Genomic DNA, 288358 nt, shown 5'->3' with positions numbered 1-288358 from the left:
TGGGTGGGCAGAGAGAGAAAGAGATTCAGACAGACATAAGAGAGAGAGAAAATACCTAACCAGTTTCAGTAAAGTGTTTGGTAAGGTGTTGAGGAAATACGCACTCACATATTAGAAGTGGGCATATAAATTGGTAACGTTTTCTGGAAGGCAATTAAAAACAATACCCTTTTAACTATGATTTCCACCTTTAGAGATTTGCTCTAAGATTAATCTACAAGTAAGCCATAAACAGCAGTAATCATATTGGTGGAAAATTCTAGAAAACTATTATAATACCAAAATAGATCCAGTTAGGATAAAGTATATACAAATAAATTGTGAAAATATATATAGATTTTTTAAATCACCCAGAACTCTACTACTTGTTGAATATTACCATCTATAGAAAATGTGTGTTTTTCTTTTTCCTTCTGGATCTTATTATACCACGAATTTAAGATTTTATAAAACTTGATGAAATTAATATAATTTTGCAAACTTCTTTACAAATGTGAATATATTTTATGTCAATAGATACATTTATTCAGCTGTTTTTGTTGATTATATCATACTTAATTATGTGGATTTTCCAAAGATTATTCAACAAATTGCATAGTATGTAGGTTCTGCATAGTTTTTCACCATAAGAAAAAATACTGCAAAAATCATCCTTAAAGCTAAAACTTTTTCCTACATTTCAGCTTTTTAAAGAAACAAAGAACTGTTAAATACATCAGTTCTAAATATTTCAACATTCTAATTTACTAATAAATGAGAATGCTGAATTCTGATTTAGTAATAAATGTAAAGGTTAACGAAACTATATGAGGAGTTTGGCAAGTTACCTAGTTCATACTGGCAGTACTGTATGCATAAATTGAAATCTTCATGAATATCTGATATGAAAACTTATTTTTCAACAAAGCTGAACCTATTGAAGCAGACCCTAATTGTATTTAACAATCTTAATAGTTGCTATACAATTGGCCTATTTCAGTTGACTCATGTTATGCTTAAGATGAAGAAAACATTTCATCAGTTGAATCTTTATTAGTAAAAAGTCATGAACATACCAATCAAAAATAAACATATTTAGGAACTAAAGTAAGGAGAATTAAATGAGATAATTTGTTTAAAGCATTGTGCACAATGCCTGCCAAATGATAAAATGCTCAATAACACTCGCTATTCTGATTATTCCCATTAAGCAATGTGAGGGAAATATTGGACAAAGGCCCTGCCATCAAGGAACTTAAAATAATTGTAATTATAAATTTCAACCATTTCCATACTCTCACTTCAAAGCTACTACAGAAGAGCTACTCTGTTGAAAATAATAATGTAGGCTGTGTTTATCCTTTTTGTACTCCATTCTTTAATTTTTCAAATAAACATTTGTTTATCAGACATTGAAGGGCATTTTAAAAACATATGACTTTTCTTATTAATGTTCATGAATTACTTAGTTAACTTAAGTCCCTAGGTTTCCTTTTGCAGCCTCTCTAGCTTTATGCCTATTTATAAAAATCCAAGCCAAAAGTATGACATCGGTCTTATGTAACCATGATCTTAGCATAGCATTTCATTATAACTGATTAATGACCACTATAATGGGAAGCCTAATCATCAATTCTTTTGGCACATAAAGAGTTCTTGAAATATATATCTATAAATGTATATATATCTGCAATATGTACTAATCTCTCCAAGCCAAAATGATGGTTGTCATAGAAACAGCAAACAGCAGAAAGTCGGATCTGACATAGCAAGAAGATAATGGACAGCATCTTTGGAGGAAATCATAAAATAGGACAGGCTATGTTGGAAAAATTATATATAATATTAATTGCCATGATTTCTTCCAAACCAAGGTTCTCAAAGATGGAATTAAATACCCTAGCCTCTGATAAATTTAAAGTATATACATTTTTAAAAATGTGGGAGTTGTAGACATTAGAACAAATTTCAAGATCAAATATAAATAACGGCCAGGCACGGTGGCTCACACCTGTAATCCTAGCACTTTGGGAGGCCTAGGTGGGAGGATTGCCTGAGGTCAGGAGTTCAAGACCAGCCTGGCTAACATGGTGAAACCCCGTCTACACTAAAAATACAAAAATTAGCCGGGTGTGGTGGCACTCGCCTATAATTCTAGCTACTCAGAAGGCTGAGGCAGGAGAATCGCTTGAGCCCAGGAGGTGGAGGTTGCAAGCGAGCCAAGATTGCAAGATTGCATCACTGCACTCCAGCCTGAATGACAGAGTGAGTCTCCATCTCAAAATACATATACGTGTGTGTGTGTGTATTTATATTATATATACAATATATATACACACACACATATATACACATATGTATATATTCTTCATGTGATTTGTAAGTAAAATATGTGCATTTTCCATCTCACATGATATTTCCACCAACATTACAATCCAATGGCATAAAAATATGTAACAGTTTATGTATTTTGCATATCTACATGACACAATTAATGGGACCCAGCACAGAATGGGTCTCACTATGGAAATATCTAGCGCTTTTAGCACTCTATTTAGCAGTCTTCACCAGTTTTCATGTTTCTTTTGAAAATTGTTTTAACTGAGTTTGAGTTTTTGATGTTTTCTTTCTTTTTCTTTTTTTTTTTTTTTTTTTTTGGTGATGCTAAGACTGTTGCAGTTGTACATTAAGGATTGTAAAGAGACTTAAGAGTTCACTATATAAATCAAGTTTCATAAAATTTTATTCAAATGTCTAGAACTGTAAATTATATAACTCAGTCTTTACTACTACTCCCTTATTATAATATTTGTGAGATAAAGGCAAATGCAACAAACTGAGATTCCATTGTAATTTTCACTCACTGCAAATACTTTTCTACCTGAAAATTAAATATCATTAAAAAGATGTTTTTCCAAGTTTTTAATGTGCTGATTTTTGGTTGAAAAGTAAGTTACATTTTTTGTTTTGTTATATTTATTCTGATTGCTCTTTCTTCCTCACATTTAAAAACTATGCTTTTGACCTTAGTCCAATTCTCAATGGAGTTCAGTATTTTTGAGACTTTAACTATTCCAGTTCCTGCAAGATCACTGTAGCCGAACATGTAAAACATATGGTACAATAATTCTGTGGCCCTAAAACATTCCCAGCTTATTTACAAATTCCTCAAACAAAAAAGAAGGATTTCTTTTTATATACAAACATGTACTTCCCAGAGTGAAAGGATTAAATATTATTGCAGCCCATTTAGAAATCGCACCAACTGTCTCTCTCTCTTTTTTTTTTTTTTTTTTTTTTTTTAAGCAGGACCATATTTAATTCCTTCCTGCATTCACTTGCACACAAATACTCTTCCCTCAAGCTGTCAGAAAGCATCAGACTGCCTGATCTGCACAGTGAATTTCAAAACCTTTTGAGAAACACAAGGACATTTGCTTCAGGCACTGATTTCATCATCACCATCATAAACACCAAGTATAAAGCAAGTCAATCTCTGGTATTCAAACCAAAGCTAGAAGATGAAGGTACTTTGAAGATGGTTAGTAGAATTTTAATCACCTAAATTTGTTTGGATGCGTTTTTCAAGCCATGAGATTTCGCAGTTGGGCAATCATTTATTTATTGCCTGTGACCACTCCTAGATGGCCCCAAAGTAAGGATGTGATTCTCTAACAAGAGGTTTATAAAATACAAACACTCTAAGATTTATTTGTAAATAAATTACACTGTCAGATGAAAATGTTTTGATCACTAATGTGAAGATGGTATCTTTAATATTTAATAGCAACTTTAATTCTTGTGCTCTTCATGAAATGTAGCTACAATATCAGTTCCACCTACGAACATCCTGAGTAAATAATAGATGTGGGAAATTTGGAGGTTTTCTATGATGTATTTTGCATCTCATGCTAATAAAGCCATATCCTTCAAATGATGTCAGCGATAGTACCATTAACATCACCAGGACTACCTTTATATTTAGCTTTTCATGGGAGTTAAAACCACAGTGGCTGTTGTTTTTCTAGATTCATTGTTACAGATAAATAAAATTTTATTTGAAATTTGGTCCAATTGTACTTTTGAGCTTAAAGCCAAATTTAAATGAAGTTTGTTGGGAATTAAAACAAACAAGCAAATATAAAATCCAACTCTGTCCCTAGCCAGTAAAGTTGAATATAATTACTCCATTCAGTCAGAAGCTGTGACTGAGTGAGTCCAGTTGAAATGCAGGGTAAGTGGGTTTCTGCATTCTTGAATTATTGAACAAGTAATGCAAGGTCCTGGAGTTCAAAAGATAGAAAGATATTATCTTTTTTTCAGGGAGTCCAGGATATCCATTGATCCATCTGGCAAAAGTGGAATACACAAAGGTTTTACCTTTAAAGTAAATGAATTAACCCTTGATTTGTTGCTGCTGTTAAAGATTCACACTGCATACTTCATCTAACCTACTTTTCATTGTAACATTTTCACGTTATCACAAGTAGCATTATGTCACCAAGACAAACCAATTTCCTTCATGTAAATGTAAAACAACATGTTTGCTGTAAGATATTTCCATCAATGTCAATGACATACAAGGAAAGTCTCAACAATCTGCCCTGTCACTTACTTACAGAAAGGGGAAGCAAAATGTTCTTTCATGCTCAAATTGAATTCTCTGCCCACTATTTCATTTAGCTCATTGAATTTGTTCATAAACTCATCACTAGCACTGTCCTAAAGTCACAAAAAGGCAAGAAGAAATGAGAAGCCAATTACATTTACCAAAAGATAGATTCATTCTATATAAGAGATGCTGGCATAAAAGATACAGCTACGTCTTTCGCTTGATGATTCGTGTCCCTCTACTTAGTAGCCAGGCTTGTAACTGAACCATCAGAGAGCTGTGTGGTCTGGTAGAGAGGCAGACTCTAGGGATCTACATTAAAGTCTTCTGCCACCAGCTCACATTTTGATTCTTGTCAAATTACTCTCCCTGGACCTTAGTCTCCACATCTGCAAAATAAGGGAGTCAGCCTAGACACTCTCAAAGGTCCTACTAGTTCTCATAGTCTTTGAATTCAAAATGAGGTTTGACTCTTCATTGTTAGTTTTTTTCTCAGTTATATACAGAGCACTAGATTCTCTTAAAAACACTAACATGGGTTTTCTTCTTCAATTTGCCCAACTTTATAAAATAATTATTAAAGTTTTATATTTACGATCAGGCTAAGAGTAACCCATAGTGATAGATAGTTCTCTGTAGGTCATATTGCCATTTATTCTTTACCCTTCCTCCTCACTGTTTATCTGAAGTCATGGTTCTGATTACACATTCAATTACAAGTTGTTCAATGATGCATATCACCATTCGCTTCCAGAGGAGTATTGACAAATGCTTCCCTTAAAACCCCTGAAAATTCACAAAGAAAAGTACATGAACAGCACAACAGGGAGAAAAAAAAAACTTATCAAACGTTGCAGTTGCCTTCTTTAATAGCCTAAGTATTCTCCTCTGACCACAGTGGATATGTATGTGTCTTCTCCTTTCTAGACTAGAGTAATGGTGGTGAAGTGGAGCAGTTATAACCACACATCAAAATAGTTATTAAAAAATAAAACCACTCTCCACTATACTGTTAACCTTCCAGGGAACTGTTCAGGTGCTCAGAACAACTGCCTGACCTATAATTTTTCAAACCTCCCTAAACCACCAGAACATCACTTTCATCTGGAAAGCATCTTGAGCCATAATTGTAAGGCCTGATGATGTTTAAATGTACATTATAGGTACTTTGTGAACTCACAAGCTATAGAAATCAATAAGTGTCTGCATAGAGAAGTCCTGCAATTGATTTTTCCAGGAGAGAGCCAATTTGTAACTTTAGGAAAGTCATAGACACCTAGGATGTTGTAAGTATGCTGGCAATTAAAAAAAAAAAAATCACAGGGGTGTGGAAAACACTGCACTGCACTGCTAGATGAGGAAGCATCTCAAAGATATAGGGTTTTAAACTGATGATGATTTTTAGGAGTGACTAAAGGAAAAGAAAAAGATTGAGAAATAGTAGGTAGCTCCTGCAGTGCTCTAGGACTGGAAAAAGAAGAGTTCTCCCAAGTACACAGAAAGGATATGAATAGAGTGCTCCTAAGGGTCTTGAATGTAAATATGTACTATTGCTCATCTAAGGGTAAGAATATCCAGTGGACTCATTTTCTCCAGCTTTTAAGATGTGTCAGAAAATAATTCATTCACTCAATAAAAAAACTGCAAGCATCATCTAGTGCTCAGTACTCTTCTAAGCATCATAGGTAATGGCTCAGTGGGAAAGGCAATGTCAATGCCATCCACAAGGTTACAGTCACTTGGAGGGAGGTGTGAAAAGGCTTTAGATAAATCCCAAGCAAAACTTATCCTCTGAAATTCTACTCTCTGGCCATAACTTTTCCACGTAACTGGGGAATCATATCCTCAGAACAGCAGCTGTATTCTCCCTTCTCCCAAGTGTTTTTATCTCCTCTTTAGATTTTTACACTTTCTAAAAGTTCCAAATAAAATAGGTTCTACTGCAGTCAAGAGACAAACGTTTTTATTCAAAATGATGCTAACAATGATGGAGAATTATGAATACCAAATAAAATTTTGAATCCTGGGGGAGAGAGAAGAGGATTAAAATAGGATCTCAGGTCACAGAACTACATTGGATGAACTTCAGTGTAATTTTTTTTTAAATTATGCTTTAACTTCTAAGGTACATGTGCACAACGTGCAGGTTTGTTACATAGGTATACATGTGCCATTTGTGCCATGTTGGCTTGCTACACCCATTAAGGCTGTTTTGGTGAGTTTAAACTCCCCAAATACAAATACCCCAGAAAAATAATGCTAGAAAAAAACTATTGTGAAAACAGCCTCTCTTGAATGATACTCTTTTATGCTGAATAATTTTTACCTTTACTCATGGACTATAATGTTAAAAGGAAGTTTACACCTATCATCTCATGAGGGCTTCTAAAATATAATTTTGAGATTCTTTTCCCTTAATAATTGAAGTTGAATGAGCACAGAGCTGTTGGAAAAGGATCACCTATTTCACAACCTTCATATGTGCATCTGTTACCAAGACTGTAATTTGAAAATGGGTAGAATTTTAAGTTAGAACACATCATACTAAGTTAGATGGTATTACTCACATGAACTGCTTGGGAGAAGTATATACATGAAGAAAGCTGCCCTTACTCAAGAGCATGAACCTAGCCTTGAGTCTGAGTTTTACCTATGTCCAAATAACTATAGGTTCTCAAGGTTTTCAAGGCCTTGATTTCACATAAGCAATCTTTATAAAAACAAACATCATTTTCTCATCTAGGAAGTAATTACATGTATTAATTACTTTAATTAATACATTAATTAATATATTACATTAATACAATATATTACATTGTATTATATTACTTGTAATTAATGTGTTAAACTCAGCACTGTAAATATTCTGCAACTCATTGACCAATCTATAGAAGTTCAAAATGGCTTAACTGATTAGATTTCAAAAGATAGATTTATTTCGGCAAGCTGAAGACATTCATTAAATTATTTTCAGTTGCCGTCTGCTTACCTCCGATTGGACTCATTTCTGCCTCCTAGATACTCACTCCATAGAAATGAGTAGAAGTACACTGCTGAAGTTTAATTAACCAAAATTATATCATGTTTTACAAATACTTTGGTGTGATGAAGAACTTAAGAGCAGATACAGGCCAGTGAATTAAGCTAAAGCCCCCAAGAATGGCCCATGCAACACAATTTAGAGCACAACTGAAATAGAGCTTTAGATACTCACTGGTAAAATCATTAAAAGTGAACGATTGACACTATCAACACTCTCAGCACTGTCACAGCTGAAAACTTCATCATCTGATTCCTGCACTGAAGAGCAGGGTGAGGAGCCGTCGACTTCTTCAAACTTCCCCTTTAAAATTCCACTCATAGCTGCAGCGCTGTCACATGTACCTGTAACGGGAACAGGAGCAATGGAGCTGCTGATTGGATAGTCAAAGTCTCAAAGTCATTTGGGGGGCTGTACATTTTTGAACCACACATACCACATTATCATATCCATGCAGAAATTATTCTTCTCATAATGTTAGAAAGCATTGAAAACAATTCTACCCTAAGTCATCATTTTTATTCTCGTCCTGACAACAGTGTCTTATAAGAAAAAGTAAAAATTAAAAATATGAATATATTTGCTGCATAAGGAGATATGGCTTACTGTTTTGAAATGTCAAAATGGGAGTCAAATACACTTATTTGATTTGTTCTAGTAAATCGTGTATTGTCATTGACAGAGCCAGAGTTCAGAACAAAATAGATCACTCACTTCCATGCTGTCATATCCAGAGCATACTGATTAGGGTACGTCTATCTTGCTTGGGATTTCTTTTTTCTCAGGTATAAAGGCATCTACTTTCCTGGGGCTCTTTGTCCATGAAAAATCAAATTGGTTGCTAGCAATGGCGATACCTGCAGAATTTAGATGACTTATCATGTCTCCAGTCAATTTAGCAGAGCTACAGGGAATACTTGAGTCCTATGTCAAGGAGTTTGGCTGAATAGATTTTATACATGGCAAACCAGAGTCCTTAAATATTTTTTTGAATAAAATATTAATTTAAATCTTTTCACTCTCCAGATTAACATGATCAGTGAAAGCCAGTCATATGCAGCCTGATACATTTCTTAAAATTTATTTACGTCAATTTAGATGAATCACTAAACCTGAGAGTAGTAATTTCTTCATAGCTATATAGAGAAGCAGTGAAGGTGATCATGGGTTGCAAACAAAGATTCCTACACTGGTAGGTAACCTCAATAAGTAAGTTGGGTCATATGTAATAGAATCATACTCATCTTAGTCTTCTCTTTTGTCCAGTTATTTGCAACAAAGATACCAAGAAATACTTCACCTGAATGAAAATGATAGCATAAGTATAATAGTAAACGACCTCTTATTCAAGGAGACAATAGGTAGCAAGAAGTGTGACCTGTGGAGAGCCAGAGAAAGCATGCTCAGGCCAAAGGTTGAAGCTGTTACTTGGGTCCAGGTCATTTTGCTCTATGCTTTTCTTATTTAATCTCCTCTAACTCTGGCCAATGCCCCATTCATATTTAGATTCTACATTTTTCTTTCTCTTACTAATTTTGTTTACAAAGTCAAAGGAGCAATATTTAGACTGCTTGTAAATTAAATCCCAACTTGAACTGGCTCTACAAGATAGCCCAAGATTGGTTTGGATAGATAACTTGGAAGGGTTAACAGACTAGGGAATCAAAACATCTCTTCCCCATCAGCTTAACACACTATCTGAAATGCTCTTGACTGGAGATGCATCAGTTTGGGGAACAAACTTGTTTACAAAAGACACCTGCACAATATATGATATCAAGGAGAGGTGACATCTTAAGCCATCAAATATCAGCATGGTGGTCCTATCTATACCTTTCTGGTAGTAAGAATCAAGTCTAACTGAAGGGACTTTTTTATTTTTTTAAGAAAGTAGCAAACTAGAGACTGACCACCCTCCTTGTGTGACTCGTGGACATCATGCTCACCCTTGATTTTGGTAGGTAAAATTCCCTGGGGCATATTTATTCCATATCTTTCTGTTGACCGACTTCTTCCATTTCTTTATTTTCTGCTTCCTCATATCCCCAGCTTATAGATGGCTTTGGCTTCTGACAGACTTACCTCTACCTTATCATATCCTCATATTCTGTCGGCCTCTATGCTGAACACTAATGACTCCTTTTTTTTTTTTTTTTTTAGGGAATTTGAGTATCATCCTTTGATCCTTTGGTTGAGTATCATCCTTTGGTCATTTATGCTATTCTATAGAAAAGAGATCTATTTGTCTGTCATTTGTTTACGGGCCATTCATTATTCAGTAAACATCTACTGAGCTTTTATTATGTTCCAATGACTATTTTAGATGCTGGGGAGTGACAAAGAAGCAACATCAACAACATTAAGTTTTGTTTTCTTTTTTTTTTTTTTTTTTTACTCTAATGGTGCTTATTACTGGGTGTTATTAGGGAAAGGAGTAGATAAATAATAAGAAGAAAAAATAAATTAAATATATAAACATCATATGGAGATAAATACCATTGAGAAAAGTAAGTCATTAAGTGATATGGTGACTATAGGGTTGACTGAGCAAGAACATTTCATTTTTAGTTGATCAGTTAACTAATGTCACTTCACGAAGAGTTAATAACATGGAGGAGGTGAGGGAACCAACAATTTGGACTTCTTAGGGAAAAGCAGTCTAGGACAAAGGAGTAGTGTGTGCCAAAGCCCAAGAGAGACACAGTGGGTGATAAGATCAGACAGGTCTTCAGGGCTTGACTGTGTAGAGCCTTCAAGGACTTTGGCTATTTCTCTAAGTGAGATGAAAGCCACTACAGGTACTTAAAACTATAGGGTTTAAGTAGTATAGTGCCAAGATCTGGCTTTCATTTTAAAGGGACAACTCATCAGCTTGTTATTTCATCAGAAAACAGAGGGTCTATAATAAAGAAGGTAGCTTTGGGCTGGGCGCGGTGGCTCAAGCCTGTAATCCCAGCACTTTGGGAGGCCGAGGCAGGTGGATCACGAGGTCAGGAGATCGAGATCATCCTGGCTAACATGGTGAAACCCCGTCTCTACTAAAAATACAAAAAACTAGCCGGGCGTGGTGGCGGGCGCCTGTAGTCCCAGCTACTCGGAGGCTGAGGCGGGAGAATGGCGTGAACCCGGGAGGTGGAGCTTGCAGTGAGCCGAGATCGCGCCACTGCACTCCAGCCTGGGCGACAGAGCGAGACTCCGTCTCAAAAAATAAAAATAAAAAAAATAAAAAAATTAAAAAAAAGAAGGTAGCTTTGATGGGAAAAAGGAAAAGCCTAGTAGGGAGGATTTAGTGGCTCCAATAAGCAGTTACAATCAGAAAACCTGACAAGTCACCGGGCTGAAGAGGTCAATAGTTCCTTTGGGGTGGGAGTTGGGGAATAAGAATTTAGAAAGAAGTTAAAGTGGGGGGAAGGTCAAAGTGTTTCCTAGAAGAATTTAGTTACTTAATTTCACCTAGGACCATCTCTGGTTTCTAGCTTTGTTAATTATTTGACGATGGTGCAGGCACCTTACCTACTAGATTTAAAATAAGAATCATCCATATACTATGTACCACTTGTGGTGCTACTGTGGCAAAATAACAACACAAATGTAAGCTTTCTTTTATCACTCTAAAGAAATATTTCTTTTAATTCAATAGAGTAAGGCAATATGTGGATGGTGATCATTCTCAAGGATGTATTTATTGATGGGAAGATGGAGGCACGGAATTAATAACGATTTTATCTACCATTCACCCTAAAGTTATTTATTCAATATTTTTGAAAATCAAATCACCACTACCTGCTACAATAGGGACTACAGGACTCTGGATCTGGGTTGACCCTGCTTGAAAGCCAAGCAGCCTGCACCTTAAAAACTCACTTGTAGACCTAACAGAACCTTTATTTGGTTAGACAGACGCTCATCTTGCAGTGATGTTTGACAGTTTTAGAAATATTGCAGGAAAGTTCTGAAGAACTGAAAGCTATTGTTGATTTTTTAAAATGTTGTTGTACTTTATGTTTATCAGTTATAGGAAACTATTTGGAAATTGTTGCACTATATAGGTGTTTAATTGATTTCTTTATCTAATATAAAATCAATGTAAATAATTTCTGTCAATGTGATATATTTGGTCACATTTATACTTCTATGCCCTGGAAGCTCTGAAGATACTTGCACAAAGTCATTAGAGAAAGATTGAATTGCACAATTATATATCTAAGTAAACACAAAAATAAGGTGGAAAAAAAATATTTTCCACCTTAGTTTCTGATAGACACAGTATCTATAAGCACCTTGATCTTGGACTTCCATCCTCCAGAACTGTGAGAAATAAATTTCTGTTGTTTACAACTCTCCCAGTCTGTGATATTTTGTCGTGGTAACCAGAACTGATTAAGACATAGAATAATCACAGTTTGAATTAAAACACTCAAAATGACAATATAGTAATTTTAAACAAAGCTTAGGAGACTCAGAAAGAGAGAGAGAAAGAGTGAGAGCAAACGAGAGAGAGAGAGAGATTGAGTGAGAGAGAAAGGAATTGTTTTATTCTAGTTTGTTTTCACCAATCTAATTCTGTAGTACAGTCTGGTTGTACTACCAAAATTGCGATGTTGTAATGATTCCATGGCAATAGAAGCAAGATCACACAGGGAAAGCTAAATTGTGAGAGAGAATAGGATGCTACTCCCATTCAGATGTCTGCAGTAATAGGTGGGAAGGGAGGAAAACTACGGGAAAAGACAGTTATTATGAACATTCTTTATTGAGTTTGTCCTATCCACATAGTCAAGCAAAAGTGACCATAAACAATATTTTAAAAACACCCTATAATACAGAATGCTCTTTCTGACAGTAAATGGCTGGAAAAAACTGTTAGCAAACAGAAGGAAGTACAGATAACTTGATTTATATTTTCTAGCACTGAAAAATGGTATTTGTTGTGTATGTTAGAGGTCAGAAGTTCCTCAATTCTACTCCAAGGTCCCCTCATAAGCCCTGAGTTGGTCCAAAAAGATGATACCTTATTAGGTTTTTAAAATAGATCCCCTGTAATCCCAGGACTTTGGGAGGCTGAGGCAGATGCATCACTTGAGGCCAGGAGTTTGAGACCAGCCTGGTCAACCCCATCTCTATGAAAAATACAAAAATTAGCCGAATGTGGTGGTGCATGCTTGCAATACCAGCTACTTGGGAGGCTGAGGCATAAGAAAATTTGCTTGAACCTGGAAGGCAGAGGCTGCAGTGAGCCAAGATAGCCTGGGTGACAGTGGGACTCTGTCTCAAAAATAAAATAAAATAGTTCTAATGGGAATTGTTGCATTATTACTGATTCTATATACAATAATTCATTTTAAGATGTATATAAAACACAATTTTCTTACTAGTATTCCTAAGATAAGGATTGTCACAATAGCTATATTTATTCAATAGAATGCTATGGTCTGAATCGTTGAGTCCCACAAAATTCATATGTTGAAATTTTAACCCCCAAGGTGGTGGTATAAAGGGGTGGAGCTTTGGGGACATAAGTAAGGGAGCATGGTGGCTCACATCTGTAATCCTAGTATTTTGGGAGCCAAGGCAGGCAGATCATCTGAGGTCACGAATTTGAGACCAGCCTGGCCAACATGGTGAAACCTGGTCTCTACAAAAAATAAAAAAATTGGCCCAGTGTAGTGGGGCATGCCTGTAGTCCCAGTTACTCAGGAGGCTGAAGCACAAGAATCGTATGGACCCAGGAAGTGGAGGTTGCAGTGAGTCAAGATCATTCCACTGCACTCCAGCCTGGGCAACAGAGCAAGGCTCCATCTTAAAAAAAAAAAAAAAGAAAAAAGAAAAAAAAAATGAAAAAAAAAAGCACATCTCGTAAATTTGAGATCTGAGAGGCTAGAGCTGGAAAAAAGTCTTTGCAGAAAAAAAGAAAGGAATCTGTACTGTTACCACTAATTTGCCTTCATGTATATAGGGAAGCAGTACTGTGTAGTACAACAATAATACTTACACTGGGCAAATCATTAAATTTCCTGGGGAGATTTTTAAAAATATATGCAGAGTCTCAGAAACCACCAGAAATCCCTGGCATGGTGAAACACCAGTTGCTTCAAAACCCAGTTTCAACATTTCCTGAATAGGATATCTTGAGCAAGTTATTTAATTTCTCTTAGTCTAAGTTTTCTTACCTGTCAAATGGGGCTAATAGTAGCTATTTTATTTTATTTTATTTTATTCTTCTATTTTTATTTTAGGTTCAGGGAGTACATGTGCAGGTTTGTTACATGTGTAAATTGTGTGTCACGGGTGCTTGGTGTACGCATGGTCCCATCACCAAGGTAATGAGCATAGTACCCATTAGGTAGCCTTCCAGTCCACTTTCCCTCACTCTGTCACCTCGAGCCCTCCCCAGTGTCTACTGTTCCCGTCTCTGTGTCCATATGTATTCAGTATTTAGCTCCCACTTATGAGAACACGCGGTATTTGGTTTTCTGTTCTTGTGTTAGTTTGCTTAGGATAATGGCCTCCACGTAGCTATTTCATAGTGCCAGAATGTGCATTGTAGGTGTTCTAATTTCCATACTCCCCACCCCACTGGTACATATTTTGTATTCCAGGATGCCTTGTATTAGAGCTAAAAACAAAAATCATACTCTAAAATCTTGTCTGGGTGTGTGATCTAGCCAGTTTAGCGTAAAGGAGAACTATAAATCAGGACTGAGGGCTCACACCACACCATTTCCACTTTGAGGTAGGAATGAATAGAGGCAGCACAGAGCACTAGGAAAGATGGTGCAAAGTCTTCCTGTTGAGGATGCCCTGGCTGATTTGGTGGGTAGGCATGATCAGCTGGTGTCAGAGCACGTTGCCTCCCTTGTTAAGTGATCCTGTCTTGTCAAAGCCCACCTCACACTCCAGGAAAGATGCTGGTGCTCCCTAAGCAGTCACCAGCAGTCTGGTTTGAACTACAGTAATCTCAGGGGGTTTGTCAGGGTATATTTCCTTTCTTGTCAAGTGACTGTATCGTGCCAAGAGTCTACTCACACTACAGGAAGAAGTGTGCATTGATTAAGTCCGTACGTGCAATTTTACACCTGTAGTTTCTCCACTAATAACATGAGCATATAACCTTCTTATTCCATATTTTCCAAATCCATGTGCTTTTGTTTTATTTGATTTTTGGTTTTGGGTCTAATGCATCGTATTTCATTGAATAATTAGGCCATGATATTTAACCAAACCCCTAAAGGGACATGTTTGGTTTATTTTTCAGTATTTGTTATTATAAATCACAGTATAATTAGCATTTCCTTTTTTATTTAAATTTTTTTCTTATTTTTATAGACAGGATCTCGCTATGTTGTCCAGGCTGGTTTTGAATTCTTGGGCTCAAGCGATCTTCCTGCCTCAGCCTCTCAAAGTGTGGGGATTACAGGTGCAAGCCACTGCACCTAGCCAACATTTTATATACATGTATATATCTATCTCATTATACCTTTAAGGATGAATTCCTAGAAGTGGAAACATTGAGTCTTTCATACACATTGCCAATTTGGTTCTTCCAGTAAGGTTCTGCCAATTTACATTTCTTTAAGGGTGCATTGGGATATTACTTCACTCTTGCCAATACTGTGGCATTGCTATTTTTTAAAACTGTTTATGAACTTGTCAGCTACTCAAGATAATAATTATAGTTAACACACATATAGTGCTCACTATGTGCCAAGTACTGTTCTAGCACTTCATATATGTACTAGGTAGGATTCTAAAGTGGCCCTTAAGATTCCCTACCATGTAATATATACACCCTGTGCCCGTATAACCCTAGACATGTGAATACTGTGAGATACCACTCCTGCGATTGTGTTATGTTTATGTTGCTATGTTTATGTTACATAGCAAAAAGGATTTTGCATATAAATTAAAGACCCAAACCAGATAGAGAGATGATGCAGGTGGGCTTGACTTAATCACATGAGCCCTTGGAATCAAGGTCTAGAGGTCAGATACTATGGATGAGAGGGATTCAGTGAGAGAGGGATTCTCTGTGGCTGACATGAAATAGGAAAGAGTCACATGACAGCACATGTGTGCAGCTTCCAGGAGCTGAGAGCAGCCTTCAGCCAGCTGACAGCAAGCAGGAAAGAGAAACCTCATTTCTATCAGCCCAAGGAGCAGAATTCTGCCAAAAACCAGAATAAGCTTGGAAGCAGATTTTCCCCCAGAGTGACCAGATACGAGTTCAGCCAAGTGACACCTTTATTGTAGCCTTGTGAGGCCCTGAACAAATAACCTACTCATATCATACAGGACTCTTTTTTTTTTTTTTTTTTTTTTTTTTTTTGAGACCGGTCTCACTCTCTCACCCAGGCTGGAGTGCAGTGGCAGTGGCCCGACCACGACTCAGTGCAGCTTCAACCTCATGGGTTCAAGTAGTGATCCTCCTGACTCAGCCTCCAAGTAGCTAGGCCTACAGGCATGTAACACCACGCCTCACTAATTGTTTTGATTTTTAGTAGAGATGGGATCTCACTATGTTGAACTCCTGAGCTCAAGCAAACCTCCCGCCTTGGCCTGCCAAAGTGCCTGTGCAGGGCTTCTAACCTACAGTAATATAAGCTGATAAATAAGTGGTTTTAAGTTGTTAAGTTTGTGGGAATTTGTTACATGTTAATAGAAAATTAGTATAATATATATCAACTCATTTAATCTTCATAGCCATATAAGATAGGCATTATTATTAATAACACCATTTAGAGATTAAAAACTGAAGCATATGGGGGTTAGGTGATGAGGCCAAGGTCACACAGGTAGTTTTAGAGCCAGAGTTCAAATCCAGGCATTTGGGGACTTGAAATCATAATTTTATCATCACAGACTTTCATGACTTTCCATATCTTACTGCTTGATATTGTTTTGTTTTGTTCTTGAATACTTAGAATTACATTTTTTCTCCCACATACTTTCTTTTTATTCTTAATGTGTTTCTGTGTGTGTATGTGTGTGCCTACGTTATTTAATTTTCCTTTTCCTGGCAAAATATACATAAATATTGTTTATAAACATTCATAATAGCTATAAAAAGGACATACTTCGTTTGTGATTTTTGGTATTTTTCAATTGCCTTTGCAGAAAAAGTAGGTTATGAATACTCTTTATAGCTAGGTGCCTTCCGAGGGTTTAATGAGAATTCTTTGGGATATTTTTCATATTGTCCATAATGTTCTATTTATTTTTAGTTAATAAATAGCTTCACTTTTGGATAAACAGATGATAATAATGTTCCTGAGTTTTTACTTGGTGCTAGAAACTAAATTCTGTGAACATGTTATCTTGTTTGCCCTTACAATGATTCTGAATTAAGCACTATGCTTCCCTTTTTAGCATGAAGCAACATGAAGCTTAGGATAGAAGTAACTTATGTACATTGACAAAGGCAATTAAGTAACTGAGCTGGAATTAAAACTTACCTTGCCTGACTCCATAGACTGTGCTCTTTATAGTCATGCTACACCCCTTCTATATAAAACTTGGCATAGGTTTCCTACTCAATTTCCTAATAAATTTCTTGTGAGCAACTGAAGAATGGGATCTTATTTAAAGATTCAAGAAATGTTCAACAAATAACCACGTGCTTTTGAAGAAGAAAAGTAAGGTAAACAGAAGACAAGACGTGAGAGAAAAGGAGTAGTTTCCAGATTTTCCTCGTAGAGAAGAAGTTTAAACAAAATGGAATCACGCTTTTGGAAGTAAAACTTCTTGGGACAGCAAATATTTTGAAACATATGTACACGTGCTGCTTTTTTGAAGTTTAAGAGCACAACATGGGGGAGAGAAAAAAAAAGCAAAAATTTTAAAAAACTGAATATATTACTCTGATAAAGAATGAACACATATGTAATTGAATAATTTTGGAAGTGTTTTTGTATTAGGAACATTGGAGCTATTTTTATAGTTTGGAAGTTATAAAATGTAGACCACGTTTCAGCCTTTGAGTTAGACACTCTTTAATAACGCAGTAGATACACATCTGTCTTAAAAATGCTTAGTGAAGCCAGCATATACAAAATAAAATCTGCAAGACTTTAGCAGGAGACTTTTGTGTTGGGAAGGGGTCTATGATGAAGTAGGTCTAACAGTGTCCTTTTTTTTTTAACTTTTCTTTCTTTCTTCCTTCTTCTTTTTCTTTCTTTTCTTTTCTTTTTTTTTTTTTTTAACAGGATCTCACTCTGTCACCCAGGCTGGAGTGCCGAGAGGTGACCTCGGCTCACTGCAACCTCCAACTCGCAAGTTCAAGCAATTCTCCTGCCTTGACCTCCCAGGTTGCTACGACTAAAAGCACTCACCACCATGCCTGACTAAATTTTGTATCTTTTGCAGCAACCGGGTTTCACCACATTGGCCAGACTGGTGTCAAATTCTTGGCCTCAGTGATCCACCTGCCTTTGCCTCCCAAAGTGCTGAGATTACAGGTGTGAGCCACCATGCTTGGCCTACAGGTCTAATTTTTTTTTTTTTTTTTTTTTTTTTTTTTTGGAGATGGAGTCTGGCTTTGTTGCCCAGGCTGGAGTACAGCGGCATGATCTTGGTTGATTGTAACCTCCGCCTCCCGGGTTCAAGCGATTCTCCTTTCTCAGCCTCCTGAGTAACTGGGATTACAGGTGCCTGCCACCACACCTGGCTAATGTATACAAATATTTGTATTTTTAGTAGAGACGAGATTTCACCATGTTGGTCAGGCTGGTCTCGAACTTCTAACCCTCATGTGATCTGCCTGCCTCAGCCTCCCAAAGTGCTGGGATTACAGGCATGAACCACTGTGCCTGGCCTACAAGTTCTTAATATTACATACCCTTCATTAAAAGTCTTAGTGTACGTTAGCATAGAAAAGACTTAACAGGAATGGATATTATTTAAATATCATCCAGATTTCCCTAAATTTATTTAACCATAGAACATTTTTATGAAATCTTCAATTACATTTCTGAGAACTATGCCCCAATTTTGAAAATGCTTGATATTAATATTTTGAAGGTCTTACCTTTGCTCTTCTTTAATAATTCTAGGATTTGTTTTCACAATTGCACTTTCTTATACAATACTAACTTTACCAGATGATGTCCAGCAATTTAATTGTAGTTAATATGGAAAAAATAGAAAATCCAGCCAATCAAGAGGGATTTTTTTTCACACAGTAGCAAGCAATAATACTTAGGAAGTCATTACAAATACTGAGGATAATTTTGCTCCTTCCATTCTTGACTTATAAACAGAAAAGCATGACTAGCAACAACAACAAAAAATTGCACACAATGGCTTACTATACTACAAATTCTGCGCTGAAAAGTCCTCTATGTACACCTGCCAATCTTCATAATACTACACAGGTAGATAACCAAATTTTACAGATAAGAAAACTAAGGCTCAGATAGTTTAAGCAACTGGTCCAAATTTACACAGGCAATAAGAGGGTATGTCTGTTTGATTGCAAAATCAGTCAATTAGGAAGCCCATCAATGATTATCCTGCACTACCTAAAGAACCAGAGAGATAAGCCAAAGTCACTGTACCCCATTAGCTCAAAGGATGCATTTCTAGAAATAGGCATGCTGCCTGCATGGCTGAATCACATATTTAAGGGTTATATGTATACCACAGTATAGCTCCATGTAAATGAACACATTTATGGTACATTGGTAAGTACTCCTTTTCCTTCTGATTAAATTCATCAGGATATTTCATTCGTTATTCTTTTGGTCATTTTTACCTAGTTGTGGTGATATTTACATCAAAGGACTTCTAGCAGTCCCATATTATCTGCTTACTTTTACCTTTAGGCATAGTAAACCCCAGTGACACACAGCATGCAAGCATGCACACTTGTTTTCTTTGTAGTTTATTCAGCATTGTCACTTACCAGGCAGTATGGCTTAGAATTGTTCACCAGTACAGAACACAAATAGCAGAAAGTGAGCCCAGAGCAGCATAAAAATATTGCTAAACAATTTTAACTTTAATCAAATGTTGTTGAACAAATTTAACTCAAGAGAATGGGGATTCATTGACTAAGAGTGGATGTATGAGAGCACTCAGAGATTGGTTAAATATATACTACTATATTTTCTTACACAAACATTAATTAACACTTGTATTATATATTAATATAACAATTACAGTTAATTACATTAATTTACAATTAACCCATTGATTTAGTATATGATAATCCGTGTGTGTATCAGAAACCGAGCAGTATTACAATGAAACAGAGCAGGGAAGCATGAAATGGGAACTACATGCAGATAAAATCCCCTGTTAATGTAGGAGAGCACAGATAGCGTTTGGACAATAAAAAGTCTGCAAGACAAAACCTTGCTTGGCTTAATGACATTTAGGTGACATGGACATTATCACACTGACTAACGTTAACAGAGAAGAACATGGAAGGAAGAGACTATCTGAGAATGTAAGGAGTGTCTGCCATTGAGAGGTTGTAAGAGGAGGCTAGATGACTATCTGATAAGACAATTTGCTTAACTATTCAGTCAGCAAAACAATTTGGGGGCACATACTGTGTATCAGGCATTGTATTAGGCGTTGATGCAGAGATGAAGGAAACTCCTTGCCATCAAGAACGATAATTTCGATAGTGAGTAAAAGGGTACTGAGAGATCACAAAGTGGCTGTAATGACCACACACCAAGAAGCTCTGGCAGGGAGCACAGGACAGGCCTGCAGCTTCTCTCCTTGGCCCTACCTGTGTGTTGAGGGAAGATCTCTGAAAATAGAAGATTGTAATGGCATCCCCAAGCTCAGTTTTCCATTTAACACTCAGCTCTAGGTAACTTCAGTGGGCAGCATGAGAGCAGCCCCTTGGGGCCCTTATTGATTTGGATGTACAGGGAGTAAATCATTTAAAATTTTAAGTATGAGTTTCATGAGCAACGAGAAGGGAATTTTGATTAGACAGAACAAAGATGTCTTTTTTTTAATCACTTTTGAAACCCTTTCCAGAATCTTTCTGCTTTAAAATGCTGACACCATCACAACCAGTATTACCTGGGTAATGATTGATGACAAATATTGATTTTTTATGGCTAGCCTAACCTGAGGAGAGAAAAGCAAATGAAAATCTTTGTAAATACATTCAGGGCTCCTGTTTAGGAAACTATTTGTTTCATTATTAAATATATTGTGATATATCCACAACATGACAGCAACTAACTGTATCCACACGTGCTAGAAAACAAAGCTGAAATGCATTTTGACCATGACAGCAAACTAAAAAAGTCAAGGAGACTGTGATAGTAGGTCAAAGTCATTAGGCTCACTGGATACCAGGGGCAGGTCTGAAGTGGAGAATTCTGTGCAACTCTAAAATCCCTGTGTTGTTATGCATCAGAGTTCATCTGGCCACACCATGCTTTTTCACCTCCATGCAAAGCCCTTCTAAGTTCTGCTTTTCTTTCATCCAGTGTTTAATGCACTACATCCAATATTTAATACAAACACATAGTGTCTGACTGTTGTAATTTTGCATAAGCAAATGCTTAGTTTCCCACTAAAAATGATCATTGTCCTCTCTGTGCCTTAATTTTGTCATAGTTAAAATGAAGAATCCAGGAAGAAGTTCTCTCTACAGGGCAGTCCCACATTTCTAGGGCAATGGAAGACTAAACTATGAAAAGGTAATACATGAATTAAAGGAGTATTCGCCAAGGAATTTATAGTAAATATTGTTTAAAGACATAAACATTTGCATAAAAATTACTTTTGCCAGGCACTGTGGCATAAGCCTGCAATCCCCCAGCCACTTGGGAGGCAGCAGCAAAATAATCATTGGAACCCAGGAGTTTGAGGCTGCAATACACTATAATCTTGCCTGTGAATAGCCTGCTGCACTCAAGCCTGGCAACATAGCAAAGCTCTATCTCTAAAATATAAAATAAAATAAAATAAGACAAAATAAAATAAAATAATATCTACACATATAAAAATTTGAAAACTACATTTGATGGTGTTGGTGATTTTTGTTTAAAATAATGTCATTTTTATGAATATGCACAAGTCAGGAGATATGGAGAAATGTGTTGTGTGCACCATCCTTTGTGGTACTGGAAAATAATATATTAAGCTCTTGATCTAAGTAAAATATAAGAGCTTATTGGAAATAAGTCACATGCATGCTTATCTACTTTTTAGGCCATGATATGAGATCATGAAGTTGATCATGGAAATTGATCTCATATCAAAGTGATTTCCTTACTATATGTGATTCTTAGAAATAGCACTGATATTTATCTAGATCATTATAATCTTGAATACCTTAAAAGTTACATTGAGTGTTTTCTCAGAGCATGCACATTCAACAGTTTTCAGCTCAAACAATTTAGACCATTATAATAACTGAAATCTAAGCAATTGACAGAGAAATCAAATGATCCGCCCAACGGATTCATTGAGATATGTGAAATATCCAAATGTGACAATTAGCTGGATAAATCCATTCCTTGCTTCTTCATACAAAATCGTAATTAAAAAGCAATAATGCTGTTTTGAACCAACCCCCTTTTAATATCTGTATAAGTCCTGTATTAAACTATCAAGCATTAAATATATTAGTCAAAAATAACATTTGATTAATAATACCTTTAAGTTGCGATGTAGTATAGTACAAATGTTAATGTAATTTTTTTATTTGACTGGATTACCTTATGTATATAGCACAATTTGAACATCATGAAATCTGACCCAAGATTTCTTACTCTCATGTTATTTCCATTTCTTGTAAATCCCACCCCTCCATTTCCAGCAATAAGAGGTTATTTGCCAAACTAGCAGATTTCCATTACAGATGTAAAGTTGTCTACTTATATTATAGGGGAAGTAATTAAGTATTTTGTTTTCTTTAGTATATTTTGTGAGACTTTAAGAGGCCATGAAAACCCACCCACAATTCTGGCAAGCTACTTTTAGCAAAGAAAGAAGCATGAAGCAGTAAGTAGAAATGACTAACAAGCTGTATTTTTAAATTATCTGTAGCTGAGAGTAAGCCTACGAAATGCATTCTCTTCAGGATCTTGACATGCATTGATAATTTTGGTCATGCCTTAAATAGGGGTTATCTGCACAGGTCACATAATCCATTTACTAGTCTATCTGATTTGTTGTTAGCGTGCTCTTTAATGTCATCAGTGTTTATGCTGAAAGTGCTGTCACTGAAGTGCTTTGTTCATGTTAATTGATAAAAACGAAATACTTCCCACCATCCTAGCTTTTTTTGAAAAACAACATACTGACATGACAAATTAATTTAACTTTAAATAATATGTTGGCTACATATTAAATATTTTAACACATAGTTTAAGCATGTGGTGCTTCATCTGCTACACTGCCAACACTAAATCTAATATGGGACTAAGGTGAATATTATGAAAATAAAGTACGATATGTCACAAATATTTAAATGAGTTGTAAAGAGAAAATAGAGTTAGGAATCTCATCTGAATTATAATAAAAATAATAGGAAAGCTGTAACAGCTTTATGATGATTTTTCCTCTTAACAAATAGCTGAGAGATTTGAAAAAATGGTGTATGGGACGACAGCGCTGCCTTTGAAGCATATAATTTTATAATAAAAATGTTCTAAATTAAGGAAATGCCTAGGATAGAATATGATGATAATTGTGATTATTTTATAGAGAAAAACTACATAAAAGTAATGTTTATTTTCAAAGGAAGCAAAAATGTTTCAAATAAAGCAAAAAGGTTATATGTGCATTTACAGTAATTTATATTAAATTTTAAATTAATTACCTTAACATTAACACAAATAGCTTTTAGATTGTTGGAATGTGTAATTTATATATATATATATTAAATAGATTACAAAGGTAAGGAAATAACTGCATTTAAAAAACATGGTTTGGGCATTAAGTTTAAAAAATTCTTATTCTAATGTCAAAATGTGTTTCGAAAGCTCCTCACTATCCACAGCCTGGACATATATCAAGCTTTTCTTTTTATGATTAAAGTGATTGATACATTAAAAAATACTTCTTATTTATTGTATTATTCAGTATATTGCAAACCACTGCAAACATAAAGAGAAAAAGGAAAGAGTGTTGTGAAAAGGACAGAAGGTTGTATATAGTGAGCTCCATTAAAAACCTACATTTAAATCTTAAAAATGTTTGTACCAAAGGAAAAAAAAATGGTGATGCCTTCCCATTTCTCACTGAAAGCCTTACATGGTTTTCATTTGCCTTGTTTCATCCTTCACTTGGACAGTAACCTCTTAACTGTTTTCTTTCATGCTTTTTTTTTCTCTCTTGTCTCCACTCCAGCACACATTCTCTCTCTCTCTCTATCTCTTCCTGTGGATTCTGCAGTAAAAGCTACCCCAGTTGTCTCATTTTTATAAGACTTGCAGACGTCTGCCAGTGGCTGATAGGAAATGCTGATTGAGAAAGGGTTTATCTACTTTTCATCCAAAATATGTGAACCATTAAGGACATTATAAAAAGCAGCAACAATATACTCTAGTTTTATTCAGTCCTCTCCCTTAGTGATTATTAAAAGGGTGATATTTTTAGCCAAAGAAAGCAAAATGCATCTGCAGCAGCTGGTTTCCAAGGAAACAGAATAATTTAAAACCATGTGGAACTCTGCTCTCTAATTTTCATCAATTCCCCTTCATTCCTGGAGGTAGCTTTACTCAGAATTTATAATTTCTAAAAAATATAGCTGCATTGATTTATTTCCTCTAAAACATTTTAGGAGATGAATATCTGGTTTTAGATATCACCTTGCATTTCAATCTTGGGGTGAGGGGTGGATTAATTTCAACCATTGTTTTGCTTAAAAAAAATCAGAAAGATCCATCAATAATTAGAAACATGCCGAAATTTCAGTATTATGTAATAATTTTTGAAATCCAGAAATAGTTCAAAATAAACCATACCAGAATACTTACTTGGTTCATTATGACACTTATCCATATAAACATGTTATTAACTATATTTAGTACATTTAGGAAATTTAAGGTAATTCTCCACTCATTTAGATAATTCATACCTAATATTCAGCAATTTTCTCACTCATATTTTAATTTTACAAGAACTGTTATATTTGTGTCTGTTTATTCAAAGACAAAATCTGTCTCAAACAAAAAAAGTGCAATAAATAAAAAAAATTGAAAAACAATAGCAAAAAATACTTAGAAATTATATAGTCATTCCTATTAGTTTTGATTCATTGAAAAAGGTATTAAAATATGTATGAACAAATTATTTACCTCATTGAAAGACTTTTATTATTATAATCAACAGGTATTAATTGATTGCCAGTGTACTCAAGTTAGTAATAATTCTTGAAAGCTCAATTTTAATGAGAGTCTACCACCGTTAAATGATCTATATTTATGAATTAAAGTAACTATAGAATTAAGTGACTGGGTGTTCAATTTTTTTGTATGTTTTTACTACAAGTGTGTTATTTATTGTACATACTTAGAACTTGTCCTTATTTTCCCTAAGGGAATATAAAGGACCATATTAGGAGATATAAGCAACTAGTAAAGTTGTTAAAAAAAATATTGCCTAGAGATATTATCAACAATATAAATGCTCTGATGGAATTCTCGTCTAGATGTGTTTGATAAATTAAACTACCAATGAAACATGCCCGTTAAGATGCTATTTTTTACAGCAATGTTTAATCCTTCAAAATTAGGTTTCTGTGCTTTAAAATAAAAATGGCTCCATGTAAGTTAACAAAGAGACAAATCATTAATTATCACGTAAGCTTAAAGTTTACTGAAATATTGTAAATTTTAAATTTAAATTTTTAAATTTTAAATAAAAATTTAAAATTACTGAAAAATTACTAAAATAATGCAACTATTGAACAACATGAGATTTATCAAGAGGAGTAAGTTAAATAAAAGGGCTTAAATGCACACAAATCATTCATTCTAAATTAGTGCTGAAAGAGTCTATAACCTGCAAAAATAGTTTTCCTAAGCCTTTTACTGTATTGTCAACATTAAAAGTCACCACATGAAATTTTATATTGTATATTCACAGAAGGCTCCATTTTCTCAGGACCTGTGGAATTTACCGAGGTTTTCTCATCCTTCCTGCGATTCCTAGTAACATAAGCTTGAATTAAACATTTTTAAAGAGACACATGATGATTCATTTTATCTATTAATTTTGCTTCAATGACACTTGCATAGAAAGTTATTTAGGATAAGACATGCCTCTGGTGATTGTTTTGTTTTGTTTTTAATCAGCTAAGGGTTTTGCAGAGAGAAAGAACAGCAAGCTTATTGCAAAGCTTCCTCAAGTAATAAAAGGGCACGCTTTCGGAAAATGTCCTCAGAATAATTTTCCTATCATAAAATTGTTTCAGTAAAAATTGAGAAGCATTCTCCTTTAAAGAAAAAAAGAATTTTCTTTTCTTTTTTTTTTATTTTTTGCTCTTACCTGTAAATATGGTTTCTGTACTTCGGCTCCGTCAGAACACACTGAAGAGAGTACACTCCTCCCTCGTCTATCCATCAGGCGGCAGCCAACCAATAACAAAAGCCAGATCCTGGCATTCTCTAGCTCATGCTCCCTGCTTTGCTTCCATTCCTTGTTCCCTCCCACCTCCACTCTTTTAGAGGACGAATCCCTGCAGCTGGGAGAGAGGAAGGGAGTGGAGAAAAGAAATATGGAGAGAAAAGCAGAGATGCAAGATGTTTCAAAAAATAGCTCCAAACTATGGGAAATGTCTGCAGATGACCTCAGCTGAAGTAAAAAATCTTGCTTTGGATTTAGAAAAATAGACTTAATCAATGCTTCACCTACCCGAAATCAAAGCAAATTTGCTCATAGTAAAACCTAGGGAAATTGCCTGTTTTTCAGTTCCCACTGATTTTTCTCAATGAAAAAAATGTACCTCCTCCATTATACATTTTGATATGCAAATAAAGGAGGGAGACTGAACATCAAGATGACATTATGCATATTCAGTTTGCAAAGAGATAAAATTAAAATGAATCAACACCCTTTACTTTTATGTTTTGTATTATTTGCACTATGACCTCTGTTTGACAATGTTTTCTTTCAAACCCAGTTTCGAGGCCTAATCAGTATGAAAAATATTTCATTCTGAGCATTAGAATATTCAAATATTTCAAAGTTATGTGGTTTATATTACTTCAGATTCCTTAAATGCCATCAATTTGTGAATAATAGAACTTGTTAAAGATTAAAAAGAGATCGGTCACTTGGTTGCCGTGCCTCAAAGTGACCAGTTGAACTCCAATTTTATTCTAATAAACTTGAACAAAAATAATTTCACTTCTGAACCTAGAGGCATAGCATGCATTAAAGGACAATTGAAGAAAACACCAAATTAGGATTTTTTAAAGGCAATAAAGCAAATTCATCTGCAGTTTCAAACAGGTTAATTTTTAAAATACTGCAATACAAGCCATAAATTTTTATCTTTATGATAAAAATTCTCTCAACTGAGCTTCCTCTAGTGGAGGTGGTCTGAAAAATTTCCTTAGGAAGACATAAACAGTCGATATCACCACTATAGAGGTATGTACTGTCTACCTGAGATATTTATAAGCCTTGCTCTTCAATTTCTTAAATCAGTAATGTGTCCTCATGGGAATAAGGCCAAAGGGAGTCAAATAAGAGGGGAGGGCAAGCAAGTATTCTTTAAGAGTTACTGGCATGATGGTAAATCATTAGTCCAGGAATAACTGTACAGGAAGGGCTTAGGGGTGTCAATATTGTTAGGAGGGGAATGCTGGTGACTTAACCTGACACTAACTTTAGATAGAAATGCACTGATTTTACTTAGTTTGCACTGTTATTTGGAGTAGCTTTGGGAGGCTCTGCTAAAGATTATGCGGAAGATTAAACTATCTCTTATTCCCACCCCCAAGTCCTCTATTGTGAAAAATGCTTTCAAAGCCTTTGTGTTCCTATTGCTAGGCATAACTGGAGGAATCCCTAGGACAGACAGCGTTTTTAGAAGTGGTTGTTCGGGGCCTTCTACATCAGAATCACTGGGGGAAGACTTATAAAAAATGCAAGTTCATGGGCCTCCTCCGGATTTAATGAATAAGCATTTGAGGAGTTTCTGACTCAGCATTTTTAGCAAGCTCTCCCAGGTGATTTCTATGTCAAATATGATTGTAGACAGAGACTTGTAGGCAAGTGTTTGCTGGGCACAAATTCTAACCAGAATTCTTCTGTTTAGATGATGGTGCCATTATCTCAGATAGCAAAAAAAAAAAAAAAAGAGAGAGAGAGATTTGGGAGCAAAATAACAAAATTAGTTTGGACATTTTGAACTTTTTGGATATCCAGATTAAAATATTAAATAGTCAGTTAAACTCATAAATAAGGCTGGGGTGCAGGTTCAGTTTGGAACCCCTAGCATCTAGAGTTTGGTTAAAGTAATGAAAATAAATGAGCACCCTAAGGGTTTAATATAAAAATTTTATAAAGAACTCACACAATTTAACAGTGGAAAAACAAACCCAATACAAAATGAACAAAAGACCCGAATAGATATTTCTCCAAAGAAGACCTAAAAATGGATAACAGGTTTATGAAAATGTACTTGGCATCACCAATCCTCAGGGCAATGTAAATCAAAATTACTAAGAAATACCACCTCATATTTATTAGGATGACTATTATCAAAATGTCTGCAGATAAATGTTGGAGAGAGTGTATAGAAAAGAGTACTCTTGTACACTGTTGGTGGGAATGTCAACTGCTACAGCATTATGAAAAACAGTATGGATGATTGTAAAAAAATTAAAAATAGAACTACCATATGATCTAGCAATCTCTCTTCTGGGCATATACTCAGAAGGAAGTGGAATCACAACTTTGTAAAGATGTCTGTATTACTGTGTTCATTGCAGCATTATTCACAATAGCCAACATATCGAAACAACTTCAGCATTCATTGATGGACAAGGGGATAAAAATGTGGTATAAATATACAATGAAATATTATTCAGTCCTAAAAAATAGATCTTGCTTTTTGCCACTATGTGGATGTGCCTGGAGGACATTATGCTATGTGATATAATCCAGACACAAAAATATTGCCTGGTCTCACTTATATGCAGAATCCTTATTTTAAAAAATCAAATATATAGAGATAGAGAACAAAACAGTGATTACCAGAGGCAGGGACTGGGGGTATGGGGAGATGTGGGTCAGGGGATACAAAGAAGTGTATATATATATACACACACAATACATATATATGTACACATGATGAACAAGTCTAGAGATCTAATGTAGAATATGAGAACTACAGGTAATAAAATTGTATTGTGTGTTTCATGCAAAATAAGTAGATGTCAGCTACTCTTTCCACAAAAACAACAAGAAAGTATAGCTATATGAGATGATGAATATGTTAGTTTGCTTCACTATAGCAAACTTTTTACTAATTAAATGTATATAAATACTGTGTTTAAGACAATATGAGGTTATGGCATACATTGTGTTTAATTAAGACAATATGAGGTTATGTATGCCATATTTATATATATTTATTTTTTAAAAAAGGAAAACATCTTTAGCAGGATTAAAAATGCAGACTAAGAGACTCCGCCCCATACCTACAGAACCAGAATCTTTGGAATGAAGCTTAGGGAGTTCCATTTTGATAGCATTTTTCAGCTGACTTCCTTTGTACACTAAAGCTTGAGAATCATCCCTCTAGGAAGAGGAGAAGTAAGTTGAGAATGAAACTCAGGGAATTTACTTACCTTTCAAGAACAAGCAGAAAGTAGAATGAAGAAAAGATGCTTAGGAGGAACAGTTAGCGAGGAGGGGAGCCAGGAGAGAATGGTGTAGCAAAACCCAAAGGAGTAGAGAATTTCAGGAAGGTGAACTATCAAAGGCTATGGTGAGGGCTAATGCCTTGCTATTCAAAGTGCAGTCCACTGATTCCAGCTTAGACATCCCATGGGAGCTGGTTCTAATGCAGAATCTCAGGCCCCACCCCGGTAAACTGAATCACAATCTGCATTGTAACAAGATCCGCAAGCACACTCAAATTTTAGAAGCATTGTTGTCACCCATGAAATTTGCACTTTGGTTCTTGATGAATTGACAGTGAACAGTTTCAGTGAAGTGTTTGGGGTAAGGCAGGATGACTGTGGTGGTTGGAAAAATGGATGGAAGATAAAGAAATGGAGACAGGTACACTACTTTATATATACCCAGAACAAGGGTCTTCTAGCAAACACACTCATTACCAGACCATCTTTTCAATTCAGATAAACAGAATAGGAGCAGAGGCAGAAAGTGAGCCTTGCTTACTGCTGCAGGTCTCTACCTTACACCGTTCATCTGACAGGCGTGATATGATGCGAATATCACAGGCTGATATTGACAGAGGGAGATGCTTTCCTAAGGAGCAGTGACAGTCGGGCCCTCGATGGCCATGGGAGCTCAGCTGCATGTTGCCTTGCTTGCCTGAAGCAAAAGTGATAGACCATCTGAGAGTGTGTCTGAGTGACTTTAAAAATCTTTCATAATAAGAGAAATATTACAAAATTTCTAAAGGTTAAAATACCCTAAATTAAATAATAAAATATTCTTAAAAAGCTGAAAATAGAAATAAGCCTAAAGAGTAAAATAATGGCCAACTTTTAAGAAAGTCCAAAATTAGAGCAGGTTGTAATAGGAAGGGGTTTCAATATCTTATGTATTAATAAAGTGAAGTTTCTTCCACTGAACTGTAGAGGTAAGGTTTTGGGATAATATAATGACCACTAAGAAAATAGATGAGGCTTGGCACAGACCAAATGATTAAATAAAAATTTTTCATACCTAACTGTCCAAAGAGACTATCTTAATAAACTGTATTTTTGAAAGTCAGAAATTTGCCAAGTGAGTGGAATTGAAAAGATCTTAAGGAGTAATAGTACAGATGCATCAAAAATTATGTAACTCAGAATCAAGAAGACTCTTGCAAGAGACCAAAGTAATAAAAGTTAAGACCTTCAAATATGTTAAAAAATAAGCTGAAGGATCAGTGGAACTATTTAATATCTCCAGTCTCATAACATATCAAGGGATATAAACAAAATAGAGAAAAATCATTTTTTATTCCAGTCTTCTTTGAGGAAGTCATTAACTGATTCCTAAATTGGTTTTTGAAATTGAGATTCAAAAGTATCAAATCCAAACATGATAAAGAGCACTAAGACTACTCTTGACCTAATCAATACAGAGGAGTAAGTAGGTCAACAAATCTTGTTGGCAACCATCCAAATGTTTGTAGGAACTCAAGGATAAAATTTGGCACAAATGGCCAAAATATTTTGCATGCTGCTATAAATTCCCAGAGGTGTTGAGAGACTAATAAACCACCAGTATGGTCTATGTCCATGTGCAAAGACCATGATAATCAGACAGTAAGAGATGCTCAAAGATATTTCATAAAATAACTTAAGTACTGATGCAAATTAGTAAGAATTTATTCACTAGTTGCCTATAAAAATAACAATGCACTTCCAAAGTATGAATTCAAATATGTTTATTGAGCATTTTTATGTGAAGGCACTGTTCTCGGTACTAAGGTACTGCAGTATACAAGACCAAGTCTCTGACTTTATGGAGCCACCATTCTAATGAATGAAAATTATATTTTAAATAATAACACATGTAAAACATATATTATATATAAAGTATAATATATACATACATGCTATGGAAGTAACGTGCTGAATTGGTCAATGTGTAGAGAACCTAATTAAGCAGCAGTCATACTTCCTGCCCTGGAGACGCATGCCAATAAAATGCTTAACAAGCAGGAGGATCGTGGACTATAGCAACAACTGGAATCTAAAAACTACTCCAAATAAGGCTGTTAATTTTACAAAAATTAAACAATGTTAACAAACTGTTCTTCTCTTTTACAATTTTTTTAAGAGACAAGGTCTCATCCTGTTGCCTAGGCTGGACTTGAACCCCGGGGAATCATCAATCCTTCCACCTCCGCCTCTAAAGTAGCTGGCATTGCAGGCACTGATGTCCTCCCACAGAACAGTAGAATATCTAAGTTTTCTGATCTTACTACATTTGTAAGTAAACAAGAATAAACTATGGATAGCTTTACAAGTTAGCATGACTGAACAGTAAAATAGTAGGTGATTTTCATTAGGTATAAAGTTATAAGCTAAGAACAAATAATTTAAACTTTAAATTGTGATGATGTTTGAATACCAATTGTAACTCAGAAAAAGGCTGACTTTAGACTGGTTCCTAAACACACTATTTCCAATTGTCCAAAAAAATCCCCTCAACCAACTTGTCTTCTGGAAAGGTATTAATGCAAATTTTACAAGGATAGGCTGATTTTATATAAAAATGTAGATTTTCTATACCTGAAATGCCATAGTAATTATTGGTTATCACATGTCAAGAAAGATACATAATGACCAGAAAACCTCTAAAGAAAGAGAAATCAAGTGATCATTGGAATTAAGGGGTTTTGAATGAGTTTGACCATGAGATTTAGATCTGAAACTGGTAAGACAAAAATGGAAAAAGGACACAACCCAAGTTTTAAAAATTTAAATGCAAATTTACATTTTACTGTTGTAAACAGAAGTTTCTTCACCAAATTGCAGGCAGCTTGAGTACTTGAAACGTAGGCAATCTCATAAGCAATAAAAATACATAATTGTTTCTACTTCCTCATCTCCCTAACATTCCACATTTTAATTGCCCAACATTTAAATGCAGTGATTAGACTAGACTGGGTTCAAAATAATTGAAGGTTTATCTTCAAGATTTGGAAATCATACATGAATTACACTTTATTTAATACTTCAATATACAGAGCATAAGGTACAGACTGGCAAATAATAGATGTTTAATAACACCTATTGGAAATATACAAATCCACAACAAGACTAAGAATGGAGTTGGGAGAAAATGGAGAAGAAAGAAGAAAGCAAGGAGGATTGAGACAGAAAGAGAAAGAGAGAGCACGTGAGTAAATCAGAACTGTACAGATAAATTGATATTGTCTTTACTTTGGCTGCCCCTTAGAATTATACTGAATAAGAATTTCAAACTCTCTGAGTAATACCAGCTCCTGGGGCAAGGAGATGAGCTATAGATCTTAGAAATAAACAAGCAGTAACAGCCTCATATACCAGACCTGAGACTGATACTTTCCTTTGATATTCATCTATGTAATGATGCTCTGTCCAGAATATTCTGAGATAAATAAAAGTAGATGGAAACAAAATAATGCCAAGCTCCTTAATAGGAAACAATTTGGCAGGTGATAGTGAGAGAGAGCCCAACTAACATGGAAACATGCAATGAGCCTCTAAGATTCCTGCTGATTTTTGGTTAAGTATCAGAGCCAGTAAGTTGAAAGGATGCTTACATTTACGGCTAGTGAAGACTACAGAGACAGCCTTTACTAAAGTGTGAGTTGGCTTTCCCCCAAACATTACATTACCCTTGAATGGAAAATTGATCGGATGACATATGGTGATAACATCTGCCACCCATGGATAAAGCCGTAGTGCCATGTGGGTGGTAATGGAAGCTGTAATAGTGAGGGTGGAGAATTTAATGACAGTATGTAACACTGAGGAAAGTAACAGCACTCTGGAAGAAAGGAACAATTTGTGTAAATCTTTATGATGGGTACTACAGGACTACACATCCTGTTCTTCTGTAGTCATCCCAGAGTGAATGATAGAAATGAAAGCTGCTTCGTCATTTCATTATCTCCAAATCGATCTGAGCCATAACCCCATGGAGTTATTTCTCCCAGACAGTATTATGGGTAGGCACTCTTTCCTTTTCAATACATTGATAATTATATAACAAATTTGGGATGATAATAGCAGGAAATTGTAGCCATTTAAATTTATTTATATTAAAGACTAAAATGAGGTCAAATACATTACTTCTAAGAATTTATAAAAATTGTATTTAAATAAAAATTTTAAATAAAACAAGTGACAACATAATTAAGAACACTATTGTGTAAATGAAATATTTAAGCTTATTTGTTTTATATTATCCATACAAGAAGAAAATAAATGGTGTATCCAGCTGCACATTGCAAACAGAAGAGTTTCATTTGCAAAACAGCAAAAAGAACAACGAACATCTTTCCATGGTTATACAGTGTGAGGTTTGGCCAAATATGTCTATAAAATTCAAATATTCGAAATGGCAGCAGGTGTACTGATGGACTTGGCAACTAAAAATTACTCAGGTGAATTTTCTCCTTCACAACCACCAAAATGACCTTAAAAACTAAGAATCCTAATATAATTTTTAAAAGTGCTCTTGATTAGTTTATAGGTATTTCTATGTTTCATTAAATTCTGAAGAATGGTTTTTAGCTTTTCTCTTTCCTAAAGTGAGGGAAAGCAGCAGGTGGTTTATGGTGTAGCTCTGGTACCCAGCAGACCCCAAATTGACTTTTTAAAGCAATCCGTAGGCCAGGCGCAGTGGCTCACACCTGTAATCCCAGCACTTTGGAAGGCCAAGGTGGGTGGATCACTTGAGGTCATGAGTTCGAGGCCAGTCTGGCCAACACGGCAAAACCCAAACTCTACTAAAAATAAAAAAATTTGCCTGGTGTGGTTGCACACGCCTATACTCCCAGCTACTTGGGAGGCTGGGGCAGAAGAATCGATTGAAACCGGGAGGCAGAGTTTGCAGTGAGCCGAGATTGCGCCACTGCACTCCAGTCTGGATGACTGAGTGAGACTCTGTCTCAGATAATTTAAAAATGACAAAAAGCAATTCATGGTGAATAATGAAATGCCTTGATTGATTTTTCTGTCCTTCTCTTACCACTCTTACACGCATATTTTGAAGCCTTTTCATCCTACTAGTTTTTCTTCCTATCTTCATTTGAGGGAACAAAAAATAACAAGATTTTAAGTTCTGATCTTGCCAAAGCAGATGCTCTGAGGTATTTATCGTTACCATTATTCGTTTATTTATTATTTTCTAATAAAGTCCAGTATGCAGTTGTAAATTTATTTAAAGCAGAGGATTAGGGATAAACTCTTGCCCAGGTGTAGTGGCTCACATTCATAATCCCAGAATTTTGGGAAGAAGAGGCAAAAGGATCCCTTGGGGCCAGGAATTTGAGACCAGGCTGGGCAATATAGAGAGACCTTGTTTCTACTAAAAAAAAAAAAAAAAAAAAAAACTTAGGCATGGTGGCACAAGCACTTCAGCCTGAGCAACAGGCAAAAGGGCAAGACTCTATCAATAATAATAATAAACTCTTAAGCTTACAAATGAATAAATAAATATGGTGTGTTTTGTGATATTTTCTTTAAGTGTTTGAAGCAAAACAGCAGTTGATCTATGAGAGGTATATATCATTAGCTTTTGTCTTTTGTATTTTAGGAAAAATTAGCATCTCACCTTTGTTTTGTGGATTTTAGGGAAAACTCTTCTGGACTAAGAAATATACACTGTCTTCAAGAGAAATAAATGCTTGAACATCTATCATGATAAAGAAATGGTACTAGTGAAATAATAGAGAAAATAGAAACATAAGGTCAATTGTCTAATTGTTAAGATAAAAATAAACCTTAATATTATGAGAAACCGATATGCCAATTATTATTTTATAACATAATCATAAGTTATAATTTAGGTGCTGGAGAGTCATAAAAGCATATATTTTTTATAATGTACATGAGAAACATTTAGGACCCCAGCTAAAATCAAATTCCTGGTTCTTACCTCACACCCGTAAAATAAAAATCATGACGTTTCTGTCTCAGAAATATGTATTTTTATAAGGTAGAGGACATTACATTTTAACTGTTTATTAATGACAATTTTAAACAAATACAAATTTAGAAAGAATAGATACAATAATTTCCATGTGTCCTTCACCAAGTTTCAGTAATAATCAACCCATGATTGTTAGTGTTTCCTTCAGACTCTATCCACTTTTACCCCATTATATTAAAGAACACTATGGGCTTCATATTATTTTACCCATAAATATTCATTATCTAAAAGAATCACAAAAAACAACTGATGAAAGAAATCATAGATAACACAAACAACTGGAAAAACACTCCATATTCATAGATTAGAAGAATCAATGTCATTAAAATGGCTATTCTGTCCAAAGCAATCTACAGATTCAATGGAATTCATATCAAATTACCAATGTCATCTTTCACAGAGTGACAAAAAAGTACTCTAAAATTCACATGGAGCCATGAAAAGAGCCCAAATAGCCAAAGCAATCCTAAGCAAAAAGAACAAATCCAGAGGTATTACATTGCCTGACTTTAAACTATACTACAAGGCTGAAGTAACCAAATCAGCATGGTACTAGTACAAAAATAGACACACAGATCAATGGAACAGAATAGAGAACACAGAAATAAAGCTGCACATCTGCAATCAACTGATCTTCAACAAAGTTGACAAAAAGAAACAGTGGGGAAAGGACACCCTACTCAATAAATTGTGCTGGGAAAGCTGGCTAGCCATAAGAAGAATGAAACTGGACCTCTACCTCTCACCATATACAAAAATTAACAAGATGGATTAAGGACTTAAATTAAGGCCTCAGACTATTTAAAAAATTCTAGAAGTAAATCTCTTCTGAACATTGGAAAATGCCCAGAATTTGGAGAAGAATTTTGGCAAAGAATTTATGACTAAGCCCTTAGAAGCAAATGCAACAAAAACAAAAATTGACAATTGAGACTTAATTAAAATAAAGAGTTTCTACGTAGCAAAAAAAAAAAAATCAACAGATTAAACAAACAACCTACATAATGGGAGAAAATATTTGCAAACTGTGCATCTGACAAAAGACTAATATCTAGAATCTATAAAGAACAAATCAATAAGAAAAAAAAAAAACCTCATTAAAAAGTGGGCAAAGGACATGAACAGACACTTCTTAAAAGAAGATATACAAGGGGCCAACATGAAAAAATGCTCATCACTAATCATCAGAGAAATACACAATAAAACCACAATGAGATACTATCTCACACCAGTCAGAATGGCTATTATTAAAAAGTAAAAAATTAATAGATGTTCGTGAGGATGCAGACAAAAGGGAATGCTTATACATTGTTGGTGGGAATGTAAATTAGTTCAATACCTATAGAAAATAGTATGTAGATTTCTCAAAGAATTGGAATTGCACTGCCATTTGACCCAGCAATCCCACTACAGGCTATATACCCAAAGGAAAATAAATTGTCCTATCAAAAAGACAGCTATACTCATGTGTTTATTGCAGCACTATTCACAATGGCAAAGTCATGGAATTAGCCTACATGTCCATCAGCATGAATTGGATAAAGAAAATGCAGTAGATACACATCATGGAATACTATGCAGCCATAAATAAGAATAAAATCATGTCCTTTGCAGCAACATGGATGCAGCTGGAGGCCATTATCCTAAGTGAATTAAAGTGAATTAATGTGGAAACAGAAAATCAACTACCACATGTTCTCACTTATAACTGGGAACTAAACAATGGGTACATATGGACACTAAGATGGAATCAATAAATACAGGGAACTCTAAAAGTGGGGAGAAAGGGACAGGGACAAGGGGTTGAAAAAATACCTATCAGGTAGGCCACTATTTTCACTACTCAGGTAATGGGTTCAATAGAAGCCAAACTCCAGAATTATGCAATACACCCTTATAACAAGCCTAAAAATGTACACCCGAATCTAAAAAAAAATTTTTAAATTATCTAAAAGACAAGGAAACTTCTAAAAACACCTTTACTCCATATAAAAAAAATATACAGTCAGTGTTCACATTTCTTCAAATGTCTCATGAGTTTTTTCTAGATTTTTGTTGAAATCAGCATCCGAAGAAAGTCCATTCATGCATTGCACACTGCAAATGGTCTCTTTTAATCCACAGGTTGCGCTGACCCACCGCCCTTTCTCTCTCTCTTTCTCTCCTGCTGTAATTTATTTGTTGATGAAGCCATAGCCTTTACTCCTTAGAGTTTTCCATGGTCTCAATTTTGCTGATTGCTTTCCCAATGTGTTATTTAACATGTCCCTCTGGTACTTAAATCTAGATGTTTGGTTACCTTCAGACTTTATTCCTAGATTGTATATATAGTGTTAGTACAAGGTTGGGTTGATTTTCTTTTTATGATGTTAGGTATTCATAATCATAACATATCTATAATATATCTATAAAATAAATATAATTGTATTTGAAGCTGAAAATTAACGATAACCAGATCTTATTATTCTTTGTACATTTAATAGCAAATTGAGAAACTTTCTTCATTTTTTGTTTATTCTGAGTTAATAATTCATAGGGGAAAGAGAATAAATCTTATTTTTCCCTTTCTTTGCCACTGTTGAAAGAATGAGATACAATAGGCTAAAGAGTATATGCATGTTCAATTTTGTCGGAATTTACCAATCCCTTATTTACAAGATTCTGTGCTTTCGTATGACCACCAGCAACCATCTTTGAGAGTATTTGTTTCATCACAAACTTGACAACAGAGTATATTGTGGATGTTTTCCTGAAAAAGATAAAATATATGCTAGGATTTTAATTAGACTGGGATGGAGGTTAACTTTTGTTTCCTTTGTGTTTTTGTGTTTGTTGTTTTGCTTTTTTTTTTTTTTTTTTCCCAAGGCAGGAAAAAAAAATAAAACATTTAAAAAATGTTTTCTGTCACCCAGCCTAGGGTACAGTATTGCAATCTCAACTCACTGAAGCCTCTGTCCCCCGGGCTCAAATGATCCTCCCACTTCAGCATCCTGAGTAACTGAAGCTACAGGCATGCACTACCACATCCAGGTAATTTTTGTATTTTTTGTGGAGATGGGGTTTTGTCACGTTGTCCAGGCTGATCTTCAACTCCTGGGCTCAAGTGATCCTCCCACCTTGGCCTCCCAAACTGCTGGAATTACAGGTATGAGCCACTGTGCCTAGCCCAAGCATTTTTATCATTTCATTTTCTCCTTTACACATTCTTTTACCACTTAAATAGTGATTATTCTACAGCTAACATTTATTAAAGTTTAATTTAAAAAAGTACTTTTATCTTTTTCCCAAAAATGTGAGAATTATGTCTCCCTTTCTAAGCTTTTTGTTCTACTGTTCTCATGGATTTTAATTTTAATTCTGCATACATTTAAACCTCATAGGAATTTATTTTAAAAGGTATATATCAATTTAGTGTATATACATACTTATAATTTGTATTGTTCTTTTTTCATTTTTATGTTATTGCATGAAATCATTTTCCTGTTGCCTAAAGAAATTTCTTTGATATTTCTATAGGTGCAGGTCATCTAATGATAAATTCAGTATCCTTTCTTTCAATATTCTTATTTTTCATTTTAAGCAGTTTTACTGTGATTTATTTTTTATTTATTAATTTATGCTATTTATCTTTTGTGGGATTGTAGTGCTCCTCAAATCTTTGGTTTCTTTCATCAGCTTTGGAAAGTTCTTAGTCTTTGAATATTCTCTCTGTTCTCATTTTCTGTCTTCCACTTTTGATACTTCAGTTTCACATATGTTAGACCATTTCACTATGTCATATGTATTGACTGTCTGCTTATGTATATCTTCCATCATTTTTTCCCTTTACTTTAGTTTGGATATTTTCTTCTAACTTTTCTTCCACCCTATTAATTCTCTGTTTAGCTATATCCAGTCTGTTACTAAACTCATTTATTGAGTTTTCAAACTTAGTATTTTTTTTTAATTCTAGAATTTCTATTTGCTTTTATTTTATAGGTTGCAATTTTCTGTTGAAATTCTTTATCTTTTCATCTATTTTAAGGTACATTTTAGTCACAGTGGTTTTAAAATCTCTTTCTGGCAACCTCAGTTTGTGGATTAAGGACTGTTTCCTGCCAGGCTTTCCAGATCCTTGTCCTATGCTGAGAGTCAACAGATGTCCCAAGGGGAGAAGTGGTGCATAGAAAATTGGGCTCAACTCAATTGCGGTTCAATTCAGTTTCCTCTTTTCTCCAGGATCTGGTTCCACAAGTCCTGGCTGCCTTGACAGCTCTTCAATTTCCTCAGACCTAAAAAAAAAAATTTTTAATTAAAAAAAAAAAAAAGTTTCTTCCTGGTTATTCTCAGGAGGCACATCATCCACTGCAAGACACTCGATTGTGTCTGGAACTGAGAGTTTGGTTCAAGAGGCAAATGATCTTAAGAGACAATATGAGGAATAGCTTGATCTTGAGACAATATGAGAAATTATTTTATAACTGAAACAGATGTAAAAGATAAGATAATAATAAATATTGCTGTTAATATGTTAAATTATATTCTCCTTTTCCCATCAAGAAGATGAGGTTTTTAAGCCTGTTACCCTATATTTTATGCTGAGGACAGTAATGAAATTGTATTCATTTCTCAATGCCGTAATCCTTCATACTATATGCTAAGTTTAGTACTAGCAGCAAGTTCCTTGTATTGCATACCAAGTTTCTACTAGGAAGTTAGCTACCTATCTACCTACAGTATTTATAGAATTTTACTTAAACTGTAAAATATCTTCATTTTTTTACTAGTACTTCCATTTTTAATGAGAAAAAGTCAAGGTTTGAACTCAAATCTGTCTTTTACAAGAGAAAACACTGCTGAATGTATGAAAATCTATTATAAGAAATACATTGATAAATTTAGGAATTAGATCTGGTAGCAATTCCTACAATTACTAAAGGTTCTGAAACGTTTTAATTTTATTTATAGCTTTTCAACATATGATTTGTTTAGTTTCTGAAACTGCTGATAAGAAGATATACTATTTTCATAGGCAGTTCATATGCATAAAATACAATTATGTATATTAAATTCTTTTAGATAATATCCCTATTAGCATGTTGAAAAGAATTAAGTATTTTAAAATATTTCACATGCAATATGGATGTGATATGGCAGTTACTTTTTTTTGTCTTCTTCCCTATTCTATCAAACGCAAATGCTATACTTTTCCTGTAAGTTTTTTTTTTCTCTCTTTGGCAACACAGTTTAGGCCCCAGAAAGAGATGTTCAAGAGGTCTCTCTGATGTTTCCACTTTCAGATCTTCAGAATTGTGGGGCATTTATCTACAGGCCCAAGTACACAATTGCATAGGTTAGCATTTATACCTGTGAAAATAAAAATTTTGCCAAGGTAAATTTTTCCTCTCATACTCTGTTAGGGTTTCTGTGTGATTTAGTTTTAGCTGATTTTTGCCCCAAAAGCAAAGTTGTCTTTACCTGCCTTGCAAAAGCCTGGTTTTTCTTTGAACCTGCTTGGCAAATTTATCTATATGAGATATTTCCAAACTGTTAAAGGATAAATAAATATTATTCAATATTTCCACAAAGTCTAACTTAAGCCCAGGTCACTTGAAAATACCTACAGATAGACAACACTCAATAATGAGGGATGACAATAGGAATCATAAAGGAAGGTTAGCAATTCTATGTCTCGTCTGATAGCTGAGCGTATAAATAGGCTAAGTGTTCAGTAGTTACCAGTCTCCTGAACTTCCACCTTATATGGATCCCAAACTCACCTGTTGGTCCTCTTTGCTTTTGACATACTCATCTGGCTCGAGCAGCTACAAAAGGAGACCTTGGTCTGCCCCTAACTTCTAGACCTTTCCTTAAAGTTACCCAAATAACTGTGGTCATGTTGTGTAAGGAGGCTGTAGGAGATCCTCACTTCTAGATCTCTTCCTTTTAACACACCGGGCTCACACCAAGAGGGAACTGACAAAATAAATACACCTAGGGTTGCAAAGCAGACAATACTCCTCATTTTTCTTTTTTATGATTCCTATCTGTGCAACCTTCTCCAACCAGAAAAGAATCTTGGATTGAACATTCTGAGAATTCCTCTGAGAAACTTTATTTTTAAAATCTTTATTTCTTGGGCTTTCCAAGGTAGACATTTTATAAGCTTTCTAGATAATTGGGCCCGAGAAATGAGAAATACTAACTTTTTGGCATAGAGTAAACAAATTGGTCTTGGGCCAATCTTGGTCTCTAGGGAAGATGGTTTAAAAGGGAAACCTAAGATAGCTATGAAGTAGGAATGGCCAATGATGAAATAAGCATGTTCCTTTTTAAAATGTCATTGGTAGGCTAGAAAAATACGTATTTTTCCAAAGATGAAAACACGATTATATCATGGTTTGCTCGCGTTTTAAGGCTTCAGACTCAAGTTATGGAGAGAGGAAGAAAACCCCACCTTATTTTCATGAGGTGTTGCCCAGTGTGTTCTACCCTCTCCTTTAAATTCTGATGTGTGAAACAAACATTCATAGCCAGATAGCTCCCTAGTTACCGTGCAGGCGCAGCTGCTGAACATAGCACTATTGCAACTAGTTTTGACACCAGCCATTTGTACTTGAAGAAATGTCTAATTTTTGGCTTCCCTCAGATGGTTTCACACCCTTATAGCAAGTGGGGTTTTTATTCTAACACTCATTTTGGGTCAAACTACACCCATTTTTGGGAACCCACCAACACAAATGTTAATAATATGCAGATTTGGCCTTTCCTAAGATGGCACTGCATCAGCCAAACTTCATTTCCTGGGGAGATTGCTAAGAAAATCATTAATCTTGCCAAATTTCACTAATGTGCTGAGTAGACCTGATGTTATCATATGGGTGTTTATCTGGAGCCAAATCTCTGTGCATACATATTGATTATCTCCTTTTTTGTGTGTTTTTCCTGACTACTAATTTCCATAAAAATAGAGTTTGAGTGGTCTCAACAACGTGCATTCCCCTTAAACAATATCAATCACAATATTTTGTGTAATTTCTCACATGAAAGTCAAATAACTTTCCATTCTCAAGAAATAGTCTCATGATTTCGCCCAGACTGGTTCCTCTGTTGGTTATGATGAGTCGTCAGATCTACCTCTGTGAAATCAGATTTCTTTTCAAAAATTGGCAAACTAGGCACTTCCCTCTGGTTGTCTCAAAAACTGCATACCTGCTCTGCCTTATCACCTGCCACAACTTTGTTTTCTGAAATTCTAAACTCATTATTACTTTGTAATTACGTGATGCTCTCTCACTCCCATGTGTTCATACATTTTCTTTCCTCTAGTCCTTTACACTGAAAAAACTTGGCAAAATTCCACTTAGCTGTAGAAATTCAGATAGGACGCCGAAGCCTTTCCCATTTCTTTCAGAAACACTGAGCTTCAGGGTCTCCTTTCCCTCTGCCCCTATTGCCCTTGGTATCAACTCCACTATAGAAATATTGTTAGCATATGGTAATGGTTTGTTTCATGCCTGATGCAATGAGCAGAAAATTTATTTTAGAGTATATATTAAATATAATATGTAATACTATAGTCTGAGAAAAAATTTTCTTCTTCCAGAAGTGAGAATAAATACACTTACTAGGAAGACTTTAATAATAGAAATGAGCATTTCATCACAAAAGTAGTATCTGGTGCATATTAAACACTCCATAAACCCCACTGAATAAAGGAACAATGTGCTTATGTTGACCTCTCTTTTAAATTTTTAGGTCTTGATGTTGTAGCAGTAGTGAACAGCAAAGCAGTTTGAGCAAGTGAAGCTTAAAATAGTAAAACAACTTGGGTGCCACAATTTGCACGGTGCCCAAGATAAAAGGCCAAGAAATGCTTAGCACTGAAGGCTTACATGAAAGTTGCCACCTAATAACTTCTTCTGGAAACATTCAGCTAGCCAATCTGCGGGTAAAATGGTATTGTTAGCCGGTTGTTGGAAGGGAGAGTGGGAGGGGTAGGAAAGAAGGAAGGAAGGGAAGGAAGGAAGGAAGGAAGGAAGGAAGGAAGGAAGGAAGGAAGGGAGGGAGGGAGGGGAGAGAGGGAAAGGAATTGTATAATAGCAAGGCTGGCAAATAGAGATTAACAAATTCCCACCTCGCTGAGTTTTTTTCCCTTATTATTTTTATATGGTGGATAAATTTGGAGGAACAGAGAACTGAATTTTATATACATAAAATCAAGTACATGCACACATCCCCTCCCCAAGCACACGCACTTTATTCATTTATTTCTATGCTACGTCAAGACCAGTGGTGTGTTTTCTATTTAATAGCATGCCTGCAAAAGAGACTATTTCTTATAAAGGTACTACAAAAGATCAATAAAGCAGTCCTTAAACACAATATCCACTTGGGGAAACTGTTAAAAAGATGAATGTGTGTTCTAGAGAGAAGGGATAGAGGAAGTTTTCTTACTTTATTCCTTCAGTTTCTGAGTAGTTGCAACCAAAGCTATGAGGCTGAACCGGGCCAGATAATGAAAAAAGCTTTGTCAAAGAAAAGCAACCACTTTCCTATTGTTACTCAAGCAATCATGGGAACAGTGTGGAGGGTGAGCTGTCAGAGTGATCACCTCATTATTTTCTTTCAAAACCCAAACAATGGATTCCACAAATGCATGGCAAATATCAATAGAAATGGAAATGATATATTTATAACCCAATAAGACCTACTTCATGATGGTCTTAATGATTTCATTAGGTTTCCAAGTAGGAAAGAATTAAAAGACAGAGGGAAAAAATATCAGAGAGAGATAAAAATCATAAGGATGTATAGTGCTTATAGCAAACATATCAAAAGCATATTGATAACAGCCAGATGGAAATAACGGCAGCAGTATTGTTTACTCATTGCTGTGCAGTTAAATAAAATATGTCTAAGCATTTTCCAGAGTTAATCATGTATTATTTACTCCTTCACTCAACTGATGGGAGTAATCCTGAATTATATTTCTGAAAAAAGGAAAGATGCATTTATAGAATAAGAAATAAACTCCTGGTGCATTTATGAACAAGAACTTTAAAGGCATGAGCTCGTTTAATTCCAATGGCACTTCAAGATAGGTACTATGACCTCAAATTTACAGCTGGGAAAATGAGATCAGAGAAATTAGATAATTTGTCTGAACTAACCCCATTAGGAATTTAACACAGAAACATCTGGCTCTCAAAAATATTTCACTAATCCCTTTGAAAAACCATGAAGAAAGAGTCTTTTCCCAGTAAAAGACATACACACAATACTTTACACACAAAACCTGTCCATAGATTCCCCCCACTGACCAATCCCACCTACAGTCAGATAAGATCCTCGGTCATATCTCGCTTCCTCAGAGTGAATGCTAACCCCAAGCAAGCATTTTTCTTCCCTAGAATTAAAATCTTAGTAGTGAACAAGAGATTTTTAAATTAAGTACGTGTATATAGACAGCTTACTATCAGATTGTTTTTAGGATCTGCATAATAGCTTCAAAGGAAAATGCTAAAATGGTTGAAGTAAGACTTGATGATGCCATACACATAAACATAAAACATATGAGTAAAGTGCATTGAGGCTCACATCTTTTTTCAACACAGTAGAATCTCAAGCTTCTAGGATCAATGATTGTATGGAACTGGTTAACAAATACTAGAATACTATTGTGCCATGTAAATGGCATTGTATATTCACAGTAAAAACCTATTTATTGACATTGAAAGAGTACATATAAAGTAACGTTTTTGTGTGTGTGTGTGTGTAGAGAAAGTTCTAGAATAATATATTGAAATGTTGAAAATTTTATTTCTGGAGATAAGGTAATGTTTAAAAATCTTCTTTTGCCTATTTGCATTTTCAAAGTTTTGTATAATAAGTATGCACTATATAAAATTACTTAATAATTAGCATAATACATCATTGCTTAAATGTCAAAACTTCATGAACATTAAAATCCTTTTCTTAAAGCCAAAAGTTAGCTTTATGACTTGGAATCATTTTCTGCACACATATATTCCACCAATTTAAGCTCAGAGAGAAGTAAGAGTCTTTGGCAGGAAACAGACAGCACCTTCCTGCTAGTGTGTTCTGTCAGAAAAACATTAATCTTGACTTCAGTGTGGGGTGACATCTAGTGAAGTGTTTCTGCAGATGATTGCTGGTTATTATCATCATGGTTCTTTCTCTTGCCTCTTTTCTTTCAGTATACAGTCCTTAATATGCCTGTTCCTTTACAAAGCATGCATGTTTCCTCAACCTAAAGAAGGCAGTATTTGAAACATGCATATGCATGTAAGAGAGTCCTTATTTTGTGCACCTTGGTAAGAGAGAGCTTTTCTGTGTGCCATGTAAATAGCACACACTTTTTTCCTCTGGAAAACAATGGTAGAACCTCAAATTTTGGATTATGATTCACCTGGCTTTTCATCTGTTAGTAAATAATAAGGTAGCATCATAGTTGCTAAGGTTTAAGACAGATAGGAAGTCAGTATCTATAGTCAGTCAATAGGTTAAAGACCAACACTGTCCCCACTAATATGCTTCAGTTTTGGGGAACAGTCAACTATTCCTGAGAGGGGCCAGTAGGGGCCCTTAGTCCTCTGGTTTCAGACAGATAGACTAATAATCAATACTGAAATTACAGATCAAGACTGAATGGGTAAGACCGGTGACTTAGCTATGAAATGGAACCTGTTGTCTACAGTCAGGATTGCTCCTAAAGAATCGGGCAGGTAGAAGTCAAGTTGCCTTGGAAATAGGGAAAACATACCATAGGCAGAGCTTGACAATATGTGGAACTAGATAGTCCTTTGGAATTATCTTACAAAATTTAGTCTAGTCCCTCTCCATGTTAATGTTTAAATTGTCAGAGTTTCATTTAACAGCATGCCCATAGTTATGAATTATTGATGTAAGTTTGGGGATCATGAATCTTCTGGATTTTAAAATAAATTTTGACATCACAAACACTCTTGGCCAGCCATAACAGAGATTTAAGCACCAAATATGCTGTAGTATCATTCTTGTACTAAATAAAAGTAAGATCCATGAAGCTCTATCAACCTCAGATAGTGGGATGGGCTAGGGGAAGTGGTGAGACAGAGAAGGATGGGAGTCACATGACGAAGCTTGCTAGTTGTCCTAAAGAAGCAGTTATTATATGTTACAACATTTGCCCTAAAATATAAGGTTGTCTGTAGATTCCATAGTCATCAAATTCAGTTTCTAGTCAATAAATACCAAAGGAGTAAAAGAAACAGGTTGAACATATAAAAATAAGATATTAAACTAGCATACTAAAAAATCCACAGCATTAATAAAATTGCCTTAAGAAAAAGTTAAGGTACCATTACATATCCATTAAATGAGCAAGAGCTATAAGAATCCATTGGTGACAGGTTACGGTAAAAAGGTAGGCATATATTTTAAATTCCATTGTAAATTGATTCAAATTTTCTGCAAAGCTATTTGTGACAAAAAGCCATATAATTTTTTTTTCTTTGACCTAGTAATTTCACTTTGGGGAATGCATTCCCAGAAAATAATCTTAAAGCAAACAAGTAATTTGTTCCAAGCTGTTCATATAAAGCTGTTTAAAAAAGGAAAATTTGAAAAGAACTCAAATGTACAATAATAAGCGATTGTCCAGTGAAACTTATGTTTGATACCATGGTATACTAGCTGGTTTATTAAGTCGTATGGACTTTGTCAATACAGATGCATATTCACAGTAAATTGTTAAGTGAAATAAGAACAAGATCCATATGGGAAACCTGATTAGAGTAATAAATACACATGCATGTGCATGACGAGACTAGGAAGTGAGGGGAGGGAGGGAATACAGATTTATTAATATCTTGAGGACCTCTGTGTTCCAAGTCTTTACATAATTCATCTCTTTTAATCTCTGAGCAACTTTGTGAGACAGATTTTATTTATCCTGTTTCTCCTCAAGAAACCAAGTAATTTGACCATGGTCACGCAGCTGGAAAAGTGATGGAGCTAGAATGAGAGCTGTGTCTGGGATTTAGAAGTTCATGATTTCCCAGTTCGTTATGTTTGAACGCATTTTCTGAAGTTCTTTTTAGAAAACATTAGTCTCATCTCATGATCATTCAAAATGGATTGATTGGTTGAATACATTTGAAAAGTGTGCTAAGATATATCCTCCTAATGTTAATTGGCACAAACTTTTGCAGTCTTAAAGTAAATAAGCCAGTTTACATTTGTTTAAGACTGCATTTCCCAGACCAGTAAATCCTGTGTGCTTGTGTGTGTTAATACACACACAGGAGTAAATGTGGCAACTGTTTGTTCCCAGTTCTGCAGAACAGTTTGGGAGACACTGATTTAAAGTGTTGTCCTCACTAGATATGTTCTTTTGAGTTTAAATATTAAAGCATCTATATTTATCAAAGTTAATTATCCCTATGGCGTATATAAACCTCTATTTGAAGGTGCTCAGAGGATTAAATGCAAATTATGGAATTGCTCAGAACTCAAATGTAAATAAATCTATATATCCATATTTTGTTTTAACTTTAGAGTGATAAGTGGCAACTCTAAATATTAAGACAGAAAATTACCATGGAATCCCTGGAGTTAGTCTCCCTTGGAGGAGCAAGTGCATGGCAAGTTGTCCTGTAGATAAGGATAATAGCAATTTTGATGCTTTCAGGGTCAGAAAATTACCTATCAAAGTGGACAATGAGGAAAAAGTAGAGGATGAGGATTCTGAGTCCATGAGGTGGCACTTTCTGAAACCAATACTAATCCAACACCTTGAGGGGTGATTGTGTTGGTAAACGTAAAGAAGTAAACACTAAGAAATATAGCCCTCTGGTTAGAGAACTGCTGTTTTTCCCAAAGGCATCACTTCAAGGCCTGTGGCAGTGACCATACTAGAGGATCCATCCTTTCTCTCTGTTCCTGACCTTTGGGTTCAAGCATTGCATTTACAGAAAGCCAATTCTGAAGCCATCACAAGGCATCACAAATAGACGGCTCGGATATGTGGTTAATCCCATAATCTGTATCAACCTCTCATGCCTCCATAATTTCTTGTATTGCAAAAAAAGCTTTGTCTAGGTAAAAATAGTGAGGGTTTTTTTGCTATGCAATTATAACACTAAGACAGTTTTTGAAGGACTATTCCAATTCCCACCCTGTACAAATTCTGGTGCTGTCTCTGGAATGATCTTACTCTGACCATCTTTCTTAGCATGTCCAGCAAGTGGTGCCTGGTTCCATCAATGCTCTTATCTCCTCTACTTCATACGTCTGAGCTTTGAGAAAGTTGAAGAATCTTTAGTTTTAGAGACCCAGGTCACTTTATCTGGCAGCCCTGCCACAGAACAAGGAAAATTGACACCTGAATGGTGGTTATGAACTAAACCATCTTTGGCACTTAGAATGCAATTAGCTAAGGCTTTAGATTCCCTCTTTAGTTGTCAGCATAGCAATATGGGACTGAGATGCATTGGTTATTCTTTATGCGATCTTGATTCTGAATATACTGTAATGCATTACAGGGCCTGGTGTGGGGATTTAGACGAGGACTTAGTCCACTTCTGGACCTATTACTATTTCCACCATATTTTCATCATGTGTTATTACCACTTTGTGGAGATAAACTGCCTAAGATGTCTGTGTGCCCACCTCCCAGGGTAATTCAGTAGAAATCTCTGGCCACTGACTGAGCACTGGTATTTGTTTCAGTTTCCTAGATGATCCGGGCTAAGAATCACCTATGTAGAGAGTCATCTTTATTACACCCTTGAAGTGTGCCTTGTGATATATTTTATGCTTTGGGCCCTCTCTAATCTTAGCAGCCATACTTCCCTCTGCAGATTTTAGTCATCTTTTGCCTGGTTGATTCTGTTTCCAATCTTGTGCAGTTTCTGAAATGAGGAGCAATGCCTGCTGGATCATTAGAATATAAAATCTCATCAGTGGCCAAAACATTCACTGAGGAAATACAGAAACACTTCAGAGATATTGTGTGCTCTGTTCCAGACTGCTGTTATAAAGCAAATATCACAATAAGGCAAATCACATGAATTTGTTTCTTAATGCATATAAAAGCTACATCTATACCTCACTGTAGTCTATTAAATATGCATAGCATTATGTCTAGAAAATCAATGTACATGCCTTAATTGAAAATACTTTCTTGCTAAAAAATATGCTTATGGTTACCTAAGCCTTCAGCAAGTCTTAAACTTTTCACTGGTAGAAGGTCTTGCTTCAGTGTTGGTGATTGCTGACTGATGAGGGTGGTGGTGGGGGAAGGTTTTGGTGGCTGTGACAATTTCTTATGATAAGAAAACAATGAAGTTTGCCAGCTTGATAAGCTCTTCTCTTCTCTGCAATGCTATCAAATGTGATGCTATTTTATAGCATTGCCCACAGTGGAACTTCTCTCAAATTTGGAGTCAGTCATCTCAAACTCTGCTGCTGCTTTACAAACTTAAGTTTCTGTAAAATTTTAAGTCATTTGTTGTCATTTCAACAGTGTTCACAGCATCTGCACCAGGAGTAGTCTCCATATCAGAAAACCACTTTGCTCATCCATAAGAAGCAGCTCCTCATCTGTTCAAGTTATATCCGAGATTGCAACAATTTTTTCACAGTTTAGGCTCCACTTCTAAATCTAGTTCTTTTTCTGTTTCCAGTACATCTGCAGTTACGTCCTCTACTGAAGTCTTGAGCCCCTTAAAGTCATCTGTTGATCTAAAGTCGCCTCTGAAAGTTTGGAATCACCTTCTTCCAGACTCCTGTTAATGTTGATATTTTGACTTCCTCCCATGAATCACAAATGTTCTTAATGGCCTGTAGAATGGTGAAATTTTTTCCAGAAGACTTTTCAATTTGTTTACCCCAGATCCATTAGAGGAATCACTATTTATGGCAGCTGTAGCCTTACAGTGTTTCCTTAATAATAACACTTGAATGTCAAAATTACTTCTTGATTCATGAGCTGCAGAATGGATGTTGTGTTAGCAGGCATGAAACAACATTAATCTTGTTCATCTCCATCAGAGCTCTTGAGTGACTATGTGCATTGTTAATGAGCAGCAATATTTGAAAGAGATCTTTTTTCTGAGCAGTAGGTCTCAATATGAGCTTAAAATATTCAGTAAAACATGTGTAAACAGACGTGTTGTCATTCAGGCATTGTTGTCCCAGCTACAGAGTCCGGGTAGAGTAAATTTAGCATAATTGTTAAGGGCCCTAGGTTTGGAAAATGACAAATGAGCACTAATTTCATCTTAAAGTCACCAGCTACACTAACTCCTAGTAAGGGAGTCAACCTGTGCTTTGAAGCTTTGAAGCCAGGCATTGACTTCTCTCTGGCTATGAAAGTCCTAGATGGCATCTTCTTCCAATAGAAGGCTATTTTGGCCGGGTGCGGTGGCTCAAGCCTGTAATCCCAGCACTTTGGGAGGCCGAGACGGGCGGATCACGAGGTCAGGAGATCGAGACCATCCTGGCTAACACGGTGAAACCCCGTCTCTACTAAAAATACAAAAAATTAGTCGGGCACCGGTGGCGGGCGCCTGTAGTCCCAGCTACTTGGAGGCTGAGGCAGGAGAATGGCGTGAACCCGGGAGGCGGAGTTTGCAGTGAGCCGAGATCCAGTCACTCCACTCCAGCCTGGGCGACAGAGTGAAACTCCGTCTCAAAAAAAAAAAAAAAAAAAAAAAGAAGGCTGTTTCATCTACATTGAAAATCTCTTGTTTAGTGTAGGCACCTTTATCAATGGTCTTAGTCAGATCTTCTGGATAACTTGCTGCAGCTCCTCCACCAGCATTTGCTGCTTCCCCTTACATTTCTATGTTATAGAGACAGCTTCTTTCCTTAAACCTCATGAACCCACTTCTGCTAGCTTCATCTTTTCTTCTGCAGCTTCCTCACCTCTCTCAGCCTTCAGTCTAGACCACTACAACTTCCTCCGTATCAGCAGTAAAGCTGTTTCACTTTGTTATTATTCATGTGTTCACTGGAGTAGTGATTACCTTCAAGAACTTTTCCTTTGCATTCACAACTTGGCTAACTGTTTGGCACAAGAGGCCTAGCTTTTGGCCTATCTTGGCTTTCCACACTGCTGTCCTCACTAAGCTTCATCATTTCTAGCTTTTGATTTAACGTAAGAGACATGCAACTCTTCCTTTCACTGGAACACTTACAAGTCATTGTGGCCTCATTTCACCATTATTGTGTCTCAGAGAACAAGGAGGCTGAGGAGAGGAAGAGAGATGGGAGAAGGGCCCATCAGTGGAGCAGTAAAAACACACACATTTCTGGATTCACTTTGCTGTCTTCCATGGGCATGGCTTGTGCCGTCCAAAACAATTACGATAGTAACTTCATAGATCAACGACCACAGATCACCATAACAGATATAGTAATAGTGAAAGAGTCTAAATATTGCCAGAAACACCAAAATGTGACACAGAAACCAGAAGTGAGCATATGCTGTTTGTTACCACAAACCTTCAATTTGTAAAAAAAAAAAAAAAAAAAAAAAAAAATGCAATATAAATGAAACACAATAAAATGAAGTATGCCTATAGAAAGTTTACTTCTCATAAGAATGGTCTGGTTTATACTAAAAAAAGTCCATTAAAAGTTTCTTGAGTCTTTAGAAAAAGGGTGCTTTAAATGCAGAAAGTAAAATGCGAGGTAATAATAGAAGCAAAAAGAAAGAGATTACTCTTGCAATTTGCTTATGTAATTTTCTCTCTCTCTGAATTACGGGTAGTCTCTAAGGCATTCATCAGATAATAATCTGGTAGAAGTAATATAGAATATACCAATTCTCTTCCATTAGCAAAACCCTACCTGAAAGCTGAATATTGTATTACAATTCAGATGTTATTACACTACCTGCCTCTCAGGTGTCAGACCTTACCACAGACTCAAACAAAACCTTCTTGTCACTTCCTGATCCACAAACACAAATGCTTTCTTTACATGATTAAAGGTGTGAAACAACTCCCAGACACTTCATCCTCACACAGGATGTGCTTTCAAACTTCCCTCCTGACTTGTTAAGGAAATACCTACATCAAATCACAAATATCTAAGATCGAAGAGCACTGAAGTGTTTGTTTGATATCCAGGATGATTTTGGGCAAGATTTTATGTCAGTTTGAACTTTAGTTCCCTCATCTGTGAAATAAGAGTTTGGTCAAACCATTTTTTCAAAACTGTCATCTCACTGGCTAATTTTGGCCTGCAGATATGTTTTCTTTGACTGGCAGTGCTTTTCTGTATGCATCTGTTGTCAACATTTAAAAATTAGAATGTGTACATAAAAGCCCATTTCTGGATTCTCTTTTAAACATTGGTAGATCTGGCCTACATTCTCCCTTGGCGACAATTAGCTGGAGCTGAGTCTTCACTGCTCATCCTCTTTAGACAGGGATTGTGTTCTCTAAGACATCAGAAGCCACAGCAAGTCCATGCATTGTAGTGTTGCCTGGCCCCAGGAGCACTAGCAATTGTAATCTGTAATCTAATAACCTTTTCTATCTCTTCCAATTCTGAAATCCTATGATTGTCTTTTTCCTAAAAGCCTAACACATACTGCTGAGATAAGTAGAGGTGGATGTAAAGGGATAGAACAGAATAAAGAAAGAGGGGAATTCTAGGCTTCCTCTCTGACTCTCTGACAGGGTATGGATGTAAAATATCTCTTGAATAAGTAGACTTAATCCTTTCAAAATGTGATCCATAATTTCAGAGGGGGTGGAGGGTGAGAAAACATACAAACACTGCCATCGTATTTGCCCAATGATGTAGAATTGAAAATAACACCAAAGCAGAAAAACAGCTACTAAATTTTAGTTTTGTTATTTTTAAATTTTTTTTAATAGAGATGTGGTCTCACTATGTTGCCCAGGCTGATCTCAAACTCCTGGGCTCCAGTGATCTTCCCACCTCAGCCTCCCATAGTGCTGGGGTTACAGGTATGCACCAGCATGCCCAGTTATTTTTTAAATTTAGATTTGTTCTCTTTCAAATTATAAAAACTCATCCATATTAATTTTAGAATATTTGAAAATTCAAAAATGTATAAAATAGTACCAGATTAGCATCCATTCAATTCAAATCCTAAGGACATTATATATGTATATCATATTTATGTGTGTATATATATAATATGTTTAGCTTAAACCTGCAAGCTATGGTTTAAGCATTAGACTTACAAATTGTGGTACTATAGTTTGAATTTACAGGGGATAAAGCGGTTTTATTCAATTGATTATAACAAGCATTAATACATACTTACAAGGTAATAGAAGGGATACAAATACAAACCAAGAAAATAATATCGGGCTTCCTAAGGCACAAAATCTATGATAGGAAAATAATACAAGTACACATACCACTAATGCAAAGCAAAAGGAGGCAAAAAGAAAATTCCCAAATGCAATAATTTCAGGTCTGTAATTCGCAGAAGCTTGCCAATGAAATAATGTAAAAAAAAAAATTACTTTCCAAACAGTTTTAAAGAAATTCAAATTTTCACCATTATTCCAAATAGCACAATTCAAAAAATAAAAATATCAATTAAAATGAAAAAAATGCCTATTATTGAAATGCATGTATATGATTATAATTAATCAAAATTATTCTAACATAAAAAATTAAGTATTGTGAAGACAAGTAGAAAATAGAGCCCCTGCCTACTCACTGTTTGCATAAAGGAAATGAAGCGAGGTTTCATAGCTTACTGGATGAACATTGTACTTTCTCCCAGACTTCATGGGGCCTAGCACTGAAAGTAGTTACCATAATTTAAAATACCTCTGTTTAAAAGATTTTTATTCTCCCATAGATCGTAAACCAACCAGAACATGATTTCAGTATGTTATGAATAATACTTGAAAGAATATTTTTGTTTTTGATCCATAATTTGTTTTGATCCATAATTTCAGAGGGGTGGAAGGTGAGAAAACATACAAACCCCAGCATCATATTTACCAGATGATGTGGAATCAAAAATAATACCAAAGCAGAAGGAGTTACTAAATTTTATTTTATTTTTATCTTTAAAATTTATTTTTTTAAATACAGATGTGATCTCACCATGTTGCTCAGGCTGGTCTCGAACTCCTGGCCTCAGGTGATCCTCCCACCTTTTTTAGAGACAGGGTCTTGCTCTGTCATCCAGGCTGGAGTACAGTGATGGGATCATAGCTCACTGTAGCCTCAAACTCCTGAGCTCAAGCAATCCTCCTGCCTAAGTCTTCCAAGTAGCTAGGACAACAGGTGCATGCCACCATGCCCCATTAATTTTTTAAAAACTTTTGGTAAAGGTAGGGTCTCACATGCTTCCCAGACTGGTCTCAAACTTCTGGGCTCAAACAATCCTCCCACTTTGTCTTCTCAAAGTGCTGGGATTACAGGTGTGAGACTCCGCAGCTCACCGGACAGAAATATTATCATGTCTAAATATATACTTGCAGAGGAAAAAAATTCTTGTGATTTAATTTAAAAATGATAATTAGTTTATTTTTCAAAGGACTTTAATTCTGAAAATGTTTTGCTATAGCATATTTGTGTATATAAAACCTAATGATAGCCTAGGTAAGTTCCCAAATGAAATTACAACTAGATGCCACGTATTCCATTTGCAAGTCTACAATGTTATTAAATTATTATTGCCTTGCAAATTAATACTTGCTTTCATCTTTGTAAGTGACCAAGAGGAAAATAGGCTCAAAATGAATGTCAAACAGTAAATACACATCACTAAAATTTATGACTATTTTTCCCTAGAATCTTTTCCTCGTACTTGAAAAATACAACTTATACTAATAATAAAACATTTTTCCTAGCTTTTTATAGTTTTAAAGACCGATATGCTTACCACAGGATCTTTATTTGTCCAGAAAATTTAGTGGGCATAAGCCACTGTCCACCAGATAAAACATGGATAATAAATGTAATCCTTCAAATTTACTGCTGATCTATCAAATGTACAGTTGTCAACCTAATCAATTCCTTTGATGGATCAACATTTCCATTACTAAGAGAAAACGTATACCTCTGAGCTGTGTATTATTCTCTGCAGACAAAAAAAAAAAAGTGAGGTTGTCATGGCGACTGCAAACTGTGAGATTCTGTCATGACCCAGTAGCAGTATAATGGAAAACATCTGCCTGGAAATCACAAGCTGGCACAAGGTCTTTCGAAGGAAGTATTTGAGAGAATTTAACCTTAAAAGATTTCCTCAATTTTGATCTCAGACTCTCTTACTGTAAACATGTAAAATGTTGCTATTCTTGCCAATTTCTGCAGCACATAACATAAAGGAAAACACAGAGAGAAAAGGTGACTTTTTTCATTGCCAATATTGCATCTGTTGAGGAATTTAGTCCTTAAACATGAAATTATTTATTATAAACTCTCTCCTTATACCCCCTTCTCCAAAGTAGGGCAATTATTTTCATGATTTGACCCAAACCAATTGTCTCAAACTGAAACTTATGTCAGGGTGCATTAAAATACAGATTACTGGGCCCTACCTCCAAAGTAGGTTGGAGTGGGGTCTAAGAATTTGTATTTCTAAAGTTCTCAGGTTGCTGCCAGCCCATTAACCACATTTTGAGAGCCACAGATTTACACCAAAAACCTCAAAGAATTCTAAAAGCTTGCTAGCAAAAAATCTTGAAAGGAGTAAGAAAAATGTCAGGTCTTATTACAAAGCTCATTTCAAAGATAGAGACTACAGTGGTTTCTAAACCTGGCCCTGCCTGAGAAAGCACTTCTAAAATACAAAATTCCAGGTTTCATCTCTGGAGATTTAGTTTTAGCTGGTCTTGGATTGAACTCCGTGCCTGGATATTTTTAACCAGCATCCCAAGTTGATTCAGATGCAAGCATGTTCCTCTACATTGTTTGAGAACCACTAATTTGAAGCATATTATGACTTTGTGGTGTACAATGATCACCTGTGAAGTTTGTTTGACAATTCTCATCACTGCCTCAGCTACTCAGAATCAGTAGGTCTGGATGACCCAGTAGTTTGAAAGTTTATAAAATATCAGCAGGACTTGGTGAACATGATCACAAATTGTCATCAAATAAGATGTTCAAGACATCTATTGAAGGTGGAGGAAGAAATTTCTAGAAATATTTTTAAATTTTATCTGAAAACTAAGAAAAGCATTAAGATTTACTCATACACTGGCTCTCACATTGAGCCCACAGTCGGGGCAGTCACATGTCACCTTCTGTGGAAGGGAAGGGTGGGCCTTCAAGTTGGAGAAAGGGTTGACAGTAAAGCTTTCATTTCAGTATTATTAGAACACACAGGAGTTCATTGGACTAATTTAGGTGAGCTTATGGATTTTTTTCCCTAGATTCCACTTACCTAAGCCTTCAAAAATGAACTAGTGGCTTAAAAAGAACTTCGATTGAATAGAAATACTACAAATAATGTAACCACAAGTGAGCTACCTGAAAATGAAGAGCTGACAAATTGTTTAATCTCAGTACAAACTCTTTCCCAATCTTATTAAGAGAAATAATCTACTAAGATCTTACAACAAGTTGATCAATAAAAAGAAAATAATTATTTCCTGAAAGAAGCACAGGCTGTGGACAGAGCATTTTGAAAATGGATGTTTTCATCATTACATAATTTTGTTGTTGAAAGTCTACAAACTTAAAAACATAGAAACCAAATTTTCTGCCTTGATAAAAAGTCTTCAAAAGGCTTTCGTTAGGTTCTGAAGCATTGTTTAAAGCTAATTAACACCTGATTCGATTACAATAAAAACTGATGAACACTGGGGAAGATTAAGATTTGCTTGAATTTCAACAAAAACTAGACGCTGGATCTGCATGTGCATTTATTTATTTATTTATTTATTTATTTATTTATTGAGAGAGAGAGAGAGAGAGAGTCTCACTGTGTTGCCCAGGTTGAAGTGTAGTGATGCGATCTTGGCTCACTGCAACCTCTGCCTCCCAGGTTCGAGCAATTATTGTGCTTCAGCCTCTTGAGTGGCTGGGGCTACAGGTGTGTGCCACCATACCCAGTTAATTTTCTTATTTCTGGTAGAGATGGGGTTTTGCCATGATGGCCAGGCGAGTCTTGAACTTCTGGCCTCAAGTGATCCTCCACCTCAGTCTCCCAAAGTGCTGGGATTACAGATGTGAGCCACCATGCCCAGGCTTCCTGTGCCTTTGATGTTGGACTTTCCATCCCCTGTAACTAATTTCTGTTGTTGAAGCCACCCAGTCTATGGTATTCTGTTATAGCAGCTTGAACTGAGTAGAAGAATGTTTATCATACCAGTACGTATTTAATATGGTTTTACAGATTATGCAAAGTGATTTCATCTCACATTTGCTAAAATTTTATTGAGTAAATAAGTATATAATCATTGCTAATTCTTGTCTGGTATGTCTGGTATAGTACTTTATGAGGAATACCATGGCTTTACATTTATATGACATACCTCATCTTTGTTTAGATTCAAGTTCTGTGCCTCTGAATTGTACATTTTCTACCTTGTTTCACCTAAGAGCATGTCTTTGGAGATGCAAATTGAGTTGCCTTGCTAACAATTGTTTGGGGCATGGAACAGATAACCAGGAGATTAATATTCTAAAGTTAGAGAAATGATTTAAAAACTGACAAATGAAAAATATTATGAATCTATAATATCTGCCCTGCCTGTGTGTCTGAATGTCTGTGTGTTTATTTGTGTCATGTATATGCAATATTTCACTACCAAATTACGTGAAAAAAACCCTAATCAATTGGCTTAAAGAAAAGTAAGTGCTTAAATCAAATATTTTACATAATAGAATCTAGCTCAAATGCTTTTTAGTTCATGTGACTTCAGTAATCTTTGGGTAAATACAATAGTTTCTAAATTCTCTTTGGTAATTTAAAATCTTAAAGTAAGCTGGGCACGGTGGGTGGCTCACGCCTGTAATCCCAGCACTTTGGGAGGTCGAGGTGGGCAGATCACGAGGTCAGGAGATCAAGACCATCCTGGCTAACATGGTGAAACCTCGTCTCTACTAAAAATACAAAAAATTAGCCGGGCGTGGTGGCGGGTGCCTGCAGTCCCAGTTACTCAGGAGGCTGAGGCAGGAGAATGGAGTGAACCTGGGAGGCAGAGCTTTCAATGAGCCTAGATCGCACCACTGCACTCCAGCGTGGGTGACAGAGCAAGACTCCACCTCAAAACAAAAACAACAACAAAAAAATGCTTAATGTTATTTTATGTTTAATGAAGAAATCCTTCTTTTCTAATGGGAAATAAAAGTTACTAAGAGTTACTAATAATTACTATGTGTAATTAAAGCTACTAAATATAAGAGAAACAGTTCTACATATAGCGTGTCTAAAGAAAGTAAGATGTGTTTTTGGTGAAGTTTAATTTAAAAAAAAAATGAGGATGTGGTTTTTGCTGAAGGAAAAGTAATTTTGTCTAGTTGAGAAGCTATTTAAAGTTTGCCTCAAAATAAAGGGAAAAATAACGTAAATAAAATTAAATGGCTAGAAAGAGAAAGGATAAAAGTGTGGGAAATTAGGAACCTTTGATTACTGGGTGGCCGCGTGGTCACCCATGGTATGGAGCTGCAGCTGGGCTGCATTCAGTTACAAAAGGTAAAGGGCACCAGAAAAATTTAGAGATGGGTCCAACTCCTGGGGAGCTGGTTCACTGGATGCATAAGGAAATGTGGACTAATAAGGAAAAGGCAAAATATTTAATCCCTTGGTTATTGTTATCTACAATAGCTAAAATGAAAGTAAAAAGAGTGCTGGGTTGGGCCTTGAGATTGGACCAAGCTCAGATGTGGATCTGTCTGAGCTCAGATCACTAGCCTCAAAGCTACCCACAAAGGGGAAAATTATGCCAGGGCAACAGAAAGTACCTCTGAGACCTGTGGTTACCACGAATGTAGTCAGTGTGGGAAAAGGGCAAAACGGTATTGAAACCAAAGGGTGTAATGTTAAGGAATTGTCCCATTTTATGTTACAGATCACCAGTTTATCACCGGCTTCCTAAGGAATCTTTATGAAAATGGACTGTGAGTGTAGCTAACATGGGGGCAATATCTTTGGTTTTAAATGCTATGGAGTGGAAAAACATGTTTGAGTTGATGCAGAACCCACAGCTCACTATCGAACAATTGTGGACCGGTATATGTAATTGAGACACACAGAAGGTTAATCCTGAGGGGGCAGCCAGCTGGGTGAACTGGATAAAAGCCACTGTGATATGTATTTATCCTGAGAAGGGGGACTACCAACTCCCTTATAAATGCCAAGTGGAGCACCCCAGATGAGGCAGCTGATACGCTTCATATACAAACCATGGGGGACTGGCTTTATAATGACTGGGATATTAGCCCATTAAATATGCCTGTTACCCAGGTGATGATAAATGCTTTGGTCCAGGGGGCCCCTTCTACATGGCACAACAGTTTGGGAAGCCTTATCAAATTTGCTGTCTCAGCTTCCCCTCATAGGTCTTACAGATGCTAATAAAACATTAGGGTAATTAACACAAAAATGGAAAAGAAAGAGGAGAGCCATGGGACTTGTCCTGGGACAATGAAAATCTTTAGAGGGATATTAAAAAATGATATAAATAAAATGGAAATTTATAAGGTTAAAACAAAGCTTTTAATGTAACACCATTGACGGCTGGGTGGACCAAAGGGAGCCTCTGCTGTTCTCCCAACATTAAAGGACTCCAAACCAGTTTTCTGTCTTTACCCCAGATAGATATTATTTTTTAAAAAATCAGAAGGCAAAGATTGCAATGAGAAAGCTGACCAAAAATTGCCTGAGGCAATATTGAGGCAAGTTAATCCAGATAAAGATGATAAAGGTTGACAAAAGGGCCAAAGTCTCAGCTCAACCTCCTGCTGGGAAGCCAAATCCTTTTTCACCAGAGAGGATAAAATGGTCTGGGGGTGGAAAAGAAAAAGCTTCCTGGGACCAGAACATAAAAATGTAAGGGCTGATAGGATTATTGAAGTTGGAATGTTTACACAAGCTTTATATAAAGTAGTCGTGACTCCTTTACCTAAAGGTTTTAGGAAAATAGATATTGTATTTGACTGGAGGATGTTTCACTTACCTGATACTATAAAACAGAAGATATATAAATCTGCCCTTCAAACAATATTGATTAGTCTTGCTAAATGAGAACCAGTAAGATTTTCCAAGCTCACAGGGTGTAGAGTAGAAGTTGAAGTGCTGGTAGGGAAAAATTCTCCACTTAATAGCCCTTTGAGGAATGTTTACTGGGGCTTATGGCAAAACCCTGTGAGTACTCCCCAAAGGCAACTACTGGGACTTTGAACTAGAGAATTTCCACTTGAGAGACATTTACTGTCTTGCTATGGGACATTAACTGATCCCATCCCTGTTACTGGAGGACATACAATGATCTGACATCTGAAATACCCATGCTGTCTGGAATGATGTCAGAGAAACACTGTAAGGGGGATAGCAGTGTCCAGAGGGTTCCATCGTAAAATGGGAATGGTTATATAGGATCATACTGCCTGGGGAATTCAAAAGGAGATACTCATGAGCAGGGAGCCTCTTTTTCTCTAGGTCCAACTCTGGAACTGTGGGAGGAGCTGTTGGCTCCTACAGTGCCTTATAAACAGCTCTCACCTAACTGACAAAGAGTTGCTTGGTTTGTGGATGGTAGTTCCAAGGTGAATGGACAACATCCTATTTAGAAGGCTGCTACTCTGATTGTAAAGTGTACTTTTGTGAACAGAATTTACCTTTCTCTCTGAGTTCTCCAAAATGTGGAAATTATTTGTGAGTATTCTTATTTTATGGCAATATAGTTATTTGCATAAATTCAGTAAGAATGTGTTTTCTTTTGAAACAGGTCACAATTGGAGATGCTGCTATTTTATCAAGTTTTTAACCAGAGTAACATATTTTCAGGCAAATTTCCAGCAAAACTAACTTAAAAAGAGCCTACATGGCCAATGACTATTCTTGCTGCACATTATGCAAATAGTGAGGCCTAATATAATAAGCCTAAAACTTATTTTGTACATAAATTGGTCTTATTATTATTTCTCCTTGGTTGTGAAAGATTACTAGAGAGAATTTTGTTTCAAAGGAAAATTGTAACACACCTGATACTAGATTTCAGCCCAACCTTTGGTTTTGAGTTCTTACTATTTGCTACAATAAGTCTTTAAAACAGAAACAGGTTAAAATTTTCATAACATTTTTACTTAGCTACCTAATAAAATCGGTTCCATTTTCTATTCTGACACACAAATTCTCTTCTAATGTTCAAATTATTAATGTTACTTAATCTCTTGTTTTACTTCTTCCAAATAAACTGGAATCATGATATCCTGAAGACTAGAGATAATTCACCTAAGGCCTGTATATCTCCCTAATTTGGAATCCCACTGGTCCCAATCTGCTTTTCATTGCCAATGCTGTGCTGCTAAAACTATCCAAGCATGCTCCCAGAGACTATCACCAAAGGGGTGGGCTTGTGATTGTAAGGGCCAGTTTCTGGTTTCTGACCAGAGGGTGCACTTCCCAGCCTGTCAGAGTGGCCACCCTGCAGGCTGTAACATGTATGAGAAATAGAGCTCTCTTTTCCAAATTTATGACCCCTGTCATTCTTCAGCTGACACTACAAATATATGCAAAAAAAAAAAAAAAAAAAAAAAAAACCCTGCTTCAACTGTGAAAAAGTAACATATGAGGCATCTTAGGTCACCTGTACTTAACTTTTCTTGAAGTTCATGTTGTTTGCTAAGCACAGTGTATTAGTCCATTCTTCTGTTGCTGTGAAGGACCACTTGAGACTGGGGAATTTATAAAGAAAAGAGGTTTAACTGGCTCATGGCTCCACAGGCTGTAAAGGAAGTATGACTGGGGAGGCCTCAGGAAACTTACAATCATGGATAAAGAATAAGAGAAAGGAGTTATGTCTTACATGGCTTGAAAAGGAGGAAGGGAGTGAAGGGGGAGGTTCCACGCACTTTTAACTAGATCTCGTGAGAACTCACTCTCATGAGAACAGCAAGGGAGAAATCTGCCCCCATGATCCATTCACCTCCCACCAGGCCCTTCCTCCATCTAGACCATTTCACATAGTGAGTTAGAGCCACAGATAACAGTTTAATAAATTTAGAGAAAAACACCTTTTTTAAAGACCCCTCTGAGTTGCTAGATCACATCATATACAGGCAAGGTGAAATAAAACAACTATAATAAATATATAGTTCGTTAATATAGTCTTTAAAGATCAGAGACCTTAAAGTGTTTTTCCTAATATGTGATCTTATTTTTACCAACAGCAATAGTAATTTTAATTAATATTATATCCAAAAACTTGAATATGTATAGTTTGGATTCTAACAAATTAAGTAGTTTTCTTCAAGAGTGTACAGTTAAAAAAAATATAAGCTTTGTGTTCTTTTTTCACTGGCCATACAAATCATAGACATTCCAGACTCCTACCTTCTACAAGCATCTTCCCTCTGCTGCTTTTATTCTTCCTTATCCTCCTCAGGACCCTTTAGTTCTCATCTTCAGTCTTTTCTTCCCTTTTAGGATAATAGGGGTAGTTGAGGATTTGTTTTCCTTTTCAGAAATTTCTCCATTACCCATTGACAGAAATTCAGAATCACAAAGCACTAAAAGATCAGTAATACGATGGCTGCTATTAAGGTGCCTTTAAAATGAGAGATATGAATGAAGGAGATTTTTAAGATGTTAGACTGGTGCTTTTTGATCATTAATGAACATACGAATCTCCTGGAGATTTTGTTAAAATGCAGAGATTGGAAGTGGAATCTGATATTTTGCATTTCTACCAAGCTGCCAGTGATAGGGACCACACTTTGAGTAGAGAGTAGGGACGTTTCTTTAGGAATGCACTCCTTCCTTGAAGAAAGTTGGGCTTCCTCTCTGTTCTTCCTTTTCTCTTTAGGAATGCACCCTTTCCTTGAAGTTTCTGAAAAACATTGAAGATTTTCATTGGTTTTCATTATTTTTTCTTGCTGCTTTCTTTCTCTGCATTTACTCCAGGCAAGATTTATACAGCATTTGTGAAATCTACAGTTTCTCTTAGGCATGAATGTTGTACTAGGCCATGTGTCATGATATATCAGTGATAATGAGAAGATAAAACAACATCACTGCAATTCTCTCAACAAGATAATTACATTTCCTTTTTTAAAACCAATAACCCAAAAAGCTGTTTTCTAAACAGCTACTCTGTTCCAGGCACCATATATGATCCTGGGGATCCCAAGCTGAAAATTACAGAATTCCTGCCAATAAAGGTCTAAAATTTGTTGTGATAAGTGTTATAAGATACTGTCATAGGGTATGTATACATCACAGGGGAGAACAGAGGCATAATTATATTGCATATGGGGAAGAGTGAAAGGCCATAGAGAGGAGGTGAATTTTTACTTGGGGCTTAAATAGAATGGTAAGGTTTTGCCTATTGGAAAAAGGAGAAAGAATATTCTATGCAAAGAAAAACTGCACGTGGAAAGGTGTGGAGGCATTTGCTCTTGGGTAGTAGTTTTTGAGGTAGGTGTTATGCTCACCATTGACAAGTTCTTTACAGGAGAAATAAATACAGTTACTGTGAGAAATACTATTATGTTATTCACAGTGAATTCACACTTGAAATAAGAAGCAGGTAATTTTGAAAGAAAAAAAACAGTACTTGAAAGCGTAAGTGGACATTAAATGTTTTATAATTACTCTCCACACTACCTTTTTAAAGAAGGCTTTTGTGAAGGAAAGAAAAAGGGAAAGAATGTGTTTTCATCACTTGTTAAAGAGGTTTCCATGGAAAAACTGAATCTCAATGTGGGGCTCACTGATGGCGAAGTTACTAGAGTGTGCTTCAGAAACATATCCTAGTTTCTGAAGATTAGTGTCCCTGTGGAATTAGAGACAATTTCTTATGACTCAGTATTTTTTAGGATATCTCCACGTGCAGAGGAAGCCTTCTAAGAGGCAAGCTTTATACAGTCTGGTTTTTTTTCAGTGTTTTTTTTGTTTTTTTCTATCAGCCACTTTGACTGATAGACACTTATTAGGGCAAGACTAAAAGCAAAACAGTACAGAACAAGCTTCAAATATAGTGAGCATTAAATTGATTTGTTTGTTACATATTTATATTGCACTTTTTGAACTGAACATCTTTCTAGGCTTTTAAAATAAAATGCCGAAAAAGATAAAATCCCTGACCCCAAAAAGCTCCATTCTAGTGTAAGCACGGCTAAGCAATAGGGATTTCTATTTGATCAGTGGTTCTCAAAGTGGGTCCACAGAGCCTTGGGGGTCCCTGAAACCCTTTCAGAGGCACCATGAGGTCAAAATACTGTTCATAATTACACTGAGATGTTATCTGCTTCTTTTCACTATGTTGACATTTGCATAGATGGTTCAGAAGCCATGGTGTGTGAAACTGCTGGTGCTTTAGCACGAATATCATCTGTGGCACCAAATTGTTCTGTACCTTTGATTATTGTATGCTTACTGCCACACACTTGCATGAGAAAGGGGAGACAGAGAAAGAGAGAGAGAGAGAGAGAGAGAGAGATTTCTCTTATGAATATCCTGGATACCTATGTAATAAACCTGCATGTCCTGCACATGTACCCCAGAACTTAAAATAAAATAAAATTTAAAAATAACTAGTTTTATTAAATCCTGACCTGTAATCCCAGTGCTGTGGGAGACTAAGACAGGAGGATTGTTTAAGGCCAGGAGTTTAAGTCTAGCCTGGGCAATATAGTGAGATCCTGTCTCTACAAAGATTTTAAAAGTTAGCCAGGCACGGTGGCCCACATGACACCTACAGTCCCAGCTACTCAGGAGGCTAAGGCGGGAAGTTTGTTTGAGCCCAGGAGTTCTAAGTTACAGTGAACTACGATTGTGCTACTGCATTCCAGCCTGGGCAATAAAGTGAGACCCTGCTTCTAAAAAAATCTTGACCCTTGAGTACATATTTTTTAAATGTTCTCTGTGATTAAATGGCAAGTATGAATAAACCACTTCTGCTTCATACCAGAGTATGATAGTTGTCTCAAGGGAAAGCACATGTGTGATTGAGTCAGGAGCTAAACAAGCTGTCTTTTTTTTCCCCCATGAAAAGCCATTTTTACTTGAAAGAATGGCTGGCAGACTGGTTTTTTAGATTTGGGTATTTGGCAGGCAGTGTCTTAGATATGAAGGAAGTGAGTCTGTCATTTCAAAGAAAACTCAGGGTTTGTTGCCAAAGATAAAATCTGAGCTTTCAAGCAAAAAATTAGAATTTTGGAAATTTGTTTCTGCCACCATGTACTTGAGGGCTTCCCAACACTTAAAGTTTTTTCTGAGATCAATGGTAACATTAACAACTGTGATTTTGATATTGTCTAATAAAATGTGTCAACATCAAGGACATTTATATAACTCAATGAATGAATATTTTCTAAATGACGGAAGCATGATGTTAGAAAACAATGCATTGTAAAATATACGTTCAAAGTGCAAGAGAGACCAAAAGATTTTAATGTAGCAGATTACAAATATTTCATTGATATAATTTCAAATTTCACATTGCAGCTAACCTTTAAAAAAACTACCCTTGTCGATTTTTGTAATAGTACTAAAACAATATGCACAATAATCTACAAAGGCTATTAACATAGTCCTCACTTTTTCAACTACATATCAATGTGAGACAATTTTTTATTCATATAATTCAACTAAAACAACAGATTTCAACACTTTAAATCCAGAAACTGGCATGAGAATCCAACTGTCTTCTATTAAGGCAGACATTAAAGAGATTTACAAAAATAAAAACCAATGCCATTCTTCTCACTTGTTTTGGAAAACAGTGACTTTTTACACACAAAAAATTATTTATACCAATATGTATTCAGTTTTTTGTTGTTATTTTAAATAGATTTTAAGATAAATATTTTACAATTATCTCCGTTTTAATTTCTGATACACTAAATATAGCCCATGTAAACAAAGGCTCTTTGGGGTTTTCCAGAAGTATAAGATTGTCTTGGAAACAAAATTGGGAACTGCTGTATTAGAATACATTTTTAGGATATCTCCACGTGCAGAGGGAAGCCTTCTAATAGGCAAGCTTTATACAGTCTGCTGGCTGCAGTGGGGTGGGCAGCTCCAGGTGCTGCTACAGGTGCCAGCACCATGCAAGGCTGTGGATGGACCAGGTGTACCACAAGCAGCTTCCACTGTGGGTACTGGGGAACACAGTGGCTCCCAGAAGCTTGTAGACACCAGTAATCACAGAGCCCCAAAGAGGGTGTCACAGCCCTGGCTCAGGGAGCTCCTAGGTCTAGGCTCCTTTAAGGGTTGCATCTCTTTTCTCCTCATCATCAGCAACGTGGTGAGTGGGGGACATGTTTCAGCTCTGCTTGCGTTACAGGTCTTTCAGTCCCACCATCTGGCAGATCCCGGGTTGTTGTCCTGCATCCAGGAAGAATGAGGTACATGGACAACTGGAGGGTAAGCAAGGTGGAGAGGGGCAGGCATCACTGAGCAGTGGAACAGCTCTCAGGAGACCTGAAATGGGTAGCTCCTTCCTGCAGCTGGTAGTCCTAATGTCTGTCTGAGTTTGGTTGAGTCTGGGTTTTTATGGGGTCAGAGGAAGTAAATGTGTGCTTATTGGTCCATGGCAGCTATGGACAGGCCCAGAAAGAGCACCATAAGTTCTCACCCTAGGCCAAGGACTTAATCTGGAAATGGCAGCCCAGGCCCCAGGCTTCAAGCTATTTCTGGCTTAAAGGTGGGGTTTCACCAGGGACCCACCCCTTTCTGCCCAGGAGCCCATCTGCCTTTTGCCATCAACATGCCATCTATGGCACTAGGCTGTTCATGCTGAGGGGTACCTGCAAGCATGCACTAAGCTGCTCCTACCATCCCCCCCTCCTCCCCAGGATGATTGGCACCCAAAGTCCAGAGGGGGACAAGGCAGCAGGGGGCTGGCATGTCAGTGCTGCCCCAAGCATGTGCACATCCAGCTGGGTCATGACAGTGCCCAGGTTCGACCACAACTTTGATCTGCACTGGACCACGTGCCAGGAGTGGGGAGAGGCCAGGGAGCAGGAGCAGGCACTTCCAAGCCTGCAGGGGTGGGAGTGGAGGTTGTCAGGCCCCCCTGAGGGCACAGGGATGCCCGGGTCCAAAGCCACAGCTGGGTGGCTGCAGCTACACCCAGTTCCCAGCCCCTGGCAGCTCTGCAGAGCATGCAGCCCCAGCCACACCTCCCCTGCTGCAGCTGGCATCTTGGTAGTGGCTGCTCCAGATGGGCCTCAACTCCCATCAGAAGGTTGAGTAAAGTTTCTTTATCTCAATGGTTCTTAAATACAATATTTATCAGAATAACTTAGAGTGTTTAATAAAACAGATTCTCTGGCCGAACTCTGGAGTTTCTGATTTAGTAGGTCTGAGGTGGAACCAGATAATTTTTACTTCTAACAAATTTCTAGGGAACACTAATGCTATTGGTCCAGGGATCACACTTTGAGAACCACTGCTTTGTGTAAATAAGTGAGGGAAGGGCCATTTGAAAACAGAGACTGCAATGACTTCTGGTGCCAACTAACCATAGTGAAGTCAAATTTCATAGATTGAGGGGACAAGATTGCCCTTACCTTATATACCAGCTGTAAATTCAAAGGTCCCCAGGCCACTTGTACTCTGACGAGCTGGCTACAATTTCTGGATTCCCCCTAACCTCTCAGGCTTAATTATTTACTAGAACAGCTCATACAACTCAAGAAAGTGCTATACTTATGATTATAGCTTTATTATGGCAAAAGTATACAAAAGTAGAATTAGCCAAAGGGAATGAGGCATAGAGTGAGGTTTGGAAGGGTCTCAAAAGCAAAGCCTCCATTTTGTTCCTCCGTGGAGTCAGGATGAGTCACCCTTCCAACATATTGATATGTGACAATGCATAGAGACTTGCCAACCAGAGGATTCACCTGAGGTTTGTCCAGAGTTTTTATTGGAGTATCATCAAATAGGCAAGATTGACTGAATCACTGTCCATGTGATTAAACCAAATCTCTGACCCCTTTATGCTCCCCAGATATTGAGCTAATATCAAAGTCCCAATCCTCTCATCACATGGTTGGTCTTTCTGGTGTTGCCAGTACCTATCCAGAGTCATCTCATTAGTATAAAACATGTAGGGCCCACCATGAGTTACCTCATTAGTATAAACAGGGTCCACCATGAATACCATAAACACTCCTATCACTCACGAAATTCCAAGGATTTCGAGGCTACTTCTCATAAACTGGGGATAGAGACCAGCCAAATTGTTTATTGTACTACAGAGATCAAACGAATAGGCACTGAAATATAGACACCTGAATATGCATATCTCACATGAATAAATACGTCTAGTCAGGAGTGGCTTGACTCCAGGGTATTTTGAAACGTAAAATAAATAATAAGTCCAGAAAAGCAGTTTGGGAACATTTTATGGGAGATCTTTGAAAATAGCCTAGAGAATTTTATTCTTTTAATAACAGCAAATCTTTACGTATAACTGTATATATTTGTTACCATATTGTTTTAACCTGAATTCTATTATAGCAAGATTATGGCAATTCAAAAGATGTCAGGAAGAAGAATGTGATTTAACCATGTTTCTTAAAAGTCTAACTTATATATTATCTGCAATTGGGCCAGTGAAAATTCTCTGGGACTAACAGCTTAACAAAAATAACAAGAGCTGCCCTCATGCTTCCATACAGGTCAGTATCTGACTTCTTAGTTCTGATTACCTATTTAGCTCCAATCCTGGATTCTACGTCTGCTTTTGTCTCTGTTATTTGGACCCATTTTGTTTTCTGACTCAATTTTTTCTTTAGGATTTCAGCTTTATGGATCCTCCCTAAAATAGTTTTTTGCACCTCAACTTATCAATGTTCATTCTGACCCTTCAGCTTGCCTATGGGTGACCTCCCACAATTCCATCATAACCAGCTGCCTAATTATATCCTCCTATTATCAAGTTGGCCATGCAGGACAAGAAATAACCAGTTCCATAATATTGCATCAATTTCTGCATGCTTGCATTTTTCTTATACGCCTGCCCTTTCACTCCGTTACAGCTCTCAGCTCTCAGTCACATGGTGTGATTTCTGCCCTGGCACACTCCTTAGCCATGATGTGATGCATTGGATACAATGAGCACAGTAATTCTATCACAATATCTCCATACCAACTACTTCTGCTGAATTGACTATTATGCTAATCTACTCTATTCCAAAAAACAGGAGTCTTTAGAATTGTGGTATACAATAAAGAAAACAGTGTCTGGCCTGGCTTCAAGGGTTTCTAGATATGGCTTAATTGCTGGGTGCTAAGTGATAAACATAAACAAACAAATGGACCCTTGACTTCATAAAGCTTATAGACTAATGGATAGCTTAGAACTTGCTTCATTATAAACAATATCAGTTAACTACTAAACATATCCCTATTACACATATATACTTAATTATAGTCTACTAATATACTACTGTATTGTTTGTGTATATTATAACGCATATATAAACCAGAAAACAAAAAGGACAAATTAAATAATACTTGTATATTCTTCAAAGTTTCTACTCTTTTTGGCTAACTTCTTTTTTTTTTTTTTTTTTTTTTTGAGACGGAGTCTTGCTCTGTCACCCAGGCTGGAGTGCAGTGGCCGGATCTCGGCTCACTGCAAGCTCCACCTCCCGGGTTCACGCCATTCTCCTGCCTCAGCCTCCCGAGTAGCTGGGACTACAGGCACCCGCCACCTCGCCCGGCTAGTATTTTGTAATTTTTTAGTAGAGACGGGGTTTCACCGTGTTAGCCAGGATGGTCTCGATCTCCTGACCTCGTGATCCGCCCGTCTCGGCCTCCCAAAGTGCTGGGATTACAGGCTTGAGCCACCGCGCCCGGCCTGGCTAACTTCTTATTAGATTTATAATATGTTTGAGATCTGTGTCCCCACCAAATCTCATGTTGAACTGTAATCCCCAGTGTTGGATGTGAGGCCTAGTGAGAGGTGATTCAATCATGGGATGGAGTTCTCGTGAATGGGTTAGCACCATCCCCTTGGTGCTGTTCTTGTGATAGTGAGTGAGTGAGTTCTTGTGAGATGTGGTTGTTTAAAAGTGTGTAGCACCTCCCACCGCAACCCTCATGCTCTCTTTCCTGCTCCAGCCATGTAATACATTCCTGCTTCTCCCTTCACCTTCCACTATGATTACAGGTCTCCTGAGGCCTCCCCAGAAGCCAAGTAGATGCTATCATACTTCCTGTACAGCCCGTATAATCTATGCCAACTAAACCTCTTTTCTTTAAAAATTACTCAGTTTCCGTTATTTCTTTATAGCAATACAAGAATGGAGTAATACAGAAAATTGGTACCAAGAAGTGGGACATTGCTTTAAATATACTTGAAAAGGTGGAAGCAGTTTTGGACCTGTGTAACAGGCAGAGGTTGGAACAGTATGGAGGGCTCAGAAGACAGGAAAAGGAGGGAAAATGTGGAACTTCCTAGAGGCTTGTTAAATTGTTGTGACCAAAATGCTGATAGTGGTATGTACAATGAAGTCCAGGCTGAGGAGTTCTCAGATGGAAATGAGAAACTTATTGGGAATTGGAGCAAAGGTCACTTTCGTTATGCATTAGCAAAGAGGTTGGGTGCATGGTGCCCCTGTTCTAGGGATCTGTGGAACTTTAAACTTCAGAGTGGTGATTTGGGGTATGTGGTAGAAGAAATCTGTAAGCAGTAAAGTGTTCAAGATGTAGCCTGTCTGCTTCTAACAGCCTTATCTCATATGTGTGAGCAAAGAAAAGTCCTGAAACTGGCAACTTATATTTAAAAAAGAAGCAGAGAATAAAAGTTTGGAAAATTTGCAGCCCAGCTGTGTGGTAGAAAAGAAAAGCCCATTTTCTGGGGAGAAATTCAAGCAGGCTGCAGAAATTTGCATAACTAAAAGGAAGGCAAGTACTGATAGCTAAGACAATGGGAAGGAAAATGACCTCCAAGGCATTTCAGAGACCTTCCTGGCAGCCCCTCCCATCATCAGCCGGAAGTCTAGAAGAGAAGAATGGTTTTGTGGGACAGGCCCAGGGTCCTGATGCCCTGCACAGCCTCAGGGCACTGCTCACTTCATCCCAGCTGCTCCAGCTCCACCTCCAGCTGTGACTCACAAGCGCCCAGAGATAGCTTGGACCACTGCTCTACAAGGTGCAAACCGTAAGTCTTGGTGGCTTCCATGCAGCATTAAGCCTGCAGGTGTACAGAGTGCAGGAGTTGAGGGTTCAGAGCCACTGGCTAGATTTCAAAGGATGTATGAAAACACCTGGATGTCCAGGCAGAAGGCTACTACAAGGGGAGAACCCTCAGGGAGAACTAATACTAGGGCAATGTGGAGGAAAATGTGGGGTTGGAGTGCACACAGAGTCCTCACTGGAGCATTGCCTAGTGTAGCTGTGAGAAGACAGCCACTGTCCTCCAGATCCCAGAATGACACAGCCACCAACAACTGCACTACACACCTGAAAAAGTCATAGGCACTCAATGCCGGCCAATGAGAGCAGCTGTGGCAGGTAAACCCTGCGAAGCCACAGGGGCAGGGCTTTCCAAGGCCTTGGGAACCCACCCCTTGCATCAGTGTGGCCTAGATGTGAGACATGGACTCAAAAGAGATTATTTTGGAGCTTTTAGATTGAATGACTCCTCTGCTGGGTTTCAGACTTGCATGGGGCCTGGACCCCCTTTGTTTTGGTTGATTTCTCCTTTTTGGAGCAGAAGTACTTATCCAATGCTAATACCTTTATTGTACCTTGTAGGTAACTACCTTCTTTTTTATTTTACAGGCTGAAAGGTAGAAGGGATTAGCCTTGTCTCAGATGAGACTTTGAACTTTGGACTTTTGAGTTAATGCTGGAATTAGTTAAGATTTGGGGGGACTGCTGGGAAGGCATGATTGTATTTTGCAATGTGAGAAGAACATGAGATTTGGAGGGGCCATCAGCAACATGATATAGTTTGCATCTGTGTCCCTACCAAATCTCACGTCGAATTGTAATCCCCAGTGTTGGAGGTGGGGCCTGGTGGGAGGTGATTGAATCATAAGGGTGGAGTTCCCATGAATGAGTTAGTACCATGCCCTTGGGGCTGTGTGATGGGAGATGTGCCTACTTCTCCCTTTGCCTTCTACAGTGATTTTAAGTTTTCTGAGGCCTCCCCTGAAGCCAAATAGATACTGCCATACTTGCTGTATAGCCTGCAGAATCATGAGCCAATTAAACCTCTTTTCTTTATAAATTACTCAGTCTCAGGTATTTCTTTATAGCAGTGTGAAAACAGACTAATATAATATGATTAGATTTTCATTGCTTTTACCTGATTATCTGGGTGAAAGAGAGGTTCTAACCAGTAATAAGTGAAAGTGTGATTTTTTTTCTCATTGTTATGTAAATTTCATAGTCCCTTGCAGGGACCTTTTTAAGCCACTTAGATAAAGAATCCAGGCTATCTCTCTCATTTTAACGTAAAATGTCTAAGACATTGGTCCCAAACCAGGGTAAGTAAGTTCTCTATTTCCTGATCCCTTATACATGCAAGATGGGTACCTATCTCAAGGGCAACCATCCAAAGTTGCCTTACAGGAAGTGCTCTAAACACTAACAAGTAGCTATGTCAGCCAGATCCCTTCTCTAGAATTTAAACTGGGAAACAGAATTTGCAAGAGCAGGACATGGGGTAGGAGAAGCTGAGGGGAACTCCAGGAGGCCGTGTGGTTGCGAGACTTGTGGAAGCCATGAGGGAGGTAAAGATATGAAGAAGCTGAAGCTGCAAGGGAAATGAATGAGCTGATTGGGGGAGGATAAGATCAAAAGATGAGTTCCATAATTGCCCAAGAATGATGTACTCAGTCAAGAAGACAACCAAATCAATGGAACCCCAATACTGTGTGGACAATTCCACTACTTATGTTCCATTTCCACAAGCGTCAAACATTTTTTCATCAGTTCCTGGGTTCCTATGGGGTCTTGCCTCCCTTGTTTGCCACATATATCCTTTTAATAAACTCAAATGATTTGAAGTAGCCTAAGTGAGTTTCTGTTACTGAGCAATAAACAAAACCACTCACCTATGTGGGGTCACTTTTTAAAGATTTGATTACTAAGTAGTAAAAAGTCAAAAAAAAAAAAAAAAAGAGAGAGATGTTGGGGTAGAAGGGGTATTTTTTGTTTGCTATGAATTTAAGAGCATTTTTCCAGTATATACCGGTTAGGGGATATATTCAGTGCTTTTTTATTTGCACCAGTTTGGAGAGAATTCATAGGAGCGGGGCAAACAGAGCAAACATCACTCTGGCAATAGGCTGATGTTCTTCCTCCTCTCTCTGCAGTTCAACTTGATCAAACTGAATGAAGCCATTCAAGAAATACCCATGGTTGTTGGGAATATCTTGAAAATAGGCAAAGCTGTAAAACAGTTAGGTACACCCTTTTACAGAACCTGTGAATAATACTGTTTTAAAATCCATTTTGCTCTGTGGCAAGAACAAAATCATACAGAAGACTATTAAATAAAAAGTCAAAGTCTTCAGCCCCAATGTCTTAGTCCCCATTTCTACTTACCAAAGGTAATGATTCTTAACAGTTTCAGGCATAGCCTTCCAGAGTACTTATTTTTAAATACATACCTTTTTATATAAAGGAACTTGTACTAAATATACTTTCCTCTAACTTTCTTTTCTTGCTTGCAGCAGCTATCTATTTCTATTAATACAAATCTGCCTCATTCTATTAACAGCTGCAGTGCATTGTATTAAGTAGTTGTCACATCATTTATTTAACCAGAACTCTACTGATGGGCAAGTAGGTTATTTCCAGTTCTCTGTTCTTATAAATAATGCAGCAGTGAACATTCTTCTACATGTATCTTTGTGTATTTGCATGAATATATTTATTGGATAAACTCCTAGAAATGGATTTGCTGAGTAAAGGGGATATGTTGATTTAAAATGCCATAAATATTGTGAAATTGCCATCCCAATATGTTGTTTCAATTTACAGGAACAATATTAAAAAAAAAAAGTTATTTTCCCACACCTATACTAGACTGGATATTATAAAGTCTTTTTATTTTTGCCAATACTATGGGTTTAAAAACTAGTGCATCCATGGCTGGGCACAGTGGCTCACACCTGCAATCCCAGCACTTAGAGAGGCTAGATGAGTGGATGCTTAGGCCAGGAGTTTGAGACCAGCGTGGCGATCATGGCGAAAAAGCGTCTCTACTGAAAATATAAAAATTAGTCGGGCATGGTAGTGGGCGCCTGTAGTCCCAGCTACTTGGGAGACTGAGGTGGGAGAATTTCTTGAACTCAGGAAGCAGAGGCTGCAGTGAGCCAAGATCACACCACTGCACTCCAGCCTGGGCAACAGAGTGAGACTCTATCTCAAAAAATATGTTTTCTTTTTCTCACTTTGTTATTTTTTTTTATTAACTTATAGTATGTTTTCCTGCATATACATGTATTTCAAAAAATATTTATATATATTCAACAGTATTAGTCATTCGCCTTTGACTTTGGGAACTTTTGTTATAAAGTCATTTCCCACTAAAAAATAACACCAAAAGAATATAGCTTGTGTGTTCTTCTTTAATGGTTTTATTTTTAGTACTTAAATTTTGGGATGTCTGGAATTTATTCTAAGGAGGGATATTGGGATCCATTTCTTTTCTGGAAAAACCATTCAGCCTCCCAACAACATGTATTACAAAAACTATCTTTTCTAATCAGTATGAAATATCATATCTTTCATATCCTGTATCCCTATATATATATATATATATGTGTGTATATATATATATTTGGATCTATTTCTGATCTGAGTATGATTGTGCTGATATATCTACTCCTGTGCCAGTACAAGCTATTTAAATTCCTATAGCTTTGAAAATGTCTTAATATCTGGTGGGAGTTATATCTGTTTCCTAGGGCAATTTGAAAATACGTGTGAAAAAAATCATAAAATGAAGTGTAATCTTTGACCCAGCAATTCCATTTCTGAAATTTTTAACTAAGAAAATTTTAAAAGTATGTATAATTCAATGATATATAATTCCAATCTCCCCAGGACCAATCAGGACATAGCACAAAGTGGATCACAGTTAGAGTTATAACTAGAGTAACAAGTCATTTGCTTGAGAATGGGAGAGTTTCCCTGGATGTGGGTCTTTCAGTGATAAAACCCAGGAAATCCTCAAGTTAAACTGGATGGTTGGTCACCCCAGCTACCCAAATATTTTGGTTCTTGTTCCTTCTGTTCCTACGTGTTCTCTAACTTCAGAAACATTCTTCTCCATAAATATTTCTGGGAGATTCCTAAGTTTCATCTGTGCTCACACGTGTGTTTCACAAGAGCACACATATATGTTCATCTCTATTCCTGCTGATACTGCTATTGTTCCACTTGCATAGGAGTTCCCAATAGATGCTGTTCTCTATTGTGTGCTACTTTGTTGTCAGACTTTCCTACTTCTTCGGGTAGAGTGGGCATCACTGCCTCTCTGCTTGCTATGGTATTACCTATCTGGTATTAAGAAATCTCTAAAGCTGTGTGACTCCAGTTACTCTGACTTTACTGCTGTTGCACATGTCTGCCACTCTATAACCAAGCACTGAGCCTCCAAGAGATAAACTGCCAGACTTCCAATCCTGAGAATAGTCTATGCCTTCTTTGGATGAAAGATACAGAGACCACGTTGATAGGGAGCTGCCAGAATGGCTCTCTGATCCTCCCAAATCTCAATTCATCATTTGCTTGTGCTTGTCTGTGTAACTGAGTCCTCGAAACTTCCCTCCTAAAAGGAGTGAGTTTTCAATGGTCTGCCTGGTCAGCACATGGTTGACATTACATTCATGTTGTATTGCCTTCTCTGCTTGTATCAGTGAATTCCCAAATGCTTATCTTGAGGTTGCTACCCCTCATCTTTCTATATGTTCAATATTAGGATAAAGCTAGATGTTCTTGGGGCAGAGACAAAACAGAAGCGGGGAGGTTAACCTTTATGCATCTACTTGGGAGAGCTGGTAATCAAGTCATATTTAATATTTACCTACTGAAATCCATAAATAGCAGAATGATGCTTTTTATCCTACTTTCATCTACCATTTGTACTTTTATACACCATTGGTATGTTGGGTATTGACCAAAATTATATTGGAGGATTTACATAGTTTAGGTTAGCTGGCATAAATCTTTTTGTGTGTGCAGCAAGGTGAAGAGAAGAAAATATTAGAAATTCATAAGTGAAAAAACTGTGGCTAGGAGACAGAACTAACATGCAGCTCCTGCTTGGATGGACAAAACAGCATCTGAAGACTCACATTGTGAAGTTTTGCTACAAGAGCAACCACAGAAGCATACCAGGAAAACCAAAAGAATTCACAGACCCTTTGAAAGAAGTGGCTTGCCACTGCAAACGCCATGAGACAGCCAAAAACCTTTGAGTCCCCAAAGTGTGAGAGGGGGAAAAGTTGGCCTCCAAGTACACATTCCCACTGGGGAACCTGAAAATCCAGATCACAGGAGAAGCATTTAACCTTACCTAGAGCTGAAATGGATTTAGAGAACTGAGTAAACTATAAAAGTAGAAGCAGCAGGAAGAGCCCTGTAGGCCCTCCCGGTCCTCAGCTTGAGCCCCAGGGACCATTCATGGCTTTACCTCACACAGGTCAACAGGGAAGGGAAGGCAGCCAGTGGAACCGGGGAGGGTCCACAGGGTGAAGGAAATTCCTGGCTGAACTTTGTAGTAATTTCAACCGAGCACGAACTCTCCTGAGTAGACTCCAGGGCAAGGGGTTGGGAGGTTGGGTGGTAAAAGGGAAGTGCAGATATGAGTGCAGAAGCTGCAACAGTGCAGGCAGGCAGATGCCAGGCTTGAGACACCTGCTTGCTTTCTCAGCAGGGAAGGTTGTAGCCTGGGACAAGATTTCAGCCCAGCTCACCCACTCCATGGCCCCTCCCTTCACCTGAGAGGCCCCGGTAGTCATTCTGGCCAACACAGGGCAAGATTATACCCCACTTCTGCTGCTGCAGCTGGAGCTCTCTTGAAAGCGCCACCTCCTGGCTGGAGGCCAACCAACTCAAGTCATTACAGAAACTCAGAACAGAACAATCCTGCTTCAAAGAAGGAGAAAATAAGAGCTAATTCCACCACCTGAAATACCCTGCCTAACCAGAGGACCTGTGTCTGTCCACATAACTTTACTGCTAGCATATCCAACATTTGAGAAAACCAGTGCACTAAACAAAACTACAACCAAAGACTATCGCAGAGTCCACTTAGAACCCCTGCCACTTTTACTGGAACAGATGCTGGTATCCATGGCTGGGAGACCTGAAGACAGATCACATCACAGTACTCTTTGCAGACATTCTCCAGCACCAGGCTGGAACCCAGCCACCCCACTGGGTGGCTAGGTCCAGAGGAGAAATAAAAATCACTTAATTCTGGCTCTCAGGAAGCCCTATCCCTAGAGGAAGGGGAAGAGCACAACATCAAGGCATCACCCCATGGTACAAAAGAACTTGAACAGCAGCCCTTGAGTTCCAGATCTTTCCACTGAAACAGTATACCCAAATGAGAAGGAACCAGAAAAGTAATTCTGGCCATATAGCAAAGTAAGATTCTGTAAGACACCCAAAGTTCTATAAGACTCACTCTAGCTCTCCAGCAATGGATCCAAACCAAGAAGAAATCTCTGAATTGCCAGAAAAAGAATTCAGAAAGTTAATTATTAAGCTACTTAAGGAGGCACCAGAAAAAGATGAAAATTGTCTTAAGGAGACTAAAAAAAAATAGAGGATATGGATGAAAAACTCTCCAGAGAAATAGATATCATAAAGAAAAGAAAATCACAACTTCTGGAAATGAATGATACACTTAGAGAAAAGCAAAATACACAATAGAAGTTTGAACAAGTAGAAGAAAGAACTTCAGAATTCAAAGACAAGGCCTTTGAATTAACCCATTCTGACAAATACAAAGAAAAAAAATTTTTTTAAATGAGCTAAGCCTCTAAATAATTTGAGATTATGTTAAGTGACCAAACATAAGAATAATTCGTGTTCCTGAGGAAGAAGGAAAATCAGACAAGAGAAATAAATAAAAAGCATCCAAATCAGTAAAGAGGAAGTGAAATGGTTGCTGTTCACTGGTGATATGATTGTATACCTAGAAAACCCTGAAGACTCATCCAAAAAGCTCCTAGATCTGATAAATGAATTCAGTAAAGTTTTAGGATACAAAATTAATGTACACAAATCAGTAGCACCGCTACACATCAACAGCGACCAAGCTGAGAATCAAATCAAGAACTCAATCCCTTTTACAATAACTGCAAAAAAAGAAATAAAATACTTAGGAATATACCTAACCAAGAAGGTGAAAGACCTCTACAAGGAAAACTACAAAACACTAATGAAAGAAATCACAGATGACATGAACAAATGGAAATGCATCCCATGCTCATAGATGGGTAGAATCAATATTGTAAAAATGACCATATTGCCAAAAGCAATCTACAAATTCAATGCAATTCCCATCAAAATACCACCATCATTCTTCACAGAACTAGAAAAAAATCCTAAAACTTATATGGGAGCAAAAAAGAGCCCACATAACCAAAGCAAGATTAAGCAAAAAGAACAAATCTGGAGGCCTCGTATTGCCTGACTTAAAACTATAAGGATGTAGTCACCACACAGCATAGTACTGGTAGAAAAAATAGGCACATAGACTGATGGAACAGAATAGAGATCCTAGAAATAAAGCCAAATACTTAGAGCCAACTGATCTTCAACAAAGCAAACAAAAACGTAGAGTGGGGAAAGGACATCCTATTCAACAAATGGTGCTGAGATAATTGGCACCCACGTGTAGAATTATAAAACTGGGCCTTCATCTCTCATGTTATACAAAAATCAACTCAAAATGGATCAAAGACTTAAATCTGAGACCTGAGACCATATAAATTCTAGAAGATAACATCAGAAAAAACCTTCTATATGTTGGCTTAGGCAAAGACTTTATGACCAAGAAGCAAAAAGCAAATGCAATAAAAACAAATATGAATAGATGGGACTTAATTAAATAAAAAGCTTCTGTGCAGCAAAAGAAATAATCAGCAGAGTAAATAGACAACCCACAGAGTGGGAGAAAATCTTCTCAAGCTATGCATCCAACAGAGTACTAATATCCAGAATCTACAAGGAATTCAATCAAGTCAGCAAGAAAGAAACAAACAATTCCATCAAAAGGTGGACTAAGGACGTGGATAGACATTTCTTGAAAGAAGATATAAAAATGCCTAACAAACATATGTAAAAATGCTCAATGTCACTAATGATCAGGGAAATACAATTCAAAACCACAGTGAGATACCACCTTACTCCTGCAAGAATGGTCATAATTTAAAAAAATAGAAAAAATAATAGGTGTTGGTGTGAATGTGGTGAAAAGGGAACAGTTTTACACTGCTGGTGAGAATGTAAACGAGTACAGCCACTATAAAAAACAGTGTGGAGATTCCTTAAATAACTAAAAGTAAAACTGCCATTTGATCTAGTAATCCCACTCCTGGGAATCTACCCAGAGAAAACAAGTCATATGAAAAAGACACATGTCTACACCTGTTTATAGCAGCAAAATTCACAATTTCAAAAATATGAAACCAGCTTAAAATGCCCACCAACCAATAAGTGGGTAAAGAAAGTGTGAGATATATATATAATATACATACTCAGCATATGGTTGTACAAAATTTTAGACTCAGAGGGAAACCACAACGTAAACAACATTATTTGTACAAACACTTTAGGCGCAATGAGTCACTGTGACCGTTTTGGGAAAGTGACATATAGTTGTAACTACCTTTCTGTGGCTTACTTACCTTTCTATGGCTGAGTATATGTGTATATATACACATAGACACACACACACACACACACACAGACACACACACACACACACACACCATGGAATACACTCAGACGTAGAAAGGAAGGAAATAACAGCATTTGCAGCAACTGGATAGAGTTGGAGACCACTATTCTAAGTGAAGTAACTCAGGAATGCAAAACTTAACATCGTATGTTCTCACTTACTAGTGGGAGCTAAGTTACAAAGATGCAAAGATGTAAGAATGTCATAATGGACTCTGGGGACTTGAGGTGAAGGGTGGGAGGCAGGTGAGGGATAAAAGATTATCTGTTGGGTGCAGGGTACACTGCTTGGGTGATGAGTGCACCAAAATCTCAGAAATCCCCACTAAATAGCTTATCCATGTAATCAAATACCACCTATTTCCCCAAAACTATTGAAATAATAATAATTTAAAAAGAAATTCAGAAGTATATTTCAGCTACTTTTAATAAACTTAAAATTACCTTTATTGTTTTAGTGTCCCAATGATTTTAAGGCTGTCTTAGAATTACAAATGGAATAAGTTATTCCATTTATTTGTAATTCCAGCAACAATAATGATGCTGATTTACATATCAATTCATTGACAGATAGATAGATAGATAGATAGATAGATGGATAGATAGACAGATGATAGATAGAATCTCATTTAGTCATTATTTTGCCACTAAGGATCTCTCCAGACTAACCTCTCTCTATTTGTCTCTTTTTTGTTAAGTTATTCTTGTGTTTGACAGTAAATGTAGGTTTCAAGCTATACAGAAAGCAATTCTCACAGTAGACCTGAGACTGCTCTCCTTAGAAGGATCTGCAGGCTAGGTTGGCCCCTGGCTGACACAGGAGAACTTGGGTGGAAAACAATTCCCTACAACTATATGTAACTTTCCCCAACGGTCACAGTGACTCATTGTGCCTAAAGTGTTTGTACAAATCATGTTGTTTACATTGTGGTTTCCCTTTGCGAGTCTAAAATTTTGTGCAACTATATGCTGAGTCCTGTGAATCTTTTTATCTATAGTCCTGTGAAACCTGGGGGTTGTTGGAATCCTTGAAGCACAGGCTCATGGGCTCATGGTGCATTTATTGTGACCTGAGATTTGGTGCCACCCATCCTCTCAAGGTTCCATCATGTGATTTAGTGAAAATAGTACAAATGGCAACATTCTGAGCTAAGAGGGTTCCTGTAGATACAATTACTGTTGGGACACAGGTGACACCAGCAACTAACTCCCGTTGCCGTAGTGACTGAATGCTTCTTAGAACCATCCACTTATACTTACACTTTTCATTTATTGGCATAAAATCCTATTCCAATATAAGAACTTGTTAATGTGTGTGTTTGTGTGGGTTCCTTGCCACCAAATTAGATATTTTACACTATTCACTCTTGTACCAAACCATCTCCTCAAGTTACCCTACTGATCAAAGCTTTAGTTATTATTGATGTTTACCATGAAGGAATGTTTATAATGTGCTAGTTATTTCATTTTAGGCCATGAGAGACTGATATGATCACTTACAAAACACAGACTTAGGGGTCCATGGAAGCAGTGTGGTATTTATGCTTTTCTTCTTTCCTCCTTGTTCCTTCTTGATTTGGGTTCATCTTTATTGGACACAGTCTGGAATCAACTCCATGTTTATTGGTTAGGATGATATTTCCTGCCCAGCATCATCAGAATAATACATTCTGTGTGTCTAAAGAAATATATTTCAACTTCTTTCCGAGGGATGGCAATTTTAGGACTCAAGGTCTTAACTAAAGTCACTAATATTTGAACCTATGTACATATGATTCCAATGGAGTCAGTGGAATTTTTGCCATTGTGTTTTTTTGTTGTCCGTGTCTTTTTACACTGAAAAAGTTACACTCCTGATAATTACCTTTCTTGATTAAAAAAATAAAAACTAAAACTATATTAAGTGCCGTTTTCCATTTTCCATATTCAAACTCTTCTCTTTTGTCTTCTAAGGCAGCTACATGTGCCAATATCAGGATATTTCAGGTAGCATCTCTTGACTCTATCCCTAGCCTGAGATAATATACCCATGTGTGTAAGAAATAGATTAATCATCTGCTGGACCTAGGAAGCATTGAGAGACTGTTTTTCAGAAGCCCCAGATGCAGAAGTATAAATCGCACAAAGAACAACAGTGGCGAAAACTAGGCAAAGCAGTCCCTCGCCTTGCTGTTTGCTTTTGGAGATAATTAAGCAGTTTGAACTAAACCAGTGACAAAGAAATCTAAGAGACTGAAGAATTTTTGACAAACCTTTAACTCAGCATCAGTTATTTAGAGGTCTTAGAGAGTATACCTGAATAACAAACTAACTGCCATTTAAGACATGTATATGACATTATAACAATAGTAGAGTGTTCATGGGACCTTTTACAGGGTTGATAAAACTCAAATTGTAAAGGCCAAAAACACAGGTGGGTTGCAGTACACTTTTATTACAATTTTGCAAATATGTTTATTATTACAAGTGCATTTCTGTTTTTATGTCAGAGTATTTCATGTAACATTGAGCACAACAGTACTAGGAAGTGATTAGTGCAGATAAACACAGGAGTTTCAATATGCCACGCAGCTTCCTCCAGTTTTGTACTTTGAAGTAATGAATGACTCTATAGAGATGAGCTCTTCAAATATTATTATTATATTTTTATCAAGTATTGAAGTCCAGATCTTCAAAAAATATTATTACAATTATTACAACAATAATAATTCAACAACATGAACTATAGCCACATTTTTATAAGACCAATTAGGGTAATCAGGTAAAACACAACCCCTGAAATAAGAAGTGAAAATTTTCTAGTTCTATTATACTATCCATTTTTCTACTTTTTATTTTCAGCTTAAAAAAATAACTTTCCAACTTGGCTATTCAGAACTTTCACTAAAAGCTGGGTCTGGAGCTTTTAAGCCCCTTGAAGGGGTAGTAGCCTCAGGGCAATATTCTAAAAGCTATAAAAAACTTTCACCTAATACTAATGGTTAAAACATTTCCACATAAATACCTTTGCCTACTTATTTCTGTTTTGTCTCCAGTGCGGTAGAGTCAATAAAGCCAATTTTAAACAATCTTCCTTCTCCAAAGAGGGGATGTATACTGGGGAAAAAAATTAATTCCCTCTAAAACAGGAAAAGTTATACGTAGAAATCTAATAAGAGAGGGAAAGACAGACAGACAGAGAGAGAGAGAGAGAATTTCAGCCAATAGAAAATAACTGTGGCTGAAATAGGAAAATTAATTCATTGTTATTTATAGGTTAATTGATTTTAACACTTTGGTTTAGATAAACATAGTTCAAGCAAATGTTATCCCAAAGGACTCATTAATGTGAGCATTCTGCTGGAGTTTGTACATTTTCATTGGTGAATTTATAGCTGCAGCCTGCTAACAGAGATCATATTGCCTGACTAGACATATGCATGTAATATTCACAAACACTGATATTTACAAGTCATAAAGGAGAAGATCTTTTGCAATCACAATGATGCAGTTTTCTGTTTCCACTTAAGTAGTTTTAACAATTACCTAAGTAGATAACTTTCCAAAAAGAACACCATTTTTTAAACTCCAAAATTTCTTGAATATTGAATTTTAATCCTTTCATCTTTCAATATTTTTTGTACAAAATCAGAACCTCAATGTAGAGAGTTTTTGTCTGTTTGTTCATCTGTATTCTTTTGTTTTCACTTACAAGAAAAAAATGTAAAGTTAATATTGTTTTAAACAGAATTGCTTATTATTAAAATTTTAAACGCAGCAAGTGAAGACATCCAGCTTTCATAACTCTAAATCATATATCCATCCATAGTCTTTCCTTTAGCTAATCCTTTGAAAAAGTTTAGTGTACCCATTTCCATGTCCATTCCTTTCTCTCTTCCTCCTCCATCATTTTTTTTCTTTTTTTTGAAACAGAGTCTTGCTCTGTCACCCAGGTTGGAATGCAGTGTCACGATCTCAGCTCACTGCAACCTCTGCCTCCTAGGATCAAGCAATTCTCATGCCTCAGCCTCCCTAGTAGCTGGAATTACAGACGCCTGCCACCAAATCTGGCTAATGTTCTTGTATTTTTAGTAGAGATGTGGGCCTTGCATTAGTCCATTTTCATGCTGCCGATAGAGACATACCAGAGACTGGGCAATTTGCAAAGGAAAGAGGTTTAGTTGTTCTTACAGATCCACATGGCTGACGAAGCAACACAATCATGGTGGAAGGCAAGGAGGAGGAAGTTACATCTTCCATGGATGGCAGCAGGTAAAGAGAGAGCTTGTGTGGGGCATTTCCCATTTTAAAAATCACCATATCTCATGACACCCATTCACTATCACAAGAACAGCATGCAAAAGAACAGAAAGACCTCATTATCATGAGAACAGCATGGGAAAGACCCGTTCCCACAATTCAATCATCTCCCAGTGGGTACCTCCAACAACGCGTAGGAATTATGAGAGCCACAAGGTGAGATTTGGGTGGGGACACAGAGCCAAGCCATCTGGGTCATGCTGATACAAGAGTTGGGTTCCCATGATCTTTGGCAGCTCTGCCCCTGTGGCTTTGCAGGGTGTAGCTTTCCTCCCGGCTACTTTCATGGGCTGGCATTGAGAGTCTGTGACATTTCCAGGCACACAGTGCAGGCTGTCGGTGAATCTACCATTCTGGAGTCTGGAGTACAGTGGCCCTCTTCTCATGGCCCCACTAGGCAGTGCCCCAGTGGGGAATCTGTGTGGGGGCTCCAACCCAACATTTCCCTTCCACACTGCCCTAGCAGAGGTTCTCCATAATCCTTTACTCTTACTTTTTTTCTCTTACTTTCCAATGGCTAGCAACAGTTATTTTCCTTTCTTTTGAGGCAGGAATTTTCTTTATGTAATATGCTATTTTTTGTATTCTGTCCAGGGATGCTCCCTTTCCTGTCTTCCCTTCCTTTACTCTCCCGCTCCCCTTGGAGAAGTATCAGTAGTAGCTTCGGGACAACATTCTAAAAGCTATAAAAATCCTTTCACCTAATACTAATGACTAAAACATTTCCATATAAATATCTTTGCCTGCTTATTTCTGCTTGGTCTGCAGTGCAGTAGAGTCAATAAAGTCAATCTAAGACAACCTTCCTTCTTGAGATGTATGCTGGAAAAAAAAAATTGTTTAGACCCTGTTACTAGGAGTCTACACATACTCATTCACTCTATTCATATGTCACAGCGTCCAAAGTGATGAAAGCTGGTCAATGCTACTTTGAATTCTCAAACCCCAGTTCAGAACACTGTAAAATACACTCATCAGCCTTACCCACAGGGCCCATACTTTTGGATAAGAAATATCCAGGTTGGATCAATTAAAAGCCACTATAAAATGTGTATTTTACTACCTTCTCTTACATGCAACCTCCAAATGGTTGTTATAAAGTCATATCCCCCTTCCTGTTTGTCTATGCTTTTTATGAGCAGGACAGGAAAAGGACAGGAAGGCAGCTGGGGATTTGGCAGTCAAGTGTAGCATACTCGATGCTCACACCCTCTCTTTTCATGCTCCCAGTACCGTTTCTTGAGTCCACATTGTTCTGGCAGGGCCCCCAGTCTCTGAAGCTACTCCTATCCACAGGCATGTGGCTCCAGAGATGCCCTCCCGAAACCAAATTAGGCAACAGTGAAGTGATGAAGTGGCTGGAAGGGAAAGTGGAGATACAATATGTTAGAGGAATCCTAAAGCACCATTTATGATATCTAGTGGTTCACAGAATTGAGATACATGGATGTTTTAGGGGTTTTTGTTTGTTTGTTTTTGTGGCCTAGGCTGGAGTGCAGTGGCACAATCTCTTCCTACTACACCTCCACTTCCCAGTCTTAGTCTATCCCCCGCTTCAGCCTCCTGAGTAGGTGAGACAATAGGTGTGCACCAACCTCCCCGACCCCTGGCTAATTTTTTGTATTTAGTGTAGAGATAGGAGTTCTGCCATGTTGTCCAGACTGGTCTTGAACTCCTAAGCTCAAGCAATCATCCCTCCTTGACCTCCCAAAGTGTTGGAATTATGGGTATGAGCCACCATAGGCAGCCAGATGTTTTAGTTTTCATTTACAATTTGCTCTTACAGACTTGCCTCAAAAATTATTTTTAATAGATAGCCTCCAGGAAACAGTCTGGATTTGGGAGCAGACAAGCCCAAATGCAGGAACAACTCATTCATGGGTAATCCTCAGTCTCTAGGATACAAAACAAGTGCTTATCCAAATACTTGCTGAATTAATCATTGAATAAATCCAGAAACAAGCCTCTGTTGTTATGTTCATTCAACCCATCTTATTTCTTGTTCCCAAGTCCTCAAAATAGTTCAAACAGTTGTAAAGACACTTGGCAAAAATGAATTTTTTTTTTTTCCCCCTAGGATAGTTCAACCTGAGTGGAAATATTGGCTGTTCACATTATTGGAGAAAGAAAAACTTCAGGAGTACTTTGACCTGCTGCTTGGTCAAAACCATTGAGTGAGTTAAGAAATTGCTAGAATAAAAGGGACTTGAGTCAGACTCACATGTGTGGCACATTTCAGTGGGCACATGCTTGAGTCACAGTGCATAGGTTCAAATCCTGGCTCTGCCACTCAATTCTGTGCAGCTAAGCAAGTTAACATGAGTTAAACAATCTCATGTGCTTCAGTTTCTCCATCTTAAATGTACAAATTATTATACTTTTATGGGAGAGGTAATTGAGGCAATTCACAAAAATTACTTGGAAGAGTGTCTGACAGTGAAATTAAAGTTAGCAATAATAATAAATATAACAAAAGTATTGTTATATATTAGAATATAGTTTATATATAATAATGCTATTATTTCTAGGTGAGGGGTAGAGATAATTGTGAAAGAAGAATCTCAAAGAATGTAGTGGAGAGAGAGCTCATAGGAGACTTCCTCTGTGAAAGCTTTACAGTGCTAACCAGTGATTCTCCTCAGAAAGATAAAAGATTATAGACTGATATTCAAGCTTTTTTTCCTTTGGTGGTAAAAGTCACTCTGTGTTTCTTCCTCTTCTCAAATATTTTTTCTTCTCACCAGCTTAAGCTATTCCCCATCAAAGGCCTCTCTCTTTCTCCTTTTTGCTGTTTTTGAGCTACAAATATTCACTGTCCGCAATGTTTTTCTTGCACATCTCAAGTAAATGCATATAGCAAGAGGACCATGTGGGCTAAACATTCTGGCTAAAGGGCAGCATCAGGAATGCAACAAATGGATGTCATTAACTGAGGTTTTGGGAAACGAGACACAAGGAAGAATGCCCAGAGGACATGATGTCAGACCTAGATTGTTTAAGGAACAGTGTTTTCCCACCATGTTTCACATTATCTAATTGACATAGCTCCCCTTACCTATTCATAGCCGGAAGTCAAGCTTCACCACAGGACTCTGCCTCCTCAGCCTTTAAGCTGCAGTGATCACCATCTGCACACCCAGATGATGACCTAAGAGTGACAAGACCTCAGACTCTGAAGTTTGGGCTCATTGCCAGTGTAAGTATATGCTGCCATCTTTTGCTACTGAATTTGGCATAAGAGATGAGTGACAAGCGGAGATTTTAATCACTCCTCTGTGTTTAGCTATAAGCAGTCAGAAAAAGACTTGTAGGGTCAGGCTGAGCCCTAACCACAGGGAGTGCTGCTAACATTGAGAACAAAGCAATAACAGAGGCAGACCCCTGTGACCCACAGCAACACAGTGGGCTGGATGTGCTTCTGTTACATTAGTAATTGTTATCCCAATGGCTAAATACCAAATATAGTAATAACTGAAAACACCAGAACAACCAGTTAGTTTTAAATTATCCTCTCTAGCCTGTTCCAGGTTACATTTTTTTTCAGCAAGGAAGAACAAAAATTAGCAATATAGAATCAATTCAATTATATACTGTCTAAAGCAGGTGAATTTTATCGTAGGTTATACTTTAAATATATGTCTTTTATACTTTAAAATATGTCTTTTATAAGATATTTTAAGTATGTTTAAAAGTAAAATGAAAAATATCTAAGAAAACAAAAGTAAAAAGTAGTTTCAGATATCATTTTTAAAAGGCGTTAAAGAAATTTAGAAATAATGCTGTTCAATAACAAGTTTAAAAAATAATATTTTGCAACCCTTTCTTCTTTGTGGTCCTCGGGGTTTAGGTATTGTGAAAAATCAAAAAATGGTACAATGTTAGAGGACAAACATATTTTTAAAAATCTATGTATATGTTCTTTTAATGTTATGTATCTTCGTTGTACCTTTGAACAAACTAGAGTAAATTTATAAACTATGGCTTATATATAGAAACATATTGAATGCCCAAAAAAATGATCAGTGCTACTAAATCTCTTCATGAGCCTTACAATACATTCATCACTTTCTTTCACCTTAACCTATTTTTATGGAAAACTTTATGTTGTGGTCTTTTCATTTTCAGGTGGGACACTGTTTTAAGTGGTTGAATGAATTTATACAAAACCAGTTCAAGGAAAATAAATGTATCTGCATTTAAAATTCCTGCCTCCTGGAGAGACTGCAATGTCTTAAAAGCTTAAAGTTTGAGAGATTTTATGCTTGAAGTGAGAAAAATACAGAAACAAGCTGATTCATGCACAGATGTCTCACATTTCTTTCTTCAGTCTCCAGCACTTTCCAAAAGCATATCAGTGGTCCTATTTGAGGTATCTTTGGTGAAAATTAATAAAATTTTCAAAGTAACCCAAGCAAAAGAGGAAAAAAAAAAAGAATGGAAAAAAGGATTTGTAGAAGAGATACTTCACGGAATCCAAAGAAACGTTAAAGAAACAGGTCCCGGGAAGAACAGAGGCTTTTTCAACTCTGCTATTACATATTTAAACTTGCAGTTCCCAGTCTCTGTGTCTTTAGTTCAAACAGTTAAGGAAGAGAATCTGATTGACCAGCTGGGGTCCAATCTTCATCCCTGGTGCAATCAACAGTGAGCAGTAGGGTGCAGTCACACAATGGAAGGATGTCTGCTGACTGCCCATGCTATGGGATTGGGGTAGAGAAACGTTCTAATGGGAAAGGTATGAGGGCTGCACAAACTGCCTCAAAGTCCAAGTTGTCCCAAACACTTCAGAAAGCTGATAAACAGATTTTCGTTCCTCAATTTTGCAGCAATATTTAATAAATACATGCTATATGTTTGGTACTATTCTATGCATGGGCATGGTGGGACAATACATTGGTATCCTCCCTATTTTGACACAAATGGCTGATTATTCTTGAGTAACTGTTACTGAAGGCTTCCAAAGGAGCCAAGAAGCAATGATGTCTCTCTGGTTAGTAACCATCCCAAAGGTGATCAGTTTAGATTTCTAGATGCTCTCTCATTTGTGTAAAGACAAAAATTCACATTTTAATATACAACAAAGCATTTGTGACAAGTCATTGTGCCATGGGACACTTAAATGTTCGTTGGCTTGTGTTTGATGATAAGACTTCTTCAATATTCTGACCCCTTCATTACTAGTTCATACCAAATTCTGGTCTCCGGCAGAAAGTCTAGCATTCGATATTGAGAAAGGGTCCCTTTCTCAATATTTTGTAATCTTCCATTGCACCCGACATGTAACTGGCTTTAAGCAAACACTTACTGATCGATTGACTTGGTCACTTTATCGTTTCTGGTAACACATTAAATCATTATTACAGATGATCCTCAACTAAGAGTTACATTTCATTTCAAATGATTATTGCAAATGTTGTGCGTCACTCCCAGGACTAACAAATTATGCAAGACCATGCAGGCAGGATTTAAAACCAACCTCCAGCAATGTTACTTTTGCAAACTCTCTCCAATGTCTATATCTGCAATATCTTTACTGCCTCACATAAGGCTCTTTAAGCTTAATGTTGTTTTTAAGAACATTCTTTTACTTGTTACTTTTCCTTATTGCTTTTTGGCTTAAATTTAATTCAATTTTATGTTTTGGTTTTTTGGGTTTTTTCTTCAAAGTTCTGATTTTTCATGCTTGGGATTGTATGGAGTAGCCACTTTTCTTCACTAATGCAGTAACTAATATATGGTTGCCAGCTCACTTTGGTGCCTTTTTGAGAAAACAGTTTTGTGCAAAGTTAAGTAGTGCAGGAATGAACTCATTGTGGGATGTGTGTGTGTGTGTTTAATAGGATAAACTTCAAAAAAGAAAAAGCTCCAGCAATTCCTCATATCCTGAATAAAAGAGACAAGCCAAAATTATGGCTAGATAACTTCAACTTGATTTTCCTACTAAGGTACTGATAGAAATTTAATTTCAATGCTTAAAATCAGGCTGCATGCTTCTAACCCAAACGTTCCCTGTACTGGCACAAATAAGGAATATATAAACAGATAAAAACCATTTTAACTTTCAATGCTTTGGGAATTTTCTGATGGGGAAAGATAAGTTTTTTTGTAGTACAAATGAATGAATATGCTTGTGTGAAGGCATAAAGTGTGATGACTGGTAATACTCGTTGCTTGGGTGATATTTGTAGCCACTGGACAGAAAAAAGCCTTGTTACTCTATAATGAAGGGAGGGTTGCAGAAGATGCTTTCTTCCTGGCTTGTCCTGTGTAGCCATTAGACTTTTGATGACAATAGTCAGGATTCATCTAATCCAGCTATATTTACATCTGGCTGACTCACCCTAGACCACCACCCTCTTATACTCCCCTTCACTTGAATGTGGGCAGAATGTGCGACTTGCTTCCAGCCGACAGAATATGACAAAAGTGAAGGGATTTTGCAAATGTAATTAAGGTGCTCAAACAGTTTGATTTTTGAGTCAGTCTAAAGGAGATTATACTGGGTAGCCTGACCAAATCAAATAAGCCTTTTAAAAGAGGCTTTAGGTCTTCCCTGAGCTCAAAGACTTGATGGAGTGAAACTCTCAATTTTTAAAATCAGTCTTAAAGAAACTAACTACAATGGGTTCTATAGCTGATAGGAACTGAATTTTACCATCAGCTGCTTAAACTTGGAAGAGGACTCCAAGCTTCAGATGAGCTTCAAGTCCTGGCTGATGTTGTGATTGCAGCCTTGTGGGACTGAGAAGAGGACCCAGGTAGGCTGTCCCCAGATTCTTGACCCAAAGAAACTGTGGGATAATAAATACTGGATGTGTTGTCTGGGCCTCTATATGTGTGGTTATTTAACAATTGAAAACCAATATGCTATAATAACAATATCTGAAGATTATTTCATAAAGTTGACAAAAGGATATCCATTTGTTTGTTTTTAAAATGAGTAAACTGAAGCACCTAAGGAAAATATATACAGTATATGATTCATTGTATTGACTACAAACTAGGTTCTGGTATACATCCAAACCTTGCTAAAGAAAAACCTGGGATTAAGCTTATGTTTCTGGATTTTTAGACTCTCTTCCCAAGCCCCACATTTATTCGCGTCCCAAAACTACCTGCTCTAAAACGCCTGCTTCTTATTTTATGGAGGACTTAGCAGTGACATCATTCTGGTTTTGCTCCGAGGATGAGCTTTATAGTCTTTATCAACTGGCTCCTGAGCAAGGCTTTGCTTCCTATTAGTATGCCTTGGAAAACGCTGACTGCTGACTTTATAAATAACCCAAGAACGACTTTACAATGCTATAATTATATGGATTTAATCAGATTATTTTGCATCAGATTTACTTTAGGGACTGTGTTTTCCTTGGCTAATTTTTCTGTTACATTTGTGATTTTGCTGTGAACAGTGGCAGAAAGACATTCCCTTTGTAGGAAGAGTAACTTATTGTGTGAATTTGCAGCTGAAAATAAGTGTTCCACACATGAGTGTGCATGACACTTCCTGTGTTACTCTCTTAAAACTCTTGGCCACAGGATCTCTGGTGTATGATGAGCTAATTATTTTACTCCTGATGCAACTTCAAGAAATGTAACTTTACTAAATGATGAATTATTTTCTGAATTAGAGACAGAATTTAAGACATGTGCTGAGTTGGACAACCAAATTTTACTGTGCTCACGAAAATGTGGATAAATACTTTCAAGACTCTCAAGTACTTACAGTGATAAAGTTACTTGAAACTCTCTATGAATATGAATACTTCAACACTTGGCTCATTCAGTTTTATGTTAGTCGCTGAGATGCTTTCCATTAACCATGTCTTTAGTTTCCTAATTTGCTCATGTTTGTTTAATTTTTGCACTATGAAATCTATGCCCAAGGAAAGAAATCTTTTCTCAATACAAATGCTTCACAAACTGTTTTGTCTTGAAGAGATACATTCAAATTAAATATTATTTTTCCAGTAATGTTTCCAAAGTGGATATTTGCTTTCATTGTTTTACATCTAAGATAGATGCAAAATAAGCAGAAAATGTATTTGCAAAGCTGACTGTCCTCCTTCCACCAACCAAAAAAATTTACGAGTCATGTTTCTTAATGGAAGCATCGCCCTCTAGTGGATAGGGTTGCAATAATGTTAACTTACTTTTTCCACATAACTACGTTTGTGTGAAATTCACATAACCATTTTAAAGTGTACAATTTATTAGTATTTATTGTAATCACATGTTGTGCAAGCACAAGCTTTCTGTAGTTTCACGGTTCTATTACTCCATAAAAACATCCCATAACCATTAAGTAAGCACTTCCTATTCTGTCCTTCCATCCCCAGTAAACTTTAATCTATTTTTATTTTATTTATTTATTTATTTATTTATTTATTTATTTATTTATTTATTTATTTGCCCAGGCTGGAGTGTAGTGGCAGGAACAAGGCTCACTGAAGCCTCAACCTCCGGGGCTCGAGCAATCCTCCTGCCACAGCCTCCCAGGTAGCTGGAACCACAGGCCCCTACCACCAAGACTGGCTAATTTTTGTAGAGATGGGGTTTTGCCATGATGCTCAGGCTTGTCTGGAACTCTTGCGCTCAGGCAATCCTCCCCATTTGCCCTTCCAAAAGTGCTAGGATTACAGGTGTGAACCACTGCGCCCAGTCGAATCTACTTTTTATCTCTATTGATTTGCTCATTCTGAGTATATAAGAGTAACCACATAATATGTGACTTTTTGTGTATAGCTTTTTACACCTGTCATAATGGTTTTGAGATTCATCCAAATTGTAGCATGTATCAGTACTTCATTTCTTTTATGATTGAATAATAAGTCATTGTATGTGTATACCACAATTGTTTATTCAACAATTGATGGTCTCTTGGTTGTTTCCACCTTTTTTTCTATTATGAGCAATGTTGTTATAAACATTTGTGTACAGGATTATATTAGACATATGTTTCCATTTTTCTTGAGTGTATACCTAGCAGAATTCCTGGGTCATAAGATAATTCTGTGTTTAACTTTTTGAGGAACTGCCAAAAAAGGGCAATCAGGTACATCAAAATATGGTTTTCTAAAATATTGGTAAGTTTGTCAAAAGGTGCTGGTTAGTATTGAAAAAAATGACAATAGTTATTAAAAACAACTATGGTTCTTTCTATGCCAATTCTTTATATAAAGCCTTTCTAGAAATGGGAATGGGGTGATAATCCCTCTTAACATCCTAAAGATTGGCTCCAATAGTATGCTATAAGATTTATCAAGTTAAAAATATATGTGCATGTATTTATCTATATTAAGGGAGTGTTTGAGTTGCCTGCTATTGCATTTTGCTTTTCTGGTAAATTTCTCTCCTTTTCTTAAATCCTTTGCATCATGAAGACCATGAAGCCTTTTCTTTCAAAGAACAGAAATTCAGATAAAAATTATATCAACAATAGAAAAACGTCACTCGTCTTCTAATTTGATATTTATAAATCCATAGTAATGTCAGATTTTTGCGTATTAAGATCCAGAGTTCAGAGAATTGAACAAAGTGTGGATCCCAGAATACAAAGAATGTATATTATGTAAAGAAAATTCCTGCTTCAAAAGGAAGAAAGTAACTGTTGCTAGCCATTGGAAAGTAAGAGGAAAAAAGTAAGAGTAAAGGATTATGTATGAGTGATCTGATTTTCCTCCCTCACAATTAAAACTAGAACTGGGGGTGGCGTTGGTGGTAGACATTAAAAGATAGAAACATTTAAGGGACTCACAAGCAGAGGGAACACTCTGCCCTTTCCAGAACATAGACCATGAAAATTGCAAGATGTTGAGGAATGACCTACATTTAGCGTAAACCTGGAGTGCCTTGGTTCCACGTACAGGTACAGGAGGAGGCTAAGAGCATGGCTACAATGCACCTGGTACAAAAGAGGATTCAGAATTTCTTTGGAGCTATGGCATGGGGAGGGGTAGAAAGCAGGGTTTGAAACTGCTTAAAAGACCAGTGGACCAGAGACATCTGGAAGCAACATTTAGAGAAGGGATTTCCATCAAGAGACCACAGGGCCTCTGTTTCTGATCATTTTGCCTGTAGCCAGGAAATGATTTCTGTTCATGGCAGAGCAAATAAATGTTGTCAAGCAGAGTTCACAGATCTTTATAAGTCAAATCCTCCTTTAAAACCTTTTGTTTGGTTCTTATGGATTTTCTCATTAATTAATGAGTTAAATGAAATCTTTGACATGTGTTCATGCTTTCATTGTCATGAGAATTATGGTTTTAGGGCTTTTTTTGAAATTATTCTTTTTACAGAAGACAATATCACCTCAAAATGCTAAAATAGAAAAAGTATATTGGAACTCATATCTGGTGAAAATATCCTTCAAAAGTGAAAATTTAAAAAATATTGGGGGACAAATTCAACTTGAGAGAGTCAGTAAGAGCAGACCCATAGTAAAGGAAATATTAAAATGAAATTTTTTCAGGCAGAAGGGAAATAATCCATAGATAGGTAGAAAATATAAGAAAGAATAAAACACTGAATATTTTGGGAAAACTAAGTGATATAGTTTGCCTCCGTATCCCAACCCAAATTTCATCTTGAATTGCAAATCCCGTGTTCAAGGGAGGGACCTGGTGGGAGGTGACTGGGTCATGGGGGTGGTTCCCCCATGCTGTTCTAGTGATAGTGAGTGAGTTCTCACAAGAGCTGATGGTTTTGAAGTGTGGCACTTCCTCACACTCTCTCCCTCTCCTGCTGCCATATAAGGTGTGCCTTGCTTCCCTTTCATCTTCTGCCATGATTGTAAGTTTCCTGAGGCCTCCCTACCCACTGGGAACTGTGAGTCAATTAAACCTCTTTCTGGTTGGGCATGGTGGCTCACACCTGTAATCCCAGCACTTTGGGAGGCTGAGGTGGGCAGATCACTTGAGATCAGGGGTTCAAGGCCAGCATGGGCAACATAGTGAAATCCCATCTTTACTAAAAATACAAAAATTAGCTGGGTGTGGTGGTGGGAGCCTGTAGTTCCAGCTGCTTGGGAGGCTGAGGCAGTAGAAACACTTGAGTCGGAGGCAGAGTTTGCAGTGAGCTGAGACTGGACCACTGCACTCCAGCCTGGGCAAAGGGCAAGACTCTGTCTGAAAAAAACAAACAACAGCAGCAAAAACTTCTTTCCTTTATAATTACCCAGTCTCAGGTAGTATCTTTATAGCAGTGTGAAAACATACTAATGCACTAAGTAGAAGTTGATTTCATAAAAGTAATGATAATGTCTTCCAGAGTTTAGACTACATGTAAAATGAAAATACGTAATAATAGTACAAAAGATGAAGTGGGGGAAATAGAATGAAAGTGTTCTCATGTCCTAGCAATGTCCAGAAAGTAGCGAAATACTAATTCATTTTGGAATTTAATAAGTTAATGTGGCAATTGCTTGGGTAACTATAAACAATATAGTAACACAATGTATAAAATTGAATTATACAAATAATCCAAAAGGAGTCATAAAATTTAAATCCAAATGTGAAATATGTGTGTGTGTGTGAGTGTAGTGTGTGTGTGTGTCTGTGAAAGATTGTCAGACTGGATATAAAATACAATTCATGAATATTCAATATTGAATAGCAGGTTACAGAAACATTTAAAGTAAAACAATGAAAGAAGATGTACCATGCAACCACCAAGCCAGGCAAAGCCACTGTAGGTATAATAACAATCAGACAAAATGAATTTAGGGCAATCTTACTAGAAATTAACAGGACTAGTCCATAATGACAATAGGGTCAATCTACTGGAAAAAAAAAATGTAGCAATTTTAAATTTTAGGTACCTAATAAATATCAAATAACTAAATAAAAATTAAACTATATGGCAAAAGTTAACAGAACTAAAATAAATAAAACAAATTTATAATCATATTGGAAAATTTTTACACACCTCTTCTGGTAAAGGATAGTAAAACAGCCAAAAGAAATGAAGATTTCTTTCAACTTCATGAATAAAATGTATAGAATTTTGTACTTAATAACTGAAATGTACTTTATTTTCAACTACACATGAAATATAAGCCACATTTTATACATGCTGAGCTACAAGGCATCTTCAACCAAAAGTTAAATATTATGATTATACAAAGTATATTATCTATATTATCTGAATGTAGGGAAATTAAATTAGAAATCAAAATAAATACATCTAGAAACTTTTTCAAGTATTTGGAAGTGAAGCAGTTCTAAGTTTCTAGTAAGATTTTTAAAAATCAAAATAGAGATGAGAAAATATGTTAAACTGAATGTTATGAAAATAAAATATACCAAAATTTAGGGTATGCTATTACAGCCCTGCTTAGAGAGAAATTTATAGTCTTAAGTACTTTTATGAGAAAAAGAACAAAGGTTGAAATCAATGAATGAAATAGAGATTTTCAGAATTTAGAAAACAATTGTAAATTGAAACTAAAGAAATAAAAGAAAGAAAATTATAAACATAAAAACAAATAAAAAATAGAAAAGAACATACAATACAGAATATTTTAAAAGGCAAAAGTTGGTTCCTTAAAAGACTAAATAAATAAAAAAGAGAAATCACAGAATACCAATAACAGGAATCAAAAGGAGTCACCATTAAAGATCCTATAGAGTTTTTAAAAACAGTATCATCATAAACAATTTTATGTGAATAAACTTGAAATGTTATCAAGTTACAGAAAGTGAAACAAGAAGAAACAACAAATCTGAATGGTCCTCTATCAGAGAAAATAATACATAATTAAGAACTTGTACATAAAAACAATTCATGCTCAGATTTTACTAAATAATTATCCAAAGAATTAAGAAAAATATTAACACCAGTCTTACTTATTCTCTACCAGAGAACAAGAACAAGAAAAATCCTTTGCCAGCTTGTTTTAAGAGGTTAGCATAATGATGATTTCAAAACCGAACAAGCACATTAAAGTAAAAAGATTACATACCAAACTCTTTCACAAACATAGATACAGGAATATAAAACAAAATATTAGAAAATCGAAGCAGTGTATGAAATTGATAATTCACATGACCAAATTTGATTAAATTCCAGGAGCATAGTTAGAATTAATATACTAAAATCTATCGCTGTGTACCACAATATCAAAATACAAAAGAAAAATAATATATGATTTTCTAAATAAGATGCAGAAAACCAATAAAATTTTGCATTAATTAATGTCTTTTAGAAACTTTTAGAAAATTAAGAACTAAAAGAGTCCACTTTAAGATGATAATGATATCTATTTTTTAAAAATCTATACCAATTGGCATTTTTAATAGTTAATTATTAAAACCTTCCTTACTCATATTAGAAACAAAACAAAGCTTACCATTATCACCTCACCTTCTCAATGTTACAAGTAATGTTCAGCCCGTGCAGGGAGGAAAGAAAAGGGAAATGATAGTAGTAGGGATGGACAGAGCAGAAGTAATTAAAATACAAAGCAGAAGAACTATAGAGAAAATCAACAAACCAAAATTGAATTTTAAAAATATATTCATAAAATTGAAGGACTCCTATATGGGCTAATCAAGGAAAAGAGATGACTAACAAATTTTCAGAATCAGAAATTAAAGAAAAATGATTAGAGATGTCACAGATATTAAAAGCATAATAAGGGAATAATATGAACAATATAGACAGCAAATTCAAATAACAATAACTTAGATGAATGAATTCTTAGAAAAATGCAATTTGTCAAACTAAAAAAAAAAAAAAATCTTAGTCATCCTACATACCTGTTTAGGAAATTGATATCTTTAATTAAAAACTTTCCCACAGAGAAGACTCAGGTTTCCGATGGCTTCACTTTGAGTTCTATCAATATTTAAGGGAGAAATAATCTCTCTTACTCTCTTTTAAGAATAAATGCCTCCCAACTTGTTTTATGAAGCCAGGATTATTTCGATACCAAAACCTGACAAATTATCCAGAGAGACCACTAAAAGATAAAAAAGGAATGTTAAGAGATATGGAGAAAAGATTTAGACATTGAACCTATATTCTTAAGGAGTTCCAGATAGAATAAAAAAATATGGAATGAGAAAATATTTGTAGTGTTAAAAACTGATCATTTCCTTGGAATCTTCTGAATTAAAAATATTAATATGTGAATCCTCAACTTACATTAGCATAAATTATGAGTCAGATTAATGAAAATAATTTCATAGATGCATAGAAATAAAAAACAAAAGTATTATAATTAAATGTTTATATAAATATTTTAATATAAATATTGTAATTTTGCATAAATATTTATACATATTTTTACTTATATTTTTATATAAATATATGTTATATATTTATATTTATTATATTTATATATTATATATAATAATATATAAATTATATTTATATATTATTGTATATAAATATAAAAATATTTATATTTAATATAAATACATTTATATATAAATATATAATACATAATTATATATCTTAATATAAGTTGATATATAAATAAAATAATTACAATTAAAAATGTGGCCAAAATCAAGCCATTTTCAGAAAAAGAAAAACGGGGTCATTTTGCTGCTAACAGATCTTACAGAATTCCTAAAGGATACATTTCAAAAAAGAAATAGAATACAAAATAAAAAAGTTGGCAAAAGAAACAAATTTGAGGGAAAAAATTACTATAATTAGTATGTAAGTCTAAATAAGCACTGCCTACAAATTCATGTAATAATACTCTTTAATTTGTTTTATCTCAAATTAAGGTAGAGTTAAGATACTAGACAAAAATAACATGTTAGAGGAGAGCAATTATATGTCGTCAGTCTAGGAAAATTCATTTTTTCAGATGAGGGTACAAATATTGATTACAGTTCACCTTAATTATGCATGTTAAAGTTTAAGAGTAATCACTTATAAAAGAGAAAAAAGAAGAAAGGAAGGAAAGGAGGGAGGGATGGATGGAAGGAGATGATGTGTAACTTTCCACCAGAGACGGGGGAAAGAAAAATAGAAAACACAAAGCAAAAGAGGACCAGAAGGAAGAGGAGAAAAAAAGGAAAATCCTCAAAAAGTAGAAAGTGTGAAATAAAGTGATAAGAATAAAATTAGATATATCTGTAAATATAAAAAAAGTAAGTTGATTACAATAGGCTATTAGCAGGAAGTGTCACATTGGATGACTTAAAAATCTAGTTTTATTCTTTTCCTTAATAAAATCTATCTACTATACCAAGAGATAAGAACCCATTTAAAGAACTGGGAAAATGAGATCGCTGTAAAATACTAGCAAAAAATGAGCAGCGTAGCCTTATTACTACCAAGCCTTTTTACTACCAGATTCAGCAGGTACACATGTATCATATTTCACTGCTCCTTCTACTGCTCAGGAGTAATCACTCCTTTTGGCCACGTAATCAATTCCAAACTCTAGCATGGCTTTCCAGGTTCTTCACCTCTGGTTATAGTCTTTCTTTGGATAGTTATAGTCCTCTTTGATCTCTTAGCTGCTATTGCAAAGCTGATATATGGTAGACACTCGAATATATATTTAGTTTAGGTGAAAGAAAATAACATTATTCCTTGACCCAAGGAATCATTGTAACATTTACTTGTATAATGTCCTCTTCACTTTTTTCACAAGTACCTTTTCTTTAAAAAAAATGAGAGGGGCAGGTGCAATGGCTCATGCCTGTAATTTCAGCATTTTGGAAAGCTGCAGCAGGATTGCTTGAGTCTAGAAATTTGAGACCAACCAGGAAACATGGGGAAACCCTGTCTCTACAAAAAACTCAAAAAAAAATGAGTTGGGTGTGGGGGCACATGCCTGTAGTCCCAGACACTCGGGAGGCTGACATGGGAAGATCACTTGAGTCCAGAAGGTTAAGGCTGCAGTGAGCCATGATCACACCACTGTTCTCCAGCCTGGGTGACAGAGCAAGTCCTTATCTCAAAAAAATAAAAAATAAATAAGAGAAGAAATATGTTTATATTTTAGATCTAACATATTGACAGCTAAGCAACATTTCTTCCTCCTTCTCTCACCATTGCTGCAGGTATCCACACCAGACTTTTTTCAGAATTATAACTTATGAAACATCCCATTTCTTACACTCCCCTCCTTTCTCCTACTTTCCTCTATCATTCCCTCTCCTCCTTTCTCCTCTTTCTTTACTTCCCCTCACCTCTTTTGTCTCCTCCCTTTTCTTTGTGAATAGGTCTGTATTACACAGAGTTCAGGAAAACAAGGGATTATGTGAGATGCCCCAAGAATAGAGAAGATGAGAAGGAGAATCTTTCCTGTCTAGATCTGTGAGTTGTTAATGACAAACTGAATGTATGCTTTATGACTGGCCACCGTGAGCTGCCTTCTATTGGTCCAGATTAAAGGTTCTCATGCAACAAGGCAGGTAGCATTCACTGGAGGGAGCTATTTTATAAATGTTTACTGTTTCCTAGACCATCCCATATTCATTCCACCCAGTATACACTAGGGATAGTTAAGGTGCCATATGGGGTGTCTGTGTGTGCATGTGGTACCTGAAAACAGTCTCCCTAAACTATTCTAATAGAATTCCCTTTATACCAACTACAGCCCTAAAGAAGAACCTCTATTATAATTAGATCAATGTCAATCCCTCAATCTGTAAGATAAATACTCCAAAACCCATCCTCTTAGAAACTTTATTTTGTACATGGTAAGTTATGTAATGAAGGACAGTTTGCACTTTCCGGATAATATGTTTTTCCTTTAGGGCAAAGGAGACCCGAATTTGCTAGTTCTTAGTCCTTACTATGAATCAGCATCAACGATGAGCCTTCAAAAAATTAAATGCTTAAGTCTCACCCAAAGATATGAGTTCAATTGGTCTGGTCTTGGCCCATGCACTGGCTTTTTTTTTTTTTTTTTTATTTTGCTTCTCGGGTAATTCTAATATGCATTCAGAATCGAGAAACGTTTCCCAAACTGTTCACAATTAAACGAGAAAGTCAAATCTGTGCCATTTGGGAATTTTGTTTATATATTATGAAAAGTTGCAGTCTACGCCTTCTTAGAATTTTTGTAAAGAAAATTGTAAAAATAAATACGCAGATACTATGTGCACTTTACAGAGTGACAGCAAATTTTAGGGATCTAAGTCTAAGTGGTCTGTAGACTGTAATAAACAAGACATTTGGTAAATGGAAAAGAAACAAGGAGAATATCCTAAATGAAAAATACTGAAAACCCAAGGAAAGGATAGAAGGATATAAAGAAAAGTAGATCAAGAATACATAAGGAAGAAAATGAAATGGAAAAGTGAAAAAAAGAACAATAGGTGGACAGGAAGGAGAAAAGATGCACAACTTAAAGTGTTAGTCAATTTTTTATTAATTTTTGTAACTTTCCACTACTCTACCTAATGCCATATCTAGGTTTTTGGCCAATATTAAAGTAGTTATCCAATACACTCTTCTTAATTAACTTCCATTCCATGAAAAAATTGAAAGATGAATTATCATAATTAACGTGTGTTCTTTACATTTGTTTTTCAGATAGATTATTTTTACATGATAGAAATTTACCTTTAAATGGCATTTCAAAGATAGAAACAAAGACAACAAATAAATACAAAAACAAAAGCGAAACCTTTATTCTTTTGGCTTGATTGTAATGTGGTTTACCGTTCTTTATGGTAACAGCATTTTCCTGCATGCATTTCACCAACACACTACAAGTCAATAGCTTTAGTATAGAGAATCTACATTTATTGTTGCTTGTGAAACACAAAGTATTTTGCTGTAACTGGTAATATAACTTCACTACCTGGTTTTGTGGGGGGGAAAAAAAGCTGGGATCCCATATTATATCTGATACAGTTCTAGTGCCATATGGGTCAATAAGATCTATCTGTGTCAACAAACATTGGAAAAGACTGATGATTACTGAATAAAAAGACTAGGTGGAAACATTGGATTCAAGCAATGCCAAGAATATCAGCTGATTTTTTTCTTTAAGCCTCTTTCAATGATAAGGCATTACTATTGAAAGCAAATAAACATTGAACTCAGTTTGAGATTTGTTTCACATTGAAACGTGTGCAAGTTTACAGTACTAATAAAAAAGCAGAAACCTACACTGCATCCTAGTCCTTGCTTCTTATTTTGTGAAGTGCTTCAATTTAAAAGTGCTAGGAACAGAAACTAACAATAGTGACTGTGACATCCACCTGAAGATACTTTTAATTTCTCATTTTATGTACAAAAGGCTGAAAAATAAAATAAAATGAACTTTTTACAGTATTTATATTTCCTTAGAAAACTCTAACCATATATTTTAAACAGATTTAAGCAGCTTGCAACGTGTTTGTACAGTCGGGCTTTTCATCATAGAGTGTTCAATTAAGGTTGGAAGAATAAAAAGCAAGAAGCTCTTCCTTGTTTGCTGCAACCTATTGCTTAATGACATGAAGAATGAGGTCTTGGTAGAACAATTTGCTTCACTTTACCACTGACATATGGCTTCCCATATTAGACTTCTGAACAGTGGAAGGAATAAGATACAGCAGCATAGGCAAGATAAACATGCAGCAGTGACAGCTTCAAACTATAATGGAACCAATTACATCATATTACCTGTTGAAAGCTTGCAAACTATACTTACTGTGGTACATATTTGATGCAATAAGTAGTGTGCTTAAATCATCATTTTCGTTTGCTCAAACATGCACCACTGGGTAAAATTACTATTTACAAAGCAGACTTTTATTTTTTAAATTGACATATACTATGTCAACCTTACCAAGAGCAGAAGATGGCTAAACAATACTGCAGGATAAAGCAGAATCAACTTTATAAAGTGGTGGTGGGGATGTTTTTTGGTCAATTCAGGTTTCTTAGAAAGGACTGATAGGATATTTTTATTTTATGCCAAAGGACACTTATCAAAAATGTGATAGTCATGCTGCCGGGACTGTGAATGACAATGTAATGGTATGTGTACATCTCTCTGTGTGTGTGTGTGTGTATACATATATATGTATATACACGCACATATACATATATACATATATACATGTACATTTAATGGATTATGTAAAAATAAAGCAACTCTTTAATGCTTGTGATTCTATGGAACATTTACAGGCACATTAAATTTTTTCTGGATGAGACACCTTAAAAATACGAATAGCTATTTAAGCACCTCAAAAATCTAAAAACATCCTGAAACAAGAAGTAAAGTCTTTCCTTTTGTGATGTGATTTTTTTTTCATGTGTGAATGAGAATTGCAGCATGCCTCCATTTAAAATATATCCAGTTATACAATGCAATAGAGAAATGTAGAATTCCCTCCCTTTAATCCCTCTCCCCAAACACAAACCCATTTACAAAAATAGTCACATATAATAGTAAACAACCTGTGAATTAAAAAGAAAAGTGATAAATTCACAGCACACGTTTTGTAAAAATATGGCAGGTGTGGCAGTTAAAACATAAACAGTGGTGACAATTACTATTATCAAGTGTCACATGTTGAATTTACATAAAAATTTAACTTCCCTCCCCCCTTTAAATTGGTTCCTATCGTCTGAGTAGCCATTACGCCTCTGCTCTTCAGCAGTGTCAGCTGGTTGTGAAAATAGAAACCTCCTGTCGATACTACTTCTCCAGTTTACTGAGTTCCAGTTTGCTGACCAGAGGTCTCTGTCTTGTTATAGGCACTGACCTTAAGTATACATTTGTAAAAACAGTCAGTTTGGCATAGACCTCCTGTGGGAGTCCTGTAGACACAAACACATCACCATCACGGGCTGTAAACAATTGATCACAAAATGGAATATTCTTGGTTTCTTTTTACTTTTTACTTTCCCTGATATCTTTCCCTTTGTCTTCCTTTTCTGATTTGTCTTTTTCAAATTTTTCTTTTTCTGGTTTGGTCACACTATCATACGAGGGTGGAGATGTGGTGGAAGGCGTCATATCGGTTTTCTCTGGAGTTGAATTCTCATTCAGTTTATCAATGAGAGTATCTTCTTTGATAGGTGTTCCGTCACATTCTTTGCCTTTGTCTTTCTTGTATATACTTGATACCTTTTTAACTTTTTGCTTCAAGAGGTAGCGTCTGTAAGCCCTCTGGATAATAATAGCAGACACCTCCTCTTGTTTGCGTTTCAACGTGGTGGTAATGGGCTCATAAGAGACTTTGGAGGGGTTTGATGCCATGAATCGCTCTTCCATCTGTATTCGAAGGGCATCCATCTCTCCACTCTCACCCAAAACACGCTTTGTAAAAGCAAATAAGATGTCGAGGCAGTGGATCCGGTCACCGCTGACCATGGGCAGATCCATGGCAATGAGCTGGACTTTGTTGGGTTTTGCTATGAGAAGAGGAGGATCCAGGGCATCTGCAAAATCAGAGAGCTTGGCAAACTCTATAAACTGGGTCGCATCGGGATCAAACTTCTCCCAAACCTCATAGAACATCTCAAAGTCATCCTCACTCAAGGGCTCTGCGCTTTCTTCAGTAGCAACACTGAAGTTCTCCAGGATGACTGCGATGTACATGTTCACCACAACCAGGAAGGATATGATGATGTAACTGACAAAAAAGAAAATCCCAACAGATGGGTTCCCACAATCTCCCTTAACTGAGCTTCCAGGGTGATCTTTTTCAGGGTCACAGTCTGGAGGTCCACTATTAAGAATAGGCGCTAGCAATCCATCCCAACCAGCAGAGGTTGTAATTTGAAACAGGCAGATCATGCTGTTGCCAAAGGTCTCAAAGTTGAACATGTCATCGATCCCAACTTCCCTCTTAACATAGGCAAAGTTGGACATCCCAAAGATGGCGTAGATGAACATGACCAGGAAGAGCAGGAGGCCAATGTTAAATAATGCAGGAAGGGACATCATCAAAGCAAAGAGCAGCGTGCGGATCCCCTTTGCTCCTTTGATCAGACGTAGGATTCGGCCAATTCTGGCAAGACGGATCACTCGGAACAGGGTAGGGGACACAAAATACTTTTCTATCAGTTCAGCCAGAAACATTCCTGTAGAAAATCAACAAATAACAAAAATAATGTTATACTTAATAGTAGCAAATGAAAGTTTACATAATTACGTTAGTTTTACAAAATGTGAACAGGACAGTTAGGTACATGTATGTATGCAAATAATCTGCAATATTTCTTCAGCAAAATGAAACTGGTATGTTTTGTGTTATAACATTGACATCTTTTAAGTGAAGATAACAAGGGTCATTTTTCCTAGTTCAAGGAAAGCATCTATCAAAAAAAAAGACTCAACCCTGGAAGGTCTAAAGACATCATGAAGCATACAACGGCCAAGTACAGAAATTAATTTATATGTCCAAAATACTAGTTCTAGTATTTGCATAAGAACTAAAGGCATATGATTTTTGGATCAGGAATATGAGAGTTCTTAACTTTCAGAGATGGCTGTGATCCTGTTTTATTTGGGAGTAGGCAGTGTGATGTACAGAAGAAAACATAGACTTTGGAGACAGATATACTTGGGACTGAATCCTGGCACTTGCTTTTAGGCATCAGTAAATGGTGATAATATCAACTTTTTCTTGTGGTCACACTGACCATTTACTGAGTCTTTTCTTCATGCTGGGCACAGTGCTAAGTGCATGTATATATATACATAATCTGATTTAATCCTCACAACAACATTTTACAGAAAAATTCCTTGCAAAACCAGGAATTGGAGAGCTGAGGTGACTTCTCTTAGGTCATTGAGCAGGTGTGTAAATAGGGAAGCTCCAGGGCAGATGTCAAATCTTACCTCCTCATGCTACCTCATAGCACTTATGTGAGAATCAGATGCAATGGAACATTGTTACAATGTTCTATTCTACTAAAGAAAGTAGTTTAAAGAGTGCTATATGATTTTCCCCTCCATGTGAATGTTCTCTTTCCCCATATAGGGAGAACAGTCTCTTAAATCTTCTTATATTTACTTCCAGTACCTCATTTAGTATCTTATACATAAACACTATATATATATATTTTTCCAATAAGCCTTTTGCACTCCTAGCACTTAATATATGTATGTATTCTAACATTAATGTATCATTGATGTTAACAAATCTGTTTTGGATTTTCAGACAAAATATCTGCTTCCAAAAAGAAATACTGCAAACTACAGAAAACTGCACCCAAAGATAACATGAAACTTATATATGTGTAATTATATATATAACTGCACATACACAATATTCCAATTATTTAAGAGGTCATATTTATCAATTATGTGACCACTTCAAATGATTTATGTATATATGTGTGTGGAATGATTGTTTATTCAAAGTAGTAACTATCAATACCACAGGAGTATGACCAGGTACAAGAGTATTCTGCCAAAGTTGCAGTTATTGTCTTCCGAGATGAGAATGAATGAGAATATATGAAAATATTAAATGAGAATAATTGAAAGCTGAAAATACAAATTCATTTTATTCCACTCATCATTTCAAGTATGGCATGCAATTAGAGAAATGGCAAACTAAAGAAATGGACTATTCGATTTTTATTTGGGAGTTTGGGATGAATGAGAAATATTAGTGAAAAACACCTCTAAAGTTTTAAAACACACATTTTTACTACTATATTTCTTAATTGACTAAAAGCACCTCTTCTTACCTACAATGGAGAGAATGACCACCACAAAATCAAAAATATTCCATCCAATAGTGAAATAGTAGTAACGAAGAGAGATCAGTTTCAGCACACATTCTCCAGTGAACAGAACAATAAACACCAGATTAATCCAGTACAGAATGTTTGTCATTTCTTGACTCTGGTCATCGGTTTCCACCATCATGGTGACCATGTTAAGGCAGATGAGGATCATGATGCTGATATCAAAGACTTGTTTGGTTACAAAATCAAAGACCATTCCTTGGAATTTGTTCTGGAACAAATAATACGTAAAAGTTCCATTAGAAACTTCTAAAAAATTGAATTCAATTCCTCTGATTTTAAGAAAGCAACATAAAATTGTTGCTTTTATAAAAACACACCTTTAATTCTCACAACATTTTAGAAAAAAAAAAAATTCCTTGCAAAACCAGTGATTGGAGAGATGAGGTAACTTGCCTTAGGTAAGTAGTGTATGTAGGGAAGCTCCAGGTTAGAACTCAAATTTTCTCTCTCTCTCTCTTTTTTTTTTTTTTTTTGAGATGGAGTCTGGCTCTGTCATACAGGCTGGAATGCAGTGCAGTGGCATGATCTTGGCTCACTGCAACCTCCACCTCCTGGGTTCGAGCGATACTCCTGCCTCAGCCTCCTGAGTAGCTGGGATTACAGGTACACCCCACCACGCCCGGCTACTTTTTGTAATTTTAGTAGAGATGGGATTTCACCATGTTGGTCAGGCTGGTCTCAAACTCCTGACCTCATGATCTGCCCACCTCGATCTCCCAAAGTGCTGGAATTACAGGCATGAGCCACCATGCCCGGTCTCAAATCTTATCTCTTGATGCTACTGTATAGTACTTATGTGAGGATCAATTGCAATGGAACATTTTACAATGTTCTATTCTATTAAAGGAAGTAGTGTATTTTATTTTTGTTGTATACTTGGAAGAAAATTTTGTATATTGTATATTCAGCTCTATTCAAATGTATTTGTTTTATTTATACTAACAATGATACCAGGTTTTATAAACTCACCTATTATGTTCTCAGTGCACAGAACACTATCATGTTATGATGGACAGTTAGTAAATATTTGTCATATAATAAAATTTTTCATGCCATGTGTTGGGAGGGTATTAATTTCACTTTAAATAACCAATAAATAAATACTTCTCTAAGTTTTCCTCTCTCTTTTTAAATTTTTCATCTGGTTTCTGACTTTATGTTCTCCCACTAAAGCTACAGTATCTTAAATTTCATCTTAAAGTTCAGCTGAGATGCCTTAAAAATTATTATTCAAGAGAAAAAGCTTCAGTGGAAAAAAATAGTGCAATCTGACTAAGTTCTGTATTTTATTTAATGGTATTATACCAAAGTTAATTACTTAGTTGTGAGAACTGATCTATGGTTGCATAAGATGTTAAGAGGACACTGTGTCTATATTCATTAGAGTATGCATTATGGGTAACTCTTCCATAAGAATAAAATTGTCTTTTTAAAAGTCACAATGAAAATATTCAACCTTTGCCCTAGTCTATTTGGACCTTATTTCCAAGTACTAACTGCCTTATGTCTTGCTTATGAAATTAAGTCCCCAAACTGTAAAACAGTTCTGATCATTGGTTTCTGCATTGTTCCATTTTGCACGTATCTGCTTTGTTTCTCAGGTAATCTAGGGATCCGGTCTTGACTTACCCCTGTTGGGCTGCCTTACTTTACCTTTGCAACTAGAATGACTAATACTCTGCTACATATACACTTAATGGCTTGCTTTCCCAGATCCTGACACTTTTAGTGGCCTGGATTCTACATCCTAGTGTTCTGCCCTCTTTCTATAGGGAGGCTTCCATTACTTCCAATGGCGATTTTTGGACATCAAACACTACTTGTTCTGTTTTGTTTTGCTCTTTCCTCTGAATGCGTATTTGGCCTGCTCAACTAGATTTCTATTACTGCAGCTGGATCTCTCCTCTCAGGGCCTCTTTCAACCTAATGAATGTGTGTAGTTTTAGTTCAAACCTTTCCTTATTAATTCTTAATTTACTGTAGTTTACCTTTCCAAGTCTGGTATGTTCCCCTTACTTCCACCCTCTGATATTTCCTGCCTACCACTCTTAGAAGCTTATGAAGGTTCTACTGTATCATTTTACATAGTTTATCTGTCTACTACTCTGTCTAAAACAGATGTCCCCCACCCCTTCTCTGTCTCATGAATTCTAACTCAGTTTTGAGTGTAAAGCACTTAGTGCTCTCAGAAAACTGAGTTTTTTCATTGATCATAAAATGTATGGCATTGTATTGCAAATGGTTTGCTCTTATTCAATTTTAGTTTTCTTTCTCTTCCACTTGTTTCGAGGCCCCTCAAAAGCAGAGCAGTGCCATTTTTCTCTCAGATATGCCTCCTAGAGTATAGTAAGTTAAAAATATATTAAAAGCAGAAATTAGTTCTTAATTTTAATATCACCATGACCAATAAAAAGCTCCTTAGATTCCCTACTCATAGAGTTGTCCAATGGGACAGACACTCAATGTACAACTGCAATCCCAAGTCTCTGTGTTCTGTTCTCCCGTTTAAATCCTAGGGTGTCAAATATGTTGGAACAAGATGGATAATTCTGAAGATCTTACTCACCAAAAATTTATGTTCTCTAACTTCATCTTGGCTCTTCACATTTAACAATTAGCAATCGTTTGTCCTTCATTTTCTCCAAAGATAATTCCAAACTTCTCATAAATTTCCACTCTCTTGCCCTCTATTTTTACTTTTTTTTTTTGAGAACATTAAATTTAAACAGTTTAAATAAACTCCTCTATTTCCCTTTGCATTTCATATTATCTTAATTTCCACGTTCTTTTCATATATTACTCCAAATTCATTAGAGGACTCAGCTCCTTTTTCTTTCTAAACCTACCCTAGACCACTATGTTCTTGTCCCACATCTTGTGCATTTTTATGCCATAATTATTCCCTCTCTCTTCGATCTTTTCCTCTCTAAAATTCCTTTTGCTTTGCTTTGAACCTAATCTCTCAATCTTAAGAAACCTTTATTTTGCTACTTCTTCTAAATATTCATCATTTATTTCCCTTCCTCCTTCCTCTCACTCTCTTACTCTGCCTTGGTTGCCAAATTCTGCAAACTAGTATCTCCAGTTTTCTCACCACTCATGTCCCTTCTTCCTTTCCTGCATGGCACCAGTATTCATCCAGTTGTGCAAAGCAGAAACACACCAGTCATTCTTGTTGGTTCCTTCTTTAGTTCCCATATTCAATTAATAGACAAACTTTTAAATTTCACTCTGGTGATAGCTCACAAATCCATCCACTTTTATTAATCTCCACATCACTATGGTTCAGGCTACCTACCATCTCTGAAATAGCTCCAAAACAAGTCTACAATGTATTTACACAGCCTGTATGAAGCTGATTGAGTGATCAATACAAAGCCCAGACTGACTGGGTCCATTTTAATGGTTTCTTACTGCTCTTAGGATGAAAACAATTCTTGAACTGGCCTCCAAGGCCCAGAAAAGTTTGGGCTTATCCTAACCTCTTTATTCTCAATGTGTCCCAAATGAACCTTGACTTTCTGCACTCCAATCTCACCAGTCCTCCTACATAAGGACCTTCACATATTCCTTCCCCTTCTACAGGGCTCTTCTCATCCCACTCTGGCTATTGATGCTTTCTATTCTTTTTCCATCCTCAGCTAGTGTATTATATTAACAAAGCCTTCCCTAAACTTCCTTGATTAATCGGTACCCTCCCTATAATCAGTTCTCACAGCTGAATGTATCCCTTTTTTCCTGGGATGTTTCCATTTTTTGGCATGACTATTTGATTACTATCTGTTGCATTAACTAGACTCCAAACTGTTCAATATTTAAGTTCAAATGCTTGGCATACTACATAGTATATATTGTCAATGAAGAATATGTGGATGTTACCAGTTACTTCCTAAGTTGTCAAATTGTCACTGATAACATTCTGGCTGAATGTGTTGAACTTTTTCCACGTACCCCTACCACTACCCAGGTAAATCCATGTCATTTGATGGAAGTAAACACAATCTCATTTCTTCATTGATTTATTTCTTCCTATATCTTGGTGAAGTATGCAAGGTCTTCTGAGAATTTTGTTTTATTCTCTATTCTAATTATTTTTCAAAAATGAATCTGTGCTTCAGAGCTCAACTGAATTTTGTTCTGACAATTCTAAAATCCTTTTCTCAGTCTGGACATTTCATAGGCTCTGACACTATTTTTCCCAATGCCTTCATATGACTTCAGTTTATGATAGTGGAACCAACAGTCTCACAAAACATCAACAGGTTTATGTTTTAGATTCTCTGTTATCTACATGTCCTCCCTCTTTTCCTGTGTTTCATAGGTGCTTCATCCCAATTGAGTCTTCTTATTGGCTAACTTCACTCCTGGAGTAGTTCCAGTCCTGTTGGTGTGACACAGATTATGGACTCATCTTCTTGTATATAAGTGTTTATCTTCCTGTCTATGGCCCAGGGTTATTTTGCCTCTAACATTTTTCCACACCAGTCTCTAGGTTAAACTCTCTAAAATCTTTCTTTTTACATTACTAGGCTGTTCTGTTAACTATATTGCATTTGTGTTGTTTAATTAGCACAAATTTCTTCAGACTTGTATGGTAACCTTGACTCATTTAACTTGGAAAACCAAGGTTTACTACTCACTAATTCAAATGCATCACTATTCTCCGCTGATATATTTATCTATATGGCTATGAAGTATACATGCTCTCATATAGTAAATGTTCTCTGCGTCTCTCTCTATTCATTCAAATTGTATTATTTCCTAAAGACTAGGCTCAAATTGTACACCCTTTATGTTTGACCCAATATAGCTATCCATTTTCTTTGAGTTATTGGCTGGCTTACCAACTGAACACTTAATTATGGTCTGTTTTATATTGTCACCAATAAATTTATAGAGTCAAGATTTCTGAGAAACACTGAAGTGTTTTATACCATGTATATCTTGGGGAAGATGTTCTGAGACTTATATATCTGAGCTAGTCCTTCAGGAGTGATAGACAAACTTAGCGATTTTCCTGGCAGCAACTCCCTGCAGCAGCCAAACTGAACGAATAGTATCACTGGCAAATATACACCTGGAAGAGCCATAAAAAGCCCTTAAAAGAATGCTATCATCTCATTTAAGGGTGAGATAGTAGGAGAAAATATGAAGTTGGCCTTTTTTTGTTTAACCAGAAAAAAGCAAAACCTGTGGCCTGTTTCATTAATGATTCCATTCAATCTGCAGAGCTGAACAAAAACTGAGGCCAATCTGGGATGTACCAATTATTCTAATCCGTCTCCTCTGTACTCTGAGAACATTTAATATTTTCACATTATGTATGTATGTATGTATGTATTTTCTTTTTTATGTTATTAGAAGCTTCTTAATGACATCAGCTTGTATGATACTACTGGCACTTAAGTATAGCAAATTTTATTCCTATGTATTTTATATGTTTACATATAAAATATGTTATGCCTTATATAATTTAAACATATTACATATGTAAAATACATTTATTCAAGCTATTTAGACTAGCTAGTCACATGGTTAAGGTAAAAAAACTGTGTTACAAAGCCACAAAAATAACTAGTTTCTAGAAATTCTGGGTGTGAAAAGGTTAGGTAACATAGCTTTAACAGGCAATGAAAATATACTATTCTTACAGCAGGTCGAGGTATGGGTTTTTGTGGTTTCTTTGAACCCAGTTTTTTCATTGCATTGTAGTATTTCTTCTGTTCTTCTGTCATAAAAATGTCTTGACCTCCAAAGTAAAGAAACGAAAGCAAAACTTGTTAAAATTGTGTTCTTTGCTGGCTATAAAATCCACCTTAGTAATCATGTGAAAATTGGCTCCCACATTTCATTCTATTGTTGCTAATATCTGTATTTATGGAGATGTCTTTATTCAATACATAAATTATGCCATATTAGTCATATTTCTAGACTAAAAATATCAAAAATACGCTATCTGAATTATTAATTTATTTAAAGCTTATCCATTATCAAATATCTCAAAATAATTTCTGAATTTTATATTTTTTTTGCTGATTGCATTTTGGAGGCTAAAGGAAACAGTATGAAATATTTAGTTCATATTTCAGAGCAAATATGAAGTTTTAATATACTTATCTTCTTTTTCTGTTGGTTGAAGTTGTCTATGATGACACCAATGAAAAGATTCAAGGTAAAGAATGAACCAAAAATAATAAAGATGACAAAATAAAGATACATGTACAGGTTGTCTTCATACTTGGGTTGCAATTCTACCTAAAAAATATGAAGAATTGTAACCATTATATCTAATACTTGTTTCATAAAAAGCACACCAGTAAGTTTTCAATTATCTAAGCATGTTTTAATCCCTGGAATGAAAAGAAACAAACATTAAACAGATTTTATGAGCCTTCAAATCTCACATGCTTATTGAAGAGTTCTGCAAGACTATTCATTACCTGAGAAAATGAAATAACTCGTATAGAAGTCTGAAATATTATAGACAATTTCATCCAATAAATGCCCAGATTATGAATGCACTTTCCTTTGTAAGCAAAGTTCCCAACACCGCATGCAAATTAAAGATTTCCTCTTCTTACAAAAGAGATGTCAGCGTCACATTATTCTATGTCACAACTTTTAAGATTTACTTTCTCTGCCTCAGTTTTCTCATCTGTGAAATGAAAATAATCAAACCTAAACCTCATAGTGTGGTTGTAAAGATTAACTATATTAACATATAATATGCTTAGAACAGTGGCAGTCAGTAGTAATTACTAAGTGTAAGGGTTTGGTATAATACATTTCTTTAGATAGGCAAGAATCATTGTATTATGTCTGCATGTAGGTATATAGGTTGATCTTTCCTTTCTGAAAATGAGTCTATTGCTTTATCCTATTCAGTAGGGACAGTTTCTGTAACAATGATACTATCACTTGTCTAGCCCACTTTTGATTAGAAAAATGTGTGATAGTAGGTTTGAGCTTTAGGTCTAATAGGTCTAATAGGACATTGTTCTAACCAACTCAGTTAACCAATCCCTGATGATGATAATAGATGCAAGTGATAACCCACTGTGTTATTAAATCAATTTAGAGGATTATGACCAGCATAATTTTTTTTTCTAATGAAATACAGCAAAATGGAAAATATCAGAAATAATGTAAAACTACTTATTCTTTGATGAGATTTTATTTGTGTATGTGAGTTTAGTTACCAGTGATGTAAAATTATATTTTTAAAATTCTTGAAAGACAATATACATATAGGAAAGTGCATAATACACAAATGCAAAATATAATACATTTTTATAAGTGAAATCCATAACCCAGGTCACTCCTACGACTTCAGAAACCCTTGGTGTATCCTTCTCAAACATAAACTCCATCACCCCTGCTAGAGGTAGTCATTATCCTGACTTTTATGATAATTATGTCCTGGTTTTTTCTTTCGAGTTAACACCTCAGTATGCATTTTTGAACAATAAGCTTAGTTTTGTCAACTTTGAACTTTATGTAAGTAGAATTATAGTATCTGTCTAGTTTCTTTAACTCAATGTTATATTTTTAAGGCTCATCCATGTGGTTGTATATAGCTGTATTCATTCATTTTCATCACTATATACTATTCAATTATTTGCCTATTTCTACTATTTTTTATTTGCTCCCAGTTTTTTCAAGTGAAAAAAAAATTATATTCATTTTTGTACATAGATTATCCTAAACATATGCATAAGTTTTTTTAGGATACATTGTTCAAAGTAGAATTGCAGAATTAAAAAATATCTTTAACTTTCTCAAATAATGTGATCATACCCAACTGTTTTTAAAGGATTATTTGTCTATTTTTTTTTCCTATCAGCATTGTATGAGTGTTCTTATTGCTGTTTATCCTTGGTAAAACTTGGTATTGTCAGACTTTTTAGTATCGCCAATCTGGTAGGTGTGTAGATAATGTTTTATTTTGGTTTAAATTTGCATTTCTCTGATGCAATTTACTAATTAAAGTAAGATCCAGCAACTTTTCATAAATATAGTGCTCAATTGACTTTCATTTTTCTAATATGCTTGTAATTCCAGGAGTTTTGCAGCAGAAAAGGTCTGCTAAGTTATTAAAGAAGAAACTGGGCCGGGCGCGGTGGCTCAAGCCTGTAATCCCAGCACTTTGGGAGGCCGAGACGGGCGGATCACGAGGTCAGGAGATCAAGACCATCCTGGCTAACACGGTGAAACCCCGTCTCTACTAAAAAGACAAAAAAACTAGCCGGGAGGTGGTGGGGCCTGTAGTCAGCTGCCGGGGAGGCTGAGGCAGGAAGAATGAAGCCGGGGCAGAGCTTGCAGTGAGCTGAGATCCGGCCTGCACTCAGCCTGGGCTGACAGGCGAGACTCCGCCTCAAAAAAAAAAGGAGAAGCTAGAAAAAGTGTCATGCCTTCGGCTATTGATAAGGAAGGTGGAGAGAGCTTTGAATTAATTAATCAAAAAGGTAAGAAACTACTGTGGAAAGTGGGTATGAGCCATTATTTGTGGTCAGGGTTCAAAAACTTGTTTTACCATTTAATGCATTAAGCTTCTTTGCTTCAGTGCTAAAATAGAGCTAGTATCCCCTATACAATAACATTGTTATTCAGGATTAAATGGGATAATGTGAGAAAGTCCTTGGCATAGTGAGTAGTGATAAACAACAAACTATTGTTACTATTCAGAAAAATCTCATAACTGGAATTCCTGATAGCACTTACAGAGGATACAATGCAGGGCTTTTCACGTTTTCTTGCTCCCTCTCTGTTTTTATGAAGTGGAAAAAACAAAAAACAAAACCAAACCTCGGGAATTCTTCACTCAGAAAGCTAGCTGCTGGTGCCAGGGAAATAGCATTTTGAGCTTTATTATCATGCTCTGGCATACCAGAAATCAATCTCTCTCTCTTTTTTTTTTTTTTTTTCCAAAATATGACTTCATTCCTCATTAAATAGTGAGAAATTAATGAAAATTATAGAAAATAATTCAAAGTACTGGTGTGTATAAAGTAGATTCAGAAAGTCCCTCCCTTCTACCACTTAATCTCACTTTCCCAAGCGAAATACTAAGTTGTTTGTTTATTTTTGTCCCCATTATTAGTCATATCCTTCCTATTATAAGGAAGATCAAAAGCTGGAGGAAATCTATTACAGATGAAAAGTATTGCCCGTGAGAACTTCTAATGCACAAATGACCAGGACTATGAGAGTCAAAAATAAAATGTCTCATTTTGAAAATACAGGCCGGGCACGGTGGCTCAAGCCTGTAATCCCAGCACTTTGGGAGGCCGAGACGGGCGGATCACGAGGTCAGGAGATCGAGATCATCCTGGCTAACATGGTGAAACCCCGTCTCTACTAAAAAAAAATACAAAAAAACTAGCCAGACGTGGTGGCGGGCACCTGTAGTCCCAGCTACTCGGGAGGCTAAGGCAGGAGAATGGCGTAGACCCGAGAGGCGGAGCTTGCAGTTAGCTGAGATCAGGCCACTGCACTCCAGCCTGGGCGACAGAGCGAGACTCCGTCTCAAAAAAAAAAAAAAAAAGAAAATACATCCAATAAAGTTTTGTGTCAGGTGCCTTGCTAAATACTAGAAAAGATATGTTAAAAGATACATAGTGATTAGAGAAAATCATCCTATGATAATTTTGAAAGAAATAATATGATTAAATATTTTATCCTTATAATATAGATGTTTTACACATTAAGCACATAATTTTATTTTATTGACAATGTCACTAAATTACAATATTGTAGAAATATACATTTAATCAAATTAAACAATTTCCCTCTAACTAGACTTACATTTCTTGAGTCAACAGCTGCATACATAATATCCATCCATCCCTTAAACGTGGCCTGTAAGAAAAGTCGTATCATTTTCTTTTTTCCCAAAATTATAATTTTAGAAAATAAATTCGATAAGAATAATTGATCAAGATTCTATTTGACCTGTATTCAATATAGGCATATAAATAAGCTTGAAATTTGTATGTACTTTTTAGGGAATGTTTTATGATATGCATTGAAAATACTTCAACTTTATATTCCTCTATAACATCTTATGTGCATATTTAACCCCATGTATAATTAAATAATGATCTACTGTAACAATATGCTATCATAAAAACAATATTGACAATGTTTTACTCTGATGTGCTTATATAAAAATATATCATGTAATTTGATGACAAGATTTCATGTATATAGTATCAGCATCAGACAAGTTCAAAAGTATGCTGCATTATTTATCTTAATGCTTTCTTTTCTACTTATTTTTTTCTAAATGATTATTACCAATCACTGATCATGACAATTTATTCTTGAAAACCTTCTTAATATTGTTGAACATATTATTTTGAGGTAATTACTCTATAAGAGGCAGCAGTTTCCTAATCTGAAAACAACATATTCCACTGCATTTCCTTTTTAAAATATTTGTTTTCTGTGCCGTTGACATAGTAATCTTGAAACCAAACTTCTGTATGTTTTTTTTCAGTTCCTTAGTGCCACAGGCTCTGCCCCTTTCCTGACTATTTTAATAGTCATGAGGATCGTGTAAGTGGATTGTGTCCGGGAGCTAGTGGATATTTAATACTGCAGTCAGTCAAATAGCTGAATGAATTCTTATGAGTGCATAGCAGACACAATAGTCTCAATTGGAAAGTTTTCATTTACAAGAGAGCAATTTTCCTATCTGAAAGTCTCTCTCTTTCTCTGTCTACACACACGCATGCGGACACACACACACACACACACACACACCCCTTTTCAACCCCCCTTGGGGCCAGCACTTCTTTCCTCAGAGTAGGAAGGGAGGAAAACAACGAGTGCCTAGATAAAACACCCAGTGAAAAGGACTTGTGCTGTGCTACCAAATGCATAGTCGGGAGACAATGAAGTTTTTAGAACTATCATGTTTCCAGCCTGGGGCAGAAAAGATCATTCAATCATGGTAAGAGGAATCTAGGCAGATGGGCCTAAGGAAGTATTTGTAAACACTGAGGAAGAAGAATTTTATTTTATTATTGTATAGTATTATATCATTTTATATGGTTTTAGTGCATCTATATAGAGTTCCTAAAATGTATATGCATTTTTGTTTCAGTTGCTTTTCAAAAATATATTCATTTTTTAAATTGACAAATTAAAAATGAATATATTTATGTTGTACAAAATGATGTTTTCAAATATATGTATATTGTGGAATGGCTACTTCAAGCTAAGTAACATATATATCGCTTCATATACTCATTTTTTGTGATGAGAAAACATGATATCTACTCTTAGCTATTTTCAAGTATATATTATTATTAACTGTAGTCACCATGCTGTACAATAGCTCTACAGAATGTATTCCTCTTGTCGAACTGAATTTTGTATCCTTTGACTAACATCTCCCATTATCCTACAGCCCCTGGTGATTGTCATTCTGCTTTCTGCTTCTATGAGTTTGTGTTTTTTAGATTCCACATACAAGTGACATCATGTGTCATTTGTCTTTCTGTGCCTGGCTTATTTCACCTAATATCCTCCAGGTGAATCCATGTTGTATAAAAGGACAGGATTTCCTTCTTCCTTTAAGACTGAATAGTATTTCTTTGTGTGTATATATATATACACACACACACACACAAATATATACATCCAATAAGTTTTTAAATGATTATTACCAATCACCAATCATGAGGGCTTATTTTTGAAAATCTTTTTAATATTGTTGAACATACTGTTTTAAGACACTCTGTAAAAAGAAGCAGTTTCCTAAACTGAAAACAAATACATTCAAGTGCATTTACTTTTTGAAATACTTTTCTGTTGTGTGGACACAGTAATTCTGAAAACAAAAGTCTTGTACATTTTCTCAGTTTCTTAGTGCCACAGGCTCTGCCCCTTCCCTGACTACTTCTATATACACACACACATATAGACATACACTTTTGATATATATGTGCATATAGATATACACATATATAGTGAGTGTATATATATCTATATGTGTGTATATAGAAATATGTGTGTATATATATACATATAATATACATAGTAATTCTGAAAACAAAAGTCTTGTACATTTTCTTAGTTACTATGTATATTATATGTGTATATATATATATACACACACACACAATTTTCTTTATCCATTTATCTGTTGATGGACAATTAGGTTGTTTCCATATTTTGGCTATTGTGAATAGTGTTGCAGTGAGTGTGAGAGTGCAGATATCTCTTTGACATGTTGATTTAATTTCCTTTGGATATATACCCAGTAATGGAATTGCTGGATCATATAGTAGTTCCACTTTTAGTTTTTTGAAGAACCTCTGTACTGTTTTCCATAAAAGCTATACTAATTTATATTCCTGCCAACAATGTACAAGGGTTCCCTTTTCTTCACATTCTTGCCAACATTTATTGTCATTTATCTGTTTGATAATAGCCATTCTAACAGGTGGATATCTCATTATGAGGAAGAAGAACTTTACATCCATTTTAATTACACGTCATGGAAAATAACAAAGTGATTACTTACTACTTGAAGTAGAGACAGATATCCAAGTCCCACGTTATCGAAGTTTACTTTCACATTTTTCCACCTGGCAGTTTGATTGCTTTCAATGAGAGCTTTGCACTCGCTGTAGTTGTTAACCACGCTTACATCAAACATCTCTCCAGTGGTGTAGTTAATACAATGGTAAAACTTGCCAGCAAAGAGATTCACTCCCATTATACTGAATATTAGCCAAAAGATCAGACAAACCAGAAGTACATTCATGATAGATGGAATGGCTCCTAAAAGAGCATTTACAACCACCTGGCACAGGATGAGAAGGAAGAGTAAGTGAAAAGCCGACAACAAATATTTGCTTAGTTTTAAACATTATTACAAAAACAGTCAAATGATTTAAAAAAATCTGTTTCAATTGAATATTGGGAAGAAACTGGACTCTAATAGCTCCAACTAAGAATTTTAAAATTATGAATCAGAAGACTATCAAGGAATTTTATATTGGAGAATGTTTTCTCAAGAGGTAATAATATACATGTAGCAAATTTACCTCAAAGGATGGAACTAACAGTAAATGCCAAAAATAATTAAGAGTATAAATAGTGACATGAATATATAAGTCAAAAACACTTTAAAAAAATCGTACAAACCATACAATTTGCTGCCCAAAGAGTGTACAAGAGACCACTTGGGGATCAAATTCCACACAGAAAATACAAAAAGTATTCTGGTACTGAAAGTTTGATACCTTTTGTTTATTAAGCCTTCTACTGCAAAAACTTTTCTTTCAAATTGGTAAAGTAAAAAGAATTTAACAGCTAATAACTCTTTTCTATGTAACCATGCATATACAGACACTCACAGACACACATCTACACACACCATTCATCTCTGGTTGTCATTGTAACATGCAGATGAAGTCTAAGTAACTACTTTCAAATATTACAAAAAGTATCATTTTTAAAAAATCCCCTTTGAATCAGCTAAAACCACTGAGACAAGGCATCATCATTTTCTAGGTGGTGGGTATGTGGTCTCAGGTTTTGTGCCTCAGGGGATGACAAATGTCAGCACAAACTCCTCTGTTCTTTTGTACTACCCTTCTAAATGAGCATTAGATTTCCAGTTGACCTACTTTTTAGCCATCTCAGCCTGTGTTTAAGAACTAAAAGGCTTGATTCAAACATCAAAAGGCTCAAAGTGTATCACAGCGGAGTAGTGAAGAAATGATGAGTAACGATTTGGTAGGCTTAAACTACAGCGAGTAGGATTTCCTGCACATTTATAAATGAAGTGAACATAAATAATCTTGATTCAAATCAGCAGCATAACTATAGAGATTTTTCCAAGTGAAAATCTAGCTAATTAGAAACAGTCCCTCTGGCATTATTATACTCTGTGAGTGACTCCAGCAGTGCCAAGTATTATGGACATCTGGTAAATATTATTTTTGATTGATTAGCTATGTCAGTATGAATGTGTGGGACACAAATTTTCCATAAATTTGACATTTCTATGATACAAAGTGTCAGTCTGCTCTCAATAATAATTCTGACAATTTCTAAGGCATTCAGTCTTACCCTCATTCCTTCAAACCGGGACAAGGCTCTCAGTGGCCTCAGAGCTCTTAGTGTTCTGAGGGATTTGATGGCACCAAGTTCTGAGTAACCCAAGGCATTTGCAGTTAAGCTAACCAATGAGACCTATACAGAAAAAGCAACACAATTTTCTTATTTACATACAAAAATGTCTACACAGTTCAGCCTTGCTCTATGCAATGAATCAGTAATTCTCAAGCTTTCATGAGTTTCAAAATCACCCAGGGGTCTTGTTAAAAACACCAATAGCAGACTCTGAGTTAGTAAGTTTGGGGAAAGGCCTAAGAATTTGCATTTCTACAGGTTCCCAGGGTGAAGTTAATGATACTAGGCTGTGAATACTTATAAAAAAGAAGCCCATATATGTGTTCTATTTTAAGATTCTTGGTAGGAAATGTTTTTGAAAAATTAAAAGTAAAGAAAAAAAAAGAGAGAAAAATGTGATCTTCCTCTACACATCTGTAAAACTTATTTCTGTATCATTTCTAATAATATTGAGCAGATCTGAAATGGAAAGAAACATTTGATACACAAGTAAACTATGCAAACCACTGGTGAATATGAGCATGAACACATTTAAAAAGGTCTAGGCCTCTAAAAAGCAGCTTTGACTTTTTACAAATTTCAGTGTGAAGGACATGATATCATTAATTAGGTCAGACCAAATTAGTGAATAAAAAAAGTTGAGATTTTATGATAAATTAGAAATTGAAAGAACAATGTTGTCTTTAGTTATTCATACAGATGACCAATGTAGTTGATAAAAATTATAAAGTCTTAGCTAAAAAGGAAAAGAAAACTGGTCAGGGGAACATACACATGTCCAATTTCCTTTGAAAACATATAGAAAAATTATTAAAATTATATAAGCTAAGTAAAGATATTTTGTTCTAAAGTGCACCTGAATTTCAAAAGCAGGTAAATAAAAATAAATATGCAATATAGTTTTGCAGAGTATGGCGTTAATATATATTTGAAAAATATATTTTTTAAGCAAAATAAGTGAAGCACATTGAAAGTTGTTACAAAAAACAACTTATTCAAAACAGGTTTGCATGTGCAATTTGAAAGTGAAGCCTCTTGAATACAGAAAACAATGAGCTATAAAATTATGTCTTACATAGTTAATATAGTTCACTTAAAATCCAAACTTTTAGGCTTTGTAAGTCCCTTCTTAACAGATAATTGAAAAATAGTTACTGAATTATCATGACTGGTGAAGCTTTTCTGTATTTAAGATATGAGGACCTGTAGTACTTTACCTTCTCTGAAGACAGAACCAAAAAGAGATAAGCATAAGTTAAAGGACGAAAGATAAAAGTTAGACAGAGGAAAATATTCTGAATGGGGTAGTATTTACTGACTGAAAAGAGGTTGTAAAACATTCAATTTTATGTGACTTGTGTAGCTAAATGTGAAAAAGGAGATACATATAGGCCTTCTCTTTCTGGGACATTGCAGCAATCTCCTAATTGGTGTTTTAATCTCTAAATAATCTCCTTTCTATTCCGTCATTCACACCTCCACCTAACTTCCCTCCCTAAAAGAACAAGTTGGTCTTGTCACTTCCCTATACGTAATTCTTCAATAGCTTCCTCTTTATTAAATCATAAGTCCAAATTTCCTTGGATGGCACCTCAGGTTCTTCAAACTCTTCTCTAACTTATCTTTCTTACCTTATCATCTCATTACAAAGGCTTACCTCACCCTATCTACTTGTTTCTGGAACCCGCCCTGCATGTCATGCACCAATGTTTTAAGGAATCCATGTTCCTCCCTGTTGCGGGAAGTCAGGGACCGCGAATGGTGGGACTGGCTGAAGCCACGGGGCAGAAGAACAGAAACTGTGAAGATTTCATGGACATTTATTAATTCCTCAAATTAATACTTTTATAATTTCTTATGCCTGTATTTACTTTAATCTCTTAATCCCGTCATTGTCATCTTCTTCATAAACTGAGGAGGATGAACGTCACCTCAGGACCCTGTGATTGTGTCAACTGCACAAATTGTAGAGCATGTGTGTTTGAACAATATGAAATCTGGGCATCTTGAAAAAAGAACAGGTTAACAGCGATGTTCAGGGAACAAGAGAGGTCACTTTGAACTGGCCGCTGGTGAGCCGGAACAGAGCCATATTTCTCGTCTTTCAGAAGCAAATAGGAGAAATATCGCTGAATTCTTTTTCTCAGCAAGGAATATCCCTGAGAAAGAGAATGCACCCTGAGGGTGGGTCTATGAACGGCCCTCTCAAGGCGCGCCGTCTTTTATGGTGGAGGCTGAAGGGATGAAAAAAGCCCCGGTTTCCTGTAGCGCTCCCAGGCATATTAGGACGCGGAAATTCCCGCCTAATAAATTTTGGTCAGACAGGTTGTCTGCTCTCAAACCCTGTTTCCTGATAAGATGTTATCAGCGAGGATGCATGCTGGAAACTTCATTAGCAATTTTAATTTTGCCTCCTCCAGTGGTCCTGTGATGTCGCCCTGCCTCCATCTGCTTTGTGATATTTTATTACCTTGTGAAGTATGTGATCTCTGTGACCCACACCCTGTTCGTGCACTCCCTCCCCTTTTGAAAATCGCTAATAAAAACTTGCTGGTTTTACGGCTGGGGGAACATCGCGGATCCTGCCGACATGTGATGTCTCCCCCGGACACCCAGCTTTAAATTTCTCTCTCTTGTGCTCTTTCCCTTTATTTCTCAACCCAGCCTAGACACTTAGGAAATAGAAAAGAACCACGTTAAACATGGGGAGCGGGTTCTCCCGATACCTCCCTCAGCTGTGCCTGCTGGCATTCACATCTCTTAAGCTCCAGCTCACACTCCACTTCCCTCTTGAAGCCTTTCCTCCTCCCTCAAGTAAAGAGGTGGCACTTCTTGCCCCCCAGGTCACTGTGTGCAGAATCACGTGACTAGGACATGCGCCCTGCAAACTGTGCTCTCCTTCCTGTGCCTGTGGGGTCAACAGCAAGAAGGCCCCTCAGTGCCCCTCAAACCTGGCACCAGCCACAAGGGCCTGGGGCAACATCGGGGCGTCTTTGAAGGTAGAGGGGGGGAAAAAAAGAGGTGGCACTTCTAATACAGGTGTCGACTTACTGTGTACACATCTGTCCTCACTTTTCAACTGTAAGCTCCTGCAGGACTAGAAAAATGACTTATTTATATTTGTATCTTTCATAATGAAATAGATGAGCAATAAGCATATTTGATTTAAAGCAAAGTATTGATCAGTTTAATATACTATCATGATAGTTTTCTTAAATCTAAAAAGGTAAATATCAGAGTACTTTGGGTAATATGATCATTAACTGCGGGACAACTAGATTTCTCTTAGGAGTTTCCTTATATCCAAGTAGTATTAACTTAATACCTTTATCCTTACATTGATATATTAAGTTTCAGATATTTTTGTTATGGATTTGCCAACTTATGATAGGTACATACAGAAAATAGAGAAAAGAAATAGTATCATGCATAATCCCATTATACAAATCAAAGAATGGTTATAGTTTTGGTGCATTTTATATTGTTTGTAATGTCCAGACATATGTAGTTTTAAATATTATTTATGTTCTTCCTTTATTGCCAAAGACTGTTAATGTAATTCTGCATGTAACCTTTATATGTTTAATAGTAGTAGTATATTTAAAAGTAGATTTACCTCATATTCAATTATACAAAAATCCTCATATTTTAGTACTTCATCTTATTTTATTTTAACACCAATGTAGTTTAATAAAACCTTTGGCTGCTTGGTCAATAGCCAATTTGCTTCTATACCATACAAATCAAATGTCTCTTGCTTTTTTGGACTTTCCAATTTCTTTGTAATTAATGATTCATCTGTGTGACCTAAACTCAATAGGCTCTAGTGATGACAAAGATACTAATGTCAAAGATGCCTGTGAAAAATTTAAATACAGTTATTTTGTGAAATGTGAGCATGCAAAAAGCAAAATTTCTAAATTCATATTTTATTTTGCATCACTTGAAATTTTAAATATTAATTTGAAATTAAATGAATAAGTACAGTATGATGGCCTTTGACTTTTATCTATGAATGTATGTGTATTTAAATTGGTAAAAATGTTTTGGGGCATCCTCTCACTGTGAAATGAGAAACATAATTCATATTTGGGCTGATACAGTGTTACTGAGTGCCTACACTGTGTCAGGCACCATTGCTAGAACTAATACATATATGCCAATGAATAAAGCAGCAAAGTGCAGCATACTCACATCAACAATCAGGAAGTCTAGCCAGCACCAGGCATTGGTAAAATACACTTGAAAACCATATGCAACCCACTTTAGCAGCATTTCCAGGATGAATATGTAAGTGAAAACCTTGTCAGCATATTCTAACATGGTCTTAATGGTTTTTCGCTGCTCAATGTATATATCTTCAAAGGCCTGTAAGTCAAAAAATTCTATTAAATTTTATGATCAGAAACAGTCTCTAATTCATGATTTCTTTAAAAAGGAAATGATGCAAGCTTTTATCAGGTGCCTAAGGCTGGAAGGTTTAATGTTTCCCATGGCTGAATTTTACTTCATCATTATCTGATCATAAATGACTGCTGACTGGGCATTTCAGTCAACCCAGGGTTTCAGTAGTTTTTAAATTTTGGTCTCAGGGTACCCCCAAAGAGCTTAAAGCTTTTGAGAGACTGCCAGCTGCTTCTCTCTCCATCAGGAGGCAGCGGAACGCCTGGGAGTGGATTGGTCTCATTCAGTGCAGACTCAATGGAACGCACCCTCTAGTAATACAGATATAAAGCAGGGAGGTCCCTCAGCCGACGGAAAAAGGAAAGGATTGTCATTGCTCACTTTCTTGTCTCTCTCTCTCTCCCCCCTCTCTCTGTCTGTGTGTTTGGGTGGGTGGGTGTATGTTTGGAAATTCCCTTTGACAGAATTTTGCAGAGCCCTTGGGAAAGAGTGGGTAACTCATTTGCAGGAAATCCTGAGGCTTCTGGAATGAAAGGACTATTTATCTAACTTGATCTTCCTATCAGAAAAATTATCAGGAAAATCTGGTAGCCTGGATTAAAGACAAAGGAACATTTTCTTTTTTAGATAACAAGAATCAGGGCTTGTAACCAGAGCTCCATACAAGGATCGAAAGGTTTCTGGGCTTTGCTTAGAGCTGAAGCTGTAGACCCCTGAGGAGCCAGCCACTGTGCCAGCACATTGTGCAATTTGGTGAGCACTGAATGGGTGTAACTCAGAACAAAGAGCTCCTACAGCAAAGGTACTAGTCACCCATGAGACTTCATAGTTCTCTCTCTACTTGGCTTTAGAAAGCACATCTGGCAAGGTGCAGTGACTCACGTCTGTAGTCCCAGCACTTTAAGAGGCCAAGACGGGCAGATCTCTTGAGGCCAGGAATTCTAAACCACCCCGGCCAAACATGGCAAAACCCAGTCTCTACTACTAAAAATACAAAAATTAGCCAGGTGTGGTGGCTCACGCCTATAATCCCAGCTACTTGGGAGGTTAAGGCACAAGAATGGCATGAATCCAAGAGGTGGAGGCTGCGGTGAGTTGAGATCAAACCACTGCACTCCGGCCTGGGCAACAGCAAGACTCTGGCTAAAAAATAAAAAAGTAAAATTTAAAAAAAAAATAAAGAAAATTAAGCATGGCTGATCCTCTTTAAACTGAGTATATGGCAGGACACAGAATTCTTACTCAAATCAGAATTCGGCTTAGAGGCCTCCAGATCCAATGCAGCAATTCTCCTAATGAAATCAATTCACCAAATGCTCTAGTAATTATTAAATTGAAACAGTAAAAGGAATGCAGCCACATTTGTATTACCAATTAAGAAAATAGGTCATATCATTTTCATTATATTAATATTTTGTTCCAGTTGATCATTTCATTGAATGAAATCAGACTTAAGTTTGTAATGCCATCACTTTTCTGCTAGTCAGTAATTAAGTTAGTCTACTTCTTATCATTCACTGTGGTTGGCAATAGTGAATCAGTGTGAAAAAGACAGAGGAGTCCCCTGCAGCATGGAGTTTATGTTAAACAATTCTGATAGGAACAGGAGGCAGAGAAATTCTGGGCAGAAGAGAGCAGGTACCTGGCAAGGACCCCACCCTCAAGCCTGGAACCGTGCCCCAAACTGAGAATATACATCCTTGTTTTCCCACTTAAATGTTGCCTTTTCCAAAACCACCCATGGTGCACCCTGCCCCCATCCCGTGCCTATGTGAACCCCAGAACTCAGCAGGCAGACAGGAGGAACAGCTGGACATTGGAGACTACAGTTGGACATCAGAAAGAAGTGGCTTGACATCAGAGGGACAGATTGACAGCATAGCTTCGGGGAGGAGTCTGGCTGGGGATGGCCAGACTCCAGGGGAAGATTACCTTCCTGCTCCGTCTCCTTTCAGCTCCCCTTCCCTCTGAGAGCCACTTTCACTGGCAATAAAATCCCCCACATTTACCATCTTCAAGTTGTTGGTACAACTTCGTTCCTCCTGGACACCGGACATGAACTTGGGTACCACAAGTGTGGGTGCAAAAGGCTGTCACACTGACCCTCCACTGAACTGTTAACATTTAAGCCATCCATGGATGGAAAAGCTAAAAGGACACTGTAACACTTCCTCTGGGGCTTCAAGGATCCCAGGCACCCTCCCCTAGATGCTCCCGTGGGACCGGTATGGAGTTCACTCTTGCCAGTGCCCAAATGCGCTCGCCTTGGCTCCTGCACCCACTCACCTGCGCTCCCCCTCCTGCGAGGGGTGGAGCAGTGAGTGAGTGGAGTTCGCTCCTACCGGCGCCTATGCACTCTAGTTCTCACCTGCAAAGGGGTCAGGGAAATACCGTGCTTCAGTCTGATATTTAGCTGATAATCCTACATCATGTCTACATAACCAGTCTTAGTAAGAACTGCCTCTGATGACTAAAAGTCAGAAAGATCCTTCTTTAAACATTACAAGAAACCTGAAAGATCTGAGTTCGGTTCCACCTGAGGGCTACTCCAGACAGAGTAATAAAAATTGCTATTTACTGAGCCTCTCATACTGTGCTAAACACATCACACATATTTCTTCTCATTCTTACAAACATCTTAATTTAAAAGTGAGTAATATGAGTTGATTGAAGGGAAAGGGAAAAGATTTCAGGTGAAACGTGAAGGAGTGGATCGTGCATCACCTACCAGAGCCCCACTGCTCAGCAGAATCATGAAGACAATGAAGGTTTCGAACCAATTGTGCTCCACTATCTTATAGCATGTTTTCCTCAAATTCCACCAGAGTTTCCCTTTGCCTTCTTCTATGCTTATCTGACAACACTTGAACTTCCGTACACAGTCTAAAATACATGGAAAAAAACAAAGAAAACAAATTACTCTTTGATTAGGTATATTTGTGTTGTGGGAGATTCATCTACAACATTACCTGATAATACATTGTAAATAACATTAACTTTTAAGATAGCTTCCACTTACAGAAGCTATCTTAAAATCATCTATATGGCTTTTTAATCATTTGTTTAATAAATTTTTTTATGTTGATAGCACTACTATAGTGGATTACATTACACTGTGAAAACACAATATATAAAAAATAGAAGAATCAAAAGGAAAATAAACTTACCAAAAGTTGATATTTCCATCCGGTCGTTATCCTATGAGTGTAATTCCACTCTATATGGACCTTTTACACATTTGAATTCTGATTAGTTCACTTATTGGTATAACTATTTCCCATCTTTATTATAAGTAAATAAATTTGTGAAAGATTTCATAATATTTCTCTAAATATGATTACTAGAATTAATATAATTATTCTACTTTTTTTTTTTTTGAGAGGGAGTCCAGGCTAGAGTGCAGTGGCCTGACATTGGCTCACTCACTGCAGCCTCCGTCTCCCAGGTTCAAGTGATTCTCCTGCCTCAGCCTCCCGAGTAGCTGGTATTATAGGCATATACCATTATGCCCAGTAGAGATGGGGTCTCACCATGTTTGCCTGGCTAGTCTTGAACTCCTGACCTCAAGTGATCCGCCTGCCTCGGCCTCCCAAAGTGCTGGGATTACAGGCATGAGCCACCGTGCCCGGCCCAATTCCACTATTATTGAATACTTCGTTTGCTTTAAATCTGGCCATTATCAACAACAATCTAATAAACACCTTTCATAATTTCTGGATTGCTGGATCAAAGGCTCTTCAACAAATACTTATTGAGTATCTACTATTGTCAAAAAATTGCACAGAACAAATTATACTACTATAACATGTAAAACATAGCCTTGCCCTTAAAGAATGCACATTTTAAGTTGGGGCAATTTGTCTACAATTCTATAGTTATGGAAAGCAATAGTTATCACAAAACAAAGTGTTATGAGAGTTTTCTGGTAAACTTTAATTTTTGAGCTTTATGGAGGAAATGGATTTGGATCTTGAAGGATATGTAAGAGCCATATGTATAAAATGAAGCTGTAAGAATGGAGAAATAATGATATAAGTCAAACTTAGTGACAAGAAAGTCTGTGAGTTGCACAGAAGGAAATAGGAGTGAAAACTAGAAAAGCAGTTTAAAGCCCAGGGTTTTAGGTGGTTTGATACACAGCATTGCTATCACAATATATAACTGATCCATACCTCAAACAACATAATTTTAGTTTTCTTCAGAAAATCCTTTTGCGATTACTCCAGTGACATGTTGCTCCATATCATATGACTCATAGTATATTTTGGCATTTTTATGATCTATCTTTTTTCAGAAATAATAAAAAAAAATTGGCCTTGACTGAAACAGGAGTTGTTACTTAAGGACAAATTTAAATGTACACTTATCAATTAGTACCCATTATAATATCACAAAATAGTGAATCATAAATTACTTCTCTCACTTTCTTATTTATTTAATTTTTAAACCTAAAGAGAGATGTGTGTGATTTGGCTTTCTCTCCTGTAAGATATTTTAGAAGGCCACAGAAAAGCCAGTTAGTAATATTTCTTAGAGTTAAAAATGATTCATAAAAATGAAAATATCTAATTACATAAATTAAACTTTGCCTTTTAAAAAGCTGCATTTCTTTTTCAAACGGCAAATGCAAAAAAAAAAAAAAAAAAACAAATGAACAGTTGTTGGGTAGGTACAGATGATTACTAGATAGATAGATAGATAGATAGATAGATAGATAGATAGATAATAGATGGTAGTCAGATAGACAGACATTTAAATAAATAGGAAAAAATGGATAGATAAGAGGATACTCAAGACCACATATGTTATTGTTTTGCTCACCTTCTGTAAAACAGGCTTCAGGTTCAAGGGATTCCTCAGGTTCAACCTCAGGTTGTTCTCCCTCGGCGGGAGCTCCTATATCAACTGTGCTGCCTTCAGATGAACTAGTTGCATTTAGCTTCTGAAAATCAATCCCACAAAAAAACACACTTAATTATTTTCTTTAATCTAAATGTAAAAATTAATTAGGTGTGCCCCCCCATCTTCTGTATGAATTTTCTTGATCTGTAATTTAAGAATAACTTAAACATAATGCCAATCCGCTTTGGTAAAGGTCGGGGGTCACAAGATTAGATACAACAGCATAGTATTTTTTTTTCTTTAAAATATGGTGCTAACAACTGAAATAACTTTTGTTTGAGCCTATGTATAGAGATTCTGAAAGAAAATCCTGCAGAAAGCTTATGTAAGCTGCCAGAGTCATATAATCATCTGTGATCTTGCTTTTGTACATTAGCTGCAAATGGTTTGCAAATAGTTTGTTTTATTCTAAAATTGTGACCCAACCAATGAAAGCTGCACAAGTGTATTTTCATGTCAAATTCAGAAAAGATTTGGTCAAATGCACATAAACAGCAACCATCTAAATTTATCCACTTTTCATTGACATGAAAACATATACCAGATTGTTATTAAATATATTCTATAATTTTCTAATTCCAAAAAGAGCAGCACGTTGTTAGCTATATAGCAAGAGCTGTTATTTTGCATTCTCTTTGGCCAATGCACTCCTGTGTTTCATTGTGCATTTGGAAACTACTTGTTACTCTGGCACTCTTACCTGCCCTGTTAGTACAGGCAGAAATGAATATTTAGTTGTTCTTTTGTTTTCCTTTAGGATAAATCAAATATTACCAAAAGAAAAATATAGTAGAAGTTGTTTTATATCTTGAAATGCAATAAACTTTAGCCAGGTCGGTCCATTCTTGGGATCAGCATACACAAAGGGATCCCAGCGTTTAACCTGGTCTTAAAACGCTCTAGGAATGATGCAGGGCCAGGTGTGAGTGCCACACAAGAATCAGAGTAGTTTGGGCCACAGCATTCTCGGACCTGTTACAATGTTATTACCATGAGTGCATAACATTAGGAAATGGTTGAGCTGGTAAGAGCTACTTTATAAAAAGGATGAAGTAAGCACATGATAAAATGCACACTGAAGTATGTTAAACTAGAATAAAATGGATGCTGTAGTCAGTACTGGAAATGTTATATTTATATTTGGGCATAGGATTATGTGGATTTTCTCTAGAAAGATGGTTTCTTTATTTTATGAAAATAATTTTCTTTATATAAAATATTTCCTTAGCATAATGATGCTGATGACTTAAAAATACTGATGTATGATATACATGAGATTAAAAATGCTTCTGTCTCTCGTAATTTAACAATACCAATGATAGAAGCATAAATATTAGATACTTCTGCCTGCTCTGAGTTAGTTTCAGAAGTATTTTTTAATTTGTCCAGAAAAGTTAAATCAATGATTATATATTATAAGGTGCTTGAAGATTGTTGATTTCTTATTTTAATTTATCAGGTATATCAAATTACCAGAAAAATAATCCTAATATCTTTGTCATTAAAATTTGAATATATTTGTTCTCAGATGAAACATTACGTGTTTTTCTAATTTCCTATCCTTTGGATTGGAATCTTTCTGAGATAAGTATAACTATGTTTCTATACATGTAATTGACTAAAAAATGACTTAAAAATCTTCTCATTTTAATATATCTAATTCACACGAAGCTGTTATGCTATTAGGGACCTGATAATACTGATCTTATCACTTGCAGCCTGTTGGAAAATAACACAGGTAATCAGAAAAGCTGAAGCTTAGTCACATCTGATGGAAGTATAGACAATCCACGATAGGAAACGAAAAATGTTCCTTTTAAGAATAAGGTCCACACTGTAAACACAGAACTGGGTAAGACTTGGGGTGACCTCAAGGGAAAAATGAGGATCCATATTCAGGGTTCTGCAAATGCTCAGGCTGACATTGCTGGATGACTGTATCAGAGCTTACATCAGTGCTAAGTAATGTTACAGGTCTTAATAAATTTTGCTTAAAAATACGAATGAGTGAATAAATGAATGAAAGACATCGTAACATAATGAAGTCTAGCCCTTGACAGTGATTGGGAGAAGTCACCAGACACCTTATTATAGAAGATCTTCAGTAAAATGTGCAAAAGTTTACATAGGATTCCTGTAACATCAATTATCACCCCTGCTGCCAAGTATCTGGGTTGCTAATACTTTAAATGACTTTGGGAAGACTTTCGCCACCACACTATTTCTTTCTTCACTGTCTATTTTGCAACAATCATGCTTCCTTGCTTTCATAAAGTCTCCCCAATAAATCTGGAGACCTAATTTCTTCCATACATCTTCACTCACCATATGCACCCTAGGCTGTTCACCAACCTTTTCATGGCTTATCATGCATCTTAAACCTTGACAATGTATGGGTCAAATTTTTTCAGACAAATGGATTCTGGGTACTTTAACATGTTTGTAAGACATTTGGGGGCAGAAGCTATGTACTCTAGGCCCAGTGGATAATATATCAATATGGATAATAAGAATAATATACATGTACTCTAGGCCGTACGGATAATACACCAATATAGTTCAATACAAGGAACAGACTTTGAATTGCTAAAATGCTGTTCATTAAGTATTGAATGAATGAATGAATTGCTAGATACACTGTCTGTTTTCAACAGCCTGTTCAAATTAGCAATTTGCCAAATAGTTTGATCCAAGGTTAAAATCAGAGAATATCAAACAGAGTTTGCTGTACTTGGCTGAAAATGAGAAGCATGTTGAGATTTTTATTAAAGTTGCTTTTTTATTCATTTTTTCTGGAATTTCAAATTATAAAAGACATCCCTGTATCTTTGCTTATTTAAATAACATTAAAAGTAGAAGAATTAACATTGCTCCCTTTCATTTTAGTGCACTACCTTAGTTCTGATGTAGAATTAATAGATACCTTTTTCCTAAAGCCAAATATTTATCTATTGAAAGGTCAAGTTTTTACTTTTTCCAAGGTTCAATTCAAAAGTATTTTGTGTTTCTAGAAAATGCATCTCATCAGACTTAATTTTTTGGAGGAAAGATCATATTTTTGTCATCCTTGTATCCCTAGCACCAACGTTTGTGTTTAATAAATGTTGGGTAAATGAATGAATGACCAGTGCGAGGACTCTTCTATCCAACCACTAACTACTAACACTTCCTATCTGATATTTACTTTCACATTCAAAAGAATACACATAATATTCTCTCTTAATTGCAGAGTAACACAAATCTTTCAAGATTCTGAGTTGCGTGGGCAATGATGAACAACTCTTAGAACTAGGAGTACTGTCTTAAAACCAGTCTGCCAATTAATCAGACCTAATGTGAGTGTATGAGGTGAACCATAGTTTAACTGTGGAGTCAGGAAAACTATTACCGAATCATTTTGACAGTGTTTTCCCTCTTTTCACTCTGTGTACAAGGATCTATAGCGCTAGTGATGAATGGAGCCTCTTTAAGGAATGCAATCTCATCCTTCCCCACCGTCCTCTGAAGTGGAGCAGCACGGGATCTGTCACATGTGTTACTTGAATACTTTTCCTCTTGTGGTATTTGATTTACAAATAACAGAGAATCTAAGCTGCACTTTGATCCTTAATGTCAGCCAATCCAGTAATTATTTAGAGACGGAAATGTGAGTTTTATCAACTTGTCAAAAGTTATACCGAATCAGTGGTTGGATTCCAGATCTGCTGCAACCCATTCTGCCATGATTCTCTAAAGAATCTTTTTGACGATTCAAAAGTAAACCCAATGTTTATCAATTTAAAACATTTAGTAGACTAGATACGTAATCAAATATTGTAGGTTCAAGATAGTGCTTATGATATTGTTGATTTCCATGTTTTAAAACCATGAACTTTAGTATTAATTCAAGTTATATTCATAATTGTTAATATGTTTTAATGTAGAGGAGAGCTAAATACACACTAGAATATTTCATGAACAAGAATTTTTCTTTAAGCAATGATCCCAAAACATAGGCAGGAAATTCTGATTTATAAAACCCTTCTCGATAACGTCAATTAAATGACTTTCTTAAAATTACATTCGAGGCAAATATCATAGTATTATAAAATATGCTGACCAAAGCAGTGAAAATGTGTAAAAGCCCATAAAATAAAATTAATCAAATTAGGAATATAAAAAATTCAACTTCATTTAAGTTCATAATTACGATGAACCTGACTGTAGTACATATTCACCAATTAGAACTGTGAGATGATCATTATGTGAAATTGTTACAATTCATGCACTTAAGAATTTTCAAATAAAGAGTGCCTGTAAATGCTCCAATCTGGGGATAATTCATGGTGAAATGCTACATAAATAAGTGACAAAAATATGGCTAGAAGCAGACGCAGTTTAAAAAGTTCTATATATGTCCCTTTGGTATAATTTGGATATTTAGGTTCACTTTTTATTACCTGTACTTATTTATCAGGAAAGTAGTGGACTAAGTGATGTTGTTAGTGTAGCCCTTGCCTAGTTAAAATTTAACAAAATAAGGATGCCACGACAATAAAGAGATCAAATAGGAATAGCCAATTTTATATGCTCTGAAAAGCGTTGGCAATCATTTACTTTCAGGTGGAAATACTACTTGAACAATATTTTTGGTGGATACCTAATATTACAGGACTCTTCCTAGTGAAAATCTGCTGTGATTCTTTTATACGCTGGATAATTATAATCAAATGATTTAAGCAGGGGAGAATCATATTTTGCTTAATGATCTAATAAACATCAAGATACAATATTTCATTTTGTATTTTTAGATATTATACTTCCAAGTTATGCTTTCTGCTTTAATAATAAATTACTACTAAATATCAATGTGCCAAATGAATAGTTTTTCTTTAGACAGCAAATGTGAGCAAATGCAAGTAAATTATTTTCAAAAATAATGAATCACAACAGAAAATGGAAGAGAAAACATAACTTCCTATTAAATTTTTCATGGGCACACCTATTTCTCATTATGAAGCTAAGATACATTTTGAAGAAAATATAATTAGTAGATATTGCATATAATTTGGGAAAAGAGATAATTTAATTAAAAAATTGGTACTTAAAAAAGAGAAAAGTTCAAATACAGATTAAATCAAGTATCCCATATCTGACTATTTTGGCTTCCAAGAACAAAAATCATTTGTTCTGCATGGATCCTATTGCTGACCCGTGCTTAACTATCTTAACCCTGAAACAATGGAAAGAATGGTCTTGCTTACTTTGGAATGGGCTTAAAGCCTAAATAACACATTTATATCAGACAGGAATTGCTGGTGTTACTTTTCAATAAAGAACATGGTAAAATCAAAATAATTACTCACGGTATACTGTAGTATCCAGAAAGTCATTTTAGTGTTTATAATGAATACATTATAACATTTTTTAAACCACAAATGGTAGGATTTCAAATATTTTTCTTTGGATGGCAAAAGGAACTCTTATGTCATGATGTCCTACTGCTCAGTATATTACCAATGACCCAAAGACACATGTGTTTGGCCCATTTTGTTCTTATATTAAAGATATTTTGGGCATTTTTTTTCCATTTTAATTGCTATCCCACTGGAAAACTTTCCCATGAGGACTACACATTCTCCAGGATAAAGTCATAGACAGGTGCCTGTTGAACCCATTCCACCATTGCTTACTCAAACCTTCCAGACAGATTTTTGTCCCTGTATTTAACCCCTGTATTAGAAATTAGAATATTCTTTTAGGAAGTGGACAATGTTTCCTGAGGGAGAATCAGAAACTTTTTCGAGGAAATCAAAAATTGCAATAATGTGAGGGTTGAAAATAAACCAAACAGTTCCTTCTTAGCTTCTATTCTACCACCTTTACTCCAGCGGAATCCCCTAGATACACTGATGGATAATATGCTTCAAATATCTTTCTAAACCAGAAATTGGCAAAATGGGATACTCAGAGAATAAGGAAACTAACCTTGCCTCTTTCCAGTAAACAAGCTATTACCCAAAAGTGCCTAAATTTCATGCTTTTCTGAAGAATTACTACATAATAGGAAAAAGTAATTCTCTGTCGTCCCTGTGTATATGTGCATCTGTGTTTAACTGTAAACAATTACGCATCTTGGATCCCATTTTATATACCATGCTTCCAATATATAAGGCATTATAGATCATGAATCTGGAGAGTCAGTGATGGAATATTTTGTTCCAAAGTATAAAAGAATGCTCCAGGAATGGCACGATTATTGCTTCTTCCAAAGAGCCAACTACACTTTTATGTTAGTGTTGTTTTACAGTTTTATTGGCAGAAGGAGAGGAAACTGTATCTAAGTGACAAAATAATTAACATTTCTTTTTTTTTTTTTTTTTTTTTTGAGACAGAGTCTCGCTCTGTCGCCCAGGCTGGAGTGGTGCAGTGGCCGGATCTCGGCTCACTGCAAGCTCCGCCTCCCGGGTTTACGCCATTCTTCTGTCTCAGCCTCCCGAGTAGCTGGGACTACAGGCGCCCGCCATCTTGCCCGGCTAGTTTTTTGTATTTTTTAGTAGCGACGAGGTTTCACCGGGTTAGCCAGGGTGGTCTCTATCTCCTGACCTCGTGATCCGCCCGTCTCGGCCTCCCAAAGTGCTGGGATTACAGGTTTGAGCCACCGCGCCCGGCCTTAACATTTCTTAAAAATGATTAAATTGGGTTAGGCAATTTGGTTAGGACATTTGTGCATAAAAAACTGTGATTTCAACATTAGGAAATGAAAGTCCACTAATGGATCCCATAGAATGATGTTACGTTTATTGCTATTGTTACATGATAGGGAGGTCTCTTCATTTTAAAAACACCCTAGGAGCAAGAGTTTCTGATTCTTTTCCTATACAGGAGTTTGTGGATCATGGCAAACTTAAATAATATTCTTCATGAGAAAGTTTTCCAGCAGGTCTGACTAAAACAGAGGGGAGAGAAAGCACAGAGGAGCCAAGAAGATGAAGAAGATGGACTCTAAATCTATTTTTAGAATGAGCATACAATCTGTAAGTCTTTCATTATCACTATTATTATTATTATTATTTGGTACACAAAAAACGTTATATCCTTTTCTTTCAGTCTAGGAGTTTTAAGGATAAATATAAACAGACTCTTCAAAGAAATTATATTCTAAATGCAAAATACTTTTGGTCAATTGCTAAATAAAGCAATGCCATTTTCCCTAAAATGAAGCAGATAAAAATTATACCCATGCTGCTAGCAACTGAAACATAGACATTCCTAATCATTTACATTATTATCACATTAAAACATCCTTTGGGAAGTTTGCACGTGAATAAGGGATTGCTTTAATTTGCAGATTACCCTTCAGAAAAACATAACACTAAATAAAAAACTGTCAAGAAAGTACAGTAACTGGGCTATATATTTTTTTTAAAGGCAGAGGATAAAAAACATTTTTGCAAGTTTTCAAAGAGCACCTACATTTCTCCTTTAGGCTCTTAATATGTTCAAAACTCTGTAACATTAAATGGAAATTAAATAACCCAAAAAGGCATGCACTTTTACTTTTCATTGAATATAATTTCTGTTAAAATCTATGTAAGAAAATTAGCAGCTAAATCATTTTTTTAAAGTTAGGGTTGTCAGACTTGCCTGACCATGCTTTATATGACTCAGCATAATAGCAGCTGTGCATGTTTTTATTTTACTGCCAATGGAAGGGCAAGGAACGTAGCTGAGTAACATGCAGGCCAGTCAAAAGTCATTTAGAAACTGATTATATTTATAGATGTACAACTTGCTTGGGTAACCTGGGTAAAAGTGGTGGCACGAGCCTCTGGCTGGTTAAAAAACACCAGAGCTGCATTCTTGATGGCTCCAGCTTGATTTTACTCCTGTGAGAAGTAAGAATGGTAAGCGGTGAAGGTCACCATATCGCACTACTAAAGTTCACTTCGAAAAATAGTCATTCAAGCATGGCTTCCACATTATTAAACACTCTAAAAGAAAAAAACAATCATTCAAAATCACAAAAGGAATTACATTAATATAATCAAAATAACATTAAAATTAAAGCATATGTGATTATAACATGATTTTAAATGAGAGAGAATCTACAGAAAACTACTGAAGAATCACACACATTTAGCAAAGACATTGCAGAGGACTTACTGTGAACACCCAAAAAAACCTCTGAGTCTACTCAGTCTGCCTTATAAAAAAATTCATTTAGACATTCCAGAAAAAAATGCCTCATTTTTTCTTTAATTAAAAAATTAATTTAGAAAGGATTGGCAATACGTCTCATGATGTTTCCTACTACTATGTGATATTTAACAATGTAATCCTGTCCCCCAGATAGAAAAATGACCGGACAAAAATGACTAGAAGGCAGACAAGAAATGCTATTTCAAAGGGGAGTGTCTGAAATTCTTCAATAACTGTTTTAATTCTCTAGTTTTTTAGTGTAGAGCTACCAGGTAAAATTCTGAAAGATCAAAACCTACACATAATCTCTTTCATGACTATCATCCTAATCATTTATTATTTTATAAATTTATGTCTAGAAAGTTTGATATAAAGCCAGAATTAAAAACCCCTCCAAATAACGTTAACACTGAAGTAACAGTCTGTATGCTGGGAAGGTATTGGAAGGACTCCACAACTCAAGCAATAAAATAATCCTGTCTGCTTCCACCTGGCAGATCAGGTCTCTTCCTCCAATTCTGAAATACTGAATTCACAAATATTATTTTAGAGTATTTAATTCAGAGCTAAGTTAATTAGAAAACAAATAAAAAAGCTTAATGATAACAAGATAAACAAGAGATTTCCCTACTCTAAAGCCCACATCACTAGACTTCCCTCTTATTTCAAACATAATGGCTTAAGTTAAGGCAAAATACGTGCTCTTTTGGAAAACCCAGGGCTCTAAAATCTCTTAAAGCTAAGAAGACTGGATGTCAAGTTAAACATTCCTCAGAAGATCCTCAAACTTAGCTAAAAGATTAAACTAGCCAATGGCTTCAACGTTTGATACTGCATAATTCATTCTTAGTTTATATGACAGCCTAAAACTAAACATGTGTGAAAATAAAAGTTGATTTTTTCTAACTATTAGGGAGATATTCACCATTAGGCATAATTTCAAAATAATTTTACATTAAAATTTGAATGACCCAATTATATTTTATAAATGCCGACTTCAGCTTCTATAATAGCAGTATACTATATTAGAAATTGGGCCACTCCACCCTTCTAGCATAACCCAACTATTATAACAATACTTGTTCAAAATTTTGTTAACAAGGTTTTAAGATATTATTCAACTTTCAAACAATAATCTAGTTAGTAAAAATTTAAGTTCAACTAATTAAAGTAATTCTTTGCCCCAGGATAGAAGGTTTTATTACTTTTCCCTTGAATCTCATCAGTTATTTTTTGTGAAACTAATAGCTATGTCCCTGTTATTTATACCTTCCTACATTCAAACATTGTCTGAATTTCCCATTAAACATCTACCTCTACCTAATCACTAACAGCAATACTACCGAACTTACAAACAAGAAAAAGCAGAAAATAGCATACTCTTCAGTAATTTTATCAAATAAATACAGAAACACTGTCTGAAATATCTAGTTCTTTTTTTTGTTTTTTCTGAGGCAGAGTCTCATCCTGTCACCCAGGCTGGAGTGCAATGGCATAATTTCGGCTCACTGCAACTCTGCCTCCTGAGTTCAAGCGATTCTCCTGCCTCAGCCTCCTGAGTAGCTGGGCTTACAGGTGCATGCCACCACACCTGGCTAATTTTTTGAATCTTTAGTAGAGACAGAGTTTCACCATGTTGGCCTCACTGGTCTCGAACACTTGACCTCGTGATCCACCCACCTTTGTTCTTTTTTTCATAATTATATTTTTCCTCATAATTTTAGCTGATTGTTAATTATCATGACCATATTGTGCTACCTAAATTTTACCTTTTAGTGCCCAAACTCTCCTATGTCATCATTCTTTCTTTCCCAACATCAGGAGTAGAAACTTTTATCTTCCTTGCCAAACAATTCGTATGAGGGAGGAACAAATCTTTGTTTTTCCTTGTTATTTTTGTTTGTTAGTGCAAGCTTTAATCACTGGAAATCTTGTCTTCATTTTTGCATAAGCAATTAAATATTAAGGTTTTAAATTCCTCTCTTTACCTCCAACTCTGTACTTGTTGAGCTACAGGTTAATAACAAACAAAACAAAAAATATATTCTGTTGCTCATACCTTTCTTGTAAATCAAAGAATACATTAAGGTACCAGGACTTACTGAGTTGGTAAATTCAGAATTTTACATTCTATAATGTATGAAAGATTTTTGTTTCTTTAAATGGCGAACACTGAGCTCAGTAGGGTTAAGTATGTTTTTAGTGTGATTCCTCATCAATACCTTCTCTTCAAAAAAATGACTGACTTCGGGAAAGATAAACTGTATATAAATATCAAGCCAAGATCCTAATTAGATCTTCCTTGAGTAAATATGTCTGTGCAAACTAAATACAATACTATTTTATGAAGCATTTCATAAGAACTAAGAACATAACAAGATGAGAATTGTAACTACCCTCTCATCAGGTATTTTTCCAGTACATACAAAAACTACTGTTGTGGCCAAATTATAAGGAAGAAAGTGGAGAAATGGAGGCATTTTCAGAAATTTAAAATTATTTTTAAATACTGAAAAATTCATATCAAGAATACTATCAAGAATTCAAAATGTGAGTATTTGAAATATGAGTCAGCATATTGTTTATCTAGCTCTGTTTTAATCTATCACTAATTTATTTATTACCAATTTTGCCATGGAAAATGTATTGCTAGACAGATATTTTCTATTTTCTTAACAGGAAGGAAACATACAATTTAAAAATACCTGATAATTTTAAACAACCGAAATATATAACACCAAAATATCTCCTTATTTAAACATTTTTACCTCTTTGCTTTCCTCCATATCTGACTCGCTGCTGAATTCTTCAGTATTTAAATTTTCAAAATCAGATTCTCCAACAGCAATTGGTACCGTCACAGTGAGGCTAGGGTTGTTTATAAATGACATGTAATCACTTTCATCCACGACATATTTTTCTACACTGCTGCCTATGCCACTAGTAGTTCCATTTCCGTCTTTGAGATAATTGAGGTCTTTGCCTATTTCTATGGTGGTATGGTTGGAAATACAGCTGTCTTTTTTATTATTTAGATCTTCAAGAGGTTTAATTTCATCTAAAGCTTTCTGTTTCCTAACAAAGGCTTTCTGAATAAATTCACGTATTTTTCTTTTAACAAAATCGATTCCTTTCTGCATCCTTCCCACAGCAATCTGGAGATTATTCATTTCGTTATCATCATCAGTGGCAGCCAGATTGTCAGAACTGAAGGAACTCAAAAGCAAGGCCAAGAAGAGGTTCAGAACCTGAAACACAGTAGGAAAACAGGTGATGAAAACATTCTTTTGCTTCAATTGCTTTCAACAGTTAGTTTTCTAAAATTGTTCTTGACACCTTATTTTATTCTAATACGTATTTCTGCTAATTCATGATAAAAATTCTGCAAAAAAGTGAATGAAATAAAAAATACTTGGTCAACATAAAATAATACTATTATCACTATTTGCTTTTTAGTCATTGTAGAAAATAATGAAATCATTGCTAAATGAAACATTTATATTAAGCTCGGTTCCAAAAGATAAATATAGACAATTGTATAGTTAAAAAGAAAACCCTTTTATTTGGGATGCTGATACATTTTGGACATTTGTCCCCTCCCAAATCTCATGTGGAAGTGTAATCCCCAGCACTAGACGTGGGACCTGGTGGGAGGTGTTTGGATCACGGGGGCAGATCCCTCATGCCTTGGTGCTGTGCGCATGTCAGTGAGTTCTCATGAGATGTTGTTATTTAAACGTTTGTAGTGCCTCCTCCCCACGCTCTCTCTTGCTTGTTCCTGCTTTCGTCATGTGAAATGCCTGCTCCAATTCGCCTTCTGACATGATTGAAAACTCTGTGAGACTTCACCAGAAGCCAAGCAGGGGCCAGTAACATGCCCCCTGCAGAACCATGAGCTAATTAAATCTTTTTTCTTTATAAATTACCCAGTCTCAGGTATTTATCTGTAGCAATGCAAGAATGGCCTAATACAGACGCTATTTTGACTATGTAATTTGGATTTCCTGAAACACTGATAATTTATTCCTAAAATCAACAATTATCCCAATATATTTAAATATGATTTTATTTTTGTGCCTTTGTACCATTTTCTGTACCTAGATAACTGGATAAATCAGACAAAAATGTATTTATTGCTGGATGAAAAGTCCCAATTTTTATTAAGACAATTATGGCTACTATAATTATACAATAGTAGGAACTACTATAAAATGGTTATTATACAATAATTATGATGTTATTGTTGAATTAAAGATTGTGGAGTTGAAGTATTGCCATGAATAAGGACAATAATCAGTCTGCAAATTGGGTCTTTAAAAATAGGCTTCACCAGTATGAATGAGTGAAAAGATTCATGACATTAAACCCACTACTGTGGAAAAAAAAAAAACAGGAGAACTTACAAAGAAATCAGACTTTCTCAGGGATACAAGACTGAGTCATATAATATTTTTTCTGGATTTTATTGATAATATCAATGAATCCCTGATATTTAAGCATACAGAACATACAGAACAAAAGAAGGATATAGCAGTAAAGGGGGGCAAATGCACAAAGTAAATACAAGTTGCATATCCCTTATTTGAAATGCTCGGGACCAGAAGTGTTTTGGATTTTAAATTTTAAAATATTTGCGTGTACGTAATGACATATCTTGAGAATGAGACACATGTGTAAACATAAAATTCATTTAAGTTTCATACACATCTTATACACATAGCCTGAAGGTAATTTTATATAATATTTTTAATAATTTTGTTCAGGAAACAACATTTTGACTGTGGTTTAACTGCGATTCATCACAAGAGGCCAGGTGTAGAATTTTCCTCTTGTAATATCATGTTGGTGCTCAAAAGCTTTGAACTTTGGAGCATTTTGGATTTCAAATTTTCCGATTAGGGATGCTCAACCTGTAGTATAAAAGTAGAATCTTACGAAACTTTTTAAGTAAAACTTCAATAAAAAGGATTCTGCACTCTTGCTATATTCTCATTTTTCTATCAACTGTTTTTTTTTAAAGCAGCCAATCTGCACATGGTGACACAGTGTTGAAACTGTGTTTATTAATACCCACTAGACACTAACTTTCATCAGCATGTTTATCTTAGTTCTACAGATTACTTGACATAGAGGAGCACATATTTTAGAATTCGAGTGCTATGTAAGAATCTATTTTCTGTTACCTACTAAGTAGCATAACCAATCTCAATCTCAGTATCCTCATCTATAAAATAAATGTAATCTTTTTTCTAGTGCCCAGCTTACAAGGTTGTTGTAAGGATTCAATGATAGAATTCATGTGGCATTCAGCGCAGTTCCTGGCACATAGTGAACCTTTGAGAAAGTTTAGCTGTTATCACTGTTACTATTATCCAACTTATCCTCCACAGCACTATCTTTCTATTTACTTTATTTTCCTAGAATATTTGTGTGAGTCAAGTTAATCTCTTTTTCTAGACTTCCTTTGTTACTGAAGGGTATGTGCATAACAACTGGCACAGGTGTTTGGTGTGATCCATGACAATTTAAGAAAACAGAGTTCAGCAAACTCACTCGGGGACGGAAATCCTGAATCCTGTTTCACAAATGTGCTAGCTCACTAAATGAAATCAACTCTTTCATGTGTCTCAAATTAGCCTCTTGGAATGGAAATGTTACCATAATTACCATTTTGAATTCAAAACTGAAATCTATTACATATTTTAATTGTTTCTCCATCCTGATTCCCAACTCGTGAGAGGAAGCCAAAACCTTCACACCCCTCCTGTATGCTATTATCTCACCTTCTCTTAGGGAGAGAGGTTTTATTTTCTACTTCTAGAACTATCAGTTTTCAGAAAGTCACATTCTCTTTCTGCAGCACCTATCTTCAGCCTTTGAAGGGTCTCTCGCCATCGTGTCTGGAAACTAAGAATGGCTCATAAAAATCCTGGTCTGGGAAACAGTAGTTAGTGGTCCCAGCTCTGTCTTGTCTGTAGACTAGACTGGCAGTCACATGTACTGTGACTACCACTTCTATCTGGGTGGAGCCCCATCTGATAGTTCACGTGTGTTAAGATGAAGGTATGCCAGCTTGCCTTTGGGATACCTTTCCCCTTTTCCCAGTGAGAATAGGAAGGAAGAATTGTAGTAAGGAGTGAGTACATCAAGTTGATTCAGTCTTAAGCAAATGTTATATAAGCATATTTCCTTAATAGTGGTAAACATGATAGATATTACTACCTCAGCTACTCCAGAAACATATATAGGTTATCACAAGATGAAGAAATTGTTTTAACTGACAGTCAAAAAGAAAATTTTTCTCTCTTAAAAAGAACAAAAATTAAATTTACACCAGTAGATGGAAATGATTCTTTTATAAATGATATCTTTTTATGCACATATCACAATCTAAATTAATACTGATTTCATCCATAAGTATAGATACTTGATATTTCCTGAAATTCTCTTTTCAACTTGAATTCTCTGTACAATTATACATTAGAGAGGTATGTTAATTTCAGTAAACTAATAGACAACATGTGGTAGGCTGAGTTTTATCCTCTTTTAAAACTACTCTGCATTCTCCTGCTACATACATTTCCAAAAAAATATCACTGGTTCATTGTCACTTTCTTGATAAAAAACCATCTGTAGCTTTGAATTGCCTAAAGGAAAATACATTTTATTATGCACAGTCAGCCTTTTCATAAATTAAATTCTACCCAATCTGGTCACAAACTTACTTTCTGAATTCCCCATTGCTGTCTGATCAATCATTGTTGTCATAAAGGATTATTTTCTCTGCCTTTTCTTTTCTTCTTCCAACATATACCAAATATACATACAGAGAAAATGAAATCAAATCTATAACATAATTGTATTATCTTTTCTTTGTTTCTGTTCTATGTAACCCTATGACACTTTCTGTTCTATGTGATCTTACACTTTTCTGAAAGCAAACATTTTAAAGTTGCTTGGGGATTATAGTAGCTTGAGCTCTTCTTAGTGACTAGCTTCTAATGAATACAATATGGGAGAAGTGGTGAAGAGTGACTTTCAAGAGTAGAATGTAAGGAGGATTTTCTCCTTGCCTTCTCTCTTACATCACCTTCCCTGGAAGAAGCCACCTGCCATATTATAAGGATACTCAACAATCATATGGGAAAGGTCCTGTAGAGAAAAAATCAGACCTTCAATTAATCGCCAAAAAGCAACTGAAACCTCCTTCCAATAACCATGAGATTGAGCCTTCTTAGAAGCTAATCCTCCAGCCCCAGTCAAGAAAACTGTAACCTCAGCTAACATCTTGACAGCAACTTTGTGATTGACCCTGAACCAGAACCACTCAGCTAACTTATTCCCAAAATCCTGACCCACAGAAACTGTGAAATAATCAGTGTTTATTGTTTTAAGTCACTGTTTATAATTCTAGATTGTACACTGTTCATGTTTCTTGTTACTTTGAAAGTAGATCAGAATCATCAAAAGTAATGCTGCAGAGGCTGAAATCTGGTAATGAATAAAAATAAAATAATACTTTGCCTTTTTCCCTTCCCCTTTCTCTATCTTTGGGGACTGGAGGTTACTTTTATATGAAAGGAAATCATGTCTAAAGAGTATATGCTTTTTTTCCTTTTTTTTTTTTTTTGCAACAAAGTCTCGCTCTTTCACCCAGGTTGGAATATGGTGGCATAATCTCGGCTCACTGCAAACTCTGCCTCTCAGGCTCAAGTAATTCTCGTGCCTCAGCTTCCCAAGTAGCTGGGATTACAGGTGTGCATCATCACACCTGGCTAATTTTTGTATTTCTAGTGGAGACGGGGTTTTGCCATGTTGGTCAGGCTGGTCTTGAACTCCTGTCCTCAAGTGAACTGCCCACTTCAGTCTCCCAAAGTGCTGGGATTACAGGCATGAGCCACTGAGCCTGGCAACAGTATATACATTAAATTACTTGTTGTAGTAGTCATTTTTCTATTCCATTGGTTTGGGTTCTAATTAAGCAACTCAGTGTAATTACTTCATATTTAAAGCATAAGAGCCTGATACTTTTCAGAGTCTCCTGTCCTCTGTCCTCAGTCACCAGGTACCTTGTTTCCTTGTTTGGGATGATCTTTCTTCCTACCAAGCTAAATTTTACATCTCAGTTAAATATATTTTAGGTCCAAACTCTTTGACAAAGGCTTCCTTGATCAACCTTCCTATTGTAAAGCAAGGTTCCCATTTTGTAAACTTGGCATATGGCACTTTGTTTTCATATTTTTGAACACATATTAGTTACTTCCTATTTTTAATTCTATTTCAGTACATGCTATATCACTTTGTTATATTTATCTTCCCATGCCTTCTCATCTTCTCCATGCCTTCACGATTCAGGACACTGGTGTTGGGCATGGTTAATTTTTTTTAAATTATTATTATACTTTAAGTTCTGGGATACATGTGCAGAACATGCAGATTTGTTACATACGTACACACTTGCCATGGTGGTTTGCTGCACCCATCAACCCGTAATTTCCATTAGGTATTTCTCCTAATGCTCTCCCTCCCCTAGCCCCCCAACCCCCGACAGGTCTCAGTGTGTGATGTTCTCCTCCCTGTGTCCATGTGTTCTCATTGTTCAACTCCCACTTATGAGTGAGAACGTATGGTGTTTGGTTCTGTTCCTGTGTTAGTTTGCTGAGAATGATGGTTTTCAGCTTTATCCATGTCCCTGCAAAGGACATGAACTCATTCTTTTTTATGGCTGCATAGTATTTCATGGTGTGTATGTGTCACATTTTGTTTATCCAGTCTATCATTGATGGGCATTTGGGTTGGTTCCAAATCTTTGCTATCATGAATAGTGCTGCAATAAGCATGCATGTGCATGCATCTTTATAGTAGAATGATTTATAATCCTTAGGGTGTATACCCAGTAATGAGATTCCTGGATGAAATGATATTTCTGGTTCTAGATCCTTGAGGAATTGCCACACTGTCTTCCACAATGGTTGAACTAATTTGCACTCCCACCAACACTGTTAAAGTGTTCCTATTTCTCCACAATCTCCCCAGCATCTGTTGTTTCTTGACTTTTTAATGATCACCATTCTAACTGGCATGAGATGGTATCTCATTGTGGTTTTGATTTGCATTTCTCTAATGATCAGTGATGATGAGCTTTTTTTCGTATTTTTTTGGCCACATAAATGTCTTCTTTTGAGAAGTGTCTGTTCATATCCATTGCCGACTTTTTGATGGGGTTGTTTTTTTCTTGTAAACTTAAGTTCCTTGTAGATTCTGGATATCAGATGAATAGATTGCAGAAATTTTCTCCCATTCTATAGGTTGCCTATTCAGTCTGTTGATAGTTTCTTTTGCTATGCAGAAGCTCTTTAGTTTAATTAGATCCCATTTGTCAATTTTGGCGTTTGTTGCTATTGCTTTTGGTGTTTTAGTCATGAAGTCTTTGCCCATGCTTATGTCCTCAATGGTATTGCCTAGGTTTTCTTCTAGGTCTAACATTTAAGTCTTTAATCCATCTTGAGCTAATTTTTGTAACGCATGAAGACAAGATAAAAGAAAAAAGATTGAAAAGGAACAAAGTCTCCAAGAAATAAGGGACTATGTGAAAAGACCAAACCTAAGCTTGATTGGTGTACCTGAAAGTGATGGGGAGAATGGAACCAAGTTGGAATACACTCTTCAGGATATTATCCAGGAGAACTTCCCCAACCTAGCAAGACAGGCCAACATTCAAATTCAGGAAATACAGAGAACACCACAAAGATAATCCTTAAGAAAAGCAACCCCAAGACATGTAATTGTCAGATTTATCAAGGTTGAAATGAAGGAAAAAATGTTAAGGGCAGCCAGAGAGAAAAGTCAGGTTACCCACAAAGGGAAGCCCACCAGACTAGCAGTGGATCTAGGCAGAAACTCTACAAGCCAGAAGAGAGTTGGGGCCAATATTAAACATTCTTAAAGAAAATAATTTTCAACCCAGAATTTCACATCCAGCCAAACTAAGCTTCATAAATAAAGGAGAAATAAAATCATTTACAGACAAGCAAATGCTGAGAGAGTTTGCCACCACCAGGCCTGCCTTATAAGAGCTCTTGAAGGAAGCACTAACCATGGAAAGGAAAAACCAGGACTGGCCACTGCAAAAACATACCAAATTGTTAAGATCATCAACACTATAAAGAAACCACAGCAACTAATGAGCAAAATAACCAGCGAGCATCATAATGACCGGGTCAAATTCACACATTACAATATTAACCTTAAGTGTAAATGGGCTAAATGCCCCAATTAAAAGACACAGACTGGCAAATTGGATGAAGAGTCAAAACCCATAGATGTGCTTTAACCCATCTCACATGCAAAGACACACATAGGTGCAAAATAAAGGGATGGAGGAATATTTACCAAGCAAATGGAAAGTAAAAAAAAAAAAGCAGGGTTTGCAATCCTAGTCTTTGATAAAACAGAGTTTAAACCAACAAAGATTAAAAAAAGACAAAGAAAGACATTACATAATGGTAAAGGGATCAATGCAACAAGAAGAGCTAACTATCCTAAATATATATGGTGTTGGGCATGGTTAATTTTATGCAGAAATGACAATTAATGTTTTTGAGTCAATGTTACTTGCTCATACTATAGTTTCTAGGCACCAAAAACCCCATGAGCTTTTAATAAACTGAGATTGTTACTAATTTTTAAATTTGTAGAAAACCAAATCTGAAACATTTTCACATGTTATTGCTAGTACTTATAAATAAAATGAGTGTTCTAAGTAACACTTCCATGCTTTAGTACAGGAACTGAAAGATAAATAACAGAAATGTTTCTCTCCATGTAGCAAGAAGGATAATGAGAGAAAGAACAACTGGTTCAAAAGGTAGTTTAAGGGTTTGTTTGGATTACAATGGTCTAAACTATACATGGCTCTCATGAGTAATAGACAATAGGAAATGGCCTTGATTTATAAAATACAAAATATTCTTCAGTTGAACACACTTTTTTATGGTTACATTATCTTTTAATGAAAATGAGGAAAATGTTTTTGCTACATACCACTAGATTTCCAATCACCATGACCATCATGAAGACAGTAAGGCACATGGTTTGGCCAGCGACCTCCATACAGTCCCACATGGTCTCTATCCACTCTCCACACAGCACTCGGAACACGATCAGGAAGGAGTGGAAGAAGTCATGCATGTGCCAGCGTGGGAGTTCACAATCATTGGAAATCTTGCAGACACATTCTTTGTAGCTCTTACCAAAGAGCTGCATGCCAACCACAGCAAAAATGAAGACGATGATGGCCAACACCAAGGTGAGGTTTCCTAGAGCCCCCACAGAATTGCCAATGATCTTTATTAGCATATTTAGAGTTGGCCAAGACTTTGCCAACTTGAAAACTCGGAGCTGGAAATAAAAGCAAGAACAGCATTAATGCCCTGCATTTCTAAAAACATCTGTAATTTTATTAACAGGGCAAATGTACAGGTAACTGTCTCAATTATAGAGTAATGAATTATTTATTTGTCAAATGATTACTAACAACTATAGCAGTGACTTGCTATCATAGAGGGTTCTCTTTTTCATTTTGAAATGGTCCACACTGTAAATGAAATAATTAAATTATATTGTTTTTAAATTGGCAGTTTAACAAGATACACCGAATTTTCAAGTATCCTACATAAGCATATGTAAAATACACCTTTGTTTCTCCTTAAGGAATTAAGATATTTAAGATTGATGGTAGTTAATTAGCAGAGATCCAGTTTCAGAGAAGTAGAAACTCTCATTATTTTTTGTTTATTTGTTTTGTTTTTTTTGAGACGAGTCTCGCTCTGTCGCCCAGTCTGGAGGGCAGTGGCCAGATCTCAGCTCACTGCAAGCTCCGCCTCCTGGGTTCACGCCGTTCTCCTGCCTCAGCCTCTCGAGTAGCTGGGACTACAGGTGCCCGCCACCTTGCCTGGCTAGCTTTTTGTATTTTTTTTTTTTTTAGTAGAGACGCGGTTTCACCGTGTTAGCCAGGATGGTCTCTATCTCCTGACCTCGTGATCCGCCCATCTCGGCCTCCCAAAGTGCTGGGATTACAGGCTTGAGCCACTGCGCCTGGCCAGAAACTCTCATTATTTTTAAAAGGCCAAAGCAGATATAGTTTTCAGTGTACTTTAAATAGCTTGCTGAAATGCACAAGTGAAAATAATATCAACACTTAAGTTACACAAAGTAGAAGCAGAAATCAGCTAATTTCTTTGTCTTTTGATTGTTTTAATCTAGCTGTATTTTTAGCTTGCTATAACGTTAGGCTATATTTTAAACATGTATTATATTCAAATACAAAAGTATTTAAACTTAAGTAAAAAGCTAAGCTTCTTTTTAATCTTTTTGTCCTCAAAGACTTAATTCAGTGTAGTGTGTAAATGTCTCTCTCATTGTGTTTGACATATTGGTTGTATTAGCTTTAGAGTTCGCTAAAGTACCATTTATGGTTAAACAGTAGCAGCATTTTATTTCTGATGCTTCAGTAAATGTCAGGATGAGAGTAGTGCATTATTTAATGGCATCAAAGTGACCCAAAGGAGTAAATACATGCACCAAAGTATTTAATTTATTCCAGAGAAGAATTTATGCAAAAGAGCCTGGCACACTAAGTAAGATTCTAATGATACTATGCTTCCTATTTCCCTTAACTGCATCACATTTTCATGAAGGTTTACTAAATCTTTTTTTAAGTTCTTGCCCATATTACTTGTTTTATCATTTTAAATTTTTGTTCTGTTTTTTGCATCCTTCTAGTTTCAAATTAGATTCATAACTACCTTTGAGGATTAGGGAAGGAAATACAGTTCTAAGGATTACAATTTAAATTTGAACGTTGTAAGCAGCAAGGGAAATTGTAAACAGATTTCATAAAAAAGCCTTCAGCCTAATCACTATTAAGGTAAATCATCAATAGGAACATGTCCTTAGTAACCATGTACAGCCTGTGTTATTTGAAAATAAATCACAAAAGTTAGAACCCACTGAAAGTAATAGTATAATAAAACATATCAAACTTTCACTGGAAATATGTCAAGTGATATTTTATCTCTGAATTTTAAAATCTAATAGTTTTTATAAAAGATCAAAGAAAGATACTTTCTTTAAAATTAACAAAATATAGTACAGTTAACTCTCTCAAAGAGTGGATTTGGTGATTTTCTGATGTGGCAGCAGTCATATGGGGAGCTCTGTTTGCTTATCCTTCTCCCTTGTACACTGTCCCCTGTCTTAACTCTTTCCTCTACAGGGACAAGGTGAGCAATGAACAATTCCATAATTCCTTAGTCTCTGGCAGAAAGGGGAGCTCATCCTAGGTCCCAGGGAAGCTTTGTACACAGTTATGCACACCTCAGATAACTGAGACTTGACTATGGTGTTGTTTAATTGTGATTTGAGTTTATCTGTGACTCCCTTTTTCCTCCTCTCTATTAGTCTTCCATTGAATAACTAAGAAGAGAAGTGTAGACTATTCATTTAAGTGAACTTTATTAAACCTATGATGAAGAAACAACTACTATCTGGTGGTATGGCAATCCAATTTGTTTTAGAAGTGTATTCAAATAATATTATAATGATGGGAAATCTTGCCATTATTACTAGATGAGAATGAAGACTAATTAGTTACAAAGTACATTTTATGAACACTCCCAGTTAATTTACCAGCCGGAATGATCGGAGAACAGACAATCCTTCCACATTTGCCAGACCAAGTTCCATTAAACTAAGGCTCACAATAAAACCATCAAAAATATTCCAGCCTTCTTGAAAATAATAATATGGATCCATGGCAATTATCTTCAGAAACATTTCTGCTGTGAAGATCCCCGTGAATACCTAAATGAGAAGTGTAGTTCATTATATGAGCAAATACTCTTGAAACACGAATAATTATTGAGCAACTTAATTTACTCCCAACAAATATAAATTAAATTCTGATTTTTAAAAATTGGTTTAGGTCCAACAACTTGGTATCCACAAATGCTTTGCATTCAAATCAATAATTGTTCACCATATATAATGTTTATCAAATGATAAAGAGTATATGAATTAAGTCAATAAAATTAATATTATTTTCATATGAAAGGTGCAACTGGCTCATTGTGATCAATTGTTTGGCTCTGTCTCTGATCTTTCTAGCTCTCCAAAAACTTACCAAATGATTACCTGACAGTGCGGGCTTCCATCACCAAGCCCAATGGATAGGTCCCCTCCCCTGGCCCTGCAGATGAGACTGGTGCTAAGGAGATGTCATGTAAGCTGTAATAAACATGCTCATGGCTAGCTCTACAGATAGTAAGAACTCTTACAAAAAAATTTCCTTTTGCTGGCCAAAGGGAAGCAGTATCTTCCTTTCTCCATTTCTATTATCTACAACTATTTCAAACTCTCTCTTCTGCACATAACCTCAGCCATTTTTCCTTATGCCTTCCCATCTGAGAAGCATAGTCTCAGTACTTCAGCTTCTTAGAAGTGATGAAAGTCAGCCAGCCTGAACTTTATGTTTCCCTTTATCTACCAGACTGTTTACATCCATAACTGTGCTTTGCCTTTCTCTTCTTGTTAAAATGAAAGAAGTGCCCCTGTTTTGAGCTAATGTCTCAAATTGTGTTATGTGTTTTCCTTTGGACTTTGCAAGGAATTCATTCTCAGTTAACCAACTTTTCTACTACTGGCTACTTCCTGTTTTTGTTTTGTTTTGTTTTGTTTTTTGTTTTTTTTTTTAATAGAAAGTAACAGACACCGAGTCCTTCTCTCCCTTAAAAATATCGCCACTGTCATCAGAGAAACTCTCCTTGCACTCTATTTCCCCTTCCAGCTGCCACCATCTATCCTTTACTTATGGCCAGATTTCTTTCAAAGATTGCATACTTGTCTACACTCACTAGTTCCAATTCTTCAACTTACTCCACGATCCACCAAATGGCTTTAACAAACTTCACCAACAAAACCGACATCACCAGTAAGTCCAAATGAAAAATTTTAAACAATTATCTTGCTTGCCTGCCCTTTTAGAAGTTTTGGGCATTGTTTTCTGTTCCTTCTTCATTGAAATATTTTCTGTCCTTGGCTCCTGTGATCCACACCTCCCTGGATGCTACTCACCTGATTTTCTTCCTCTAAGAAATCATTCGATATTGGATTTATTCAGAATTCTCTCTGTCTAGACCCCACTTACTTTAATTTTCCTTTTATAATAAGTTACATTTTTATAATAGTTTACATTTCAAAATCTATTTTTCTGTTCAAGCATACCTCCTAATCTCTAGAAACACAAACCCACCTGCCTATTCAATACCTACATTTGAAAGACTGTCTTCCAGTCATCTCAAATTCAACAGATCAAAAATTCACCTTACTGCTTTTTCTCCACAGTTTTGCTTCTCTTCTGATATTTGCTAACTCAGTAAATGGAATCTCTCTCTACGTAGGTGGCCACCTCAGAGACCTGACAGTCTTAGTGACTTTTCCAAACATCTCTTGAATACTTCAAATTGAAACTCACCCATGTGTATATTACTAGACTTTTTTCTTTTTCACTGAGTAGGGCTCCATTGTTTGAGATTTCATGGATATTTAAATAATGTATAGCACTTTTTGTCTCTTTTCCCAGAAATTTTTGCCTACCCCAAGGTCTCAAAGATGTTCTCCCGTGTTTTATTTCAGATGTTTTATTGTTTTAGTTTTTTTATTTTTATTTTTATTTATTATTATTATGATTATTCTTTAAGTTCAAGGGTACGTGTACACAACATGCAGGTTTGTTACATATGTATACATGTGCCATGTTGGTGTGCTGCACCCATTAACTCGTCATTTATATTAGGTAAATTTCCTAATGCTATCCCTCCCCCCTCCCCCCACCCTATGATAGGCCCCAGTATGTGATGTTCCCCACCCTGTGTCCAAGTGTTCTCATTGTTCAGTTCCCACCTATGAGTGAGAACATGCAGTGTTTAGTTTACTGTCCTTCTGATAGTTTGCTTAGAATGATAGTTTCCAGCTTCATATGTGTCCCTACAAAAGACATGAACTCATCCTTTTTTATGTTTGCATAGTATTCCATGGTGTATATGTGCCACATTTTCTTAATCCAGTCTGTCATTGATGGACTTTTGGGTTGGTTCCAAGTCTTTGCTATTGTGAATAGTGCGGCAGTAAACATACACGTGCATGTGTATTTATACCAGCATGATTTATAATCCTTTGTGTATATGCCCAGTAATGGCATGGCTGGGTCAAATGGTATTTCTAGTTCTAGATCCTTGAGGAATTGCCACACTGTTTCCCACAATGGTTGAACTAGTTTACATTCCCACCAACAGTGTAAAAGCGTACCTATTTCTCCACATACTCTCCAGCACCTGTTGTTTCCTAACTTTTAAATGATCGCCATTCTAACTGGTGTGAAATGCTATCTCATTCTGGTTTTGATTTGCATTTCTCTGATGATCAGTGATGATGAGCATTTTTTCATGTGTCTGTTGGCTGCATAAATGTCTTCTTTTGAGAAGTGTCTGTTCATATCCTTTGCCCACTTTTTGATGGGGTTTGATTTTTTCTTGTAAATTTCTTTAAGTTCTTTGTAGATTCTGCATATTTGCCCTTTGTCAGATGGGTAGATTGCAAAACTTTTCTCCCATTCTGTAGGTTGCCTGTTCACTCTGATGGTAGTTTCTTTTGCTGTGCAGAAGCTCTTTAGTTTAATTAGATCCCATTTGTCAATTTTGGCTTTTGTTGCCATTGCTTTTGGTGTTTCAATTATGAAGTCCTTGCCCACACCTATTTCCTGAATGGTATTGCCTAGGTTTCCTTCCAGGTTTTTTATGGTTTTAGGTCTAACATTTAAGTCCTTAATCCATCTTGAATTACTTTTTGTATAAGGTGTAAGGAAGGGATCCAGATTCAGCTTTCTACTTATGGCTAGCCAGTTTTCCCATCACCATTTATTAAATAGGGAATCCTTTCCCCATTTCTTGTTTGTCAAAGATCAGATGGTTGTAGATGTGTGGTATTATTTCCAAGGGTTCTATTCTATTCCATTGGTCTATATCTCTGTTTTGGTACCAGTACCATGCTCTTTTAGTTACTGTAGCCTTGTAGTCTAGTTTGAAGTCAGGTAGCATGATGCCTCCAGCTTTGTTCTTTTGGCTTAGGATTGTCTTGGCAATGTGGGCTCTTTTTTGGTTCCATATGAACTTTAAAGTAGTTTTTTCCAATTCTGTGAAGAAAGTCATTGGTAGTTTGATGGGGATGGCATTGAATCTATAAATTACCTTGGGAAGTATGGCCATTTTCACAATATTGATTATTCCTATCCATGAGCATGGAATGTTCTTCCATTTGTTTGTGTCCTCTTTTATTTTACTGAGCAGTGGTTTGAAGTTCTCCTTCACATCCCTTGTAAATTGGATTCCCAGGTATTTTATTCTCTTTGAAGCAATTGTGAATGGGAGTTTACTCATGATTTGGCTCTCTGTTTGTCTATTATTGGTGTATAGGAATGCTTGTGATTTTTGCACATTGATTTTGTATCCTGCGACTTGGCTAAAGTTCCTTATCAGCTTAAGGAGATTTTGGGCTGAGACGATGGGGTTTTCTAAATATACAATCATGTCATCTGCAAACAGGGACAATTTGACTTCCTCTTTTCCTAATTGAATACTCTTTATTTCTTTCTCCTGCCTGATTGCCCTGGCCAGAATTTCCAACACTACGTTGAATAGGAGTGGTGAGAGAGGGCATCCCTGTCTTGTGCCAGTTTTCAAAGGGAATGCTTCCGGTTTTTGCCCATTCAGTATGATATTGGCTGTGGGTTTGTCATAAATAGTTCTTATTGTTTTGAGATAAGTCCCATCAATCCCTAGTTTATTGAGAATTTTTCACATGAAGGGCTGTTGAATTTTATTGAAGGCCTTTTCTGCATCTATTGAGATAATCATGTAGTTTTTGTCTTTGATTCTATTTATATGCTGGATTACGTTTATTGATTTGCGTATGTTGAACCAGCCTTGCATCCCAGGGATGAAGCCAACTTGATCGTGGTGAATAAGCTTTTTGATGTGCTGCTGGATTCGGTTTGCCAGTATTTTACTGAGGATTTTTGCATCAATGTTCATCAGGGATATTGGTCTAAAGTTCTCTTTTTTTGTTGTGTCTCTGCCAGGCTTTCATATCAAGATGATGTTGGCCTCATTAAATGAATTAGGGAGGATTCCCCCTTTTTTATTGATTGAAATAGTTTCAGAAGCAACGGTATCAGCTGCTCTTTGTAGTTCTGGTAGAATTCGGCTGTGAATGTGTCTGGTCCTGGACTTTTTTTGGTTGGTAGGCTATTAATTATTGCCTCAATTTCAGAGCCTGCTATTGGTCTATTCAGGGAATCAACTTCTTCCTGGTTTAGTCTTGGGAGGGTGTATGTGTCTAGGAGTTTATCCATTTCTTCTCGATTTTCTAGTTTATTTGCATAGAGGTGTTTATAGTATTCTCTGATGGTAGTTTGCATTTCTGTGGGATCAGAGGTGATATCTCCCTTTATCATTTTTTATTGTGCCTATTTGATTCTTCTCTCTTTTCTTTATTAATCTTCCTAGTGGTCTATCAATTTTGTTGATGTTTTCAAAAAACCAGCTCCTGGATTCATCGATTTTTTGAAGAGTTTTTTATGTCTCTATCTTCTTCAGTTCTGCTCTGATCTTAGTTATTTCTTGCCTCCTGCTTGCTTTTGAATGTGTGTTTGCTCTTGCTTCTCTAGTTCTTTTAATTGTGATGTTAGGGTGTCAATTTTAGATCTTTCCTGCTTTCTCTTGTGGGCATTTAGTGCTATAAATTTCCCCCTACACACTGCTTTAAATGTGTCCCAGAGATTCTGGTATATTGTGTCTTTGTTCTCACTGGTTTCAAAGAACATCTTTATTCCTACCTTCATTTTGTTATGCACCCAGTAGTCATTCAGGAGCAGGTTGTTCAGTTTCCATGTAGTTGAGTGGTTTTGATTGAGTTTCTTAATCCTGAGTTCTAGTTTGAGTGCACTGTGGTCTGAGAGACAGTTTGTTATAATTTCTGTTCATTTACATTTGCTGAGGAGTGCTTTACTTCCAACTATGTGGTCAATTTTGGAATAAGTGTGATGTGGTGCTGAGAAGAATGTATATTCTGTTGATTTGGGGTGGAGGGTTCTGTAGATGTCTATTAGGTCTGCTTGGTGCAGAGTAGAGTTCAATTCCTGGATATCCTTGTTAATTTTCTGTCTCATTGATCTGTCTAATGTTGACAGTGGGGTGTTAAAGTCTCCCATTATTATTGTGTGGGTCCCTAAGACTCTTTGTAGGTCTCTAAGGATTTGCTTTATGTATCTGGGTGCTCCTGTATTGGGTGCATATATATTTAGGATAGTTAGCTCTTCTTGTTGAATTGATCCCTTTACCATTATGTAATGGCCTTCTTCATCTCTTTGGATCTTTGTTGGCTGAAGTTCTGTTTTACCAGAGACTAGGATTGCAACCCCTACATTTTTTTTGTTTTCCATTTGCTTGGTAGATCTTCCTCCATCCCTTTATTTTGAGCCTATGTGTGTCTCTGCACGTGAGATGGGTCTTCTGAATATAGCACACTGATGAGTCTTGACTCTTTATCCAATTTGCCAGTCTGTATCTTTTAATTGGAGCATTTAGCCCATTTACATTTAAGGTTAATACTGTTATGTGTGAACTTGATCCTGTCATCATGATGTTAGCTGGTTATTTTGCTCGTTAGTTGATGCAGTTTCTTCCTAGCATTGACGGTCTTTTCATTTTGGCATGTTTTTGCAGTGCCTGGTACTGGTTGTTCCTTTCCATGTTTAGAGCTTCCTTCAGGAGCTCTTGTAGGGCAGGGCTCATGGTCACAAAATCTCCCAGCATTTGCTTGTCTGTGAAGGATTTTATTTCTCCTTCACTTATGAAACAGTTTGGCTGGATATGAAATTCTGGGTTGAAAATTATTTTCTTTAAGAATGTTTAATGTTGGCCCCCACTCTCTTTTGGCTTGTAGAGCTTCTGCCAAGAGATCCACTGTTAGTCTGATGGGCTTCCCTTTGTGGGTAATCTGACCTTTCTCTCTGATGGCCCTTAACATTTTTCCTTCATTTCAGCTTCAGTGAATTTGACAATTATGTGTCCTGGAGTTGCTCTTCTCGAGGAGTATCTTTGTGGCATTCTCTGTATTTCCTGAATTTGAATGTTGGCCTTCCTCTCTAGGTTGGGGAAGTTCTCCTGGATAATATCCTGAAGAGTGTTTTCCAACTTGGTTCCATTCTCCCCGTCACTTTCAGGTACACCAATCAGACATAGATTTGGTCTTTTCACATAGTCCCATATTTCTTGGAGGCTTTGTTCATTTCTTTTTACTCCTTTTTCTCTAAACTTCTCTTCTCACATCATTTCATTCATTTGATCTTCAATCACTGATACCCTTTCTTCCAGTTGATCAAGTCGGCTACTGAAGCTTGTGCATTCGTCACATAGTTCTCATGCCATGGTTTTCAGCTCCTTCAGGTCATTTAAGGACTTCTCTACACTGTTTATTCTAGTTAGCCATTCATCTAATCTTTTTTCAAGGATTTTAGCTTCTTTGCAATGGGTTTGAACATCCTCTTTTAGCTTAGAGAAGTTTGTTATTAGTGATCGTCTGAAGTCTTCTTCTCTCAGCTAATCAAAGTCATTCTCTGTCCAGTTTTGTTCCGTTGCTGGCAAGGAGTTGCTTTCCTTTGGGGGAGAAGAGGCACTCTGATTTTTAGAATTTTCAGCTTTTCTGCTCTGGTTTCTCCCCATCTTTGTGGTTTTATCTACCTTTGGTCTTTGATGATGGTGACATACAGATGGGGTTTTGGTGTGGATGTCCTTTCTGTTTGTTAGTTTTCCTTCTAACAGTTAGGATCCTCAGTGGCAGGTCTGTTGGAGTTTGCTGGGGGTCCACTCCAGACCCTGTTTGCCTTGGTATCACCAGTGGAGGCTGCAGAACAGCAAATATTGCAGAACAGCATATGTTGCTGTCTGATCCTTCCTCTGGAAGCTTCATCTCAGGGTGTCACCCGGCTGTATGAGGTGTCAGTCAGCCCCTACTGGGAAATGTCTCCCAGTTAGGCTACTCAGGGGTCAGGGACCCACTTGAGGAGGCAGTCTGTCCATTCTCAGATCTCAAACTCCATGCTGGGAGAACCACTACTCTCTTCGAAGCTGTCAGACAGGGACACTTAAGTCTGCAGAAGTTTCTGCTGCCTTTTGTTCAGCTATACCCTGCCCCAGAGGTGGAGTCTACAGAGGCAGGCTGGCCTCCTTGAGCTGTGTTGGGCTCCACCCAGTTCGTGCTTCCTGGCCACTTTTTTTACCTACTCAAGCCTCAGCAATGGTGGACGCCCCTCCCCCAGCCTCACTGTAGCCTTGCAGTTTGATCTCCTACTGCTGTGCTAGCAGTGAATGAGGCTTCATGGGCTTGGGACCCTCTGAGCCAGGTGCAGAATATAATCTCCTGGTGTGCCGTTTGCTAAGGCCATTGGAAAAGCGCATTATTAGGGTGGGAGTGTCCTGATTTTCCAGGTACCATCTGTCATGGTTTCCCTTTGCTAAGAAAGGGAATTCCCCAACCCCTTATGCTTCCCAGGTGAGGCAATGCCCCACCCTGCTCTGTGAGCTGCACTCACTGTCCGACAAGCCCCAGTGAGATGAACCTGGTACCTCAGTTGGAAATGCAGAAATCACCCATCTTCTGCATCGCTCATGCTGGGAGTTGCAGACTGGAGCTGTTCCCATTGGCCATCTTGGAACCTCCCAATCTGTTTTAGCTTTTTTGCTTAGTCTACAATCCATATTAATTTTGGCATGTGGCATAAGATTGAACAGGGAGGTTCATTTATTTTCCGTACATTTATTTAAGTGTTCCTGATATTTTGGTGAAAATACTTTCTTTCTTCTATTTCCTTTCCGTAGTGTCTTTGTCAAAAAATCCATTGACATATAGTTTGGATCTATTTATGAACTCAGCATTATGTTCCATTGGTATCTTTCTTTATGCCAAAACTGTAGATTCTTGATTAGTACAGCTTTATAACAAGCCTTGAAGTCTGGTATGTTAATGTTTTCATTATTCTTTTATCAGTATTATTTGGCAATTTTAAGCACTGTGTATATGCATAGAAAGTCAGTTCAGCAATTTCTACAAAGAAAATCTGTGACATTTTTACTGGGATTGGGTTGAATTGACAGATACATTTGGGAAGAATTAATTTCTTAATGATATTGAATCTTCTATTGCATGAACATGGCATATATATTTCCATTTGTTTAAATCTTCTGCAGTTATTCTCAGCCATGTTTCAATGTTTTTAGTGTAGGTGTCTTGAAATCATTTGTTAAATTTATTACTATATTGTTTGTGTTTTTTGCTATTATGGCAAATAAAATATTTAAAATCATTGTTTATTTCTAATCACTGTTGCAAAGATTTGTTAGGATTGTCTACAATATGATCATGTTGATGAAATAGACACTTCTACCACATTTCAATATTTATACATTTTATTTGTGTTTTTTTCCCCTTTACTTCAGTTGGTAAAACTTCCAATGCAAGATTGAATAAAAGTGGTAAAAATCGACACATTTGTCTATTTTCATGGGAAAGCACTCCATTTTTCTAAGCGGCAAGAATTCACTGCTTACACATCTCACTGATAAGTAAAATATTAGTTGTAGAGTTTTCCTTCCTTCCTTCCTTCCTTCCTTCCTTCCTTCCTTCCTTCCTTCCTTCCTTCCTTCCTTTCTTTCCTTCTTTCTTTCTTTCCTTTTTGTTTCGTTTTGTTTTGTTTTGTTTTGACAGAGTTTCACTCTTGTTGCCGAGGCTGGAGTGTGGAGTGCAGTGGCTTGATCTCAGCTCACTGCAACCTCTGCCTTCCGAGTTCAAGCAATTCTCCTGTCTCAGCCTCCCTGGTAGCTGGGATTACAGGCGCCTGCCACCACGCCCAGCTAATTTTTTGTATTTTTAGTACAGATGGGGTTTCACTATGTTGGCCAGGTTGGTCTTGAACTCCTGACCTCAGGTGATCCACTGCCTCAGCCTCACAAAGTGCTGGGATTACAGGCGTGAGCCTCCACACCTGACTAGATGTAGGGTTTTCTTAAACATCCTTAACAACTTGAGAAAGTTACTTTCTATTCCTAGTTTACTGAGAGTTTTTCTCATGAATGGCTGGTGAGTTTTGTCAGATCCTTTTCTGCATCTATTGAGGTGATCTTAGGCTTTCCTTTATTCTTTTAGAGGTAATATGGCCAATTAATTGATCACTTTTCAGATGTTAAATGAATCTTACTTTTCTGAGATAATCTCCACGTTTAAAAAGTTAAGTATTTATTACTTTTTTCTCTATTGCTCGATTTTATTGATCATATTTTGCTAATGATTTTTTGCTTCTGTGTTCATGAGGGATACTTTCTTGTAATTTTTTATATAGAATTAATATTGTAACACTTTATATAAAATGTTCTGGCCAGGTATGGTTGCTCCTGCCTGTAATCCCAGCACGTTGGGAGGCCAAAACGGGCAGATCATGAGGTCAGGAGATTGAGACCATCCTGGCTAACACGGTGAAACCCCGTCTGCACTAAAAATGCAAAAAAAAAAAAAAAAATTCGTCAGACGTGGTGGCTGGTGTCTGTAGTTCCAGCGAGTCGGGAGTCTGAAGCAGGAGAATGGCGTGAACCCGGGAGGTGGACCTTCAGTGAACCAAGATCGCACCACTGCACTCCAGGCTGGGCGACAGAGCGAGACTGCATCTCAAAAAATTCTAATCTTTTCACATATTTCACACTTAACTATGTTATAAATCCCCACTTTAAACAATCAGTTGTCTTTTTAAAAAATTTACCACAGCAACAGAAAACCAAATACTGCATGTTCTCACTTATAGGTGGGAACTAAACATTGAGTTCATAGGAACACAAAGAAGGGGACAACAGACACTGGAGGGTGGAGGGTAGGAGGAGGATGAGGATCAAAGAACTACCTACAGCATACTATGCTTATTACCTGGATGATGAAATAATTTGTATACCAAACCCCTGTGATTTACAATTTATTTATGTAACAAACCTGTATATATACCCCTGAACCTCAAATAAATGTGAAAAAAAATTAAGGACAAAAAAGATAGTCTTTCGTATTTACCCACATTTATTCATATCTAGTGACCATCATTCCTAGAACCAAATTTCAATCTGCTATTTTTCCCATTCGGCCTAAAGAACTTCCATTAACATTTCTTGTAGTGTAGTTCTGGTGGTAACAGCTTTTTTAGGTTTTTGTTTATCTTAAAATTCTTTACTTCATTTTAATTTCTGGCAGATAGTTTCACTTTCTGTAGAATAATGGGCTTTTATTTCTTTATTTTATCTGGCCACCTTCTTCTGGCCTGAATTATTTCTGGTAAGACGTTAGTCTCATGTATATAGTAAATAATTTTCTTCTTGTTGTTTCCAGAGCTTTTTGTTATTGCTGTTGTTTTCAGCAGCATGACTAAGATATGCTTAAGTATGAACTTACTTTATATTTATCCTGTTGATGTTCACTAACATTTTATAAGGTAACATTAGGGTCTGTAAGTTAATATTTTTCACCAACTTTGGGAAATTTTTGGCCATTGTTTCTTCAAATATTTGCTCTGTTTCATTCTGTCTATTTTTTCCTTCTGATTCTGCCATTATATAAATATTTAGACTACTTGATATTATCCCATATTATAGTCAGACTCAGTTCATTTTTCCTTTCAATTCTCTAGTGTTCAATTGGATAATTTCTATTAATGTGCTTCGAGTTAACAGCTATTTTGTCTGACATCTGCAATTTTCTTTTAAACACATCCAGTGAATTTTTTATATTAGAATATGTACTTTTCAATTATAAAATGTCTAAATGATTCTTTTTATAGTTTTCATTTTTTTCTGCTCATGTTCTCTGTTTATTCCTTATGACCACATTTTTCCTTTAAATTGCTCAACATATTTATAATAGCGCCTCCAAAGTCCTTTTGTGTTTATTCTAACAATTCGTTCATGTCCAGATCTATTTCTACATACTGCTTTAATCTATTAACTATGAGTCACATTTTCCTATTTCTTTGCATATCATATAATTTTTATGTGACATGAATATGTTTAATATTGGGAATACTTCAATCCTGGAAATCTATTCTCTAGAAGTTAATACAGCATTATGAAAGGTGATATATACAAGAACATTTACTGCAACATGGGGGTAAAGTATCTGGAATCAACTTGAACATCCATCAATAGGTGATTGGAAGAAAAAAATAATGAAACATGCCTACTATGAAATATTAGTATGCAATTCAGAGGCTTGTAATATATTCACAGACTTGTACAATCATCACCATTATTGAATTTTAGAACATTTTCATCACCTTAAAAAGCTACATACCCATTAGTTAGTTGTTGCTCCCATTTACCCTAATCCCTGCTGCCTGGCAACCACTCATCTGCTTTCTGTCTCTATGGATTTGCCTATTTTGAACATTTCATATAAATGTAGCAATATGATATGTAACCTTTTGTGATTGGCTTTGTTCACTTAATATAATGTTTTCAAGGTTTATTCATGTTGTAGATTGTAGCAATACTTCATTCCTTTTTATGGATGAATAACATTTTATTGGATGGATATTGTTTATTCATTCATCAGGTGATAGACATTTTGAATTGTTTTTAATTTTTAGTATTATGAATAATATTCTATAAGCATTCATGTGGAAATACATTTTAATTCTCTTAGATATATATCCAAAGAAATTAGTAAAATTGCCAGGTCATATGGTAACTCTAACCTAAACTTTTTGGGGAACAGCTAAATTATTTTCCAAAGTGACTGCATCATTTTATATTCTCAAAATAAAGAATAAGCATTCCAATTTTTCCACGTCCTTGCCAAAAAATGGTATTGGGTTTCTTTCTGATTATAGCCATCTTAGTAAGTGTGAAGTCGTGTCTCATTTTAGTTTTGATTTGCCTTTCTCCTAAAATTAGCCAGTTATGCTGACCATCTTTTATGTGCTTATTGGCCTTTTGTCTATCTTCTTTGTTAATATGTCATTTTTAGTGAGTTATCTATTTTGTTTGTTGTGGAGTTATAAGAATCCTTTATATATATTAGATACAAATCATGATCAGATATCTGGGTTGCAAATGTCCTCTTCCATTCTATAAGTTGTCCTTTTACTTGATGATATTGTTTGCAGTATGAAAGTTGCTAATTTTGATAAAGTCTAATGAACGTTTTTTTTTTTCTTATTGTTATTGTTTATGCTTTTGGTGTCATATCTAAGAAATCATTGCTTAATAATAGGTCATGAAGATTTACTTCTAAATTTTCTTCTAACAGTTCATAGTTTTAGCTCTACATTTAGGCCTATGACCTATCTTAATTTTTAAATATGTTATTAAGTAAGGGTTCAATTCCATTCTTTCATATGTTGATATTCACTTGTCCAAGCACCATTTGTTGAAAAGGCTTCTTACCTTAATAAAATTGTCTAGTAGTCTTGTTGAAAATGAATTTAACATAAATGTAGTGATTTACTGTTGGAATTTCAATTTGATTCCATTGATGTATATAGCTATCCTTATGCCAGTACCAAACTATCTTGCTTACTTTTGCTTTGTAATAAGTTTTAAAATTTGGAAGTTTGTGTTCTCCAACTTTGTTTTTTTTCTAGTTAAGATTGTGTGGCACATGGTCTCTAGCATTTTCATATAAAATTTATAGTCAATTTGTCACTTTCTGCAAAATAGGTAGCTGGGATTTTGATATGGATTGCATTACATTTGTAGATTAATTTGGTGAGTATTGCAATCTTAACGATATTTTCTTCTAATCTATGAATATAAATGTATTTTCATTTAGTTAGTACTTCTTTAATTTCTTTCAACAATGTTTTATAGCGTTCAGTGTACAAGTTTCACACTTACTTTGTTAAATTTATTCCTAAGTATTTTATTCTTTTTGATGTTATTATAAATAGAATTTTCCTAATTTTATTTTCTGATTGTTCATTAGTAGTGTTTAGAAATATAATTGAGTTTTGTATATTGATCTTGTATTCTGCAATCTTATTTGTTCTAACAGTTGTGTGTGTGTGTGTGTGTGTATTTTATAGGATTTTCTAAATACAAGATTATGTATTCGTTAACAGAATTTACTTCTTGTGTTCTAATCTAGATACCATTAATATCTTTTTCTTGTCTTATTTCCCTGGTTAGATCTTTCAGTACAGTGTTGAAAAGAAGTAGCAAGAGCAAGCATCTTTGCCTTCTTCTTGACCTGAAGGTAAAAGCATCTAAAGTAACTATTAAGAATGATGATAGGTGTGGGGTCTTTTGAGGTGGTGTTTATCAGGCTGAAGTTCTTTTCTATTTGAACTTTACTGAGTGTTTTTATCATGAAACACTTTGGCTTTTTCCATGTGATCACAGCATCTATAGAGATGATTGTATAGTTTTAAAAATTAATATGATATATTACATTAATTTTTTATGTTGGTCCAGCCTTGCATCACTGGGATAAGTTTCACTTATTCCGAGTACATAATCCAAAAATCTAAATATGTTGTGTGATTTGGCTTCTAGTATTTTGTTGAGGATTGTTGTGCTTATGCTAATATGGGATATGGCTGGTCTATATTTGTGTCTGTGTTCTTTTCTCATAATATTTTTGTCTGGCATTAATATCAGGGTAATTCTAGCTTCCTAAAGTGCATTGAGAAGTATTCCCTTCTCTTCTGTTTGTTGGAATAGTTTGTTAAGGATTGATGTAACACTCCATTGAACATTTGGCAAAATTCACCAGTGAAAACTATCTGGACTCAGGCTTTTTTTGGCGGGAAGTTTTTTTTTTTTTTTTTAATTGCAAATTCAATTTTTACTTATTATAGGTATATTGACATAGTCTACTACTTCTTGAGTCAGTTTTGGGAGTTTGTTACTTCCTAGGAATTTTTCAATTGTTATCTAGTTTGCTGGTGTTTAATTTTATTCTATTCCTTATGCCCCTTTTTTATTTCTAAAAGATCCATGGTGATATCCTCTCTTCATTCCTACTTCTAATAATTTGTGTCTTTCCTCTTTTTTTCTTGGTTGGCCTAGCTAAAGATTTGTCAATTCTGTTGATTTTTTCAAAGAAATAACTTTTGGGTTTATTGATTTTTATCTGTTATTTTTCTCTTGTTTGTTATTTGCCTTTTCTGATAACTTCAGGTTTAATTTGCTATTCTTTATCTAGTTTCTTAAAGAGGAGCTTAAATTAGCAATTTGGGAAATCTTCTATTTTACCATAGACATTTACAGTATAAATTTGTCTTTAAATATTGTTTTAGCTGCCCTCATTCATTTCAGTTTGGTTTGTTTTGATTTTCAGTCATCCTTAAAGTATTTTCTAATTTCTCTTATGATATCTTCTTGACTCATTGGTTATTTAAGAGTAAGTTGTTTAATTTCCAAATATTTGTGATTCTCCACATTGACTTGTTATTGATTTCTAATTTCATTTTATTTTTTATCAGAAAAATACTTTGTATTATTTTAATTTTTTAAGTTTATTGAGGTGTGTTTTATGACCTAACCTATAACTTATCCTAGGGAATGTCCCATAGGCATTTGAGAAGAATGTGTATCCTGCCCATGGATTTTCTACTATTCCATAATTCACCTCAGATACAGATCCTACATTCCTTAACACATAAGACCAGCCCCAGCTTGAATTGTCTATTTATTGGTTATTTCTTTCTAGAATCGATCCTCCTTCTGGTAATGGTATCCTAATTTTTGTTTTCATGGTTTAACTCATTTATTCTGCCTCCAGTGATAAGATATGATTCTGATTTAGGCAAATATGGCATTAAAACCAAGAGTTAGGGTAACTGATTGATTTAGAAATGGCCATATAACTCCAACCAGGTCAATGATATTCAATTTGTGGGCCTTAATTAAAGCTACTAATTAGGAAGCACAAACTTTCTGTACCTGGAGCTACATTAGTAGAATAAAAGTTGATAGAATGTTGGCAATAGTAAGAAAATACCCAGCCAGAGAGGAAGGTCACATATTGAGAAGAAGAGAGACGAGAAGCTGATTCCCAGTGATGCTGGCTGAGAACCTGAATCTAGCCAGGTTAGGACCTAGAACTAGTTCCAAGTGGGCTTCAGTAATGTGAGGTAATGAATTCCCTTTATTTTTGCTTAAGCTCACTCAACTTGGATTATAAAATATTACCTCCAAAGGCTTTCTTGTTTCAATTGCCACCCCACTATCCCGCTTTTTTTTTTTTAGAAATAATGTTGAAGAGATTCTTACATAGCTCTGAATTTGAACTAGGTAATATTAATGTCCTGTCCTACTCTAAGCTTCTGTGATCTTTGCCCATAGCTTACGATAGTCTCTGAAATAGCTTTCAGAGTCTGATACAGCATTCAGACCTTCCATTTCTCTGTTAATTTCTCATGGATACAGTTTCCCAACTGCAAAATACAGACAATTTATAGTAAATATCTTAAGATGATTTTTTGGGAATCTAGAGAGAGAGATTTAATGTAAACCATTTAGTCCAGTATCTGATACAAAATAAGTGGCCAACATATGCCAACTTTATCATTTAATTCAGGTAAGTCCTACCTGAAATATAATTCAAAAATGTAGTGGTTACTTCAGCGCCTAAAAATATTGTATGTTATACTTTAGGCCATATTATTTACAATCTCTATATAACCTGCTTATATGTTCATTTATCAAGTTGGGAACTTAATAAGCATTTTATACTTGTATAAATATACTTTTTTGCGTGATTTTCTTCATTTTGTCTCTCTGTATAAGACCACTCTAATATCTATCACTATACTATACTACATTATGATATCAATACGTATCCAGTGAATGCTAATATATATTTTAACAGAATTATATAAATAATTTCTAAATTTAATATTGCTAAGACTGTAGAAGAAACAAAAACAAAAAATAATAATCCCTCATATGATGTTTCCTCCCACATAGTCCATCTTCAAGTACCTACAAATGATATTTCAAAATTATCTGACTTGGGCATATTTTATAATTTGTTTAGTAAATGCAGACATGTCCTAAAGAACCTATTCTAAATATCTTAAAAATACGTCAGAATTTTGTTATAGATCAATGTCCTTGGAAGACAATTCAGAATCATCTTCTAATAAATAAGCAATTTAAATTCAATTCTAAATCAAATTATACATAAATTCTTTGACTCTGTTGCACTATGGTAGCAATATATTTTTGTTATTTAAAAAGGATGCTAAACATTTGATGTCAAGGTATACATGGCCAATTAGTTGATATTCAATTTGAGAGCAATATGTAAAATTCACTAAGGCAATTATAAAATCTTTCAATGGGAAGAGAAACTCTCAGTGAGGCTTACCAGGTTTCCAACAGACAGTACACTGCTGAACTGCTCCGTCATGGGATAGTGCTCCATAGCCATGAAGAGTGTATTTAAGACAATGCAGATGGTGATGGCCAGGTCAACAAATGGGTCCATTACAACCAGGTTGACAAGGTGTTTCACCTTTAACCATGGTTTACAACAGTCCCAAATCAAACACATATTAGCAAATTTATACCAGCATGGTGGGCATTTCTGTCTGGATTCTTCAAGTTCTGGAAGAAAAAAAGTTAGAATCCTCATGAAAACTGCTTACTTTCTGTTAAGCAGTCTTTGGTTTAAATTAAAGCAATTTTAAAAATCTAAAGTTGTTAAAAGATATGATGGATTAATCTGCTGGAGGAACAGGGAAAATTTTACAGTGGGTTTGCTGTCACAGAAAGGATCAGGACAGAAAGGCTAGTAAGCTTTCCAAATGTATCCTGGCTAAACATAGCTTCCAAGATTCTATCAGAAAAACTAAATTGTCTGATACTTATCTTCAAGGCTGCTAGAAACTAGTGGTTAGAACTTGCACTGAGTACACTTAAAGCTCACCCATATTCCAGATAGAGCAAGAAGTATATATGTTATCATAGATATCTCAGGAGATGTGCTAAGGACCTTAATCAGTCACACTGAATGCCAGTTTCTTGGATTAGATATGTTTTAGTGATCTTCTAATTAGATAATTTTGTCAGTGTCACCAATCTTAGTTTAAAAGTCTCAAATTTTATTAGATTATAGGCTTGCATGTTAGACATAACAAAGTTCCATCTCTCTACATTTCTCATTTAAGTAGAGGGCATAAAAGAAGAGAAAATACTCCAGCCTAAGGAATTGGAGTCCTCACTGTTATTACAAATCAACATTTCACAAAGTGGAACTCATTTATTATTGGAAAAATACAAAAGGTTTAACTGAAATATACATATAATTCATACATTTTCATGGTATACATTTATTTTAATGTATTGAAATATATAACTCTCAATCAAACCTATGACATAAAATTTTATATTAAAATGCATTTATCCAAGGAAAATGTACAATGCTGTCAAGAAGAATTTCAACCAAATATTGGGAGAGAAGACAGAAATGCACAGACCTTTAAGGTGATACCCAAAGTACTGAAATTTGGTAAATATTGGCAAAGAAATTTGGGGAATTAGGAAGTGAAAAATTGTCTGCCATCTTCCTTTGGCAAGATAATCTCTTCATCAACTTATGAGTGGAAAAATACGCAGAATTTGTTGTTTTCTGTCAATATCATTGCTGTACACCCTATTACCTGTACTGCCAAAATGTGGCCACCACCTCTTAGCACTGAAATAGAGGGAAGGTTTCTTCTTTTTAAATCCATGGCATAGTTGACTTTAGTCAATCACTTTAATACTATTGTGGCAACTGGTACATCTGTCCACATTCGGCACAGTTTACTATGAACTAAACCTTGTAAGGGTGTGACCAGCCTATGAAAGGACAATCACAACAACAGATAATAATTTTTCTTCTACTAATCAACATTTGCCATAAATCAATTCTATAATTCTATTTTCCAAAGTAAATTAATTTATTGCTCATTGTTTTTAAAATTTCCAGTAAAAGTAGATTTGTCAGTTGTCTCTTTGGATATTGAAATTCTTCAAGTGCACAGTTTGTTTCCATTTACCTTAGTACATAACTTTGTAAACAATAAATAATATTTGATTTATAATTCAAGAAAAAATATAGTTATTATGCACTATTTTGTAAATACTTCTGAACTCCCAAATAACCTTATATTTACATTGAAGGTTAAAAGGAGATATTATTATTTACAGTAAATAACAAAGAGAAATTACAAAATTTAATTTTGTCTGTATACTGTCATAATATGACTTTTTCTTTCCATGCCAACTGTCAAATAGCAAATAAAGAGAAGCAAACAGGAACTGGATAGAAAAAAAATAAACTGGAGAAAAGTTTAAAAAATGAAATTCAGCAGGTGTGACTCATCTTGACAGTAGGAATAACCGGAGCAAAGTTGTTTAAGTTCTAAAATAAAATCATTCAATTATTCATTCCAAAAAAGAGGCGGGGTGGCGAATCTCACACTTTAAAACAAAGCAAAGCATTCAGGAGAGAACTGCAGCCACATCTCCATTATTCCTGCATGGGTTATCCACACTTAGAATCACTTACAATAAGTCTGTGTCTTTTGCTGGCTCACCTTGATTCTTTAGGTGCTTCTAACTCACCCTCCCACCATCCTTCACAGAGGTGTGACCAGAAAACATTTCTATGTGATTTTGCACTTTTAAAAATTTGAAAGGCAAATCGTTCATTTTTGCTTATTCATTACTGCTTCACTAAGCATGAGGCTATCCATTACCCTGGACAACAGAGACGTGGCTGTAGTTAAAAAGAAGGAAAACAAAAATTGCCAACTGGATCAACAAGCCTGGTTCATAAACAATGATCAGACATAGAAGAAAGGATCCCCAAGGAAAGAGATTATGTCAACCAAGAAAACTTTGCACCATTATCAGAAACCAAAAAAAAAAAAAAAAAAAAAAAAGGACTATCTTAAGTCACCTTGAGTATGCATGTACATGATATTGCTAACAACCAACCTTGACCAATGTCACACTCAACGTGTCTACATACAATTGAATAAAGAAAAGTCAGTTTTCATTGTAGATAACTGATAAAAGCAGAATAAAAACTTGGCCATCATTTCTCACAAATATACAAAGTCAAAAGCTCTGCAGATAATAAAACGAAAACACTCTCAGTCTTCAGCTTCCTAGGTTGCACTTATTCCTAGAATATCCTTTCCATCCTAAGCAACTCCATGTCACATAGTTTCATGGAGAGATGTGTGGGTGCATTTATTTTGAACTCCAAATCTTAACTAGTTGGCAAGTCCAATCTTGTGGATATTTGAGGTTTTGTAAGTAATGCCTTATTTAGCTCAAACTTAATGCTATGAGAAGTGCAAAGCATGACTGTTGATTGAGACTTACCCTGTCTCCTTCTCTACTTCCTGCTTTAGGGAGCAGACATGCTGCTGACATCGGTAGCAGAACCACTGGCAGCTTCCTTTCAGTGGTTTTGCTATGGCAAGGAGCGGAAGGCCAGACAATCTTCAAAAGATTTACCTGGAGGGATAGGGAGGAGCAAGCTACTGGCAGCTGGGGGGAAGAGGGAGTGCAGGCTAACGCAGGCGAGGTTGGGGAAGAACGTACTAGAGTTTAATATTCCATTGAAATCAGTGAAAAGGTTTTTGATACTGCATTAGGACATTATGAAAATTGGGTCTTGTAATACTGACTTGTCTGTGATGTACACAGTCATCTACACTGTGAGTTTTTTCTAGCTGTGACTTTTCGTATTGGTATTAATAATATTATGGGATCTTTGCATACAGACTGGAAAAGAATTATTCCAGGAGTCTATCCAATCTCAAGAGAAAATCTAATTATTAATAAGAAAGGGATGTGTATGCTTGCTCTCTTTTGCTTTCATTCACCTTTTCTCTTCTCCTTTGACACATCTACACACACACACACACACACACACTCTCACACACATCCCTGGGAAGGGATACAAGGGAGAAGGTTTGTGAAGAGATAGGGAGAGGAGAGAATAGGAGGGCAAGGAAGGGGGATAGAATACATTTTACATGAAAATGTTTTCCAAGTAGTTGAAGTTGATAGTTGTTTGAATTCTCTTACAGTATGGAAAGGCAAAAACATGTGAATTAACAAAAATAACAACAAAACAACTAATAATGATAATATTTATTAACTGTTTTCTGCATGCCAAATACGTCAGTGTTTTATCTAAGAAGGCTTATTTAATTCATTCAACAACCTTATGCCTAAACATCATCATCCACACTTTACTGATGAGGAGACTGAAATTCAAAGTCACAAATTAACACATTTAACATATGGCAGAGCCAGAAATTGATCACAGATTAAGTTGTCCCCAAAGTCTTTATTTTGGCATTCTGAGATCCAGAGTGCTAAACATTATGTTAACTATTCAGATAAAATCTGCAACTAAAGAGAAAGCTGATATATTGTAAGAATCTAGTCAGAGAAAGGCAAAAGTAGGACTATGAAATTTTAAACACTTTGCTTCAAGGAAGTTAATATTAAACCCTAATTCACATTTTTAATTTATATTTCTGGTTAAGTCATAGGATTCTATAACTGTGTCTCAAGCAGTTAATACAATCCAAATGGCTTAGCATCATCATAAGGATAAGCATTTATCATTACTCTTTTCAATGACATGCACACAAGTTTCAGTGTTTAGAATTTAATATATGAAAGTGGTGTTCAAAATATACCTTAAATTTGCAGCAACTTTCTGGAGGCTAAATATAAAAAATCTATGGAAGATAATAGAATCCATGAGTTGTGCACAGATTTTACTTTTACTTAGTAAAATGTATAATGATGATACAATATCAAGTCAGGAAGTATTTTATTGAAATTTGTGAAGTGTTTTTTTATCATTACCAAAGCACCAAGTAACTATGATGCAGGACTTTTGACATACCTTCCATGGTGTTAGTCAAAATGCTGGCTATACTCATTGCTCTTTGCCTTGATGTAGGATCTTCCAGTAAATCCATGGAAACATGATAAGAACTGGACCGTCTCTTTCTTATTTCTGTTTCAGTAGTCGTGCCCTAAAAATAGAATTTCAGACGAAATAACCACTATTTTTGAAAGCAGCAAAGCCCAAAGCATTCCTATAATGGGTATTGTTTAACTAAATATACACTATGCTTTCTCAGATGTAAAAAGCTCACTAAGATATTGTTGGAATTATAATTATTGGAGGGTATTTGAAAGTCCACCAGATTTTCAGCTTTTAGGAAGGCTTGGGTTTGTCAAGATGGGCTTTCCTATTCCTGCATCCCAGGGATTTGGGCTGGAGGTACCAGATCTACTACTGGACAGATAGCCTTTTAGCATTGCAGCCAGTCCTACTGAGGACTTCAAACCGAAAATATTGTTTCTTAATTTTCACTCAGGTTGAGTTTTTAGATCTTTATAGACATATATTCAGGTAGTTTAATATATGAAGAAAAAGGTTTGAAAGTTTCCTTAACATGCATCAGTACTAGTTCCCCGAAAATGTGAATTCCAGCTTTCAAATGCCTTCATTCATTAGAGACAGGTAACATTTCCCAACATTCCTCATTACAAAACTAAATTTTAGAACTAATCTATAACTCTGCCCTATATTAAAAAAACAACTTAATCCACAAAACAATCCACCCTTGGCACTGAGACTCTAATTTAAGGAGGTAATACCAACGTGGGGGATTATGATTTTTAGTAATGAGACAGTGATCTGATCATCTCCTATTGCAGAATAAACTCATCAGGATTTCAACATGGGCGAAATTTTATTCCTGCTTCAGGAGATCAAACGATGTTAATTATCACAGGGGAAAAAAACGTAAAACTAAAGAATTTCAAATGCAGTCCTCAGTGTTAATAATAAATTTAAAAGTTTCATTTATTTGAGGATTTTCCCTATTTGAGAATTTTGAACAATATGCTCAAAATATAATAATATGATCAAAATATTATTTATTTTGGTCACATCGTATTATGGTGTGAACAATTAGCAGTATTTTATCTTTTGTAAGCTGAATTATTTTAATGCATACATATTCAAAACCAAAATTTCCACTCAGTGCATTTGATTGTCACTAATGGTCATAAACATTCATATATATCATTCTAAAATTAATTTTAAGGTAAAAAAGAAAATTAGTAAGAAAAGAATAACCTCTCTCTAAAAATAAAACTCTTTTAATCAAAAGGGTGCCTCTCAGAATTTAAAATACTTTAGCTTGTCAGAGAGAGGCAAAGGTTTAAGGAGAAAAACAATAGGATCACATGGAGATCATCTAGTCCCTTCTGTTCTACACAGAAGCACATGTACAAACCTAGATTTGTCTAATTTTCAGATAGATTCCAAAACTGCTAATGACACTACAAAGAAAATTCTTTCTTAAGTTAAATTGTCTCAATTGAATTTATGTGTAAAGTACAGGAAATTATGTGCTTTCAAGGGTGTCATTTGCCCATAGCTATTTATTTTCTATTGTCATTTCCCCTCTGCATTCTCCAAAAGCCTACTTCATTTGTCTGTACCTTCATCTCAACTTTTCAATAGTACGGTGCCCTGCCCCAAAGCACCTAAGATTCTAAGATTAAAGAATGAAGTTGAGGAAGCAGGAAATAAAGGGATCACACGAAGCTTTGTTTCAAGCTGGCCCCAACTTTGCCTTCAGAGATTTGTGCCATCCTCTCTGATAGGACAGGAGATTTATAATAATTATTGATAAATGCTAAATAATTTCTGACAGACTGACAGTCTCTCTGTGTTCACGCATGGTAATTGCAGATTTGCTTTTATTTACCCAATTATCATTTATCAAGATCAGTGATAAACATATTTTGTTATGTATAGAATTATGTGGGATGCTTGTTAAGGAAGAAGATTCCCAGACATTTTCTCATCAGTGTTTTGGTCTGAATAGGTCTGGGTAGGCACAGGAATCTCTAGTTTTAAGAAGCATCCCATGAGATTCTGATGTAAGTAGTATGAAAGTGAAGTATATTTTGGGAAACACTGGTTAAAATGAAAGTGTTTATGTATTTATTTCCTTAACCATCTCTTCTTTTCAATTTAAAAAAATTAAAAATAACTCAATGGGAGGCAATATTTCAGTGTCGGTAGAATGTAGGTTCAGTAACCAGCATAACTGGGGTCAAATCTTAGCTTCACCATGCACAAGCCTGAGTTTCCTCCTCTGCAAAATTGGGATAATATTACTAACTATCAAAAAGGGTTGTTATGGGTTAAATGACTTAACACATGTAAAGTGTTCTGGACAGTGTCTGGTACATGGTTAGCTACTATCATTTTTTAAGAAGAACTGTTGTTCTCTTTTCATTCTTCCTGGTTCCTCCACTATAAAGTTCTACTTTTCTCATGGTTCAACCTGACTCCAGGATACCTGGACACTTCTCTGGTAGAAGGAGGTGGGGAGAGGCCATGCAAAAAATGTGAAGAAGATAACGGGTATTTTATAATCCAAGATAAGAAGCTCCACCATTAGGTAACTGAAAGCGAACTCCATATCATTTTAATGTGGCTCAAAGAGCTTGTCCAATGATAATAAATGGAGCTATGTATAAAACAAAAAAATCATAAGAAGACGTTTTAAACGCTATAAAAACAATCAAGTATTTAATACCAACATTATGGCTGCATAGTATTCCATGGTATATATGTGCCACATTTTCTTAATCCAGTCTATCACTGATGGACATTTGGGCTGGTTCCAGTACATGTACCCTAGAACTTAAAGTATAATAAAAAAATACCAACATTAAAGGCATCTTATGGCTTATGAAGTAAATTTCAAAAATATAGCCCTATAAATGTCTAGTATGTAGTTGAAATCCTTTTCCATGTGATTGATTTTGGGCCACTTTGTTTACAATAAGAGTTTATGATAATAATATAAAAATTGGAATCTGCTCTAAAAATGACAACCCATGATTCCATACCAGGTACTTTTTGAGTGGTTCTTCACTACACAAATTTACAATGGTTGGGATCATTAGAGTGGTTGCTAAAAAGGTTACAACACTCTGACCTGCAAAGAGAGGCAATCTTGTACTATGAGATTTAAATCTACTTAGTAATAGTATCTACTGCAAGTGGAAGTATTCAGATCTTTTAAATGAACAACCATCACAAAATCCTTAAGTATTTATTTAATTTATGAACATTAATTTCCTTGGATTTAATTTAACTATATTAATCAAACATCATGCTTGATAAATTGTTGCTTTGCTTTTTGGCGAGTTTCATACCATAGTAATAATGATGAAAGATTACTTCTAATTATATTCTCTGACAGCCAACCTAAGTTTTTAATTACTTTGTAGAAAAGTCTGAATAGAACAATTTTACAAGATAATAGCTTGATTGAACAAACTCCCAGCCTTTGGGCAACAAACTCAACAAATTCTTAGATTTGGAAATGGAAAAACACTCCTGCCTGCACCAGTCACAACTCTCTTCCCATCAGCTGCAATTTTAATTGGCCTCACCTCTGGTAGGAGCTGCCCGGCAGATGTGAGGGTAGAAGGGCCCCCGACCAGGGAGACCACACCGTTGCAGTCCACAGCGCTATGCATCTTCCCATTCATGGGCAGGATGGGGAGCACCCTGGAGGCACGACTGGCCTGGCTGACATTGCTGTGGCGCCGTTCTCCATGTCTGTGCGGCACGAACAGAGAGTCTCTTCGGCTGTCATTGTCCTCAAAGGTGCTGTGCTCATCATCAGCAAAGTCATTCTCAGAGCCAATGTCCTTTGTTCGACCTCTGAAGCTGAAAAGACTAGCCCTACTGTTGCGTCTTGGAGAGAAAAGGGAGCCACGGATGCTCAGTAAGGACTATGAATAACAAGAGAAGAAACAAAAACCAGATGAACAGAATTAAGAGCTGGCATTCTGAAAAACAGAATTTGATTCACTGTGTCATAGTCATTGACTTACGCAAGGATAAGTCATTGGACACGCAGAACCAAGGGCCCCTCTGATGACTGCTGGTGGCATTTTGTTACTTTCTACAAGGTTCACCTTTTCTATTTCACTCTTGCTTTTTCTCCTTCCTCCATTTTTCATCTTCTGCTCTCTTTTCTTCTACTCTACCCGTACCTCAACATAGCTAGAATTGTCCCCATAATGTTTTGTCCTCTTATTGGCATTAGAAATGATATTTTTGATAGACCCTTCCTTAGAAGTTAATTTCAGTTAACAACCCAATGGAAAACAATTAAACACAAACCTACCTTTAGATCCTCTGAAGTCAAAAATATAGCCAGTAAGAGCTCACTAGTGACCACGCCCTGATGCAGATCTTACCATGGAGGAAATATAATTAATCTTGCTAGTAGGGATGTTTAATTATAGTACAAGGGGCAGCTTCTCCACTTCCCTTTGCATATTTTATGATGGTCTTCATGAATAAATTAAATCAAGCTGAAATAACTGTATGATTTATTCCTCAATTTTCACCATTTTGTCTCTGTCTCAAGATATCTGAGGGCAATATTTACAAAAACTAAGTTTTCACTAAGAGTCCGATCACAATCATTTTAATTTTTTTTTATATATATATCAGTACCCTTTTTAGCCTTGAGAAATGCTCCTCAACTCTCAGACCAGGTAATCTGGGAGACACTAACTTCAATTCCTGGATGCAGCAGGAATCGAGGTTAGGGTCTCCCAATGTCCCAGGCAATGTCCCAGGCCTAGTCAATCAGTGTATTCTATACATAATTTAAAGATGGTGATGAAATCCTGCTTGGTCAATTGAAAGATATCCCTGTCTTTTACAACTGTTGAGGAAATGGTGCTTTTTCACTTAAGACTGCTAAATATATTGGCTCTAAGTTTGGAGTTGCAGTGACATCTTGCCACCATGTGGGAGGAACCTGGATTCAGATATGGTGGAAAAAGACATGGTCATGGTAACATGTCTTGAGTTTCTAGATGCAACCATTCTTAAAGCTACTCACAGACATAATTTACACCATCTAATACATTCTCTTTTTTACTTGAGCCAGCTTGCATTGGATTTATGTAATTATTAATAGAAAGAATACTAACTTCATCATTTAAGTATTACTGGTTTGATCTTTTCCTCTCCAAGGGTTTAAAACCAATTAAAACCATTATTTTATATCTACTAATATCTAGGTTTTCATATTCCTGACTAATATGGTTTGGCTGTGTCCCCACCCAGATCTCATCTTGAGTTGTATCTCCCATAATTTCCATTGTTGGGAGAGGGACCTGGTGGGAAAAAGTTGAATCATAGTATCAGTTTTCTCCATACTGTTCTCGTGTTAGTGAATAAGCCTCATGAGATCTCATGGGGTTTGTTTTTTCTTTAATTTATTTTCTTTTTTATTATACTTTAAGTTCTAGGATACATGTGCACAAAGTGCAGGTTTGTTACATATGTATACATGTGCCATGTTGGTGTGTTGCACCCATTAACTCATCATTTACATTAGGTATATCTCCTAATGCTATCCCTCCCCACTCCCCCCTCCCCACAACAGGCCCCAGTGTGTGATGTTCCCCTTCCTGTGACCAAGTGTTCTCATTGTTCAGTTCTCACCTATGAGTGAGAACATGCAGTGTTTGGTTTTCTGTTCTTCTGATAGTTTGCTGAGAATGATGGTTTCCAGTTGCATCCCTGTCCCTACAAAGGACATGAACTCATCCTTTTTTATGTTTGCATAGTATTCCATGGCGTATATGTGCCACATTTTCTTAATCCAGTCTGTCATTCATGGACATTTGGGTTAGTTCCAAGTCTTTGCTATTGTGAATAGTGCCACAATAAATATACATGTGCATGTGTCTTTATAGCAGCATGATTTATAATCCTTTGGGTATATACCCAGTAATGGGATGGCTGGGTCAAATGGTATTTCTAGGTCTAGATCCTTGAGGAGTTGCCACACTGTCTTCCACAATGGTTGAACTAGTTTACAGTCCCACCAACAGTGTAAAAGGGTTCCTATTTCTCCACAGCTTCTCCAGCACCTGTTGTTTCCTGATATTTCAATGATGGCAATTCTAACTGGTGTGAGATGGTACCTCATTGTGGTTTTGATTTGCATTTCTCTGATGACCAGTGATGATGAGCATTTTTTCATGTCTCTGTTGGCTGCATAAATGTCTTCTTTTGAGAAGTGTCTGTTCATATCCGTTGTCCACTTTTTGATGGGGTTGTTTGTTTTTTTCTTGTAAATTTTAGTTCTTTGTAGGTTCTGGATATTAGCCCTTTGTCAGATGAGTAGACTGCAAAACTTTTCTCCCATTCTGTAGGTTGCCTGTTCACTCTGATGGTAGTTTCTTTTGCTGTGCAGAAGCTCTTTAGTTTAATTAGATCCCATTTGTCAATTTTGGCTTTTGTTGCCATTGCTTTTGGTATTTTAGACATGAAGTCCTTGCCAATGCCTATGTCCTGAATGGTATTGCCTAGGTTTTCTTCTAGGGTTTTTATGGTTTTAGGTCTAATATTTAAGTCTCTAATCTATCTTGAATTAACTTTTGTATAAGGTGTAAGGAAGGGATCCAGTTTCAGCTTTCTACTTATGACTAGCCAGTTTTCCCAGCAACATTATTAAATAGGGAATCCTTTCCCCATTTCTTGTTTTTGTCAGGTTTGTCAAAGATCAGATGGTTGTAGATGTGTGGTATTATTTCTGAGGGCTCTCTTCTGTTCCGTTGATCTATATCTCTGTTTTGGTACCAGTACCATGCTGTTTTGGTTACTGTAGCCTTGTAGTATAGTTTGAAGTCAGGTAGCATGATGCCTCCAGCTTTGTTCTTTTGGCTTGTAGAGTTTCTGCTGAGATCTGCTGTTAGTCTGATGGGCTTCCCTTTGTGGGTAACCCGACCTTTCTCTCTGGCTGCCCTTAATATTTTTTCCTTCATTTCAACTTTGGTGAATCTGACAATTATGTGTCTTGGAGTTGCTCTTCTCGAGGAGTATCTTTGTGGCATTTTCTGTATTCCCTGAAATTGTATGTTGGCTTGCCTTGCTAGGTTGGGGAAGTTCTCTTGGATAATATCCTGAAGAGTGTTTTTTAACTTGGTTCCATTCTCCCTGTCACTTTCAGGTACACCAATCAGACGTAGATTTGGTCTTTTCACATAGTCCCATATTTCCTGGAGGCTTTGTTCATTTCTTTTTACTCTTTTTTCTCTAAACTTCTGTTCTTGCTTCATTTCATTCATTTGATCTTCAATCACTGATACCTTTCTTCCAGTTGATCAAGTCAGTTACTGAAGCTTGTGCATTTGTCACATAGTTCTCATGTCATGGTTTTCATCTCTATCAGTTCGTTTGTGGATTTCTCCACATTGGTTATTCTAGTTAGCCATTCGTGAAATCTTTTTTCAAGGTTTTTAGTTTCCTTGCACTGGGTTCGTAATTCCTCCTTTAGCTTGTAGAAGTTTGATTGTCTGAAGTCTTCTTCTCTCAACTCGCCAAAGTCATTCTCCATCCAGCTTTGTTCCATTGCTGGCGAGGAGCTGCGTTCCTTTGGAGGGGGAGAGATGGTCTGATTTTTAGAATTTCCAGCTTTTCTGTACTGCTTTTTCCCCATTTTTGTGGTTTTATCTACCTTTGGTCTTTGATGATGGTGAAGTACAGATGGGGTTTTGGTGTGGATGTCCTTTCTGTTTGTTATTTTTTGGTTCGTAATTCCTCCTTTAGCTTGGAGAAGTTTGATTATCTGAAGTCGTCTTCTCTCAACTCGCCAAAGTCATTCTCCATCCAGCTTTGTTCCATTGCTGGCGAGGAGCTGCGTTCCTTTGGAGGGGGAGAGATGGTCTGATTTTTAGAATTTCCAGCTTTTCTGTACTGCTTTTTCCCCATTTTTGTGGTTTTATCTACCTTTGGTCTTTGATGATGGTGAAGTACAGATGGAGTTTTGGTGTGGATGTCCTTTCTGTCTGCTGGAGTTTCCTTGAGGTCTACTCCAGACCCTGTTTGCCTGGGTATCAGCAGCAGAGGCTGCAGAAGAGTGAATATTGCTGAACAGCAAATGTTGCTTTCTGATCATTCCTCCGGAAGCTTCATCTCACAGGTGTACCCAGCCGTGTGAGCTGTGTGGTGTCAGTCTGCCCCCAGTGGGGAATATCTCCCAGTTAGGCTACTCGAGGGTCAGGGACCCACTTGAGCAGACAGTCTGTCCGTTCTCAGAGATCTCATGGTTTTAAGGGGAGAATCCCTTTCGCTCAGCTCTCACCCTCTCTTTGCCTGTCACCATCTGTGTAAGATGTGACTTGCTCCTCTTTGCCTTCTTCCATGATTGTGAGGCTTCCTTGGCCACATGAAACTGTAAGTCCAATTAAATGTCTTTCTTTGGTAAATTGCCCAGTCTCAGGTATGTCTTTATCAGCAGCATGAAGACAGATTAATATAATAAATTGATACCACCAGTGGGGTGCTGCTGAAAAGATACGCAAAATGTGGAAGCAACTTTGGAACCGGGTAACAGGCAGAGGATGGACCAGTTTGAAGGACTCAAAAGAACACAGGAAAATGTGAGAAAGTTTGGAACTTCCTAGAGACTTATTGAATGGCTTTGATCAAAAGCCTGATAGTGATATGGACAATAAGGTCCAGGCTGAGATGGTCTCAGACGGAGATGAGGAACTTGTTGGAAAGTGGACCAAAGGTGACTCTTGTTATATTTTAGTAAAGATACTGGCAACATTTTGCTCCTGTCCTAGAGATTTGTGGAACTTTGAACTTGGGAGAGATGATTTAGAGTATTTGGCAGAAGAAAGGTCTAAGCAGTAAAGCATTCAAGAGGTGACTTGGGTGCTACTAAAGGCATTCAGTTTCATAAGGGAAGCAGAGCATAAAAGTTTGGAAAATTTGCAGCCTGACAATGTGACAGAAAAGAAAATCCCATTTTCTGAAAAGAAATTCAAGCAGGTTGTAGAAATTTGCATAAGTAATGAGGAGCTGAATATTAATCCCCAAGACAATGGAGAAAATGTCTCCAGGACATGTCAGAGATCTTTGTGCCGGCCCCTCTCATCACAGGCCCAGAGGTCTAGGAGGAAAAAGTGGTTTCATGTGCTGGGTCCAAGGTCCCATGCTGTGTGCAGCCTAGGAACTTGGTGCCCTGCATCCCTGTGACTCCAGCTATGACTGAAAGGGGCAAATGTAGAGCTAGGCCCATGGCTTCAGAGGGTGCAAGCCTCAAGCCTTGGCAGTTTCCACATGGTGTTGAGCCTGCCAGTGCACAGAAGTCAAGAATTGGGATTTGGGAATATCTGCCTAGATTTCAGAGGATGTATAGAAATGCCTGGATGTACAGGCAGAAGTTTGCCGCAGGGATGGGGCTCTCATGGAGAACCTCTGCTAAGGCAGTGAGGAAAGGAAATGTGGGGTCAGAGCCCTGCCACAGGATCCCTACTGGGGCACTGCCTGGTGGAGCTGTGAGAAGACAGTCACTGTCCTCCAGACCTGAGAATAACAGATCCACCAATAGCTTGCACTGTGCACCTGGAAAAGTCACAGACATTCAACACCAGCCCGTCCATGGAAGTAGTCAGGAGGGAAGCTATACCCTGCAAAGCAACAGGAGTGGCGCTTCTCAAGACCATGGGAACTCACCTCTTGCATCAGCATAACCTGGATGTGAGCCATGGAGTCAAAGGAGATCATTTTGGAACTTTAAGATTTGACTGCCCTGCTGGATTTTGAACTTGTATGGGGCCTGTAGCCCCTTTTTTTGGGCCAATTTCTCCCATTTGGAATGACTGTATTTAGCCAATGCCGGTATCCCCATTGTATCTAGGAAGTAACTCACTTGTTTTTTATTTTTCTGACTCAGGTGGAAGGGACTTGCCTTGTCTCTGAGGAAGCTTTGTTTGGACTGTGGACTTCTGAATTAATGCTTAAATGAATTAAGACTTTGGGGGACTGTTGGCAAGGCATTATTCATTTTGAAATGTGAGGACATGAGATTTGGGAGGGGCCAAGGTGGAATGACATGGTTTGGCTGTGTCCCCACCCAGATCTCACCTTGAGTTATATTTCCCATAATTCCCACTGTTGTGGGAGGGACCTGGTGGGAGATAGTTAAATCATGGTGGTGGTTTTCCCCATACTGTTCTTGTGGTAGTGAATGGGTCTCATGAGATCTGATAGTTTTACAGGGAGAAACTTCTTTTGCTTGGCTCTCACTCTGTCTTTGCCTGCCACCATCCTAGTAAGATGTGACTTGCTCCTCTTTGCCTTCTGCCATGATTGTGAGGCTTTGCCAGCCACATGGAACTGTAAGTCCATTTAAACCTCTTTCTTTGCTAAATTGCCCAGTCTTGGGTATGCCTTTATCAGCAGCATGAAAACAGAGTAATACACTGACCAATAAGTATGTTTTTTATTTTCTTTCCAGCTAAAGAATTACTGTTTCTCAATAATAACTTAGTGTCTATTAAATGTCTGTAAATGTTAAACACTATCTTATGTGATTCTATTCGTTATTTATTGTAAGAACCACTTCTAAGGAGACTTACGGCTCCCACGACAGAAGTCATCTCTCCTTTTGTTGTTCCCATGATTTTTATCCTATTAACTACATTAGCAAAATTCATATTTTCTTTTTTTGTTTTCCATACAAGTAGTTATTTTTTAAAACTGCTGTTAGACTATCCATCTTCTTTTGTGTCTCCTTTCTCTCCTCTAACAAGGGACTTTGAATTAGCTATGAGGATATAACAGTTACTGGATTTACAGGATGTGTGACATACTGCTCATCATTAGCTGAAAAAGAAAGGCAAACAATACATGCTTTGCCATGAAGAATGTTTCTATTGCTTTTAGTAAGAGTTTATATTTTAACTGCCAGGACCCCGTTCAACTGGAGCCATAGAAAGGTTGGAAGAAAATAAGTTATAAATTTGCATGTTTCTCAAGGATCATGGATGAATTAAGCTATACTAAAACATAGTTTACATGTGACAGCTATATGAGAAATGATTGTGCCCCATCCATTAGCATCAACTTCTATTGCTGACATTCATTACATAAATGCATAGTAATCAAAGGCTGTAACACACAAAAAAGATGGCCAGTAAGAAATATTCTGCATACTAAGTGAATCTTTAAAAAGCAAAACCCGTAGCTTATCACAAATAAATAATAAAGTAATAATTTAAGGTCAATTGTACCTTATAAAGATTTCAAAAATCCAGATTATCTTGAAACTTGATTAGAGATTACATTCTTGACTTTCTTCTCCCCTTTCTACCACACTAAGTCAAATCAGAGTCTAAGAAACATTTCATATGTCCACTTACTCTGCTAAAGAAATTATAATCTTGCAGTAAAGGCCTACATTGTGTAGTTTTTCAATACAAACACAGAGATTGTTACCAACATAATCATGTCATCACAAAACAATAATTCCTAATATTTTGGGGTCTCGAACTCTTAAAAATCTAACAGACACAATGGGCCCTCCATTACTATACCAAGGTTAAGTACTTCTATCTGGTTTGACATTTTCAGTATTACTTTCAGGGCTTGCAAAATGGGGTTGGTGTGATTTCAGGGTTTTCTGTCTCACCTCCCTTCTTCCTTTTCTCTTCCCCCGCCTTTCCCTTTCTCTCCCTTTCTCTCTGTCTTTTTCTGTCTCCCTCTCCATCCTCTTAGACATTTGTTTGACTATTTCTTTATCAAGCAAAATAAAGTCTTTAACTCTATTTTTATATAGAGACTGCTTAAGAAACAAGTATCAAATTGAGCCAGCCATGCCACTTCTTCTAAGTCAGTGATTGCTTATAATACCCAACTAGCTGGGAAATGGAGGTATGTAGAAGTATGAAGAAGAGGCTGCTGGGAGAATATCATATCTATGAGCAAAACATACAGAAAAAGAAAGGACAGAGCCTAGCTTTATCAGCCTTCACTATTTTGCCTAGAATTAGTTTTATTCAATTAGAAATAAGGCAAATTGAAGAGAAGCTCTGGGGTGTCTGTTTGATATGAAGTTGATATGAAATTTCAAATCTAGGCCGGGCGCGGTGGCTCAAGCCTGTAATCCCAGCACTTTGGGAGGCCGAGACGGGCGGATCACGAGGTCAGGAGATCGAGACCATCCTGGCGAACACGGTGAAACCCCGTCTCTACTAAAAAAATACAAAAAAACTAGCCGGGCGAGGTGGCGGGCGCCTGTAGTCCCAGCTACTCAGGAGGCTGAGGCAGGAGAATGGCGGGAACCCGGGAGGCGGAGCTTGCAGTGAGCTGAGATCCGGCCACAGCACTCCAGCCTGGGTGACAGAGCAAGACTCCGTCTCAAAAAAAAAAAAAAAAAGAAATTTCAAATCTAGGCTAAAATCTAGGCAAATTTTGGCCAAAAGTTAGACAAGTTGAGGCAAAAATTTAGGCAAACTTAGGTAAAAATGTAGGCAAAAATACTCCACCTTCCTCCCTCCTTTGCTCCCTTTTCTCCTCTCTCTCTGTCCCCCCACCCCCTTTCTTTTTCTTGCTTCCTTTTCAGAATCACTAATGCTGTAAACAGGGGATTTGCCTTTCAAAGGATTCCTATTTATTGATTAATGTTTCCACTAATGGAATCATCATGATTGTGACAACAAAATGAAAAAGACCAAGTAAATTTTGATATTTAGTTTAAAGATCCTATGTTAAATTTGAATTAATCCCCAATGTATCCTATCTTATGATGTTATTTGGATTTGAAATGAATAAGGCTGACCTACAAGAATTTATATATATCACATGTAAGGTTATGTGAGCTTGTCTGTACTACAAAAAAGTAAAAAAGAAAGTATAATGCCATTGTGTCTTTTAAATAAAGTTATATTGTAAATTTCCTTATCAGTTTTTAAAGGCAGTCTTCATAGGCAACTTGATAAAGTGGAAAGTTTAAGGCTTTCAGTACCAGGCAAAATTTGAATACCAACAACCCTAATATGAACAAAGATCATAAAAACTTTTTCTATTACTATATGACATTGTGCAATTTTTTAACTTTACTGATCCAAAATAGTTTTTTCATTATAGTAATGAAAATACTACTATTCCACAGAACTGTTAGCATTAATTTTGAGAGTGTAGAAAGAATGCCAATCATAAAATAGGTACTCAACAAAGAATGCAGCCCCCTGCTTCTCGTCACATAAAAATTGGGGATATTAATTAAATTAGAACTTACCTAGGGTTATAGTGAAAGGCTTACATGAATTAATATTACAAATAACAACACAATGTGTAAATATTAGCCATTATCAATGTTGTTGTTGTAATTGTTATTGTTACTGTATAGATATTAAGGTTTCACTCTTGGTGAAAATGTCTTCTGAGGTACTGTGTATTCCTTTGAATTCTCTTGGTGATTTCAAAGACAATTAGGATTCTAAATTTTAAAATTTCAACAACTTGTATGGGTACAAAAGGCAGAGGCACCCAGTGAATATTTGTTGCAGTTTGTAAATCACAGCACTCTTCGAATGCAAGTCCCATGTTTAACATGACACACAGATAATCAAGTACAACTAAACACCACTTTTTATTTCATGTCATAAATCTCCCTCAGTGCCTGTCTATCTGAGAGTTTTGGCTACTTTTAGAGATATTTTGTTTCAGTCCCCTTTGGAACAAGGGCAAGAAGAATGCCCTTGGCATGTGATGTTTGCACCTGATGGGAACAACCCCTCAGATGGCCTAAAAGAGTCTCTGGTCCACTTCTGGGAATTTGTCACTCAGAAAACCCACAGTTCACTAGATCCACGCACAATAGATAAGAAGAGGTGGGAACCATCTGCTGATAATTCCTGATGTGGAAAATTTCTCCAAGATTTTTGAATCTTTAAGAAAACCCCAAAACTGCAAATCTTTCCAAACCCAGAGGGATCTAAAATTTCCTTTCTGGGATTCCAAAAAGTTGTAAAACTCACAAATTCTCTGAAGTGACGGCCAGAATACGTGCTAATCATCACTACTCTGAAAGCATTGTGCCATCCAGGTGGAAGGCAGTTTTCTCTCCATTAAATTCTGGCATATTCTTTAAAAAGCTTTTACGAGAACACAATTCATGTAATTTAATATTTTTACCTGGTGTGGAGAAGAAAATCTCTTTTCATATGTCAGCCTACTTCCTTCCAAGGAAAAACGGAAACCTTTTCTTCTTATGCTGTCTTCGGATTCCGATTTTCGGACTCTGTCGTTTTTCTCTTCTTCTCCAGACTGTTCTTTCTGTTTCTTTTTCTTTCTTCTATTTTTCAGCTCTTTTTCACTTTTGGAGCTCAACTTAGATGCTACTGAAGAACTCTCTGAAAAAACTCCTATCCCACCAGCACCACTGAAGTCTCTTGATTCAGCAGATGCGGCCGCAGCTGCTGCCTAGAAGGGCGCAAAGTAGGTGGAAGTTGCATATAAACTTAAAAAATAATTATCATGTTACTGCTTAATTGAGCTTCAATATCATGAAGATAATCTTGAAAAACAATTCTCCATTTCGCTCAATATTTTAGAAAACAGTACATTGTTATTAGACCAATCAAAGAATAAAATGGGCAGTCATATGGAAAATGACACATATGACTTTTATGAGAACCTTCAAGCTCTGTCCTCACACTATGATGCCTAATTATCTAATAATGTGAGCAAGACACTCAAAGATCATAATAACTTTTTCTGTAATTCGAACAATATTTTAAGAAGGAAATAATTTAGGAATTAAAGGTTTCCTATTTAAACCTGGTAGACATTTGCCTTTGATTCCATTTTCACACAATAAAGAAATTGAATTATTAAATGTAATTCAATCAAGTATTTTATTTTAATTACATTTTTCTCTGTGATTTAAATTGAGTATTTCACTAAGAAATGCACAGCAAAGACATGACACATATTGTTTATTTGAGAATCCTAGATCATGGCATCTGCATGAATTTGTAAAGCATAACTGTAGTTTTGGCAGAAAGATGGTGTTTAATATTGTTGTTATTACATCAATATACTTTGACCTTTATTACATATTTAGGAATACTCAGTGATAAAAGGGAATTGTATTCAACATACAAAAAAAGACAAAAATAGGCAATTGGATTAGTTAATGCCATTAAGTCAAGCAAATATAATTAGAGAAATTCTTGCCTTATTTTGAAGGCTCGTCAAGTTCAAATTAAAGGATTTGTAGAGTAGGAGGCAGAGAGTGCTAATGTTTTAATATGTTTACACACTAGTGATTTACCGATGTAACCCAAAAACTTGCATTTATATACTTTACATAAAAGAGAACAAATATTGAATAAGCCTTTGCCTTTCCAGACTCAATGAAATAATTTTCTTAGTTTGATTCTGGTTTTCTGACCCTTACCACCTCTGGTGATACTGCAATGAAGAAGCAACTGTAACTGAATTCCTCTTCCCCTAAGAAAATACTTCAACTGAGGACATGTCAGTTTATCTACTCTGCAAGTTTGAGTAAATGAGGCCTTTGTTAATAGTTAATTTCCTCAAGGAGTCACAAGAGAGAAAAAACGTCAGTAAAGCAGTTATAATTATCCGTGTTTTGGTTCCTTTACTATTGACAGAGATTGTTGCAATAAACTATTAACTTCTTAATAAACAAACAGGCTCCTAGCACTTACCAAACACATATGACATATTTCTAATGTCAACTACCTTGCCACTGACCTCAACATTTAGGTCAACGAATTTAGATAAAGAAAAACAAAGGACTGTATGCTTGTTCACTATACCTGAGCTTCTTCTTGTTGCTTTTTCAACTGTTCGAGCATCTGCTGAAATTCAGCTTCCTTCTGTTCAGCCTCTTCCAATGTGGCCTGATTCTGTTCCTCGTAGGCCATGGCCACCACAGCCAAGATCAGATTTATTAGATAGAATGAGCCCAAGAAAATGACCAGCACAAAAAATATCATGTACGTTTTCCCAGCAGCACGTAGTGTCTGCAAAATGGATGGGAGATTTTAATAAATTGTATACAGGATGTTACAAACTCACACTCTAAGTAATAAAGTATTCTACAGCAATTCTCTTGAGCTCAGTGTTTTAGGAGTCTCAGAAAAATCATTTTATCTGTTCTCACCAGTTGATAAAGGTTTTCCCAGAAGTCTTGAGTCATGAGACGAAATAAGGACAAAAAGGCCCAACTAAAGGTATCAAAGCTCGTGTAGCCATAGTTGGGGTTTCTACCAGCCTTCACACAGATGTATCCTTCAGGACACTGGCTGTAATTAGGTTAGAGGAAAGAGAGGAAGTCAATAACTGCAAGTCTGCTAATTGGTTTTCCTGTTTTAATGGATGCCAGTGTCTATTTTATATGGGCACTAGAAAAAAGCCAATTTCTCTCACCTTACCCAGTACTTAGCTCAGCACTATGTGGACTGATTTATCTAATAACAGAATCTATTAGGTCTGCTTTGTGGATTCCTCTGTGATTCATAATTGTCATTATTATATTTATCATGTCTCCATATAAAAGCAATAATTTCATGATTAGTATCTTCTGGGACTTAAGGACAGATAAAAAAATCTCTGTAAGGAAAAAGTTGATTTTCACTGAAGATGTCATGAGGCAAAAATGTGTGTAAGTGTGGGAACAGGGCAAAGAAGTGAGAAAAGGATAGGTGGGGCTCGCTGCAAGGAGTGAATGACACTGTATGGTAAAAATGTCATAGGAGGACCTTGAAGATCAAGCAGGCGGGGCTTCAGTGTCTTGCCTCACACTTCTGAGCTGAACCATCCTGGGCAAGTTACTTAATTTGCTAATCTTCAGGCACCTCGCATGTGAGAATGGGCTAATAAGAGAACCTGTCTCACGAATTTGCAAACATTGAAGAAGATAGTGTATGTAAAGCATTTAGTACACTACACACAAGGAATGAAAATCAATTGATTTACTTATCATTGGAAGCTAAAGATAAAGGAAGCATAGTGCTGATCATAAAAGTCAAATGGAAAGCCTATTATCACTGGGAATTTTGCTACAGGTATTAGCTACTAATGTCCACAGTATCATCATCCAAAGAAAGTACATTAGACTTTTGTGTGTGACTCTAAAATCTTGCTAAATAGAGAACATTAACTGCATTTTAAAATTTTCCCAGGCTTTAGTTCCATGTTTCTTAGTAGCAAACATTTGGGTGATCCCAATAATAACAATTACAAGCACTTATTGAGCGATCTAAACAGCTATACATTTATTAATCCACTTCATCATCACAAAAAACCCTATTATTTTCCCATTTGTCATATGAGGAAATGAAGACAAGTAGAAGTGAGATTATATGATGGATCAAAGTCTGAATCTATGCAGACTCTCCAGTTTATGTTTTTAACCACTTTGCTAACATATGCTAAATACTCCCCATATCTCAGATATTAACATTATCTTCAGAGATCTTACATTTTAAGCCATGGAGTATATATAAAATATCACACTTATAAAAAGTATGTGCTTAAAAATTCTGTTGAGCTTCAGATGTATATTATACTGTTTTATTCTCTATTTTACATTGAATTAATTTGGAAGATTAGATGTGACCTAGCATAGAAAAATAATTGCAGCAAATGACTGTGTGAAGGAGGTGAGAATCTACACTTATCCTGGCTATTCTGAGAGTCACCGTGAAGTAGAATTTATGGAGGGTTTCGAGTGAGGAGTGAGTGGGACTGGATGAGTGGGAGGTGGCAGGTTGTTGACACTGATGGAGTAGTGTGGACTGAAACTCAGTAGGAAGCATCACTTACCCTGCATCTGAGCTGTTGCCACAAAGCAGAGCATCATTTTGCCCTTCTAAAAAATAAAAGTGACCTATTTGAAGAGAAAGGAATAGAAAGAATCATTAAAAGCCTGTAAAACACTTCAGTCACCCCGTTTAGGTGGCAAAGCTCACAAATGTTTTCAAACATAATGAGATGGATAAACTAATAAATACATATGGCTAAAGAGATTTTTCAAAATGTTGAACAAATATCAATATATAACATTTTTGATTATACAAATGGTTAGCAAATCTATGTTAAAAATGTTCAGAACGAATTACTATGATAACATTCTTACATCAGCATTCATTGTAAATATAAGCTCAAATTGCGTGGGATACATCAAGAAAGAGCTGCCAGTCTATTGCTGGGTACAAAAAGTAAGAAAGAAGAAAGCCTTGTTGTGTCTAGGTGTTTTCATGCAAATAAAATTTTACTTTACATATACTTTTTTCCCCTGGGCTCAAAATAGATTCAGACTTTTTTTTCCTGCCAACTTTAACTTCATTTCCTGTGAGAACTGGGCTTGGGTATTTATTCCCTCTTATGATGCTGTAAATAAGTGTTTTGCTTGAAATTTTGCTTGATTTCTGCCTTTCAAATGAAGAAAATAAACTTGTTTCTTTGAGAGATATGTTGTCTAAGTTTATCTAGCTTTTATTTTTAAGCTGTGGAGAACTATTTTTATTTTTAAGGTATTGCGTATAACTTCAGTAAGTTGCAAAGATGATCTCAGAAAACATGCACACACATGCAAACATATGTATTTTTGTATTAACATACAAACATGCACACACATAAGAAAAATGACAGAGGGGCTGGGCTCAATGTTAAGAAATCATGCTGAACTATATGACATGAGATTATTCTGATGTTCATACCTTAAATATAATCAAACTAAACTGGTAACTACAATACAACGATGACACTAGAGGTACTAATTAGAGTATGAATAAGTGAATGGCTAAATCAGGATTACTTAACCTTCTGAGGAGCACACAAATTCTTATTTCATCTTGGTAAATGGTTTCTCTATTTTCAGATACAGCATGTGTGCTCAATATATATGTTGCATCAACCAAATAGGGCCAAATTATTTCCCTTCAGTCTTCTTAACACATTTCAGTGGAATACACTGAATAATTCAAACTACTGATTTATTTATTAAAATGACTGAAAATGCCTGATTAATGCCTACCAAATAAACATTTTTTAATATGGCATAATACAAAATTACTTTCAACATGAGTATAAGACAACACATTTTCAAATGAGAACTTTTACTATATCAATGGACAGATAAGAAAAGGAATAAGGTATCATTTGATATCTCTGTTATATGTATTAAATCATGTTAAATTAGTCTAAGTCACTTGGTTCATATCTAAACTGAGATAATTTCTATGATATATAATATTCAATATTTAGAGAACTAAACAACTTAATGGTTTATAGAGTATATCTTACTTTTATCCTCAATATATTCATCCCAGTTAAACATGCTCACTGTCCTATTGAAAGTGGTACCATTGCCATCCAATGAGTTGTTAAAGAAGGAAGTAATATTTATTTCAAAGGAAGAGTTATCTGGAGGCCATTGCAAACATTTATTTCGTAGGTTGCCCATGAACAACTGTAATCCTATTAGCGCAAACACGCTTAGACAGAACACAGTCAAGATCATGACATCAGAAAGCTTCTTCACTGACTGGATCAGGGCCCCCACAATGGTCTTCAGGCCTACAAATAAAATCAGAAGGAGGAATTTAAATATACTACTCAACAGCTATTTTACTGGCAAAAATATCATGAGCTTGTCCTGGAAAATAAAAGTGTCATGCAGAACGCCAACAATATTAGTTCAATGTTTGTGATTGAATAACATTTTCATGAAAAGCCTGCTAGCTGGTGAAAATGAATGAAAGCAGAACTTGTATGTTCATTAGAAAACTGTGAATGGAAATGAACCAAATGTGTATTTCCAAACACTCCTTAGAGCAAAAGAATGATTTTGTTATTCATGCTTAAACATCAACCTTGTGTAAATATTTTGCTTTTATTTGCAGATGTCTTACTCCCTAACCCCTTACTGGTTTTAGAAAAGTCTATATGAATAGAGTAGTAAGAAATCTTGAAGTCGATGAATTATGAGGTTATATATTTGTGAATTCGGCAAGCTTGAGTATGGGTTAAAAAAAGGAAGACATCTGAAATCTGAGCCCCATGCAGCACTCATGCTATCCCTTGCTCTTTCATTTATCTGCAGCTTAAAAGATTGCCAGTTTTAGGCCTAAATTGTCAAATTTGCATCAATCTGAATGTCTCACAGTTTAGCTTCTATGCGGAAAGCTTGATGTTATAGGATGCAAACCATGTAGCCTGTTACTGCAAATGCCTCATGCAACACTTGTTAAACTCAAAGGCTGATTTAGAATAGTTTTAAAGAAAGCAACGAGTAAAAAGCAAAGAATCAAATCCATCCAAAAAATGATGTACCAATTCTTGCTTTTTTTACATATTTATTTGCAATATGCAACTAGCAACAAGGCTTCTGCACAAAAGCTGTGATTGTAGCACCACTGTAGCTAAAGTCAGCCTCGGTGTTTAACCTAGCTCTCACCTGGAATGACTGAAATTGTTTTCAATGCTCGGAGAACTCTGAATGTTCTCAACGCTGAGACATTGCCCAGGTCCACAAACTCTGTCACATATCTGTAATAGGGGGTTCACACACAAACACAATGACAGAACACAAGAAACAGTTGGAGATATAAGGGGCCTACCACCTTATACCATTTTCTTCTTACCTGGAATTACAGAAATAGTTTTCAAAGCTCTCAAGACTCTGAAAGTTCGAAGAGCTGAAACATTGCCTAGGTTTACAAATTCTGTTACATACCTGTAGAATTAAATCAGAGTTATTCAGAATTTAGGGAAATCTACGTCTGCCTTGGTCTTTCATCAAGACCTTTTAATTTCATGAGTGTTGCCATCAGATTTCCCAATTAAGAGGAAAATGGCATTGTCATCAATCATAATCTCTGTTATTTGGGAAACTTTATTACTTTACAGTGCTAACTGAAACCAAAGCCATGTAATTTACTGTGATAGTTCCTAATTTCTCCAAACTGAATAATTTGATTGGAAGAAAAATATGATTACTAAGAAAAATGCTTGGTCTGTCAAGGCAAGCCATCAAGGAAAATATAGTATAGGCTCCCACCAGTGATTTACTCTTCCAGGATAGAAAATGTATTAAGATACTTACGCAAAAGTAATGACTGTGAAATCCAACCAATTCCATGGATCCCGTAAAAATGTGAAATCTTCTAAACAAAAGCCCCTTGCAAGTATTTTAATAAGTGATTCAAAAGTATAAATTCCTGTAAAGGTATACCTGAGAGAAAATAGCCAAGTTCACATTAAAAATCTAGTGGTTAATTTACATGTACATATCTTAAAGATGACATAAACAGCGAACAAAAATTAGACACTTCCATGTTGGTCTCCCTATGATATAGAGTTTAGGTGGAGCTTAAGTCAAAAAAGAAACATTAAATTCCAAAAGACATTCTCATTGACTAAATAAATAAATATTGCGTTTTCCACATTAATTAATTTAAAGGATCCAAATAATGTGGCTCTATATGAAGACATAATCTGAAATACACTGCCCTTCAGTCTGATTGGAGCAAATAGGTATTAATCCAAAAATGAGTGAAGCATTTGTATTTTATAAAATGTGCACCATTAAAAGTCATCAAACATATCCTAGTAACACGTAGAACTGTGATAGTCATTTAAAAAGGAACATAAAAACTATGTATACTTTTTATCCGTAGATTTTAGTAAATCACTGGTGACCTTCAAAAGAGCATTAAGACTCACAAAGAAGATAAAGGGCTGCAGATAACGGCAGTCAAACTAGTGCAGTAATTTGCGCAACTGAGTGAGCCCACTACAAGCTTTGTCCTAGAAGGCATTTCATGATACACATGAACTTGAATCGGGGTCTGGTAAACAGTAGCTAGCATGATTTGTTAAAGAAATTGAGGAGGTCTCAAGGTGTTAAAAGCACATTACGAAACATAAAGGGAGGTCAATATTGAAAAATATTTATACTTACTCCACATTCTTTGTCCAGTCTGGAGGGTTACTCATGGTCATAAATACACAGTTGGTAAGAATAGTGCACATAATGAGCATATTGAATAAAGTAGAAGAATATCGTCAAGGAAGACAAAGTTCAATGGAAAAATCTTACTTTCATGCACTACCATGCCTTCACCACCATGAAGTTTAAAACTTTAGTGCTTATTATTATTTTGTTGTTTATTATTCTATCATTGACCCTTTTTTTTTTGCCATTTCTGTAACTCAACAACCTCATATTTACATCTTGTCTTCAGGCCAAGCCATCAACTATTTTGAGGCTATTTAGGTACCTTTAGTAATTAAAAAGATTAAATGCAAAGAAATTAGTTCATCGGTGAATAATTTATCAATTTAAATTTTCTTAATGACAGACTCAACTGAACAATAAAACTGCAAGTTCATCATGTATGTAAACCCTGGTAAAAATTCAACAAGAGAATTCAAGTAATTAATTAAGTGTATTATAACATCATTCTAAAAGTCACCCTGGTGGAATGTCTTATAAGGTTCTTTCTAAACAGAGTGTATGATATTCTACAACTGGTCATAAAATTCTGAACTATGAGAGAAGATGGCAGGTGTTAGTACTGTCATTTCTGGGGTTTGTAACTAAGGCAAAATTACTTATTAAGTTCCCCAAATCTCAATTGACTTGGTTATAAAAGTAAGAAAAAGTAATCATTTAACAGGATTGCTATGAAGATCAAATTTGTTAAAATATGTAAGTCTCCTGCAACTTAATGGCCATAGTGCATAATAGATGTTCAATAAATTGCTTCCTGAATCATAGAGAATACAGTTTATTATAAATATTGGGTTGGTTTCACCCTATCCCACTTTGTCTTTGCAGGTATAGTCAATGCCCTTCCCTTTCCTTGACGTTAAAAAACAGGAAAAGACAAAAACCAAAACAACTATTTAAGAAAATATTCAGTACTCAGATAACAGTAATGACTTTCATATTTAATAAAAAGCACAATAAAGATTTAGTTGCAATTATGTAAAGCGGCACTCTTTATCAGTGTGAATCTGGACACAATTATAAAAATCCCAGAGAGGAAATACATGCTCTTCATATCTTTTCTCACTCCTAATGTTTTTACTATAAATCATACATTACTTATACATAACAAAATATCAACACTATTATAACTGGACAATGTTGTGTTGATCTAGAAAGGAAGTTCATTTACACCGAGTACTGGTTTTGGTCAAAACAATAATAGTAATTATTATTTTTTAATTTTAGTAGCTGTGCTGGAAGGCCCATGCTTAATTCTCAGTTTTTCCATCCATATGAAAACACTCATAAGTAAATGATCTGCATCAGCCACGTGAGGGCACTATAATCTAGAGAAAACACACACACACACACACACACACACACACACACAAAATACCATTTCAAAGAAGAAACACTTAATTTTTCTTTATTGCTAAAACAAACAAAAAACTAAATTAAATAAAGAATGACTTGCTATTGGTATATAAAACTAGACGGTCCCCTGTGCCTGTTGGTCTGCTGAGCCTTGTTGGGAAAATAACACCCCGTGGCAGATTGGCACCATTCTAAATTAATGATCACAAACCTCAGTGGTCCTCAACACAGTCCTGTATTTTCCCACTTGGCTCCATCTCCTACTCTCTGCAAAGAAAATTTCAAATATTCTGCACTTTCCTTCAACTTCCAACCTTCATCTTTATTTCCACTCCATTTCAAGCTGAAAACTTATTTTCTACTTTACAGAGAAGAGACAGTATCATAATGCCCCTCCTCCACTTCCCACCCCCAAATCAACAAACTTCTCCACATTGAGACCAATCCTTTCCTCCTTCCTGTTATAGTGGGGAAGTTTCCAATCCCTCCACCTGTATTCTGGACACCTTCCCCCTTCCAGAAGACTTGAGCAATCTCTTATCTCTCTCTTTTCTTATCCTTAATGGCCCGCACCTTACTGGCTTTTTCCTATCAACACAAACTTGCTTATGTCTCCCTTGTCCTGGCATGGGGAAATGGATATTTCTCTCCTATGACTCCCAACCCTCCTTAACTATTTACAGCCCTATCTCCCTTTTCCATATCATGGCCAAACTTTTGAAAGAGCTCCTTATCTTTCCTTTTCTTATATATCTATCACATATTCAGCCTACCAGCTTTTCTTTCTAAAGATGACAACATCTTCACGTTTTGTCACTAAAAACAAAAGGATAATTTGAGTTTATATTTGATGTGCTTTCTGAACAGCATTCAACAAGAATGGTTCCTCCCCTTTGCAGTAAGTTATCTTGCCTCTGCTTTCAGGAGGTTCCAATTCCCTGGCTTCTTCATGCCTCAGAGCACCAGTTTCTCTGTATTCTTTGAAATGTGGCATTTTTCTTTTTGAAAAGAAAGACGTAAGGTATGTAAGCCATCTACCTCTCTTCTACTCTCCTCATCCTAGTGTAGCCCATAGACAAACTTTGCTCAACAAGCATAACCATTATGTACCCACCAGTCTCAGGTACTTCTCTCCAAGCGAAACTTCTCTTCTGAATTCCACATACTTGATTGTCCATATGGCATCTGTACTTACATATCTTATCAACACTTCAAATTTTGAATTCTAAAACTGAACTTTTGAAAAGTATCTTTTCATCTACCCCTCCGCTCCTGCTAATTGCTCACTCCTTTGACACCTCTGTCTTATAAAATGTGCATAGTATACCCAGAGACCTATGAGAAATCTTAGATTGCTGTCTCTCCTTAAACGTTCACATCTAATTAACCATCAAATATTGTCAATTCTGCCTGCTATCTCTGGATTCAGTTACTCTTTTCCATGCCCATATCACTGCATGGTCCAAGTGTCTGTCAAGACTAGCATCAAGTCTAATAGTCCATCTAGATTATTGCAGTCTCCTCTAAACTGATCTTTCCAAATTCATGTTAGTCTCCATTTAATCCATTCTGCATACTGTGCTAAAATGACAATTGTAAATGTAATATGAATCATTTTGGTAGCTTTCTATTACTCTTAAGAAGACGATCAAATGTCTTAACATAGAGTCAAGACACTAGGAGGTCTGATCCCTGTCTACTTCTCCAGTTTCATTTTCTTTTCTCTTCATTGAATTATCCCCATTTGGATAATACTGTAATTATTTTAGGTTGTCAAATGTTATGAATGTTTTATATGCTGTTTCTGACATTAGGGTCTTGGAAATGTCACCTCTCTTTTTCTTCAGTACTCAGATTGGCCTACTACCAGTTATATACCCCTGCAGCACTTATATTATTCCTGTAATGACAAGTTTTAATGATGATCTTCTCAACTACTCTCTGAGCTTCATGAGGACAGGAATCATGTCTGTATTACTCACCATTATAGCCTTGCTATTTCATATAGTGTCAGTTGACTATTGAATGAAATTAATTTTGCAATTCATTTGTTATTAAATGGAGTTTTAAAAAATAATTTTTGATAAGTTATTAAAAAATACAACTTAAAGTTTGTCTTCAAGTATATTATTGGCCAGGTGCCATGGCTTGCACCTATAATCTCAGCATTTCAGGAGACCAAGGTGGGCAGATCATTCGAGGTCAGGAGTTTTGAGACCAGCCTGAGTAAAATGGTGAAACTCCATCTCTACTAAAAATACAAAAATTAGCCAGGCATGGTAACTCATGCCTGTAATCCCAGCTAATCAGGAGGGTGAGGCAGGGGAATCACTTGAACCCAGGAGGCAGAGGTAGCAGTGAGCCGAGATCATGCCATTGCACTCCAGCCTGGGTGACAGAGTGAGACTCTGTCTAAAATATATAGACATATTGTTTACACAAGTTTCTACATTTTTGAGGGTAAAATATAGGATAAATATAAGGTGGAAATTAACAGCCTAATGCGATTATGCTGCATAATGGACTTGGCAATGGTTTTATGACACTTAAAAACTTACTCTTTATAGTGGTATAACTTAGTTATATATAATAAGGTAAAATATATATTTCAATATTAATTAACAAGAGAAATAATTATTTTCTAATTAGTCACTGATAATAAGTCAAAAACAGGCATCTTCCTTATTTCATGGCTATCTTTTTTTTTTTTTTTTTTGAGACGGAGTCTCGCTCTGTCGCCCAGGTTGGAGCGCAGTGGCGTGATCTCGGCTCAATGCAAGCTCTGCCTCCTGGGCCCACGTCATGGCTATCATTTTAATAAAAGTATACACTTAAGTTAAAAATTCTGACACACAAAAAGAACAATTTTGCTTTTAATAGAAAAAAGTAACTAGGGTCAAGTTTTTGGGCTTGCGGTTTGATAGGTATCTCTAAATAGAAAGGTTTAAAATTCATTAAGTTTCTAAATCATTGTCAATTTACTTCATCAGTCACATAGTTTACAAATTCCTGGATTCTGGTGAGTGACTGAAATAGTTTCAGATGATCTTACAAATACTCAAATACAAAAGTATTTAATGTAGGTATGAATTTTGCATTGGTGATGCCATGCATCAAAAAAGCATAGAAACTCCACATCAAGGCAGATTTTAAAAGGCTCAAACGAGTAGCAAAATGCATACATCCTATATTATTTTTTAAATATATAATCAAAGTCATAAAGTAGAGTACATTTTTCAAAAGAACACTGTATCCTGGAACAATGTTGCTTTAAGAACTTTGCAATGTGAAATAAAATAGAGGCAGATAAACCTTATATTATATCAGGGGACAAAGATATTTTTTAATCTATTAATTCCTTTATGCCAGGTATAAATAAAAGTGAGTAAACCTAATGATTGATATTAACCTGAGAGTTGGCAAATGTAAAATATTTCCTATGTGTATATGATGAAGAAACACTTCTTCAAGTTTTTACTGAAAATTGTTTAAGTAGCCCTTGATACGGAGCCCTGGGTCATCACAACACTGGCACGCCCACCCCGTCTCCATAGAGGGAGGATGAAGCACCATGAGATTTAGAGCAATGAACCATGGATCAGATACATCCCTTACCAGCTGTGTGGGCTTCAGTGACTTGTTTAATTCTTTGAGGTTCAGTTTGCTTATATAAATGTGGACAATACTTTTCTTACAGTATACAGTCATTATCCACTAAGATAATAATTATTAGTTTATTACCATTAATAATTCATTTATTGAGTATAAAATTACAGGGCATTTCTTTGTTATTCAATAGGAAGGAAAAGACATTATGCTCTGTTCAGAGACTTTGTAATAATGTATAATATCCAGAGACGTTGCAGAGGAGTTTTTAACCTATATATAAGCTACAAGTAGAAGATAGCCTGATGTTAGAGATTTTCTAATGTAAAAATGTATAATTTGAAGTAGAATAGAATAGGTCTCTTTCTACATACCATTGCATATTTCTGAGCCAGCAGAAAAATTAAGTAAACGTAACATATAGTGTTAAATATTGGATTGTTTAATTTTAATATGAACAAAGTCCTATTTGCCAGTAGATAACTAAATGATAACATATGAGTACTGAAAACAAAAGAAAGAGAAACTGTTGTGTCATCTGCTTTCATATAAACCTGTATATTTCTTTTCATGGAAAACCATGATATTTTATGTCTCGGTATGGACACCATGTAAAGAATTAGTAAGTTGGAGCATCTAAGAAGCACCTTTGAAATTCATAAAACAAGAACACTGGCAATGTCCCAAATATATTAAATCCGAGAGTTTAAAAATCATTTTTTTTTTCTGTTGGTTGCAAAATGCTAAGAGCCGAGAATCAAAAAGCCCTGTCTGAAGTTTTAGCTCTGCCACATTTTTTCATGTAGCCTTAGAAAAAACTAAATATCTCTGGGTTTCAGTGAACTCATCTACAAAATGAGACAGGACTGACCACATTGTTTGGGTCACTTGCAGGTCCAAACTCTGGTGCTATATAAAGATTTTGTTTGCAAACTCAGAGTACTGATTTGCATAAAGTTCTTTGTGCAATTCCTTATGCAATATGAGAGTTTCCTTTTTGCTAATCTTACAGCAGTTGCTGCTAGAATTTTAGCTATTAGTGTCATAGATACCCTTTATTGAGTACCTACTAAGCACTAGGATGGGATCTGGTGCTAGATAGTTGTCACAGATTTTATCATTATTAATGTCTAAACTGTGATTATAATTTTACAGATAGAGAAGCTGAGATTAGAAAGAATTGGAGTAACTTGGACCAAGGTCATATAGCTGAAAAGTAAATTTTAGAGATAGGGTTTGAATCTACGTTTTCTGATACCGAATCTTTGTTTTCCATTTTCCTACCATTTTCAAATGATAGGTAGGTCAGCATTACTAGTGTGATCTGGAGCGAGGGTCTCAGCTCTTTGGCAGCCTAGTCCCATGTCATGACTTTAAATACCAGCCATACACTGAGAGCTCCCAAAGTTGAACACCTCCAGCTCAACGCTTTTCTGAACTCCAGATTTGCATAGCCACCTAACTCCTGCGCTCCTCCAATGATGTCTAACAGGTGTCTCAAACATCACATGTTCAAAACCAAGCTCTTGATCTTACCCACCAAACTGGTTCACTCAAGTTGCCCCAAGCTCAGTCAATACAACTCCATTTTTCTTTCTTGAACAGACTAAATGCTTGGAATCATCCTTAGTCCCTCCCTTCCCCCTAGACCCCACAACCAATTGCTCAGAAAATCCTGTCAGCTCTTCTGCAAAATACCTCAAAATTTGATGACATTTTACCACCGTCATTGTTTCCACCATAGTCCAAGCCACGATGCTCTCTTGCCTTCACAATGACAGTCGGTCCCAGTCTCCTTGCTTCACTCTTTCCCCTTATGCAGTCTATTCTCCATGAAGCAGCCAGAGGATCTTTTAAATATGTGAGTCAGGTCATGATACCCTGCTACTGAAAACTCTCCTGGAGTCTCATTCAGAGTAAATGTGGTGTCTTCACAACGACCCACTGCATCTCACCTACAACTTTAGCCCCTGACCTTCACTCCCACTGATGTCATCTCCTCGCTTCCTGCCTTTCCCACTCTGCTCTAGCCACTCAGGTCTGCTTGCTTATTCTTAAACATACTAGTTGCACCCCCGCCTTCAGACTTTACCTTCATACTTGCTGGTCTCCTTGAACTGACTTTAACCCTAGATTCCCATGTCTCACTCTCCTTTGCTTCCTTCGGATCTCTGCTCAACTGGTACCTTTTCAGAAAGGATTTTGCTGGCCATACAATCCAAAACTACACTTGTCACTCCTCCCTTTTACACTAATTTATTTTTCTTAGTAACACTTATCACTAGCTTACATTTGATGTATTTGTTTATTGTCTTTTTCCAAACACGCACACACACTCACATAAGAGTAGGAACTTCATTTCGTTCAGTGTTGCATCCCAATGCTTACAAGAATATCTACCACATGGTAGATACTCAGTAAGTACTTGCAAATGAACAAATGAGTAACAAATGCAAGATAAATTAGAGGAGTGTGCATATATTAACTTAAAATAATAAAAGCTGACAGGAAACACATTTAAAACCTTGGCAGGGAACTTTAGGAGCATAGATCATTTTTAACTTGTTTGTTATCTAGAAAATAAATCATGCTTTATTTAAATATCAAATAAGACACTAGGCACATGAGAAGAATTTTCAGTTTTCGAAATGCACCCTTGTTAAAATATCATAAGCATAATTTCTGATTCAGCCAAAATAAATTTTTCACAAAGCTAATTTGATACACAATAGCTCCTAATAGATAACAGTTATTTGAGAAACAAGTCAAGCTTTTTGTTGCAAATGGAGGTATTAGTCCAAGTTTAAAAACAAACTTCTTTAACATGAATGACTTTTTGTCGGTTTATAAACTAGTAGTAATAAATACACAATGACCTCACAACTGTGGCCAAACAACCATGACCATCTCTCCAAGCATTTTTAACTTACAGTAAAGGACACTGTACTTGAAGTCAGAAAATCAGGATTTGAGTCTAGGGTTTGCAACATGAGGAATAAAGGACAAAATTATTGTGAAAATGAGTTACTAACTACAGCATCTATATACCTCTAAGTTTACTAGGCTATTTGATCAATTGCATCACCAAAACATGGAAGGATTCATGTATCTTAGACTATCAGCCTCATTGCCTTTTGTTATATCTCTGCTGCAAGGTGAGACATCGAAATATAACGCTTTAAGTCAGGAAATTAGAGACTTTTTAAAATCTAATTTTCTACACTGGAAGAAATTTGTGACTCTAAGCCATCTGTAAACTTCTCAAAGTCAACAACTCAGCTTGGCATACCTTAATAGATTTGCCTGGCTGGCTTCACATTTCAACCTGCATCACCTCAGGCCTCCCAATGACTTCAGCCTTTGGAGGGTGAGTTCCCGGGAAGCAAATACAAGCCCACAGATTCAAGTTGTATCTGGATATCTAGAGAGGTCCTGGCGAAAACTGTGTCCCTAGTACTCAGATTCTCTGATCAGAATTTCTTAAACTGCCCTTACCCTCTACCACTAGGAGTTTCTTTTCCAGGGGGTTTTAACGGGGATTCATAATCTCCTAGGATTTTTTTTTTCAAGTGGGGACAGTAGTTTTCATGAGATTTTCCATGGTCTATTACAAAAGTTTTAAGACAAAAATCTGCTTTTGTAAAAAGCAAATATATTGGGTTTTCTTAATTCCATCTCATCATTCAGATGCATGACAAGAAAGATTTTTTCTGATCCATTTAAACTTATTTTTTCACTTGTTTTATATCTGATTCTCTAATCTCTCACTTTCTAGTCACTTATTTATTTAATGCATATTTTCCCAATATCTACTAGGAACAGAAGCCTGAATTTTTCACGTAATTTAAATATAAATTACTTTTGAATAAGGAACATACAATTATTTTAAAATATAATGAATAGTTTATGCAGAGATTTATTCACTGTACAGATTATAAATGCTTGAAACATAATAATAGATCATAATTTATAATCATGAGACCCAAATATAAATACCAACTTTATTATTCATTTCTAATGCTAACTCAAAGACATCTTTTTATCCACATCCAACTGGGTTCTCTTATTTGGAAAACAGAGAGAGGTAAGAAAACATTATTGCTTAAGGTAATGCCAAGAAACCATGAAATCTTAAAACATGAAACATAAACATCAAATAAAAGATGTTGATATCCATCTAAACTTGGAAAGAGGAACAACCTAGAGGTTAAAAGGAGACTTTACAGAATGTTATGCTTCTAAAGACGGCATTTGCCATACTGGTAGGCAAGTCTAGGGACATGCTTTACATCCCCTCCACCCAGAAATGACATAAGTACCCTGTACCAGACTTACCCCATTTCCTGAATTCCTTACTTAATTTAATTCCATACCTTATCTAATTCAAATATTTTCTAGGCATGATAAAGGTGGAGAGTGTTTATACTGAAAGCCTTAATACCAGGCCCTGGGCTAACCACATCATGGAATTCCAAGCAACAATTCTTTCTAAAGAAGAAATAACATGCTGTCCTAATCTGAGGCTTTGCTTTATTTCAGTTCCCCTGCCTTACCTCTGGTTCCTGAAGCATATCACTCCCCGTCCCATGACTTCTGTGTTCTTCCTGTAAATGCCCCTGCCCAACACAGCTTCAGTCTTCCAAGCCTTTGCTTCACTGGTATTCCCAAGACTGGCTGCCAGCAAGACAACTGTTTCTGGCCTAGAATGAAACCTCTCATTTCCAACTACTCTATTTAATTTCAAGGAATCAATCAAATTGCCATCTACCACCAAGCTGTCATCAATCTCATTTTTGGAAAGCAGGTGCATCAATAAGGAGTATAAAAAATAAAATGGGAATGTATATGGATAGATAGATATTAATCCTTTGGGGAGGGATAATTGTAGCAAGACGCGTGACTTGAATAAAACATAGAAACAGGTGATGAAAAGAAAAAGGAAGGAAAAGAATAGAAAGTAGAAGATCAATAGGAAGGCTGTTGGGAAACAAATTTGGAAAAATATTTGAAAGGGTGTTATACCTATAGATACAATTATAAACACTTACTAACTCAAAGCTTTTAAATGCTAAAATAGAAGAAAGTCATAAAATTCAGACCAAAAACATATAAAATTGTATTCAGATTATGCATATTTATTTTCCAAATGTAAAGGCAGTAAAGAAAATTAGCTTATGGAGTTTACTCCCTTACCTAACATTGTAAATTGAAGACTTACAGGAGGAGAGCCTGGTAATATGGTCAAAATTAATGAGAAAGGATTGGATATGGCAAGCAATTCATAAGGGAGAAGAAAAAAGAAGAAAGAAGTAATAGTGAGTTGGGTAGAGAAGAAACACTTAGAAGATGGGGAAAAGTAATTCACTTACCTGTGATCTCATTTTGCAACATGCTAACTGTTGAGTAAAAGGAAAGAAAAAGAAATAACACATAACATTGCCAACCACAGATATTTTGGAAAACGTGTAGCTCAATAACTTGGTCAAAGAAGAAAATCATATTCAGTGACGATTTGAAAAAGGATATGAATGTACCAAAATCTTAATAGCTAATTTTCTAATAGGGTTGAAGGGAGTTAAAATGTAAAGGGCGGGGGTGGCACTGAATCGAGAGATTGCTTTCCCTTTATTCAATACTATAAACGTCTGAAAAAGAAAACACAACACATAAAACAAAATTTAGAATATATATGAAGAATATTTTAAGAGAAAAGTAAAACCATTATTTATAAATATTGCCCTGTAAAATAGTGTATAACATAATAATTACCAGCATATGATATGAAGGTAGATGCTTTCTTTTTCTGAGCACTATAAACTTTCCTAAATTTGATAAATGACATGAGGTTTACAAAGAAAATCTGTGGTCAATGCCATAGGAATTCTTAGCATCTTTATCAAGTTTTAACGTTAGTATTTTAAAACCGCATTTATAATTCACCTAAAGCACAAAACTGAGGCTTTGATTACTTTTTCGGTTAGATAATTTTCTCATGAGAACTTCAAGGTTTTCCAGGTGTGTTCTTTGCTCAGAATCTTATTTGGCACCTACAAGTCACCTGCTATTATTTCTTCTTCTGTGGAGAGCAATAGAAAGGAGAAAGTATGGTATAAAGGAATAATTAAACCCACTGAAGATCAAAGTGACGTATGGAGAGCTAGAGACTGTAAAGAGGAATTTAGATACTACTCCTGCAAATATAAAAAATAAAATTTAAATATACTTCTAGTTTACAGTTTTTGCTTCTCAACATTATTAGGGAATCAGGGTCAATTTACACTTGGTTTAAGAATATAATTTGTATTCAAGAAGGTGAATAGGCTTTTGTCCTTCCTTAATTCCCGCGCTGGAGGATGCCTCACCAGTTCTCTGCCTGTCTCACAAATGCAGGTTCAAATGAGTGCTTCCAAAAGACTTCTAGGATCATTGGTCCATTACACGGTCAGGCCCATCCAGCATCTTAGGGACACTTTAGACAGGGGGAAGGAGGCAAGCCTTCTTCACCATCATCCCTGGGACTAGCCCAGAACCAATTAGCAAATAGGCAGTGAAGGCAACTTGACTAAGAACTCACTTTCTTATTGATATAGTAGGGGTCCAGATCCTCCAGGGGCACTGACACCATCTCTGGAGGAATGTCTCCATAAATAAATGGAAGAGATTTTCCTGCTTCCAAGTCACTGTTTGGCTTTGGGCCATTTTCATCATCCTCATCCTTGCGTTCCTGTTTGGGTCTCTTAGCTTTCTCTTCTGCAATGCGTTGTTCAATAGCAGCAAGGGATTCCCTGGTAAAGAAGCGGAAGCTGTCAGGTCCTGGCGGTACCAGCACTGACTGTGCCATCTTTTCATCCTGCTCCTTTAATCACTGTTTAGCTCCTTGCATAAGAAAGTGCTACAGAAACAGGGAGGGAAGAAAAGCAACAGCTATTAGAATAAAAGGTGATTGTGTCAGTTACATGACACTGAGCACTGAGATACAGCATAGAAACCCGGATAGCTATAATATTTTTAAAGAAAGTTGTATTTGATATTCAGGGAATCTCATATATGCATCCATTTGCTCGCATGGAGATCTATCTTTCACATTCAGTAGGTGTCTATGAGGTAATCTAATCTCCCACTCCCAAAATGTTTTAAGTGATTGTGCTACTTGTGGGAAAATATGCAATTCAGAGCTCAGAAATGGAGGATACTGGTTTGTGCCTGCTGTTTCACTTGTGTGAATATTTTGGCAGCCATCTTTTTCAGCATTCTTTCTGAAAAAATAGCAGAGATTCAAAACAAGAGATGAAACATCACACTAAATTGTAGAACCTGAGCTGAGGATCTTGCACGTATCTCTCCATGTCTTTCCACGTGCCCTTTGGCTCACTTTATAACATTTAAGAGTTTATTCCAAGTCAATTCAGTGGGTAAAAAGCTCTGGAAATCGTAAAATGCCAGGCTATGAAAACATAGGTAGATCCTGCTTGAAAGAAAGGGAGTGGGAAGGAGCAGAAGATGCCTGGTTGTGTTTGGAACTGCTCGGAAGCTGCACAGGAAGAGACCCAGCTCCTGCCAAACCGGGCAGGAAGTCATCCACATCAGAGGTCTGTAGCTTGGACCCCCTGGCTTAGCAACCTGCTGCTAGCTAGTGTAATTGCTTCTTAAATTAACACATTTGCAGTACCTTAGGAAATACTGTAGAGATAGCCTATTTCCTCAAATAATGCCCATTTCACAAAAATGTAGCATCACAGTCTTAGTGTCCACATCAGAATTTGAATTTGAGAAAAAATAGTAAGTTTATGATAGTTTATCTTTTCATGCAAACTCTTATTATATGCATCTTTGCAATAACATAAATAGGTTTTACTGGTATTCAAATCATGTTTCACTAGACTAAAGTAGAATAACTCAAAAGAGCACATCAGTCATTCCAAATGTTACCTCTGAACCAGTGGCAGGAGTTTCTACGCTATTTGAAACAATACAATCAACATCTTGACTCCTGAATGCCACTTAATCTATTTTTTCCATCTTTTCAAAAAATCAATCTATTTCACCCCCATACTATAGGAGTCAGAGTTGTCATTTAAATATATGAGATGCATTTTCTAAGAGTTAAATGTGTTATGCAGTTCACTTCTGCAGCATACACCAGATAAAACAGAGGGAAACCCAAAATAACAAAAACTACTGCACAGTTTTATTTTAAAAAATGTTGAAGTAAACCAGGACCTTTCAGCTACCAGCTAGCAGACTGCCCTCCCCAGTATTATAGTGCCTCCAAAACATACCTCATTTTTCTCACCCATCCCTACAGACCCTCATGCCTAGCGACAGACATAGGCATGAAGATGGTCCTTGCACACTGGGGGAGGAAACTGCCATGCCTGGATTCTCTAATAGAAGAGACATGCTAAAACATGCAGCCAGCAGCTTCAAAATGAAAGTGGTCCCTCTGCAGATTTCCCCAAGGATTCTACTACTGTAAAGGTAGAGAAGCATCACAGAGAATAAGCATAATAAGAATATTAAAACATTACCCCTGTAGAATCTTTTACACCCAGAGTTTGAGATTGATAAGCTGGTACCAAGAAGACTGCAGCTAAAATTCCATCATGCTTTAAAAAAAAAAAAAAAAATTCTTTTTTTTTTTTTTTTAATTCTCCTTCAAAGACCACACCTAACTTCCTGTAAAAGGATTCTGGTAACTGAAGTAAGAAGAGGCATTTCCTGTACAGGGACTACAAAATGGCATTATTGTAACTACCACTAGAGGGCGGGGAACTGTGAAGAGAAACACCTTCGCAGCGTACACACAGACATATGTCTGAAACAGCCCAAAGCTTTCAGTTGTGGAACTGATCTTCCACAGGCTTTTCTTGGAACGAAACATTAAAACTTTGCTGATTTTAAGTTAATTTTGTTAACCAATAATGCTTCTCCTCATGCTTTTTATTTGCTATGTCAAAAAGTCATTCAATCAATATAAAGAATTCAACTTAAAAGTAAAGAGAAAGTACAGTAGTGAACTGCTTAATGGCATTTTTGGTCAATGACAGATCACATATACGACATGGTCGCAAAAAATTAGAATACCATATTTTTTACTGTACCTTGTCTATATTTAGATGTGTTTAGATACACAAATACCATTGTGTTACAATTGCCTGCAGTATTCAGTACTGTAACATCCAGTATAGTTTTGTAGCCTAGGAACAATAAGCTATACCACCTAGCCTAGTTGTGTAATAGGCTCTACCATCTAGGTTTTATGTACACTCTATGAGGTACATAAAATGACAAAAATCACCTAACAACACATTTCTCAGAATATATCTTGGTCCTTAAGCAAAGCATGACTGTAAATAGGGAAGGGTTAAAAATAAAAACTCATATTAAACAGCAATTAACCCTTACTATATGTAAGTTAAAAATAAAAATTCATATTAAACAGTAATTACCGTATGTAGGCTTGTAGCCTAGGAACTACAAACATACAGTAGGATTTGATATTAGCCTCAGCCCCAAATAATCTGAAATCCAATATAGTCGTTGCTAATTCAATAAAGAGATGGCCTGTGCCACACAAGTTAACTCTCTCTAGAAAAAATATTAACCCAATGAGACACCAATCTTATTTATCTCGAATTTAAGTCACTAAAAAGCAACCAGAAAAAAAGAATTGATAAACCAGTGAGATTCTAAATGCTAGGCTTTCAATTAATATCATAGTGAAAATTTGAGGACTTACTGAGTGCCAGTCACTTGGCTAAGATGTTTACTGTATTATTTCATCCTCCACACAACCCTATTGGGTAAATGCTTTCATTATCCTTATTTGCAAACTGAAGTAACGACATACACTGAAATTAGGAAAAGTCTCCTAAGATCATACAGGCAAGATTCAAACTCAAAATCTGATAGCAAAAATCTGTGATCATTACTCAATCATAAAAAGAAAACAGGCACTGACACCAATTATAATTAGAACAGTTCTAATTGTTAAATCAATATATTTCATACTTTCTGGCTTCATCATTTTCACTGGAAAATGTATTTGTTGGGCAGAAACAGAAAACAAAATAACACACCTTCTCACTTATAAGTGGGAGCTAAACACTGGGTACACATAGACATAAACATGGGAACAAGAGACACTGTGGACTATAAGAGGGTATAGGGTGGGGGAGGCAAGTGTTGAAAAACTACCTATTGCTTGCTACCTGGGTGGCAGGTTCAATCGTGCCCTCAAACTTCAGCATCATGCAATATACCATCATAAACCTGCACAGGTACTCCCTTAATCTAAAATAAAAGATTTGGAGAAAAAAAAGAAAATGTGTTTGTTGGAAATGAGCAAGGGGAAAATGTAGCCAAAAATAATATTTTAGTTACTTTAGGAGGTAACTTTTGATGGTAAGAGAAAAAGATGTCTCAAACTAGTTGAAGTAAAAAAGAAATAAAGACAGGAGTTTATTGGTTCATGGTTTGTCCAGGGCTAGTCTTAGGCATATGATGATTCAGGAGCTCAGTTGGTGTTACCAGCTCATAGTTATGCTGTATCCTTTTGTTCTGACTTTCATAGTGATAGGTTTCCTAAAGATTCTTCGTTAATTTTAGTAAGATTCTGTAGCAGCTCTAGTCTCCCAACCTTCCAGACCTCAATTCAGTGGGAAGAAAGACTCAGAAAAGCTCTCATTGCACCTCACTGGCACCTGGTGCATCACATGCCCATCCTGAAGTAATTACTGTGTCCAGGGTAATGCCATCTTTGGTTGGCCTCATGCCTGTACTCCACATGCACTACCCTTGGAAGGCTGAAGCAGGCAGATGGCTTGAGGCCAGGAGATCAAGACCAGCCCAGTCAACACAACGAAACCCCATCTCTACTAAAAATACAAAAAATTAGCCAGGCGTGGTGATGGGCACCTGTAATCCTAGCTACTGGGGAGGCTGAAGCAGAAGAATCGCTTGAACCCAGGAGGTGGAGTTTGCAGTGAGCCAAGATCATGCCACTGCACTCCAGCCTGGGCGACAGAGTGAGACTCAGTATCAAAAAAAAAAAAAAAAAAAAAAAAAAAAAAAAAACCATACACAAACAAACCAAAAAACCCAGGAAATTACAAAAGAGCAGAGTTGAGTTACTATTACTGGAATAAGGGGAAAATTAATGCTGGACAGAAAGAACAAACAAGTGCATGCTCTAGTCACATACTCATCATATTTGCTGTGCCTCCACATTTGGAAAGTAACATTATCAATATTGGGATATACACATATGATATATATTCCATGTGTACCAACTTCCATGTATACTGGTCAGGCAAGATACTTAGAAGATTCCTTCCCTGATTCCCTATTTAATAAATGGTGCTGGGAAAACTGGCTAGCCATAAGTAGAAAGCTGAAACTGGATCCCTTCCTTACACCTTATACAAAAATTAATTCAAGATGGATTAGAGACTTACATGTTAGACATAAAACCATAAAAACCCTAGAAGAAAACCTAGGCAATACCATTCAGGACATAGGCATGGGCAAGGACTTCATGTCTAAAACCCCAAAAGTAATGGCAACAAAAGCCAAAATTGACAAATGGGATCTAATTAAACTAAAGAGCTTCTGCACAGCAAAAGAAGCTACCATCAGAGTGAACAGGCAACCTACAGAATGGGAGAAAAGTTTTGCAATCTACTCATCTGACAAAGGGCTAATATCCAGAACCTACAAAGAACTCAAACAAATTTACAAAAAAAAAACCAAACAACCCCATCAAAAAGTGGGCAAAGGATATGAACAGACACTTCTCAAAAGACATTTATGCAGCCAACAGACACATGAAAAAAATGCTCATCATCACTCACCATCAGAGAAGTGCAAATCAAAACCACAATGAGATACCATCTCACACCAGTTAGAATGGCAATCATTAAAAAGTCAGGAAACAACAGGTACTGGAGAGGATGTGGAGAAATAGGAACACTTTTACACTGTTGGTGGGAATGTAAACTAGTTCAACCATTGTGGAAAACAGTGTGGCAATTCCTCAAGGATCTTGAACTAGAAATACCATTTGACCCAGCCATCCCATTACTGGGTATATACCCAAAGGATTATAAATCATGCTGCTATAAAGACACATGCACATGTATGTTTATTGCGGCACTATTCACAATAGCAAAGACTTGGAATCAACCCAAATGTTCATCAATGACAGACTGGATTAAGAAAATGTGGAATACTTACACACTATGGAATACTGTGCAGCCATAAAAAAGGATGAGTTTGTGTCCTTTGTAGGGACATGGATGCAGCTGGAAACCATCATTCTCAGCAAACTATCACAAGAACAGAAAACCAAACACCGCATGTTCTCATTCATAGGTGGGAACTGAACAATGAGATCACTTGGACACAGGAAGGGGAACATCACACACTGGGGCCTATTGTGGGGTGGGGGGAGTGGGGAGGGATAGCATTTAGGAGAGATACCTAATGTAAATGATGAGTTAACGGGTGCAGCACACCAACATGGCACATGTATACATATGTAACAAACCTGCATGTTGTGCACATGTACCCTACAACATAAAGTATAATAAAAATAATAATAATAATAAAAGATTTTAAAGTTAGATTAAAAACAAGCAAAAAAAGAGAAGATTCCTTCCCCGTAGTAAGTTGCCCTACTGCAATCAAGCACACAATATTTCATAGATTTCTATGGTGAGCATCAGCTTCAATTATCAAATCTATATTCAGGTTTCACTTTACAGATGTGCTCAGCAATATACCAACTTGTTATACAAATGATTCTAATTCAAAATAAATTAAGAATAAAAAATTTATGAGATGATTTACCAAACATATTTTTGGGAGGAGATTAGTCATAATAATAACACATAGTATTTACTTTTTAAATAAAAATATACACATAGTACCTACTTTTGTCAAGCACTATTTTAAGAGGTATGAAACCGTTTATTCCTTATAGCAACTTAATGAAATAGATACTGTAATCATCTCCCTTTAAAACACGAGGAAGGAGTAAAAAATGGAACAGAGGATACTAGAGGCTGGGGAGGATAGGGAGAGATTTGTTAAAGGATACAAAATTGCAGCTAGACATGAGAAATAAGTTATAGTTTCTATACCACTGTAGCATGACTATACTTAACAATATTATAGAATTTCAAATAGGTAGGAGGAGGATATTGAATGTTCCCAATACAAAGAAATGCTAAATGTTTGAGATGATGGATATGCTAATAACCCTGATCTGATCAGTATATGTTATATGTATTGAAATATCACTATGTACCCCATGAATATGTACAACTATGGTCAATTTAAAAAATAAAGAAACATGAAGAAACAGAGGCATCAAGAAATTCAGTAATTTAAAATACAAATAAGTTCTCACAACTAGAAAGAGTAGGGTCAGATGTGGAACTCATCCTTGCAGGCCGCGGATTCCATGTTTCTGACAATTATTCAATGCTTAAGACATTTTCTGGAATTATGCACTATCAGAAACATACCAAGATATGTGCAGTTTCCTTAACATTATATTAGTTATAGGGTCACCTGTTTCTCTCCCATTGATTCTAGCCAGTGAGTGTATCTTGGAATATTTAAAAGGGTGAACACAAAATGTTTTACCAAAACATGTAAGACATCAAAAGAACAACAACTGAATATTTTTTCACATCAAAGATACTTTTGTGTAATGTAGATTTAAGAATTATAGTCTATTTCTCATTTCCCAAGATAAGGTTTTCAAAAATCATACATTAGTTTTTCTTCCATTTGTTCTGACCTTTGTTATCACATCAAACTGGTATTTTATGAGAGTTCTATATGGCATATATTACGTGAAGGTTTTAAATTTCATTCCATTGCCCTATATTTCAGACAGAAGATTTTGTGTTACAACTTTTAAGGCCAGACACTATATTTGGAAGATCCATGAATAATGAGAAAGGCAAACAATATTATTTGAAGTAGTCAGAAAATAAAAAATGTTAAAAATTGGGATTCTAAATTCTGATATTCCTATAATGTTTTCCTTTCAATACTCTTCTTCTTTAGTTTTCTCATTTATACAATAGGAATATATTTTTTCTAAATTAAAATTTCTTAAAATCATGTTATTATACATGATGACATCAGCAAAAAAAATGAAAGATAAGACAATTTAAAAAATAAGGGTAATAGCAAATATCCACATTCATAATAAATGCTCTAGAAATAAATTTATACTAAGAAAATGGCTTATTACATTTCATAGATAAGGACATAATTTTATATTAGTTTATATTATAATTAATGGTTGTGGATAAGTACTCAAAAACTTAGAAAATTTTTTGCTCAAGAATTAAGAAAGCTGAGAAACACTAAGGAATGTCTCTTTTTCTGGAAGTGGTCTTTTAAGTTCTGTTCTACAATTATAGTTTTTTGGGTTCTTTGGTACATTACAGTAATGTAAACATGAACTAAGAAAAGATCTGCTAAAAATTATTTGAAGATACATTTTTCAGATTTTCTAGCTTATTTCATAGGTTCAGGTCTATTTTCTTATCAGCTTTTCGATTGTTACTTGCTGTGATATATATATGTATGTATGCACACACACACACACATATATACACACACATATGTACACACACACACACACACACGTATATGTATCCTTCTCTTTTTAACCTGAATCCACTAGCGCATTGCTGTAACTAACAATTTCCATAATGGGGAGAAAGTTCTGAACAACCAGACTTACATGTTTTTCTGCTGCAGAGAAGAAACAGAGAACAGTAGAATATGAAAAACTCAAGTTCAGTGTTTACTGGTCAGAAAAGCTGTTTTTGTTTTTGTTTTAAATGCTAGGTTTAGTTCCAATATGAAACTAACTTATTTTTTATACTTTTATATTAGGTGCATTGAGCAATATTCTTTTTTCTCTTTCTTGAAATAAAAAAAAATTATTTAGAAACTACTTAAAATAGGAAAAAAAAAAAAAAAAAAAAAGGCCTGTCAAGAACCACCAGGTGGAAAATGAGTTGCTAATAAAACAGAATTTTAGGTAACAAAAGTCTAAAAACCACAAAAAAAGAAATAGCACCACTGTCATTGGAACAATGGCTATTTACTTGCATTTTTTGGCACTGTCAATCACTAAATCTGGGTTTTTCTCTCAATTCCACACAGAGCATCCATTAAACAATTTTGTTATCAACTGTTTACTTTTTACACACATTTTAGGACAAGCTATCGCCAGACACAAAGGGGCTGAACAATCTCAGTGAGTGACACGTATTTTGCAAACTTTTGCCAAACAAAAAGACGGAATAGGTTGTGCACAAATCTAATGAGGGAGAGTTAAGGAATAACACAGTTTAAATATTAATAATTCAGACATGGTACTATATTTTCTGTACAAGAAAATGAACATTTAGTAACACACAATACATTTTGTCTCTTAAGAGATTAGTGTACTGATAAAGTATTCAGAGAACTGGAGAGCTGTGGACAGCAGATACCAAAAACACCCCAACTTTGCGGAACCCAAGCCTTCCCTGCTTACTCCCTTTGCCAGAGGTCCACAAAGAACTTGCAGTGTGCCCACCTGCCTGCTGCACTTCCCACTCCAAGCTGCAAACTTTAAGAACCCAAAGAGGTGTCCCTAGTGGGCAAGGGGAGCAGAGAAGAGAAGCAATGTTACAGTAGTTAGGCAGACATGAGCAAGGCGGGAGAGAGCCCCTCCCTCAGGAATGTCAGGCAACCATCAGGTGGTTATTAAACTGTCTAAAATAATAATTGGTCTTAGTCAGCACCAGATAAAGACAGTCCCCCAATGGATAAAAAAAACACCTGAAGCTGGTGATCAGAGGCTTCCTGATAAGATCTCAGGAATTGGGTGAGTGGGCTCAAGCATGCACATTAAGAGGCAAAATGGCAGAATTTAACTGGTATATGACCTTCTCAGGAACAATCTACTGGTAAAGGAAAAATGCCTCAAGTGAGTATGCACACTTCAGTAAACACACTGCACATATCGCCCCTCCCAAGTGCTGGCAGGTCACACTGCACATGTGTACAGCCTGCTCCAACAGAAAATTAAGGGAAGAGAAATGCAAATGCCTTAACCAGGCCAATGTATAAAACCTCAAGTCAAGGGCCAAACAGGGCACTTGGATCTCTTAAGTTGCCTGCTTGGCCTTTTCCAAAGTATACTTTACTTCCTTTTGTTCCTGCTCTAAAACTTTTTAATGAACTCTTACTCCTGCTCTAAAACTTGCCTCGGTCTCCCCCTCTGCCTTAAACCTACTTCTTCCCCTCAGCCAAATTCTTTCCTCCAATGAGGCAAGGATCACGTTTGCTGCAGACCTCTATGGATTCACCACTGGTGACATGTTAAATGTGAAACTAAAGGATGGTGAAATGGGAAACAACCTCCATTCAATCTCAGAGATGTGAGGAAATCCCCAAAAGTGCTGTTAGATGAAAGAATTGGACACACCTCATTTCCCAAAAAAGCGTAATACATAGAAATTTCAGAGATAATTGGAAAAATTCCCAGAGAAATCCTCAATGAAAATAGAGCTCTTCAACCCAAAAATCTCAGGGCTGAAACACACCTTGTGTTCATCCAGGCAACAATGCCTCTTGCTTTTTAGCAAGGATGCAGTTTGTCAACGACCCCAAATGGCTTTACAGAGCAACCTTTAGAACTTTCCTTTTGGGCCAAAGTCTAGGCCTGTGAGGTTGCAAGTAGCCCTGTAAGGCCTGTGATGACACCAGGTTCCAAAGGTTCTGAGGTCTGGCCCTTCCTTCCAACATACAATGTCAAACACATAAGATGTCCTGATGTGTTACATTTGATATTTTGAATATGGAAGCATATTTTAATACTCTTAAGGCATTAACTTATTACAAAATTCTCTACCAAGGTTTCACATTAGGTTAAAATTCAACTCAGTCTTTACATTTCTGTACCAAGGTCTCCACCTCAGCATATTACCTAACACCTTCTCCAGCAATCAGTGTTACCTACACGCACATGGTGAGCCCCATGGTCAGCCTTTGTTTCCCAGGTGAGCCCCATGGTCAGCCTTTGTTTCCCAGGTGAACTAACTAGATGTTATCATTGCTCTGCCGCACAGTAAAAGCTCCTAACTCAAACTCACCAGAAAAGGAGTGAAACTCTGCAAAGTGCACTCTAAAAAGAGGTACTTTATGCTTATAAAAAGAAACTAGTGAGTTTTCTAAGAATAATAAAAGAGAGTGTTTAACAGTTAAGTACAAGATTTGGAGTGCAAAATTCGGATAAGGCTCTGCTGGTTCAGGTTGTTAAAACTCTTCTTGTTCCTCCTGTGGGCCCCCTTCATCGGATATCACAAAGTCTTCATCTGTGGCATAGAGAATGTCTACAGTCCACTGCAATACAGGGTCATTGTTCCCCTTGTTCTGCTGGCAAATCAATTCATTGTTCCTTAGCTTTCTGAAGTACAAATCTCTTTCTCCAAGCCTTCAATGGCAAGTTTCAGTACACTGACCTGCTAGCATCAGTTTGACCGTGCAGCACTCCTACTGCCTGCATCAGGATTCTTTTACACCACCCTGGGGCCAGCCTTAGAAGCTGCAGTTATTTGTGGAAATGGTCCTCCGTGGAGCTGGATTGCCAGAGCTGAGAAGTGACTTCGGTTTATCCAGAACTGGAGCAACAAAATGGAGGGAGCCACTTAAGTTTCTTGACCTTGTCCGGCAGCCACAGGGTTATAGTCTTTTTCATTGTAGTTTGCATGAAAAAACTTCTTAAACTACTGAATGAATTCAAAATTGTCCTGAAACTTTCCTTTTACTAATTGTCCACAGAAATCACTTTGTCAGCACCCACCCTCTTGAAAATACTGCTTGTAGTATTTCGAAGTTCTGGATGTATTCATAGAATTTCACCTTCTTTAAGGCAATGGAGCCAGGGAGCAGAATGACCAAAAAGTGAAAATAAGCAGCCCCTGAGCACAATTGTTCTATCTTTGTCAAATTCAACTTCAGGAGACTCATTGATCCAGGCCAGTATGTCATGTAGCATTAGGTTGTCATTGGTGACTGATGTCAGGTATATATTCACTGCCATCTTTGGCTCCTGGTGGAACAGTCTACTGCCCACACCCAGCCCTGGTTCCATCTTCATCTTGTTCAAATTGCTTGACCAACATTCCTTTTTAAAGTATAGATATTCCATTAAATGACTGTTATGTTCTAAGACACATTTTGCTTTTCTTTAACAGAAATGCATACCAATCTTCCTGTGATGATCTCCGGGAAATATAATTCGGTGTATAGATAATCACTTTACGTCTAACTTTCCTAGGAAAAATAAGTTAACTATATAAAAGAAATATACATATATTTTAACGGAAGCATTTTTATTTTACTGTAGGTAGACTGGCAATACATTACTACAACCTTTTAAAATTTTCAGATGTATTAAGTGCATGTTAGTAGACTTCCATGAACTCATTCAAACCTCTCTAAATGGCTCATCAGCAGGAAGGCCATCTCTAATCTGATTACGTAGTAGTTTATTTTTCATGGATGGATTATGCTGGAATCACAGAATTCTAATTCTGGATTTTAATAATCAGTAAGAAAGAAAATTTCTAGGATATGGTTCTCTTTATGAGGGTGAGGTATTTCTACTTGTTTGATATACCTGAATATTTCTAGCACAGTTTTCCTCATTTCTTCTTTTCATCAAAGACTTCTACCTAAAATTTATCCCTCAGTCCCTGTTCTCTTTTATGGGGGAGAAAAAAGCAGCCTCTAAACTCCTCAGTGGAACGGTAGATCTGAGTGTCTGGGCATCTTCCCCATGTCAGAATGAGCAGGTAGAGCCAGGATCAGAAAGTCTTTGAAATAATAATAATAATAATAATAATAATAATAAAACAATGCTCAAAAAATAGCTACATTCCAAAGTGTATGTATGCATGCCTGTGTGTGTGTGTGTGCCTGTGTGTGTGTGTGTGTGTGTGAGAGAGAGAGAGAGACAAAGAGAGAGAGAGAGAGAAACAGAGAGAGAGAGAACTAGAGAGGAGGCAAGGAGAGCATAGGAGACCGTGGGCTCATTTCTTCGTGTAATGTCAACACTAACTAAATTGTGGCACACTACTAGCTTCTTGATTTGTTATCTCATTGATCCTTGCATTATTTGTGAAGGAAGTAGTGTTGTTGTCACTTTTCAAATGTAGGAGTGATCAGGGTATATGGATGTTGAATAACTTGCCATTGCCACACTGAGCTGGAGTTTAAATTCATATGTGTCTGATTTCAAATACTAAATATAGTCCATGTTCCATTTTTCCCCCAGGGTGAGAAGTGCACCATTGAGCTGCAAGTTGAGAAGGGAAATATGATATAAGTCTGATTTCCTAAAAGTCACTGGATCCCTTTCTATACCTAAGATGTTTGTAGAATCCCACAGGTTCACTGCTATTAGACAAATTTGTGACCCAGTACAACTAACATAGTTTCCCCTTACAATCTTGCTATTGCTATTATGGGGCTAGCTTAACCTCTGCTGGAAAACAGAAGTTGTTTTCTCAATACCTTCACATGCCCCATAATGAATGTACTCTTATCCCAGTCATGGAAGAGGAGCTTACACATTTACCAGGAACTCTCTTCTGCAATACTGTATACATCTCTCCTCATATTCATTTTTTGATGAGTTAACCATTCTTGTGACTCCATCTTACACTTATATGATGCCCTCAACACAGATCCCTAGTCCTGAGTGCTAGGATCAGGATTCAGGATTCCATCACATATTCCCAACAACCCATAGCTAAGGTCTCCTGGGCTGTGGGTTCTTGGAGCCTCAAGTGACATTTCCAAAATTGAACTTATCTTCCTTAGAAATTGGTACCATTTCTTAAATATTTCCATTTCCTTCATTTTTCTTATTTTTTCCTGAATTAGAAGTATTTTTTTCTGACTTAGTTGTTTCACTCCCCTTCCTTTAATTTGTGATCTCTGTCACCAAGTCTTAATATTTCTACCTCTAGGAAATACCTCTGTGATTTGCTTCTGCCGCTGCATCTTCATTACCATCAATGTGTTTCAGGAACAGATACATAACAGGACACATCATTTATGTATTTAACAAATAATGTCAAGTTCCTCAGGTAAAAAACCTTACAGCCATCCTTGATTCCTTTCTCTCTCTCTCATACACTACGTCATAACCTCTAGTGACCTTTCTGTTCTATATTCAAATTATATCCTGAATCCAATCATTTCTCACCTCCTCTACCATTAGCACACTTGTTCAAGTTGACACCATCATTCACTTAGATTACTGCAATTGTTAGGGCCAGTAATTTATGAAGTACAGTGCAAAACTGATAACATTGAGGCCCCAGTTGCAAGTGGTGCCTTGCACCTATAATCCTAGCTACTGCAAAGGCTGAAGCTGGAAGATTCCTTAAGGCTACGAGTTGGAGATCGGCCTGGGCAACATAGCAAGACCCATCTCTAAAAAAAGAGGGAGACACTTGTTTAAGTAGCAGGAAAAAGGGGCCATTAAAAGATTATACAACATAGCTTTTTTCTTATTTATGCAAACTGTCTACTGATGGTTTTTATTTCCTATTTAATGTTGTACTCATTGGAGCAGGGAGACCCTTGTAGGGCAAACATAGAGCCATATGAGTGTCCCTGATGCAGAGCAGAAGATAATGTCTGCCCCCATCCCGCACTGCCAAATTCCCCTTCCCACCAGTTGCCGGACTGAAGCAACCTGCCCTCAACTGAGGTCAGAGAAGTCAATCTACCCTTCCCATGAGCCTGCCACCCAAACTGGTGGAAGGGCAACCCCCCAAAGCATTGCAACACTGCACCTGACACACCTGAATTAGAGGTGGATGAGAAGCTCTCTCCCACTGAGTCTCTCACTTGCCTTAGCACTTCCAGCCTCAGGTGCATTCCTAACTGCAACTTGACCTGAGCTTGTGACCAAATCCCCAACAGGCTTAAGGGCAGCAGAACACAGACATCTTCCCACCAGCAACCCAGTATTCTCCCTGTTGGAGGGTGGCAATAGCTGCAGGGAAAAGGTGAAGAAGAGGACACTGAGTGGCCTGGGCAGGGAGCAGGGGTGCAGGTGGTGTTAAACCTATCCACAGCAGAAAGTACCAGACACTGAGCACCCAGAACATACTCCATAGTCCCATGGCTTTCACTTACAAAACCTAACTTCAAACACAAATTTTGTTTTGTTTTGTTTTTTTGGGTTTTTTTTGAGACGGAGTCTCGCTCTGTCGCCCCGGCTGGAGTGCAGTGGCCAGATCTTACCTCACTGCAAGCTCCGCCACCCGGGGTTACGCCATTCTCCTGCCTCAGCCTCGCCCGGCTAGTTTTTTGTATTTTTTAGTAGAGATGGGGTTTCACCGTGTTAGCTAGGATGGTCTCGATCTCCTGACCTCGTGATCCGCCCGCCTCGGCCTCCCAAAGTGCTAGGATTACCGGCTTGAGCCACCGCGCCCGGCCAAACACAAATTATTAAAATTATCAAGATGGTGACTGCAGAGCATTAGGCCCTGTGTGTGGGGCCCTTCTTAACACGGAGCCTTGTGTGACTGCCCATGAAGCCAGCCCTGGTAATAATTTCTAAATTGGTCTCCATGCTTAATTTTTGGCCTCCTTCAGTTTATTCTCAATGTAGTAGCCGGATTCCTTTGAAATGCTAAAACAGTCGCGTCACTGTTCTGCTCAGAACTCTACAGTGACTCTCCATTTACTCAGAGGAAAAGTCAAAGTGTGAACCATGGCTTCTGTTGGCCAGGAAGGTCTGCCCACCCACCTCACTTCCTTCTCTCATGTCGTCTCCTGCCCTGTACTTTCTCACATGGCTGCTTCTTGCCAAGCACTCCAGACACACTCCCAGCTCATGGCTTTGCACTTGCTTTCATCTCTGCTTGAAATACTTTCCTCCCAGAAATTTGCATGGCTCCTTCTCTTAGCACTTACTAGTCTTCACTCAAATAGGACCTTCCCAGTGATGCTTTCCCTCACCATGCTATATAAAATTGAACACCATCCCCTACAACTGAACACACACACACACACACTTTCACACACTCTAACCACATCTCCTTCCTTATTTTCCTCTATAACTTTAACTTCCCCTAATATAAAATCTATTTTTTTAGAGATAGGATCTTGCTCTGTTGCCCAGGCTAGAGTGTAGTGGCAAAGCTCACTGCGGCCTCGACCTCCTGGGCTCCAGTGATCCTCCCACCTCAGCATCCCAAGTAGCCTGAGCTACAGGCACATGCCACCATGCCTGGCTAATTTATTTTATTTGTAGAGATGAGGGTCTTGCTATGTTGGCCAGGCTGGTCTTGAACTCCTGGCTTTAAGCAATTCTTCTGCGTTCACCTCCCAACTGACTGGGATTAAAGGCATGAGGCAACATGACTGGCCTAGTATGAAACTTATTAATAATTATTTATACTGTTTATTATTTGTCTTTGTACATTACATTGCAATGTAAACTACATGTCTTAGGTCAGGCTCCCAGAGACAGGCACTGAGATGTGGCTTAATGGGAAAGTGATTAGTTAAGGAAGTACTCCTAAGATCAATCAGGAAAGGAGTGGGTAAAACTGCAGGTCTGGATGGGGAAGGAGCCAAGCTAAGGTGTAATTCCCAGCAAAGCCCTACAGAAGGTGGCTTTATTATGATCCCACAGGACAACTTTGGAGTACAAATTATGTATTTGAGTTTGTCCCTATATGAAGCAAGGGATCTGTACTTTCATAAGACTGCAATAGTCAGTCTTTGGCTAAGGATATGGGTGGGGGCACGTAAACTCCCCGGCACTTCAGACTTTGTACTGAAGTGGAAAAAATGTCTCAAATAATCTGAAGACAGTTCTCTAAAGCAAGACACAGGTACAGATTTTTAAAAGCAGAAACATTCACCTGCCAGAAGAGGAACACAGAGATAACAATAAAAGGGACTGAGGTGATCTGGTTTGGGTGAAGCAACATGAGGTTTATTGTACCATTGAGAACAAGACTTTTTTCTTTTCTTTTTACTCTATTGCTAGTGCTTAAGACAATCCCTGGCACAGAGTAGGGATTGAGTACATACATAAAAATTGTATTGCATACCTTCTATGGTCCAGGCTCTACAATGGTCTGAGTACATAGTACAGATAAACATAGACCTTCCAAGACAAATTACCATTTCTTTTAAAGGTTCTATCTCCTGCATTCAAATTTACAGAATGTGTTAGTCTGTTTTCACGCTGCCGATAAAGACATACGTAAGACTGGGCAATTTACAAAAGAAAGAGGTTTAATGGAATTACAGTTCCACCTGTTGGTTGGGGAGGCCTCACAATCATGGCAAAAGGCAAGAAGGAGCAAGTCACATCTTTCTTGAATGGTGGCAGACAAAGAAAAGGAGCTTGTGCAGGGAAACTCCCCTTTATAAAACCATCAGATCTTATGAGACTTATTCACTATCACAAGAACAGCATGGGAAACACCTGCCCACATGATTCAATTACTTCCCACTGGGTCCCTCTCACAACACATGGGAATTCAAGATGAGATTTGGGTGGGACACGGCCAAACCATATCACAGAATTAATGTCCTCTATCTCCCTCCTCCTTACACTAATCTCTGTCAAGTTCTGTGAATTGTGCTTCTGAAATTACGTATCTATCTCTTCCCTTCTCATTCCATTGCCAACATCCAACTTCAAGATTTTATTACTATAATTAACTGGACTACCGTAAACAGATGATCTCTATTCTTCAGTTTGTTTCTCATCCATCTATTTTATATATAATTACTAATATAATTTTTTTAAAACTTGGCTGTAGTTATATAATAATCTGTCTAAAAACTTTAAGTCCAATTAAAACTTCAAATACATTATCCTTCTGTGCTGTGATCTTAGCTTTCCTTTCCATCCTTTATACCTTTTTGACGGTGTTCAACCAAAGATTATTTTCTGTTCCCAATCTCTCTACTTTCTCCCTTTTGTATCTTTGCTCAGTTTCTTCCATTTGAAATGAATTGTCTTCCTTATCTCCACCAATGAATTCAATATTAACTCGTCAAAATTAACTAAAATACCATTTGCTCTAAGAAGACTCTTTTCATCTCCTAAGCTGGAAGCTATCTCCCCCTTCAGAACTCCTGGGACACCTCCTAGGTAATGTGGTGTATGGGAAAGAGTATGGGTTTTGAATCAAATTATTGGGATTGAAATCCAGTTCTGCCATTTAGTAACTCAGTGACCTTGAGTGAGGCTCAACTCTCAGAGCCTCAGTTTTCTCGTCACTATGATTCCTCTTCCGGGCATTTAAAGAATGCTTCAGCCTGCCTGCCTGCCTGCCTGCCTGCCTTCCTTCGTTCCTTCCTTCCTTCTTTCCTTCCTTCTTGCCTGCCTTTCTTTCTTGCTTTCTTTCTTTTTCTTTTTCTCTTTCTCTCTTTTTCACAAGATTCTGCTCAGTTGCCTATGCTGGAGTGCAATGTTGTGATTAGGACTCACTGCAACCTTGACCTCCCAGGCTCAAGAGATCCTCCCATCTCAGCCTCCTAAGTAGCTGGGACTATAGTGCACACCACCATACTTGCCTAATTTTCTAACATTTTGTAGAGATGGGGTCTTGCTGTGTTGCCAGGGCTGGTCTCTTGGCTCAAGTGATCCCCCTGCCTTGGCCCCACAAAGCGCTGGGATTATGGCCATGAGCCACCTTGCCTAGTGCAGTTTTTATTTCTAGTCTTCCCTCTTACCAACCCCTATGATAGGGTTAGGTTTTATGTCCCCACCCAAATCTCATCTTAAATCGTAATCTCCGTAATCTCCACGTGCCAAGGAAGAGACCAGGTGGAGGTAATTGAACCATGGGGGTTGTTTCCCCCATGCTGTTCTTGTGATAATGAGTGAGTTCTTACCAAATCTTATGGTTTTATAAGGGGCTCTCCCGTCTTTGCTCAGCACTTCTTCCTGCCGCCTTGAGAAAAAGGTGCTTTGCCTCTTCTTTGCCTTTTACCATGATTATAAGTTTCCTGAGGTCTCCCCATGCCAAACTTTGAATCAATTAAACCTCTTTCCTTTATAAATTACTCAGTCTTAGGCAGTTCTTTATAGCAGCCTGAAAATGAACTAATTTACCCTACCAGTGTCTTATGGTACAGACAAAATATAATGTGCTCATGGTCTTCTAAATTTTCACACTGATCTCTGTGTTTCCACTTCAGTGGCATTGTTTAAGCTATTTTCATCACCTGAAGTCCATGACACCATTTCAACCCAGGAGACAATAGCAGTTTAAATCTCAAATACGTTTTCCATGCACACTCTCACATCCTTTCAGCTGGGTACACCCTTTCACTTTTTCAAGCTTAAGAACATTTGTTTTTCACACACCTTTTTTTCCATTTAAGTAATTGCCTTCAACTAAGATTATAATTTGTAACTCTTGCAGTACATAAAGCAATGCCTTACAGAAAGTAGACACTCAGTAAAAGAGCTGAATAACAGAAGATTTCAAATAGAAGCAGCATTGAACAAACTCTCATATTGAAGACAGCCTCAGGGTGAAATAGCCTCTGTCGATTCTAGAGGGCAGATCTAAGGTTACTATGAATGTTATAGATAGCAAAATGTTGATAAAATATGTTGAAATAAATTAAAACAGACCAGACTTGAAGAGTTTCTGAGCAGACAAATCCAAGTGGCCCTCAGAAGTGACCTAAACTTTGCTTGATTTGCAAATATACACAAAGTTCAACTTGAACTATTTCTTAAATGCCTAAAGATAAATGAAACTTAAGGCTAACCAATCAGAAGTTGCCAACTCATGTGGTAATATAAATAGGAACTTTTCAGCAAGATAGATCAAATAAGGCAACTATGTAATTGTAACCAATTAAATATTTCCTTTGCTTTATTTCCACATTCTCCCTATAAAAGCTTTCTCTTTGAGTTCTCTCAAGAGGCCTCAGAACCACTTTTGGTTTGGAGCTGATTCAAGAATTACCATTTGCTCAAATAAGCTCTTTAACATTTTATTGTTTCTCAATTTACTTTTTAACAATTATAAGTAACAATGTTCAAATTTTGAGATTTGCATAAAAATGAATATTTTTTTAATGTGAAATAATCCTCAGTTACTAGCAGATACTGCAGTAAGGATGCCTATCTGAGTAATTAGAATGTGTAATTCCCCAAATATTTTCAACCTCTAGAGTCTATGATTGCCTTAATAAAACACTGGACATTAAATTGTCTTTTACTAAGTAAGAAAAAATGAAGACAGAATTGAACTAATTTTTTTTTTTTTTTTTTTTTTTTGAGACAGAGTCTTGCTCTGTCACCCAGGTTGGAGTGTAGTGGTGCCATCTGGGATCACTGCAAGCTCCGCCCCCTGGGTTCACGCCATTCTCCTTCCTCAGTCTCCTGAGTAACTAGGACTACAGGCGCCCGCCATCACGCCCGGCTAATTTTTTGTATTTTTTTTATTTTTATTTTTAGTAGAGACGGGGTTTCACTGTGTTAGCCAGGATGTTCTCGATCTCCTGACCTCGTGATCTGCCCGCCTCGGCCTCCCAAAGTGCTGGGATTACAGGCGTGAGCCACCAAGCCTGGCCAGAATGGAACTAATTTTTAAGATCATTGACATAAACTGGATTAGAGATAACTCAGCATCCAGAAGATGGTCACAGAACATGTTACTTTCCTGATGAGTGACTGAGACTGATCCCTTTTGACTGTGGGCTTACTGGGCTTGATGAAAACCTTCCAGTCTCTAGCGCTGATTGCGTCATGTGGGGTCGTCCTAAGTATGTGGTAGTAATGGAGCCTAGCCTGCATTTGTACAACCAAATCAAAAGGTGTCAAAGGAGAAGATGAAGTAAGGAAAGATCTTACCAGTGAAATCTGGCTTACTTTTAGAATGCAATTAATCAGAGTTTCTTGAACTACAATGAAGAAAGCATTCAAGAGCTATGGTGTAGTTTTCTTGTCTCTTTTTAGCACCAGGAATGAATGTATTTGTATTTGTTGGGCTCATATTATAAATATATTTTCAGCAAAACGTGTCAAAATATGTGTCCAGACATGTTTTTTTTTTAATTAAAATTAGTTACCTTGGAGGGCCAGGCACTTAACACAAGATTACTATGGCCCAATAACTTCGGAATTCCTTCTTTTGGAGTTGTTGCTTTTGTTTTTTTTAGGGAGCTAATTCACAAATCTTTTTTTTTTTTTTTTTTTTGCTAAGTATTTTTGGCAACCTGTTTCTAGCTACACCTTTTTATGAAACATTCATTTTGAAGAACTCTTACTACTATTTGGCATGACCAATTCTTCTGAGCAAAACAACAACAACAAAAAGGCAATAATTTTAGAGCCAGACAAAACTGGTTTACGTCTTACTCTCCTACTTTCTAGCTGTGGTTCTTTGGTCAAAATACCTAGCTTGTTGTGAGGATTAAAGAGTATAAGTTGGCTGGGCATGGTGGCTCACGCCTGCAATCCCAGCATTTTGGTAGGCGGAGGCAGGCAGATCAGCCTGGCCAACATGGTGAAAACCCGTCTCTACTAAAAATATAAAAATTAGCCAGGCATGGTGGCGGGTGCCTGTAATCCCAGCTACTTGGGAGGCTAAGGCAGGAGAATTGCTTCAACCCAGGAGTCGGAGGTTGCAGTGAGCTGAGATCGCGCCACTGCACTCCAGCCTGGGCGACCAAGCAAGACACTGTCTTGGGAAAAAGAAAAAGGGTGTACCTTAAGTAAAATATCCAGTATACATAACAGATGCTACTTATGCTCCTTTCTCCTATCTTTCAAGCTCTTACATATAGCATTGTACTAAGCACAATGAATAAAACCAAATCATAAACAGTAAGCCTAATCTTTCAGCATTAAAATCCAGCTAATCATTTAACAAAAATTTTGAAATGTCTACTAGGGCCAGTCTTCTTCCAGACACTTGGGATACAGTAATGAACCAAACAGACAAAACCTTGCCCTTGTGGAGCTTATATTCTAGGTAACCCAGTGGAGGGATACAGATAATGTCCATGTAAGGCAAATATAGATTGACATGTGGTGCTAATTGCTCCAGGGGAAAAAATGTATGAAAAAGAGAGAAAAAATGTCAGGGTTGGGGAGGAGAAGGATGTATTGCAATTTTAAGCAGAGTGGTCATGGAGAAACTTACTGAAGAAATGAGGTTTAACAGAAGCCCTGAAGGAAAGTGGAGAATCTAGCCAAGTCATGAGCCTCCCTAGATGAATGGGTTCGACAGGGAATTCATGCATCAGAAGAGTTACGGAATGGTGTTCACGTTTGAAAAGGCCTGTTGGAAGGTAAGTAACACTGAACAAATGAAATAAAACAAGGCAGTAGCACATCAACAGGAATAAGAAAGTAGAGCAGGTAGCAGTGACACTGGGGACAATAGCAGTCGCTGCCAACCTCAGTTAGGCCTGCCATCTGGTTTCACAGCAGTTTCACCAGTGACACCTGTGACATAAATGTCAAGATCAGAGCCCAAGCCAGACCCGGAGAAGCAACAATTGTACCAGAAGTAAAGGGGAGCTCTCTGCCATTCTATGTCCTTGGCTTGAGCACACAAGGAGGATGATGAAAGCAGGATAGCCAAGCCCAGGCTGCCCGGAAAAATCCAAACCTGGATGGCTGCCTGCAGGGTGGGCCCAAGAACGGCTTTACGGATATGAAAAGTACAGCAGCCAAATTTAGCAACTAGAAACAGCTCGACGTCAGAGAAGTAGACAAGGCAAAATATTGCCTATCCTTAGTATCTAGAAATGTTTGTTGAAATCTTAAAAGATTAGAAAAGGGATTCTCTTTTTAACCAGGGTACTGTTTTTAAACTAGGCAATAGCAGCCATTAAATGATATAGCTACACATCAGGTATTTGTACAAAATGGTTTTTTGTTTGTTTTCATGTGTGAAAAGTATTTTGGCAATGTATTTTTCTATTCGATATAGGGGTGGCTATCTTCTCTAGCATATTCCATTACTTCCAGTCATTCCTAATACATTACAGAGAACAAATAACCACTCTGTTCCTCGGTTCACTCAATCTCTTGACCACCGGGGTTTTTCCTTTCTTTCTTCTTCTTTTTTTTTTTAATTGTTTCTCCCCTATTTAGAATAAGGATAATCCCTCTCCTGGTTAAATCCATAAGTATGCTATTGGAATAAATTCAGATTATTGGGAGTAAACCATTTTTTGTGTGTTGTAAAGCAATAAAATATTTTAAATTCATTTTCTTCTTTTTCTTAATATTATTAAATATCAAGTTTTGCCTATAGGAATGAATTGAGAAGGAGTATTTTATACAAAAATAAATTATATTTTGGATTCTGTATTTTACAGTATTTTGTATAGCTTCATGCATGTGAATTTTAAAAGTATGGCTGGAACTCATAAGATGGTTGGATTTTGAACAGCATCTCTATGCATGTGCACAGATACAGGAGCCCACATATGTCAGATTCATGTGATTTCTACCCCACCATATTGCTGCACCAGTTTCATCTGCAAATGAAAACAGAAAAAACAGTAGGCTGGAGAAGGAAAAAGGGCAAAAGACTCAGAAAAACTTACCGTCTCCCCCCAGTAAAGTGACCATTTGCATTCTATATATTCATTACCAGACTGACACTCATGAGTGACATTTTCCATTTATTTTTCTCACTCCCAACCAAAATATATGGAAATAATTAAAAACGAAGACTGATCTCTAAAAGCAAAAGCAGAGCCTCGTCATTTGGAAATTATCAAAGGGCAAGAAATGACTCACACATTTTTTGAAAAGTTCAAATCATAATCACAAATTATAAACTGCATTTTCTTTTGAGTTCTCATAAAAAAAACAGACAGTGAGAAAGAGAGAGAGAGAGGGAGAGAGAGAGAGAGAATGGTTTTAGTTCTATAAAGAAAATATTTTTCAACATTAAAGAATTTATAAATTGTAAGATATAACTAAAATTTAGAATTAAATCCCTACTTTATAAAAAAGATCTTGAATGTGTCTTTTCTTTGCGTTGGCACTATAACCAATGCAAATTAAAATAATGGGTTTTGTGTTTGGAAGGGGGCCTCCCAAGAGATCATTTAGTCAGGCTTCTTATATTCATTAAGGATTAAACTAAAATCAGAGACAGATGGTTTGGTCTCATATCTCAGAACAGAGATTTCACAACTTTCTTTGAGTGCTTATTCAACTCTTTAATCACCATCTAACTTATTCCTTAGTTATAATCTCTATCAATATTAACACTATCTGGACTATTTTCACTAACACTTCATTGGATGAAAATGGAAGCATTATGCATGTTGCTATAAGAGATTTATCAGGAGAAAATTGGCAAAATGTTTATTTAGCATTTTATTTACTGGCATTTTGAAAGGATCTATTCCCATTGGTTTAACTAAGATCCAATGACTTCGTTACAATTGTAGTAGAGTTAAAACATTGGCTGATTGTGACCGTAATTTCTATAATTCGCAGCCTTCTGTCTACATTTTGGCCAACTTCTTTCTCATTTTATCTGAAGATAATTAAATGCTAATTTGAATAATAAGCTCTTGAGGCAACAAAATGGTTAAAGGCATGAACACAGAGATTCCTAACATGTTGTATTCTAATTATCACTCAGTATAGCACATTTTATTTTGTGTGTGTGTGTGTGTGTGTGTGTGTGTGAGATTTCCTTCTTTGATCCATGGATTCATTATTTAGAAGTCTGTTGCTTAATTTTGAAGAATGGGGCCTTTTCTCGATATCTAATTGCAATTGATTTCTAATTTAATTCCATTGTAGTCAAATACTCTTTGAAATGAATTGTGACTTATTTTATGGCCTAGCATAACACCACCTGTGGAATGTTCCATGTGTATTTGAAAAGAATGCATATTCTGAAGTCGTTGGGCATACTATTCTATAAAAGTCAGTTAGGTCTGCATGTTTGATCATTGATAATGTTATTTAAGTTCTGTATATCAATTTTTTGTCTTCTTGTTCTAGCAACTACTGAGAGAAAATTAATAAAATCTCTAACAATTATTGTAGATTTCTCTGCTTTTTACTTTAGTTCTGCCATTTTTTTCTTCTTGGATTTTGAAATTCTACTTTGTTATACCCTTTTAAGATTGTTATGTCTTGTTACAAATTGGCCTTTTTTTCCCAAATAAAATGACCATTTTTATCCGTGTTAGTATCCTTTGTCTTAAAATCTACTTTTTTGATATTCATATAGCCATATCAGCTTTCTTTCGCTTAGTGTTTGCATGCTATATCTTTTACTGATTTTTTTACTTTCAACCTGTCTGTTATATTTAAAATATGTTTTGAAAACAGCATACTATTGAACTTTGCTCTTTATCCAGTCTGACAATCTTAAGAGTAATGAAAATATACACCCACAAAAAGACCTATGCAAGAATGTTCATAGCAAACTTTTTTATAATCGTTAAAACTTAGAAACAACTCAAATGCTCATCAATAAGTAAATGAAAAATTATTACAACATATTTATATAGGAGAGTGCTACTCAACAGCAAAAAGTTATGATATACTTACATATGCAACAAAATGGTTAAATCTAAAATAAAAAATGTGTTAAGTGACAAAAGCCAGGAAAAAAGTTACATTGTTTATGATTCCACTTATGTGAAGTTTTTGAGCTGGTAAAACTAAGCTATGGTAATAGAAATTGGAACAGTGGTTGTCTCTGGGGGAAGGAGGGATTGACAGGAAAAGGGTACTGGGGTGATAGAAATATTCTACATCTTAATCGGAGTAGTTGCCAGACAGGGGAATACATTTGTCAGAACTCAAAGTAATATACACTTAAAAATATCTGTATTTTATTTTATGGAAATTATATTTCAATCAAAGAAAATGGCAAGAGCCCAATCTCCACTACCTTTTGTCTATTTCCTATTTTCCATAGTCCATATTGGTTACACCAAGCCAGGCTAGATAAGCTGAGACACGCTAACTATGTTTTCATTGTCTTGCTGACTCTCTTTCAGTTGACAGAATTCCTATTGAGTATCTCCTATGTACTATCTCCATGTGGCCATCAGGAAGATTGCAAGCTTCTCTGATGTTAATCATACTTTAATGAGAAGCACAAGTCCAATTATGCCTCTTAGGTAATTCTCTCCAAAATAATTAGGAGGTGGCTCCTTCTGGGTCTTTGCTCATAATACCATTCATACTCTCTGCTTCCAAAGAATTCAAAACCTAATTAGGTTGTCAAAATAAACACAGAGAAATTTAAATAATAACACCAAGTCCGGTAACAACATAAGAGAACAACGTACAAAAGCAATCCAAAACAGCAAGGTAGTACCCGATTGACCTGTGGTAATGATGACAAGCTTGAACAGATTTTTAAAAATTTTACAAATGTTTTTATACACAGTATTTTACTTATCATGTACAACAATCTTAAAAGGTAGATCAGGGAGGTATAAATATCCTCATCTTTTAGATGGAGAAATTAAATTTTTAATCAGGCTATGTCACTGGCCAAGCGAATAAGAGATAGATGCAAGACTGCAACTCGTATTTTGACTCCTGCTCCCAACAAAGATTTATTCTATATTGCTTTTTGTTTATAAGAGGTTAACAGCATTGAGATCTGAAGTTATGTACAGAGGCTTCATGGATGTGGTGGTACTTACATTAGGCTTTAAAGGCTGGCCTGGAGTGAAAGAATATTCCAATTGCAAGGGAAAATTATGAGCAAAGGCCCAAACCCAAGCAGGACCTGACTCTGACCTATAGGAGAAAGCAAAGCAGGTTGGGACAATAGCAGGTGAGAAAATTAGTTGGGCTGGTGTGGAGGTTCTTGCCTTGGTCAAGTTGCAGATTTAATACAGAAAGGATGATAGTGGCCAGAGTCCAGAGGTATCAAATACAATGCCGAAAGTCAATGGTAACTTGCTGAAGCTTTTCAAAAGGAAGTAAAATATTAAGAAGAAAACTCTATTATGGAGTATGTTAAATATTATAAAATATTAATATTACAAAATACTGATATGATACATATTTAAGATTACAATTTTAGTACAGTTGTAAGAGTGGATGAGCAATGGGTGGGTTGTAAAGAAATAAAAGAATTAGGTGCACAAAACTTGTTTGAAATGTACTGTTAAGCGAATGAAAACAGGAGCAAAACAGAACCAAAGAGCACATTTTTCAGCATGAGAGAGAGCCATACTTGCTTGAAGGCATAAAAAAGGAGTTATCAAGAAGAAGAAATTAAGAATATGAAGAGAAACTTGCTTGAGGGAACTTTTGAAATAAGAAGGCTAGGATGGGGTCAAGAACAAGGAAGAAATTGTTAAGCTGTGAAATCAAGAGGGATAATATTAAGCATGGAGAAAAGTCTGAGTAAATGGATGAAGAGATTAAAGTAAACAACAGAGAAGATTAAATTCACCTCAGCACCTCAGTCTTTTCAATAAAGCCCTGTGCAAGATGCTGCTGAAAAAGAATAGAAGAAAAGAATTGGGATTGAAATTCAGGAAAGAATAAAAAGGCCATTTGAATGATCACTGATAAGAAATGGGTTGTGTTGGTTGTTTTCAGAAGAAATAAGATGTTATAAATGTAAAAGTTAATATATAAATTTAAACACTTGATTTTAATAAACATATAAATTTAAGTAATAATTTATATATATATAGCATCTCCCTAATGAATTGACATTCTTTTTCCATTTGAATAAAGGAAAATAGAATGATCACATATGAGGTCAAATTTTATCTGTCTAATAATCCATAAATGTAACAGGATAGAACATCATCATAATGACCATTTTTGTGGAAATGTTACTAAGGCCAGAAACTGTCTTACGTGTTTTACATGTACATTTCATTAATTCAATCTTCATAATAAAGTGTAGGATAGGAACAATGATTAATCCCATTTTACCAAAGGAAGCCAAAATAAGTTTATTACTTGCTTAAGAACACATTAGTGAGTAAGGAAGCCTGAATTTGGGCTATGGCAACCTGAATCTGAGTCCAAGTTCTTGACCACCATGTTTGATTGGTTGCTAAAACTATCAGTATAAACTGCAACATGTTACTCAAAGCTCCATTTCCTGATAGAGCTAATAATCCAATATTTTATTATATTCGGTTTTTCAATTATATTTAATTGACAATTGAAAATTGTATATATGTATGGTGTGCAACTTGATGTTTGTATTGTGAAATGATTAAATCAAACTAATATCTCCACCTCAGATATTTGTATTTTGGTGGTGAGAACATTTAAAATCTACACTTAGCAATTTTTGAATATGCAATGCAGTATTATTAACTACAGTCATTACATTGTACAAAAGATCTCCAGAATGTATTCCTACTGTTTAACTGAAATTTTGTACCCTTTGACCAACATTTTCCATTCCTCCACCCCTACAGCCCTACCCAATAGCCCCTGGTAACCACCATTCTACTTTCTGTTTCCATGAGTTTGATTTTTCTAGATTTCATACATAAGTTACATCACACAATATTTGTCGTTCTGTGCTTGGCTTATTTTACTTAACCTAATGTCCTTCAGGTTCATTCACGTTGCCACAAGTGACAGAATTTCCTTCTTTGTTAAGGTTGAAGAGTACTTCTTTGTGTGTGTGCAATTCTTTATCCCTTCCTCATCTAGATAAGACTTAGGTTGATTCCATATCTTGTCTATTGGAAACAATGCTGCAATAAACACAAGAGTGTAAATATTGAGATGATCATATGATTTTTGTTTTAATTGTTTATGTGATGTACTCCATTTATTGACTTACATACGTTAAACCATCCCTGCATCCTGGGTATGAAACTCACTTGATCTTGATCGTGATGTATTATCTCTTTGATATACTGTTGGATTTGCTTAGCTAGATTTTTTTTTTTGAGAATTTTTGCACCTATGTTCATCAGGGATATTGGTCTACAGTTTTATTTTTTGTTGTGTCCTTTCCTGATTTGGGTATTTGGGTGATACTGACTTCATAGAATAATTTAGGGTGGATTCCTTCTTTCTCTATCTTGTGAAGTAGTTGCAGTAGGGTTGGTACCAATTCTTCTTTGAATGTCTAGGTGTACACCCAGTAGTATCATTACTGGATCATAGATAATGGAACATATAATAGTTCTAGATTTACTTTTCTGAGGAACTTCCATATTGTTTTTTATAATGGCTAATTTACAATCCCACCAACAGTGTACAACACTTTTGTTTTCTCCACACCATTACCAACACTTATCTTTTGTTCTTTTGATAATAGTCATTCTAACAAATGTGAGATGCTATTTCACTGTAGTTTTAATATGTGTTTTCCTGATGATTGGTGATATTGGGCCTTTTTTTCACATACTTCTTGGCCATTTGTATGTCTTCTTTTGAGAAATGTCCATTTAGGTTCTTTGCCCATTTTGTAATCAGGTTATTATTCTTATTATTATTTGCTATTGAGTTGTTGGAGTTTCTTACATATTTTAGATATTAACCCCTTATTGAACATATGGTTTGCAAATATTTTCTTTCATTCTGTAGGTTGTCTTTTCATTCTGTTGATTGTTTCTTTTGTTTTGGTCTGTGATTTTGGGGTCAGATTCAAAAAATCTTTGCCTGTATCAATGTCAAAGAGTTTTCCCCTATGTTTTCTTCTAGTACTTTTACAGTTCTAGGTCTTCTGTAAGTTGTTAATCCATTTTGAGTTGATTTTGTATATAATGTGAGTTAAGGGTCTAATTTCATTCTTCTGCATGTGGATACCCAGTTTTTCCAACATCATTTACTGAAGAGACAGTTCGTTTCCCATTTTGTGTTCTTGGTGCTTTTGTCAAAGATTGATTGACCATAAATACATGGATTTATTTCTGGGCTTTTGGTTCTGCTCCATTTGTATGCTGATTTTTATCCCAGTACCAAGCTGTTTTGATCACTATAACTTTGTAATGTATTTTGAGATCAGGCAGTGTGATGCAACCAAGCTTTGTTATTTTTACTTAAGATTCCTTTGGCTGTTTGGGGTAACTTGTGATTCCATCTGAATTTTAAGATTTAAAAAAAATCTGTTATGTCATTGGAATTTTGACAGGGATTTCATTGAATCCATAGATCACTTTAGGTACTCTGGGTATTTTAAGAATGTTAATTCTTTCCACTCATTAACATGGGATATCTTTCTTTTTATGTGTGTTTTCTTTTAATTTCCTTAATCCATGTTTTGTAGTTTTTGATGTACCGATCTTTCACCTCATTGATTAAGTTTATTCCTCTACATTTTTTGATGCTATAAAATGATACCGTTTTCTTGATTTCTCTTGCAAATAGTTGATTCTTAGTGTTTAGAAACTACTGATTTTTGTATGTTGACTTTGTATCCTGCAATTTTATTGAATTTATTTATTGGTTCTAACAGGGTTTTTTTTTTTTTTGTACAGACTTTAGGGATATGTACATATTTAACTTATTTTATGATTTGGATGACTTTTATTTCTTTCTCTTGACCCATGGCTCTGGTTAGAACTTACAAGAACTTACTATGTTGAACAGAAATTACAAGAGTAGGCATCCTTGTCTTTTTCATGATTCAAAATTTTATCTTACATCTACTATTACCAGGTCACATTGTGACCACTGCCCCATCTTGCCCAGAAGTAGTAGAACCTCATGCTGGAGTATAAGATTCTTGAGGTGGAGTTGGCTCATGTGAAAGTTAAGTAATCTTGATTTTATACTAAAGAAATAGGGAATCATTGGGGAGCATAATTAATAAGAGCAACACAATCAGATTTATTTTTCACCTATTACTTTGGTAGTATGGAGGATGTGTAGCGTCTGAAGCCTTTTAGGGCAAGAGGTAAGATAAAAGCCGATTGCAAGAGCCCAGGCAAAAGACAATGAATGTCTAAATCCAGGCAGAAATAACAAGAGTAAAAAAATGATCTGAACAGTTCCGAGTTTCCGTCAATACAATTTGAAGTTTGCCTGCATGTTGATGGAGAAGGAGTTGCAGAAGCTGAAGAGGACTCCAAGATTCTTGTTTGGGAAACTTGATACACAGGAAACAGAAACCTTCCCTGGCTTTCCCGGCCCTTATTCATCTTCACCTTCTTTGAAGCTCAATTTCATGTGAAGATACCTCAAATTTTTGGAGAAAGAATGAAAGCTGCATTTAAGAAAAATTATTCTGCCTTAAGATATTGGAGAAAGAAGAAGACTAAAATTAAGAACACCAGTAAGAAATCATTTGCAGGAATAAACCCAAGTCGGCTTGAAATTAAATGATGGAAGGAGTGGTGCTGGTGGAGAATAGATACTTCCAAGTATTTCATGAAAGAAAAATTTAGTTGAAGTTTGAAAGACTATCATAGCCTTTGGTAATACAAATATATGTATGCTTCTTAAGAGTATGTTTATATTTCCATAGTTCATTAGACCATCATAGATTTTTTTCTACAGCAAAGAGTAAAATGATAGTCTTTCCAAAAAAGAAGTTCAAAATCATATTCTTTAGTAACTAAAAATGAATATGAAAGAGAAAATATTATTATATTATTATAACATGAAACGTAATAAAGAGTCAGGCATGGCGGCACATACCTATGGGCCCAGCTACTCAGAGGCTGAGAAGGGAGGATCGCTTGAACTCAGGATTTCAAGACTGCAATGAGCTATGATTGCACCACTACACTCCAGCCTGTGTGACAGAGTTAGACTCCATATATTAAAAAAAAAAAAGAAGAAAGAAAGAAGAAGAAAAAAGTATAATAAAAAAGAAATAATATTTTTTCCTTATTTAAATGTTGTTTGTTTGGGTGAACATGAAATAATGTTAAGAAAGAATACTGTGTTGTTTCAGGCAAACAAAATAAAAAATGAATGGATTTTCATTTGAAGGAAAGTCTAACTATAGTTTTACCGTTGAGGTTGATAGTGGGAAAAAAAGCTACCAATATTTTAAAGTTCAGTATTTTTCTTCGAGTTAAGGGATATGATAAAAGAATATGATCTAATTATAGAACTAAAGAGCTTCTGCACAGCAAAAAAATATATAGATCAACAGAGTAAACAGATAACCTAGAGAACAGGAGAAAATACTTTCCAACTATGCATCTGAGAAAGTTCTCATATCCAGCATCTATAAGGAACTTAAACAAATTTACAAGGGAAAAAAACCCAAACAACCCCATTAAAAAGTGGCCAAAGGACATGAACAGACACTTCTCAAAAGAAGAAATGCATGTGGCCAACATGCATATAAAAAAAACTCTACATCACTTATCATTAGAGAAATGCAAATCAAAACCACAAAGAGATACCATCTCACACCAGTCAGAATAGCTATTATTAAAAAGTAAAAAAACAACAGATACTGCAGAGATTGTGGAGAAAAAGGAACACTTACTTATACACTGTTGGTGGGAGTGTAACTTAATTCAATCATTGTGGAAGACATTGTGGTGATTCCTCAAACACCTAAAGACTGAAATGCCATTTGATCCAGCAATCCCTTTACCAAGTATATACCCAAAGGAATATAAATCATGCTATTATAAAGACACAAGCATGCATATGTTCATTACAGCACTATTCACAATGCCAAAGACATGGAATCAACCTAAATGCCCATCAGTGATAGAGCAGATAAAGAAAATGTGCTACATATACAACATGGAATACTATGCAGCCATAAAAAAGAATGAGATCATGTCCTCTTCAGGGACATGGATGGAGCAGGAGGCCATTATCCTCAGCAAAGTAACACAGGAACAGAAAACCAAATATGACATGTTTGCAGGTATAAGTAGATGCTAAATGATGAGAACACATGAACACATAAAGGAAACCAACACACACTGGGGCCTATCAGAGGGTGTGACAGGGTGGGAGGAGGAGAGGATCAGGAAAAATAACTAATGCATACTAGGCTTAATACCTAGGTGATGAAATCATCTGTACAATAGTTCTCAGGGGGAATGCTTCCAACTTTTCCCCATTCAGTGATGTTGACTGTGGGTTTGTCATAGATGGATTTTTATTACCTTAAGGTATGTCCCTTCTATGCTGATTTTGTTGAGGGTTATAATCATAAAGTGATATTTGATTTTGTCAAATGTTTTTTCTGGATCTATTGAGATGATCGTGTTATTTTTGTTTTTAATTCTGTTTATGCAGTGTATCACATTTATTGACTTGTGGATGTTTAACCATCCCTGCATCCCTGCTACAAAACCCACTTGACCATAGTGGATTATCTTTCTGATATGCTGTGGGATTCGCTTAGTGCAGGATTTTACCCACTTTTACCACTTCTATTCAACGTAGTATTGGAAGTCTTAGCCAGATGAATCACACAAGAGAAAGGAATAAAGGGCATCTAAATTAGTAAAGAGGAGGTCAAACTGTCACTGTTTGCTGATGACATAATTATATACCTGGGAAACACTAAACACTTTTTCAAAAAGCTCCTATAACCGGTAAATGAATTCAGCAAAGTTTCAGGATACAAAGTTAATGTACCCAACTCAGTAGCTCTGCTATACTACCAACAGTGGCCAAACTTAGAATCAAATCAAGAACTCAACCCCTTTTACAATAGCTGCAAAAAAAAAAAAAAAAAAGAATACTTACGAATATACTTAACCAAGGAGATGAAAGACCTCTACAAGGAAAACTACAAACACTGCTGAAAGAAATCATAGACAACACAAGCAAATGGAAACACATCAAATTCCCATAAAAATACTGCCATTATTCTTCACAGAACTAGAAAAAAAAATCTCAAAATTCATACAGAAAAAAAGGAGCCTGCATAGTCAGAGCAAGACTAAACAAAAAGAACAAATCTGGAGGCATCACATTACCTGAATTCAAACTATACTATAAGGCTATAGTCACCAAAACAGTAGGTACTGGAATAAAAATCAGCATATAGATCAATGGAACAGAATAGAGAACTCAGAAATAAAGCCAAATGCTTACAGCCAACCTTTGACAAAGCAAACAAAAACATAAAGTAGGGAAAGGACACCCTATTCCATAAGTGGTGCTGGGATAATTGGCAAACCACATGTAGGAGAATGAAACTGGATCCTCATATTTCACCTTATACAAAATTCAATTCAAGATGGATCAAGAACTTAAATTAAGACCTGAAACCATGAAACTTCTAGAACATCAGAAAAACCCTTCTAAACATTGACTTGGACAAAGACTTCATGACCAAAAACCCAAAAGCAAATGCAACAAAAACTACCATAAATAGATGAGACTTATTAAACTAAAAAGCTTCTGACCAGCGGAAGAAATAATTGTCAGAGTAAACCAACAACCCACAGAGTGGGATAAAATGTTCACAATCTATACATCCAACAAAAGACTAATATCCAGAGTCTACAATGAACTTAAACAAATCTGCCAGAAAAAAAAAGCAATCTCATCAAAAAGTGGGCTAAGGACATGAATAGACTATTATCAAAAGAAGATATACAAATGGGCAACAAACATGAAAAAATGCTCAGTATCACTAATTATCAGGGAAATGCAAATCAAAACCACAATGAGATATCACCTTACTCCTGCAAGAATGGATACAATCAAAAAATCAAAAACTAATAGATGTTGCCATGGATGTGGTGAAAAGGGAACATTTTTACACTCTTGGTGGGAATATAAACTAGTACAACCACTACTGAAAACAGTGTGGAGAGTTCTTAAAGAACTAAAAGTAGATCTTACCATTTGATCCAGCAATCCCACTTCTGGGTATCTACCCAGAGGAAAAGAAGGCATTATATGAAAAAGATACTTGCACATGCATATTTATAGCAGCATAATTCACAATTGCAAAAATATGGAACCAGCCCAAATGCTCATTAATCACTTGTTGATTATATATTATTATAGGTATAAATATATTATTATATATGTATACACATATATATATATATGAATACTGCTCTGTCTTAAAAAGGAATGAAGGCTTTCTCCGCAATTTTGATGGAATTGGATACCATTATTCTAAGTGAAGTAACTCAGGAACAGAAAACCAAACATCGTTAAGTTCTCACTCACAAATGAGAGCTAAGCTATGAAGACACAAAGGCATAAGAATGATACAATGGACTTTGAGGACTCAGGGGAAAGGGTTGGGGGGGGTTGAGAGATAAAAGACTACACATTGGGTACAGTGTACACTGCTTGGGTGAGGGTGTACCAAAATCTCAGACATCACCACTAAAGAACTTAGCCATGTAACCAAACACCACCAGTTCCCCAAAAACCTATTGAATTTTTTTAAAAAAGAAATAATGGGTGAAACAAACCATCATGACACACATTTACCTGTGTAACAAACCTGCACATCCTGCACATGTGCCCCTGAACTTAAAATAAAAGTGAAAAAAAGTCCCACCTATTATTTGAGATGGACAAGAAATACATATACACAGAAGTGAAACATCCAGACGTTATTGAAACGATAATGTGCATCCTTTTACCTTTCCCAGGCAGAATAGATATCTGGATAAACCACCAGTTTGTACTGCACCCTTTTTTTCACTTCAGACATTTTTCAGTTATTACCAGCTTAAAAAATAGAGATCATTTCAACTGAGAGATAACCAAAGCACTCAAAAGCCATTTTCATTGTATAGATTAATCAATACCCAGAGCCACAGTAAATTATAGTTTTTATTGCAAATCAACATTTTGGTAGGACTAAAATGTTTCTTTTCTCTTTTTTAACCATCTAAAACACATCTGACATCATACACAATGATGCAAAGTGACTAAAACAATGGGATGCTCAGGCAAGTACAAGAGGAGGTAATGGAATCATAACAATATTCTGTGACAAAGATAATTTGTATCAACAAAGGTCAACATGACCAAATTGATCTCAACTCATTGGTGTACCCCACTTGAGGTGATTCACCTTATTTTATTTCTGAAAAGCATTAAAAAAGGACAGATAAAGTTAATAGAGTAAAGCCAGGGTTAAAACATTTAACAGCACACCAATAACCTAGTATATAACTTCCCTGTTTCACTTATAATTCAGAAATGGAGTATTTAGCAATCTCTGGCCTTCTAAATAAGAAGAGAACCTTGCTTCTCCTTGTTGATTTACTCTGTAGTACTTTAGAAACAGATATCAGCCTAACAATAGTCCTATTAATATGGACTGGAAGAAATGTAGAAGTGGAAGACACTTTAGAGATAATCTAGTCCATTTCTTTTACAAAAGATAAAATTGAGAATTACGGAATTTAGAAGTATAGTTAGCTCTCCATATTTGTGAATTCTGCATCTGGAGTTTAACCATCCATGGATCAAAAATATTTTTTAAAAATTGAATCTGTATCGAACAGGTACAGCCAACTTTTTCTTGTCACTATTCCCTAAACATTGTAATATAACAACTGTTTACATAGCATTTACATTGCATTAGGTGTCATAAGTAACGTAGAGATGTTTGAAAGTATATGGGAGGATGTGCCTAGGTTATATTCAAATACTACACACACCTTTTTTTTTTTTTTTTTTTTTTTTTTGAGACGGAGTTTCACTCTTGTCACCCAGGCTGGAGTGCAGTGGCACGATCTTGGCTCACTGCAACCTCCACCTCCTGGGTTCAAGTGATTCTCCTGCGTCAGCCTCCCGAGTAGCTGGGATTACAAGTGTCTGCCACCACCCCAGATATTTTTTTTTTTATTTTTATTTTTATTTTTAGTAGACAGTGGGGATTCATCACGTTGGCCAGGCTGGTCTCGAACTCCAACCTCTGGTGATCTGCCTGCCTTAGCCTCCCAAAGTGCTGAGATTACAGGCAAGAGCCACCAGGCCTGGCCGCCACACCATTTTATATCAGGGACTCCATAAAGTTTGGTATTCATCTGAGTCCTGAAACAAATTCTCCATGCATACTGAGGGATAACTGTATGCAGCTGGTGACTTTCAGTTGAAGCCAGTGCTCATTTACCATTCCAAAAATCCTAGGGCCTTTAAGAATTATGCTAAATCTATTCAGCCTATGCTCTGTGAATGAAACAATAGAGTCTGAATGACAGCACATCTGTTTACAGCATGGTTTATTGAATATTTTAAGCTCACAGTTAAGATTTGTCGCTCAGAAAAAAACTATTCTTTTCAAAATATTACGGCTCATTGACAATGCACCTAGTCATTCAAGAGCTCTGATGGAGATCTCCAAGGAGATTAACATTTTCATGCCTGCACTCCATGGATCAAAGAGTCATTTTGATCTGGAAGTCTTATTAAGAAATCCATTTTGTAGGACTACAGTTGCCATAGATAATGGTTCCACGAATGAGTCTGGGCAAAGTAAATTGGAAAACTTTTGGAAAGAATTCACCATTCTGGATGTCATTAAGAACATAAATGGTTCATGGGAGGAGGTCAAAATATCAACATCAATAGGAATTTGGAAGAAGTTGATTCCAATACTGATGGTTGATTTTGAGGGGTTCAAGACTTCAGTGGAGGAATTAACTGCAGATGTGGTAGAAATCGCAAGAGAACTAGATTAGAAGTGAAGCCTGAAAATGTGACTTAATTGCTGCAATCTTATGATAAAACTTCAATGAATGAGGAATTTCTTCTCATGAATGACCAAAGTAAGTGATTTCTTGAGATGGAATCTACTCCCAGCAAAGGTGCTGTGAATATTGTGAAATAATAACAAAGGATTTAGAATATTACATAAACTTGTTGATAAAGCAGTGGCAGGTTTCGAGAAGATTGACTCCAATTTAAAAGGAGTTCCACTGTGGGTAAAATGCTATCAAACAGGATTGCATGCCAAAGAGAAATCTTTCATGAAAATATGAGTCAATCAATGCAACAAACTTCACTGTGGTCTTATTTTAAGAAATTGCCACAGCCACCCAACCTTCAGCAACCCCCACCTTGATCAGTCAGCAGCCACTGACATCCAGACAAGATCCTCCACCCGCATAAAGATGATGACTTGCTGAAAACTCAGATGATCATTTGCATTTTTAAGCAAGAAAATATTTTTAAATTAAGGTATGTACGTTGTTTTTTCAGATGTAATTCTATTACATACTTAATAAACTACAGTATAGTATAAACATAGGTCTTTTTTTAACTTTTAGGTTCAGAGATACATGTGAAGGTTTGTTATATAGGTAAACCGCATGTAACAGGGATACAGATTATTTTGCCGTCCAGGTAATAAGTATAGTACCCAATAAGCACTTTTCTGTGATCCTCTTCCTCCTCTCACCCTCCTCCCTCAAGTAGGCCCCAGTGCCTATTATTCTCCTCTTTGTGTCCAAGAGTTCTTATTGTTTAGCTCCCACTTGTAAGTTAGAACATGTGGTATTTGGTTTTATGTTCCTGCATTAGTTTGCTTACTATAATAGCTCCCAGCTCCATGCATGTCCCTGCAGAGGACATAATCTTATGATTTTTTATGGCTGCATAGTATTCCATGGTGTATATGTGTCACATCTTCTTTATCCAGTCCACTGTTGATGGGTATTTAGGTTGATTCCATGTCTTTGCTATTGTGAATAGTGCTGCAGTGAACATACATGTGTATTGTGTCTTTATGGTAGAACCACTTATATTTCTTTGGGCACATACCCAATTATGGGGTTGCTGGGTTGAATGGTAATTCTGCTTTAAGTTCTTTGAGGAATCACCACACTGTTTTCCACAATGGCTGAACTAATTTACAATCCCACCAACAGTGTATAAGCATTCCCTTTTCTCTGCAATCTCTCCAGCAAGCAATGGACAAAGGACTCCCTATTTAATAAACAATACTGGGATAACTGGTTAGCCATATGCAGAAGATTGAAACTGGATGACTTCCTTATACTATATAGAAAATAAACTCAAGATGGATTAAATACTTAAATTTAAAACCTAAAACTATAAAATCCCTAGAAGGTAAGATAATAAATATCATTCTAGACATAGGACCTGGCAAAAGTTTCATGACAAAAATGCCAAAACAATTGCAACAAAACCAAAAATCGACAAATAGGATCTAATTAAATTTAAGAGTTTCTGCACAGCAAAAGAAACTCAACAGAGTAAACAGACAACCTACAGAATGGGAGAAAATATTTGCAAACTATGCATCCGACAAAGGTCTACTATCCAGAACCTATCAGTAACTTAAATTTACAAGCAAACAACAACAACAAAAGCCACCATTAAAACGTGGGCAAAGGACGTGAGCAGACACTTTTCAAATGACATACGTGTCAAGAAGACATACATGCGACAAACATGAAGAAAAAGCTAACATCGATGACCATTAGAGAATGCAAATCAAAGCCACAATAAGGCTGGGTGTGGTGGTTCATGCCTGTAATCCCAGCACTTTGGAAGGTCAAGGCGGGTGGATCACTTGAAGCCAGGAGTTCGAGACCATCCTGGACAACATGGTGAATACCCGTCTCTGTAAAAATACAAAAATTAGCTGGGCGTGGTGAAAGGCGCCTGTAGTCCCAGCTACTAGGGAGGTTGAGTCAGGAGAATGGCATGAACCGGAAGGCGGAGCTTGCAGCGAGCCGAGATTGCACCACTGCACTCCAGCCTGAGTGACAGAGGGAGATTCCGTCTCAAAACCAACAACAACAACAAACAAACAAACAAACAAAAAACCACACACACACACAGAAAGAAAAACCAAAACCACAACGAGATACCATCTCACACACCAGTCAGAATGGCTATGATTAAAAAGTAAAAAAGATAAGTCTCTTAGGCCGGGCGCGGTGGCTCAAGCCTGTAATCCCAGCACTTTGGGAGGCCGAGACGGGCGGATCACGAGGTCAGGAGATCGAGACCATCCTGGCTAACACGGTGAAACCCCGTCTCTACTAAAAAAACACAAAAAATTAGCCGGGCGCGGTGGCGGACGCCTGTAGTCCCAGCTACTCAGGAGGCTGAGGCAGGAGAATGGCGTGAACCCGGGAGGCGGAGCTTGCATTGAGCTGAGATCCAGCCACTGCACTCCAGCCTGGGCGACAGAGCGAGACTCTGTCTCCAAAAAAAAAAAAAAAGATAAGTCTTTTATGGACTAGGAAATTTTTAAAAAATCATGTGATTCACTTTGTGATCATTGCTTTTCTGGTGGTGTGAAACTGAACCCGTAATATCTCTAAAGTATGTCTGTAAATAAAGGATGTGCCAGTAGAACACCACAATTACACCTGAATTCCATAGCAAGGGTTGAAGGAAGAGCAAGTTTTGCAGCAATAGCAGGACACTGCAAGTCTCACTAATGTTTCTGAAATATTTCCCACCAGATGGGAAAGTCTGTGCCCAGCTTTTAGGTGCAGACAGTCATGTCAGACAAAGAACAGGAACACCACTACCCTTGAACGCAACTGAGTCCTCGCCGTCAAACCTACACAGACTCGGCTGTGATTGGTTCATATTTTCCTTAGGTCACTGTACATTTAAATGAGCAAAGTTTTTAAAAAAAGTTTTCATTTCGTTACAAGTTGAACTAGTAACTGTTAAAACAAAATTATAGCTTCTCCTCAGCCTAAAAGACTTTTAGATGTTTTCAGGAAATGAGCAGTATTCAATAGAATCATCTAAAATACAAATGTTATACAGAATAGAGTATCTTCTGTAATGATGAGTAAGCAAGAAAAAAAAATCGCCAAACATATGAAAAGATACCGTTGTTCAAAGTAAGAAGCAGAAGAGGCCATTTTAATGTTAGAATACACTCTGATTAAGATTAAAGAGGACACTTTAATTATGAAAGGAAAGCTGGCAGTTAGCAAGGGAGTCCAGTTTGATATAACACGGATACTTATAAAAAATAGTTAAATTCGTAAGCTCAGTATAAACAGTAACAAGCATATTTGGAAGTGCAGAAATTAAGTTTGTTAAATGGAAGTCTGTGATAGCTTCCCAATACCTCAGAGTAAAAAGTTAATCAGATGGAAATAATTATTAACAATGTAAAGATATATACATGGTGCAAAAGCCCTGAAGATGCTATCATTAAACATAGTAAATTGAAAAGGAAAAACTAAGGCTAACACAGTTGTTGCAACAAATTCTAATCTCAAGAACCAATGAAATCTTTTAACAAAAAAGAGTCTGTAAATCAAACAGGGTCATGGAATAGCATTTACATTAAAGAAAATAGGCCAGGCACAGTGGCTCAAACCTGTAATCCCAGCACTTCGGGAGGCTGAGGCCGGCGGATCACCTGAGGTCAGGAGTTTGAGATCAGCCTGACCAACAAGATGAAACCCCGTCTCTACCAAAAATACAAAATTAGCTGGGCATGGTGGCGGGCGCCTGTGGTCCCAGCTACTCAGGAGGCTGAGACAGGAGAATTGCTTGAACCCGGGCAGCGGAGGTTGCAGTGAGCCGAGATCGCGCCATTGCACTCCAGCCTGGGCGACAGAGTGAGAGACTCCGTCACACACACACACACACACACACACGAAAAAGAAAAAAAAAGGAAAAGAACTCCAAATGTAAACATTTCATGTTGAGCTAGAGAAGGTCAAAGGATAAAGAAAAACATCCATCAAGTTTCTGGTAGGGGAAAATGGTTTGCTTTCAAGGAGTGGGGAAAAAAAGCAAAAATCTGGCTGTATCTTATCTTCTCCATATTAGATGTCTGAGAATAAAAGAACAAAATACATTTTTAAGAAAAATATTTGTGTATAAATTGAAATTATCATTATTACATGAGGGCATTACAGAAATATTTTCACATACCAACAGCTGAGAAAATATATCATCAATATGTCCTTCATGAAGAGGTGACTCTAAGATACACTTCAGCTCTACAGAAGATGATAGAAGAAATTGTAATACATAGTAATAATGGTAATATCCTTAGTTAGGATATGGGGTTAAACCATAGAGCCATATTTTAATAATTATTAGGATGTGGAGTTAAACCATAGAGCCATATTTTAATAGTTGTTGTTAGTAAGGTTATAAAATAATACACTTATGGAGAACATTTTTAAAATTAATGTGAATACCAAATCATGTGCATTTTTTTAAACTGGAAAATAGTTGGAAGGGGAAGAAAAAATGTAATATTTTTATCTTATGTAAGGGTAGTTAATAGGTAGTTTCACTTATGATGCTGATAGTTTCTTTTAAAATAATGGAATGAAATAAGGCAATACATGCATTCCAAAAAGCTAGAAAAATAGAAGAAGAAAAAATAAAGAAGGGAAAAACTGCAGTTGATATATCCCGATGGGAAAATCAGGAAAAATATAAGAGAAGTAGAAACCACAAAACAAGTTATGAGAAGAAAAATCAAATATTATCTGACACCTAAGACAATAAATTTTGATTTGGTTAATTTATAATTAACCAACACAAAGTACCAAATTAGATCACAATGCAAAAGTTGAACAGATGTTGTTTATTTGGAAGAAGCATAGAACAAATTGCCAAAATTAAAAATAAAAAATTGACAAAAATATATCGACAAATACAAACAAAAATGTAGGTTTTACAATGTTATTAGACAGAAAATATGTCTCAATGCAAAAAACTTAAATGGGTAAGTAAGGTAATTTTGTACTTATAAAGGTAAATGTTCTAATAAATATAAACTGGTCATAAAATCAAAAAGTTAATAGTAATACATTATTATGCAAAACTGTTAGAAACTCAGCACAATTGTAGAAGACATGAAATCATGTTTCTTAGCTTTTGAGACACCAAAAGTATGCAAACAAAATTATTAACTATACTAAAATCTTTGAATTTTTCTACAAAATGTGTATGTCTGTGAAAGTGAAATTGTCAAAATGATGTAAGAAGTGAAAACTTGATCAGGCAATTAATAAGGAAATGAGTTAAAAGAAATATGTAAACCCACTTTAAAATAACAATAAAATATGTTTATAGGTGAGTTTTTATTTTCTAGCAAATAAATATTGATATTATCTAGAAACAATTTATTTTCACATTTTGTAAACAGATTCAAAGGATAGAAAAATAGGAAAATTACTCAAAAAAATTTTTGGAAGCAAATTTAAATTTCATAGTAAAACTTTGCCAAAAGAACACCCTCAAACATGAAAATGTACAGCCAATATCACTAATAAGTACAGTTATAAACATCTTAAATAAAACATACAACTACTTAATAACATAATGCACCAAAATAAGATCCAAAATAGTAATGAAAAAATGACACAGCACTTAAAAATATATTAATGAAATACATGACATTAATTGGCCAAAACAGAATATGAACTACATCTAGATGCTCAAAAGTCATTTAATAGACACCACATTTATTTATAAATTATTATAAATTCTCTTTGTAAAGAGAAATATCCTTACATTATGAAGTTGTTCTGTCTCAAATCAAATTTACATCAATGTATCACTAAGGATATTGATGTAAATGTAATTTAGTGAAGAGCCACTATAAATATTTATGTCAAAGTTAGGAAACAGTAGGAAATTTGCACTATTAATATTTTCCAGGAAAATCTGCCAGTATAGCTGGGGGAAAACATTGGTTAGAAATAAGTAAAGGAACGATTGCTTAGAAATATTAGAAAAGAAAGGCATGATATATTGTCCTAATTATTTACAGACAAAATTATGTACCTAGAAAAGCTAAAAAATCAACAGAAAAATAGCAAAATTAATAGGAAATATCAGTAATATAGATATACCTATACATTTCTCTACATAGATTCATTCATTCAGAAATTTAAATACTGTCAAACACCGATACTTGATAATTGTAGTGTAATGTGACTACAATGTGACTACATAGACCACAGTCTGCAACTTAGTTTTCTTTTTTTTTTTTTTGAGACGGAGTCTCGCTCTGTCACCCAGGCTGGAGTGCAGTGGCCAGATCTCAGCTCACTGCAAGCTCTGCCTCCCGGGTTCACGCCATTCTCCTGCCTCAGCCTCCCGAGTAGCTGGGACTACAGGCACCTGCCACCTCGCCCGGCTAGTTTTTTGTATTTTTTAGTAGAGACGGGGTTTCACCATGTTAGCCAGGATGGTCTCGATCTCCTGACCTTGTGATCCACCCATCTTGGCCTCCCAAAGTGCTGGGATTACAGGCTTGAGCCACCGCGCCCGGCCTACTTAGTTTTCATAAGGGATGATTTAGTAAATATGTTTGGCTTTGTGGGCCATATTTTCTCTGTTGCAAGTATACAGTTCTCACCTTATAGCATGAAAACAGTCATGGAAAATTTATATAAAAATGAGCATGGCTGTGTCCCAGTGAAACTGTATTTATGGACATTAAACTTCAAACTTAATATAATTCTTACATGTCATGAAATATTATTCTTTATCTCTCTCCAAACCATCTTAAAAGAGGCTATAAAAGACCATGGTTTCCTGAGTCATAAATAGGCTGTAAGTGGCCTCTTAAAAACAAATCAATCTGGTAGGTGTTATGCACATCAAAAACAGAACTGTCAAAGTCTATATCCTGTCATGAAGAATTCCATAAACTTCATGGAAGAAAGGTTACCGGCTCTAGAAACAAGACAGAAGCAAATTTGGAATGTAAAGGTTAAGAAGGGCAGGTAGAAGACCCTGAGAGGTTTAATAAACCAGTGAAATCATCTTCTGTTCCAGTTTATCTAGATGAAATAATAAGAAACTCCCTATCCTTTCATGTTCTAGGAAATTACTATAAAGAATGACCCTTCTCCATCTGGCATAGGCAAAACTTACAAATGTCCCCCATTTACCTATGATGAGACCCAACACAGAACTTCAAAATTCCTGTTCTTTACCTCATAAATGATCAGCTAAACTGCCTGTCCCCACTGACCAGTGGGAACAAAATGCTTATTAACCAAATTTTGGCTAAGATTTTCTACTTTCCCCAAATCCCTGAATTTTGACTTACCTTCAGGATGAGGCAGCACGCCACCCCCCTTACACAGTCCCTCAAGGTAGCAGGTTGATCTCAGAGTGGAACATTCTCTGTCAGATCATGCCACCCTTAAATCTCTCTTCCCCCCACCCAGTTCATTCTAGCCTTGTTTACTCCTCTCTCTAAAAGAGAAATTTTGCCTAACTCTTGAGATCCTTGCCCTTTCCCCACCTTGTAATCATCCCTGAAGATAAAATCTCTCCTTACTGTAAATAAAAATAAAAATCTGACTTTTTGGTCACACCCCTATGTAAAAATCAGCAAGAATTTCCCAGTAAATAACATTTTCCTTTTTTGTTTAATGGCATGATGCTCTTTTTTAAATAAAAAATTAATTTAAAAAGAATGTGCATTTTCAGGGAAATAACTGATAAGTAAAGTGCATGTGCTAGTTTTATTTTAATGAGTCTTTGGGATTTAAGTAGTGCTTTTTTAATCTTAAATTTAAATGATATATACTTGATAACTGAACATGAGGATAGACAGCAGATAGATTTTTCAGTTAACTTGTATGATATATTTATATTAGTTAAAGGTTTTCTTCAAATGTTGAAAAAATGTCCGCTCTACATTTTTTCCAAATAATTAAGATGCTTAATAATATCTTGTTGCATTCAGATATGCAGAATATGTGCATGGGATATTTCTAAATCTGGGTGTCTGTGTCTAGTTGTATTACCTGTGAACTAAATTTTCCTGACTTCTTTCTATTTTATTTTTCTGTACTTAGATCTTGTCTATGGGATTTATACAGATACCAACAATATAAGATTTTATTTAAAATCATATTAATTACTATCACATCTAAGCTCTGCTCTGGGGTCAGACTCCTGGATTTTATTTTGTCTTAGTTTTTAGCTATACGATCATTAAGGTATTTAAACCCTATGTTCTTCAGTAGCCTCATACTTTAAATTTAGTCATAAGAGTACCCAATTCACATAAATGTTGTGAGAATCAAAAAATTGGAGTCATGTGAATTATTTCAACAGTGCCTGCATTATAGTAAATATTTCATAAATGTTAGCTATTATACTAATCAAAGTCTTCACAGAAAACAGATGACACACCCGAAGAGGAGATTTTAATTGAGAGATTAAAACAAAAATAGGGTTATTTGCAAAGGTACATTAGGGTTAAGGAAAATAAACAAAGCAGGGTGCACCCCAAGGCTAGCAGCAGCAGGAGGCAAAAGGAGGAAATAATTACTAGAATCAGAGAGAGTAGGGGCCACTTGGCAGGAGTTGTGGTGTTTACATTTAACCACAGTAATCTGGCAGGGAAGGATCTGGGGAATAAATGCCCTTACCTCACTCATGGCATAGAGAACTTAAACCACCCAGGATAATCTTCACTGGGCTGGAAGAGACCTAATATATCAACATATGCAGCACTTTGCATGAAATTCTTGAGACAAAATATTGTCATGCTATCTTTGAAAGTGTACATATAAAAATAGACCCTTTGACTTTTTTCTTTTATTATTTCTACTCTTATTATCGTTTCTTTTGTTTTGTTTTCTACCACCACCACTCTCACTTGAATCACGGATGTTCCTTTGGTTCTTACCACCTATTATATTAGAACATCCCAAATACTTGTCCTTGTCTATGAGCCACTCAGCAACACACTTTGTTGTTGTTGTTTGATTGGTTGGTTTGGCTTGGCTTAATTTTGCTTACATTTTCCCGAGTCTGTTTTTGATACTTGCTGTAAAGGGACACTAGGTTCCAAAACATTTTCCTGTATTTGTTAGAAACATTGTCACTAAAACTAAAATAGTATATACTGAATTATAGTCAGAAACTATCACATCTTTTAGAATGTTTTGAATTACAAAATATATTTAATATTATATTAAATCGTATTTTGTTCTGTTGATTACTCCTTATGGTCTTTAATAATAAGCACATTTTTTTGGTTGAGTCATTTAAGGTCAGAAATCTGGAAAACCAGAATCTCAGAAAAATGATGAAGAACACGGGATCAAATTTGTTGGTAGTTAGGGTGGTATCTCAAATCATTCTACAATTCAGGGTTTGAAATTCCTGCAAAATACACATTCCTTGCCATCCCAATATCAGAAGAACATTGTAACCTACATTTTATCCTTTCCTATAGCAGCCAGGTCATTGTATTTTATAAGTTGCATTATTGAAGGTAGATAGGTAATAATGATGTGGAGGAGTTAGGCTGTGTATACTTGTGAATATATGTTTATGTGACTATCATTGGTTAATCTGTTATTGGTTGTAAAAATTATTCATGGAGTTACAGAACTCCTTGTGAACAAGATTTGGAAATAGAGATTTTGTGTGTGTGTGTGTTTGTGTGTGTGTGTGAAATAGAGAGAGAGTGAGAGGGCACCGTCTCCCTAATTTATACTTATTATTTACATTTCTGTCAAAATTTTTATATACTATACCCATATCATTTTACAAATCACCTTAAAGTCTACTCAAACAAACACTAAATTCAAAAGCTATAAAGGCAGTTGTATTAAACCAAACTATTGAGAGCTATTTTAATAGGTCGCTTGAAGTAGGACATAGTTATGTTGTAAAACTAAGAAACTCCAATAGTACCTTGATTGAAGTTTTAAATGAGTAGAGCTCAGCATATGTATCACCTCCTATGGAAGAGAGTACATGTAGATACTGGGTAGCTTGATAGAATCATACAAAACAATATCTGTCCTTATAGAGTACACAAGTAAATGTGACAGATGACTCAGGTCCACATAGATCTGGCTACTTCACATTACAAGTGTAGAGATAGGTGCAGAGTATAATGAAAGTATACGCTGCATATGAAAATAGAACATCATAAAGGAAGTGACATTTGAGTTAGATTTGATTAGGACAAAAGTTTATATACACTTCTGAAGCAGTGGAGATTATTAAGAAAAAGTCACTGAAATTATTCAGTGGAAACTTTTTTCAGTATAGGATTATGTGGAAAGTGATCAATTTTTTCATAGCCAGTTAGCATATTTATATTAGATAAGACTTTCTATAAATAGAGTAGTATAGACATTAAGTGGTAAACGATGGAAAATACCTAAACTGAGATTTAGAACAAGACATGCTTGAAGACCCTTTAGGTGAGTTAACTGGGTGGCTTCCATGAGACCTTGGTGATTTATATAAACTAAGGTAGTAAACAATTCTATTACACTTAAGGGATTGAAAGCACAAAACGATGAGGTCGACTTTCCCAACTGAATTGAGCAGGAAAACAACGTTCATTGTCTCTTATTCACTAAGCTAAGGCGTGCTTCTAACTGAAACTAAAAACAAAACGTTTCCAAGAAATCTGGCATTGTTAGCATTATTTCAATTTATCTTTAAAAAAGGAGTATAATTAACTTCCTGCGATATGGTCACTAGAGACTAGACAGTGAGAACACTGCAGTGATTAAGTCCTGGACAAAATAACCAGCTTTATCACATCTGTAAAATGAGACCAATGCTTCGCTCCACATGGTTGTAAAAATTAAAGCAACCCACATAGTGAAAGCTCAGGACACAGCATATGCAGGAACGATATTAAATTTTAAGTGTATGCTCATCCTATGACTAAAACAGCAGATTTTTAAAACTTCTTATGTGCCAGACATTGGGTGTGGTATTTGGGAGGTAGATATCATGACCAAGTTCCTGACTTTGAGGAGCTCACAATCTAGAAGATGAACAAGCAAACAAAGAACAATGAAGTCATAAGAGAAAAATATTAAATGTCATACATAGCAGGAAAAGGTCTTCAGTAACTATTAATGATACATTTACTCTCATTTAAGGTTTGATTTTATAACACTAATATGCATTTTATTTCTATTTGTGTAAATACTGAATGAAAAATCAGGCAATTTGCACTGGGTCATTTGTAAATGTGAATCAGCCCAATAAAAGTGAAAGAGAAAGCATGGTGCCCCTTAGTATGCTTAAAGGAATAAATTTAAGTTTCTAAGATTCATTAATTTACTCTACAAACATTTTTAGTCTCTTCTATAGATCAGGAAGTGTTCTAAGCATTTGTGAAACATCAGGGCACCAAACACAATAATCTCTGCCCATTTGGGGCTTAAATTACCAACAGGAGAAATACAATGTATACAGTATGCTATAAGGTGATGTGTTAGAAGGGAAGGAAAGAAAAGAAAGGAAATGAAAGGGAAAAAACAACAAAGCAAACCAAATGATAACAAAGAAAAGAAAGTATAGAAGAATATGGGAGATGATAAGAATGAGGTTAGAGGAAGAGGGCTCAGATTTTAAATAGGATGGTTAAGAGTAGGTATTATTTAGAACCGACATTTGAGTTCAGATTTTAAACAGATGAGGAGGTTAGTCATGCAAGTGCCCAAGGCAAAATTATTCTAGGGAGAGGAAACAGCCCAAAGGATTGAAGTGTTCCTGGAATATTCAAGAAATAGTGTAAGTGAGTGAGGGAAAGAAAAACTGGAGACAAATTCAGAGAAATACTGTAACGGGATGGAGACCAGGCTAAATAGAGCCTTTTTGGAAATTGTCAGGTGACTTTTACCCTGAGAAAACTGGATATCACTTGCAGAATTTTGAGCAGGATGTGGCGTAATCTTCTGTCTTGCCGTGTTGAGAATAGATTGTGAGGACAAGTAGAAGAATAAAGTCCAATTAGGAAATTAAGGCAGAAATCCATAAGAAACTTGATGGTGGCTTGAGCAGAGTAGCAGTGTGAAGGTGGCAGCACATAGATCCTGGGTATATTCTGAAGTAGAAATCAACAGGAATTTCTCAGGAATTGAATGTGGGATATAAGAGAAAAAGAATAATCAAGGATGATACCAGAGTTGTTAGCCTGAGGATGAGGAAAACTAGAGTTATCTCCTGATAAAAGTAAGGTGAGGAAAACAGGGATTGAAGCAGGTTGGTTGGGGATGACTATCAGAAATTTAGTTTAGGGATGTTAACTTTGCAGTGTCTTCTAGATATCCCAGCCAAATAATTAGACCCACAAGTTCAGTTTGGCAGAAAACTGGAGGTAAATATTTGGATGTCATCATTATTTATATGGCATTTAAAGCCACAAAACTCAATGGGAACAAAAGAAAGTAGATAAAGAAGAAAAGAGAATCAGGGACAGAACCAGGGACATTCAAATAATGAAGTTTGGAAAGGCAGAGTAAAGAGTAAAATGACAGTAAAGGAGTGAACAATAAGCTAAGAGAAGAGTCAAAATTGTGTGCTATCCTGAAATCCAACAGAAGGCAGTGTATCAAGGGGCAGACAGTGATGAACTGTCTCCAATACTGCTGGATGGTCAAGTAAGATGAAAGCTGAGGATGGACCACTGAATTTGGCAATAGAGTGATCATCAGATTTCTATCAAGAGCTGATTTAGTAAAATGTTAAGAGTAAAAACCTGACTAACATAGATTTAAAAGAGAATAGAAGGAGAGACAGATACAGAGAATACAGCACACACTTTCATTAAGTATTTTTGCAAAGAGGACAAAAATTTTACAAAGATAGTTGAAGGAAGTAAAAAAAATTCAAATATAGGAGCAATAATGAAATACTTGTATGCAAATATAATAAAGAGATAAAATTACTAATGCAGGAGAGATAGAGAAATAAAATGCTCTAGAAATGCCCTTGTGTAAGAAGCAATAGGATCTAGTGCACAGATGCAGGAACTATTTTAGATAGAAATGGGGATAGTTGATTTAAGGTAATGGGTGGGAGGTCAGGTTATGTGGGTGCAGAACCTGGTAGGAAGGCACATGTAGTGATAGAAACCTGTGGGGAAAAATCTCTTCTGATTGTTTCAATTTGTTCACTGATTTAGGAAACAAAGTTTTCAACTGAGAGTGAAGTCGAGGTAGGAGATATTGGTGGTTTGAAGAGAAAAGAAAAGATATGAAATGTAAGTACAAGAACCTGGGAGAATAAGTGATCTAGGGACATGTGGCATGATTACTGGGCATCATCAAGGATCCACTTGTGTGTGTGTCCACCTGCAAAAGTGCAGGCATGAAGAAAGGTGGGAATTGAATATGAGGATGAAGATTCAGCCAGACAGTTACCAAAAAACCAATCAAACAAAAAAACACTAAGAGGGGGAGTTTGTTAAGTGTGTATGTATAAACAAGGAGTGATTTTTATGAATGACCGTGGAATTTATCTAAGGAAAGGGAAGAGGACATTAATTGAGAGACTATCAAAGTATGACAAGATCAGTGATTTAGAGGCCTGGTGTGGTTAAAGGATTGAGTTGGAGTTCTAGATGAAATGCGCTAGAAAGGTGGTGTAGGATGTGTGAAGGAAGGATTATAGGCAGGTCACAGTTACTGGCCATGAAGAGTTTCACGATAAAACCATGGGTGTGGATGTCTGAGGAAGGGTAAAAAAACATGATCGTTGGAGGAAAATAATTTAAGTAATTTACAGGATAGTCTGTTAAGAGGCCATACATATGCACATTGACATTACCGAGATTTGGGTAGAAAGTGCCAGTGGAGAAAATTCTGGGGTTCTTGGAGCTAAATTCCTATCTTCTAAGGATTACACATTCATGAAAACTCCTTAAAAGATGCATATCCAAATGTGAAAATAATTTGAATCCATATTTTATCCTGCTTTTGCTTTTATATTTGAATAGATTTATGATGCTGTGAGTCTAAGTTTGTAATAACAGCATAATTTACTAACAGTTTTTTTTCTGCACACAATTGAATTCCCTGGGAAGTCAGGCTTAACATTATTGGAGTGACATCATTCCTGATGATATACCTAAGGATTCAACAGGAGTCATTAGAGGCTTCAATTGATGGATTTGTCAAGGCCAGTAATTGGAGCAGCTTAGCTGAATGCCGTTTGTCTAATTGATGGGTCATTTCACATTTTAAGTTTCTAACACTTAGGCACCAAAATCATGAACAATTTATTTGAATAGTCTGATTAAATGTAAAAGTTTCTTGACCCTTAGAAGTAGAGTGACTGTGCATCCCAGTTTACCTGGAACCATCTTGATTTATACCTGTTCTTGTGGAGAAATTATTAACAAACTACATCCTGGTTTAGATGACACATTGTATGGTAACCCTGTCTACGTAACTAGGCTCCTGTCTTCCAGGACTGTTAATTCAGGAAATAGTAAGTGTAGGTCTAAGCACTTCTTGCAGATCCTAGCTGCCTGACAATTGCTGGGCTCCCTCATTTGCTCAATCCAAGGGAGACACAGTGTATTAGTCAGTTCTCATGTTGCTATGAAGAAATACCCAAGAATGGGTAATTTATAAAGGAAAGAGGTTTAATTGACTCAGTGCTGCATGACTGGGAAGGCCTCAGGAAACTTACAATCATGGCAGTAGGGTAAGCAAACACATCCTTCTTCTCAAGGTGTCAGGAGAGAGAATTGTTAAGCAAAGGGGGAAAAACTCCTTATAAAACCATCAGATCGAGTGAGAACTCACTCACTATCACAAGAACAGCATGAGGGTAACCACCCCCGTGATTAAATTATCTCCCACTGGTCCTTCGCACAACACGTAGAGATTATGGGAACTACAATTCAAGGTGAGATTTGGGTGGGGATCCCGAGCCAAACCATATCACACAGAAAAGAAGGAAAATATTTTAGCTGGATGTGCTGAGCTGATACAGAGATAGCATCACCATTGCCCTGACCAGCTTGCTTCATGCCTTAGATATTTCACATTTTGATACCACTTATTCAGAGAAGATAGTATCAGTCTTCTTTTATCATAATATTATCATAAACTCCCTTTCTTTTTTTCATGATATTTCAACCACTACCCTTCATATATGCTTAAGAGAACTGTTGTTATTCCATTGTCATTTCCCCATACATATCACACAACACAAGATGTAGCAGAGTAATTACACAATCACATAATTGTATACTTATTTGCTAATAACACCAAGACATGTTCATGTTCAAAACATTATATAATCCCAACTAATCCTAGATACCAGCAAAAGACTTAACAACTTAAAACTATAAAAATAATCTAAATAATTCACGCACTTTTTGTGGGCAATTGCATCCTAAGATCATTTTATTGCCCTAAATATTATTTTAGTAAGTACAAACAGTTAACTGAAAGGATAGATTTTACCATCAAAAATATTTTATCACATTCCAATAAATAAAATATACTTAAATACCTTTGATTCTTAACCCATTTCTCTAAAATGTTTCATTAATAAACAAAAATATATTACCCAACAAAACTTTTTCTTTTATTATTATTAATGTAGTTAGTAATTATGTCTTCTTCCACATAAAGGTTTTGACTGAAAAAGTTTAATGGAACATTGCCAGGAAAAAAATTGTACTTCCGATTTGCAAAATCCACCTCTACCTCTCCTTCCACTGACCTCCAATTTCACTAAACCCAAATGGATACAGAGGAGATAACACTAACGTACGAGTGTTATAGAGAGCAGATTTTATTTTCCTTCTTTCCTTTTCTTTTTATTTATTTATTTATTTATTTTTGACCCAGAGTTTCTCTCTATCGCCCAAGCTGGAGTGCAGTGGCACGATCTCAGTCTACTGCAATCTCCACCTCCTGAGTTTAAGTGATTCTCCTGCTTCAGCCTCTGGAGTAGCTGGGATTACAGGCATCAGCCACCATACCTGGCTAATTTTTGTATTTTTACTAGAGATGGGTTTTCACCATGTTGGCCAGGCTTGTCTAGAACTCCTGACCTCAGGTGATCTTCCCCCCTCCACCTACCAAAGTGCTGGGATTATAGGCAAGAGCCACTGTGTCCCACCTACTTTTCATTTTTTAGTACAATTTCATCTCATATTCTTGATGCAGGTTATCTTTTCCTAATAGAAATAATATTTCAATAGCCACTACTATATTGGCAATGGTATTCATTATTATCGGTAAAATATACATATAACTCATCAGTGCTTGTGCCTTCTTTAAGGCTTCCCACTGCCATTTCATGACAGATGAATGCAAGAGAATGCATTCACCTTAGAGGAGATTGGCTGCAAGAAGACACAAGGATTCTGTAACTGCCAGAATAAAGGGAGAAAAAAGGAACTTCTCCTAGGACGCTTCATAAGAAAGCTAGTTCCCTAAAGGAAAGGAGGTTCCTGACATTGACTTTTTTTTTTTAGACAGAGTCTCACTTTGTTGACTACGCTGGAGTGCAGTGGCACAATCTCAGCTCACTGCAACCTCCGTCTCCCAGGTTCAAGCAATTCTCCTGCCTCAGCCTCTGGAATAGCTGGGACTACACGTGCCTGCCACCACACCCAGCTAATGTTTTATTTTTAGTAGAGACAGGATTTTACTATGTTGGCCAGGTCGGTCTCAATCTCCTGAACTCAGGCGATCCGCCCACCTCGGTCTCCCAAAATGCTGGGAGTAAAGGCGTGAGACACTGCACCTGGTCATGACATTGACTTTCTCTCTACACAAGGCCTAGTGAAAGTGCTAATGAAACTGAAGGATTCAAAGAAGGAAAGAACTTGAATAATTAATTTAGATGCTGGCAAACCAGCCCTTAGTAATCAACTAGATATGTATAATAGTTATGTGTTGGTCTAATTCACTACAAGTTTTAAATAGAACCTGTTTTTAAATAGGTGGTTATGAATAAGAAGTTGATAACTGAAGTATGTAAAAGCTTCATGTGAAACAGTGTTATTATTCTCCAATTCAAGAATTAATGTGACTAAAATATATTCTGCAGGAAAGTGTTTTAATGCTGAGGATTAATTATTTCTTCCAGAAAGTCCATATGCCACAAATAGTCTTTACTGAGGAACAAATTGATTTAAATAGAGGAGATACTTCATCTTACAGACAATGATTTAATTTCCAAAAACAGGCCACCCAAAGTGAGTTACACCAGCTTTGCTCATTATCATCAACCACCCTTTCCTCCTGTGTCAAGGAAAAGCATTTTCAAACCTTCCTTCTGTCTCTCCCAGGACCTTGATGTACTTTTGTTTCTTCTTTCCTCAATTTCTCTCTATTGACTTCATACCTTACTCTACAAAGGGCTTAGGTTTTTCTAATCCTCATTAAAGTTAAATTTCCCTCAATAGTACCTTCTTTCTCAAGGTAAAAAATGTTACCTCTCCTACCTTTCCCTGGCAAACTTCGTAAAACTTAAATATAATCCCCAGATTTCTCATGTCCAATTTAGTCCTCAGAAACCCTGTCTCTGCCATTCAACTAAACCTCTTCTCTTAGAATTCATTTATGACCTGATAATGATAACTAAATCCATCATCTTTACTCTATCCTCTTATGAACCAACCCCTTTACGGGTTTTCTATTGCTTCTGATCCCTATTTTGATATTCAATTTACCTGCTTTGCCTCCTGTGATATTGTTATTCCATCAACTTCTCACATTGTTTTCACACAATTTAATAATACTTTTTCTAGACTTTTTTACTCTACTAATGTTAAGATTATGCCCCCAGTCATCTTCACTTCTCTTTTGTTCCCCATTAATGTTTAATTATGTGTGACCTAATTTTTGCCCACAACTGCATGCAGATCTGTATATTCAGCCTTAACCACTAATCTGATACATGGATATAACATGTTCAGCTTCTTAGAGAACACCCCAGTGTATGAGTATGTGCCGGTATGTCAAATGCATAACACCAAAAGCCAAATTCATTATCCTTACTTTTACTGCCCCAGGGGAAGAAAAAACAACTGCAACAACAACACCGACAACAGAAGCTTCAAACAGATTGGGTTATTTACCATTCTCTACAGTTTTCCTATACAACGCCTACAGTTCCCCATTTTCTTGTATTTACTTGCCTCACCTATGTACCTAGATAAGCAACTTTCTGTTTTTCTTTATTTGTATCCAACTCACTCTTAAAGATCTAATTTAACTGTCACATCCTCCTAAAATCTTTTCCTCTGAGCTCTGAGCCCCCCATGGACAGAAATTGACATTATTGCTTTATTCTGAATCCCAGGATGTAACATGGTGCCTGGCACAAGACGGATGCTGATATTCCTGTCCCATTCACTTTCTCATCTTTCTTCATTCCTTATTTTGAGGTATAGTGGTATCTGCATGTGTATATTTGCATGTTAACCTCTCAGAGGTAAACTCCGTGACTAACTATTTCTTAATCTCTACCATGGGCGCTTGGTAGATACGTAGTATTTCAGAAATATATGTAGACATGACACATTTTAATCCCTTTCTTTTCTCAAGATTTTGAAGAAGTAGGGTAAAGCCTGTGCCTAGTAAGTGAACAAAGGAGGAAAGGCCTGGACATGAGATGATATTCTTATAGTTGTCAATAGATTAACCTATATGTACAATCTTTTCTATTAGGTAGGAGGGAAAGAGTCATGTGGCCATCCATATCATTCATGAGCATAGGGTAGAAGAGTATACACCCCCTAATAATGAAAAAGGCATACTAAAAAACAGAATTTCCATAGTTGTCATTCAGTTTTCTTGGATGCTTTGACAAGAAACCTAAGAAAATTGAGCACTTCATGTAATATGCCATTGAGCAACAGTATACTGAAAGAAACTCTATTTTACAGAATACAACTAAACACACACACATACATGCACACACACAAACACAGTGAATATCAGCATACCTGGTCTATGCCATCCTGATATGTTCACACTAGAGATAAATTGCGTTACTGCTATGGAAGATATGGAACTGTCAATCAGTGTTCTAGCCTTGCCTGATTGTAATTTAGTACGTGACTCTGGGAAATCCACTTAATCTCTCAATTACAGTTGCTTTTCTTTAAATGATAATGGGGATAAATGGTTAAATATCTGTAATTCTAAAAATCTCCATATATGTGGAGCCATGTGGTACTACAAACTCTAGATTCCACACATTTAAAAAACATGTTTTTTTCATGGTTTGTCCAAACCATTTTATAAAATCACTCCCCATAGCTTTCGCAACCTCTGTCATGGCAAAACTACCTTTTTATAGGAAAACAATGACTGAGATAAAAACATCCTGATGCACCCCCACTGCCTGCCACCTCCACCATCACACACACACACACACACACAGCTCTTTCCACAGGAGAAAGAAGTGAGACATTTAAAAACAATCTTACAAAACTATTTTTAAAATATTCGTAAAATCTCTTTAAATTTCTCTAAATGAAAATCAGTGGTTGTTAAATGTAGGATTTCTATATGTCTTTATTCCTATTATTCTGATAATAATCAAGCAAGGATTTAAGGGAAATCACGAGAAGCAGCAGAGAGAAGCTAGGCTGTTGCATGCAACTTCTACCTCCTGAGTCATTCCACTCTTTAACACAGATAATGTCACATGACCTAAAATAATTTAAAATGTGAGCACCTTCTATAATATCAACTGCTTAAAATGGCCACAGTTCTATTATCCTAAATCCAATAAAATATAGAAAAAAATCAATTTTCATGGCAATTAATTTGTGTTCAGCATACTCCTCACATCCACACTGGGGAAGGAGGGAGGGTCTATAGTCTCATTCCAAGTCTATTAAACACATTACATAAATCTTGATTCATGTGGGAGAAATGGCTTACGTATTATTTCTAAGAGGTAAAAATAAACACATAAACAATCTGTACCATCGTAGCCAGCAGAAATCGTTCAAAAGGCCTTTGGACTCAGAATACTGGCTTGCCTCTGAGGCTGCAATCAGAAGGCTCAGCCATGGGCTTTGGCAGAGCCACTGCCATGTTAATCTGCTTCATTATATCTCTACAATTTGTTCACTGCATTAAGGAGCAGTATTTCCCTTGTGAAAGGAAAGCCCATCTTTCACTTTGAAAGCTTTACCTTTAAATGGTAAACAAATACAGCCAGAGACAGACACCAACCGCTAGAAAGCCAAATAAATAATAAAATACGGTATGTCATAGTCAGAGCTCATTTCAGCCTAGGAAGATTTTTAATTGCACAATAGCTAGAATTAGAGCTTTTGAATCTCTTAGATCTGAATACAAGCTAACAAAGCACACATCTTATATTAAATGTCATTCTTAACATAGATAACAATCCATGGATAAGTCAAAAATAGAATCATGCTGGCTTACCTGAAATAAAGAAAAATGTAAATCATAACACAGAATCCACGTATGTGTTGAATATAATAGTCTTCAATGCAATTCTTCAGAATTTTTACTGGAGTAGAAAGTAAAATCTCACATGTATTCTATCCTCATTAAAGAAGAAAAAAACAAGAAAGGATGACCACAGCATCCTCCCTCCTTTACCTTAGCTTTCTGTTCTGACACTCATTCGATGGTACCCAATGTCTGTTAGAAAACAGCATGCTAAATTAGAAAAATAAATAAATAAAGGCAGCATCTTACATGACAGCTCCATCTCCTGGTCAAAAGTGGAACCATTTTAATTCATGTTCCTTTGGGTATGTAGCAGTTAGCACATAAAATTACATGATGTACAACCCATAATTCCACTGTATTTGAAACCAACAACCTTAATTAATTGTAATTTAAACATTTAAGAAGAATTATAGTATGAATTTTTAGAATTATGATTGTATTTTGGGGATTTGAATTTATTTACATTATGTTTAAACTGAATGGAAGCTTTTCCCATCATTGAAAACTTAAGATTTATTTAACTTTATATGCCATCTGAAAAAGTAACATGTATCTCCTATAAAATGATTTTAGATGTCAAGCTTTTTGTTAATGAACATCACATCTCTTTGTGGAGAAGTATAAGTTTTTGTCACTAGAGAAGATAACACATAACACTTTGTGTTGTTATTATTGCTTGGAGGAATGCTGAAAGGTTAAAGTTAAGGCAGAAAAATTAAATGACTTAAAGACAAACTTGAAAAATCTTTAGTTAATCTAAGCTAAATACAAAAATACAGATGACAAGTTATAGGCAATATGAAATTTGATAATTGTAGTAGCAAACTATAGTGTGTAGTTACATCTTCTCAGAGAGATAAGAGAAAATTAAGTTGTCAAAAGAATTCATTTGGTAAATGACACCATTTATAGAATCCAAGTTTTACTGTGCATATGATGCTCTCAATATATGTTCATTTAATTAATTATTCTTTTTATGAACAGTTGTGAAGGCCAGGACCTTTTTTTAAATTTTGAAGTAAAAGGATAGGCATTTTCTTCTCCCAATTTTTTACGATATCATTTTAATTTGGGGCCAAATTGATCTTTAACTTCCTATTGCAGTAACGCTGTCCATGGTGCTGAGAACCAATTTTAGACCTCATGGTGAGTTCTAGGTCTTAAACAGGTCTGAAATACTGTCTTTGAAAGATTTGATATAAAATTTACCATTAAAAGTCCTTAGATCAACCAGAATAATTGATAGTATCTAATATAAAAATGGTTAAGTAATATTTTATCCACAAAATATGTATATACACATGTTCACCAGAGGCCAAAATGCTGATAAATACATTTAATAAAATACATGATCACAAGCAACACTTTCTCTGGATTCATAATATTTTATTTTCTATGTGCTAAAGTTATACTGCATAGATTGTTTTAACATTAGGTTGTTCCCACACTATTAAATAGACGAGGAAACCAAAGCCCACTCTTCAGTAACTTATCCAGTATTAATGAGCAAGTCAGAAGAACAAACCCAGTTCCTTAAATTTTACCTTACTTCCATTTCTACAACATTATTACGATGTATTAGTTTGGCTTTTAAAATATGTTTTTAACACTGCACAAATAAATAATTAAAGAGACTTGGTAGATCAAATTATTTTAATGTGTACACTCAACTATTTCATCTCACAAATTTCCTGCACTATCATAAGATACCTAAACTCTCAGGGCACATACTTATAATAATTTTGACACATTAATTTGCAATTTCAACAAATTACTCCTGATGGCCAAGAAGCTTAAAGCCTAAGATGCCACAAATATGAAATATTATTGATACTTTATCTTTAAAATCATGGGAATTTTATGATAATTTATATAAAATTTAAATATTTTTCTTAACACAGTAATCATTTTCCCCATAGTCTTGGGGTAAATTTTATCCTTAAGGAAGATGTGCCTAACTGATCCTGGGATTTTGTGTACCTCTAGGTACGCCATCTCATGCCCCTAGGGATACAATATCCCAGTTTCAAGACCATAGGGTTATATGACACAGAAACTGGAGCAATCCTCTACAACTGTAAGTCATATCACATACTCTTCTTCTCAGAACTTTTTAGTAGCTCCCCATCTCCTTGTGAATAAAGTCTGTGCCTCCCCCAGTGTTCACAATGCTCACAGTCTGGACTCCTTTACTTCTCTGATGTTATTCTTGCTCTCACTCACTCTGCTTCTTCTTTCTCATTTTGTCTTCTTTCTCATTACTCAAACATGGTAGGCATGTCCCTTACTTCGGAGGTGTCCACTTTTTAATCTCTTTGCCTGGAAGTCTCTTACATGGGCTCCGTATGGCTCACTTCCCTCATTCTTATCGCAGTTCACAGCTGCTTTCTTACTGAGGCTGGCCTTGACCTTCAATACCACACACTGTCCCCTCCTCTGGTTTTCCCTGTAGTACTTAGCTGACATACTATGTTGTCTATTGTCTGCCTCCTCCAACAAAATGTAAATTCCATGAAGGCAGAGATGTTTGCCTGTTTTGATCACTTCCATAAATGTGGTTCATAGAACAGTACCTGAAATATAAGACCCACCCAAATAATGAATACACGTCCTAGACATAGAAAATTCATGTTTTTATTAATGCACCATAGGAATGCTATTATTTCTGTCTGTGGATTCCTATGTTCTTATTAATATGTATGTCATAGAATATGAAATCAATGACACAAATGGCACGTTCTTTGAGTAAACTATTTAAACTATGTTTAATTCGTATACTTAAGCAGAAAACAGAACATATAGTGAATATTCCATAAATATGTTAGGTTAATGATGCCAGTGTTGAAATTAGACCATTATGTTCTTGAATTGTTTTTAATGGAGTTCTGACAAAATTTTGGTAAAATATTATTGAATAACTCTTATATCACGTTAGCACATCTTTCCAGGGTAAAAAAAACTTTGAGGTAACTATTATAATTTTATTTTTATGGAAAATGTTTAATCTTGTCTAGAAAATTTTAGCTGTTTTAAAATAAGTTGTAAAACTAGCAACATGTCATGTGGTAGATATGTGTGCATGTGTATATAAATATATATATATACATATGTACACACACAGACACACAAGTACATACACACACTAATTCTTTATGAAATCAACTTGAGTTAGGCATTCATTTGGCTAGTAACAACAAACCAATGACACATAATTTCTCAGTAATACGTCTCTCTAGCATTGCTTTAATCATAACATCCATACTTTTATTTTGGCAGCTTGATTTTCAAAATTATTTTAATTGTTAGAGATAAAAGTAAGTAAGCCTTATTTTACCTCCATTAAGTTGTGGATACTGACTGTTATTTAATTTTTTTCTACCATTTATCATTCACCCAGACTTCAAAATATCATCCACCTGATTCAGAAAATAAAAGAAGACTAAGTTCCTAGTTTATACCTAATATTTGTTTACATTTTTCTTGCAACACTTCTTATTTAAAATATCTGCATTGGAGAAAAGCAAATGAACAGACATTCTTAAATGACAATTTCATTTGTACACTTTTAGTCACCTTAAAATGCTCTAACCTCTTTTAAATTATTGGTCACCAATGTCAAGACAGTTTTAAAAAGTTGAACTCCATATCTAATGTTTTTCCTGCAGTATTATCATTAGAGAATCATGGACCTGTAAGCCAAAATGGGCATATTTTTATGCCATGTTCAAAGACTTCTAATACTGATGAAGAGGATAGCTTATTACGTTAGTTCCAATTAGTATGAATTGTTGGCATCTAATAGTATGTTATCAAAAGATGAAGAAACAAAGGAAAAGAAAAATTAGGCCATCAAAAAGACATAATTTCCATAAACAAAGTCTGACAAACAGAACAATTCCCATAATTCCTTGAAAGAGGAGGTATTACAAATAATGCTATAAATATATAACATTTATTGGGCATGGTAATGTGCTAAATACTGTACATAAATTATCTCATTATTCCTAGCAACAGGTCTGTGAAGTAGACTTTTATCTTTTTCCTCTTAGAGATGAGAAAAATAAAAGTAAGTGATGTCTTGACCTCCAACTCAGACCTCTATTCTCAATGCTTATGTTCTATTTGAGTTCTACTTAGGGACACAGGAGATGTAACCTATGAGGAAGTGATTTCAGTGACCTTTGGAATTTATGTGCTTTTTGTCCTCATCTCCAGTTGTTCGCCAGTTGTGTAAGCCAAGGATAAAACAAGAGTGGAAAAGAAGGAAGGTCTTTAAGAGTACCTCCCTTCAGTGTGGCATTTCAGAGCAGGTGATGGATTTGCATTGGATGCAAGGATTGACAGAGGAAGATAAACAGAAGGAACTAGAGTTATTAAGGAAAATAAATTGTCAAGAAATTAATGAGTGAAAGAACAAGGCAGAGAGGTGAAAGAGAAGCACAGGACCCACAGACCTCTGCCAGAAACCCTTCTCTTCCCCAAAGACGATTGTCTGAAAGAGAGCAGCATTTCATGATTCTATGAGAAACAAGGACTTATCATCTACAAGGCTCACATGATTCTGTTACCAACACCAGAAATACACTAATCCTGGCTGGTAACACCTTGCTGAGGGTAACTGAAATACACAAAGGTTGTCCTGACATTTCTCATCAGTAGGTCTACCTTTATTGTGGAGTAAATAACTCAATCTAGCATGATGAAGAAACAGATAAATTGACACTCTCTGAACCCAATACTAAAATATGGTCACCAGATGTCCACAAAAATATCCCTGAAAGATGGAAGACTGATCGTAAACTATAAATTCATTTCAGTGGTTCTTACGGTAGTCATTGTCTAGCGTGCAATTTTTCTAAGCTTTTCATTGTCATTGTTGTTAATGATAGTAATTATCAACCAAAAAAACTGCATTTGGTAAATTCCTAAATTTTTGTTCTGACAATTTCAGCTCTCTCAGTGGGGTAGAAAACACCCAGATAGAGAAAGATGATCCTGTTCTTAATTCAGCCCAACAAAGAACTTCAGGAGGAGCTCCCTAGGCTTAGTTACGGGATGGAATGGAGAGAGCACAGACAATTGGAATTCTGGAGGTTGCATTGAGCAGATAGCCCTGTTGCCCATCTGTAGGAAGTATTAAAGTTGAACCTAGGAAGGGCAGATAGAAGTCTTAATTATCAGAAGAATCCCCTATCCTTACTGCATTTGTTACACCATAATAAGGTACGGGGACCACAGCTATATGAGCAAATTCCAGTATGGCAAACAAGAAAAGTAGACTAAAAAGCAAACCCTAGAATGATGGAGCCTAAGCCATGGACCGTATTAGTCTGTGGCCTGGGGGTTGGAACCCCTGGTCTAAAGGATGCCAATTGTTCTGTTGGTGGGTGGGCAGAGGAAGATGAATTCTGGAGAAACTGAGCCTCCAGGTTCACTTTCTAGAAGACATAAGTACTCTCTGGTAACTTTCTGAAGTGGCACTGCACACCTATTCCTTTGACCCGTGTTGATCACAATAAACCAGTTATTTAAAGTCACCTCTATCGTATGGTGGTTCACTGGGAAATAAAGGTGCTTTCTTGAGTCAGGCAAATAATTGAATCGTAGAAGATAAAGAATGTCAGGAATGGAGGGAACACCCAGAAATATAATACCACAAAATTAATTGCCATCTGGGTACTAAAGGGCAATCTTCCAAAAGCCAGCATCACTGGATGATGCATATATACCCATCATTGGATGATGCAGCTATGTCAAGTAGAGATGCATATATACCCAGCTCCACTTATGAAAGTTTAGTTGAAATATAACTAGTGATGTGGAACCTAATATAATAGTTTCTATCACAGATTCCAAAGGAGAAGAAACACATATCAAAATAATTGCAGGGAAGTCATCTTATGTTTCCAAATTTGTACTTAACATAAATAAACATAAATCTATTAAATACATATATATACTTTCTCTCTCTCTCTCCATATATATATATAGCCTGATTGTTCTTCTCTTGGATTCGACTCCAGTATCACCTTGTTCTAAAAAATTGACTAGCAATACAGAGTACTCTGGGTGGACTAACATTGTTTTAATTGTTTTAAGAGTATAGTTCATCTCTGAGATGCTGAAGTAGAGAGAAGAATTAAAATCAGAGTAGTAGCTTAAATACGTTCTGCAAAGGAGGAGAAAACCACCGCCAGGATGGAACTATCAGAAATAAATTCTAGCCTAAGGTTAATGGTAAAGGAAGGGACATAGAAGGCCCTTAAGCTAGTCATGTCTTCAATATCTGTGCAGATATACTGTCATAACTGTTCCTGTGACCAGCCAAGGTTAGGAGTGATACAGGCTGAACTCAAGGAGGTGGCCCCAAAGGAAAGTGCTCAGGTCTCAAAGAAGATTTTGTTGGTTAGTTGATCCTACTACCTCAGCAAGTTCAGCTACATGCGTCAACAGAAATGCGGCAGCATTTTCCTGGGGGAGTAATATCCTCCCAGCCTGCCGGAGTCATCGTTACGTCAAAGTCAGTTTGCAGAGTGGAAGTCAACAGAATCTTTGGATGCACAAGGTTTCAAATCCATTCAAAGAACACATGAAACTCTTTGTCTTCTTGAGGTCACTAATTGTGACAAAAGCATGGAAAAATTAGCAGTGATTCGTTGTCAGTAACTAGAAAACCTTAGAAATGACGAGATATGCTTGGTGAAACCAGTATCTCCCAGATCTAATACCTCATCTAGCATTTTTCAGATGCATTGTTATCATGTACACAAGAGAGTCCCATTGAATTGCCAGAGGTTGGTTTAAGTTTCCATTTTTATCTTTACCTTTTCTGTATGTAGAAGACTTGTGGGGAAATGACTGCATATTTGAAAATCTAACCCATCTCCTTTTTGGATAAAAGGAGTCTAGGGGCCAACCTACAAGTTTTCATATGAGGCTATGGAGCAAGAAGGGGCAAAATATGCAGAAGTAGCATCCTAAGCCATGTTTATAGCAGGGATTGAAGCCACATTATCATGTACGAGTGGAGCAGATGGAATGGTGAGTCAAGAATAAAAGATATCAATGTTGAAATCCAAGTTGCACTCATACAGAAGAAAGATAAAGCTGTCTCCAGATATCAAATATCCATCAGTGGCTTTCAATGTTCCTGATGGATATTTGATGGGACAGAGTTTTTGGAAGAGTGGATAGAAAGAGAAACAAACACTTGCAGATGAGATTGCTGAACAATGCAGGATAATATCTGAACAATTATGAAGATAGATGGTAAAATTTAGTGGAAAGGTGAATAATGAGGACTGCCAGTTGACTCACATGTGACCAGGTGAAGAAGGAGGACTCAAATATGTAAGTTCTAGCTGATTTTCCCATTACATTTTTGCTCAATACTAGAAAGGACTTAATGATAACTGATGGCAATAAATAGAGCTGCCTTGGCAGACAGATATTTCTCTGAATTCTGCTAGAATTTGAACACCTGTCAGAGGTGTTGTCAAATGGTTTCTGATACTGGGTCTGATGTAGGGACACCTAGCTCCTACATCCACTTTGGCTCTTAAATAACAAGATACTATGATCAGATTTAATATGTAAACTTCTCTCTTATTTTATAAATCAGGAGATTGATCCTCAGAAAAGGTAGGTGACAGTGATGGTTGATTTTAGGTGTCCACTTGACTGGATTAAGGAGTACTCAGATAGCCAGCAAAATATTATTTCTGTGTGTGTCTGGGAGGTCACTTGTGTAGGAGACGAGCATTGAACTTGCTGGACTGAATAAGGAAGCAATATCCACCCTCACTCAGTGTGGGTGAGTATCATTCAATTGGCTGAGACTCAGAGAGAACAAAAGGGCAGAGGAAAGGCATAATCACTTTCTCTCTCTCTGTTTTCTGGAACTGGGTCATCCCTCTTCTCCTGTCCTTGGGCATCAGAACTCCAGGTTCTATGGCCTTTGGACTCCTAGACTTGCACCAGTGGCCCCCTGAGTTCTCAGGACTTTGGCTTCAGACTGAGAATTACACCATTGGCTTCCCATCATTATGCCTTCAGACTCAGGCTGATCTACGCTACGAGCTTTCCTGGTTCTTCAGCTTGCAGATGGTCCATCCTGCGTCTTCTTAACCTCCATAACTCCTTAAGCCAATTTTCCTAACAAATCTCATATAGTCTGTCTATCTATCTATCTATCTATCTATCTATCTATCTATCTATCCATCCATCCATTATCTATCTATCTATCTATCTATCTGTCTGTCTGTCTGTCTGTCTGTCTGTCTATCTATCTATCTTTCTATCTATATCTATCTGTCTTATTGGTTCTGTTTCTCTGGAGAACCATGACTAAAATAGAGACTTAAGAAAGCTATAACCTCAAGAGAGAGAACTAGAAATCTGACCACCTTATTCTTCAACCAACTTTCTTTCCACTAAACAAAACAGCCTTGACCATGAAGAGGATATATACTTCCTCATAAGGATTGCAGTGAGTGGTCTCATTGCTTTGCCTGGCTCCGTGAAGAAGCATTAATGTATTTCCAAAAGAGAGTACAACTAGAAAGAGATGAATTAAAGATGGGAATCTCTGATATTTTTCAAGGAGAGCAGAAACAACTCTCTGTGTTCATCAAATGATTTCACCTTCCTCCTTAACACACAACTAAACTACATCTCCCAGTTCCCTGGCAGTTAATAACACCATGTGACTGACTTATAACCAATACAGTATTAAGCAAGAGTGATGTTCACCTGCTGCACAATGGTCCTCCAAACTTCTCAAGTAATCTTTAATGTACTCTTTTATCCCTTGTATCCTGGCCAGGTCCAGAGGACCCAGTGGAGGATTCAGAAGAGCCATCAGATAGGTGAACTATGGGTCCTGTGTCAGCAATTAAAGAGATTCCAACCAGGAAATAGAGAATAGGAAAATCGTGGAACAAGCCATGCACAGAGTAAGGATTGTTAACCAAGAAATCAGAATTAAAGAATCCTTTGGTATGCCCAGTGTTGCCTAAATATCTTTTTTTTTTTTTTTTTTTTTGAGACGGAGTCTCGCTCTGTCGCCCGGGCTGGAGTGCAGTGGCCGGATCTCAGCTCACTGCAAGCTCCGCCTCCCAGGTTTACGCCATTCTCCTGCCTCAGCCTCCCAAGTAGCTGGGACTACAGGCGCCTGCCACCTCGCCCGGCTAAGTTTTTTTTTTGAATTTTTAGTAGAGACGGGGTTTCACTGTGTTAGCCAGTATGGTCTCGATCTCCTGACCTCATGATCCGCCCGTCTCGGCCTCCCAAAGTGCTGGGATTACAGGCTTGAGCCACCGCGCCCGGCCCTAAATATCTTTTTTAGAAATGTAGTCTTCAAGATGTTATTAACAGCAGATTTTCCAATGAGAGCATAAGACAACTTCTGTGGTCAAAATAGTTTAAGCATGTTGAGTATAAGAGTGTATAAGCTGAGATATTACAACAAATGAAACTTAAAAACCCTCACTAAAGCAGGACAAAAAATTATCTCACCATAAAAGTCTAGGATGTAAGGCAAGCTTTCCTTTGCAAGATGGACAGGGACCCACTTTGCTGTTGTGTTCCCTCTTAGGGCATTTTCCTCAGCCTCATATTTGAGGTTGACTGACATTCATGTCCACATTCTGACACATGGAAAGAAGAGAAGAAGTAAAGGGCAAGCAACAAAATGTTAAACAGATTAATTTTGTTACTGAAGGATTTCTTAAGATATTTAAATCACTAATGTGTATTATGATTCTTTAATAGAGAGCTTTTTATAAGAAGAATTTAAAATAAATATTGGACAGCAGAACTCTTTTTAAAAGAGTATCTTGGGGTTAGTTTATTTTTGTAACAGAACATAACAGAACATATCATCAGAAACATTAGCCTATCCAGTTTCTCTAGTTATAAAAGTAGGGACTCATCTACCTCATCTGCCCCTAAAAGGATAAAAGGATCCTCAGGGGTAATCACTCCCTCAGCCCCCCAGCCCTACTTTTAAAGTTCAAGTTGGAACATAACTAATGATGTGAAGCCTAACATAACAGTTTCTGTCCACAAATTCCAAGGGGGAAACCACACAAATCAAAATAGCTGCAGAGAATTCATCTCACTGCTCCTGAATTTGTGCATGTGTTTTGAAATAGGCATAAAATGCTTTCTTCAATTGAACGTGTTGAAGAAGGAAAACTCTTTACCCACACATTAAAAAAATACATATCCCTGGGCTACAGTCAAGTATTTTTAACACTTTTTAGGAGTCATCCAGCCTTGTAAGTGTAGAAGAGTACCAGCAGAAAAGGCTTAAAATGTAAGAGTGGGAGTTTTGCTGTTGGGATAAATTCAGTAGCAGTTGTGGTTACAGCAACAAAACTCAGGTTCTCTGCCATGCACCAGCAAGTCAGGTCTCTCTCCTGGTTCTCCACCTAATGCTCTGATTGCTCTTCTTCTGCCTTCCTTCTTCCACTATCATTTCTTTCTGATCAGACACGGTATTCTAAACATAAAGAATATCATATTTAATTTATTAATAATAACGGGATAATAGTTGCAAATGATTTTTAATAAATTTAAATGTATCTGAGATTATCCCTATAATAGCAAAAGTCCCCCTCACTTTCATCCAGAGAGTCTTTCTTCAGAGAAGAAGAGTCAGATTTACAATGAGTCGGTTGGTAATTGCCCTTCACCTTGGGTAGGATCATGCAATTGAATTTCAAGCGTGAACAGGATATATTTTGAAGCAGAAAAAAACGGCATGCTTCTGTCCTAATGATGAGCAACAATGCTTCTGAATAATTTTTATGAAGCATAGAACTAGTCATAGCTGTCTCCGGCTGAACAGCATTCAGTGACTCACTACTGTCCAAGGATGAAGTCCAAGCCCCTTAACATGGCAAGCAAGATCCTTTCTGATGTGATTCCTGGCTGCTTTACCTTTGTAGGTTCCGTCCCCTCTTCACCATGTATGCTTAGTTTCTGTACTACTGAGTATTCTGAATTATAACACACATTTTTATGCCTCTGTTTCATTCGTTCATTGTTATCTCTATTGGTAACATTTTTCCCTTTCCAATATCATCTGTATATCAATCTTGTAAATCGCAGGTCCTGTGAAGACTTTATCAACCAACTAAAGCAGATTCCTTCATGTGGATACAGCATTATAGCCCCCTCCCTCACCCAAACTGACAATGTTGCTATAAGGATCAATCAAATTAAAAAAAAAAAAAGTTTGTGAAGGTGTTTCTGAAATCATAAACTAATACAAAGTTATTTTGAAGTTATCAGCAGGCTGTACTTAATAACTCTCCTGAGGCCAGGAACGGTGGCTCATGCCTATAATGCCAGCACTTTGGAGGCCGAGGCAGGAGGATCACCTGAGGTAAGGAGTTTGAGACCGGCTTAACCAACATGGTGAAACCCCACCTCTACTAAAAATGCAAAAATTAGCCGAGCATGGTGGCAGGCACCTGTAGTCGCAGCTACTCGGGAGGCTGAGTCAGAAGAATCGCTTGAACCCGGGAGGCGGAGGTTGCAGTGAGCCGAGATAGTGCCATTGTACTCCAACCTGGGCAACAAGAGTGAAACTCTATCTTAAAAAAAAAAAAAACTATCCCGAGACAAGTTTTGAACTTGTTTATATTTTCTCCCTTTGACATTGACATAAGACACAGTCACAATTTGTCTAATTCTGTTATTGTGGCTCCTTCTTTTATTCTGTCTCTGGGAAGGCAAAGAGCAGGATGCTAATCAGAAGAGTCCCAGCTGGAATGAAATTGAGAGTGTGGGTGCAGAACAAAATGTTATTAACACTGTGGGCAGAAGCAAAGGATCAGAGAAATGCTTTCTTCCTAGAAATAGCTCCTGGGCTCTCCTCCACCTAGTTTGCACCTCCAGGTAGTAGCTTAAAAAGATAGGGGCAAATATTTCAAACCTGCCCTGTCTCTGTAAGTAAAGGTGATCACAGATGTCTGAGCATACTGAGAACATTGTGTAGACCCATTCAATATGATAACCATTTATTAGCAGGCCTTTGGCAAGGTGCTAGGGACACAAAGATAAGGCAAAGCCTCTGCTTCAAGTTGCTCACTTTCTAATAGATGAGAAGGAAACAAAACCAAGATTACCACTGAGTGGGATATATTTTGTAATACAGCCAAGTATTAGAGATGTAATAGAGACAGCCAAGTAATGGGGCAGAGCTAACAAAATTTCCAAGGTTGGAGGCAAGGAAGTGATCAAGAGAGGCTTCAGGTGAACAAATTTTAAAAAGGATATTATCAATATACTCATACAACTTTCCGCCACAAACCTGGTTGTATTTTTTGTCTACCCTTTCAGAACATAAGCTTTATATTTATCACTTGGTCAAATATCTTATGAATTTGATAAATGCTGTAACATACATTTTGACTTACTAAATGAAGCTTCCCTTTCTTTCTCTGGCCTTCTATCTTGTCTAAATTTTAAATAAACTTTATGTTTATTTAAACAGAACTCAAAGTTATATTTAAAATTATGACTCCAAATATTGTTCTTCTTTACCAAGAAATCTCTACAGTCAAATATTTTCAGTTGTATGGCACTCCATGTCATAACCAATTATTTACAAATTCAATTTTATTTTGAGTTTATTTCAATTTTAAGTCACTTCTCACACCCTATTGCTTTCATTTCTTTATTTCAAAAACTATCAACACTTTTTTGTTCTTCTTTGAAGGCAGAAGATCTTAATAAGTCCAAGTAACATTTAATGTGGTCACTATAGACTGACATTGCAAGGTCAAAGCCAGAATCCAAGCCAACATAAGACCCTGAGCAAAAGGCTATTTTATGAGCAAGTTTTAGTCACATTCTTTAGGTTCTTAAATATTTCCGAAAACAACTTCAAAGCATCTTTTGTTAGAACGTATTCAATAAAAATAATTTATCTCCACTGATAAATACGAGAAATTATTAACCCCCATAGTTAATGCAAACAATAGAAAACTGGAAATAAACTTGCTGTTTATAAAAACATTTAGAGGAAACTTAATTAGATAAAATCCAACTGGGAACTAAACCCTTCTGGAAAAATCTTCAAAAAGGAAAAAGATGACTCTCATTTTGTTGCCTCCATTTGGGTAGTGGCCTTGTGATCATGCGTATGTACTTGTCCGATGGCAAGTTTCTTGACTAATTTCAATATAAAAACCTTGCTTTTGTTTGAGTCTGGTCACCAGTGAAACAAGAGAAAGCCTTCACTGGCTATGCATTGGCCCAGCTTCCACTAGTAGGAAACACGAGAAAGCAATGAGGCTAAAAACAGGATGAGAGCCAACAATCACAGTGTGTCTCCTAGGGTGAAGGGCTAATTTAATGCTGCTCTTTCACAGCACTCACAAGTAAACAGTTGTCATTCATGCTTTAATTAATCAGATTAATGTAAGCACTAGTTGGATGGAATAAGTGTTCGTCTTTTCCATTCTTGTGTGTTATGATTTGCTTATTGGTAACTCAGCTCCATTTCAGATAGCTTAGAGGAATAATTCTGCTTATTCAAGCATGCTGACAGAGCTGGTTCCAACATAAAATATCTCTGCATCTCAGAGTATGGCTCAAAGGTATCTGCAGAGAAAATACCATTTCTATTAAATCAGGCAGGAACATTTGTCCCAAAGAGATGAAGCCAAAAAAAAGGCAATCTCTTATGAGGCCTAGACTGAACGTTCTATGAGACTATTTATTTCCTTATGACATGCTATTCCTTTTTTATTCTTCAACTTTAATTTTAAGCTCAGGGTACATGTGCCAGATGTACAGGTTTGTTACATAGGTAAATGTGTGCCATGATGGTTTTGCTGCACAGATTATCCCATCACCTAGGTATTAAGTCCACCATCTATTAGTTATTCTCCCTGATCCTCTCCCTTCCCTCATCCCACCCCCCTCCAACAGGCTCCAGTGTGTGTTGTTCCCCACAAAGTGTCCATGTGTTCTCATAATTCAGCTCCTATCAATAACAGCCAGCTATTCTTTATGGCAAAACATCTCTACCTTTTCTCCATCTTCTCCTAAGGGCTGGCTTAAAAGTCACCTCTTTCTGATCCTGTCCTTGCCAGCCTCAGCCCACATTAACTTTCTTCTCTAAGAAATGCTGGGTGTTTTTTCATTATTCTGACACTTAAATAATAGAATAATGCTTTAATGGGTGCTTGGCCTAAGAAAGAGTGTAGGTTTAGAGCAAGAGAATCCTTGGGTGAAATTCTCGTTAAAATATTTACTAGCTCTGTGACCTTAGGCACTTCACTCAACCTTTCTAGTACCAGTTAATGCCTTTGTGATCCTCATCTGTAACTACCTTGTAAGGTTTTGAAGTTAAGTTAAAAAAATGTGGAGTGCCTAGAACAGATAAGACATTCCATAGAGGTTATTCGATTATCTGTACAGATGATATTATAAATGATGATAAAGAAGATTTATTCATGTTTATTACATTTTTGGCTACAGAAAGAAATACATTTTTAAGTATAATTGGGATTCAAAGTCTATTTAATAAGATCACTTCCCTCATTTCAATTCATCAGCCCTCTTCCTATCATTTACTTCTTAAAGAACAAAGCAAAAAAGTTACTTCTAAGGACTCAGTCTCATAGTTTGTGAGAAAGTGAGAAATTGCTTTTCAGGTTATTTTCATTTTAAACCTTTAACTCTCTACAAAGTAATCCCTTCCTTGGAAAGGGAAGTTTACCACCACACAAAGAACAATATTTATATGGGCATATATAGATGAGATTACACACAAACACCCACATACACTTACATACATATACACTAAAACACACACACACACTGTGTTTATAAATATATATTCCCCAATCCCAGTGAAAACTAATGAGGTCCTAAGCCAGGCACAGTGGCTCACACCTGTAATCCCAGCACTTTGGGAGGCTGAGGCAGGTGGATCATCTGAGATCAGAAGTTCAAGACCAGCCTGGCAAACATGGTGAAACCTGTCTGCACTAAAACTACAAAAAGTATCCAGGCATGGTGGTGCATGCCTATAATACCAGCTACTCAGCAGGCTGAGGCAGGAGAATCACTTGAACCAGGGAGGCAAAGCTTGCAGTGAGCTGAAATCACGCAATCGCACTCCAGCCTGGGTGACATAGTGAGACTTGGTCTCAAAAAAAAAAAAAAAAGAAAGAAAGAAAGAAAGAAAACTAATGAGGTCCTAAACTAAGACAGAGGTCACAAAATGGAAAGAAGAGTAGGTATGCTGATATGGTTTGGATCTGTGTTCCCACCCAAATCTGGTGTCAAATTGTAATCCCCAATGTTGGAGGTGGGTCCTGGTGGGAGGTGATTTGATCATGGGGGCAGTTTCTACTGGTTTATCACTATCCCTTTGGTGGTGTCCTTATCACAAGGTCTGGTTGTTTAAAAGTATGTGGCACCTCCTCCATCTCTCTTCCTCACCCTCTGGCCATGTTATGAAGATGCTAGCTCTCGCTTTGCCTTCTGCCGTGATTGTAAGCTCCCTAAGGCCTCCCCAGAAGCAGTTGCTGCCATGCTTCCTGTACGGCCTGTAGGACTATGAGTCAGTGAAACCTCTTTTTTAAAGAAAAATAGATTACCCAGTCTTAGATCTTTCTTTTTGGCATTGTGAAAATGAACTAATACATATGCTATGTGCCATACACTGAATATTTGTGTCTCCTCAAAATTCACATGTTGAAATCTTAATCTCAAAAGTGGTGGTATTAGGAGGTAGGGCCTTTGGTAGATGGTTAGGTCATGAGGGTGAAGCCCTCACAAATGGGATTAGCACCCTTATAAAAGAAATCCAGCAATTCTACTCCTAGGTATATACTCAAGAGAAATAAAAACATACATTCATACAAAAACTTGCACATGAATGCAACTAGTAGGATTATTCATAATCCCCCAAAAGTGAAGACAACCTATGTGACCATCAGCTGATGAATGGATAAATAAAATTTGATATAGCCATATAATGAAATACTATTTGACAAAATGAATGAAATACTGATACATCCTATATTATAGTTGAACCTCAAAGTTTATTATGCGAAGGGAAAAAAGTCAGTCACAAAAGACCACATCGTATATAATTCCATTTATATGAAACATTTAGAATAGGCAAATTGATAAAGACAGAAAGTGGATTAGTGGCTACCTAGGGCTGGGAATGCAGGGATGAAAAGTTGGGGGGAAATGGAAAGTGACTGCTAATGAATATGGAGTTTCTTGTTGGGGGTGATAAAATGTGCTAAAATTGATTGTGGTGATAGTTGCATGAATCTGTGACTATACTACAAATTACTGCATCATATACTTTAGATGAGTGAGCTTTATAGTATGCAAGTTGTCTTAATGTAAGTTGTTAAAAATCAAACTGAATGTGTCGGGGAAGGAACATATATGAAGGATAAATTTACTCTGACTCTCAGTTTCTGACTTGGATGATGAGAGACTAGAAACAAAGGACCACAGAAGTAGGAGAAAAGTCATTAAGATGAATGTTGTCATCAAAGTCATCAGGGAGTGGAATTACATAGAATTAGGGGTCAAGATTACAAAATAAAACAGAAATAACAACTCACATAAGGACAGGAATATGTTCATGTATTTGGCAGTTTTAGGACATTGGTGAACCCAGGGAAATTGGTTTCTGAGGAATAGTAGGGGTGCAGTCAAGTTGCAGCAGTCAGGATTAAACAGGAGATTTGTCACTCCTTTTGTTATTTCTGGCAATTTGGCTAAGAGTGTATATGCACAGGTAGAACACAATCTTTAGACTATCTTTAACATTCTTTCCTTCTTACCCAAATGTAATACCTTTGCTCTTCCTTTCATGTTACATTGTACCCAGATGTGAAGAATTTAGAGGCTTTTCTTCCTGTATCCTTTCCCAATTAATACTCACCATTTTCAGCTTAGAACTGAATCATAAATCCTGGCTTCAAGAATTCTAAGGTACGTGCCTCTCAAGTCTGGCTCTGGGAATGAGTAGATATTTTGCTTAAGAAACCCTCAAGTAAAGGAAACTACTGCATAGGATGAGGAAATCATCGCAGCCTCACTGTAACCCAATCTACATAATAATGTGATGGGTTGAGGAATAGGGGAGTTTATTTCATGATAAACTTGACCTCAAAATATCTCAGTATGCTGGAAAAAAGAATCAAATCTTTAAAAAAGAAAATAAAACAGAATGGTTAGTAGAGTTAAATATTTCTCTTTCCTTGGATATAAAAAAATCTGTGGCGGTGGCTCCATGCAACAATCCCGCTTTGGGAGGCGAGGGGCGGATCACAGGAATCGGGAGATCGAGACCACAGTGAAACCCGTAGTAGAGTTAAATATTTCTCTTTCCTTGGATATAAAAATCTAATATTAAATTTAGTATGAAGTTGATAGGGTTCAATGGAACTGTATCTTAAAAAGAAAAATGTAGTTAGGACTGCTCGGACAGAGTAAGTCTCAAACTGAAATATTTTAAAAGCCATTCTGTTTGACTCTCTCTATATCACTTTGAAATTTCAACAAAGTAAAATTAGTTTAGCTAATAAAATAGAAAGCACTTAGGGAACATTTCAGATGAAAAAATAAATGGGAAATCACCCTAAAAATCAATAGTTCTACATATAGATAAGTTTTTTGTTTGTTTGTTTTTAATCAGAGGTGTAGCAAGATATAGGAAGACATTGGCTAATACTAAGAGCATCTGTGATAGAGCTTTTGCTAAAGACGTATCTGAATTTGGGTCATGGAGAAGGGCCTTCCACTTACTTGTGTGTTTAGCTTCCACAAACATATTCGCTACAAGACATAATTATTCAGGAAACTATTTCCAGGGAATGTCATTTTAGTAGCTTTTAGATGTCACCATAAGACAACCTCCCTTCACTTCCCTATCCTCTCCTGTGATTGACCAGTGGGAACAAAAATCTATAGTGGACACTTGCTGTACTTGAAACCCTGTACACACACCCCTCATCTCCTTATGCCTGCACCACAATTTTTTTTTGCTATAAAATGTTCTTTGTCAAGCATCCAGTACCTATTGCCCAGGTGATGCTGACACTTCCTTCAGCTTCTGGCACAAATGGGTAACGTAGTTAGACTTGGTTAAGACCCTACAATCCTTTGGTCACCAAGCATGGTTCAAGACCAGATGTGAGTCCCAATCAAAGCCAATGGATTGGAATATCAGAGCTTGGAAACTTTAAAGAAAGGCAAACTCTGTTTTCTATTGAACTAGAACTGTAAGGATGTAAACATGGAGCTCCTGGAGGCCGCTGTGGCACAAGACAGGAAAGCGTATCTATGACTAAAGCCAATAGTGAGGAAAGGAAAGGAGTAAGGAAAGAAAAGCCTCTAAATTCTTCACATCTGGGTACAATATGAAGCTGGAAGAGAGGATGGGTCCAAATGATTTCATTTTATTCCCTGGGTGCAGACCTGTCTGAAGCCATACTACCCTCTGGACTTTCAAGTATCATGAGCCAATAATCTCTCTCCTTACTCAAGCCAGTTGTAGGTAGGTATTCTGCCACTGGAAGCCAAATAATTCTTATTGACTTTTACATCACTGTTTCTAAAATGTCTGCTTTTTGGCAGGCGAAAGAGAACTGAACAGTTGTTTTCCCAGCCAACTAAAGTCCCTACATTAAAATAAATAAATCATAACTTGAGGCTGGCTTAACAAACATCATTTCTTTCCAAATGTTATTGATTATTAATGTGATCAATCTAACTCTGTGTTAAACACATAAATGGAATAGTACTATATTTTTAAAAACCTTTTAATTTGAGAGTGCTCAGGGAAACTGTCTGATATATGATAGCTCTCAGAAAGCAGTTTTACTTCTAGCACTTGAAAGTCTTGTGTTCAATTACAAATATGGCTTATTAAATAGCAGTCTCATTTTATTTGCTCTTACCCATACTGGACTTTGCTTTTGCTGATATTTAGGACACACCCTGTGAATTAAGCCCTTTGGAAAATGCCTTTAATCTTTCCTGCAATTGACATTCATATTTAAAATGGTGTAAAGATGTGTTATGAAAATGCAATGCCCACAACTTGTGAAAGAGATGTGGGATACAAGCTTGCCTTGGCACCTCATTTATTTCCTTCAGGTTTATAATCCATGGAATGGAGTCTGCCAATATTTTCTTCTTCAACAGTTAACTTGCTATTGTGTAGTGACACGTAGAATTGTTGGACTTAAGTTTCTACAGGTTATTTAAATATTCCTCTCTATATTTATGTGTGTATACATATATAAGCTATTATTGTTCACTTTCAATATATAAATATACATATTTTTGTGTATATATGTATTAAATATATAGCCAAAATTGTCTACAGTCTGAATCATTAACCCTTCTCCATGTAACCAACCCATCATAATCAGAATAGACTTACTTTTCTACCAGAACTTTTCTATCTAGATCACTGGGGTGATCAAGAATTTGCTTGTGTGGTTTAGTTATGTCAGACTCTGGAGGTCTGGCAGTGGTCCTTAGGAGGTGAGAACTCTGGTTTATGATTATGTGTGTTACTTGCTCACCAAGTTGTCTACTTGTTGCTTAAGATTTTACTACTCAGGTAAAAACAATTAATAAACTAATTTGAGAAATATAAACTGCTTCCTTAATCTTCATTTGTTTTTTTGAAATGACTGCTGAGTGTTCTAAGTTTGAAAAATTGTAGAACAGGTTTTTTTTTTTAAATGTAATCAAGGTCATACACCAGTTTATTTCAAAATTTTTGTCCTGATTTGTTCTAAAAAGCTTTAAGGAAACTCAGACGTTAAGCAAAAGCCTTGCCTCCCAGTCCATTCCTGGTTCCATGCCAGTGTGCGGAGCTGATGGTGCAGACCTGCCTCCTGTCACCCCCACCATCTTAGAATGCAGGCAAGAAGACTCTATGTCCAGCACAGATGACTAGTGGTCATTTGTGAAGCCTCTTGCTCATTGCCACACTCCCTTCTTCAGTCAGCCTTCAGGTAGATGGTCATTCCTCTGCTGACTAAGCCCTCCAGTGCCCCCCAAGCAGCCCTTTCATCATGGGAAGTCTCTTAGTGAAAGGCGGGACGGGTCAACCCTAAGGAAGAGTTGTGTAGAATAAATTTCTAATTAGCAAAGAGAAATGTTCATGCCACTCACTCTTAAAAAAAAAAAAAAACACGCAGTAAGCTGCATTATTGACAGCTATCATCACTTATATCATGCTGCCTGTCAGTGACAATATAAACAATGCTTGCTTAATTAATCTACAAATAAGCAATGAAGAACCAATGAAGGAGTATGGAAAATCCAAATCTTAATTTTTTTGAAAGTGTAAGAGACTAAATTATCACATGAGATGTTAAACCTAAGTGTTTTTCTGTGTACATAAGAGGTAGAGATAATATAATAGAAATAAAATTTTATACAAATGTGAGTAAAAATATATGTTTGAAAAATATATACTTGTAAAGAAATGCTACAATACAATATTTTTGTAGTAATTTCCTGTTTAAAAAGATATTGTCATTGTATTAATCTTGCAAACAATCCTATAAAATAGAACCAGAAATATTACATTTAAAGATGAGAACACAAGTGATTTGCCTAATATCACATAGCTTTTTAGTATCAGAAAACAGAAACTGAACCCCGTATACAAAAATAACCTCAAGATGGATTAAAGACTTAAATGTAAAACCTAAAACCTTAAAAACCCTGGAAGAAAACCTAGGCAATACCATTCAGGACACAGGCATGGGCAAAGACTTCATGACTAAAACGCCAAAAGCAATTACAACAAAACCAAAATTGACAAATAGGATTTAACTAAACTAAAGAACTTCTGTTCAGCAAAAGAAATCATCAGATGTACAGGCAACCTACAGAATGGGAGAAAATTTTTGCCATCTATCCAAATGACAAAGGTCTAATATCCAGAATCTACAAGGAACTTAAACAAATTTACAAGAAAAAAAAAACAACCCCATCAAAAAGTGGGCAAAGGATACGAACGGACACTTCTCAAAAGAAGTCTTTTATGTGGTCAGCAAACATATGAAAAAAGCTCATCATCCCTGGTCATTAGAGAAATTCAAATTAAAACCACAATGAGATACCATCTCATGCCATTTAGAATGGTCATCATTAAAAAGTCTGGAAACAACAGATGCTGGAGAGGATGTAGAGAAATAGGAACGCTTTTACACTGTTGGTGGGAATGTAAATCAGTTCAACCATTGTGAAAGACAGTGTGGTGATTCCTCAAGGATCTAGAACCAGAAATACCATTTGACCCAGCAGTCCCATTACTGAATATATACCCAAAGGATTATATATCATTCTACTCTAAAGACACACGTACACGTATGTTTATTGCAGCACTATTTACAATAGCAAAGACTTGGAACCAACCCAAATGCCCATCAATGATAGATTGGATAAAGAAAATATGATACATATACAACACGGAATGCTACAAGCCATAAAAAAGAATGAATTGTGTCCTTTGCAAGGACATGGATGAAGCTGGAAACCATCATCCTCTGCAAACTAACACAGAAACAGAAAACCAAACACCACGTCCTCACTCATAAGTGGAAGCTGAAAAATGAGAACACATGGACACAGAGAGGGGAATGTCACACACCAGGTCCTGTCAGGGAGTGTGGGGAAAGTGGAGGGAGAACATTAGGACAAATGCATGCAGGGCTTAAAACCTAGATGATGAGCTGATAGGTACAACAAACCGCCAATGCACATGTATACCTATGTAACAAACCTGCGCATTCAGCACATGTATCCCATGCAAAAAATAAAACAACAGGCTTTGAGAAAATAGCTTAGTAATTTTGAGTGAATAGATTTTAATTTTTAAATATCTAAGAAAAATGTTTAACAGTAAAAACCCACATGGGTCTACAATTATCTTAAAATTAAAACAAAAATATAACGAAAAGGTCCAGCAACCATGCTCACTTTTTGTAAGAGCTCTCCAATTTCCTACAGGTAACTACCTCTCATCTGCTCTCAGACCACCTGATTCGGGTGGGCTGACTTGATTGCCTTCTCTAAAGATGGTGATGTGACCCAGGTTTGGTTATTTGGAGGCTCACATTGTCCTGGCCCCTGGGATTAGCCCAGGTTGGACACCAGACCCAATCAGAAGCTATTAGAGGTTTTACTGGGATTTCTGATGAAGCATTTGGTAATAAAATATATTCATTCTCACTGTTCTTGCATCTTGCTGAATGTCGGTCAGGACTTGCAGGAGTATATCATGTGCCGATAACTTCTCTAACAAGAAAGGAAGCATAGAAGAAAACTGAGCCAAAGGTGAGAGGAATGGATTCCAGACACCATCATTTGAAGACTTGGGCCCAGATGTGCCCAAAGTACCTCTAGCTCCTACAATTTTTAGCTCCATGAGACTTTTATTTCCCCTTTGTCTTTAATCCTTTTGAACTGAAGTTCTGTCACTTACAATCTAAAGAGCTATAAAATTCACATGGTGTCAATATAGCCATATGGTTTTCTTTAAATTAGTTTTCTAGCAGTACCGATTAATGCACTTCACATAAATCATTCTGTGTAAAGTCGTTGACTTCAGAACACCTACATGTCTTAAAGCCTTATATCCCATTTTTGAAGCTGTATCTATTTCACATCAAGAGAAGAAATAATTTTCTTTGAAGAGCCGTTGCAGGCAGGGATTCTATAGCACCTGTGCATACCTCAGGCTTCAGATAAGCAGCCACGTTAAAACTGCCGTGTTGTTTCTGTTGCCAGTCCCCTTCTCTAGACTGTGAGCTTGTTGCGATCAGGGACTGTATTTTATTCTCACTTATGTCCCATCATCCTAAAGAATGCATGGAACACCCTAAGCTTTCAATAAATACTTGTTAACGAAGTGAATAACCTGAGCTTTAATATTTTTTACACATCACAGTTACAGCCTCAAATTTTTCCTTGAAGTTTGAAGACAAGGTTCCCTGTCTCAATTTCCCTGATTACATTGATTTT

The 288358-nt window shown here is 36.3% G+C and overlaps 2 protein-coding genes and 1 pseudogene across 4 annotated transcripts in view; all 3 read right to left on the bottom strand.

Moving 5' to 3' along the window:
- CSRNP3 (cysteine and serine rich nuclear protein 3) overlaps window positions 1-27908 on the bottom strand; it is a 221467-nt gene extending 193559 nt beyond the window's left edge. Inside the window, exons 1-2 of the mRNA XM_009182353.3 lie at window positions 26100-27908; window positions 7806-7975 (exon numbers count right to left, since the gene is read on the bottom strand). The gene's annotated coding sequence lies outside the window, so the exon portion shown is untranslated. The remainder of the gene's footprint in view (window positions 1-7805; window positions 7976-26099) is intronic.
- A 74219-nt stretch (window positions 27909-102127) lies between these two features.
- LOC101002284 (sodium channel protein type 2 subunit alpha) lies at window positions 102128-265507 on the bottom strand. Of its 3 annotated transcripts, none has more exons than XM_021923690.2 (27): window positions 265274-265507; window positions 207753-208070; window positions 206705-206823; window positions 196166-196255; window positions 195308-195436; window positions 194660-194751; window positions 193507-193779; window positions 192025-192088; window positions 190361-190502; window positions 190014-190220; window positions 188362-188649; window positions 177789-178133; window positions 174199-174331; window positions 169642-169880; window positions 152818-152991; window positions 150172-150528; window positions 141897-142376; window positions 130867-130987; window positions 128774-128928; window positions 125836-126009; window positions 121579-121701; window positions 120023-120304; window positions 117295-117348; window positions 113608-113745; window positions 113142-113246; window positions 107428-107698; window positions 102128-105810 (listed from the first exon to the last, which is right to left on the bottom strand). In XM_021923690.2, the coding sequence occupies exons 2-27, from the start codon at window positions 208017-208019 to the stop codon at window positions 104615-104617; spliced, it is 6018 nt and encodes a 2005-aa protein (XP_021779382.2). In that variant the 5' UTR covers window positions 208020-208070; window positions 265274-265507; the 3' UTR covers window positions 102128-104614. The 3 variants fall into 3 exon arrangements, with proteins under 3 accessions (XP_021779382.2, XP_021779383.2, XP_031507174.1); XM_021923691.2 differs by lacking the exon at window positions 194660-194751 and adding an exon at window positions 194847-194938 and having other exon boundaries at window positions 102386-105810; XM_031651314.1 differs by lacking the exon at window positions 265274-265507 and adding an exon at window positions 209707-209811 and having other exon boundaries at window positions 102386-105810.
- Window positions 216133-222510, bottom strand: LOC108581315 (annotated as a pseudogene).
- Window positions 265508-288358: the final 22851 nt, after the last annotated feature.

This window comes from Papio anubis, chromosome 10 (genome assembly GCF_008728515.1).
Source record: "Papio anubis isolate 15944 chromosome 10, Panubis1.0, whole genome shotgun sequence".
Classification (NCBI taxonomy): Eukaryota; Metazoa; Chordata; class Mammalia; order Primates; family Cercopithecidae; genus Papio; species Papio anubis.
Note: the sequence above shows the minus strand (reverse complement) of the source record. Positions and strands in the feature narration are given on the sequence as shown.

Coding starts and splice junctions, on each gene's coding strand:
- LOC101002284 (XM_021923690.2), bottom strand. CDS start 208,019: ATGGCACAGTCAGTGCTGGTACCGCCAGGACCTGACAGCTTCCGCTTC. Junction 206,824..207,752: donor CCTACTATATCAATAAGAAA/GTGAGTTCTTAG, acceptor TTTCTTTTTCAG/ACGTTTATAGTATTGAATAA. Junction 152,992..169,641: donor TACTGTCTGTTGGAAACCTG/GTAAGCCTCACT, acceptor CTTCTCATTTAG/GTATTCACGGGGATCTTCAC.